The sequence below is a fragment of the Schistocerca cancellata genome, chromosome 8 (genome assembly GCF_023864275.1).
Source record: "Schistocerca cancellata isolate TAMUIC-IGC-003103 chromosome 8, iqSchCanc2.1, whole genome shotgun sequence".
Lineage (NCBI taxonomy): Eukaryota > Metazoa > Arthropoda > Insecta > Orthoptera > Acrididae > Schistocerca > Schistocerca cancellata.
Genome location: NC_064633.1, coordinates 9431432 through 9719789, shown reverse-complemented (window position 1 = coordinate 9719789; position 288358 = coordinate 9431432).

Below are 288358 nucleotides of genomic sequence, written 5' to 3'. Positions count from 1 at the left end.
GATGAAATGATGATGATTAGGACAACACAACCCCCAGTCCCTGAGCGGAGAAAATCTCCGACTTATCCGGGAATCGAACCCGGCCCTTATGATTGACAGTCAGTCGCGCTGACCACTCAGCTACCGGGGACGGACATTCTGATAGGTGACACGTACGTAACTATCGTGTCTGGCCATCTGCATCCATTCCTGTCCATTGTGCATTCCAACGGACATGGGCAATTATAGCAGGACAATGCGACACACTACACGTCCAGGATTGCTACACAGTAGCTGCAGGGACGCCCTTCTGAGTGTGAACACTCACTCTGGCCACCAAAGTCCCCAGACATGAAAATTATTTAGCACATCTGGGATGCCTTGCAACGTGCTGTTCAGAAGAGATCTCCACCCCCTTGTGCTCTTACGGATTTATGTTCAGCCCTACGATTCTTGGTGTGAATTCCCTCCAACACTGCTTCAGACGTTATTCCAATCTATGCCACCTTGTGTTACGGCACTCCTACGTGCTCTCAGGAGCCCTACACGATATCAGGGAAATGTACCAGTTTCTTTGGCTCTTAAGTGTATGAGCCACCTTCGCTTGGGATATCTGTTTTTGTAACTTTGATATCCGATGATGACAGTGTAGATCTGTCGAAACCGATAATAGTAATAAAAAGAATTACTACCGCTCTTGGCATACTTGATTCTTCAAGAATTATGTAATCTGTGTGTTTAGACAGTAAAAATTTGCTAAAAGCGCCTTGTGTCGCAGATCTGTCAGCGCGTTCAAGGTGGAATCAGGGAATCTTTTTAGAGGACGGAAAAATCTCGATTTCTTCTAAGATGTTAAGGATATTGCCTTTGCTTTCGAAATGTAGTACATGCATATTCTTTCGGATGTCGGTGATGAGGCAACCAGTTTCGCTCAAATGCGAGCTTTGTGCCGACTTTGGCTGGAATCGTTGATGTACTCTCTAAAGCGGGTTCGAAAATTCTTCCCATCTTCCCTTTTAGCATAATCATCACAAGTGATCTGTGCATCGCCGATGATTTAAATCTATACTGTGCCGCAGTTTCCCTGTGCCTTAATTTTTAGCCTTTATACGTTGAGATACAAATAGCCGGAGTTACGAAGTGTGTTCAAAAAATTCCGGTATATTAGTAATTTTGCACCGATGGTATGTTGGAGAAAAATGCGGTTGGCTCCTTGCACACGCCTGTGTATAATGTGTTGAAACGTCCCCTTAGAACAAATTATACTCTACTGTGCTTAACCTGACACACAATGTTTTTAGCGCAACGCAATCTGACTATCAAAGATCCCTGCAAAAGAATGGCCCTGAGTAACATTAAACTACACCTTTCAGAAATCACTTACCTCACAAAAATCTTCACTACTCGAACTACTGCAACACAGCGAGCGCCACTACTGCCAGCTATATAAAAGATTCAAACTACGGAAGGCACTAACTACTGATAGGGATAGTTAGCAAATGAAAGATATTAATAGAGAACAAACACTGTATTTACCTTAATATCATCAAAAGTCATAATATACGTAATTTCAAAACTCCGCCATCTCTCTCCTCACATCCACCACTGCTGGCGGCTCACCTCTAACTGCGCAACGCTACGCGCTGTTCACATCCAGCTATAGCAGTTCATGACAACAATGGCAGGCAACAATGCAAACTAGCCACATACTGCACACAGCACAGCCAGTGATTTTCATACAGAGCGCTACGTAACGTTGCCAATAAGAAAACATAAACAGCAAACTTACATAAAGAAAACATAAACAGCCTACTTACATAGCCCCCATGCTCCCCACAAAAAATTTTACAAATTTTTTTGGCCAGTGGCCAATAATAATTTGTAAAAATTTTTCATAATTACAATAACAAAGATATCAAATGCACACACTTATTTATACAATGTTGGTCAAAAGCTAAAATTTTCTCACAGTCCATAAAGACAGTCCAGATTGTTCATCATAATAGTAATTACAGTTTTTGTTTTTCACAAAGTCTCATTAGTAAAAAAATTGCACACAGAAGTAGTGGATTTCCATGCAGTCTTGAAGAAGTAGTGTTGTCCTTCCAACGGAAAGACAGTGCTGACTCTTGACATGCTGACAGGTAATGGGCCACAATGGAGCAAACCCACAGCAGAGTCATTCGAAGTTCTGACGAATATTGGTAGGTAGGTCATCACAGAGCAGACCCACTGCAGTCCTGGTAGAGAGTATTGGTGGGCCACCAGAGGTGCAGACCACTGTAGTCCTTGTAGAAATTGTGGTACTGGTGAGTCAGCAAAGGTGTAGACCCACTGTAGTCCTTGTAGAAATAATGGTATTGGTGGGTCATCAAAGGTGTAGACCCACTGTAGTCCTGGTAGAGATGGCCAGCAGCCATCTGCTGCGACTGTGCAGGTGCACAATCACCATCGAAGAGTCTTGCAGAGAAGATAGCAAGTCCATAAACCACCACTTCTGCATGCACAAAGTTTTTGGGAATTGTCCTTAGAACCAGTAATTCTGTTATCCAGTCCCTTGCTGAATTAGTAACACACGTGCAAACACTAACAGTCCCTACTTCTCACATATTGTCCATATACTATGACCAACAGAAATGTGTGCAGTGAAATGAATGCTTACAAGTTACTTAATTTGATTAACTGGCGTCAATTACAATTATATAACATAAGAATACAATTACAATGGTACAAAATACATCATTAAAAACATAACAATACAGATAACATTTGTAGTACAGGCTTTACAAAAGAATAGAAATAAACATATACATCAGTGTTACAGGAATTATGACATGAGTACATACATAAAACATCAGAATCACTTTTGAAACGTCAACTTCACACATGAGCATTAAAACAAAACAGAATAAATAATGTCTAAGCATCTATAAATAATGTCTAAGCATCTTTACAAAGAAAATAACAGAGTATTAGAAAAATTCTACAACATAGCTCTCATCAGCTAAACACATAAGGACAGGAAAAACACAAATACACAAGGGTACACAAACATATAGCGGAATAATAGAAGGAAAGGACAGGGTTTGTTTTACTGCAGTATTTTGCAAACAAAACTTTATTTACTTCTCGGAGATCTCCCTTCATTCATCATTATTCCCAAAAGTCCTATCTATACCTCCTTCCTGTATTCTATTCATATTTCTTTCAAAATAATTATTTCAGATTGTACAATACTCATTGGGGCCCAAATCTTTTTCATATAACTTCGCAATGCATTCTTTACCTATTCTCCATAGTCAGTTTCTTATATAGTCTACCCCCTCTTAAGCTAACTTAAATCTACTGAGCTCAGATGCTAAACTAAGGGACGAGGCAATGCAGCATCACATAACACATTAATACAAACAGCAATGCAAAAAAAAATGGAAAATCGCAAAGCAAGCTACAGTAAATCTAAATTACCAAGCAATGCAACATTACAACTAATATGAGCCAATGTGCAGCAACAATAAATATTATTCAGTAGTAAAACTAGCTCAACAGAGTAATACAAAGTGAAATTTAGTAGCACTATGCCTGGCAAACAGCAGCAGCAACTTATATCTAAACATGACATAGCTCAAGCAGAAAAAATATTACACTAAAATGGCCATGTCTAATACCTATGTCACATCTTAACATTAGAGTGATGCATCACAAAAACTTACGCTAGTAGATAAGTTACCAAATCGTAAAAAAATTATTTATGCAAGTCCTGTGAAGGGAAATGTCTTTTTGTGCTCCCTCATTTTCTTTGGATAGATCATAAAATTATTTGCTGGATCTATAGGCATAAAATATTTATATTAGTACATATATTAAATTTTATTTTAACCAATGCTGCAGTGCAGCTAGAAACTTGATATTAAACAAAATGTGTAAATAAATACATAAAGCAAGCCATATGGCATTTTTCTTAACTAGCAAGACAATAGCCGTGAAATGTTTCTCATCGTTTCATTAGGCATTTCAGTAAATATCATAAATTACGAGCTCCACAGTATGCTTTCAACAAGGAGATGTCAGTAGCGCGGACAATGGCCTTCCCTTTCTTTTTTTCTACCTGTGCTTCTGACGAGGCACTCACACTAATGGCTTGTTCTCCAGGTGTCTGACACACCTGGGTGCCCATGACGCATTATGTGCAGGTGGTCACTTAACTTTCTTACGGAAATATTTACGACAGCAGTTTCCGCTACAGTGACAGTCTCATATAAAAATATTTCACAGGTCAAGAATTAGCGTTGCAAATGTGTAGAAACAAAATCTTATGAATATAACAGTGTCCAAAAAATTCTCGCCGGCATTGTGATACATCCACGCATTTACACACATTTCATAACTCTTAAAGTACGATTCTCGGTTTCCAACATCCTTTTTCACAAGTCCGCGTCCCTAACCACTATTCATTACTCCTTACCTCATTCGTTGACACTTCTTCAATATTGCATCATAACAGATAAGTAGCATAATCAAATAACTCATATAGCATCAGCCTATTAATCATAAACATACCTCAGCAGCATAATACACATCGTCGTCGTAATAATAACATCATAACACCTCAGTCACGTCTCAAAATCGTCGTAGCTTCCTCCAATAATTTCAAAACCTAAAAAAATTCTCTGCTTATGTCAAAAGTGTCATCTGCCTCAAACGTACTTTAAAATCATACTCCCTTACCAAATACATCATTCAAAGCTCTCATAGTATCACAATGGTTCCGAAAAAATATGAACAGTTCACACAGTACAGACAAAATAAAATTTCTTAAGTGTGAAATAATCCAACTCTGTAATTGCGTAAACATGTGTCACTGACGTAGTAAAAAGATGTTTGTTTCTCTGTTAAATGATCAGATAGCTGTGTAATTTATGTATTAGAGAAATATGGTACCGATGTGTAAAGTTGTATAAGCAAATACCATATTAGCTAGGGCTCCTTGTGCTTGCCAAACACATGATACACAAAGTAGGCGTGTACCCCCCTGAGGATTATTGTAATTATACCCTCAGTTGTTACAGATTACAGCAATGGAATGAAATGTATCACGAAAAACTTTCTTTGTAATTCAAAAATCTTTAAAAATAAATGTTTTAAGTACAAAATTAATCACTCAAATACGTGTCCTGTAGCACTAAATATGCGTCTTGCTGTAAGATAATCTCTGGGAAGTGTCGTAGTTATTGTCCTCCGAAAGCTAAGTTCTGCAGAAGTCAATGTACTTACCTCATGATACACAAAAGTGAAATGCTTTGCGTATAGATAACTTAGTTATTACGCTTATTGCCGTGATGAGGAAAGTACTGTGCTGTAACGTATTGTTGTCCTACGGAAAAGGCTGTCTCCTTGTAGCAATAGCACAAAGGTCACCACTAAAAAATGTCTCACTTTATAGAAGAATTCAGAAAAAACTGTGCAGATATAAAACAGATACACCGCAAAAGCAACATTGTAAATTGTCACGCAATAGCAGCGTCGTGATAAAATCGTGTAGCTGTCACATAAACTAACCACTGTGTCATCTGGCATTTCACAGAAAGCACCTCAAATCCTGAATCCACTCTCAAGCAAACCAAAATGTTGCATGAAAATTTCATTAGCAGTGCTGGTATATGTTCTTGACTGGATGGTTAGTTAGCTTTAAAACATAGTTGCATGTTAACAGTTTCTCAGTGGGACAAATTGTACAAGTAGCGTGAAGTGAAAATTGCAAAGACTAAGTTAAAAAGCAGATTACCTGTCAATAAATGGTTTTACATGAGAAATGTGGTGTAAACCTTTACTCTTCCTAGTACGCAGAGTTTCAACTTCAACGCAATTATCATGTGGTATACGTCCGTAAAGAATACTGGAATTTTGCTCAAGGTTAGCGTCTATGTTATTTTTCCCTGAGCCAGCCGGCGCACGCGGCTGCCTGCGGTGTGAGTCATTGTCTGCTACCTCTTTGTTGGCGCGCGCCGTTATTGGGATTAGGAGGTCTAACTTCCACAAATTCGCCTTGCCGAGAGGGCCCAGCTCTGTTTAAAGCTCGCCAGTTCTGATAGAATTCAGGTCTGTCGTTTTGTCGGTAGTTTACACAGTTTCTTTCGTGTCGGTCACGTGGTGGAGAATTTCTCCCTGAATCGTAACTGCGCGCTGAACTGTTGCGTCTGAAATTATTCTGTCTCCCTTGATAATAATAGTTCTGATTACCATATTGTCTGTTTCTATGGTTATCTCTGTCATATTCATCACTACGGAAATGCGATCTTTCTCTGTAACTATTATTACTCTGCCAGTGGTTGTCATACGGGTGGTGTCTATTTTGGTCACGATTTGTGAGGTGAGAATAGCCTTGTTGCGTCCAGTTATCGTTTCTGTCGTCACAGAATTGTGACGGATGTGACCTGTAGTGATTGTTTTCCTGTTTTCACATCCCGCGACTGTCTGTGTCAATTTCTAATTCTTGTAACAGTCCCTGAAAAGCTTCAATGTCGTCTTTGCAACGTCCTGCCAAAATAATATGTCGTAAATTTTCAGGCAGTTTGATTAAGCAAATGCGGATGAGTTCTGAGGGGCTGTATGGGTTTGACAGGTACTGATTCTTGTGCAACATGTCTTCAAAATATTTGACAAGACTGGAAAATTCAGATTGTTCAAAGTGTTTCATCATCATGATGCTATGTTTTACGCGGTCTTGTGTAGCTTGAGACCAATATGCTGAGAGGAAGGCGTGGTAAAATTCTCCTTCACTGTGACAATCGCATTCTTACAGCTGGTTCATTCTCCAAGTAGCCACACATAAATTCTAACCTTGTGCTCCAATGACCAGTTGGGAGGAAAACAATGAGAGAATTGATGGAGCCACGCTTGTGGATGAATGTCGTTGGCAGAATTCTTAAATGTTTTGAATTTACGTGTAGTAATGAACAGCTTATAATCAAAATCATCATGTCGGCGAGTAGCATGTCGGTCATTGTTACGTCGTGTCGGCGGCTCGATCTCAAAATTCGGTGCCCATTGCCAATTTCTTTCATAACTTCCGAAATGCCCTGTGTTATTATTTTGTGGCTGTTCCGTATTTCTATGTCCCTCTTCCCGTATTGGAGTGCGAGTGTCCTCTGAAATATGTAATTCTTGTATTACCTGCGTCAACTGATCTTGTACTTCCCGGATTTCTCTTTTGTACTGTGTGTTGATTTGATTTTGATTTTGTTTGAATTTTCTAATTTGTTCATACTCTTCTGTGTCAGTGAAGGCTACGGGTCTTGTGTCATTCAGATCATCTACCTTTGTAGATAAGTTAGTGACCTGCTCCGAAAGTTCAGCTACTTTCTCCGATAGTGAACACATTTCCTCAGTGTGTTTTTCTGAACCAAGTTTCAGAGTGTCCATTTGTGTTGAAATCGAATCTACTGTGTTCTTTAAGTTTTCCTGAGTTTTTGCCAGTTGCGTAACCGAATCGGTAGATGCAACTGAGTCAATTTTAGCCCACAAGGTCTCATGATTTTCATGAACAATGGTTTGCAGCTCTTTTATGGCTGCTTCGTGATTCCGTAATGCATTTTCATGCCGCGAAAAAATAGGCTGAAAATGCTCACAAATTTGTGTTTTTACGTCATTACAGACTTTTTGACATTTCGATTCAATGTTATGTAACTCAGTAGTTAAATCTTCACGTGTTTGTTCAAGTGTGGTGTCTAACTTCCGAAGATTTTGTTCCATTGTGTATAACTTTTGCTGTGTTTGTCTCTGGTGTCGTTCCATTGTGTCTAACTTTTGAAGATTTTGTTCCACTGTGTCTAACTTTTTAAGATTTTGTTCCATTGTGTCTAACTTTTGAAGATTTTGTCCCATCTGTCTCTGATTTTGTTGCATTTGTTGCATTAATTGCAATAGTAATGTATTAGTGTCTGGAATCTGTTTCTCTATGCTTTTTGGCAGTGCATTTTCACCGGCAACATTCACATTTTGACAAGCAGAAAATGTGTCTTGACTCATTTGAGAAAAAGGTGAGGACCCAAAACCGAAGTCTACAGTATTTGCAGTATTGTGTTCTGTCATTTCGGATTCCTGAGGCGAGCTGTTGCCGACCGATCGATCGATAATGCTTCCCTGTTCACTACCTGTTTCACTGCCTACGCCATTGTTTGACGCCTGCTCCATTTCCCTATGCACAGTTACCAAATTACTACTTTGAATATTAGTTAATTCATTACATGGTGGGGCCAACACACTGCTTTCGTCTTCACTGTCATTTCTCAGTTTGCTTTGGAGCCGAGTGTTACGTTTTTCACATGCCATTATTGTCACAATATTTCACACGATAACACAGAAAAGCACAATTTAAATAGCAAAAATAAGAGAACACATTAACATAGCACTGAAAATAATATCTAGTTAATTGCAGCAGCGAAATACTTGGCGCAAAGCTACATGCATGCCACAACTGTTTTACTGTACAACAATGAAAGACTGCAACTACAAAGGAGATTCTCTCTACAATTACGCACTAGCAATAAACAAAAGCTACACTAAATACACAAACTGCAAGAAAAAATCAGAAGATTCCAGTGAGGTATCCTAGGCTAAGGGTCGACATATGAAACGTCCCCTTAGAACAAATTATACTCTACTGTGCTTAACCTGACACACAATGTTTTTAGCGCAACGCAATCTGACTATCAAAGATCCCTGCAAAAGAATGGCCCTGAGTAACATTAAACTACACCTTTCAGAAATCACTTACCTCACAAAAATCTTCACTACTCGAACTACTGCAACACAGCGAGCGCCACTACTGCCAGCTAAATAAAAGATTCAAACTACGGAAGGCACTAACTACTGATAGGGATAGTTAGCAAATGAAAGATATTAATAGAGAACAAACACTGTATTTACCTTAATATCATCAAAAGTCATAATATATGTAATTTCAAAACTCCGCCATCTCTCTCCTCACATCCACCACTGCTGGCGGCTCACCTCTAACTGCGCAACGCTACGCGCTGTTCACATCCAGCTATAGCAGTTCATGACAACAATGGCAGGCAACAATGCAAACTAGCCACATACTGCACACAGCACAGCCAGTGATTTTCATACAGAGCGCTACGTAACGTTGCCAATAAGAAAACATAAACAGCAAACTTACATAAAGAAAACATAAACAGCCTACTTACAGTGTAACTGCCGGAAGTTTCTTTGCTGTTTGTCTGTTAGTCATTGTTTAGTGCCATATTGAGTAGAACGTTGTGTCGCAAATTTTGCGAATTTCAAGATGACAGTGTTGGAGGAACAACACGTCTACATTAAATTTTCCGTCAAACTCAAGAAAACTTTTACAGAGACACACCAAATGATGCAGGAAGCCAAAGGTGATGAGTGCTTAAGCCGTACTCGGTGTTACGAATGGTTCAAACGGTTAAAAAATGGGCGGAACGAAGTTAAAGGTGACCCTCGTTCAGGATGCCCTTCGACATCTACCGACGACACTGATGTCAGGAACGTCAACAGAACTGTGCGTGCAAGTCGAAGACTGATTGTCCGACGGATTGCAGAAGAATGTAACATTTCACTTGGATCACGTCATGAAATCATGACATGGAATCTTGGAATGCATCGTGTTGCAACCAAGTTCGTCCCACAGCTCATGAGTAATGACCAGAAAGGCAATCTGTGAAGAGCTTTTGGATAGTGCAAATGAGAACCAGACGTTCTTTAAGAGAATCGTAACTGTTATGGTGCTGAGACCAAGATTCAATCTTCACAATGGGTCGCGAAAGGTTCTCAAGGACGAAAAATAGCTCGTCAGGTCAGGCCAAATGTCAAAGCCATGCTGACAGTTTTTCTTTACTTTGAAAGATTAGTTCATGATGGATTCGTGGCACAGGGACAAACTGTTAATCGATGGTACTATCGGGACGTGTTGCGATACATGCGAGAAAATGTGAGAAGGAAACGGTCTAAATATGGCGAGACAATTCATGGCTCTTGCATCATGATAACGCACCCGCAAATTCATGCATATTGGTGCGTGACTATTGCAGAAACAACCAAATAACTGTGCTGCGTCATCTTCCGTAATCTTCAGACCTGGCCCCAGCGGACTTTCTTTTTAATGTCCAAAATTGAAAACCACGTTAAAAAAAAATGAATATTTGAACGAAAAACGAGATAAAAGAAAATTCGTAAGGGCGCTACGCGTGATTCAGCAAGTGGCGCACCAAGCCTGCTTCTGGAAGTTGAAAATGCGTTGGGAGAGGTGTATCAATTGTGGAGGAGAGTATTTCGAAGGACACCATTTATAATAAGTGCAAAGTAAACGCAGAAAAATTTTGTGGACAAAGTTCCGGAATTTTTTGAACAGACCTCCTATTTCTTTTAATGTCAAATATTTGCCGGTTCTGCTGGAAACATTTCAGTCGAATGATACCCTATGGAATTTATTATACGCAAATGATCTGCTACTTACAGGAGTATGGAGGGTCGAATCTCTTGTAGTCAGCGGGACATGAGCATTATTACTTTTCGCACTCACTTCTCTAATGTATTATTGTTACTTCAACAATCTTATCCATTTGAATATGCTATGAGCTATATACCTGTATTATTTTTAATTCCCGACCTTCAGCTTCAAGGGGTAATGGGACAGTAGACCTATACAATCTGCGGAGCGGGAGTCCTGAATGCTGCCTGTCTGAACTGCAATGTATGGTTAGATATTTCGTGTAAGCGAAATTAGAAGTGGTCGGATTCTTAAAAAAAAGAAAAAATAAACCGTAACTAATCGAAAAGCCATCAATTTTGAGATGTAGATATAAAAAGTACAGTGGTCCCATTACTGTTTTGTTCCATAATGCCATAGTGAACGGATCCTGTCATGTAGTTTATTCAGTTCACGCAAAAGAAGTATCACAGTCTTGAAATGAGCCCTTGTACAGCAAAATGATTCCATCTACGTACGTGGCCCAAAAAACTATTCTGCTAGAAAAACTGCATACGTTCTGCGTCACATTGTGCTCAAACAAGTCATAAAAATGTTTGCAAGGCAGTGAGACAGAAGTGAGCCAATTGCCAAATTCTGTTTTTGTGCATATGTGATAAACCGAAATTCAAAGTAACTGAAACCTAAAAACAACTGCAGTAACTGAATCACTTCGTCAATTTTGTCAATACTTCACTACGCTCCCTGAGATTTTCGCTAATTATACGATGTAGTTGGTTTATAGGCACGCTTGAGTATACGTTTAGAAAACGTTCTGTATTCGTGCCTGGAGATAGTCATTATTTGAATAACTGAAAGACATTACTATGATAGGTGTATATAGTTTGATCCGAAGTTCGTATTTAACAGTATTACTAGAAGGGACTTGCAAAATAAATGTTCGCATGGAAATGTAAGTCTGCAAGAAGTCCATTTCGGCTATCGAGATAACGGGCCCTTCACATAATAAACTGCAGAACCTGATAGGAATAAGGGGGGAATGTTTGCTACACAAATTATTTGTGTGTAGTAAAGTCATTAAAAACTTCTAAAATACTCGGTTCCATAATAATTACTCCTTATCTTTCTCTGATGATCAAGCGTATATTCCATTTCAGTATGTCCCCTTTTCTGAAAGTGAAGACCGACTCTGACGGGGACTGAGTAATCTGTTGGCAGTCCATTGTTCTGAAACGGCATTAGTTCTGAAACGTTTATTGTCACCTCACATGGTTCCGAACGAGGCACAAAATTATGTGATGAAAATCAATTTCACAGCTGACGTTGAAATCGAGGCACTGTCGCTGAAGAAACAATACCGCGTAAGTAGCAGAACAGGGATTTTACAGGATAGACAAAAAACTGTCTAGAAAACCTGATACGTTTCATAGGGACACAAAATTTGCAATGTTGCTCCACAATATTTTTACGGATCGTAAAAAGAGTGAAACAAAGTAAATACTCTTTGTAAGTTTAATTATGGCAAGAAGGCGGAATTGTCTCGGTATCTATGGTAGGGTATTCATGGTAGGGTATTTGTTTGTCAATCTTCTGTACTACTTGCTTTTACGTTCTTTCTGGTGCAGAATAAACAGTAACAATACTATTTTGGAAATATTTTATTGGAAGACTTCACGGAAACAACTTCAAATATACCTACGGTTCACATAGGTCTGATAATGTTTAGATTTTTTTAAGATAAAACTGCCGGACAAGGTCTACCCCGCACTGTCATTCCTGAAACAGTAAGGTCCAAGATGATGATCATTCGTAAGGAATGTTGTCATAACAGCAATGACAGTTCTTAGGGACAACGGCTGTACGGTGTTGTAAATGATCTCATTTAGCTTTATTGATTTTCTGTCTTTCTTTGTACGAGGTGCATTCAAGTTCTAAGGCCTCCGATTTTTTTTCTAATTAACTACTCACCCGAAATCGATGAAACTGGCGTTACTTCTCGACGTAATCGCCCTGCAGACGTACACATTTTTCACAACGCTGACGCCATGATTCCATGGCAGCGGCGAAGGCTTCTTTAGGAGCCTGTTTTGACCACTGGAAAATCGCTGAGGCAATAGCAGTACGGCTGGTGAATGTGCGGCCACGGATAGTGTCTTTCATTGTTGGAAAAAGCCAAAAGTCACTAGGAGCAAGGTCAGGTGAGTAGGGAGCATGAGAAATCACTTCAAAGTTGTTATCAAGAAGAAACTGTTGCGTAACGTCAGCTCGATGTGCGGGTGCGTTGTCTTGGTGAAACAGCACACGCGCAGCCCTTCCCGGACGTTTTTGTTGCAGTGTAGGAAGGAATATGTTCTTCAAAACATTTTCGTAGGATGCATCTGTTACCGTAGTGCCCTTTGGAACGCAATGGGTAAGGATTACGCCCTCGCTGTCCCAGAACATGGACACCATCATTTTTTCAGCACTGGCGGTTACCCGAAATTTTTTTGGTGGCGGTGAATCTGTGTGCTCCCATTGAGCTGACTGGCGCTTTGTTTCTGGATTGAAAAATGGCATCCACGTCTCATCCATTGTCACAACCGACGAAAAGAAAGTCCCATTCATGCTGTAGTTGCGCGTCAACATTCCTTGGCAACATGCCACACGGGCAGCCATGTGGTCGTCCATCAGCATTCGTGGCACCCACCTGGATGATACTTTTCGCATTTTCAGCTCGTCATGCAGGATTGTGTGCACAGAACCCACAGAAATGCCAACTCTGGAGGCGATCTGTTCAACAGTCATTTGGCGATCCCCCAAAACAATTCTCTCCAGTTTCTCGATCATGTCGTCAGACCAGCTTGTGCGAGCCCGAGGTTGTTTCCGTTTGTTGTCACACAATGTTCTGCCTTCATTAAGCTGTCGCACCCACGAACGCACTTTCGACACATCCATAACTCCATCACCACATGTCTCCTTCAACTGTCGATGAATTTCAATTCGTTTCACACCACGCAAATTCAGAAAACGAATGATTGCACGCTGTTCAAGTAAGGAAAACGTCGCCATATTAAGTATTTAAAACAGTTCTCATTCTCGCCGCTGGCGGTAAAATTCCATCTGCCGTACGGTGCAGCCATCTCTGGGACGTATTGACAATGAACGCGGCCTCATTTTAAAACAATGCGCATGTTTCTATCTCTTTCCAGTCCAGAGAAAAAAAATCAGAGGCCTTAGAACTTGAATGTACCTCGTATAGTTGCAGGAAGCAAACTTTTCCGGAAATTTTTCTCGGACATCTTGGTATGTCTTTCTGCACTTCATTGAAAGTGTATTTGTAGTAAATAATAGCGTTTGGACGGTACTGCATCGCCCTCGAGTCCGTAACTGTTGGCTCATGTTTTGTAGCTATTCCATGAATAATTGAGTCGTACAGCCACAAACATTTCTCTGCATAGTTAGTGAATCTAGGTAATAGACTTCGTAAAGTCGTGGCTTTCTTCTAGCCTCTTTAGATATCAAGCCATATTGGCTAGGAAGTGGATTTCATGCCCTTTGTGCTTGCACGCGGTGGAACTGCGAACTGATTCGCAGCCCATCTGAGTGTGAACTTTCTCCAAAACCTTTTGCGTCATTAACACTCCTGAATCAATTTCTAATCTTAAAAGAGCGTTTCTACTCTGAAATGTGCCGCCGTCAGAATACAAAATGTCTGGGGCAGGATTCTGCTTAATCGTTTTGGACAGTGTGTCCACGATACACGAGGCAGGACGTGATGCAACCAATCCACCTTGCATTCCATCGAACCAACAACATAGTCCATCATGACTAAATTATAGTTTGTAAAGTTATGGACAGCCAATTTTCTGTCATAATTAACTGCACTTGCCTGTAAAAGTGGCGCTACTTTCACGGCCTGTAAGTCCATGATGTAGATTGTGCAGAACTCGCGCTATGCATTTTTCTTATCTAGATTTTTCAACCTTGCCTGAACTTTTCGTTTCATGTGCTGCTTTCAAACGTCTTCACTCAAGTTTCCGAACCTGTAACTACAACAGAAGTCGCGTTGGTCTTTCTTGGGGGAAAATAAAAGAGTTACCCTCTTCGAAAATCAATCTAAAGGTGTCCCTATTTAATGGTGAAACCTGTTTCTTATTACATTTATCGGTGTAGAGTCCATAAGCGGTTGTTTGCTTTGTACAGTGGAGTTAAGATACAGCTTGGAGGAGGGCTTCCTGTAGCAATGTGATGGCAGTTACGGAAGACAATTCGGGAATTCTTTTACGAAGGTTTTCTGATGTTTCTTCTTCGTTTGTTTTATTCTGTAGAACTTGACGATTCTGAATCAGGGCTCACCTCTTGTGTGGAAATATCCAACCAATATCTCACTGGCCATTGTTTAATGCTGAGAATATTTAGAAACATATTTTTGCATGCTTAATGTTTTCCAGTATCATTTCTCAGATATTAAACAATCGTGCGTTTTCTCATGGATTCACCAGTGATCTTCCCTGGTCGTTTGGTTGGAATTATGTCTATAAGATTATTTACCTAAATCTTTCTCTGATGCCAGAAAGTGTTAAATTTGCTTGCCTGTCACCAGCAGAAATTTAATGCGACGTCCTTTGAACAGATTTCTGGCACATCTTTGAAGAACACATCGGACCTCATTTTTGTGCCTCTCTTAGACTTCTTTTATATCCAATGTACACTTGTCCGCGTATTCTCAGAGTTCTGTTGATGTTTTTCTTACACTCTTCAGGACAGGCTTTATATTTAAATTTCTTATCACTGCCTAAGTAGCCACAAATTCATGACTTCCATTTTCAACATCCTTGCTTCCATCAATAAGGTACTTGAACTGCCTGTTAAAAAATTAGCACCATCTTGCAACAATAAATGTGAAGAAGTACTGTCATCTCCAGTGGTAAATGTGCCTGCTGTATCATTTTGAGCGTATTTGGATGCAGTCAGCGAAATGTCTAGAGAAAAAATATAATTGCGTAGGCTTCCGCGGTCAGAGTCAGTCGACAAAAGTTTTCTGGGTATGGCAACGCGTCATAATGTAAAAAACTTTTAAAATTATTACGTAATGGCATGCGCAGTGAACAGTAACAACAAAATATAAACGACACTGCATAGCTAGAACGCACCATTAGACTCAAAAGAAGGCCGCTGCAACAGTGGCCGAAACGTTGGTTTTTCTCCAGCAGCAGTAGTTGTTTACATTATGACGCGGTACCATACCCAGAAAACTTTTATGTTGAGAAAAAATGATTGTAAATCAACTTAAAAGACCAACGTTGAAATTAAAATTCATGTCTTTACGATAACGAGCGTTACAATATCATTAATAACACTAACAGTCGAAATAAAAATTACCTGTGTCATTAGATGAGCGAGGAAAAGTGACTGAGAACCCTATACACGAAATGAATTCTTCTTCCGTGCATGTAACTTCACTGTTACTACTGTGCTCGCCTGTTGTTCGTCCTGGATTAACATGAGAACCTATAATCAAGTGGGTATTTAAATATCTTTAGCAGAAAGGACTAAAGCACACAATAAGTGAACTGCGCTTTACAATATAGCGGTTGTGGTACTACTAAGTTTTGCTGTTAATGCGGAGTAATTAATAGCAAAACAACTTGCTTACCACTGTCAGTCATTTTGGCGAAGGATTCTGCGCTTACATACTCTAAGTTCAGCTGAGAAACAATTTCTTCCTCAGAAAAGAGATCATCTTGTAAAACGCTGACCATTTTCGTGAACAGGAGGTAGAAACAAGGAACCACTTTCGAACACCGATAGATCCGTAGTTTGCAACAACAATGTCCCATGGTTGTGCATGCCTTTGAATTTACGCGTTATTTTTTACCGCATCCAAAACTATCTATTTACACAGTGTTTCATTTAATCTATTTTTTCGCTGTGTCATATACGCGGTAATGTTTTAGTACATTTTATTTGTAGATAATTAAAAAAATTCGTCATTATGGCGGTGAGAGTAGAAGCGCTGAAAGTAATCGGTACCATGTGACTGAAAAGCGCAAAACTGATCGTTTGTTAGTCACGCGATACTGTTTCTTCAGCGATGATACGCGACTCACGGTGCAACCCGAATATTCAAGAGTCATAAGTCTCTTAGTGGTAGCACTTTCTATCCAGAGGTCTTTCCGTCTGTTCTTACTGAAGAACTAAAGGGTTTGGGGAAAAGTCGTTCAACTGCTGATGCTATTTCTACTGTATGCCAAGTTATTGGGAAAAAAAATGAGACTTTGACACGGATATAGACTTTCCACTTACGGATTTTTAACAAGTCTTCAACAAAGGCTGTAAAACATCGAGCAGATGACACGCTCAGCTTACCCCAGTCAATGAATCACACATCCAGGATGCCTTCCGCTGCGACACAAGGGAGAGCTGGGGAACAGCAGGTTGGAGTCTGACGTGAGATTTTGACTCTTATGTTGTTGCAGCCACGCCGGGAGAGACGTGACAGCGAGTGCCCGTATGCGTGGCCAGAGGCTGAGGCGACATTTATGTCCTACACATCGCATGCATCGAATGCATACGTTTTCCGTCACAAACGTGCTTTTCAAAAACAGAGATGACATGAGGACACGCCCTCAGGATTTGTGGCTTTTCAGGTATCAGGGCTAACAGAACTCGCCATGACGAAGTAATATTTCTCCAAAGACTGACATACATCACAATGACTTCAGTGGAAAGCAGGACTCCTGTGTAGTTCGCAGTAAATTCAAAATGACGCATACAGAGGGAGGTACCAAAAGTAACCTGTATGAAGCTAGCAGAACAACCTCTGCGTACCTTCATAGCTCGTATAATCGAAATTAACATTACAAGTAAAACACTCAGATGGAACAAAAATAAGCAACACAAGTAAAGTGGAACAGTAAGCAAGTAACGAGCAGCACATAATATCGGTCGAGCTACCACAACTGCGCTACTTAACCTTCCCCGAAACACCCAGCGTGCGCCGTACAGCAACAAGCGCCCGCTTGGAGATAGTGCCCTCCGTATGGTGACACAAAGCATAGTGCTCAGAATGATGTTCACGGCCCTCAGCTGTCTACTCTGTAAGTAAGTCTATAGAGGGTATGCTATTACTAATATGATGTTGGGGAATATTTGCTATAGTCATGGAAAGCGAAAAACTACTGGCCACTAAAACTGCTACACCCAGAAGAAATGCAGATGATAAACGGGTATTCATTGGACAAATATATTATACTAGAACTGACATGTGGTTACATTTTCACGAAATTTGGGTGCAAAGATCCTGAGAAATCAGTACCCAGAACAACCACCTCTACCCGTAATAACCGCCTTTATACGCCTGGGCATTGAGTCAAACAGAGCTTGGATGGCGTGTACAGGTACAGCTATCCATGCAGCTTCAACACGATACCACTGTTCATCAAGAGTACTGACTGGCGTATTGTGACAAGCCAGTTGCTCGGCCACTATTGACCATACGTTTCCAATTGATGAGAGATCTGGAGAATGTGCTGGCCAGGGCAGCAGTCGAACATTTTCTGTATTCAGAAAGCCCTTTACAAGCCCTGCAACATGCGGTCGTGCATTATCCTGCTGAAATGTAGGGTTTCGCAGGGATCGAACGAGGGTAGAGCCACGGGTCGTAACACATCGGAAATGTAACGTCCTCTGCTCAAAGTGCAGTCAGTGCGAACAAGAGGTGACCGAGACGTGTAACCAATGGCAACCCATTCCATCACGCCGGATGATACGCCAGTGTGGCGATGACAAATTCACGCTTCCAACGTGCGTTCACCGCGATGTCGCCAAACACGGATGCGACTATCATGATGCTGTAATCATAATCTGGATTCATCCGAGAAAATGACGTTTTGTCATTCGTGCACCCGGGTTCGTCGTTGAGTACACCATCGCAGAGCGCTCCCGTCTGTGATGCAGCGTCAAGTGTAACCGCAGCCATGGTCTCCGAGCTGAAAGTCCATGCTGCTGCAAATGTCATCGAACTGTTCATGCAAATGGTTGTTGTCTTGCAAATGTCCCTATCTGTTGACTCAGGGATCGAGACGTGGCTGCACGATCCGTTATAGCCATGTGGATAAGATGCCTGTCATCTCGACTGATAATGATATAATGCCACTGGGATCCAGAACGGCGTTCCGTATTACCCTCCTGAACCCACCGGTTCCATATTCTGCGAACAGTCATTGGATCTCGACGAGCACGAGGAGCAATGTCGCGATACAATAGACCGCAATCGCCATAGGCTTCAATCCGACCTTTATCAGAGGCGGAAACGTGATGGTACGCATTTCTCCTCCTTAGACGAGGCATCACAACAACGTTTCACAAGGCAACGCCGGTCAACTGCTGTTTGCGTATGTGAAATCGGTTGGAAACTTTCCTCATGTCAGCACGTTGTAGGTGTCGCCACCGGCGCCAACCTTGTGTGAATGCTCTGTAAAGCTAATCGTTTGCATATCACAGCATCTTCTTCCTGTCGGTTAAATTTCGCATCTGTAGCACGTCATCTTCGTGGTGTAGCACTTTTGGTGGCCAGTAGTGTAAATTCTGTCCTTTTGCATGTAAACGTTTTGAGTATAAAAATCTGATTACCGGCCATAGCAGTTTCTTCATGATTGGTCATTCTTACGTGACAATAAATGTGTCTAGTGATACAATACTATTGGCTAAACCAAATTTCTAGACTGAATACAACGGACTGTCCCACGCTGGTGAGATGGTTGCCGCAGCGTCGTGCTTCGGAAGTCGAGCAGAAAAACAAAGAATGTTGTGCTCAGTTATAGCTTAATGCTGTGGGGTGTCCTTCGCGTACACTGACTCCATGGGGACAGGCGCCAGTCCAGTATTCACTAGCCACGGACCGGGTCATTGCCAGAGTTCCGAGAACGGCCGCTCCCCACATAGTAGGCCCACTCGACCTAATGAGATTCAACGGCTGTCTTTCTGTCGCTGACAGAGGAGGCGCTTAGAGATTCTTCTGGCGGTGCAATACTCACCGTGACGAGCACAGGGCTACCGTTTAACACAGACTGCTGCATTGTAGTCACAAGACAACTGCGAAATAGCCGCTGAAAATTAAAATAATATCACATAGAGGTATGTGACAGTAGCGTTAGATTGCCACTGTAACGTTACAACATACACAAACAGATGGTGCGCATTCTTGTGGTCACAGCCGTTCCAAGAACATTTTTCCACGCAAATACACTCTGCCACCTCTCTTTTCCCTTGTACACTTTCCCCCATGTTGGTTTCCGCTACTACTTGTGAAACATACTGTATAGAAATCCTGCGCTTGGGTGCCTCTGGCGAATTTCCTAGCTCAGTGCCCCGTGCGGCCGCCACAAATTGTAATTCTTCTTGTACAGTCATCTCACATCTGTGGCGCTCTGGCGCCCCTCGCAGCTTGGCGCCCTATGTGACGGTCTTGTGTCACTTGGGCCTCAAACCGGTATTGCTCGTCGTCCTGCCAAGAACGAACCAGTACATTTTTATGCGGCGATTTTTAAAAATGGATAAAATCATCGAAAGTTACATCAGTACCTGCGTGACTACTAAGTAACCTTTGCAGACAGTGAATCTGTAATTTAATTTAACATCACACATATTGCGCCTTATTCCCTTTTGTGTGTACGCTGTCATTAGGGTAAGATGTACCTTTTGAGTGATCAACTGTAACTATTTACTGACTGAGCTTAATTTATACGACATTACATAAAGTAACATCTGTAAGAGTAAAAAAGCTTCAGGGTTTATAAGAAACTAATCAAACAACTCTCTATTGTTATGAATAGGGGAGAAGTACCCTGTTGCAATTAATCGTTGTTGAATTAACACATCTAGAATTGACGCCTATACATTTATAGTTTCAACTGACATACTGAGAGAGAAAAGGAATTATTCTAAGCCTCTTCCATCCGGAACTTACTGTAGACAATGCGACGAAAACTTAGTCTTCTGAAGTATTCTATTCAATCATTGTTGGTAGTTACAAACAAAAACTAAACTGGTGAAAGATTCCAAGACAAGAAGTAAGGAATCTTCTTACCACTGTTACCTACTGGCTTCCAATCAAGACCCAGTGAAATGTGTTGAAAGTACTTTGTGCATTACATGCTTTGTTCACACGGTTATCTGCAGATGGTTTTCTGTTAACTCTTGTCACCATACATTGGCACGTTAGTAAGTTGTTTGCAACAGCAACGAACATGAGTAGAGGTACATCTGTAATTACTTCATGATAAGACTTCAAGTTGCAAAATGAATTCATTGGCTTATGAACTGTGAAATGCTCTTGAAGTAACGTTTCAACTAATTTTTGAGCCATAAGTTATGGTAATTAAAATAATTGAGCCAATAGGATAAAACCTCATCACTTATCACCCAGCTGGACTAGCGGATTGGCGGAAGAGTGAAAGAAGGGCAGCTATAGTTTGAGTCATAAATTATACTCAGTTGTAAATTACACTTAGATAAACATGATGCAATAGGAGAAATGCATGGTTTGTTTGCATAAGAGACATTAAATTAGGCCAGACGAGATGGCCAGTTTGTTTACACTAGAGAAACGTATCTCCACTTCATTCTCTCTTTGCTTCATTACTTATCTTGACTTACGTATCCATGTTGGGAAAACGTAAGGGAAAGCAAACTCATTCTAGACAGAGATTATACACCTTTCTCTGCCGAAAGAAAAAAAAAGGTGCACTTGGAAATACGTCGATGACGGCATATGCCACCTGGGAGACAGTTGATGTAACGATAATGGTTTCAGCATCGGCCACCAACAGATAGCATACTGCGTCTATGGTTTAATAGGGAGTGTTCAGAGACAGAAGGCTCAGTGTAGTGCAAATGTGTGACACAAGCAGGTAACCATACCAAGAGAGTGGGTTTAAAGGAGTCAAATTGTGTCCTTCCGAGTGGGGGGATGGTTCTACCGGAGAACTGCAACACAAGCTGGAGGTGCTGCATCAGTTGTGCAAATCATGCTGATATTAGTGGTCATGAGAACACAGATGCGCTTCTGGACGTCCAAGCAGCACAGATGCCCACCAGGATCGTCGTATTATAGGGGCAGCAATGGCAGATAGCACAGCAACCACAACGCAGATAAGAGGTCTTCCAGGGCCAATAAGAGCTGTTGCGAACCAGATATTAGGAGTGGGACTACAGGCCACACATCGACATGCAAGGCTCGACCGGTGCGTCAGAGGACTACTTGGAAGGTGGAATACCGCACCGTGGTCTCCAGTGATAAAAGCAGATTTTTGCTGTAGACAAACGATGATCATTTTCGCGTATTACGTAGACCCAGTGAGCGTTGTCTCGCAGAGTGCATTCGTCCAAGACACACTAGCTCCATCCCAGGCTCTATAGCGGTGAATGTGATGTGCTGAAACTCTCGTTCAAATTCGGCGTTTCTGGAGAGAACGCTAACCAGCGCTCGGTACGTGCAGCATGTTTGCTGTTCGTGCAACAGGAAAGTGATGTGTAGTTCCAACAGAATAATGCTCGCTCCCCACACTGTCCGTGACACTTAACGTGCTTTGCAAGACGTGTACCAATTGCCCAGTCAGCACAATCTCCAGACCTGACCCCAGCCAAGCACATGCAGGATTTCATAAGACGAGATGTGGCACATGTAACTCATCAACCAACATCTCTTACAGAAGTACTTGAACACGTCGAGCAGGCACAGCATAACGTATCCCAGGACAGAATTCACCATTAGCACCACTAACTGCATGCCAGTGAGAGAGTCTGCATTGCTTCACCACGCTCTAATGTGGATGTTTCAGCATGAGTTGATTAAGAAGGGTGCTGTTCGTTTCCTTCACAAAAATTCAACTTTTTCAATGGTTGATTTTTTGTTCATTATGGAATTCCTGAAGAAGCTAATTATTCCCATGAAGATATTTTTAGACCAAAATAAAATAGTGGGTCTAACTTATAATGAAAAAGAACAATTTAGGGGCGACTGGGAGTCCCCTGAAAAATTCAACAAAAATATGATAGTGGTATGTCACCGACGATTACTGTATCTTTATTTACCTAACTGTTGTGTGAATTATCTAAACCCAGCCATTTAACATACACTTGGATGCAACACAAAGGCTGCTTTAGCTGCTGCTCATCTCCTTTCTTTCTCAAAACTTTCTTAACTAGATAAACATATGGGTATTTTGTTTCCTGTAATTCATGCTCATAAAAATTTCCTTTCACATGTTCCCCATCTAAAGCTTTTAATTTATATGTGATTGGACTGGAATGAACAACATCTTGAATTTCAGAAATTTCTGTTGACCAACTGGCAATGAATCCTTTCTTAAAAATTCTTTTCAATTTACTTATTCTCACTTTATCTCCGTTTTTAATTTTGTGTTCATCATACAGATTAGTAGTGGGTTATAATTTTTCTCATTAACTTCTATTGGCTTCATTTTTATAGTTGAATGTTGTCTCTTATTGTATACATCAAGTAATTTCGGGAGTAAGTCAACCCATTTGTAATTTCCTTGAAGAACAAGTTTCTTCCACATCGTTCTGTCAGTGTTCTGTGAAAACTTTCAAGAACAGATGCTTTTAATTCAGTGAAAGTCGAATAACGGTTAATGTTGTATTTTTTTCATCAGTTCTATAAATAAATTACTGTAAAATTATTTTCCATATTCTGTTTCCAAAATTATTGTTCTCTAGTAATGAATATTTTTTTGAAAGGGTCAAAAACATTCTTACTTGTTTTACCTTTAACAATAACAGCCCATTCAGATTTAGAAAAGACGTCAATAACAGGCAAAAATATTTATATTTGTTGTTTTTTGAAATTCCTGTCAACTGGCCAGAGTCCATTTCAACTAAATCACCTTACCATAAATCATCAACACCAAGAGAAACAACATTTCTTCTTTTAAAATGTTTTCTCATTAGCTTATGTAATTCATTCATAATTTTTTCAGAAATAGAAATGGGTAAAGATTATCCAAACTATTCATCTTCAAAATTTTTTTAACGCATATACTTTTCTTTTTTTTACAAATTGTACAAAGACCTTCAATTCTTTATCTTTCATTTTTTGTTGTTACACTGTGAGTTTCATGATTATCGATAAATTTTTTGCACTTCAAACAGTAGATGTGTTCGTCCATTTATATAAATAAAAAATCTAGTAAGATTTAAATTATTTCACCAAATATAATTAACTTTACATCAACTGGAACAGTTTTAACAGAATCTTTTAGTCTTATCTTTAGAAAACTTGATTTATTTTAATTTGTTGACTGATTAGCAGCAGGTATTTCATAAAGATTATCATAAACACTTACCACACAATCAAAATCATTAAATGAGAATTCTTTGTTTATATTTTGGACAGTAAGCATAACTTTTTTTTAAAAAAACCTGTCATCGAAATTATGAATTTTTTGTTCACCTCCAGTCATACAAGTAAAATCAGTTATTTGTTTATCATATACTTTACCTTTAAGATTAGTTAAATCATTCAAGTATGGGGCTAAATTTGTTTTTGACAAATTATCTGAAAAACCTTTTTCTACTTATTTTTGGTAAAGAAATTTGAGTGATTAGTTTTTGTGATACAATTACGGAATTGTGTTAGAATACTTGTGTATTCAGGTTTTGTAATATATTCTTCTTCTATGAATTATTTTGTAACAGCATCATAACCATTTACAGGATCTTTTATATATATGATTCTTCTACCTTGAAAATCAATATCTCCTTTAGCTACTTTGAAAATGGTGTGCAGTCCTGGGCTGAAGTCTACTTTAGGTGACGCCAGTTCTTTATGAAATTGTTTGATTCAATTTTCTATTTTTGGTTCTGATGACTGAAAATCCTTAACGAGCTTGTTTCCAAAAATGTCAATTTAGTAAATCTAAAAATCACTGAATTTATGATTTTTGCATAACTATTCCGAATCAAACAAACACATATGACAACAAATTACTTCATCAAAGTTTTTTATTCACTTGCTGTTGTAGTACAGATCAATTCTTCCCAAACAGTTAACAAAGTGTTTGGGAATATTTTCCCCATATGAACCAAAAACAGATTTTATATCTTTTGTTTTATAATAAATTCAATGGGTGCCAACATAGTCAGTAGGTTCTAAATGTACTATTCCACATTCTAATTTTTTTGGTTCAATTGGCAACTCATCAATCATGAAAACACCTCGAAAATGATTAATTTTTTAACTAATTCTTCTATGTCAGACATGGATAAAGGATTATAATGCTCCTGCATGAGCAGGCTCCAGCCTGCAGAATATCTTTGAATTATTTTTCGAAATTTTTTTGTTTTCTTGAATCCAGAACCTGCTTTCTTTTCCATTTGCAAGTTATGTATTTTTTGTTCTTCCAGGTCCTTATTGGTTTTTTCCTTGTTTATGACTGCATTTTTGATTGCTGCAGATCCACCAGCAAGTGAGCCAATTGTTGCAAGATAAGGTAAAGCTGCTAAAAGTAATGGAAGAAATCTACCTTCATAGAAGGTACTGGGCGTGTGTCGTGCTTCGATAGCTCAGTTGGTAGAGCACTTGCCCACGAAAGGCAAAGGTCCCCAGTTCGAGTCTCGGTCAGGCACAAAGTTTTAATCTGCCAGGAAGTTTCAATCTACCTTGATGTTTTGTTTCTTTCTTTTTGTTAGATATTCAACGAAATTTTTTCACATCTGGAATAGTTAATTTAATAAGCAAATTTCCACCAATTTTCTGTATTTTTTTGAACATCAGTTAAAAATGGTTCAGTCGCATTTAATTGCCCATTATTCAACTTTAATTGATTTTGGTTTAGTTTTGCAACTTGGAAGCAAAGTATAATCAATTGCAACATTGTTCATTTATATCAGATACAATTTTAATAAGGATTAATGTTTTTGAACTCCCTAACCATTGTCATCTACGCTTAATCCAGCGCCAGATGAAGCAGACTTGGCTGCGCCCATTCGTAATTTTCGTTTTCTGTACATTATTCCTTTAACTGTTGTTGCTGCAACTTTTTCTCCTAATGAAGCGTCGGAAGCATCCATTCTTTCGCTTGCAGCTAATTGAAGTTCTTTATCTGCTTTGTGTCTTTATTCTAAATCTTTATGATTACCAGAAGCAATTTCAAGTTTTTTGCTGGCTTCGTCTAGTAGATTAATTCCTCCATCACATCTAGGTAATTTTTCACCTAGTTTGGTCAAGGGCCTGCAGTACACATAGCCAGATAGGTGCATCTCAGGCACCGGTACATTATTTGAAACCCAATTGACTAATGCTTTTCCATGATTTTCACTTTTGAAAAATGTGTGAGGCAAATTATTCAAAATTCTAATCAAATACGGAATTCCCTTTGGATTGTTTACGACGAAATCACTAAATTTGTTTGTCAACAATTGCATTATCCCCACTTTTTCATTGTGATAATTTTTATTTCTTGCTATTATCATGAATAACTGCTAATCTGTCCATTAATTGATGAACATCATTCATGCAAACATAATCGACTGTTTTTTCTGTATACATTTTAATTAAATGTTAACTAACTTTTTCATCTACACTTGAATCTAAATCAGATGAGAATTGTTCAGGAAGATAAAGTTCAGCAATTTATTTTATCAAATATTTACATTTGTTACCTTTACTTGTCTGCCCCTGGTAGCTGAGTGGTCAGCAGGCCAGAATGTCAATCCTAAGGTCCCAGGTTCGATTCCTCGCTGGGTCAGAGATTTTCTCTGCACAGGGACTGGGTGTTGTGTTGTCCTAATCATCGTCATTTCATCCCCATCGACACGCAAGTCACCGAAGTGGCATCAGATTGAAAGACTTACACCCATCGAATGGTCTACCAAATGGGAGGCCCTAGGCACATGACATTCATTACCTTTACTTGATTTTATTTTATTTGGGCTATTGTCAGAATATAATGTTCCTGATTGAATCATATCTGCATAATTTGATAAATCAGAACTTGTGAATAATGTAGTCATATCATTCATAGTTACTTGTTATTTAGTTAAAAGGTTCATTAATCCATCAGTTCCTTCATATGTTCTTTCACTAATTGTTAATTTATCTCCTTCAAATTTTACAGGCAATTTACCAACAAATTTAAATGTTCCAACAGGCCTTAATCCATTGTTTGATATATTGCAGCATTCTTTCGCTTATATTTATTTTTCAACATCTTTGTCTTTCAATTAATTTCTTTCTTCATCATAATCTTGCAACGAATTTGTTATTATTGATTCACTTAAAGTATAGTCATGCTGTGGACTTTCATATTGTTTAATTGGTGGTATATCATTTAATTCTTCTAACTGATTATAAGAATAAGGAACCATTTGCTTTTTAATTTCTCTATGTTTTTCAATCACTTTCAGAACATTAGCACCTAATCCCTCGATCCCTTGTTAAATTGTTCAATAGCATCGATAGCTGGCTGATCTTCATTTTTATATTTTTCATATTTGTTCTTGGCTGTTTTTCCCATTTTTAAACTGTCCTCTTAATCATTCCTTTACTCTTCTATTTCGTCTGGCTCTTTTAAAAACTTCTGGATCATACAGTGAAAGTGTATTTAGTCCTTTAGGATAACCGTATTTTACAAACATTTATTAGGTATGAAAAACATTATCTAAATATTTTTTAACATTTAACCATTATGATCAATGAAACAATTACACTCAACTATTATGTTGTTAAAAACAATTATTTTATTTCTCTCATGGTTCCAACTTCTCAAATGTTCTATAATTAAAGACGGTATATGATATTCATTAAAAATATTACTTCCAACCTGTCTATCTCATGGTTTATCATTTCTCTCGACAAAAATGTCAAACTTAAATTCATCCCACACATTAGTCATATTTATAAGATTAAAAATTTAAGAGATTATTAATATTTTATTCTATATAAATGGAGGCTCTACTGAAGAAGCTAAATAAAGAGTAGTGAGCTAGAAGTAAATGAATTGTATTACATTACTGATTGTGAAAGGTCCAAAACTAGATATGGGGAGAAAATTAGCATGGAGCTTTATAATAAATTTAAAATTATTTTGCTGATACGTTTAATAAAACAATAAGTAGCTGGGACTTCCAGTTTTTAAGAAGGTAATATTAAGCTAAGATATAAAGGAATGAAAAGAACTAAAAATAATGATAATGAATTTCATGATCTAGAATTCATTGTGTGATTTTGACATAGCTTTTCATGGTTTCTTTAGGGGGCTTGTCAAGAGACTTTTTCCAATTTTTAAATTTTTAAATTTTTGTAGGTGCATTGGGTTTGCTCACACAAATGATCCTTTTATAAAAAATAAAAATATCACTAAATCTTCTGCGAGTGCACTCAATGCACCCTGATATGCACTAAGGTCTCAGTCTTTCAAATGTTGATTTTAAACAGACCTACACTGGTAATGTTATGGCTTGCAGAAATAATATCACGCCTCTTTATGTCAGTGACTACTGACTACACTACTGTGATATTGTTACTGGCTATATCAGTAACAAACGAGACTAGATGTTGTGAACTACTGCCTTTCAGAGAAAATATAAACTTCAGTTGACTGTGTAGAGAATATTAATAGCAAATACGAAATGTGTCATGTGTCAGCACAGTGGCAGTTGAGTTGCAAAGAAACGATTTACGAAATGGACTTCCAACAAGTTTTTTTGGTCTTTGTGCTTGCTCCTAATTTATGTAATTGAATGTATTAAGATGGGTGGATTGCATGACTGTGGACTGGGCTGACTGTTTTACCAGTTCTGTTACAAAAATTTTAAATATAATTGCGTAAGTCCGAAAAAAATTATGCTCTGAAAGGAAAATGTCAATTGTCCTATGAAATATCGCTTCCACGTTTCTAAAGTATTTCGAAATAAAGACGCAGAAATATTTCACAATGTATACCAAAACACATGTCCATGGATCATACAGGAGTCTCAGAATAGCTGTTTTGTACAAGAATGGAAATAGACAAGCAGTTTCTCTAACACTGGCCACCTACACACAGTGAAAAGACCATCTAAAATATTAAATAAAGTTATTAAAATACTTTGTAAGAATTGTCACATGCCTTATATGTTGATGTCTAAACATCAGATGCAACAGCTTGTTAGCGTGTTGTCATCCTTTGGAACTTAGTACAGCAGCCATTATGCATACCATGGGTTCGACAAGTGTTTGTTAAGTTGATGATGCATGCGACTCCAGATGCTAAATGGATAGGATATGCAGTTCTCTTCAATTACAAGCTGGTGGTTTGCCGGAGCGAATCTGGGGTCCGATTGAGCCCAGAAGTGATCAGTCGGGTTGACATCTGGCAAATTCGATGGTCTAGAAAAAAATTTGAGTTAACTATAATAGTCCTCTAATCACTGTAGCACGATTTTTGCCTTGTCACATGGCATCATCCGCAGATTGGTCTGTGGCGCTGTGCACGTTTGGAACAGTGATTCTTCCAGATGACAGCGTTTCTGGACACTGCCATCGAATTGCTGTAACAAAAAACGTGATTCATGCTACCAGGTTACATGTTTCCATTGATCCACGATCGAAGCAGATTTTCCCGAGCGCAATGCAATCGTAACTGACGATGTCGGTTCAAGACGAAAACACGTAGGAGTCGTCAGTTGCCCAGTTCCATGTTCGACAGTGTGCTGTAGGGTCGCTCTCTTCCAGGATGGAAACCTCTACTGTTTGTCAGGAAGAAATCTGGCCGATTGGTTGATTTTGGAGAGGGGACCAAATAGCGAGGTTATCAGTCCCATCGGATTAGGGAAGTATAGGAAAGGAAGTCGACCATGCCCTTTCCAAGGAACCATGCTGCGATTAGGGAAATCACGGAAAACCTAAATGAGGATGGCCACACGCAGGTTTGAACCGAATGCGAGTAGAGTGTGATAATAACTGCGCCACCTCGCTCCATCAGGAAAAAGGCCAAGGAACCCGTGAGGCGTCGCCAGGTGAAATATAACAGGATGATATATCACTTCATTTATTTCGCTCGTCGCCGTAACTTTGACGGCGGCTGGTGGCTTATCAGGCCAGCGTGGAATCTGCTAAACCCTGTAAACGTTGAGGCTGCCGTATCTCCCCAAATCAGCCCGATGCTCAAGCTGGTGACTTCTGGTACGTGGGTTGCCGCCTGTAATGTGGAAGGTATTACCCATCAGAAGGCCTGCTCGGAGTGGGTTGTGACCATGGCGTGTGCCCTTCTGGGACTATTCTGTTGCTCCCAGATCACTGTCCACATTGTCCCATCAAACGGAGCACGACATCAGATGTCGTGAGGTCATGTAGAATGCTGATCTTGGCCCACCAATTCGGTAACCCTTCTGACCCTAGCGATGCTGGAAGTATGAATAGTTTTCGCCCCATACTGGAAGCGTGTTGCTGGGTCCCTGAACTATCAATCATTGGTGGTTGGACTGGCTTCTGTTATCCATTGCTATGGATTGATGGTCATTTCGTAATGTGACAGAACTATGACCAATACTGGAATTATATCAAATAAAACATGTTACAATACAGCATTCGAGAGCAAACGACATTAATGCCACTGGTCCTACTGATCGACAGAAACTAGCCTAGGAAGGTGGAGTATTTGTGGCGCTGAAGAGAGGCTATGGCTTTTGACGCCATTCGTCATGACCGAATCGGTTCTGCTGTTTACGAGTTGGTAACTACCGCCAGCTAGTGTGGCCGAGCGGTTCTAGGCGCTACAGTCTGAAGGATGCGACCACTACGGTCGCAGGTTCGAATCCTGCCTCGGGCATGAGTGTGTGTGATGTCCTTAGGTTAGTTAGGTTTAAGTAATTCTAAGTTCTAGGGGACCGATGATCTCAGAAGTTGAGTCCCATAGTGCTCAAAGCCATTTGAACCATTTGGTAACTGCCTTCTGTTCTGCTACATTCGTTTAAAATGGTTTTTTTCACTTAAGACAGTTGTTTTGTCAAAGCCCTGATGACAGTTGTTAAGTCCTCCCTGGCGCTTCTTACGTTATGAGAGTAACGGAGGCAGTTTGTTTGGCACTCGGCAAACGCTTTTACGCTGAGCTCCCTCGCAGTCTCACACAGAAGTCTTGGTGACCAACAAACCGTGTCGTGATGTTTAAACCTAGGAGTTGGGTTGTGTTGATACTTCCGTGGTTTTGAGCAATGCAGTTCTGTTTTGACGTAGAAAATTTGACTCGCCCGTTCCCTTATAGTCTCTTGTTGTGTAACAGTGCGTTGAACAGTCTGCTGTGAAACCCTTGTGGTTGCATCAGCATTGAAATCTGTCTTCAAATCTGCCACATATTGCCTCCTATCCTGTTTTACAGAGTGGGAAAACCTCCAACCTCCATGTTTTGAGATGAGACATGAATGTACAACACCTCGTTACTTACTCGAGGTTGCACAGTCCTTGAATCACATCATATAATTGCTAATGACAATAGCACGCGAACAGCAGACCGGTCTCGCCGTTTCCTAGATGTCCGTTCCCAGGCATCTGGCCATAACAATCTACCACTTGTCACAATCCCTCAGGTCAATTATTTTCCGCCTTTGTGCTGCGTATCGTCCCTAGAATGGCCCCAATCGACTCTCTTCCGCTGCTGTGCTTTACTTGATGTGTCTCGTGCCCACATCACCAGGCAGGATTCAGTGTTTCGGTAGGCAGTTGTCATAATGTTTTGGGTCATCGGTCTGTTACTAATACGATCTTGTATATCTGCAAGCCTATATGATGGAGTTGGCGAACATGATTTCAGCGACTAATTCGTAAAAAGAAGAATAATTAATGTTTAGCGTTTTGTCAACGTCGAGGCCGACAAAGGTGGTTCGTTTGATCGGCTCTACATGAAAGAGCGAGGACTTGTTCAAGATAGCTTCGCGGCCTTCGCGTGGTCTGAGAAATCAGGGAGAACCCCAAATCCGGATGCGGATTTCAACTGCGCTCCCCAAAATACTGGACCGATGGCTCACTACTGACTAGAGCACTTGTTACTTGCTATGCCCTTTACAGTTTCACGTGTTGCCAAAGATAACAGTTCGTTTCCTGTAAACTCTGCTGAACCCACTAGCAGGAGCTCCGATGACGATAAACGCTACTCGATATTTTCGACTTCGCTTGACAGTGTTTTAGGATTTGTAGTAATACACTTGTTTCTCTCCAAGGGGCTCATGAGGTACAGTTTTTAGAAGTCGGTAACTTAGTCATTACTGTTCAAAAAGTAATTTAAATTCCTGCCTGCAAACGATCTATTCATTTTCTTTGAGCCACTTCTCAGATTTTCTAGTAAAAGGTTTCTTTTGTTGTTTGCATGTCTTGAAGGACAGATGGATTGACCTATCTAACGAGAACTGTCTGGAATTTGGCGTTGACACAGGGAGACTATAATATTTTTATTTATTTATTTATGGTAGGCCTGTTCCTCTAGAGATGCACCGTTGAAGAGGAATATGCCGTTGTAGGTAGTTCTAAATATTTACGATTCATAAAGTCAATATGGAGAAAATTTAAACTTTTAACATGTTGTGTTGAAATTCATAGAAGAAATATATAACATTGGGGAAGAGAAAGTGAACGTTAACCAAAAACAGCGTTCAGGAATGCTAATTGTTCTGAATTGTGACAAAACTCAAATAATCCACATCTGGCGATCACCTCTGAATTCACTGATGGACTTGTGAAGCATACTTTCGACTTGCGTTTGCCTGCAGCAAAACGTGTGAACATTCCACATTGTCCAGTGGAAGAGAAGAAAGAAATCAGGAAAGTTGTGAAATACATCCCTCACAAGCACGTTCAGTGACTATATTACTAACGGTCAAAACAGTCACATTTTCATACAATCTCCAGAGGCATCGACAATGTAATTTTTTTGTATTTTGTGTAATTACTGTACGAATTTAAAAATGTAAGTTGCTGTCATAAACTACTTATTAAGAGTTATAATCTGACGTTATAGGGATAACGCAATAAGTCAAGTATTAAAACTAGAATGTGTGTATGCCTTGAGGCAGCACAATTCGCGGCGTGTAAATTACCCAAACTATATTCACCCAGTATTTGAGAATGAGAGGACTTCGTGATTTACAACACTCTGTTTATTACTTACTTAATTTTTGGTGTCTATGCAGTGTAACTTCCGCAGCATGACATTTTACTTTATTATTTGTACTTCTTTATTAATAATTTTATTCGCAGCACATTTTGCCGACAGTATCCACGTATATCACTGATCTCACCTGTAAATTATACTATTGTTAGACACACAGTTCTTGAGACTAGACGTCGTAAACGCTGAATTGCATAAAAAACTAGTTTTGGTTAAGGAGAAATATCTTCAACACACTGGCTCGTTTTTAAGAAAGTAATCAGACGGTTGAAGCTGCTTTGCACATGGGAGCTCAATTCTTTAAGGCATCAAGGGGAGATGTGGGAGGGTCAGTTACTGTTTCTATATACTGACAGATTCTGTAGGAGAAAGTTAGTGTCACAGACAAAAATATGCATTGTATACCCACTTTGAGTAGTATATCGTAATTGTATATACACTAGGTAGTAAGCACTTACTATGTGTTCCCCTAGCACTATGATGGTTATGTCTGTTTTTAAAAAAGATACAGCCTTAAATATTGTGTGCATAAAATAGTTGATCTCTGAAATCACTACTAACAGGCAATAATTTCACATAACTTGTTAACTTGTAGATATGTACCTAAATGGCCGAATTTCCTGGAATTTGCAAACTTATAGATTTTTACCTATCGACCGCAAAAGAAAAAAGATCTGGAAACTCATTTTCTACTAAGTAACTGTAGTGGATATGGTGCCCTTCAGAAATAAGGCGTCACTTATTGTACTTGCGTTATACACTCCTGGAAATTGAAATAAGAACACCGTGAATTCATTGTCCCAGGAAGGGGAAACTTTATTGACACATTCCTGGGGTCAGATACATCACATGATCACACTGACAGAACCACAGGCTTATAGACACAGGCAACAGAGCATGCACAATGTCGGCACTAGTACAGTGTATATCCACCTTTCGCAGCAATGCAGGCTGCTATTCTCCTATGGAGACGATCGTAGAGATGCTGGATGTAGTCCTGTGGAACGGCTTGCCATGCCATTTCCACCTGGCGCCTCAGTTGGACCAGCGTTCGTGCTGGACGTGCAGACCGCGTGAGACGACGCTTCATCCAGTCCAAAACATGCTCAATGGGGGACAGATCCGGAGATCTTGCTGGCCAGGGTAGTTGACTTACACCTTCTAGAGCACGTTGGGTGGCACGGGATACATGCGGACGTGCATTGTCCTGTTGGAACAGCAAGTTCCCTTGCCGGTCTAGGAATGGTAGAACGATGGGTTCGATGACGGTTTGGATGTACCGTGCACTATTCAGTGTCCCTTGCCTTGTTGCCAATGATGGTCGTATGCGTGTTTGGCGCCGTGCAGGTGAGCGCCACAACCAGGACTGCATACGACCGAGGCACACAGGGCCAACACCCGGCATCATGGTGTGGGGAGCGATCTCCTACACTGGCCGTACACCACTGGTGATCGTCGAGGGGACACTGAATAGTGCATGGTACATCCAAACCGTCATCGAACCCATCGTTCTACCATTCCTAGACCGGCAAGGGAACTTGCTGTTCCAACAGGACAATGCACGTCCGCTTGTATCCCGTGCCACCCAACGTGCTCTAGAAGGTGTAAGTCAACTACCCTGGCCAGCAAGATCTCCGGATCTGTCCCCCATTGAGCATGTTTGGGATTGGATGAAGCGTCGTCTCACGCGGTCTGCACGTCCAGCACGAACGCTGGTCCAACTGAGGCGCCAGGTGGAAATGGCATGGCAAGCCGTTCCACAGGACTACATCCAGCATCTCTACGATCGTCTCCATGGGAGAATAGCAGCCTGCATTGCTGCGAAAGGTGGATATACACTGTACTAGTGCCGACATTGTGCATGCTCTGTTGCCTGTGTCTATGTGCCTGTGGTTCTGTCAGTGTGATCATGTGATGTATCTGACCCCAAGAATGTGTCAAAGTTTCCCCTTCCTGGGGCAATGAATTCACGGTGTTCTTATTTCAATTTCCAGGAGTGTATATCTCCAAAAATATTACAGCTAAATAGTAAAACTTGAGATTATTATATACAACATAACGCTTCATATTCTGTGCAATTTTTGTGTGAAAATGCGCATGAGCATAAATTTTATAAGGTTTTGAATTTGTTTCTATAATGTATCTTTCATTGTAAACTAACTAATCAATAAAACTGGAATTTCACTATTTGCACTTGCATAAGAGGCTCATGAAACGAGTGGAACAGATTTCTTTGAAATTAATTTTTTAGTTTTGTGTTATCCAGGACTGCTATATTTTTCTCAAATTTCTACAGAGAATTTTTCTGAGAGACAAGATAACGGAGAAGTGCTGCACAGGACTATTCAGTAAGTAATTCCTAAAAACTATGCCTAATATCAGAACGTTAGCTTTTATAGCTATATCCTGAGAAAAGATACATATACTTTTAGCTTAAAAAATTCACTTTATAGCAATTCGCATTTAAAGTTTTTATTTCCATTTTTGACGGTATTGGTATATCTCTAGTGACTAATGCTGTCCATATCCATGATCTTTGTTCTCTTCCTCGTCTTTTTGAAATAATCTCTTCCCTTACCTCCTTTGCCTAGCCAAGTTCTGCTGTTTTTCTCCTACTGCCTGAGTTTTGTCCAGTCGCGCTTCATCGATGCTTCTGAGTATCTTCAGTGTGAATACACCTGGATGAAAGCCTAGTTTCTGCAGACCCTTAATCCTACCTACATTTCCACTGTTGTACACTAGACAGGCATCACATGCAGAAATCTAAACAAGAATTGAGGACACAGACAATTCAAATAAGGTGGTTGTGGTTCTCATTTGTATTCTGTGTTTTTCCACGTATACATTTTTTCAGAAGTTCAGGATTGACTAGGTATGTTACAGTTCGTTTCATAAAATCTGAAACAGAAAGTGGCAAACGATATTTGTGGGTGTATGGCTTTCCGTTGGCCACTGCTTGAAGATATTTGCACCACGTTATGTCACAAAGGGAATGTTGAGGTTAATCATCAGCCTGTTAGCACCTCATAGGCTTTCCATCTTCTAACCACGTGGTAAACAAAGGAACAAGCAATGATAATCTTTCTCACAGCCTTCTGGACTCATTTGCAGTTCGTTTCGATTGTGTGAAATAAAAATTAAGGCACAGAATTTTCTAGCTGGAGGTGTGGCTAACAGCAATGAAAGAAGGGGCGTGGCATGTGCTACCACAGATCAAACTTTTTTGAAAATATATTTCTAGCCAGAATCCTATTATGAAACTTTGCAATGTTATTCTTAAAGAATCAATCTAATACGATGCGCAATTTAAAAAAAAAAAAACAACTTTTTCGCAGTTTTGCCCTGCATCTGACCTGAAGAGTGATAGCTCACGTGTTTTCTGAACACGTTCTAAATTATGCTGTAAAAAAACTGAGTACACAAGAAGAAGGTGGCAAATAGAATATTTCTCTCTACCTGTAGCATCTATAGAGAAAGATAAAACGCAATAGTTAACTGTACATTACGTATAACATCTTTCTGAGTGAAGCTAATGGTTGTCAGTTATACTGAGAACCAAACCTCGAAGGGAGTCCAGCACTAGACTTTTCAGCTGAAGGCTTATAAATTCAGCTTCGTTCACGTCGGTAGGATTATACCGCCACGAGGAAGTGCACTCCCAATTGAGACGGACGCCGATTTCCACTCCAAGGAGCGTTTCATGTCTACTCAGTTCTGGCAGCTTCTGTTTCGCGGAGGGGAAATCCATTAGACAGAGCGAAATGACGACTGGACCGTTTTTGAAACTCAGACGGGAGGCCGAAGAGAGGGAGTAGGAGGGTGGGAGGCAGAGGGGCGAAAACTCTCGACTTTGCAGGGCATCTCTATACAGAAAACGGATCCTCTCTTGTGCTTTTACTGTCTGCTACGCCTGGCTGGCGCTGAGGCAAAATTCCACGCAGCTGTGGCCCCCTCTTCTGGGCCATGGCACAGGGGTTAATAGCAGCGAGAGATGCTTTTCGCTTCGGTAAGATTCTCCAAGCCCCATAGTGGAAGCAGGAGTTATGTCGGAAGCAGTATTTCCTACGGGGTACTTTCTACCTTCTGCAGCGTCACATTCCATCTTTCACAGTAAGAATTGCTTCGTATATACAGGGGTTTCACAAAGTAATGCCAAACAACCTGTACGAGCACGTCATTGCTTAAACTTGTTTCCCTTCATCTGTACCATCGCTTCTCTTCTATCGTTTGCCCCTAACGCTAGAACATATCAAAATTTATTCTGAGCAGTAAGTATACCAATGGTCGTTGTGACATTCTGGTAAGGGGAGGCAATTTTTATTCCTATTCTGCCAATGTTATTTTACCCTTTGAATAGGTACACTTAAAAAGAATTATAAGTAATAAAACAATGAAACTTTTGCTGCATACACAGGGTGGTCCAAAAGTCTGGAAACACTGATAAAATCCAAATCGCGTAGCAAACAAGGAAACAGAGTCCCTACACACAAGGAACGGGAAGGGGGAAACTTTATAGGCTATGCCACCAACATGGCGGCCATCTTTAAAGCCGCCATCTTGGATTCAACTCCAAAATTTCAAATGGGAATGTGGTCATGTGACATATCAAACAGATAGGGAATTTCACCAGAAAAACAATGTCGTTGTTATTTTCAACATAGCTTTATTCATTCTTGGGTTATAGCCAATTGCTTGCGGCAGCAGTGGGACGCTCGGCAGCGTGAGTATTACGTACTGAGAAGTCATAAAATGGAGTCTGAAACGGTGCAAAGTGACTATCCCATACCGGATATGTTACATATGTTTAACTGTTAGGTATCATTTACTCATGCTAACGTTTTCATCATTGTTTCCTTATTTACAGGTTACAAAATGTCCTTAACACATGAAGAACGCATTGAAATCATCTTGATATCAGGACAAAGAAGCACACGGGTCACTGCTTTGGATTTCAACAGTCGTCACCTAACCAGACAGCCCATCACTCACAGCGCAGTTGCCAAGCTTTGGGCCAAATTCCGAGGAACAGGTTCTGTCACAGATAAACCTAAGGCTCGAAGACAAAAACCGCCACCGATGAAGGAACAACAGTGAGCATGTTGGCATCATTTAGCAAGAGTCCGTAACGGAGTACTCGTCGCCTGTCACAATAATGTGGGGTTAGCCGTACCTCCATACTGCGAATTTTATCGCAGCACAAGTGGCACCCGTACAAAATTCAGCTGCTCCAACATCGGAACGAGGATAACCCAGACAGTCGGGTACAGTTCGCAGAATGGGTGACACAGCAGCTGCAGATAAACCCACGTTTCCCCTATCAGGTGCTGTTCAATGATGAAGCCAATATCTTTATCAATGGTGAAGTGAACAAGCAGAATCACAGATACTGGTCCGACACAAATCCGCACTGGATTGATGCTTCCAAAACGGTCGACTCACAAAAAGTGATGGTCTGTTGTGGTGTGTGGGGTACCAAAGTCGTTGGACCTTTTTCATTGATGGTACGTTAACAGCCAACGGTTATATGAGGTTATTGGATGAAGAAGTGTTTCCCTCGTTGTTAACGGAGGACGGGACATTTCCGGAATTCTTCCAGCGTGATGGAGCCCCACCACATTATGGGCACAATGTGCGAGCATACGTGGATGTGCAGTTCCCTCAAAAGTGGATTGGTCGTAGCGGTGCTGTGGAGTGGCCACCACGTTCACCAGATTTGACTCCTTTGGACTTTTATCTTTGGGGTCATGTCAAAGCACTGGTTTATTCTGTGACAATACGGGATTTGCATCATCTAAATCAGAGCATTGTTGATGCGTGTGGTCAAATTCAGCCAGATGTATTGGTCAAAGTTCATCAGGACTGGGTTGGGTGGATAGCATTAACAATCCAACATAATGGACAACATATCGAGCCATTCATATGAGTGTTGGTGGTCTCTCGGTACTGTGTAACATGGGCGTAATGTCTCTTCGGCACACAACACACATGCTGCCGAGCGTCCCACCGCTGCCACATGTAACTGGCTATAACCCAAGAATTAATAAAGCTATGATTAAAATAACAACGGCATTGTTTTTCTGGTGAAATTCTCTATCTGTTTGATATGTCACATGACCACATTCCCATTTGAAATTTTGGAGTTGAATCCAAGATGGCGGCTTTCAAGATGGCCGCCATGTTGCTGGCATAGCCTATAAAGTTTCCCCCTTCCTGTTCCTCATCTGTAGGGATCCTGTTTCCTTATTTGCTACTCCATTTGAATTTTATGAGGGTGCTTCCGGACTTTTGGACCACCCTGTATATAACATATATGCCTCAATTTACAAGTAAAATGTACATAATACCTCTTATGGTTTTGAAGAAAGAAAAAGTTATTCTTTCACTAGTAAAATTTAACTTTTTCTTCTACATTAATTATTACAAAACAGTTTCTGATTGTTTGGTGGTTCTCAATTTACTTGTAATAACTTATTACCATCTGCAGTACAAATTGGCCAAATTTCATGTTTCTAACCCCATTAGTTTATCAATTAATGGTACCTGGAATTTAAAAAAAAATGTAGTTTTGAGAGAACTCCATTTAAAGTTTAATATTTCTATTCTAGTATAGTTATTGATGAGAATTACTTACTGCTAACATTTTCCTGCACCATACTGAGCATCATCTCAATCATACTGATCTTCTTTTCTTCTCTTTGTCCCTCTTCTTTTCTGTCTGGCTTCTTTTGTGCATTTTAAATTAGCAATATCTGTTTTGCGGATTCTCTCTTTATCAATTTGCACCAAGAGTTTTGCAGTATTTCCACTAGATTTTATGCCCAATAATTCCCAAACATCCAGTTTTCTAATTACACCATCACTGAAGCATAAAATATCTTCGTAAACACCAAATTTGAGTGTTGAAAGCTGAAAAAATACAGTTTTTGGTAACCGGTTCAAAATGACAGAATTCACGTATTCATTTAATTTTTGGGTTTTCCCATGAAGACATTTTTTCAACAAGGTATCTTTACCAAGATCATGAGTCAAGCAGTATATTGCTCCCTCCTACGTATATCTCGCGAAGAGACCATGAGGATAAAATCAGAGAGATTAGAGCCCACACAGAGGCATACCGACAATCCTTCTTTCCACGAACAATACGAGACTGGAATAGAAGGGAGAACCGATAGAGGTACTGAAGGTACCCTCCGCCACACACCGTCAGGTGGCTTGCGGAGTATGGATGTAGATGTAGATTTAAATATTCAGTACTGATGTAGGTAAAGAATGTTTGTGGTCATATCGCACTTTCCTGTACTTGCACCAAGTGTCAGGATCAATACGGCAAAGACCGTGCACTGGATTTTCATTTGTGCAAAGCTTTTGGAAAAAGATATCCCATAAGCTTTATTCGTTTTTTTTTAATTCCCTACATTTCTTCTTATGGTTAAGCCATAATAATTCCTTACCCTCTCTATTTCAACATTAGTCATGCGACGTATACCTCCTTTCTTCTTACCATCTTCCAATACTGTTTATGACTTTTCTTTGAATAGTCTTCTCAACCTGAACCCCATTCTCATCTGGACATGCTCAATACACTCTAATTTAGAAATTGTTACATTAGGACCATAGGGTCGTTCTGCACGTACCTGGTCATAAGGCTTGCTGTCACCGGCCCCAGATTGCACACAGAGTCAGGAAAACCATCATTTCTTACGAAAAAAATTGTCGAATTTGTGTAAAACAAAAACTGTTTCACGGAGGAAAGACGAGGCTTTTCAAATATGCAAATATCTAGAACTCGAATTTTTGAAGCCAACTTGCCTATCGTCTCCCCTAAACCCCCCTCCACGTCCAATCTTAAAGAGTTCCACTGAGGGAAATAGTAGTTTCTTTGTTGGAATATTCGTCATAAAGACCCTCATATTTATTCGAGATACCTGCAACTACACTGACTGACAGAACGAACGAATCAAAAAGGAGAGTAATGAGAGAAATGAAACTTCACGAGTTGGGCCGAATTTACAAAGAGCTTGGAAATATGAGCACACTTACCAGCATTACTTGGCGCACCCTCTGAGCTGGATGCACGCAGTGATTGGGTTCGGAAGCTGATGTAACCTCTCCTGGCCCAAGCTGGTCCAGAAATGTCGGAACTGGTCCTCGATATCCTTGTGCTGGAACTGGGACGGAATTGACGTTCGAGCTGCTACCAAACGTACTGCATTTGGGTCAAATCTAGGTGGCGGTGGGAGTGCCTCGGCGTCACACGTATAGTTCATACAAAGACACAGCATGGGCGAAAGAGCATCGTCCTGCAGAAGAACGAAGCCGTCTACTGTCGCATGAGAGGTAACCCATGACGACGCAAGGTGTCCGTGACCTACAATTGTGCCGTCACAATTTCGTCAGCCACTATCAGTCTCGATCTGAAGCCATACTAGATGACTGTTCACAGCACGACGCCAAGATTAATGCCACTGTGACTCTCCAAATCATTGGAGGAATGGGACCTCTTACAATATTATTGGGCTTTCCGTCATATGGCAGCTGTTAGTACTCTTGGAAAGGCATTCACCTAGCAGTGTATTAAATGATCAACTTATAAGACGAGACTTATTCGTTGAAAGACATTTGTTTCAATACACTACTGGAAATGGAAAAAAGAACACATTGACACCGGTGTGTCAGACCCACCATACTTGCTCCGGACACTGCGAGAGGCTGTACAAGCAATGATCACACGCACGGCACAGCGGACACACCAGGAACCGCGGTGTTGGCCGTCGAATGGCGCTAGCTGCGCAGCATTTGTGCACCGCCGCCGTCAGTGCCAGCCAGTTTGCCGTGGCATACGGAGCTCCATCGCAGTCTTTAACACTGGTAGCATGCCGCGACAGCGTGGACGTGAACCGTATGTGCAGTTGACGGACTTTGAGCGAGGGCGTATAGTGGGCATGCGGGAGGCCGGGTGGACGTACCACCGAATTGCTCAACACGTGGGGCGTGAGGTCTCCACAGTACATCGATGTTGTCGCCAGTGGTCGGTGGAAGGTGCACGTGCCCGTCGACCTGGGACCGGACCGCAGCGACGCACGGATGCACGGCAAGACCGTAGGATCCTACACAGTGCCGTAGGGGACCGCACCGCCACTTCCCAGCAAATTAGGGACACTGTTGCTCCTGGGGTATCGGCGAGGACCATTCGCAACCGTCTCCATGAAGCTGGGCTACGGTCCCGCACACCGTTAGGCCGTCTTCCGCTCACGCCCCAACATCGTGCAGCCCGCCTCCAGTGGTGTCGCGACAGGCGTGAATGGAGGGACGAATGGAGACGTGTCGTCTTCAGCGATGAGAGTCGCTTCTGCCTTGGTGCCAATGATGGTCGTATGCGTGTTTGGCGCCGTGCAGGTGAGCGCCACAATCAGGACTGCATACGACCGAGGCACACAGGGCCAACACCCGGCATCATGGTGTGGGGAGCGATCTCCTACACTGGCCGTACACCACTGGTGATCGTCGAGGGGACACTGAATAGTGCACGGTACATCCAAACCGTCATCGAACCCATCGTTCTACCATTCCTAGACCGGCAAGGGTACTTGCTGTTCCAACAGGACAATGCACGTCCGCATGTATCCCGTGCCACCCAACGTGCTCTAGAAGGTGTAAGTCAACTACCCTGGCCAGCAAGATCTCCGGATCTGTCCCCCATTGAGCATGTTTGGGACTGGATGAAGCGTCGTCTCACGCGGTCTGCACGTCCAGCACGAACGCTGGTCCAACTGAGGCGCCAGGTGGAAATGGCATGGCAAGCCGTTCCACAGGACTACATCCAGCATCTCTACGATCGTCTCCATGGGAGAATAGCAGCCTGCATTGCTGCGAAAGGTGGATATACACTGTACTAGTGCCGACATTGTGCATGCTCTGTTGCCTGTGTCTATGTGCCTGTGGTTCTGTCAGTGTGATCATGTGATGTATCCGACCCCAGGAATGTGTCAATAAAGTTTCCCCTTCCTGGGACAATGAATTCACGGTGTTCTTATTTCAATTTCCAGGAGTGTAGTTTACGTAACTGTAAAGATGTGCATTACCGCGAACGCTAATACATCGATTGCGCAGTCAAAGAAACATTTTAACAGATGCTCAACTGAACGTTCCGCTTCGATCTAAATAAAAAATATGACGGTAAAATCCTTCGTAGATCTTCATATTTTATCTTACTACTTCTTGTAATGTGAAAGCGTAAAGAAGGTCGTCTTTAAGCCATAAAAGTGAGCGGTCTTGCCGGCGTGCATAAAACAGTTATTAATTAATAAAATTGAAGTAATTTTTGTTCGATACTGTAAATCGGCAAGTTATTGTTATGAAGGTGTTGAACGGTGGAAGAATTGTCTCGAAGGAAGGAGAAAAGTAATGAGTGTAATTTGTGATAAAGACGTGAACCTAGAAGCGAGCACAGGACAGGCTGAAAACTGATCGCACCAACATAGTCAGAAAATTAATTATGTAAGTTATACTGTTTATAAAGAAGCCCTAATTGCTTGTGAGAATTATTTGAATATATTTAGTGTTTAATGGATTTCTTATTCTATTCTTTTCCTTTTTTTTATCTCCATGTCTTATTATTTTTACAAGTGTCAAACAGCCTTTACTACAGCAGAGAATACTGCGGCATCCTGGTCGCAGACAGAAGGCCGCTCCTTTTTTTCTATACAACCATAGCCGCCCCACTTATTAATGATTTCATTTGCAAATGCAATTTTTTATTGTTCATTGTTAAAGGTCCCTTAGGTAATTATAAAATTCATACTCATTACGTAAAGGACTCCGGGTTGTTCTTTTCCAAATAATTGAAGCCTTTGCGTAATCAAAAGCTAGCCTCCTTTTGACAACGATCAGGAGCCGACCAGAAGACGGACGTCTTCGACCTCTTCCGTTTTTCCTGTGGCAAAGCTGTGCCAAACTGGGCAGACTGTATTCTAGTATGAAACACAATGCATATATAATTATCAGAATAAAATTGAAAAAATTGAAATACATTTAATTTAATTTTTTTTCTATTATCATACTAGACTCTGCCCAGATCGCCGCCGTGCTCTTCGTCATCCGGGCACAGCACAACACCACGCGAAATCATTAATTATGATTTCATGCTTACTGGTCACATTACCGCTCTAAACGGAATCTTCTGCGTCGTGCTGTTAACGGCAGGCTACTCATGGGACGCTAATTACCAAGTCTGGCAGTTACTCTCCGGCCAATGGTTCACGATGACAACTACAGTTGTAGAGACTCCACTCCCTGTTCTTGGGTAGCAGGTGCAGATGCGTAGGGGTTACAATATACTTGGTACACAAGACGAAGATCCTCCCTTGTCATGGACAGACATAGTCGACCCGACCTTTGATTATGTTCACGTCAGATTTCTATGTTGTGGCCTCCCAAGTGATAACGGACCACAATTTACGTCAGTAGACTTCAAGCAGTTTTGTAGCGCCAACAGCATTCAAAATGTGAAAAGTGCACCGTTCCACCCGCAATGAACGGTGAAGCAGAACCCTTGTGAAAACTTTTGAGCAGAAAATCGACAAGTTAACTGCCTTCCACACGCGGGAGCAAGCGCTGGTAATTTTTCTGTCCTCATAGCGTTCCCAGCTGCGCAACGGCAAGTCTCCTGCGGAACTATAGCGTGGACACCGACTCGGAACACTTCTGTGTCTCCTGCATCCACCGCAGCGGTCGGCCCTTCCTCTGCAGCGCACTGAATTTAATGTTAATTATCATGTCTTTGACACAGATATCTGCACACACAGACGCTAAGAAAGGAGCATCATAACTGAAGTCCTGGGCTGCTCTATTTATCCTCTGCAGCGTTCGTTTGGGCTGCAAAACCGGCATCGGAATCACTTCTGCTCCTGTTGGCTACGTGATCCTGTCGCTGACTTTTCGGTTTCAGAGACGGGGCTCTAGCGGAATGTCACACTCCAGCCACCTTCGCCTCTTTGTCCCAGACCGTCGGCGACGGACGGGCAGCCCGCGGAGGTCAAAGTGCCGCGAGGCCCACGAGAAAAACAGGCCGCACCATTTACGTCACGAAGGTAGTCCTGCGCTCGCTCGCTCGCTCAAATCAGCAGACAAACTACGTTTCTACACCTGTTAACTCGTAACTAGGCGTGTCCGTACAAACGAAAACTGTATCTTCTACTGGAATCCGCTATCATGGTATCTTACTCTTATTAGTCCTATAATGATGGGAAGTCCATGGGCCTACTTATAATTTGTTACGGCTGTACTGGCGTACAATGAAATAAAGTCATGCTAAAATGATCATCAGTTGCATAAGGCACCACTTTCAGCATGTAATGAGTACTGTTAAGCAGAAGAGACTAAATGCTATAAACAAGCCGTTATACCATTTATATCCAGTACTGATCGTAAATTAAATTTTGTTGTAGTACTGTTAATCAGTAAGACTTCATAACAGCAGATTCCTGTGGAAGGAAGGAGGAAATTCCACTGGACCGGACGGGATAACAATTCGATTCTACGCGAAAGAACTTGCCCCCCCCCCCCCCCTTCTAACAGCCGTGTACCGCAAGTCTCTAGAGGAGCGGAAGGTTCCAAATGATTGGAAAGGAGCACAGGTAGTCCCAGTCTTCAAGAAGGGTCGTCGAGCAGATGCGCAAAACTATAGACCTATATCTCTGACATCGATCTATTGTAGAAATTTTGCTCGCGTATCGTTTTTGGAAACCCAGAATCTACTCTGTAGTAATCAACATGGATTCCGGAAACAGCGACCGTGTGAGACCCAACTCGCTTTATTTGTTCATGAGACCCAGAAAATGTTAGATACAGGCTCCCAGGTAGATGCTATTTTCCTTGACTTCCGGAAGGCGTTCGATACAATTCCGCACCGTCGCCTGATAACCAAAGTAAGAGCCTACGGAATATCAGACCAGCTGTGTGGCTGGATTGAAGAATTTTTAGCAAATAGAACACGGCATGTTGTTATCAATGGAGAGACGTCTACAGACGTTAAAGTAACCTCTGGCGTGCCACAGGGGAGTGTTATGGGACCATTACTTTTCACAATATATATAAATGATCTAGTAGATAGTGTCGGAAATTCCATGCGGCTTTTCGCGGATGATGCTGTAGTATACAGAGAAGTTGCAGCATTAGAAAATTGTAGCGAAATGCAGGAAGATCTGCAGCGGATAGGCACTTGGTGCAGGGAGTGTCAACTGACCCTTAACATAGACAAATGTAATGTATTGCGAATCCATAGAAAGAAGGATCCTTTATTGTATGATTACATGATAGAGGAACAAACACTGGTAGCAGTTACTTCTGTAAAATATCTGGGAGTATGCGTCCGGAACAATTTGAAGTGGAATGATCATATAAAATTAATTGTTGGTAAGGCAGGTACCAGGTTGAGATTCATTGGGAGAGTCCTTATAAAATGTAGTCCATCAACAAAGGAGGTGGCTTACAAAACACTCGTTCGACCTATACTTGAGTATTGCTCATTAGTGTGGGATCCGTACCAGATCGGGTTGACGGAGGAGATAGAGGAGATAGAGGAGATCCAAAGAAGAGCGGCGCGTTTCGTCACAGGGTTATTTGGTAACCGTGATAGCGTTACGGAGATGTTTAGCAAATTCAAGGGGCAGACTCTGCAAGAGAGGCGCTCTGCATCACTGTGTAGCTTGCTCGCCTGGTTTCGAGAGGGTGCGTTTCTGGACGAGGTATCGAATATATTGCTTCCCCCTACTTATACCTCCCGAGGAGATCACTAATGTAAAATTAGAGAGATTCGAGCGCGCACGGAGGCTTCCAGACAGTCGTTCTTCCCGCGAACCTTACGCGACTGGAACAGAAAAGGGAGGTAATGACAGTGGTACGTAAAGTGCCCTCCGCCACACACCGTTGGGTGGCTTGCGGAGTATAAATGTAGATGTAGATGTAGAAGATGCAATTCTCGTTAGTACTTACACGCCCAGCTGCGAGTTAAGAGGTTTAGCAACACATTTTGTCTGCTGAGCTGAGCGAGTGAGCGAGTTTAGGACTACCTTCGTGACGCACGCTCCGCGGCCTGTCTTTCTCGTGGGCCTCGAAGTGGTGCCCCTGACGTCACCGCAGTCAGCTGCCAGAGCAAGCGAATATCAGCGTGAGGGCAGGATCTTGTCACTGGCCACAGCTCCGGCTCCTGCCTCCTCAGTGACTCAGTGACACCTGAAGCAAACCTCCGCCACGCCGGCGTTAGCAGCGAAGTCAGGATAACACGATGGAGAGGAGGTCAGTGGGATGGGGAAGGGGGTAGAAATGTGACCATTCATACTTCTGAGGTTGCCATCATACGTTACGAATACTGCCGCCAGAGGCAGCCACTCACGAATCGCGGCCGCCAACCAACGGCCGCCCTAAAGGTGCGATTCTGAACACAGCGACAGCGACCGGCCGCGGCTGCAGAAGACAGATCGTAACGCTGCCGCCTGCAGTCGGTGCGTTGCGGAACGCAGCGACAGACAAGCCCTGCACTTGCCGGGAACAACTGCGGGAGGCGAGATGTCCGTTAACACCACCGCTGTTATTGGTAGAGGAATACGGTGATATTTTATTGTTGGATTCCACGAAAGGACGAAAGCTGGTAATGCCTTTATATAAAAGTAGAACTGCAGAAGGTAGTTACACAGCACTGATAAAAAGACATTTGTTAGGTGATGAATACATCTTCAGGAGCTACTGTCGTTTAAATAAAAGACATTTTAATCTCGCGCTCAGTTTTATTAAAGATGACATAAGACCACAGTGCCTAAGAAAAGCAATAAATGCAGAAGAAAATTTATATTTGACGCTGAGGTAAGTCTACAAGAAAATGTTCGAATGCTTGTGAAGTCTTATGGGACATAACTGCTAAGGTCATCAGTCCCTAAGCGTACACACTACTCAACCTAAATTATCCTAAGGACAAACACACACACCCACGCCCGAGGGAGGAATCGAACCTCCGCCGGGACCAGCCGCACAGTCCATGACTGCAGCGCCTTAAGACCGCTCGGCTAATCCCGCGCGGCTAAGTCCACGAAATATTATACGTTATTAGATTGTGCTGCAGTTCAAATACTTTGTGAGAAAGTTGTGGAGGTTGAAGGGCTGCTGTTATCACTTGACTGATGTGTGCGTCAGTGCAGCCATTATTTCATAATCGGGAACGATCGTACTAATTTTTCTATTTGGCTTTGTAACGTTCCCTGGCAAACTCACGTTATCAAAGAACAAGAGTTTATTTGTACCGTATACGCCGCTCTGGGCAAGTTGTATATATCGTAATTATTGAACAAAAATTTTACTGAATGTGGTGTAAAAGACATTTGTTATTCTCCTTATATTTTTTGTTGTAATATTTCTCTGTATTTAGGATAGGAATTTTTCTGTATTTATTATGTGATTGTAAAATGTGTCAGTATTTGCGATAGCAGAGATATAAAATGTTGCCAGAAGAGAATAATATCGTCAATTTGCAAAGAAATGTTAATAGTCAGCAATACTATTTAAGCACAATGCATTATGTATTCTTTGGTCTTCTCTGTTCAGAAGTCATTGCGGTAGGACACTGTGAAAGAGTTTTTTTACGAATGTGTAGACTTCTTTTGTCTCTGTCTGGACTTAGCCGCCATTAGACGATGCGTTACGAATTAATGTGAGTTGTACTACTGTTTGATCTAAATATATCAGAATTTATCAAATGTGTGAATTATTTATGTAAATTAGCTTGCCCACGTCATCTATAAAATTTCTTTAAGAATTTTTCAGCATTTTTAGCGGTGTTGCTGGGCTGTGCCGCGACCAACAATAGCAGCGGCGGCACATTTAAAAAAAATTATCAAACCCGTAAATCGGGAACAGATGCATAAAAATCAATAGTGAATTAAGAAATTGTTCTTTTTTTTCAGTGATCCTGTGGCTGATAAAATTTGAATTAATTATACGTTTGTGCATTCGTAGGCGGATAGATAATGTTTGTTAACATTGAAATTTAAACAGTTTGGTTCTTTAAAATTAACTCAAATGCATAGTGAAGTAGGTTTGATCAGTGATAAATGTCGGCTTGGCAATAATTAAAACATTTTCTGCTAATAGAGGTAATCTTGTGTTCTATGGCTAGTGCCGGGATAAAATTCAGTAAAAATATTAAAAAAAAAACCCACTGCATCTGCAAAGTGTATGCCAAGGCCGAAAGATTTAAAGGAATCAATTCTCAACCTAATATTCTTAACCAGTTCATATGAGTTCACGTAAATATTATTTTTTCTTTAAATGTACGTAATTCTTAAGAAAGTAAAAATTTTTATTACCACACGAAAATAAGAGAGTGGTTCTACAACAAAGTTCGCACGAAAGAAAATTAACTTAAAAGCAAAAGATAAAATTTATTATTCTTCTTTAACGAAATTGTGACGACGATTTTGTTAAATTGGCGCCCAACGTGGGGCCCGAATATGCAGTGGCCACTAAATACCCGTGAGATAACTAGGGAATTAATATAGTCGAACTTTGTTGCAGAACATTTAACAATTTTTCTATGTATTGTATGTATTGCATAACCAATATTGTGTGGTAATACCTGTGTATGATTTTTTGCATGAGAACACTATGTACCCAGAGGCAAGCTGAAGAAGAGAGCTCAATATTTCGAAAAATTAATTACCTACCACAATATCAGGGGGCAGCTGCACCCAAGATAGATCACCAAAAGGTAAAGCTACAGTGTAGTTGTCCTGTGGATAGTAAAGTAGCCTCAGTGCAGTGTTCTCGGATCATTAGTGGTGTGCTTATTGTTAGTACTTTGTTTTAAAATAACAGGACATTTAGGTAGTTAGTCATTGTAGTATATAGTAAGTGTGTATTAGTTAATGTCCATTTCTTGTGTGATTATGTCAGTGAAACCTGAGTGTTAGGATATTTAGTTCAGATTTTATTTCTTTTGTTTACTATGGTTAGATTGCGTAGTCAGAAAGATATCAACATGGATAATGAGCAACAATCAGTAAGTAGTGATACAGAGTTGGAAAGTGGGACACAAAGTAATGTTAGTGACGTAGTTCAGGAAGTACAATGTGAGAATCTGGGGGCAGAAGGACAAGAAATGTTGCCATTGCCACCCAGTGATTCAGTTGATAGCGGAAATACTGTGCCATCCGCAAGCACTGGACACGGACCAGAGAGTGGTGTGATGTCAGAAGTGCAATCATTAAGAGTTATGTTCGAGCGCATGCTAAATTTCCAAGCTGAATTTGTACATATGCAAGCAGAGCGTGACCAGAGATTGGTAGCTGAATTTGCATGCAAACAAGCAGAACGCGATAAAGAACGTGATGCTAAACAAGCAGAGCGTGACCGACGCCTGCATGAGAGGGACTTGCAGTTGATGCAAACTTTAGAAGTTATGCAAAGTGAGCTTGTTAGTTTGAAACAAAAATATGAAACCATACCCAAAACAGTGCATGAATTAAGCGAAAGAGTAGACAGTATTCAAGTGGCTAACGCCAATATCGTAGAGGAAATTAGTGTCCTGACTAACAGAGTCGAGCAATTGGAAATTGACACAACTCAAGTAATTGAGGACAAAGTGATCGAACAAGTGCACAAAGTAGAAAATGAAGTCATAAAAGAAATAGATCAGAAAGTGCACGCGGCAATTGAGGCCAGAGATGTGGGCTCAAGTGCGGATGTGCAGGATCTAAAAAGGATAGTGCACAAAGACATTCCGCTGTGGTAGCGGAGTATGGACCGTCGTCTTGCCGAAATGGAGCTTAGCTTGCGGCATGGCGAGGCACAGGCGTATGTCACGCCAGCCAGGTCCAACAATGATAGGCATATAAATACTGCAGTAAAAAATTGCGACTGCGAGACAGAACAGGCAACCAATGTAAGCGAAACAAATAAATGTCATTCCAAAGTAGTGATTGAAGAAAGCTTGATTAGGAACCGACAGTTTCAGATCTTTACAACGGAGAAGAAATCTGTTCACCCTGTAGTGTTTATCAAGGGATTTAGAAACATTTTGCCTAGCGTTTGGAGTCATACCCAGAAAATACAGTTCGTTATTTCTTACATACAAGGAGATGCTGCATTATGGGCAACCGAAGCAGCTGATAGTTGCGATACATATGAGCAATTTGAGAAGGCATTTTTGGCCAAATATTGGTCAACATGTATCCAGGAGAGATTACGGAAGGAGGTATATAATCCAGAGCCGTATTCTCCACGACTAGGCAATTTGCGAAAATATTTCGAGAAGTACATTAATAAGACCCGTTACTGGGACGAACAGATTTCATCCCGGGATTTGATCAGACTTTTGAAATCACACTTGCCGATACATGTAAAGGACAAACTTATACACGTGCCCGACAATGATATGGAACATTTCTTGTCTGTTCTGGACTCAATTGACCTGATTCAGGAGGACGTTAAGGCAGCCTCTGAACAGGCTAGAAGTAACGGAAATGGTTATAGAAATGGTAGAAATAACACGCCTCCACCAAGTAATGGAAACGGCGGAGATAATAATAGGAGACAAGATTATGCACAAAACGGAAATTGAGGTAGAGACTGGAACGGCAATAGTCCGCCGGTGAATAATGACCGGAAAAGGAGGTTCGATGACCGGTATGAGACAGGCCCACCAAGCAATAATAGATGGAATAATGCCAGGGGGCCGAGCAATACTAATACTTATAATGACGCAAACCGAACTTGGCCGCAGAACCAGAGGCCCAGTCCGGACCGGCAAAACAGTGATAGATATGACAATAACCGACCGCCACCACAAAATGCGCCAATTGCGCTACCGTGGCGGCCGACGCAACACAACGTGCACATAGTGGAGGTCAGTGACACAGAGCAGCCACACCCATCCACTAGCAATAATTCAACTAACTAGATGCAGCCGAGATACGCTCTCCATCGTCGGCTGAGGTTTGGAGTGAGAGCAGCCCGACACAGAACAAAACACCGAACAACATCTGTATCCTTAGGTATAATGACGGGGTACAGATGGGAGATGAATTAATAACTGAACCATCCACGTGCATAAAGGAGCACAAAGACAAAGTACAAGCGATAATAGGGGTCAAAATTAACAATATTGATGTGCAAGCGGTCGTAGATACAGGTGCTACTGTCAGTGTTATGAGTATGGACTTATTCAAAGTACTGGGGAAGGAAAGGCGTATGCTGACTTTTCCCGTGAATAATTGTAAAGTCACTGGAGCCATAAGTGCACAGCGACAAATAATTAAACTCCAAGTGCGGGTAGAGATGTATTTAGGGGATGAAGCCATAGCGTGCTCATTCCTGGTAGTAAAGGGTTTAAAAGTAGCCTGCATTTTGGGGGTAGATTTTTTGAGAGAAAGGGACGCAATAATCGACCTTTCTCGGGGAAAATTAAGTTTGATGAATGCTGGTAGGAGAATAGAATTGTCCATGCTCAGATCTGAAGAGGTACCTGTACCTAATTGTAACGCTATTAACATAAGGTGTAGGAATCAGTAGATACTACATTTAGACAATCATTGTCTAGGTCAGAATCTCTATTATCCTGACGTACAAGGTGATCAATTAAAAGCAAATGTGGACGCACTTGTGAACAAAGTATCACAGTCCGAAAATTTAAATTCAATGCAACAACAGGATTTGGTACAGTTATTATTTAATTATGCAGATGTATTTTCTGAACGACCAGGAATTGTTAAGGGATATCAGTACAAGATCGAGGTAAAGCCTCACAAAACTTACTGTCGAGCCTCATACTCCATTCCTTGGTCCAAGAAGGAAATAGTAGCTAAAGAAATAAGAAAACTGATCGAGTGGGGAATAATAGAACCGTCTTTGTCGCCTTATAGTAGTCCTTTGGTGGCGGTAGCGAAAGCAGACGGACAGGTACGGTTAGTACTAGATGCGAGAGACATAAATGAAATTATTGTACCTGTTAGGACTCATCCGGAAAATCTTGATGAGCATATTCAAAAATTTAATGGAGTGCAATATTTGACATCTATTGATATGAGAAGTTCTTTCTGGCAAATCCTGCTCACACCCGAGTCGAGGAAATATACTGCATTTATATTTGGGGGAAGGAGCTACCAATTTAGGGTACTACCTTTCGACCTAAATGTAAGTGCAGGAGTTTTTATAACAGCCCTCGACGCGGTGTTAGGTCCGGATTTGCTGCAAAGGGTAACAGTGTATGTAGACGATCTAGTGATTGCCACTGCCACCTGGGAGGAGCACGTAGAACTACTGAGTAAAGTCTTAGAAAGGTTTAAGCAAGCGGGAGTAACAGCGAATCTTGATAAATCCAAATTTGGACGTAATCAGATTAAATTTCTAGGTCACATAATAACACCACAAGGCATCAAGCCTGACAGCAAAAAACTTGATGTAATTCGTGGGTTTCCTTGTCCAAGAACTAAGAAACAGCTCAAAGCATTTATAGGTCTAGCATCTTTTTTTAGACGGTTTGTTCCCAACCAATTAATGAATAACGAATCTTTATTGAGCCTGTTGCGTAAAAATGCACACTGGGTGTGGACAGAAGAATGTCAACGTGCATTTGACGCTATCAAAAATGCCTTGGTGAACGCAAACATACTGCGACACCCAGACATGACAAAAGATTTTTGTATAGCGACAGATTCGTGTTCATACGGTCTGGGCGCGTGTTTATTTCAGTGGGACAGGAGCAACGACCCCACAACAATCAATGTAATCGGATTTGCCAGCCGCACACTAAACAGCTGCGAGAGAGCATATTCCGCTACCGAATTAGAGGCTCTTACAGTGGTTTGGGCGGTAAAGAAATTTAACTATTACATCTATGGTAAAGAAGTCAAAGTATTCAGTGTCCACCAGGCTCTGAGCTATTTAATGACTTGCAAATTATACCATACCCGCTTGCTAAGATGGAGGTTAGCATTACAGGAATATAAAATTAAAATCATGTACCTAAAAGGACAAGATAATGTTGTAGCAGACGCCTTGTCGAGGCTTCCACAAGGGCAATCCTCAATGTCAAATATTTTGGAACAATCGGAGGAACATCGAATACTATTAGTACAAGATAAGGTACATAGGAGGGACTTTTTACATATGTGTAAAAATATGTCTATATTGCAGGAAACTGATCCGATTTGGCGAGATATCATTAGTAAAATTAAAGAAGGAACCAATCTTAAAAGTGTTCAGAATTTCAAAATAGTAGATAATATTCTGTATTATAAAACAGGTGTGCCAAATGACCATGGAGTCGTGTGTATACCACAACAGGCTATCCCAGCTGTAGTGTGGCACACGCATTTAGCATGGGGTCACGCTGGGATAGGCAAGACAATAAGGATTTTGTCCAAATTCTGTTATTTTAAGGGGATAAGCCAGCAGACTCGCACCATTATCAGTCCACAAGGTTTGAACTGCATCCTATAGTGCCTCATCGACCACTTCAGTTAGTATCTATAGACGTAGCAGGACCCCACCCACGAGCCAGGGGTGGATTGAAGTACATTTTAGCGGTGTATGACCTTTTCTCTAAATATTTAAAAATATACTGCCTTAAATCAGCCACTGCTCGTGGAATAGTTAAATGGTTAGGGAAGGAATATTTTACACAAGTGGGTAAGCCTGAAGCGATAATATCGGATAATGCTTCCTATTTTACAGGCCATACCTGGAAAAACTATTTACATGAACAAGATATAAAGCATATACTAATTTCCCGTTTTCACCCACAAGCAAGTTTAGTAGAGAGAACATTTGCAGAGTTAAATAAATTTTTCAGGTTATACATTGCATATAAACACACAAGATGGCCAGATCTGATACCTAAGTTTGTAGAAGTTCACAACGCAACCCCGCATGCTTCTACGGGGTATCCACCAAACGAGATTATAATGAATAATAATAGAGTTTTGAATGAGTGGCTGGCACCTTTGCCTAAGGTCCCAGTCATTCCAGAGCCTAAGGAAGAGAAGATCAGAAAAGCAGGGTGCAACCTTACCAGGTGCGCTCAGAAAAGGAAAGAAAAATATAATCGACATGTGACGAATAACCAAAAATTTAATGTTGGGGACTTGGTACTCTTATGCAATCATCCTAAGTCCTCGGCATCCTTGAAACAGAATAGCAAGTGGCAATTGGTGTACAATGGACCTTTTAGAGTAGTAAGTGTGCCACATGAGTGTAGCTATCTCTTAGCAGATCCCCACTCAGGGAGAGTACGGGGACTGTATCCGCGTAAGGATGTAAAAGCATTCCTACAGTAAAAGACTAATAGTCCTATGTGGACACCATTCTTTTGTAAATAATGAACATTAATGATGTGTGATCTTTAGAGATAATGTACTAGTGTAGTAGTGTTTAGTTATAAGAATATGATTGACTTTCTCATGTGTATGGATATTTGTGTTATGTACTCTTTTAATTTGTGTTATCTAGAACATGCTCTAAATGTTTGCACAGATAATCTGATTAGTGCAATTATTTGTAGTGTTAAGCTGTGACAGAGTTCAATCAAAAAGAACATTTTAGTAATGATTAGTTAGTGTACTACATAATTTTTTATGTGCCCAAATTTGAAATATTTCTTGGCACAATCTTTTCTATTATGTGTATGTATCTATATATGTGTAGCTGTCAGATTGACAGATTCGAACCCAGAATAATATCAATAATATGAGGCCCTGAGAACTTTATTATCTCACCAATGTTATTAGAGAAAATAATGCACCCAGTAGTGACCCGAGGGCACCACGGGAGGCAAACTTGTTGCAAATTTAAGTAGTGCAAAGTTACGCACAAAGAAGCTTCAATTGAAGCATGTGCAGATTCAAACAGTAAAAAAGAGCTAGCCAGATACAGTCCAAGTCAATTTTTGCCTACAGAGACTACACTGTAGTTACGTAGGACGTTGATAGTAAAGTGTGACATGAGTTCAAAGGAGTTATTGAACAATATGCCTGAATCCGGCTGGAATGCACAAATAAAATCTACTCGAACACGAATATAGGGGCAAACTAATACCAAATTTTGAATATTTGTTACCATGTACGCAAATATCACACCTTGGTAAAGAGTTACGAATGTACTATTACAAAAAAAATTGCACAGCGGACATTGTAAATAAAAATAAAGGAACTTAAACAAAAGTGCAGTATTGTGCGGCAGAGACAGACAGTGACTGTTAAACCTGCAGCAATACGTCACGGAGTAGTTGTGTATAAGTGATAAAAAAAAAACTGTATCATCGCCGTGTGTGCAAGTGGACAAGGAACTAGCACGACACGAACAGTGAACCGATAACGGACGGTGGATCAAGTTAGTGTCAAACTTTAACTCTTTGTGTGTCAAGGGACGCTAGGAAAGCGCATTGACTACGAAGATACATTTTGTCCTAAGGTGAAAACTTGCGTGTGACTAATGACAAGCCATGACATGGTGAAAAATATTGTGTGCCCATAAAACGTATTACTGTGACAACGAAACATTGTGCAAACCAGACTAGTGAAGGCCTACTGAGTAATAACTGCCACTAACTGTGTGCGTTCTTTCCCACAGCAGGAAAAATGCCTATAAGGATGGTACACTGTTTCTGAACTTGTTGCATGTTTGCTGGAGCACTGCAAGAAGACGTCGCACGGGCGAGCGGATATCCAACGCGCATCCGGCTACATCAGCTATGCAGCGGCCGCAGCAGCCCGTAGCAGACCAGACAGACAGCCACGCCCCTCCGCGCCGTAGCTGTCAACGCCGGGGGCGGTGACCTACACGGAGTCAGCGCGCCGCGCCGAGCGCCGCTCAACAATCACTCCGCACCGCTCACCAAATACAGCATTATTGATTTTTTTTATGTTCACATAAACTGAATAACATGTCAATGACTTCATTTCGATAAACATTGAACATTTACTATGTATGTCTGTAAGTGATATATCCTAGGACAAGTGACCTTGTAGTGTATCACAAGAATAATAGTGTCACGCACAAAACCTTCCGTTGAACTGTATGTGACTGTGATATTGTGTAATTGTGTAACCGTTTGTGACGAACTGCAAATTTAATTCAAATGAATAACTGCTAAAGAGACAATATTGACCATGAACAAACTGGGATGGCTGGGCTCCGGCACAGTTTTGCCCAGGTTTCCTGTTTGCCTACGCCCAAATGGGGGAGCCATGAACTTATATAACCCTGGGACTAAATAAAAGAGCCATTCCGTAAAATATACAAGTCTACAGAACGTTACTGGCACCATTGTGTCAAAGTCTAAAAAACTCTTTGCCAAATGCTGCCAGGGGGCAATGTAACGTTCCCTGGCAAACTCACGTTATTAAAGAACAAGAGTTTATTTGTACCGTATACGCCGCTCTGGGCAAGTTGTATATATCGTAATTATTGAACAAAAATTTTACTGAATGTGGTGTAAAAGACATTTGTTATTCTCCTTATATTTTTTGTTGTAATATTTCTCTGTATTTAGGATAGGAATTTTTCTGTATTTATTATGTGATTGTAAAATGTGTCAGTATTTGCGATAGCAGAGATATAAAATGTTGCCAGAAGAGAATAATATCGTCAATTTGCAAAGAAATGTTAATAGTCAGCAATACTATTTAAGCACAATGCATTATGTATTCTTTGGTCTTCTCTGTTCAGAAGTCATTGCGGTAGGACACTGTGAAAGAGTTTTTTTACGAATGTGTAGACTTCTTTTGTCTCTGTCTGGACTTAGCCGCCATTAGACGATGCGTTACGAATTAATGTGAGTTGTACTACTGTTTGATCTAAATATATCAGAATTTATCAAATGTGTGAATTATTTATGTAAATTAGCTTGCCCACGTCATCTATAAAATTTCTTTAAGAATTTTTCAGCATTTTTAGCGGTGTTGCTGGGCTGTGCCGCGACCAACAATAGCAGAGGCGGCACATTTAAAAAAAATTATCAAACCCGTAAATCGGGAACAGATGCATAAAAATCAATAGTGAATTAAGAAATTGTTCTTTTTTTTCAGTGATCCTGTGGCTGATAAAATTTGAATTAATTATACGTTTGTGCATTCGTAGGCGGATAGATAATGTTTGTTAACATTGAAATTTAAACAGTTTGGTTCTTTAAAATTAACTCAAATGCATAGTGAAGTAGGTTTGATCAGTGATAAATGTCGGCTTGGCAATAATTAAAACATTTTCTGCTAATAGAGGTAATCTTGTGTTCTATGGCTAGTGCCGGGATATAATTCAGTAAAAATATTAAAAAAAAAACCCACTGCATCTGCAAAGTGTATGCCAAGGCCGAAAGATTTAAAGGAATCAATTCTCAACCTAATATTCTTAACCAGTTCATATGAGTTCACGTAAATATTATTTTTTCTTTAAATGTACGTAATTCTTAAGAAAGTAAAAATTTTTATTACCACACGAAAATAAGAGAGTGGTTCTACAACAAAGTTCGCACGAAAGAAAATTAACTTAAAAGCAAAAGATAAAATTTATTATTCGTCTTTAACGAAATTGTGACGACGATTTTGTTAAAGCTTCTGCCTTATAAACAGGAGGTAAATTTCTTACAACTGTGCTGATGTGACGGAAAAATACATCAGGCATCAGCTTCTTATTCCATAAAAGTTTTTAGTAAATTTTGCCTAATTAAGTCCCTTTCTTTCCACATTTTTAACATTGAATCATCATTACTACGAACTTTACTACGTTTTCTTTTCCGTGCTGGCACATAACGTTCATCGTTTGTTACCATAGATGTTTCACCACTATTTTCTATTGGTTGTGTTTCTGCCGTATCTTCTTCCTGTGATGCCGAAAGGTCCAGTTGACGAATTCGATCTCCACTGTTTTATTTAGCTCTTGTGCTACAGCTTTCCAGGAGGTATCTTTCACTAAAACATTTCTGTATTCTTCATGTCCTGCGTCATAAATTACAGAATATTTCGCCACACTGTTAATTAGCTTTTCTTCATCGGAGCAGTTATACGGCGGCAGACGGCGCTGCCGCCGCGTTCAGCACGCCTCACATTGCAAACGATGCCAACCAGTGGCGCCGCCTGCAGCCGGTCGGTGCAGTCTGCGGTGTGCGGTCGTGTTCGCAATCGCTCCTTACGTACACGTTTCCTCAGCGAGCGCAGGCAGCGCGTATATGCATGTGGGTAACAGCTAGCACGATTGGGTTAGCAGCATTAAAATACATTAAACAAAAAATGGTTCAAATGGCTCTGAGCACTATGGGACTTAACATCTGAGGTCATCAGTCCCCTAGAACCTAGAACTACTTAAACCTAACTAACCTAAGGACATCACACACATCCATGCCCTAGGCAGGATTCGAACCTGCGATCGTAGCAGTCGCGCGGTTCCGGACTGCGCGCCTAGAACCGCTAGACCACCGCGGCCGGCTACATTAAACAGCTATCATCCAGTGAAACTTCGTTCTGTAGCTGAAAAGCGGTTTCACGCGCAAGGGACTATTCAAAACTAACACTTTTCTTGCGTAATCTGTGCAATGAAGCCGCAGTTTCCGCTGCATTCGGAATGGAACCAACGTAGTAAGGGAGTTAACCTCGTGCTGGTTGAAGCTCACTTACAATACGAAGTGATTAGTTGTCATGAACTGTAGTGAAATAAGACTGCGAAGGCTGGACGCACTCAGAGTTGATTAAGTGTCACAAGTACTGGATTTCTGTTTGAAAATAAAAAAGAAAGGAAAGAAAAACATCACTTTTCTTTGTTGCACATGACACTGGCAGCAGACAGAACGTGAAATAAACTTCTGAGATTAAAAAAAATGTATTTCAGGGACCAGATCCGAATGCAGTATATCGTCCAAGTAATTCGTGTACGAAACCACTGTAGCAGCCAGCTGTTCAAAGAAGCGCTGAAAAATCGGAGGCGCTGAAGCACTGGCTAATGGCTTCATTTTAGTAACTCCATGTGGGTTTTGATCACAGAAAAATTTTGAGACTGATCGTTCAATTTAATCTGCAAATAGGCATTCCGTAACTTTATTACTCTATTTTAGAAGAGAAGCGACCTGCTCCTAGCTTATCCATCAGTTCATCAGGGAGCGGTAACGGAATTGAGTTAATCACTGTTTGAGGACTCACCATTGACTTGAAATCTGCACACAATCGTAGTCCATCAGACGGTTTCCCGATAGCTAAAAGAGGGGATGCCAATGACTAATTGCTACTGGAGTGATTACGCCTTTGTACTGCCAATTCAACAATTGCTGTACCACTTGATATCTAGTTGCATTCGGGACGGGCTGTCTCCGATAAAGCAGAAAATTGTTCAAATGGCTCTAATCACATGAGACTTAACATCTGTGTCATCAGTCCCCTGGACTTAGAACTACTTAAACCTAACTAACCTGAAGACATCACACACATACATGCCCGCGGCAGGATTCGAACCTGCGACCGTAACAGCAGCGCGGTTCCGGACTGAAGCGCCTAGAACCGCTCGGCCACAACGGCCGGCAGCATAGGTGTCCACTGCGGCGGCGGCAAGTGTGACACTTGACATCCACCCCAGAATCTCGAGCACACGGATTTTATTCATAATTCTTATGCACTTCTAAGAGTAATTTGTGAGATTCTGCAGAACATCTCGTTTAGGCAGTTGTAGCTTTATGTGGCTGATCGTAGTGAGATAATCTCATGGCATACAAATGAATATCTTTCAAGTAGTGCCAATTTTCCCCCCTTCTGGCAGCACTAGTGAAATCATCAGGTTATGCTGACCAAACAGTGGATGTTCACGGGGTTTTGTGATAGGCATAGGTTCAAACGGTTCAAATGGCTCTGAGCACTATGGGACTTAGCATCTGAGGTCATCAGTCCCCTAGACTTAGAACTACTTAAACCTAAGGACATCACACACTTCCATGTATGAGGCAGGATTCGAACCTGCGAACGTAACAGCAGCGCGGTTCCGGACTGAAGCGCCTAGAACCGCTCGGCCACAGCGACCGGCGATAAAACAGAAGTTGTGCATTGTCATTCATTGTAACATCAGCTTCAAAATTCGTTAATGTGCCTAGGCCGTGCTGAAACAGTTTACTTAATTCTGTACAAAGTTTTGAAACACTCTACTGACGCCCAGAAGAGTCCACAGGAAGTACATTCTCTTGAATTTGCAACCCAAAAAGGATCGAATGCACCAATACCGCAAATGCTATGGCTGCCATTGTGACATTACGAAATATGGCAGGCAGGCTACAAACACTGGAACATCATGACCGTCATAGGTGCAGAGAGTGTAACGTGTGCAATTTCGGCCTCCTGACAGTCTATACATGTATCTCTTAAAAATTGTCACTGAAGCTCCCATGGTGCATATACACGTTGCTCTTAGCATTATGGAAAGTGACAATAAATTCGTTCCCTTCACGCTGAATAGGAGAAGGTTTCTGAGACCTATTCTACATCGATTATAACACTAACGTGGCGCTATAATTAAGACGAGACGATTTTGAAAGAATGACATTAAAATTTATTGACTGACATTTTGAATAAGGAACAGATTGCTTGTGCGACATTCCGTGCTTGCGGTTATGGAAACACTTTGCGTTATGGTAGGAGCATGCCGGCCGCTTGCGTCACACGAATAACTAAGGGTAATATTTGACACAGCGTGGCGTCTCACTAGTGATGACTGCGATAGTGCCCAGCAGTGCGTGCGCTGGGCGCTCGCCCTGTTTGTTATCAGCTCTACGTTACACCACAGCAGTGTGAGGAGCGTCCAAGTCTACCGAAATAATATTAGAGTCCTAGGACTGTATTAATTATAACACTTCCTTCAAACTTTGATCTGGATGCTAGATTCTAGATTCAGACACATTCTGGGTGACAGCGTCATCACTCATGGCACCACTGTAATAGCTACCACATGCACACTTGAAATTGCAATGCCTCGTCAGTACTTGTAAATCAGCTATCCATTGCTTTTAAGTGTTGTGAGGTTGCCTGCATAGTGCAGGCACGTTCACTAGCTCATCAAAATATTAGTCTAAAACCGCAATCGAGAACTAAAAGTCTACACATTCAGAGCAGGCGGTGGGAAGATGATTACATGTCAGCCCATTTACTGCGGCTCCCACTTCTGCAAAAAGTGCGGTTTTCAGGTCATAACTTGAATGTGATGGACAGTACAGTGTGTGTCGAGCTGGGCAAGCGCCCAGACAGGCGGTGCACGTTCTGTTGCTGAATGGGGTACTGAAAGCGATGCCGATAAAGTTGATCCGCGATCGCAGCACCTGCCTCATCCCAGTTATAAATTGTTGGGTTTTCTGGACCTGCAACTGAATAACTTCAGACGGTTCCTGCATTGTATTGGCTGTGCTGTCCATCCCCGGTAGCTGAGTGATCAGCGCGACAGAATGTAAGTCCTATGGGTCCGGGTTCGATTCCCGGCTGGGTCGGAGATTTTTCTCCGCTCAGAGACTGGGTATTGTATTGTCCTAATCATCATCACTTCATCCGCATCGACTCGCAAGTCGCCGAAGTGGCGGCAAATCGAAAGACTTGCACTCGGCGAATAGTCTACCCATGATTCAAAACACAGTGGACACTAAGAGGAACTGTATAATCACTCGACCTGTAAAGAATTTCTCGATTAGAAGACACAGACAAGAATGTGCAAAAGCATGAACGTCTGCGTCTGTAAAAAATAAATAAATAAATAAATAAATAAAAATGCATTAATGAGGCAATGTATCTGACGTCCAAAGGGGCATGATCTACATCTGCATCTACATTTATACTCCGCAAGCCACCCAACGGTGTGTGGCGGAAGGCACTTTACGTGCCACTGTCATTACCTCCATTTTCTGTTCCAGTCGCGTATGGTTCGCGGAAAGAACGACTGTCTGAAAGCCTCCGTGCGCGCTCGAATCTCTGTAATTTTACATTCGTGATCTTCTCGGAAGGTATAAGTAAGGGGAAGCAATATATTAGATACCTCATCCAGAAACGCACCCTCTCGAAACCTGGCGAGCAAGCTACACCGCGATGCAGAGCGCCTCTCTTGCAGAGTCTGCCACTTGAGTTTGCTAAACATCTCCGTAACGCTATCACGGTTACCAAATAACCCTGTGACGAAACGCGCCGCTCTTCTTTGGGTCTTCTCTATCTCTTCCGTCAACCCGATCTGGTACCGATCCCACACTGATGAGCAATACTCAAGTATAGGTCGAACGAGTGTTTTGTAAGCCACCTCCTTTGTTGATGGACTACATTTTCTAAGGACTCTCCCAATGAATCTCAACCTGGTACCCGACTTACCAACAATTATATTTCATTCTACTTCAAATCGTTCCGCACGCATACTCCCAGATATTTTACAGAAGTAACTGCTATCAGTGTTTGTTCCGCTATCATGTAATCATACAATAAAGGATCCTTCTTTCCATGTATTCGCAATACATTACATTTGTCTATGTTAAGGGTCAGTTGTCACTCCATGCACCAAGTGCCTAACCGCTGCAGATCTTCCTGCATTTCGCTACAATTTTCTAATGCTGCAACTTCTCTGTATACTACAGCATCATCCGCGAAAAGCCGCATGGAAATTCCGACACTATTTACTAGGTCATTTATATATATTGTGAAAAGTAATGGTCCCATAACACTCCCCTATTACTTTAACGTCTGTAGACATCTCTCCATTGATAACAACATGCTGTGTTCTGTTTGCTAAAAATTCTTCAATCCAGCCACACAGCTGGTCTGATATTCCGTAGGCTCTTACTTTGTTTATCAGGCGACAGTGCGGAACTGTATCGAACGCCTTCCGGAAGTCAAGGAAAATAGCATCTACCTGGGAGCCTGTATCTAATATTTTCTGGGTCTCATGAACAAATAAAGCGAGTTGGGTCTCACACGATCGCTGTTTCCGGAACCCATGTTGATTCCTACAGAGTAGATTCTGGGTTTCCAAAAACGACATGATACTCGAGCAAAAAACATGTTCTAAAATTCTACAACAGATCGATGTCAGAGATATAGATCTATAGTTTTGCGCATCTGCTCGACGACCCTTCTTGAAGATTGGGTTACCTGTGCTCTTTTCCAATCATTTGGAACCTTCTGTTCCTCTAGAGACTTGCGGTACACGGCTGTTAGAAGGGGGGAATGTTCTTTCGCGCACTCTGTGTAGATTCGAATTGGTATCCCGTCAGGTCCAGTGGACTTTCCTCTGTTGAGTGATTCCAGTTGCTTTTCTGTTCCTTGGATACTTATTTCGATGTCAGCCTTTTTCGTTTGTGCGAGGATTTAGAGAAGAAACTGCAGTGCGGTCTTCCTCTGTGAAACAGCTTTGGAAAAAGGTGTTTAGTATTTCAGCTTTCCGCGTGTCGTCCTCTGTTTCAATTCCATCATCATCCCGGAGTGTCTGGACATGCTGTTTTGAGCCACTTACTGATTTAACGTAATACCAGAACTTCCTAGGATTTTCTGTCAAGTCGGTACATAGAGTTTTACTTTAGAATTCACTGAACGCTTCACGCATAGCCATCCTTACGCTAACTTTGACACCGTTTATCTTCTGTTTGTCTGAGAGGTTTTGGCTGCGTTTAAACTTGCAGTGAAGCTGTCTTTGCTTTCGCAGTAGGTTCCTAACTTTGTTGTTGAACCACGGTGGGTTTTTCCCGTCCCTCACAGTTTTACTCGGCACGTACCTGTCTAAAACTCATTTTACGATTGCCTTGAACTTTTTCCATAATCACTCAACATTGTCAGTGTCAGAACAGAAATTTTCGTTTTGATCTGTTAGGTAGTCTGAAATCTGCCTTCTATTACTCTTGCTAACCAGATAAACCTTCCTCTCTTTTTTTATATTCCTATTAACTTCCATATTCAGAGATGCTGCAACGACCTTATGATCACTGATTCCCTGTTCTGCACTTACAGAGTCGAAAAGTTCGGGTCTGTTTGTTATCAGTAGGTCCAAGATGTTATCTCCACGAGTCAGTTCTCTGTTTAATTGCTCGAGGTAATTTTCGGATAGTGCACTCAGTATAATGTCACTCGATGCCCTGTCCCTACCACCCGTCCTAAACATCTGAGTGTCCCTGTCTATATCTGGTAAACTGAAATCTCCACCTAAGACTATAACATGCTGAGAAAATTTGTGTGAAATGTATTCCAAATTTTCTCTCAGATGTTCTGCCACTAATGCTGCTGAGTCTGGAGGTCGGTAAAAGGAGCCAATTATTAACCTAGCTCGGTTGTTGAGTGTAACCTCCACCCATAATAATTCACAGGAACTATCCACTTCTACTTCGCTACAGGATAAGCTACTACTAACAGCGACAAACACGCCACCACCGGTCGCATGCAATCTATCCTTTCTAAACACCTCCTCTGCCTTTGTAAATATTTCGGCAGAATTTATCTCTGGCTTCAGCCTACTTTCTGTACCTATAACGATTTCAGCTTCGGTGCTTTCTATCAACGGTTGAAGTTCCGGTACTTTACCAGTGCAGCTTCGACAGTTTACAATTACAATACCGATTGCTGCTTGGTCCCCACATATCCTGACTTTGCCCCGCACCCTTTGAGGCTGTTGCCCTTTCTGTACTTGCCCGAGGCTATCTAACCTAAAAAAACCGCCCAGTCCACGCCACACAACCCCTGCTACCCGTGTAGCCACTTGCTGTGTGTAGTGGACTCCTGACCTATCCAGCGGAACCCGAAACCCCACCACCCTATGGCGCAAGTCGAGGAATCTGCAGCCCACACGGTCGCAGAACCGTCTCAGTCTCTGATTCAGACCCTCCACTCGGCTCTGTACCAAAGGTCCGCAGTCAGTCCTGTCGACGATGCTGCAGATGGTGAGCTCTGCTTTCATCCCGCTAGCGAGACTGGCAGTCTTCACCAAATCAGATAGCCGCCGGAAGCCAGAGAGGATTTACTCCGATCCATAGCGACACACATCATTGGTGCTGACATGAGCCACCACCTGGAGATGGGTGCACCCTGTACCCTTCATGGCATCCAGAAGGACCCTTTCCACATCTGCAATGACTCCCCCCCAGTATGCACATGGAGTGAACATTGGTTTTCTTCCCCTCTCTTGTTGCCATATCCCTAAGGGGCCCCATTATGCACCTGACGTTGGAGCTCCCAACTACCAGTAAGCCCACCCTCTGCGACCGCCCGGATCTTGCAGACTGAGGGGCAACCTCTGGAACAGGACAAACAGCCATGTCCGGCCGAAGATCAGTATCAGCCTGAGACAGAGCCTGAAACCGGTTCGTCAGACAAACTGGAGAGGCCTTCCGTTCAGTCCTCCGGAATGTCTTTCAACCCCTGCCACACTTCGAGACGACCTCCCACTCTACCACAGGTGAGGGATCAGCCTCAATGTGCGCAGTATCACGGGCAGCCACAGTCGTAGTCCGGACGGGGGATGTGTGGGACGAGCTGGCCGTCCCAGACAAACCCCCACCCGGACCCCCACAGTGATGCCCATTGGCAACAGCCTCAAGCTGTGTGACCGAAGCCAACACTGCCTGAAGCTGGGAGCGAAGGGATGCCAACTCAGCCTGCATCCGAACACAGCAGTTGCAATCCCTATCCATGCTAAAAACTGTTGTGCAAAGAACGTCTGAACTAATTTACAGAGAGCACAAACAAATCGACACAAAATTTAAACGGTTATTAAAATACAAGATTGCCTAGTATATGCAGTAATGCTGCTACTTGCGCACTGCTGACACACTGCTCGGCGGCGGAAGGAGACTACGCGATTTTACACTATTCAGGTGCTAAAACGCGATGCTACAACTCTCAAATACTATAATACGCCCGAAATTTATGAATTAAACAATGCAAGTACCAAAAACACGCAAAGAAATTAAGAATTAAACTATGTAACAAATAACTGAGCTAGGAGTATACGACTTTCTGCTGGCAGCTGCTCATCTCACGGCGGCAGGGAGCACACTGGCTGTGACCAACCGACACTGGTAGACTACGCGAATTTACGCGACTACGCGAATTTACACTACTCAGGTACTAAAACGCGATGCCACAACTCTCAAATACAATACGCCCGAAATTTATGAATTAAACAATGCAAGTACCAAAAACACGCAAAGAAATTAATTAAACTATGTAACAAATAAGTGAGCTAGGAGTATACGACTTTCTGCTGGCAGCTGCTGATCCAACGGCGTGTGAACTATCTGCTTGCCGCCATGGCTAAATTTTCTCTGCATGGCTAAATACCGCTATCCAAAAGCGGCGCAGAAGCAGTTGGGGTGTACTACAGGCCGTAGATGACGGGAATGAACGATGGCTGCACACATGTGTACGGGCGTGTATATCGTTGAGCCCAGATTAACCAAGGGGCTACCAGCAGTGTATGGGTCTGACGAAGGCTGGAATTTACACGCCAGTACCTCAACTGGACGTCCATTGAGGGGCCATAGGTGGTCTTTTCAGATGAATCACGTTTTATGCTCCATCGCCGTGCTACGTCTCACAGTAAATGAGTTTGTGTTCTCGGGGATGATAAATGAACAAGGAAGAGGGGGAAACCCTACGACAGTCCATAATCTGCTACTCTCATACAGCTGCCGAGCTTAACTCCCTGTTACTCGTACGATAATTCCCAACTCGCTCCCTCGTACGGATGACAGGTATAATCCACAATATCAACAATACAATTGGATACAATCAACGATCTATATGAGAGACTTTAGCGGCGTTGCATTTACACGTAAATATAATACATTTCATATACATGCAAGGACGCCCATGCTATTGAGTTCGTTTTTTCTTCTTTTTTTTGGTGGGGGATGCGTGGGGGGGGGGGGAGTCACTAGAACTGTAGTAGGTATGGAATGTTTTCAGTATTTTGGATGACTAATGGTAACTAGCGATTAAAAAGTTTCAGTTACGATCGAATTAAAAATGGTTCAAATGGCTCTATGGGACTTAACTTCTGAGGTCATCAGTCCCCTAGAACTTAGAACTATTTAAACCTAACTAACCTAAGGACATCACACACAACCATGCCCGAGGCAGCATTCGAACCTGCGACGGTAGCGGTCGCGCAGTTCCAGACTGTAGCGCCTAGAACCGCTCGGCCACTTCGGCCGGCCGATCCAATTAAAAACCTACCTAATACCTACTTGTAAGTAATTGTTTCCAAAGAAAAACACCTGACTGCCTTTTTCTTTTACCTTAGAGGCAGAGGGAGGGGACAGTGCGTATCCTCTCCCCCGCTTAACCTGTCCTCAGGCCATGGGTGCACTATTACACCTACACAGTAAGGTATACCTTTCGGAGATCCACATATAAGAAACCAGTGAAAGCTGTGGCCTCTATAAGACTATAACATGTTTCTTTAGCACTGCTTTTCCTAGACAAATTCTTGATGTAAATACTAGTACATACACTATGTGATCAAAAGTATCAGGATCCTGGCTGAAAATGACTTACAAGTTCGTGGCGCCCCCCATCGGTAATGCTGGAATATGGAGTTGGCTCACCCTTTGCCTTGATGACAGAATCCACTCTTAGAGGCATACGTTCAATCAGGTGCTGGAAGATTTCTTAGGGAATGGCAGTCCATTCTTCACGGAGCGCTGCGCTGAGGAGAGGTATCGATGTCGGTCGGTGAGGCCTGGCACGAAGTCGGCGTTCCAAAACATACCAGAGGTGTTCTATAGGATTCAAATCACGACTCTGTGCAGTCCAGTCCATTAAAGGGATGTTATTGTCGTGTAAACACCCCGCCACAGGCCGTGCATTATGAACAGGTGCTCGATCGTGTTGAACAGTGGGAAGCAAGAACGTGTTAAAACATCAATGTAGGACTGGCTGTGATAGTGCCACGCAAAACAACAAGGCGTCCAAGCCCCCTCCATGAAAAACACAACCACAACCATAACACCACCGCCTCCGAATTTTTCTGTTGGCACTACACACGCTGGCAGGTGAAGTTCAGCGGGCATTCGCAACACCCACACCCAGCCATCGGATCGCCACATTGAGTACCGTGATTCGTCACTCCACATAACGTTTTCCCACTATTCAATCGTCCAAGGTTTACGCTTCTTACACCAAACGAGGCGTCGCTTGGCATTTACCGGCGTGATGTGTGGCTTACAAACAGCCGCTCGACCATGAAATCCAAGTTTTCTCACCTCCCGCACAACTGCCATAGTACTGCAGTGGATCCTGATGCAATTTGGAATTCTTGCGTGATGGTCTGGATAGACGTCTGCCGATTACACATTAAGATCCTCTTCAACTGTCGGCGGTGTCTTTCAGTCAACAAACGAGGTCGGCCTGTACGCGTTTGTGCTTCACGTGTCCCTTCACGTTTCCATTTCACTATCACATCGGGAACAGTGGACCTAGGGTTGTTTAGGAGTGTGGAAATCTCGCGTACAGACGCATGACGCAAGTGACACCCAATCACCTAACCACGTTCGAAGTACGTGAGTTCCGCGGAGCGCCCCATTCTGCTCTCTCACGATGTCTAACGACTACAGAGGTCGCTGATGTGGAGTGCCTGGCAGTAGACGGCAGCACAATGCACCTAACATGAAAAACGTATGTTTTTGGAGGTGTCCGGATTCTTTTGATCACATAGTGTGTTGCAACAAGTCGTGTTATATTTTCATCCACAAAAATAACTTCAGTAGATATTTTTTGTCTTCTTAAAGTGTGCTCCAATTTTGGGTCCAGATGAATGCATTATGATATTAGAAAAAATTATTCTGACATTGGTAGAATATTAACGCTCGCAGTGCAAAGTGGGGGAGGTGGGGGGTGTTTTAAAACCACCTCTTGGACGTATTGTAATCTAATCAGTTACTTAATATTTATCGAGTCCGTTAGCGCAGTGGTTAGCAGACTGGGAGGACGACGGTTCAGTCCCGCGTCCGGCCATCCTGATTTAGGCTTTCCGAGATTTCCCTAAGTTGCTTCCGGTAAAAGCCGGGATAGTTTCTTTGACAGAACACATCCGACTTCCTTCCCTAACCAGACCGCTGTTTGCTCCCCTGCCCCAAATCAACCAACCAACTTTATATTTTAAAACTCTGAAAAAAAATATTTTCTAAATGAATTATTGTACAAAATTCCATATCTGTTTCAAATTTTTAAGTCTAAGCAAAAAATGTAAGCCTCCAATTGATGTCATACCCACTATTCACTATTTGCAGGTTCGGGCTCTTAGTGATACACTACTATCTCTTTAAAATGTATACTAATGGTAAAAGTCAACGACACTGAACAAAATTCTCATTTTAATTGTTTTTTGCAGTGATCATGAAGTCGGTAGTACACATTATCGGAAGTGCGTTGACATTCCTTAGAGTACGCTATTAGGAATTTTCAGGTTCTGGAACCTACTTAAGGACCTCTTTAAGACGTATTTGTTAATACGAGGTTTAGCGAATTTTACTCACTTTTTTAAATTTTATAATTTTTTTTTTTGGGGGTGGGCATAAAGTACGCAGCCTCTCAGTAATACCTGTTATCTATAATACCTTGGTATTGCTAGAGTGAACTTTTACTCCATTTAGTTACACCATCACTTCTTTAAAAAATTCCTTAAAAAAAGAAAAAAAGAGGCGTCCTCTTGATTTACGACTTGCTGCTACTCAGATTCCTCATTTTCTGCCCCTTTTGTTCTGTTACTGGATGGCCGCTTTCATGTGCGCCAGTGTTTCCCAACATTTTTCTTCATCAGACATTATTTTCATTTCCTTGTTGGTGGCAGGGACGATAACGTTGAAGAAAACGGTGTCAATCTAAAAATAAACGTTACTCAAAAATTTTAACATATTCGTTAAACTTAAAAGTAACATACATTAGCGGTACTATAGTCCTGGATAACACGGCATTTTTAGTTGAAAGTTAACTTTGGTTTGCATCAGTGTGATTTTTGAGCATCCATTTTCTATACAAATTAGGAAATCCAAGGGCTAATATGCTCAATGCTAGAGGCCTATAGTCACTAGCTGCCATTCGATTCCTTGACTTGGATTACCAACAAATCAGAAAATCATTGTTTGCGTAAATAAATTGTGGAGATATGGATAAGATATATCAAGGCGATTTCTCGAGTTTAAGTGTATGAAGTTGTTTTTTACACCAAAACTGCACAACAGAATCAGATTCAAATGCATCCAGACAATTTGTATCATTTTTGAATTCAATGAGCTCTTCCTGAATTTCTTCTGCAAATTGTCCAGCATTAGTGTTGAAAGAGTTGCTAATCAGTTTTGGTCAATTCTTAACATGCATATTATATTCTGGAGAGTAATGATTGAATTCGTCGGCCAACATTTGCAGGTGAACTGTTCAAATGGTTCAAATGGCTCTGAGCACTATGGGACATAACATCTGTGGTCATCAGTCCACTAGACTTACTTAAATCTGACTAACCTAAGGACATCACACACATCCAGGCCCGAGGCAGGATTCGAACATGGGACCGTAGCAGCAGCGCGGTTCCGGACTGAAGCGCCTAGAACCGCTCGGTCTGCCTGTTGATGTTTTCCTGTATTTTTGCTCTAATCGTGCCATACTTTTTTATAATGAACGAGTGCTTTGAAAGTCTCGAACACAGAATAACACTGTTTTCGCGAATTTTACGTAGCCACAACTAAAGTTTGGAAATAGAGGCACGAATTATTCAAATGTTTGAAAATATCCACAAGAGAAGTCAAATGCATCCGAGATGTAACAAGGGAAAACTGCTCTAATACTTTTTTTTTTCTTGCCTAGCAATAACTCAACCCCGCCTCTGAGCTGGTGTAATCTTCCACTTCGACAGTGAAGGAGATGGCTCTCATGATCACAGATTTTTAAAAAAGGCCTCTGCTTTAGGCGCTGCTTTTGATAACATTTACCACATTTGTGGCCAACTGCGCCGTATTACTAACGCAATCAGGAAGAATCTTGGTGGTGTATGATACAATGCGTTGTTAATGCATTTCGTTTTATTAACGTCGGTAGACCGGAGCGTAATTAAAACATAGGTGGAGCGCCATCTGTACAAAAAGCCTACGAGCTTTTCCCAGAATATTTTATGTATCAGGATATATTCCTGCATTGTTTTCATGGCGGCCATAGCTTCTGAAGGGCGCTGATGACCTCGATGTTGAGCGCCCATAAACCCCAACAGACACACACATAGCTTCTGAGGTCGTTTCCATTTCCCATGAAATCAATAATTCTTCTTTGATTATGTTGTCGTTGTCTAAAATGCAGACAAACACGAGTAACTGGAAAGAATTAGAGATGTCAGTCGATTCATAACAATGCAAAGCGAAGCATGAAGGTTTCTTAAGTCTTGAAATGAGTTGTTCCTTGATATCGTTCGACAATGGTTCACTTCGAGTTTATACCATATTTTATTTCTTGTTTTTTCTTTCTTTTTATTTTTCTCCTAATCTTAAAACTTCAATAGCTTTGATGAAAGAAGCTTTCAAGAGTGTTTCTCCTGTGAAGTGTTTTTGATTCTGCTGTCGACTACGGTATTTCAAACGACGCTAGTAATGTTTTCTCCGATAACGGAAATCTTGTACAACTAGGTCCGAATTTTCTTTTTTCTTCAAATTCTCTAATTTTCCTAAACATTATGGTAATCGGTCAGAGCAATTAGGATGGTCGGTTCCTATGTGGCACTTTAGCTTCGCTGGCTGAAGGAACCGTTCGCGAGAAGAGCCGTGCCTGTAATATACTGAGGTTTTACTAACAATTTTTAATAATTTAAGCCGAATAAATGTTTGAAATTTTAAATCTTTCGCTGACCATATTTTAGCTCTTGCGGACCAGTGGTGTTACGCAACCCGCTGGTCGCAAACTAGTTCAAAAATGGTTGAAATGGCTCTGAGCACTATGGGACTTAACTTCTGAGGTCATCAGTCCGCTAGAACTTACAACTACTTAAACCTAACTAACGTAAGGACATCACACACATCCATGTCCGAGGCAGGATTCGAACCTACGACCGTAGCGGTCACGCGATTCCACACTGTAGCGCCTAGAACCGCTCGGCCACTCTGGCCGGCTCACAAACTAGTGATGTACACAGTACACGTTCTCCGATTGTGAGCCAACACACCATCAGGACCTTCATCACTCAGCTCATACGTCAGAACCTCTGCTAAACTAGATCCCAGCTTTTTTTTACTTTCTACATTTCTTCTACAGACTAAAAGCAAATTGAATATCTAGTTTTCTTAGATGTGTATTCTGGGAAAGAAGCATATTAACTCTAATTAGTTTCAATACGACTAAGATTGCAAAAATGAAAGTTGGGTTGAATCTAGGAAAGCAATAAAGCATCAGAAACTTAGCTACTTTGTTCCACATTGTAACAGCTGAGATTGTACGGATGACTAGTGCATGCAAGGTATATTAATATTTCATAAACAATGTAACTTGGAGGAACTGAAAGCCAGTAATCGCTGGCTCTAACGGATGAAGAGTTAACGAAAAGTTACTGAAAACGGTGCGAACGCAATCGAGCCCAGTCAGACGAAATAAAGTGGGAAAAAAGGTGTGTGATCCATGCGAGCAATGAGGGTTTGAAGTTCCCTGCCTTATAGGCGAATGGTACAGATCTGTATTTAATGAATAGTAACAGCAAGAAAGAGAGTGCTATAATACTGTGCAGCTCAGTGCTTAATTTTTGAGCTTTTGGGTGCCAGATCGCACCTATTCAACCATACAACTTCCCTCCCTTGCACTGTCACCAACCATAAAAATCTCAAGTTCCGATTTTTGAAAACTTGTGATAATTTACAATGAGAAGTCATTTTTTACTATATACTGTTCTGAAACTGTGGTTTGAGGAACATAATTTCTTATAATCTAAACAAAAAAATAGAAAGAACGACAAGATTTAACACAAACAACAGGTGCTACCGTCTGTCTCCATAGGAGTGTCTCTTTATTTCCTAGTTCTGGTCGATGCAATATCGGTACAGGCCGGTGATCTTGCAGTCTACAACGTCATGTTTTCAACTGTAACAGTGAAACAGTTGTATTGTAACTGCTCGATCAACGCATGATTCCAGTGCATAGGCATCCGCAAGGATGGGTGCTGTAATTTGTGAACACGCTTCTTGTTCATAACAGAATTCTCTCACTTCCCAGCAATGGGTATTACTTATCACTGACTCTACTGAACCGTAGGTTTAACACTGCTAGCCCGACAGAAAATGCTGTTACTTAGCGATTACTACACATGTTTCAATGTTTTGTTTGCAGCTCTGTGAGTTCAGAAAATTCGAGAAATTATAGGTAATACAGGGGCGTACCTCCAACGATTCTTCGCATTCGCGAATGGAACGGGGAAGGGGAGACGAGTAAGTGGTACCAGAAGTACCCTCGGCCACCCACCGTCAAGTCGCTTGCGGAGTGTTGGTGAAGACGCACTGTTTGGCCACGGTAAATTGGCGTTCGGCGCGGTGGCTGTAGGGAATGGCCGCGCCCCCGCAGTGTGGCTGCCGAGGGGTGAGGAGCGGCGAGGGGAAGGCAGTGGCCGCTTCCTGCAGCAGTGTTGGCACCACTACCCGTCTTCTACGCTTAACACGAAATGCGAGGTGACATTCGCGGAAACATTGCCCACTGAAGTGAAACTTCCGGCTAATCAGTGTTCACCTGATTTGTTGACATATTTGAGCCGTGCGTGGCTCGTGTTCCCGCCATCACGTATTTTACACCCTCTTTCTAACGTACTTCCACCTCACCACGTTAATTTAAATTACTGAGTTGCTGCTTGTCGATATATTCCCTCTCGTAGTATCTTTGCTCGACTGCTATTACTTCCTGGTCGTTGTCTGTCGTGGTCAACTCTGATCCTCCCTCCCCCTCCTTTCCTCTGTCCTTTCCCTGGGCTCCCTCTTCCCCCCCCCTTCCGTCCTGTTTCCTCCCCACTACACCTGTCCCTACCTCCCTTCTCCCCCCCAGTCCTTTTGTATTCCCCTCCTCTGCCTACCCCCCTCCCAGTCGCGTCTGCCCCCCACCCCTCTTATGGGTCCTCATCCTCCATCAGCTCCTTTCCCGGTTCCCCCCCCCCTTCGCTTTTACTCTCCTTTCCCCCGTTTTTGTTTTCCCATCTTCTGTCCCGTTTCCCCCCACCTGCTCTCGACTGTGGTGTCACCTTTACCGACTTTTTCGTGCAGTGTTCTAGTGACTATTCAGTGTTGTTTGTCTTTCACGTGTTGCGAACAGAAACCATGCTGTCGCTGGATGTGAATTTTATATCCTTTGCGAACAGAATCCAGACTGTCGCCGTGTTTTTTAATTGTCTATTGTTTTCCCTGTCTGCTCCGTATGTATTTTTATTCGCTTCATCATCCCCCTGTTGTTTGTTTTAATTTCCCCGTTTTCTTTTCACCTTGTTACTCACTAAGTCCCCGATTTTATCGCCTGTTTTTTATTATTATTTATTCTCCTGCTCCTTGTCAGAAAATCTGTAGGCTGCAGAGCGGCGTCCTAAGCTACTGCCAGCCCGCCCCCTTCGGGGGGAATTGAAATTCAATAAAGTGAAAAAAAAAAAAAATCTGTCGTGGGCGAGTAAGGGTTGCGAGTGGGTTGGAACGCGTCGAGAGCTTAGTCCGGACCTGCCAGTCGGCACTAGTGCAATCGGGTTGGAGCTGTGAGGTCTGCGTCGACTTGGCTCGGCCGACCATTGCCGCCACGCATCACTCGAGCCGGGCCACGGTCTAGGTGGATCGTCGGTCGGTCGTCCTACCGCATTTTGGCTCGCCGATCGTTCATGAGTCGGCTGTGTGTGGTGTGTGCGCATCGACTCCCGATTTGTCTTCGTGTGAGTTTAATTACAGTTGGGTATCGTTCAGGTCTTCTTGCAAGTGCTTGTCAGGTTGTGTGTGTAGTTGGCGTGATTTCCTTTGACAAGTTATTTTAAATGTTGTCTTCATATTGGCTCTGAGAGGTCGATCGTCTCATCGGGCGACGTGTAACTTGTTCTCTGAACACCTCAGGGCCCCTTCAATTACCATCTTGGGGAACTTGGGCCGGTCCTTTCCTGGTGCAGGAATGTCGTTTAGGCCAGTGAGCGTGTTTCCACTGCATGGTTGGGTCAGAGCCAGTATTTCCGCTGTCGTGTGTCTGGAAGTGAGTGGGAGACGCACCGGCAGAACAGTCGCGACGGAGCAGCAGTCGCGGACGGACCAGCAGGCAGTCAGTTGGTTGCTGCGGTCCAGGAAAGATGTCTCTGCGCGGTGCAGTAGCTGGGGCCGTTGCCGGGCCCTGCGCAGTGTCAGAGCGTGTCTGGAGCTGCCCGATCGCTATGAGCTTCGTGGTCCACCGACCCAGGACGTCAGAGTTGAGTAGTGGTTTAAAGTGCCCAAGCCACGTCCATTCATGTTGTGTGCTTCGTAACTTTGGTGTGTTTGAGTTCTCATGTACCGATTGGTGGCAAGCAAGTCGTTGTGTCGGTCGGTCCATGGCTGTCCCCTGGTTGGGTTCCGACGGATCAAGTGTAGTTGGGCTCACCACCTGTCTCGCCTAAGTGAACGAGGGCAGATCGATCTCCCTGGATGCTTCTGATTGCCACCGTCGTTTAATTATCCGTTTTTAGCTACTTAAGGTTATTTTTTCTTTTTTCTTAAAAAAATTTTCAAAATTAATTCTTAAATTTATCTTTCAAGCTTAAACACTGAGGTCTTCTGCCTTTAAAAGATTATGGTAATGTATTTTAAAATTTTGAAATTTAAATGTGGCCTTCAGCGATTGGTATGGAGCCTTGCATATGTTTGTTCTTTCTGCTTAGCTGTGATTTTTTAAAAATTATTATATTGCTACCTTAATTGGATTTTATCTGGTTGATTTGTTAAGATTTCTTGTTTGGATGCCTTCAGCCGTGAAAGAGTTGCATTCGTTAAAGGTCCGGCTATGTGCCGCTTTGGTTGTAAAGATTATTAAATTACAATAAATTACAATTAGAAGGCGAAACTGACCGCAACCTATTTGGCCCTTTCCACAATCCCATTACCCGTTCTGTCCAGGGGGTTCAGAGGGCGTATCAATATTCATGCTCGAGAGTTTGATCTACAACTAATGTATTATTTACTTATTGACAGTAATGAAGAATAAAGTAGAAGAATGTACAACTTGCGACACTATTAATCGAAAGTCAAAAACTGGTTTTTGTTCTCTGTGTACACGTTGCATTTATCAAACACAGCACTGCAGTAATGTTTACAAAGTATATATAACTGCCCCTCAAAAAATTGTCAAATGGATGTTCATTAAAGATCACTGTCATCTGTGTTTGATTCAAGGTCATCATCATCATCATCATCATCATCGCTTGAGGGCGTGGTACTGATGATAAATTCATAGATAGCCATTTGCATTATTCCGCTGTGTGTCCACTACTCTTGCTCCAGCTGCTTCACCTTCCCACGATAACGTTGCCATTCCTGTGTAGTAACTGAAAGAAAATCAGCATCGACATGTCACCAGTGACACTCTTCTCCGTGAAATTGTGTTTCATTTTGGCCCATGTCAATTATATCCGATTTAGATCGTAGTTGGAGGGCGGCAAATGGACTACTTTGTGGCCTCTGCTCTCGGCGATTTTATCCACGATGTACACTTTTACGGCTGGTTTGTTTTCCTTTATTGTAGATAACAGTTCAGTCTTTCTTGTTGAGTTCTTGCACTTTATTTGCCTGTCTCGCAACCACTCTAACATCGTAGCCTTGACCTCGTATTTATTAGGCATTCTGTCGAACTTCCTTCGGTGGTATGGCATATTAACCACAATCACAGAATTGGGTGGAATATTAGGGTTGGAATATTAGGAACCGCCATATCTGCACCCCTCCCGCTGCTGTTCGCTAGTTTCACACACTTCAAGAAGTCCGCTAGTTTGCAGAAACAGTTTCTTCCATGAAGCTTCCTGTCAAAACTGTTTGCCAAAGAGGGTTTCTAGGTTGGTTGGTTGGTTGTTTGGGGAAGGAGACCAGACAGCGTGGTCATCGGTCTCATCGAATTAGGGAAGGATGGGGAAGGAAGTCGGCCGTGCCCTTTCAGATGAACCATCCCGGCATTTGCCTGGAGTGATTTAGGGAAATCACGGAAAACCTAAATCAGGATGGCCGGACGCGAGATTGAACCGTCGTCCTCCCGAATGCGAGTCCAGTGTCTAACCACTGCGCCACCTCGCTCGGTTTTCTAGGTTCGAGTCCAAATGCGGAACACAGTTTTAATTTGTCAGGAAGTTTTCCATCTGCGCAAACTCTGCTGCAGGATAAAAATTCGTTCTAGTTTCTTGCATCTTCCTGCATCTTCTGGTCGAATTTGTCATATCGCGGATGTTTTTCTCGAACTTACAGAAACTCTGTGCGTTCAGTACCTTTGCAAAAATACCAGTGCCTAAAAAAAGAATGCCACACAGACAGATGCCTCAAAACAACTGGTAGAACCCCTGAACACATTTAATTGAATGAATTTATCAATCAATTTGCTTCATCAGAAGAGAAATTTTAGATGATTTTTCAGTGTTACCATAAACATAAATGCATTACATTTGTGATAAAAGTAATAAATACTGTTTGCAAAGATCTAAGTTTTGTTTCCTTCTATCAAATACCTGATTATGTGTTAGACAAGACATGATCGAAATTTGCATACGACATCCTGAAAGTATTTAATCTAAATGAATTCCTTTGGTTTTAGTTAAATGAGTAGTGTTTCTTGGCAACGTTAATATGTGTTCTCTAAATTTTTTTTTGTGTATTTTATATTTTGTTGTTCGTCACGAATTTTATTCATTAGTAATAATGCAACAACAGTGGCGACTCGTCTGGTTTTTACAAATAATTGCATTCCTGCAGCAAGTACTTGTAGAAAGTTCTTGAAATAAACTTCCACCAGTGACTTGCAGAAGTCAGCCTTGAAATAAACTTTCCTCAGTGACTTACAGAAGTCAGCCTTAGTGAGGTTTTGTTCTAACGTAACCAAACGCCTCAGCAAATGCTTGCAGAAATAGCTTGCTAGTGAACTTCGTAATACTTGGCGTCTAGCGGCAGGCCGACGTCGGCAACTCTCGAGACAAATGAATATCTTTCAAGTAGTGCCAATTTTAGGCTCTTCTGGAAGCACTAGCGAAATCGTCAGGTTATGGTGGACAAACACTAGATGTTCATGGGGTATTATTATAGTCGTAGGAGTCAGCTGGGGCGACGGCAAGAGTGGCACTTGACATTCTCCCCAGAATCTCCATCACAGGGATTTTATTCGTAATTCATACGCACTTCTAGTAGTAATGTCTGAGATTCTGCAGAAAATCTCGTTTAGGCAGTTGTAGTATTATGTGGCTGATCATAGTGAGATAATCTTACGGCATTACCATCGTCTCTTTAGAAGATGTAACACCAGACATTCGATTATGGGGCACTGGCTTATTCGTTTGTTAAGTCGCTTTGCTTTCCGTAACAACGAGCAAGCACTCTGATGTTCCCTGGATCAAAAATCGCTCTTGTGTGCCGTTCCTACGTTCGTTATTGTCTTCTTCTAAGTACTGTTGTGGACTCATAGTCCCGGTTACAGTGTTCTTAACGGAGTCAACAGTAGCTAAACGCAGGGCTTCCTGGAGCATTGTTTGGTTTCATTGAACGCCATGTGCAGTACCGTGTTCATTCCACTATGTATTAACATTTTATTCGCTGCGTTATCACTTTAGAGGAAGATTAGACAATAGATCTTTACCACTGGTTATTTTTGGTTATAACTAACAGTGTTCGCACTTCTGATTATTTCCGACTTCTGAGTTCTGATATTCATTGTCATTGAATACTATTCATATATGAATGAGAACATCTTTTCTAAATATCTTGCCACTTTATTCCCAAGGTTATTGACCATTTTCTTGGAAATATGCGAAATATAATGGTTGTTGTTGTGGTCTTCAGTCCTGAGACTGGTTTGATGCAGCTCTCCATGCTAATCTATCCTGTGCAAGCTCCTTCATCTCCCAGTACCTACTACAACCTACATCCTTCTGAATCTGCTTAGTGTATTCATCTCTTGGTCTCCCTCTACTATTTTTACCCTCCACACTGCCCTCCAATGCTAAATTTGTGATCCCTTGATGCCTCAGGACATGTCCTACCAACCGATCCCTTCTTCTAGTCAATATAGTGGTAAAAGTACCTAATGTCAGATAGTCAAATTCACAAATATGTAATATCCATAATCATTTTCAAAATACAAAAAGGTTTACTTTGAACGTAATCATGTGTCATGCTTACCTTTTAAGTATGGTAGGAATCCGTCTATAACAAGTAACAAATATTGAGTCGGTAACCATCTATTTTTTCTCACCTATTAAATTCAATTCCTGTAGTGTAAGGCACCTCAAAACTGATCTCACTCGCACACACACCTCTGGAAAAATTTCTGTGGGCGCCTATGGTCCAGTACTAATTAGTAGACCATTTAGCTATGAACGACGATGAAGACATTCCTAGCTCAATGAGTCGCATACACTTCTGACGTCAGGAACAGTTAGGAAAAGAAACACCATGTGACTTGGAACACATTTGCACACGGAAGTCCCTATAACACGTCAAACAATGTCACGTTGCCTGGTGCTGGCGCAGAGGAAAATTATACACAGCGCAACGGAAGTATAGGATCACTTTTCCGAAAACCCGTAATTTACACCCATTGCGATGCTTAAGTTTGAAATTTGGTGCAAGAATGCATACAACATTCTTCTGTAATGGTACTGTGGTGTGGGTACTGTAAGACCTTCGGTACACACACTATCAGATTATTTGACTTGTCGCTCTAACGAAGTAGGCAAGTGTCGGCAATATGTCTCGTGGTCTTATCGTGGCGTGTTTATCTTCCGCTGTTAAGTCAGACGATAGAAATGCCACTTGCACGCTTAGAGTAGCAGATTAACGGTGACCTACTTCAAACAGAACTTGATTAATTTTCACACACATTTATTAAAATAAGAACAAGCGTAAACATTACGTAACTTGATTCTGGATGCGATTGACAATTGACAATCTGAAGTTCCTTAGATCTTGGTACGTTAATCTTATTCCCACTTATCTCTGATACTTGACGAAGTGTCTATACATTTATCTTCATGGCTATGTACAGGAATATGATAATCTTATTAGGCGAGACTGAAACTTGACTATAGACTGGTGCAGACAAATGCAGACTGACTAATCGGCGGTCTGTACACTCGTTATAATACCTCGTACGTTCAGGTATCACTGCGCGAGTGTGCTCCGCAAGGAGAAAAGGTTCTACGTTAGCAGCAATCTCATTGGCTGCGTTACATATTAATACACGGATCAGCAGAAGCAGAATTTGGTCCGTCTCTAAGGCAGCGCCATCTCGTAGTGCGGAGGCAGACGAGCGCTGCGCCTGCGATGTTGTGCTTAGCGGGGTGTGCTCTAGTGGGAAAGTTGTGTACGCACTGACTACACAGAACTATGTACATCTGAGGCACTCTCGAGCATAATAAAAAAAAAAATGTTCAAATGTGTGTGAAATTTTGTGGGACTTAACTACTGAGGTCATCAGTCCCTAAGCTTACACACTACTTAACCTAAATTATCTAAGGACAAACACACATGCCGGCCGGAGTGGCCGTGCAGTTCTAGGCGCTACAGGTGGAACCACGTGACCACTGCGGTCGCAGGTTCGAATCCTGCCTCGGGCATGAATATGTGTGCTGTGCTTAGGTTAGTTAGGTTTAAGTAGTTCTAAGTTCTAGGGGACTGATGACCTCTGATGTTGAGTCCCATAGTGCTCAGAGCCATTTTAATCATTTTTAACAAACACATACACCCATGCCCGAGGGAGGACCCAAACCTCTGCCGGGACCAGCCAGAGCATTATTCCCTTAATGTCTGCATGATTAAGACACTAACTTAAGGCGTTGATGAAAAGTGTCGGAAGTAGAGAATAGTGGAATATAATGTCTGCAGCCGGCCAGTGTGGCAAAGCGGTTCTAGGCGCGTCAGTCTGGAACCGCGTGACCGCTACGGTCGCTGGTTCGAATCCTGCCTCAGGCATGGATGTGTGTGATGTCCTTAGGTTAGTTAGATTTAAGTAGTTCTAAGTTATAGGGGACTGATGACCACAGATGTTGAGTCCCATAGTGCTCAAAGCCATTTGAACCTTTTTTCTTTTTTTGTCTGCAGATGGCCGTAGCTCGCCGGGCCGCCATGGGCAGCAGGTAGCAGTCACCGGAAACGCGGGACAATACGGCGCTTTTGGGGATAGCCTGGCATCCGGAGCCACCTGGGCAACACGTGGCGAAGACGGGAATGTCGTTTGCCCAGGGGCGATGTAACCTACTCGATGATTGGATAGAATCTCAGAAATGCCGTTGGAGGGATTTCGGCGATGTTAGAGCTTTCGACACTGGCGAAAACTGAGTATTCTTCCGCAGCGTTTTCGTACGCGTGGGAGGCGGGAGACTTGTGGAGACAGTGGACTTTGCCTCCAGGCATCCAGCGGTACGGTCTTGGAGACGGCGTCTTGGTCATCGTCTCCAAAGGGAGATATACGGTCTATATCGCAGCAGTGCACCAACGTGTGTTCCGTGCAGACTTCTGCGGTTAGAGCTCTTTGTGTGCTCAGAAGCGAGATTTTCACCAACGCTTAACCACCTGCAACAACTTACCTAATATTCTTGAACTGGTAGTTATCCTTGCGAGGTGCCGAGTATTTATCAACGTAGCTGCCGGTAATAGGGGCGCGTAATTGCATATTGTTAATGTGCCATTCTCAGGAGTGTGTGGGTGAACAAGGAAATTCACAATTTTTGTAAATTTTGTCAGTTGTGGGGGATATCAAATTAAATGCCAGTATTACAATCGAATTATCGACTTCATTGTTCATTTACCCTGTCCCAGTAAGCTTTACATGTGCCCGCCCGGTTGGCCGTGTGGTCTAACGCACGACTTTCCGGGCGGGAAGGAGCGCCTGGTCCCCGTCTGGTGGATTTGTGTCGAGGTCCGGTGAACCGGCAGTCTATGGATGGTTTTTAGGCGGTTTTCCATCTACCTCAGTGAATGCGGGCTGGTTCCCCTTATTCCGCCTCAGTTACACCATGTCGGCGATTGCTGCACAAACAAGTTCAAACACGTACACGTACACCATCATTACTGTACCACGCAAATATAGGGGTTACACTTGTCTGGTGTGAGACTTTCCCTGGGGGGTCCACCGGGGACCAAACCGAGCAATAACCCTGGGTTCGCTGTGGGGCATTGGAGGGCTGAAGTGGACTGCGGTAGCCGTCGTGGGGTTGTGGACCACTGCGGCTGCGGTGGGGACGGAGCCTCTTCGTCGTTTCTAGGTCCCCATTTAACATACAATACAATACAATACAAGCTTTCCATGTACTCTAGTCACTGCACAGCTTGCCCAGACGGGAAGGGAAGGAGGTTTGCGGTCTTCTATGTCAGAGACAGACAAATGAGCTTACTTAGTTTTAGATGTCACTTTCTACAATGAATGCCATATTCAAAATTTTCAGGTTCCTATTCTTAATTTTTTTGTGGTGGGTATCAAGTGCCCAGCTTTGTAGTGCATATTCCCAGAAATAATATTGCTAAGATGGTGTTAAAGATACTTGCAGGTTCTGGGCCCTACTTATTCATCAGTACGTCTCTGAACAATGTGTTGTTATTAGCAGTAAACAACAATTAACGAATTTTATTCTGTACTAATTTTTCGGGTGGGCGTAAAGTGCTGCCTACCCCCACACCATTGCTAATGCACCTTATGGAAAATGCCGTGGTATAGCTAGGATTAAGAACTGGTGCAGTTACAGATGAAGCCAGTATCTTCATGAGTGTCAGCGAAAAGCGAGAAGTCATTCGTTTCAGTATTTACTGCCTTCTATTAGAGAAAGCTAAAGTCACAAACTTGTAAAGGCTCAGACTGAAGTTGGGTAGCCAGCGTAGAAGTTCCGCAGTTTTTTTCTTTAGCTGTAACGCCCTGACCTCAGTCCCGGACGAATAACTCTCACGTACGTCGCGCGGGGGAAATTTCGTTGCGCTGATGCCGTGCCGTGAGCTCAGTAAATTCCCGATTCAATTCGGCGGAGTGGTGGGGGAAGTTGGCCGGTTAAACTGCCGGCCTCACGTCCGGCGCCCGCAGCGGGCAGCCTGCGCGGTCCGCCGCCAGATGTCAGGCCGGCAGCGAGTAAGTTGTGGCGCAGGGGGAACGGCAAGCGCCAGCAGGGTGCGTTGCGAGCGCCGTGGGTGTGTGGTGCGACGGGCGGAATGGCGCGTGGGGTGGAGTGGGTAGTTGCGCCGTCCAACTGGCTGTTGAGGGCAGCGCAACTCGGCTCGTACCGTCCATCACGAGCCGGGGGCGGGCCAACGCCTGTCGGCCGACCGCACAGGACGTGTTGGCTCGTTTGCTGTTATGAAGACTTGTTCCCATATTTTACCCTAAAACTAGCTGTGCAGTGTTTTGTGTGTTTGTTCCTCCCTAGCTGCTGTCCACTTCTGTCAGCGTATAATACAAACGTGTACAGTCAAGAATGATAAACGTGTCTGGGTTTTCCAGATTACTGGTTTAGAATGCTGTGGATACCCGTTTAACGTGTGTGAATACACAAATGAAACAAAGAAATATAATGTCCATGGACTTTTATGAGGAAGTACTTCGAGGCTAAAACCTTCCTGTTGACCAAAGATTCCCGAAGACATCATTGAGGCTATGTACATGGGCCCAATTCGACAACGAGGCTGTTACTTTGTTTGTCAGTTGAAATGCATTTTCAGATATTTAATTATTTAAATTCTCTCCAAGTGAACTTCTAGAGCTCTTGCTTCTTCTTACCAAAATTGAAATGGACTGCTATTGTTTTTGAGGGATATCCATGGACACCTAAGGAAAATTTCCTACATGACTTCTTCAGAGAAGTGGGAGAATACAAAGTCTACCTGTCAGGAGTCAAAGCAGGAATAGCACAATGGGGTGTAGGGCTTTACATCAGGAAAGAAATGGAACCCAGCGTAGTTGCAATAAGGTATGTAAATGAACGACTGATGTGGATAGATTTGACAGTGTCTAGCAAGAAAATTAGGATTGTGTCAGTATATTCGCATTGTGAAGGGACAGATCAAGATAAGATGGATAGTTTTTATGAGGCACTCAGTAATGTAGTTGTTAGAGTAAACGACAAGGATAGTGTTCTGCTCATGGGTGATTTTAACGCCAGGATTGGAAATCGAACAGAAGGGTATGAAAAGGTTATGGGTATATTTGGAGAGGATATGGAGGCCAACAGGAACGGGAAACAACTCTTGGATTTCTGTGCCAGTATGGGCTTAGTAATCACAAACTCCTTTTTTAAACATAAGAAAATTCACCGGTATACTTGGGAAGGCAGGGGAACCAGATCTGTCAATGACTATATAATAACAGATCAGGAATTCAGGAAGGCTGTGAGGGACACGTGTATTCAGGGGACTCTTTGATGACAATGATCATTATTTAATCTTCAGTGAAATTGGGATTGTGAGGCCGAAAGTGCAGGAGGTCGGGTCCATATGTAGGAGGATAAAAGTGGAGAAACTTCAGGATAAGGAAATCAGGCACAAGTACATAACAGCGATCTCAGAAAGGTACCAGTTAGTTGAATGTAGTCAATTACAGTCATTGGAAAAGGAATGGACAAGGTACAGGGACACAGTACTAGAAGTGGCTAAAGTTGTTGTTGTTGTGGTCTTCAGTCCTGAGACTGGTTTGATGCAGCTCTCCATGCTACTCTATCCTGTGCAAGTTTCTTCATCTCCCAGTATCTACTGCAACCTACATCCTTCTGAATCTGCTTAGTGTATTCATCTCTTGTTCTCCCCCTACGATATTTACCCTCCACGCTGCCCTCCAATACTGAATTGGTGACTCCTTGATGCCTCAGAACATGTCCTACCAACCGATCCCGTCTTCTGGTCAAGTTGTGCCACAAACTTCTCTTCTCCCCAGTCCTATTCAATACTTCCTCATTAGTTATGTGATCTACCCATCTAATCTTGAGCATTCTTCTGTAGCACCACATTTCGAAAGCTTCTATTCTCTTCTTGTCCAAACTATTTACCGTCCATGTTTCACTTCCATACATGGCTACACTCCATACAAATACTTTCAGAAATGATTTCCTGACGCTTAAATCTATACTCGATGTTAACAAATTTCTCTTCTTCAGAAACGCTTTCCTTGCCATTGCCAGTCTACATTTTATATCCTCTCTACTTCGACCATCATCAGTTATTTTGCTCCCCAAATAGCAAAACTCCTTTACTACTTTAAGTGTCTCATTTCCTAATCTAATACCCTCAACATCACCCGACTTAATTTGACTACATTCCATTATCCTCGTTTTGCTTTTGTTGATGTTCATCTTAATTCCTCCCTTCAAGACACCATCCATTCCGTTCAAATGTTCTTCCAAGTCCTTTGCTGTCTCTGACAGAATTACAATGTCATCGGCGAACCTCAAAGCTTTTATTTCTTCTCCAAGGTTTTTAACACCTACTCCGAATTTTTCTTTTGTTTCCTTTACTGCTTGCTCAATATACATCGGGGAGAGGCTACAACCCTGTCTCACTCCCTTCCCAACCACTGCTTCCCTTTCATGTCCCTCAACTCTTATAACTGTCATCTGGTTTCTGTACAAATTGTAAATAGCCTTTCGCTCCCTGTATTTTACCCCTGCCACCTTTAGAATTTGGAAGAGAGTATTCCAGTCAACATTGTCAAAAGCTTTCTCTATGTCTACAATTGCTAGAAACGTAGGTTTGCCTTTCCTTAATCTTTCTTCTAAGATAAGTCGTAAGGTCAGTATTGCCTCACGTGTTCCAGTATTTCTACGGAATCCAAACTGATCTTCCCCGAGGTCGGCTTCTACTAGTTTTTCCATTCGTCTGTAAAGAATTCGTGTTAGTATTTTGCAGCTGTGGCTTATTAAACTGATTGTTCGGTAATTTTCACATCTGTCAACACCTGCTTTCTTTGGGATTGGAATTATTATATTCTTCTTGAAGTCTGAGGGTATTTCGCCTGTTTCATACATCTTGCTCACCAGATGGTAGAGTTTTGTCAGGACTGGCTCTCCCAAGGCCGTCAGTAGTTCCGATGGAATGTTGTCTACTCCGGGGGCCTTGTTTCGACTCAGGTCTTTCAGTGCTCTGTCAAACTCTTCACGCAGTATCGTATATCCCATTTCATCTTCATCTACATCCTCTTCCATTTCCATAATATTGTCCTCGAGTACATCGCTCTTGTATAGACCCTCTATATACTCCTTCCACCTTTGTGCTTTCCCCTCTTTGTTTAGAACTGGGTTTCCATCTGAGCTCTTGATATTCATGCAAGTGGTTCTCTTTTCTCCAAAGTTCTCTTTAATTTTCCTGTAGGCTAAAGAATGTCTTGGAACAGTAGTGTGTAAAAGTAGGATGAAGCAAACAGCTTGGTGGAATGACACAGTCAAGGCAGCCTGTAAAAGGAAAAAGAAGGCGTATCAAAAATGGCTACATACCAGAACCCAGGTAGACAGAGAAAGTTATGTTGAAGAAAGAAACAAAGCCAAACAGATAATGGCAGCATCCAAGAAGAAATCGTGGGAAGACTTTGGAAACAGGTTGGAGACTATGGGTCAAGCTGCTGGAAAACCATTCTGGAGTGTAATTAGCAGTCTTCGAAAGGGAGGTAAGAAGGAAATGACAAGTATTTTGGACAGGTCAGGAAAACTGCTGGTGAATCCTGTGGATGCCTTGAGCAGATGGAGGGAATAGTTTTAAGAGTTGCTCAATGTAGGTGAAAATGCGATCAGTAATGTTTCAGATTTCGAGGTAGAATGGGATAGGAATGATGATAGAAATAGGATCACATTTGAGGAAGTGGAAAAAATGGTCAATAGATTGCAGTGCAATAAAGCGGCTGGGGTGGATGAAATTAAGTCGGAACTCATCAAATACAGTGGAATGTCAGGTCTTAAATGGCTACACAGGATAATTGAAATGGCCTGGGAGTCGGGACAGGTTCCATCAGACTGGACTAAAGCAGTAATCACACCAATCTTTAAACATGGAAACAGAAAAGAGATTGTAACAACTAGAGAGGTATCTCTTTAATCAGCGTTGTGGGTAAAATCTTCTCAGGTATTGTTGAAAGGAAAGTGCGAGTATTAGTTGAGGACCAATTGGATGAAAATCAGTGTGGGTTTAGGCCTCTTAGAGGTTGTCAGGACCAGATCTTTAGCTTACGGCAAATAATGGAGAAGTGTTACGAGTGGAACAGGGAATTGTATCTATGCTTTATAGATCTAGAAAAGGCATATGACCGGGTTCCTAGGAGGAAGTTATTGTCTCTTCTACAAGATTATGGAATAGGAGGCAAACTTTTGCAAGCAATTAAAGGTCTTTACATGGATAGTCAGGCAGCAGTTAGAGTTGACGGTAAATTGAGTTCATGGTACAGAGTAGTTTCAGGGATACGACAAGGCTGCAACCTGTCTCCATTGTTGTTCATATTATTTATGGATCATATGTTGAAAACAATAGACTGGCTGGGTGAGATTAAGATATGTGAACACAAAATAAGCAGTCTTGCATATGCGGATGACTTAGTTGTGATGGCAGATTCGATTGAAAGTTTGCAAAGTAATATTTCAGACCTAGATCAGAAATGTAAGGACTATGGTATGAAGATTAGCATCTCCAAAACGAAAGTAATGTCAGTGGGAAAGAAATATTACCGGATTGAGTGCCAAATAGGAGGAACAAAATTAGAACAGGTGGACGGTTTCAAGTACTTAGGATACATATTCTCACAGGATGACAACATAGTGAAAGAACTGGAAGTGAGGTGTAGCAAAGCTAATGCAGTGAGCGCTCAGCTACGATCTACTCTCTTCTGCAAGTAGGAAGTCAGTACCAAGACTAAGTTATCTGTGCACCGTTCAATCTTTCGACCAACTTTGTTGTGTGGGAGCGAAAGCTGGGTGGATTCAGGTTACCTTATCAACAAGGTTGAGGTTACGGATATGAAAGTAGCTAGGATGATTACAGGTACTAGTAGATGGGAACAATGGCAGGAGGGTGTCCACAATGAGGAAATCAAAGAAAAACTGGGAATGTATAGAAGTAGCAGTCAGGGCGAACAGGCTTAGATGGTGGGGTCATGTTACACGCATGGGAGAAGCACGGTTACCCAAGAGGCTCATGGATTCAGCAGTAGAGGGTAGGAGGAGTCGGGGCAGACCGAGGAGAAGGTACCTGGATTCGGTTAAGAATGATTTTGAAGAAATAGGTATAACATCAGAAGAGGCACCAATGTTAGCACTGAATAGGGGATCATGGAGGAACTGTATAAGGGGGGTTATGCTCCAGACTGAACGCTGAAAGGCATAATCAGTCTTAAATGATGATGATGATGATGATGACTTCTTCAGATAGAAGGTATAGTACAGTGGGAATCGTCGGCCTTTGTACCGACTGCTGTGGCCGAGCGGTTTCTAGGCGCTACAGTCTGGAACCGCGCGACCGCTACGTCGCAGGTTCGAATCCTGCCTCGGGCAAGGATGTGTGTGATGTCCTTAGGTTAGTTAAATTTAAGTAGTTCTAAGTTCTAGGGGACTGATGACCTCAGAAGTTAAGTCCCACAGTGCTCAGAGCCATTTGAACCATTTTTTCGTCGGCCTTTATATAAACAGTATAAAGACCGTGTAATAAAGTAATGATCTAATCTAGTTATATTACACACAATGAACTTCAGGTTTTCTAATTTGTTGGTTTTCAGAACGCGCTAATAATATCATCTCAACACTGGCGATGTAATACTAAACCCTATACATTAGCTTAAGTCATACCCTGGCACAAAGTTATACAGATTTAACACAGGACACATTCAGACATAAAACAAATTTTACATCCACACTATACTCGATTGAGTAAACAAGGCGAAAATGTAACACAGGATACACAAGGTAGTATGCTATGAAAATACTACTGGTAACACAATAACAAATGATTAATCATCGCTGGTACACTTTGGGGACTTTTCAAATTCAATGCATGCCAATACCTTGTGTCTAATATAGGACTGCAATGTTCTTTTGTATGTCCTGTAAAAACTGTTCCAGAAGTTGCAGGTAAAGAACTGAGCATCTGTGCAGGTGTATAAGAACAAGTACCATCGAGACAGAACATGAAACGGTATACAAGAACCATGTTTTGGCAATGAAGCCAAACATATGGATACAGCAGTATTCAGGCACATGCTTGTATATGAAGTACACAGTGACATGTGTTTATTAGCTGAACATTCCATATCCTACTGAGTAGCATGTGGAAATGTAGTCAGTGAATTGTGCTTTGGTGTTTCCCTGGCATTCCAGTTACAAAGGACATTATATTATCAGCACAAGGAGTTATAAACTGATGTTGGCAATGTTGACGAGCTCCTACTATACAGGGTGTGTCAAAAAATATATACACACTTTGAACTATCATAGACAATTTATTTCCCGTTCTACAAGATTAAATATCTGTGAGAAAGTAATGTTATGTTTCTTCAACAGGTGGCAGCAGTGGTAAGGAAGTTACTGCAACATGGCGGATGTGCGTTTGAGCTATGAAGCGCGGAAGCAAATAATTAAGTGTTAGTGAAAGTTTGAGAATGTAGCTACGGTTCGAAGACAGTGGAGGAGTGAGTATGGTACAGAACCACCTTCAAGGTTAACAATTACACATCTACGAAACAAATTCGAAATTCGTGGAATAGTGTGTGATGTGCATAAAGGTCGATCATGGCGACCTCGTACAGCTACAAGTGATGATTCCACAACTGCGGTCTTGGAGCTGTTTCAGCTCGACTCAAAAATCTTCAAGGCAAGTGGCACGTGAGAGTAATTTAAGCACTAGTAGTGTACTACGCATTTTGAAGAGAGGCAAGTTTCGTGTGTACATTCCAAGGCTGGTGCAACAGCTAAGTGACGACGATCCAGATCGAAGGTTAGAATTTTGTGAATGGATTCAGGAGATGGTGAGACATGAACCGGGATTTATGGGTAGCATTATTTGGTCGATGAATCCCAATGTACTGGGCTGAAGATAATCATCACATTACAGTTGAAAAGGCTGTGAATTTGGCTGGTGTAAATGTGTGGTGTGGCTTGTCTGCAAGGGGACTCATTGGGACTTTCTGCTTTGAAGGTACTGTTACTGGAGAAACGTACCTAACAATGCTTGCTGGCTCCATATTCCCGGCCATTCGTGCATTATACGGTAATGATGAGTTTTATTTCCAACAAGATGGCGCCCCACCACACTATCATAGGGACGTACGAGCATACCTGGATCACAATGTGCCAGGCCAGTGGATAGGATGCAGGGAATCAATCGAGGTTCCTGCACGCTCTCCAGACCTCACCCCGCTGGATTTTTTCTTATGGGGCACAGTAAAAGATTAGGTGTACAAACGTAAACTACATAACCTGGACACACTTTGGAATGAGATTCAGGTGGTGTGAGCAGAAATCTCATTGGACACTTTGGTACGATGGCACGGAATCAGTGGTGACTCGTACTCAGAAATGTATTGATGCTGAAGGCCACCAGTTTCAACATTAATCACATTTGCAAAGTACATTGATTTTTCCAATTGGAATTTAAGCTTTCTATTTCCAGAAATTTAACATTATAGAATGGGAAATAAATTTTCTATGACGCTCCAAAGTGTGTATACATTTTTTTGACACACCCTGTATTTTGCTTATTGCTATATCGTTGGATGCTAACAAGATATGGAAACTGTTTGGGAACTGATAACCAAGAATATGAAGATTATTTGCAAGGACGTTTATAAGACATATGTTTTATGGTCATTGTAAGAATATGTGACTTGGATCTTTTTCCTCCTTGCAAAAACGTAGATGGGTGGAACTTCGCTTGACCCGATACAGGTGTTTGTTGAGCTTCCAATTATTAAATTCCAGCTGCGCTACACCTGTTGAGAAGCTCCTCGATGTTTGCCTCTCATTATACCATACTACTCTTGGAATCGTATGACTTATCAGTGTATAGTGACCGCTTTTGATTTTAGATGTCCCTGACCATTTCTCTTGCCAGTCAGGTGACAACCGCTTTTTGAGCATGGGTATCGTACCTGTGAATGGGATTTAACTGTCCTTTATAGTTCAATGTAGAGATGCTTGCTTTGGTAGGACATCCACTTATCACTTCCAGGTATGAAAACGTGACCTTTCATCCATACGCTCACGATGTTGTGATAGTTTCTCTGCACCCAAATCACGATGTCGTTAATTTCTGCATCTGTGGGGGTTAATGATGGTTTATAATCAGTTGCAGGACTGACATACTATCAGAAATTACGACTATTGTATCTGCTGTAGGCGTCTGTGCGAATAGCAAGGCTTCCTAAATGGTTATCAGTTCAGCTGCTGTTATAGTGGAGGGTGAATCCAGCCTGTATAGGCATTGTCGGTTGCTTTGGGGTATCCAATAGGCACTACCAGCTCTGCCAATAGACTTGGACACATCTGTATAATAATGAGACAGGAATTCCGTTGCCGTTGAGTAAGTTGAGTCCTGGTTTTGAAACGATAAACTGGTCCTGGCATCAAACTGTAGAGTCGATGCTTCGTCTGGCCAGTTGTAGTGCGCTAGAAGAGATATTTTTCACACCTTCTGCCTTATTGCCCGAATCTCCTTAAATTCAGAAATGATGGGTGAAGTAGCTTATTTAGTCAGTATCTTCCACACACTCACAGTAGGAAGTTAATACTCAGATTTTTTCGTCAGGAGGCCCCATATACATCGAAATAGACCCACAGGAGATATTTCTTGAAGAGGAATTTTCGTCGAAGCTTCAACGGTGGATCATTCACTTCACGTTGTTTGGGGTTCAAATTAATGCCCCAGTAACTAAACACTAGGCTTTGTCCTGCATAATGACTAATGTCTTCCGACCATGCTTCCTGACGCTGGTACATAGCACATCTGTCCATAGTCAGAGTGTCTCCTTATCTGGGACTGGTATAAATTTATTTACTTATTTAAATATTTAAATGTCGAGTTCCGTAGGACAAAATTGAGGAGCAAATCTCCAAGGTCATGGAACGTGTCAGTACATGAACTTACAACATAAAAAGTAATAACAGATAAAAATAAATGTTCATGAACCTGAAAGAAAATCAGTCCATAAGTTTAAGCAAACGCTATCAGCAATACAATGAGAATTATCTTAATTTTTCAAGAAACTCCTCGACAGAATAGAAGGAGTGATCCATGAGGAAACTCTTCAGTTTCGATTTGAAAGTGCGTGGATTACTGCTAAGATTTTTGAATTCGAGTGACAGCTTATTGAAAATGGATGCAGCAGTATACTGAACACCTTTTTGCACAAGAGTTTAGGAAGTCCAATCCAAATGGAGGTTTGATTTCTGCCGGGTATTAACCGAGTGAAAGCTGCTTATTGTTGGAAATAAACTAATATTGGTAACAAGAAACGACAGTAAGGAATATACATATTGAGAGGCCAATGTCAAGATACCCAGACTCGTGAAAAGAGGTCGACAAGAGGTTCGTGAACTAACACCACTTATTGCCCGAACCGCCCGTTTCTGAGCCAAAAATATCCTTCTAGAATAGGAAGAGTTACCCCAAAACATAATACCATACGACATAAGTGAATGAAAATAAGCAAAGTAGACTACTTTACGTGTCGAAATATCACTCACTTTCGATACCGTTCGAATAGTGAAAATGGCAGTATTAAGTCTTTGAACAAGATCCTGAACGTGGGCGTTCCACGACAGCTTACTATCTATCTGAACACCTAGGAATTTGAACTGTTCAGTTTCACTAATCATATGCCCGTTCTGTGAGATTAAAACGTCAGGTTTTGTTGAATTTTGTGTTAGGAACTGTAAAAACTGAGTCTTACTGTGATTTAACGTTAGTTTATTTTCTACAAGCCATGAACTGAGGTCATGTACTGCTCTACTTGAAACCGAGTGAATGTTGCACACAACATCCTTTACTATCAAGCTAGTGTCATCGACAAACAGAAATGTTTTAGAGTTACCCATAATACTAGAGGGCATATCATTTATATAAATAAGGAACAGGAGCGGCCTCAACACTGATCCCTGGGGCACCCCCCCCCCCCCCCCCACACTTGACAGTACTCCACTCAGATCCCACATCACAGCCGTTATCAACATTGTGAATAATGACCTTTTGCTGCCTGTTGCTAAAGTAAGAGGTGAACCAATTATGAGCTACTCCACTTATTCCATAATGGTCCAACTTCTGGAGCTATATTGTGTGATCAACACAGTCAAATGCCTTTGTTAAATCAAAAAATACGCCAAGCGTTCGAAACGTTTTCTTTAGCCCATCCAGTACCTCACAGAGAAAAGAGAATATAGCATTTTCAGTTGTCAAACGGCTTCTGAAGCCGAACTGTACATTTGATAGCAAATCGTGTGATATAAAATGATCAATTAACCTTGCATACACAGCCTTTTCGATAACTTTTGCCAACACTGATGGCATAGAAATAGGTCTAAAATTATCTACATTATCCCTTTCTCCCTTTTTATAAAGCGGTTTTACTACTGAGTACTTTAATCGCTCAGGAAACTGACCATTCCTAAAGGAAAAATTACAAATATGGCTAAATACAGGGCTAACATGTGCAGCACAGTACTTTAATGTTCTACTAGACACTCCATCATAACCATGAGAGTCCTTAGTCTTCAGTGATTTGATTATTGTCTCAATCTCCCTCTTGTCTGTATCACAGAGGAGTATTTCAGACGTCAGTCTCGGAAAGGCATTTGCTAAGAAATTTATATGATTTCCTGTAGATACTAAATTTTTATTTAATTCACCAGCAATGCTCAGAAAATGGTTGTTAAATACTGTACATATATCTGATTTATTAGTAACAGAAATATTATTACTGCAAACTGACTTTATATCGTCAACCTTGTGCTGCTGACCAGACACTTCCTTCACAACTGACCATATGGCTTTAATTTTATCCTGTGAATTAGCTATTCTATTTGCATACCACATACTTTTTGCCTTGCTAATAACATTTTTAAGCACCTTACAATACTGTTTGTAATGGGCTACTGTAGCTTGATTGTGACTGCTTCTAACATTTTGATATAATTCCCGCTTTGTTCTACATGATATCCTTATCCAACTAGTCAGCCAACCGGGCTGTCCATTACTGCTAGTACCCCGTTTAGAATGTTCTAATGGGGAGCAACTCTCAAAGAGCATGAGAAACGTGTTATGGAAAGCATTGTATTTATCATCTATATTATCGGCACTATAAACATCTTGCCACTCTTGTTCCTTGACAAGTTTTGAAAAACTCTCTATTGCTGTTGGATTAACTTTCCTACGTAGTTTGTAATTAAATACGACATTGGTTAGAGTACAAAAACCTTTTAGTGTTAAAATTTGTGCATCATGGTCTGAAAGGCCAGTCACCCTTTTACTAACAGAATACCCATCTAGTAATGAAGAATGAATAAAAATATTGTCTATGACTGAGCTACTGTTCCCCTGCACCCTAGTTGGAAAACCCCCAGTTTGCATCAGATCATGTGAATTTAGGAGATCTACCAACATCCTTTTTCTTGCAGAATCATGTACAAAATTAATATTGAAGTCACCAAATAGAACTACTTTCTGGTACTTCCTACAAAGTGAATCAAGAACCCTCTCTAGCTTAAGCAAAAATGCTCTGAAGTCGGAGTTAGGGGACCTATAAACAACAGCAATTAGTAGTTTAGTTTCACTAAATTCAACTAATGCTGCACAACTTTCAAATATCTGTTCAGTGCAGTGTCGTGATACGTCTATGGACTCAAATGAAATACTGTTTTTTACGTACAGAGCCACTCCCCCGCCCCACAAGGAACTCCTTGAGAAACAGCCAGCTAATCTGTAGCCTGATAAAGGAAGCCTCTGAATTAGAAAATTATTTAAGTGGTGTTCTGATATACCATTAATTTCAGAGTTAACATCTATTAGCAGTTCACTATCTCTAATACCTCTTATATTTTGATGAAATATGCTAATTCCTTCTCTACTTGGAAACATTACATCCTCTGGAGGTGAGCCCTTAGTTAGAGGCACTTCCTTTAAGCAGGTATACCCATCAGCTGACTTCAGTCTAAAAAAGGTGCAGCTCTAACACCAACAACTATAGGAATTTTTCCATGAGTGATACCACTACCACCACTACCACCCACTACACTGTCACCTATAAGCTTAGCCAGCCTCCCCATCCCATACCTATTGAGGTGCAGGCCATGCCTAGTGGACCCCCTTTTACTGATGGACCCAACTGGCACCACTGAGATGTGATCCATGCCCTCCGCCATTAGTGCCCTCCCCGCCTAACAGCCGCATTAAGGTGAGGCCGATCATGATGCTGAAACAGTTGCACGAAATGCACATTAGTACCACCAGTCTGAGTAGCTATCTTAACCAAGTCACCACTGACATCATATTCCCCGTCCCTATCGAGACTGTTCCCTGCGCCACCCACTATCACTACCTGATCCTCTCTCGTAAAATTCTTACATAACACCCCTATGCTTTCAGTCACCTGAGCCAACCCTGCACTAGGCTTCACAATGCTGGTGACCTAGTACTCACTCCCCAACACTTCCTGCAACTGCTGGCCCACACCTCTACCGTGGGAACTACCTAGCAGCAGAACCTTCTGTCTGCTAGAATTTGCAACTAACCTAGGCCTCAAAAATGGTTCAAATGGCTCTGAGCACTATGGGACTCAACTTCTAAGGTCATCAGTCCCCTAGAACTTAGAACTACTTAAACCTAACTAACCTAAGGACATCACACACATCCATGCCCGAGGCAGGATTCGAACCTGCGACCGTAGCGGTCACGTGGTTGCAGACTGTAGCGCCTAGAACCACTCGGCCACACCCGCCGGCAACCTAGGCCTCCTAATTGCTGAGGACTGCTGCAAGTACCTACATCTACGGCTACACGAAGCTCCTCTCCACTCAACTCTGACAGTTGGTCGTATCTATTGCATGTATGCAAAGTAAAACTGTCAGTACCTCCTCTTCCTAGCTACCTTTTTGCCAACTGCCATTTCCCATTCCCCACCACCCTTCACCTTCCTCAACCTATCTAGTTCCTCCTTTGCGCATTGTAACTGCACCTGAAGGGCACAGATCTTACGCTCCTGTTCCTCTATTAACTTGTTTCTACTACAGATTCTACATTCCAAGGAGAAGATCTCCATAAAATGACCACTGGCTTCCCCACTGCATTCCCCCCAATGAAAATACTTTGAACAAATCCCACACCGTAATCCACTACTCACAAACCTACGACAGAGCCCACACTTTTCACTCATGGTAAATTTTATAGTTACTGAAAAAAACTATACGTCTATGTTACCAAAGTTAAGTTACACCAGTAGAACTATTTAAGTACTAACAATAATGGTCTCGAAATTCTCTGCCTACTAAGAAAGCAGCTACTTGTATTAATACTACTACAACATAGCCGATACCAATACCAGCAAAACTTCACAAAATTATTAGCTACAACCAAAAAATTAACACCACCACTGTAACACTAAGCGAAGTTAAAACAATATATGAAAATTTTACTCAAATATTTCACTAGAAAGAATAATAAATGTCACTTGAAAACTAAAGCACGAAAATTACTAACGACTTCAACACACTGAAAACTCTCTAAAACACAGCGAGCGAACGATTACAAAAGTTTATTATTCGCCACAAACGGCACGCAGCACCGCTGAAATCTATTAAATTCAATATCTGTATTACAGAGCACAAATAAGTTTGTCAGCACTTAGCTTATAACCGCTGTCGTCCGATTACAGTTCCACCATGCTCCATTCTTCGCTCTGATGAGAGTGTATGTTTTTGCACATCTGGAAATTATAATATGTCGGATATGAGGAGTGCATCTTGGTTCATCGTCGTTAAACTTCCAAGGATACTGTAGTGTTTTCACAGGTTCAAAATAATGTTGAAACGTCCCCTTGGAAAATTAAGAATGACTGTCCTAGTAAACCTCTTACGTTATTTGATTTTCAAACAGCTCAGCAAAACTGAACGTATTCAGACATTTCTCTCTTTACTTATTCTGATCGACACTAAACTGACACACAATATTTTTGTTTTTGGGGCAACGCAATCTGACTTTCAATAATCCCTACAAAAGAATGGCCCTGACTAACAATAACCTATACCTTTCATGAATCACTTACCTCACAAAAATCTTCGTTACTCGGAACTACTGCAATACAGCGAGTGCCAATACTGCTGGAGGCCTTCGCATTGGGATAGGGGTGGTTATTAAACCTGAATAAAATAGACTAATGTGTCAGTGACGGCTAACTACCACCAACTACTCAATCAAAAGCGATATTGTAAATAACTTGTATTTATTGTAAATTATCTCACGATAGAAATTAGATCATATTGAACAAATCATGAATGAAAACAAATTAAACAAATTATACACTGTTCTTAGATATACTACACAGGTAAGATTGGCTCTCAGCTCTTAATGTTAAGTTGATGCGAAGTTAGATTTAATTATGTCCCTGAATAAGCAAATGGTAAATGCGATTTGACTGCGGTCCTATAATCTCAATGTTAAGTTGATGCGAAGTTAAATTTAATTATGCCCCTGGATAAGCAAATAGTAAATGCGATCTGACTGCGTTCCTATAATCTCTTTTGTGTCTGAAATAATATGCACTTCGGACACCACCACCAAGAAACAAACCAAACAACATGCAAAGAGACAAATAACCAATAACGAGTCGTAAGCAAAACTGTACGGATGCTCAGTGGATGGCAAGAACACGATCCAACAACTATTTCTGAACTTGACTGCCGCTGCTGCAAGTTTTACAATACCGTCTACCAACGCGCTGGCTCCGTCGATACTACTGGGGCGACGACTGCAGCTGTGAAGTCGCTGAATTAAGATAAAAGTCTCTCAAATATCTTGAGCAGAATAAACTACTCAGAAACTGCTAATACCACAAGCCCTATATTTCCTCTAAATCGATACAACGCTTTCAAGACTAGCTCAACGACCTTTAAGGTGCAGCCCAGTGTGTCTTCTACTAACGTGCAATACCAGTATGATAGCTCTGTGCACTGGTTGACTACATTCAAAGGTGACTGCCAGCCTATAAGGCGGAATCAACTCCAATTATACTAGTAGTCAATGCAATGCCTATCGTGGATGCTGATGTCCTACTGTAGCTGCAGACCCTAGATCATACACAGCACAGTATTCAGAATCTAAGTCCCTATCTCAGAGCTACCGAACTTTGCGACTGTCCGCTTTCACGGCGCAAGACGCTGTCCTCTCCTCCCGCCTCGCTCTGCACGATCCTCTTGCGACAATCTTGCCGCCAAACTCTAATCAGCCAAACTCGACGCTGCAAAGGCCTCCCACATCCCCCTCGCGGAGTGATACAATTTCTCCACTTATCCAAACATTTCTCAGTTCAAACAGCGGGCGTTAACCCTCAGCGTTTCCCGCACTTGCTTATGAACTGCCCAATCAGAGCTCAGCCCATTTGCCGCTAAAACAGCGCGCGACCGGGCGGCGCCAGCGGGTACGTTGGACGCTCTCTGTCTGCTCGACATTTCCCCTCTCTCTCTCACCTGGCATCCAGCGGTGTTTCTTTTGGGACCCCCGACCCCTGCACAATGCTCTTCCGGCGCTCGCCGGCCTTCGCCTCCCCGGCTGCGCCCTTCCGCTCCTCGCCTCCACTGGCAAATTTACTTTTCTTACACCTACAGTATGCAACTAAATATTATCATTACCAAAGTCCGTATTATTTGAGACATGTGTTTAATCATCACGTATTTCTCTTTCTAATCCACCTAATAAGAATAATTAACCATTATATGGGTTTATTTACTTCAAACATGCAGAATAATCTCCGAAATGAACGACACAAATGACAGCCACCTTTCACTGCCATCTAAATAAAAGATTCTAACAACTGAAAGCACTAACTACTGATTGTCATAGTTATACAAATGATAGATTTTGATGGAGAACAAACACTGTATTTACCTTAACAGTGTTCATAAGTCATAATACGCTACTGGCCATTAAAATTCCTACACCAAGAAGAAATGCAGACGATACACGAGTATTCTTTGGACAAATATACTATACTAGAACTGACATGTGATTACATTTTCACGTAATTTGGGTGCATAGATCCCGAGAAATCAGTACCCAGAAGAACCACCCCCGGTCGTAATAACGGCCTTGGTACGCCTGGGCATTAAGTCAAACAGAGCTTGGATGGCGTGAACAGGTACAGCTGCTCATGCAGCTTCAACACGATACCACAGTTCATCAAGAGTAGTGACTGGCGTATTGTGACGAGCCAGTTGCTCGGCCACCATTGACCAGACGTTTTCAGTTGGTGAGAGATCTGGAGAATTTGCTGGCTTGGACAGCAGTCGAACATTTTCTGTATCCAGAAAGGTCCGTACAGGACCTGCAACATGCGGTAGTGCATTATCCTGCTGAAATGTAGGGTTTCGCAGGGATCGAACGAAGGGTAGAGCCACGGGTTGTAACACATCTGAAATGTAACGTCCACTGTTCAAAGTGTTGTCAATGCGAACAAGAAGAGGTCACCGAGACATGTAACCAATACCACCCCATACCATCACGCTGGGTGATACGCCAGTATGGCGATGACGAATACACGCTTCCAATTACGTTTACCACGATGTCGCCACACACGATGCGACCATCATGATGCTATAAACAGAACCTAGATTCATCCGAAAAAATTAGTTTTTGCCATTCGTGTACACAGGTTCGTCGTTGAGTACACCATCGCAGGCGCTCCTGTCTGTGATGCAGCGTCAAGGGTAACTGCAGCCATGGTCTCCGTGCTGATAGTCCATGCTGCTGCAAACGTCGTCGAACTGTTCGTGCAGATGGTTGTTGTCTTGCAAACGTCCCCACCTGTTCACTCAGGGATCGAGACGTGGCTGCACGATCCGTTACAGCCATGCGGATGTTTTTATGTATGTTTCTTAACACAAACCTACGTTTTATTTTAAATGGAACCCCGTTAGTTTTGTTAGCACATCTGAACATAAAAACAAATACGTAATCAGTGCCGTTTGTTGCATTCTAAAATGTCAATTACATCCGGAGATATTGTAACCTAAAGTTGACGCTTGAGTACCACTCCTCCGCTGGTCGATCGTGTGTATCGGAGAGCACTGCAACATGCATCGCAACATACAAATGATCGGCCAACGTTGCTCGAAAATGTACCACTGAAAACGCGTCGACGTATGTGTTATCAGCATGATGGTGCACCTGCACATTCCGCAATTAACACTAGGCTGACCCTTGACAGGATGTTCGACGGGCGTTTCATATTACGTGGAGGACACATAAATTGGCCAGCCCGTTCTCCTGATCTTACACCTCTGGACTTCTTTCTGTGGGGTACGTTAAAGGAGAATGTGTACCGTGATGTGCCTACAACCCCAGAGGATATGAAACAACGTATTGTGGCAGCCTGCGGCGACATTACACCAGATGTACTGCGGCGTGTACGACATTCATTACGCCAGAGATTGTAATTGTGTGCAGCAAATGATGGCCACCACATTGAACATCTATTGGCCTGACATGTCGGGACACACTCTATTCCACTCCGTAATTGAAAACGGAAACCACTTGTGTACTTGTACCTCACCCCTCATGGTAATGTACATGTGCGTCAGTGAAAAAGACCAATAAAAAGGTGTTAGCATGTGGGCGTAATGTGCTGTTCCAGTCTCTTCTGTACCTAAGGTCCATCACCGTTCCCTTTGGATCCCTACGTAAATCGGTGCTCTCCGATACACACGATCGAACAGCGGAGGAGTGGTACTCAAGCGTCAACTTTAGGTTACAATATCTCCGGATCTAATTAACATTTTACAATGCAACAAACGGCACTGATTACGTATTAGTTTATATGTTCAGATGTGCTAACAAAACTAACGGGGTTCCATTTAAAAAAATGTAGGTTTGTGTTAAAAAACATACTTCCGTGCATTTTTGTATAGTTTGTATTAAACAATTACACTAGCCCCTCTCCTCAAGTTCGGTCTGTGGAATCGATTCGTCAGTATTTGATGTGGTTTACGAAATATACCCAGCGGTAATGTTAGGTGACTCACCCTGTATATATCAGTTCATGACATCCAGTCTTACAAATTTCCTTTTTCTGATGGACACACGTCCAGATCGTCCGCTATCAAAACTCTGCCACCTCTGTCCCCACATCCACCACTGCTGGCGGCTCACCTCTAACTGCACAACGCTGCGCGCTGTTCACATTCAACTACCCAACACTTCAATAGCAAATATTCCAACAATGCCAACCAGCCACAGATTGCACACAGCACAGTCAGTGATTTTCATACAGAGCGCTACTTGGCGTTACCAACATATAAACCTAAACAGCCTACCTACAATGTTGTACCCGTTGAATTGTATGGAGAAGTGGAATCCTGTGGCGATTAAAGATCTTTAGACTAGACTTGCTATCAGAAATTTCGAAGCCACTTCCAGCGCACCACTCATACAGGCATATGAGAGCAGTGTGCATTTTCAGATTGCAGAAGAGTACTGTCTTCAGAATTATGTGAACATCGTCTGCGTATTATAACATTTGAATGTCACTGGCAAAGAGGGCATGAAGATCTGCAGTACAGAGACTGAATAGTAAGGGAGCCATGACTAATCCCAGCGGGAGTCCTCTGCTGGTTTCTTTGGGACCCAGTGTAGTTCTGTGTTGCAATACGATTGTTTTCTATATCTCATGTAGTGTACAACGTTGATTTGCAACCTGAAGTATCTCCAATTTCTCCATAAATATGACAAGAGGACGTTGGCATATGCTTTAGTCAAGTCTATGGATGCAACTAACATATAATTATGCCGAGATAGATTTAGCTGTATGTCAGTAACTAACCATAGAAGGAGTTCAATTGTCCCTTTTCCTTTTCGAAACCCAATTTATTTTTCTGTTAATAATTTCTTATTTTCACACCACAATTTTACACATTACTTAATAATCCTTTCCATTTCCCTCACCAAAGACGGTAACAAAATTCGGCTTTATCATTTCTTCACTCCCGATTTTTGGATGGGGACGACATGATTTATTTTCAGTGGGTCTATTTTTAAATTTTTTGTCTATATGAAACACTAAATTCTGAGCAGCAGCACTTTCCCTTTGTGTGGGGTGTGTCTTAGCATTGGATAATCATTACAAACATTATCGTCTATGACCGGCATTCTAGCAGTTGTGTTTATAAAGTAACGCCCTATTCAATTTTTAATATAAGTAATTAAAATTTGTTCGTATGCAGATTCTTAGTTCTTACCTGAATGCTATGCAGATTTGTATGTATCATATGTACGCTAGGAGGAAAGAGGTAAGAAAGGACGAAGAGCAAGCATGAGAGAGTGAAAGATACAAATGAAGAAAATAATTCCTTTATTCTACAGTTGTACGAAACGAAACCTCAGTATAAACAATATTTTTAGTACATATTCTTTGATCATTCGCTAATATTCCTGGTCATTAAGTACCAACTACTGAAAAGTCTGACTCTGCTTGTTGCAGCGTATAACTGACCTTTCAAAAAATTGTCCATCTTAGTAAAATCCTAACTTTTTCAATTGTGTATCCTTGTGACCTACTAATGGCAACAGCAGATGCAAAACTAATTTGGAATCGTTAGCTTCGCAACTGAAAAGGTAAAATAAATCATATGTACACGCAAAATGAACATTCGCTTATTTTGTTCATATCCAGTTAGAACTTATCAAATAGTATCATTACTATGTAAACATTTGATGTGGCTTCTGGTTCTATTAACTAATCTTTCTTTCGTATTCATATTTATAATGAGAAGCATGCAGTCCACTTTTAATTGCAATTTTTGTTGTGGTAACCACTTGCAGGCAGAGAATTCAAAACTCTACTGGATAGTAATTATTAATTTCGTATTCATTGTCATAAATTATTTGTCATAGCTCTGATAAACGTTTGCTTAACATGGTATAACATTGCGTATATCGTTATTTGTTATGGCACAACCTTCATTTTTTGGTGCTAGAATGACTGAATTTAACAAGGATTGCGTTAATACGTTTTCTTCAATATTGCCATAAATATAATTAGTGATATTAATTTGATCACAGGCTAATGGTTGTGTTGTTTCAGTAATATTGTCACCAAACTGTGGAATTTCCCTTGCTTGGTCATTTGTTTAGGAAAATCCACAAACTCTATTTCATGTGACAAAGTCCTCACATTTTGAGTTAACGTAACGTGATGAAATTTATGAAACTCATTCCAACTTGTAATGTAATTTTCAAGTGAAGTTGTACATGAACTATGTGGTGCAACTGGTAAAAATTGTCGAAAATTACCACACGAAACTATGGTCTTACCTCCAAAAGGTTTATGTTTATTACATTCATCTGTACGCAGACCTCTAAATAATCTGCTTGTGAGTATCAGTACTTGATGTCGACGCACAGGGACTTAACCGATAAGAATTAAGAAACATGAATTAACCTATTGCCCATAGCTACTGGGTGACGTTAAATTGCGTACTGAATTTTCCAAAATTGGAACGCGCAATTTAAACACATTGTGGAACGTTCTACCTCCGATTAGAAGAGCTATGCTACTAAAAGCTGTTGCAATGCAAAGAAGATTCACTGAATTTGATTTATCAATACTTGCAGTTTGTGTGAATGCTTTACTGCAATGTGCATGAACAATATATAAAAATATATCTGAGCCATTGTCATGATAGCCGGCCGTTGTGGCCGTGCGGTTCTAGGCGCTTCAGGCTGGAACCACGTGACCGCTACGGTTGCAGGTTCGAATCCTGCCTCGGGCATGGATGTGTGTGATGTCCTTAGGTTAGTTAGGTTTAATTAGTTCTAAGTTCTAGGCGACTGATGACCTCAGAAGTTAAGTCGCATAGTGCTCAGAGCCATTTGAACCATTTGAACCATTGTCATGATAATGAACTTCAGGAATAATATGATCAATTGTAGTATGCTGTTCACAGTTACCTCTTTCATAAAGTTCATTAAATTATAACTCTTCCTCTATTGGATCTAAAATATATACATGAGAAAATTATGGTATTAACGTTCGGACAGGTAATCCAAGCAATCGACATGACAAATTATGACCATATATAATCAGAGAGAAGAGCTTACTTCCCTCTACATACGTCTCGCGTAGTGACAATGACAAGAAAATTCGAAAAATTAGAGCCAATACAGAGGCTTACCGACAATCATTCTTCCCACTTGCTATTCTCGAGTTGGAGGCCTCAGTTAATAGTACTAAAAGTACTCCCAGTCACACATTATTACATGGCTTGCGGAGTATGACGTAGATGTAGCAGAATAATATCAAACGTAAGTGACGAAGGTTTACTTCTCTTGGAGATACTATATACACGCGTGCAATAATTTTGTCACCACCGTGTACTCTTTTCTTCCACTTTTTTTTTCAGCATGTACCCAAACACGGCGCAAAGAAATTTCAGTATAACGATAAACATTGGCTGATGAATCTATTCCATTTGGGTTCCCGGGTTCGATTCCCGGCGGGGTCAGGGATTTTCTCTGCCTCGTGATGACTGGGTGTTGTGTGATATCCTTAGGTTAGTTAGGTTTAAGTAGTTCTAAGTTCTAGGGGACTGATGACCGTAGATGTTAAGTCCCATAGTGCTCAGAGTCATTTGAACCATCTATTCCATTTAATGCAGAGAATGATGATAACTTTTTTTCTTATTTTCAACTGCATTCCCTTCTCGTCCTACTTTGAAGTAAACGTTTTCTCTATGTGGTAAATGAATATCAAACCTAATGATAATGTGTGACTGACAATGTATTCGAAATTTACAAATACGTTAGACTGCTTCAATTAATTCGACATACTGGCCGTTCACAAAACTGCTCAAGTCATCAGTGTGAACCTCTTCATTCCCATGTGTTGTTTCATTGCCTATTTCTAGAGTTGCACTGTCATATCATTTTTATACGTATTTAAAAATATATTTAACACTTTTAACTGTAGTGAAAACTGAATCATTTACATAGTAATGAAATTTAGCAAGTCAATTTGAGTTGTATGGTACTCTGTAATGACTGCCAAGTGATTTTACTAGATCATTAACGCTAACACTATTACCACGCCATCTGTACAATGGATATTCATTAACTGATTGTCGCGTGATTTAAAAGAAATCTTTAGGAAGCTTCTTTCGCATTTGTCATCTCTTCAAAGCACACAAAATTTTGATTAAGTGTACCACATGGTCCTCGCATCATGTATTTTACAACATACTCATATCGTTTATGTTTGTATCTGGTATTTGTGCACATTCGTTGAAACCGGTATTACCTCTGCGTGTCATATAACGCCCAAAGGACTAAGCGGAAGGTCTGGACCTTAGGGCGGGGGAAGCATTCACCTTTTATTGTTCAGAATATTTATTGAAGTGAATCAACAGATAACAATTGTCATAATCTTGAAGTGAGAACATTTGTACATGAACCCTATAAGTTAGCTTTCGATAGCAAAGCAAGTATAACAACTTTTCAGATGATAAAGATAATACCTTTTAATATTAAAAAAATACAAAAAGAATACACTGAACGCCTAAAGGGCTGCAGTTAAGTTCACTTACAGTTTCAAAACCTTGCCGAAATATACTCATTTAAAAGCAAGAGTTATGAAACGTCCCCTTAGAAAAATTATACATGACTGTGCTTAAACTGACACACAATATTTTTAGCGCAACGCAATCTGACTTTCAATAATCCCTACAAAAGAATGGCCCTGACTAACATTAACCTATACGTTTCACAAATCACTTACCTCACAAAAATCTTGGTTACTCGAACTACTGCAATACAGCGAGCGCCACTACTCCCAGCTAAATAAAAGATTGAAACTACGGAAGGCACTAACTACTGATAGGCATAGTTAGCAAATGAAAGATTTTAATAGAGAACAAACAATGTATTTACCTTAATAGTCATCAAAAGTCATAATATATATAGCAGTTCATGACATCCAGTCTTACAAATTTCAAAACTCCGCGATTTCTCTCCCCACATCAACCACTGCTGGCGGCTCACCTCCAACTGCGCAACGCTACGCGCTGTTCACATCCAGCTACCGCTGCCCAACACTACAATGGCAGACAACAATGCAAACTAGCCACAGACTGCACACAGCACGGCCAGTGATTTTCATACAGAGCGCTACGTAACGTTGCCAATAAGAAAACATAAACAGCCTACTTACAGAGTAACCTAACAAATGAACTGTGAATAACTGTATTTTGCATTAACAAACAGTGAAGAAATATTGTTTATAATAATAAACTCCCAGTCAGAGAACATTTATACATGAAGCCTATCAGCTGGCTTTAGTTACTAAGAAAAGTATAACAACTTTTAAAATGAAACAGGTAATACCTTTTTAGAGAAAATACAAAACATTGTACGCTCAAAGGGCTATCGTCAGTTCACTTACAGATAGTTTTAAAGCCTTACCCAAATATAATCATTTATAATAAAAAGTAAACTTACATACGGACTCCCAACTAGACAGGCAAACTACATCAGACACTTGCCTTACAAATAGTTCCCAGCTGACGGCATGACGGCAACGTACAATTCCGTCAGATTCAAGAACAAGCGTGAACCCGAAGGTATAGCCCAGACCTACCACCTAGGCACAGTGCAACAAATTGCGTGAGCTGACACAGCAACAACACGATACAACAGAATGTCTCAAACAGTGTTATGTTAATAAAACCAAAATCAACCACTTAAAACAACTTTAAATAAAAGGGCACAGCAGTAGTATCGCAAGAGTTAAAACAAATTGCGTCTGCTAAATTTATCATACAAGTAACAATTAAACACACTCAGGGTTGAGATATTTTAAGTAACCGATTGAGCTCACTTCCACACGTGATGCTTCCCAAAAGACCCTAAATGATATTTTATTCTTACGATAATGGAGCCCTTGGTGAATGTCGACATTCAAACCAAACAAGTGTCTCACTGAGTTAGGGTACTTTGGTAGATCATGTAGTTCAAGATCCACCCGATTGTCTGGAACAAACTAAACACTCAGTTTTAAAACATTATACACAATAAGCCCCACGGCTTGGATGGTAAGGCAGAATGCCGGCGCTACTAGACACCAAGCACCTACAGTTCCATCAAAATGGTGCAACAAATTGCTTAGGGTCCGACCACAACATGGATTACTAACAGATTTTCAGAACTCGCTAATAGTTTGTCTCAGGTGAGATACACTTGCAATACGGAAGGCAAAAAGTGCATGGCGAGTGAAAGACATAACTACAATCATGTCATCTTATCAGGTCAGTCCATAGCTCGTGGTCTTGCGGTAGCGTTTTTGTTTCCCGCGCTCATGGTCCGGGTTCGATTCCCGACGAGGTCGGGGAATTTTTCTTGCCTCGAGATGACTGGTTGTTGTGTCATCTTCATCATCATTCATCCCCTTTACGGTCGGAGGAAGGCAATGGGACACCACCTCCACTAGGACCTGGCCTAGTCCAACAGTGCGAGTCTCCTGCACTCCTACGCTCCTAGGAGTATGGGACCTCGACGTCATCATATCAGGTCAGCGAAATAATGGTCCAATGGCATCAGAGAAGTAGGTCGGCACTATAGTCTCCCAATAAGACGCAGTCGGTTACCGGCCACCAACTGCTTGGCTGCGCAGACCATCTCGAGACACAGCCGTTTCGACTGCTGCCTGTACAATCCTTTTCAAAGCACCTCCTTCGCCGACCGCGTTACCTCCCCTCCTTTGGGTAACCGCACCGTCCTCTCTCCACCTCCCAACTAAACTCGCTCAAGCTCGTCTGTCGACCCGCTCACTGCCACCCCACCTCGAGACCGACTCAAAAGCGCCGAAAGTTTAGCATCTCTGGAAAAATATCGATAGCCGTAAAGCCGGCATGGCTCATTCACCTTTATTGGTATTACAAATGTCTATTATTTTATCGACTTCCAAAAATGGGCATGTGGCAACCCACTTTTTTAAAATTCAGTTATGTAAATGATTTCCAGAACTTTACCAAAAATATGTTTCTTTACTACTGTATCAATTACTTTTTTTACATTTCGACTTAAGTATTCGCTCAATAATTTGTGGACGGAAATTAGGATATTAATGTGGATCAGCGTTGTTAATAACTTCTGCCCAATTAGGATTGCAAATCATCGTGGCAAATAATGGTTTCCCGAAATGCAGAAAAATGGACATTGCATCCAAATACATTTGGCTCATGTTTCTTGGAGAACCGTTAAATGAATTAGGCCAAGTAACTCTTCTTCCAATATTTGCAGTGTCATTCTTGTTTAGTTACAAATGATTACATAAGTTATTATCAGTTTCTGACCTTAGAACAGATATATTTTGCTTTATGAAATGGCGTCTCATACCTTCAATACGTGCACATGTTTCACCAACCCTCTGCAAAAATAATTCTTGTGAATGCTGTAAAGGGCTGAACTCATTGAAAGGAGATAGTACCAGTACTGCAACATAATAACTTTATTTCTCGACTGCCTCGCAGAGGACGTATTTGGCGTATTATGGAACAAACTAGCTTGCCACCCAGAGCCTCCGTTAGGAAATAACAATGGATATGCTAATGGTTCCTGTGAGGAACCTAAAATCAATTCGTTTCTGACTGTACCAGTATAACACACCGTATTTCTTTCGAATAGTGGCTCGTCACCAACTGTGGTAGACATAGCAGCCGCGTCAGTTTGAACTTCCGAATGACTGAATGAACAGACGTCTACTGATGACAAAGTACTATTGATAACTAAATTGGTGCACACTTGGCAACAAGCATGTACTGGTATTGGGACAAAGATCTATTACATATGGCTTGGTGGTAGCATAGAGAATTAATGAAAGAAACATCGTCTGACAAACACAGCAGTTGATAAGAATAAAATCACTGATAAGCATATTATTAAACAAAAGTGTTACCCTTAATAACAAGATCATTGACAGGAAAATAATGGATCAGTATGATAGGTGTCCATACAACAAAATTTCAACGAATTAATAACTTTTAAAAAATCACAAACAATTTTCCTATACGATATGTTTCAAGTCAAGTAAATTCAGTGTACATCTACATCTACATCTACATTTATACTCCGCAAGCCACCCAAAGGTGTGTGGCGGAGGGCACTTTACGTGCCACTGTCATTATCTCCCTTTCCTGTTCCAGTCGCGTATGGTTCGCGGGAAGAACGACTGTCTGAAAGCCTCTGTGCGCGCTCTAATCTCTCTAATTTTACATTCGTGATCTCCTCGGGAGGTATAAGTAAGGGGAAGCAATATATTCGATACCTCATCCAGAAACGCACCCTCTCGAAACCTGGCGAGCAAGCTACACCGCGATGCAGAGCGCCTCTCTTGCAGAGTCTGCCACTTGAGTTTGTTAAACATCTCCGTAACGCTATCACGGTTACCAAATAACCCTGTGACGAAACGCGCCGCTCTTCTTTGGATCTTCTCTATCTCCTCCGTCAACCCGATCTGGTACGGATCCCACACTGATGAGCAATACTCAAGTATAGTTCGAACGAGTGTTTTGTAAGCCACCTCCTTTGTTGATGGACTACATTTTCTAAGGACTCTCCCAATGAATCTCAACCTGGTACCCGCCTTACCAACAATTAATTTTATATGATCATTCCACTTCAAATCGTTCCGCACGCATACTCCCAGATATTTTACAGAAGTAACTGCTACCAGTGTTTATTCCGCTATCATATAATCATACAATAAAGGATCCTTCTTTCTATGTATTCGCAATACATTACATTTGTCTATGTTAAGGGTCAGTTGCCACTCCCTGCACCAAGTGCCTATCCGCTGCAGATCTTCCTGCATTTCGCTACAATTTTCTAATGCTGCAACTTCTCTGTATACTACAGCATCATCCGCGAAAAGCCGCATGGAACTTCCGACACTATCTACTAGGTCATTTATATATATTGTGAAAAGCAATGGTCCCATAACACTCCCCTGTGGCACGCCAGAGGTTACTTTAATGTCTGTAGACGTCTCTCCGTTGATAACAACATGCTGTGTTCTGTTTGCTAAAAACTCTTCAATCCAGCCACACAGCTGGTCTGATATTCCGTAGGCTCTTACTTTGTTTATCGGGCGACAGTGCGGAACTGTATCGAACGCCTTCCGGAAGTCAAGAAAAATAGCATCTACCTGGGAGCCTGTATCTAATATTTTCTGGGTCTCATGAACAAATAAAGCGAGTTGGGTTTCACACGATCGCTGTTTCCGGAATCCATGTTGATTCCTACATAGTAGATTCTGAGTTTCCAAAAACGACATGATACTCGAGCAAAACACATGTTCTAAAATTCTACAACAGATCGACGTCAGAGATATAGGTCTATAGTTTTGCGCATCTGCTCGACGACCCTTCTTGAAGACTGGGACTACCTGTGCTCTTTTCCAATCATTTGGAACCTTCTGTTCCTCTAGAGACTTGCGGTACACGGCTGTTAGAAGGGGGGCAAGTTCTTTCGCGTACTCTGTGTAGAATCGAATTGGTATCCCGTCAGGTCCAGTGGACTTTCCTCTGTTGAGTGATTCCAGTTGCTTTTCTATTCCTTGGACACTTATTTCGATGTCAGCCATTTTTTCGTTGGTGCGAGGATTTAGAGAAGGAACTGCAGTGCGGTCTTCCTCTGTGAAACAGATTGGATTAAGTGGTGTAAGGCGCTCTAAATTTTCACTATTAGCAATCACACGAAACAGAGTGCAAGAGTCAACTATAAATCTTTCCCTACTACAGGTGGGCATCTGCATGTAATCATTAGGGGTTGGATTCAATGCTGCCAGACTTCCAAATGGAAATAATATGATTTTGTGCATTCAGTTATTTAGTCATAGGTAGAAGCATCGCCCATATGCAGAAGAAGACTCATGATCGGTTCCTAAAGTTATGCTATGCGTGCACAACATCCTTGAGGGTCAGTAATCAATTGTATGTGCCGTATGTCTGTCCGTGCCCCATTGTTGTGATACCGAAGGGCGTGTGCCCACAAGGAGGCAGTGATACACACTCGTGCTCGGAAAGCTAGAGGAACGACTTGCTGGCAGTGGTGTGGAGAATTGGAGTCCAGGTTTGCTTAGGGCATGTGAGCGTTCCGTTGGGCCAAATGTAGCTGGGAGGCGGCGACCTGGTGTGTGGAGTGCTATTAGCGCCATCAGCCGGATGGAGTTTATTGTCAACTACTCGACTGTTGGAGGAAACGGGCTTGTTTGGCAAACCATTGCTTTCCCATATTGTGTACTGTGCGATGAGGCCTTTCGTAATGGGTAATAATTTGTTCTTAACTCATGTGTGACCCACTGCATCCAGGTTCCTAAAGGGACTAGCTGGTATTTGTGGTTGTTCCTCATCATTTTTGTATTTTAGCAGGCTGTGTTTAGCCGATTCTTTTGACACGTTTTTGCGTTTTGTGGTGAACGTGGATAACAATTTGATTTTGGTTGCCTACTTTCCATGTTACTGGGTACCGAGGCTTGACTGTTTGTGTACGCCAGCCTGCACTTTCTGTCGCATCTTTTTTTCTGTGATTCCAACTGTAAACTAGTTGCCTGGCGTATTGCCTATTCAGCGCTCTCCAACTACTTCAGTTCATTGACTTTTTTTTTGTATTTTATTAGAAATCTGCTTAACGCACTTACTGTTAAAATTAGGTTTAAACCATTTGTTTGCCATGTTACCGATTCAGTGAGCCATCCTGGTTTTATTCAACTGCGCTTTGTGTTTTATTAAAATAGTGTGTAACGCATTCTATGCTTGACCAATTTGTTTTATTCGCTTGTATTCTGTATTTTAATTTTGCTAATGTGTGTATGTGTGTGTGTGTGTGTGTGTGTGTGTGTGTGTGTGTGTGTGTGTGTGTGTGTACGTGCGTGTGTGTTGTGTGTGTGTGTATGTGTGGGTGTGTGTGTGTGTGTGAGCGCTTGTGTGTATGTGTTTTGTGTGTGTGTGTGTGTGTGTGTGTGTGTGTGTGTGTGTGTGTTGCACGACATATTAGTAACCATTTATTAATGGAATTGAGGATCGAACCTGGAAAGGGAATCCTTTGTGTGCTTTGGTAGGTCTTGCGGCATTCACCAAATCATTTTGTATCGTAAATTCCTCACATATCTGTGGAAAAGATGTCTATTTTGGTAAGACAGGTGGCCAGCTGAATCTAGTAACTTAGCATTACTCGTCATTAGCTGTTTTCTGTACGAGTGGTTTGCTTTTTTCCGTTTCTTCCTGCTGGGCTTTGCAGATTTCTTCTGTATATTTGGTCGACTACTGCCATTGGTTGCTTACTTGTAATCACTGAGATTAAGCATTTGCTTTTCGTTGACATCCTGTATTTCAACTATATATGATACTGACGAGGACCTTTATATTTATAGTTAATTTTTCTTATGATTTAATGCAACTGATTTCTTTGTAAGAAAAATGCAAGAGGCACTGCATAGAGGTGACCATTTGTGGCACCTTGTATGTTCTAGGCGAAGCTCTACCAAATCTCACGCCTTGTACCTAGTATTTTAATTGATATTTAATATAAATTGATATTTAATATAAAATTGTATTCACAAGCCTGATAACCCGGAGCCATCTTCATACTTAAGCTAAAAATCCTTCAGAATAGCTACTACTACATTTCTTGTATCCTAAAAAAACTTCATGTAAACCCTACAGCTACAACACTAACTATAAAGATAGTTGCATGACCGCCAGGTACTGTTTCAGTTATCCTGCATTCGTCTTAAATGCTATTAAAGTTCATTCTAGCGAAATTTTGTACACTTAAGTTTGGTTAATGTTGCCTTAAACTGATTTTTATAGCCGAAGCATCGTATTCCTTAGAGAAATTTACATTTAAAATTTTTGACCGCACAGTGTTAGACCTTTATCATTGGGTCTTAAGTTGTTTATGCAGTTACTAAGTATACTTATTGGTTTCTTGACCTTCTGTACTTACCTGTTAATATTTTAATTATCTGACTTTTAGGTATTTATTAATTACTAATTGTTACTTTAATTATTTATATATTTTTATATTTATTTGTTACTTTTATTTTGATTATTTATTAATCATTTATTAGTTATTAATCATTTGTTCCGGCCTAACGACAAGCGTCGTTTGTTACTTTTATTTTGATTATTTATTAATCATTTATTAGTTATTAATCATTTGTTCCGGCCTAACGACAAGCGTCGGCACGAAGATGAAGAACGCAAAAGCAGAGGGGGCTGTGAGAGGACGTTAGCCAATAGCACGCTGACTAGGCCATCACCACGACAGGAGCGGGTTCTAGAAGAAGAGAATGTAAACGCCGCTCCAGCTAGCCCCGGCGAACAGTAAAGGTCGCACACTAGTAGAGCCGTCATCCTGAGACTTGTCCCTTATATTAATTGCTTGTATCGACATTGTATATAGTGAAAGACACTGACTGTTTGCATGTCGCCAATCGGTTACGATACTTTCTTGTAAGCCAAAGTGAAGTATTGTCAGTTTACTTTATTGTAATAAAAACCATTAACGTGATTACTTGAATTGCTGTATAGCTATCCGAAAAAGGAGCATACTTTAGGAACGCTATAAGAGACAAGTGAACAGGACCCCACATCATTAGTTAATTATTTTTATTTTAACTGTTTTGGCATCACCATGATACGAATTTATCATTGGTCCTTAAGCCATTTGTTAATTAATACGAAATAACACTTATCTCATCTCCATAATCTCCGGAATGAGTGTTATTCAACCACTGTTGTCCATATTTGGAGAGGAATGTCCTGTCAGGAGCATTACAGTTCGTAACAATTGGCAGGAAGTCGTCTAATTATAACAGAAGTGATATTTGGGGCTGCCCAAAGGAGTATTACAGACCTTCCGCTGTTTTTGAGCAGTATAAACGATTTAGGTAACAATTTGAGCAGCCTTCTCAGATTTTTGGCTGAGAATACTACCGTCTAATAAATTCACCAGAAGATGAAAAAGAATTTTCATATTATTTTTGCACGATGCAGGATGTTTTTATAGTGCGAAAAGAGGCTGTTGACCCAAAACACATGAATACCAGAAAGAAACGCCAAATTACGGCTACACAATAAACCACACAAATTTAAATGTGTCAATTCAGCTAAATACCTGACGATTACTATTTCAAATCAGTTTAGAAGTGATTACACAGAAAACATTGTGGGGAAGGTGAACCGAAGACTATTTTATCCCCAGAATATTTGGAAGAAGCAAAACATCTACTAAAGAGATTGCCTACACTGCGCTTGTCCATCCTCAGCAGTAGCACTACTGGGGGATATTGAGTCCGTAGTAGAAAAGATCAGTTGATGTCATCGAAAAGACTGAACGAAGAGCAATTTTTTATCTGCACTCTAAGACAAAAAAAATTCACGAAATTTCGGTCACCACCTGTCTCCTACGAGTGCGAAAATATTTTGTTAACACCCACCTGGCTAGGGAGAAATGACCGTCCCAATACAATGAGAGGAAGCAGAACATGCTCGGAAAGATATAGGTGTTAATTTTTCCGACATGCTGTCCGAGAACGTAACGATCGAGAGATAGCCTTACACTGGCCATACGAACACTTAAGTATGAATTATAGAGCGGTCATGTAGATGTAGATTTAACGAAACGGTAAATATCTCCCGTCTCCCTGATGAGCTCATCCAGTCTGCCATATGGAACGTTCGTCAGCGGGTATGACCGAGTGCGCCCAGAACAGTGAGACGGGCTGATGGGAGGGTTCCTGCTCGACACGCTGTCGGCACGTGTCGGGGCTCGCACGTGGGCCGCGCGTGTAGCTGGGCACGCGACACGGGAAAGCTCTCCACAGCGCTTTCACGGCCCACCACTAGCGCATTACAGTGGAGGCGCGCGCGTCCATTACCAGCCAGCGGCCACCGGCGCCCCAGCCCTGTGGAAAATAAAAAAGAAGGAAGGGGGGAACACTCTTCAAAGCAGCACTTCCTCATTAATGCTATCCCGTACAAATGCGTGGGTGAAATTCGAATTTCCACACAGTTTAGGAAATGAGAGCGCTATTCCACCTTGAATGTCTTGTCGGTACCCTAGTTCTGCACTGTACGTCCCTGGTTCATTGCCCTCTTCTAGCAACATTAATGTCTTCTACACTCATTGTATATACAGGGTGGTCCATTGATCGTGACCGGGTCAAATTTCTCACGAAATAAGCGTCAAACGAAAAAACTACAAAGAACGAAACTCGTCTAGCTTGAAGGGGGAAACCAGATGGCACAATGGTTGGCCAGCTAGATGATGCTGCCATAGGTCCAACGGATATCATGTGCGTTTTTTCAATAGGAACCCCCATTTTTATTACATATGCGTGCAGTACGTAAAGAAATATCAATGTTTTAGTTGGACCACTTTTTTCGCTTTGTGATAGATGGTGCTGTAATAGTCACAAGCATATGGCTCACAATTTTAGACGAACAGTTGGTAACAGGTATGTTTTTTAAATTAAAATATAGAACGTGGGTACGTTTGAACATTTTATTTCGGTTGTTCCAATGTGATACATGTATCTTTGTGAACCTATCATTTCTGAGAATGCATGCTGTTACAGCGTGATTGCCTGTAAATACCACATTAATGCAATAAATGCTCAATATGATGTCCGTCAACCTCAATGCATTTTACAATACGTGTAATGACATTCCTCTCAACAGCGAGTAGTTCGCCTACCGTAATGTTCACACATCCATTTACAATGCGCTGATGCATGTTGGCAGGCGTTGTCGGTGAATCACGATAGCAAATATCCTTCAACTTTCCCCACAGAAAGAAATTCGGAGACGTCAGAAACTGTGAACGTGTGGGCCATGGTACGGTGCATCGACGACCAATCCACCTTGTAACGTCCCCTTAGAAAACGGGTGCTGATAAACCTCTCACGTTATTTGATTTTCAAACAGCTGAACAGAACTGAACGTACTCAGACATTTCGCTCTCTACTTATTCTGACCAACACTAAACTGACACACAATATTTTTAGCGCAACGCAATCTGACTTTCAATAATCCCTGAAAAACAATGGCCCTGACTAACAATAACCTATACCTTTCATGAATCACTTACCTCACAAACATCTTCGTTACTCGAACTACTGCAATACAGCGAACGCCAATAGTGCCAGCTAAATAAAAGATTCTAACTACTGAAGGCACTAAATACTGATAGACATAGTTAGCAAATGAAAGATTTTGATTGAGAACAAACAATGTATTTACCTTAATAATGTTCAAAAGTATCACAAATTTGCTCTTTCTGATGGACACACGTCCAGATCGTCCATTCTCAAAATTCTGCAACCTCTCTACCACATCCACCACTGCTGGCGGCTCACCTCCAACTGCGCAACGCTACGCGCTGTTCACATCCAACTGCCCAACACTACAATAGCAAAAATTCCTACATTGCAGCCAGCCACAGACTGCACACAGCACAGTCAGTGATTTTCATACAGAGCGCTACTTGTCGTTACCAACATAAAAACCTAAACAGCCTACTTACAACCTGTCGTGAAATATGCTATTCAATAACGCTTCAATCATACACGAGCTATGTGCTGGACATCCATCATGTTGGAAGTACATCGCCATTCTGTCATGCAGTGAAACATCTTGTAGTAACATCGGTAGAACATTACGTAGGAAATCAGCATACATTGCACCATTTAGATTGTCATCGAAAAAAAAGGGGGGCCAATTATCCTTCCTCCAATAATGCCGCACCATACATTAAACCGCCAGGTCGCTGATGTTCCACTTGTCACAGCCATCGTGGATTTTCCGTTGCCCAATAGTGCATATTATGCCGTTTTACGCTACCGCTGTTGGTCAATGACGCTTCGTCGCTAAACAGAACTCGTGCAAAAAATCTGTTATCGTCCCGTAATTTCTCTCGTGCCCAGTGGCAGAACTGTATACGGCGTTCAAAGTCGTCGCCATGCAATTCCTGGTGCATAGAAATATGGTACGGGTGCAATCGGTGTTGATGTAGCATTCTCAACACCGACGTTTTTGAGATTCCCGATTCTCGCGCAATTTGTCTACTACTGACGTGCGGATTAGCCGCGACAGCAGCTAAAACACTTACTTGGGCATCATCATTTGTTGCAAGTCGTGGTTGAAGTTTCACATGTGGCTGAACACTTCCTGTTTCCTTAAATAACGTAACTATCTGGCGAACGGTCTGGACTCTTGGATGATGTCGTCCAGCACACCGAGCAGCATACATAGCATACGCCCGTTGGGCATTTTGATCACAATAGCCATACATCAACACGATATCGATCTTTTCCGCAATTGGTAAGCGGCCCATTTCAACACGGGTAATGCACCACGAAGCAAATACCGTCCGCACTGGCGGAATCTTAAGTGATACTACGTACTTATACGTTTGTGACTATTACAGCGCTATTTATCACAAAGTGAAGAAAGTGGTCCAAGTAAAACATTCATATTTATTTACGTACTACGCGAATATGTAATAAAAATGGGGGTTCCTATTGAAAAAAACGCAGTTGATATCCGTTTGACGAATGGTAGCGCCATCTTGCTGGCCAACCATAGCGCCATCTGGTTTCCTCCTTCAAGCTAGACAAGTTTCGTTCTTTGTAGTTTTTTCGTTTGATGCTTGTTTCGTGAGATATTTGGCCCAGTCACGATCAATGGACCACAATGTATATATATATATTAAATGCCGCGCGGTTTGAGGTACCATGTCACGGATTCCACTGCCTCTCCCACCGGAGGTTCGAGTCCGCCTTCGGGCATGTGTGTGTGTGTTGTTCTTAGCATAAGTTAGTTTAAGTAGTGTGCAACCCTAGGGACCCAGACATCTCCTGTGGTACCTCGAAAGAGTACCACCCTTCAATTACGGCATAGCGACTTATCGTAGTGTTAGGTGTTCCATGACCAGCCAGATAGCGTTCCTGCCAGCCAGCATTCCAGCCAACCAGTGATCACGTCCAGCAGCCTTTGCAGTCACCTCCCATCAGCAGCAGCGTAGTGGGGCCTCCCGCCCCAGTCAGCATTTCGTCCGTCTTCATCTGTCTTTTTGAGTTCCTTGTTCTTTAGTTTTATCGTGTCCTGTCCTGTTCTTTTCCTCCCTTTCCCACCCTTTTCCAACCCCCACCACCACTATCGTTACCACCAGCACCGCGATTGTATATACCTTTCCCTCTCCCGCCACCACAATTCCCCTCATTCCATCCCTCCACTTCTCACCCTCCCTTCACCTTCGCTCTTCATAGCCCTGTCCTCTGCTCCTTCCTCCTGCGCCTCCTCCTCTGATCCTTTCCCTCCACTCCCACACCCTGTTTCCTCCATCTCTGCAGCACCTGCCAGAGTGGCAGCCCAGCCCAGCCCAGCCCAGCCCAGCCCAACCCCACTCTCGCCATCATCGTCATCGTCTTCACCATTGCCATCATCTTCACCGTTACCATCCCCTGTCTTCAGCGCCAGCTTCAGCATCCACACCGTTACCTGCCACCTCCCGCCACCTCCCAGTTGCTCCTGTCCCACATGCCTGCTCTCACCCTTCAGTCACCGTCAACCACCCCAGCAGCACCCCTGCCTCCTCTGCTCCCAAAAGGTCCCAGCCCCGTCCTCCTCCCCCCCCCCCCCCCAGGATGCCATGGATGTCTCCCCGTCTGTCCCTTCTGCCACTTCTGCTACCACCTCCTCCTCCTCCTCCTCCACCTCCTCCTACAAACACCTGCTCTCCTGTCCTGATCCCTCCCTCTTCGAGGCCCGGAACCTAAGGCTATTCCTCCACCAACACTAACCCAGATCTCCCATCTCCCTCCTCACTCCCCATCAAGACTCAGTTCTCATCACCTCACCTAGCCCCACCCTTCACTCAGACATCGTCTCTCGAATCCCCATCACCTGCTTTGGCCCCAATGCCTCCCTCTTCCCTACTCCATCCCCTTCCCCCTCCCACCAACCCCAAACACCATGCTGCCCACCAACCCTCACTGCCATGATCACTTGGCTTAGTCTGACGATCATGGAGGAGGAGGTGCTGGCAGAGCTTAAGGTGCATCCCTACCTAGACATCCTTGCGGTGCACCGGATCTTCAAACCTGCCAGACCCACCTGCCTTATGCGGGTGTTTTCTGAGCATGCCCCCACCATCGACGTTCTCCTGAGTAGGGTGCCCTTCTGTTCCATCGCTGGTACAAGGTCGACCCCTCCCATTCCCCTCCTCAATCCATCCACTGCCAGAGGTGCCTGTGCTACAATGCACACACAACATCAGAGTGCCGTGAGACCCCATATGCCCGCACTATAAACAGGCCACTTCCTCAGGCAGTGTTCCAACCTCCAGTCCCCTTCCTCCTGCAACATCTGCAACCTCCTGCATCCCACCTACTCACAGAAATGCAAGGCCCAACCCCCCAACAACTCCTGAACTCACCATCCCCGTCCGCCCTCTGGATGCCCCCATCCCTCCTGGCAACTCCCTCTGTGCCCCCCCCCCCCCACTGCCGAGGACATCATCAGGTTTGTCACCATTGTCCTCCAGAATGCCCTCCCATTCCAGCACCCCCACATCCTCCAGCAAGTGTCCCTCGCCACCTTATCTGTCTTCCACCTTAACACTTATGCCACCTATTCCCACAAACAGGCCCACTTCACCTTCTCCCATCTCAACACCCTTGTCTCAATTCCTGTCATGGTGCGACAGCACCATATCTTGTTTAACAACATCAGCTCCCTACCCACCAACAAGAACCTCCTCATGCACACCCTCACGACCCACCACGTAGATGCCTTCCTCTTAAATGAAACCTTTCTACAGCCCCAGCTTCACCCTACCTCCTCCACTGTTCCGATAATCCCCTCCCGATAGCGCGTGGCAGAGTGGCCATCGGCCACCACTGCCAGATCCCTGCCCGGTTCCAACCCCTCCTTCCCGACCCCACAGAACACCTGATCCTTAGTCTCTTCTTCCCTGGCCTCTCCGTTACCTGCGCCACCAACTAAGTCCACCTTACGCCCCTACTCCTTTTGACTACCTTTCCCACATAAACCGCACCTTCTCCTCTTACATGATCGCCGCCGACGTCAACATCCATAGTCATTCCACCACCCAGTTACAGCAGTGGCATGGGTTCCTCTCCTCCCTCCAAGGTGACTTCGTTCCCATAACCCAGCACACCCGCCCTGATTCCAATACCTCTCCGGATGCCGTCCTGTCCACACCCAACCTTCTTGGTCGCATAGTGGTGGACATCCTTGACCCTATTGGTAGTGACCATCTCCCTGTCCTCTGGTCGTCGCCCCCATCCCAATCCTTGCATCGACCCTCCCCCAAAATACGCCCATCTTTATTCCCGTGTCGACGGGGATGCCTACCGGGATACCCTCTCTTCCCAGGTCGATAGCCACCCCCTCACCTACCACCACCCTAATGATGTTACCCACGCTGCCTCCTTTCTCCAGCAGACCTTGTCTGAGGCCGTAGAGGCCCATTTCTCTACCGTCGCCATTCACTCTCACCGTCCCACTTTATCCCCACAGGCCGTCCTCCTCCTCTGTGAATCCCGCCGTCTCTACCGTGCCTTCCTTCACACGTGTGACCCAGACACACTACAATACCACCAGCAACTACAAAGACACATTCGCAACTTGCTCGCGGCTAAGAAACACCGGGACTGGCGACAGACATGCACCCATCTTAATGTTACACTTCCTATCAACTCGTCCAAGTACTGGTCTGCCTTCCGCCACCTTACCAGATCTACCCCCCCCCCCCTACTACACTCTCCTTCACGATGACCAACCCTTCCATGACAACCTTAGTAAGGCCAATCACTTTGCCACCTGTCCAATATCTTTACCCTCCCTGACGATCCCCGATTCGATTACTCCGTCTTCCGAGATGTCTGCGATCGAACTGATACCTCAGTCCCTCCCCTCACACCTGGCTACCAGTACTTGGACAACATTACACCCAACGAACTCAATGCCCCCATCACTACTCAGGATATCATCACTACACTCCGCACGAAATGCAACACTGCTCCCGGTCACGATCGTTTTACCTGTCACCACCTCCATAAAGCTCTCGCCTCCTTCCTCTCCACCCTGGCCAGATTTTATAATGTGGTCTTGTCCACCGACTGCTACCCCAGCCTATGGGAAACTTCCCGTATCCTAATGTTCCTCAAACCTGACAAACTTCTGTCATTGTCTCCCCCTACCTACCCATGGTCTAGGGGTAGCGTCTCTGATTCACAATCAAAACGTCTTCGGTCCCAGGTTCGATCCCCGCCACTGCCTAAATTTTGATAAATAATCAGCATTGGTGGCTGAAGACTTCCGGCATAAGAAGTCAGCCTCATTCTGCCAACGGTCTTGTCAAAGAGGGCGGAGGAGCGGATAGAGGTTCAGGGCACTCTCTTGTCCTAGGGGTGGGAAATTTCCCCTGAAGGCGGAAGAATCAGCAATGATCAACGACATGAGGATGCAGAAGGCAATGGAAACAACTGCATTAAAGACACGTAACGTGTATCCACAGGACATGTGGCCTGTAATTGAAGAAGTGTCATGATGATCTCTCCATTGGCAAAAGATTCCGGAATAGTCCCCCATTCGGATCTCCGGGAGGGGACTGCCAATGTGGAGGTTACCATGAGAAAAAGATTGAATGATCAACGAAAGGATAACGTTCTACGAGTCGGGGCGTGGAATGTCAGAAGCTTGAACGTCGTAGGGAAACTAGAAAATCTGAAAAGGGAAATGCAAAGGCTCAATCTAGATATAGTAGGGGTCAGTGAAGTGAAGTGGAAGGAAGACAAGGATTTATGGTCAGATGAGTATCGGGTAATATCAACAGCAGCAGAAAATGGTATAAGAGGTGTAGGATTCGTTATGAATAGGAAAGTAGGGCAGAGGGTGTGTTACTGTGAACAATTCAGTGACCGGGTTGTTCTAATCAGAATCGACAGCAGACCAACACCGTCAACGATAGTTCAGGTATTCATGCCGACGTCGCAAGCTGAAGATGAACAGATAGAGAAAGTGTATGAAGATATTGTAAGGGTAATGCAGTATGTAAAGGGGAACGAAAATCTAATAGTCATGGGTGACTGGAATGCAGCTGTAGGGGAAGGAGTAGAAGAAAAGATTACAGGAGAATATGGGCTTGGGACAAGGAATGAAAGAGGAGAAAGACTAATTGAGTTCTGAAACAAGTTTCAGCTAGTAATAGCGAATACCCTGTTCAAGAATCACAAGAGGAGGAGGTATACTTGGAAAAGGCTGGGAGATACGGGAAGATTTCAATTAGATTACATCTTGATCAGACAGAAATTCCGAAATCAGATACTAGATTGTAAGGCGTATCCAGGAGCAGATATAGACTCAGATCACAATATAGTTGTGATGAAGAGTAGGCTGAAGTTCAAGACATTAGTCAGGAAGAATCAATACACAAAGCAGTGGGATACGGAAGTACTAAAGAATGACGAGATACGTTTGAAGTTCTCTAACGCTATAGATATAGCAATAAGGAATATCGCAGTAGGCAGTATAGTTAAAGAGGAATGGACATCTCTAAAAAGGGCCATCACAGAAGTTGGGAAGGAAAACATATTTACAAAGAAGGTAGCTGCGAAGAAACCATGGGTAACAGAAGAAATACTTCAGTTGATTGATGAAAGGAGGAAGTACAAACGTGTTCCGGGAAAATCAGGAATACAGAAATACAAGTCACTGAGGAATGAAATAAATAGGAAGTGCAGGGAAGCTAAGACGAAATGGCTGCAGGAAAAATGTGAATACATCGAAAAAAATATGATTGTCGGAAGGACAGACTCAGCATACAGGAAAGTCAAAACAATCTTTGGTGACATTAAAAGCAACGGTGGTAACATTAAGAGTGCAACGGGAATTCCACTGTTAAATGCAGAGGAGAGAGCAGATGGGTGGAAAGAATATATTGAAAGCCTCTATGAGGTTGAAGATTTGTCTGATGTGATAGAAGAAACAGGAGTCGATTTAGAAGAGATAGGGGATCCAGTACTAGAATCGGAATTTAAAAGAACTTTGGAGGACTTACGGTCAAGTAAGGCAGAAGGGATAGATAACATTCCATCAGAATTTCTAAAATCATTGGGGAAAGTGGCAACACAACGACTATTCACGTTTGTGTGTAGAATATATGAGTCTGGCGATATACAATCTGACTTTCGGAAAAGCATCATCCACACAATTCCGAAGACGGTAAGAGCTGACAAGTGCGAGAATTATCGCACATTCAGCTTAACAGCTCATGCATCGAAGTTGCTTACAAGAATAATATACAGAAGAATGGAAAAGAAAATTGAGAAAGCGCTAGGTGACGATCAGTTTGGCTTTAGGAAAAGTAAAGGGACGAGAGTGGCAATTCTGACGTTACGGCTTATAATGGAAGCAAGGCTAAAGAAAAATCAAGACACTTTCATAGGATTTGACGACCTGGAATAAGCGTTCGACAATATAAAATGGTGCAAGCTGTTCGAGATTCTGAAAAAAGTAGGGGTAAGCTATAGGGAGAGACGGGTCATATACAATATGTACAACAACCAAGAGGGAATAATAAGAGTGGACGATCAAGAACGAAGTGCTCGTATTAAGAAGGGTGTAAGACAAGGTTGTAGCCTTTCGCCCCTAATCTTCAATCTGTACATCGAGGAACCAATGATGGAAATAAAGGAAAGGTTCAGGAGTGGAATTAAAATACAAGGTGAAACGATATCAATGATACGATTTGCTGATGACATTGCTATCCTGAGTGAAAGTGAAGAAGAATTAAATGATCTGCTGTACGGAATGAACAGTCTAATGAGTACACAGTATGGTTTGAGAGTAAATCGGAGAAAGACGAAGGTAATGAGAAGTAGTAGAAATGACAACAGTGAGAAACTTAACATCAGGATTGATGGTCACAAAGTAAATGAAGTTAAGGAATTCTGCTACCTAGGCAGTAAAATAACCAATGACGGACGGAGCAAGGAGGACATCAAAAGCAGACTTGCTATGGCAAAAAAGGCATTTCTGGCCAAGAGAAGTCTACTAATATCAAATTCCGGCCTTAATTTGAGGAAGAAATATCTGAGGATGTACATCTGGAGTACAGCATTGTATGGTAGTGAAACATGGACTGTGGGAAAACCGGAACAGAAGAGAATCGAAGCATTTGAGATGTGGTGCTATAGACGAATGTTGAAAATTAGGTGGACTGATAAGGTAAGGAATGAGGAGGTTCTATGCAGAATCGGAGAGGAAAGGAATATGTGGAAAACACTGATAAGGAGAAGGGACAGGATGATAGGACTTCTGCTAAGACATGAGGGCATGACTTCCATGCATGGTAGTAGAGGGAGCTGTAGAGGGCAAAAACTGTAGAGGAAGACAGAGATTGGAATACGTCAAGCAAATAATTGAGGACATAGGTTGCAAGTGCTACTCTGAGATGAAGAGGTTAGCACAGGAAACGAATTCGTGGTGGGCCACATCAAACCAGTCATTGGACTGATGACCAAAAAAAAAAAAAAAACCATCCCATCAGCCTTACCTCAGTCTTCAGCAAGGTCCTGGAATCCATCCTTACCTGACACATCCACCAGAATCTCCGCCAGCACGGCCTCCTTCCCATTACCCAGTTTGGCTTTTGATCATCCTTCTCTACCAATGACCTTCTTCTTCATCTCACTCATCTCCACTTCGAACAGCTCAAGTCTCTTCGCTCTCCAATCTTCCTCTCCCTCGACCTTGAACGCGCTTATGCGTGGCATTCCTGTCACCTCTTCAAGCTCCAAACCTTCGCCCTTCCTATCAACTACGTCTGTCTGACTGGGTCCTTTCTTTCCCAACATCCTTCCTATGTCACCATCCATTACACGGATTCCTACACCTTCTACCCCTCCGCCAGTGTGCCCCAAGGTTCCGTCCTCTCCCCTCTTCTATACCTTTTGTATACGGCGGACATGCCGCCGCGTTCAACCCCCATCCACCTTCTCCAGTACACTGATGACACTGCCTTCCTTGCCCTTGCCCCCACCCGGCAACGCTCCCTTCTCCAATCCAATCTTGACCGGTTCACCACTTGCTGTAACCAGTGGTTGCTCAATCCTTCCAAGACCCAGGCGATCATTGTAGCAAACCCACCCCTTCCTTCCGTCTCCTCGGCTTCTATCTTACCATTTATGGCCGTCGTATCGCCCTCACCCCCTCCCTTAAGTACCTTGGCGTCACTCTTGAGCGTCGCCTCTCCTGGACCCCCCCCCCCCCCCCCCAATCTCCGGACAATCTGAGCCAAGGCACGCTCCCAACTCCGTCATCTCAAGCTCCTTTCTGGCCACACATGTGGTCTGGACCCTCCACCATCCTCCACACCTATAAATCCCTTATCCGCCCTATCCTCTACTACGCTCATTCCGCCTGGATTTCTGCCCCTCCTACCTTTTACAAATCCCTTCAAATCCTAGAACGCCATGCAGTCTGCCTCACCTATCACATCTGTCTCCGCTCCCCCATGCGGATCCTCTACGACCTTATTGCATTCCCGCACCTCCTTCTTTTCCTCGAACAGATATGGATCCTCTACACCTCCCACAAACTTGATCCCCCACACCCAATTGTCTCTCCCATCCTCTTCCACCCCCTCCGCTGCCATGCCTGCATTCCCACATCCCACCTGCTCTCCATCTCTCCACTCTCCATACACTCGCCCAAGGTGGCTTCCACCAACTCCCCCTGGCTGCAGCCAACAAAACTTCAAAAGCAAACCACATTAAACTCCCCAGGATGAGTACGTGAACCCTCGAATGGTCTACCGATCGATGAGGCCCAGTGGTTGGCACTGGTCTCGCATTCTGCGGGATGACGCTTGGAATCCGCGACCGACCATCCTGTTAACGTTATTCGTGATCCCCGTAAATTGCCTCAGCAATAGGACAGGGTCGTTCCATTGTGCCATTGTGATTGTATGGCATGTCTTTCTTTTTCGCCATCTTTCCAACATTTAGAAATTGTGATAGCTTCTAATGACCTGTTTCTCGACGGGGAGTCGAACGCACACCTTCTTTCCTTACATTTTAAAAATATAGTAAGTAAGTGATTGACAGAGCTGTCTGTCTGACAGTTAGTGTGTTATATTTCAAAGCAAACCATTTGCGCTGTTGAAGTGAAGAATAATGGGGACACTTTGGAGTAACCGAGATACGAAATTACGAGGATAATTTAATAAATAACGAGCGAACTATTTTTGCAGCCGTTAATGCACAGAGGTAAATGTCTTTGAGATATTTCAGATTTTAGTTCCTTCTGCAATTCCGATAGATGAGAGAGCCATACAGAACCAGCGTCTACGCCAGACACTCGTTACAAGCAACGTGGTATAACTGAATTATTGTTTGCGGAAAAAGAAACCGTAGTGAACATCCACGAACGTTTATATGCTATGTATGGTAATGCAGTTGCATTGGGCGATGGATGATAAGAGTTTAAGTGTCAGGCACTTTCGGAACGTCTTGTGACTTCCACTGCTCCCGACACAGTGAATAGCGCAGATGTCTTTATTCGTGCAGACCGGCGCATCACAACTCTACAACTTCCTCTACGTCTATCGGTGACTGTTGGAAGTAGGTGTGCCATGATTAAGACCCTTGGAGATTAAGAGGTGTGCTTGAGATTGGCTCCATGAAAGTTCACAACAGACCACAAGACTCAAAGAAGGTCTACACCATATGGGAATCACCTTCGTAGGAAATCTTCCTTACGACATCGCGGAACTTTTTAAGAAAACAGTACGTAGACATTACTTTTTCAGCGGCCAGCTACCTGTAGGACTGTTGTATCCACAATGAACAGACATATAGACATATATTTGCTGGCTCAAGCGTATACGAGGTCAATTTCAATGAATTTGATGCTTTATGTATAGGACAAACAGGTAAGATGTCCAAGACTACATTTCGTGAGCATTAATTGAACAGAAAAGGACAGGTTAAACATCACTCAGCGTTTGTGAGCACCCATTAGTCGCTGACGCTAAGTAACTTAAAAGTACTCCATTTGGCTAAAAAGAGACGAAATGTGAGCTTATTATAAGAGATGTAAATTGGTATACACTCATGTGAACATAGTGGCACTCTTCTTGACGATCGGTTGATTAGCAAGAATGGGACATTTTATGTTTTAAGGTCCTTCCCTTGACTTAACACAACTATTCCAATAATTTGTTTTACAGTTTTATTCTCGTTCTCTAACCTAAGACCAGTTTGTACCATTGGTTCTGGACTTCCTTTTTATCTTCATTTTTATGATGCTTAATGTGTTTTAATCGCATGACCACCATGTAAGCGCTCAAATATTAATATTCCTGTTGTCTTGTGTGAAGTTTCACTATAATTGTTTGGTTTTTGAGCGCGCATTTAACAGACCATGTCAGAGCATTCTGCCCCTCACACAGACATGTAATGTTTTTACCGTTTTTATGATCTGTAAAAGTATTTTTTTGCGATTTATAGAGTTGGTATATTCATTTCACTGTTCATGGTCGCTATTTTTGTATACTTCACCCACAGCGTACTTGGTGGATAATTTTCAATATTGTTTTCGTTTACCACAGGACTGTTTACCTAGTATGCGCAGTAAGATCATAGTATTGCATATGAGTTGAATGGTACGTGTTCATTAATTTTAGTTTTGATAACATTTTTTAAAATTATAATCTAGTTTAATCCTTCTTGCCAAGTTTAGGTTAATCAGCTCCATATTAGCCCTGTCCGTAACTTAAGGTACTAGCGCCATCTGTTGTGCTTTCGTTGTGTTAGCGTGGCTCTACGCGGCAAACGGCCGTTTAGAGATTCTAGTGCCGCTGCCGCTTAGACTGCCCAACTGTTTTGCGTTTAGGTCAATATGATGTACGCTGTGCACTACCTACCGATGTAAATGTTCAAAGATATTTGTAATTCTTCGTTGATTTCCTCTACCAGTTTGTCAGGCCTCCTTTCCATTCTGGCTGTGAGTTGATTTTCAAAAGTGTTGCGGCTGATCCTCATAGTTTCTTTTAGTTCTTCTAACGGACAGGTTTTATCCAGTCGGTTTTATGTGTATGTGGCTAACATAGGGCTTTAATAGCCGGCGCGATGAACTTCATTTGGCAGTTCTAGGTGAATGTTGTTTATGGTTTTAATTAAATTATTGACGTAGAATGGAACCATACCTTATAATGTTTATAGGATAATTATTTAGTTACCCTCCTTTTTCCTTGTAGACAATCAGATAATGCCTAACCACAGCAAAACGTGTGGTTTTAAAAACATAACATTGAATCCATGACTTTTTCATATTCAGTATAAAAAATATAATTGCAGTGGTAAAACATAAAGTCAACAAAAAGGAAGACTTTCAAAAAAATATACAAATGTGTGTGAAACACTTATGGGACTTAATATCTAAGGTCATCAGTCCCTAAGCTTACACACTGCTGAACCTAAATTATCCTAAGGACAAACACACACACCCATGTCCGAGGGAGGACTCGAACCACCGCCGGGACCAGCCGCACAGTCCATGACTGCAGCACCTGAGACCGCTCGGCTAATCATGTGCGGCGGAGACTTACAAGAGAGCTTCAACATCCCCTTGGAAAAATTAGTGAATTTCTGTGCTGATAAACGTTATTTTATTTTCAAACAGCTGAGTAGAACTGAACGTAGACATTTCTCTCTTTTACTTATTCTAATCAACTTTAAACTGACACACAATATTATTTGCCCAACGCAATTTGCCTTTCAGTAATCCCTACAAAAGAATGGCCCTGACTAACAATAACCTATACCTTTCATGAATCACTTACCTCACAAAAATCTTCGTTACTCGAACTACTGCAATACAGCGAGCACCAATACTGCCAGCTAAATAAAAGATTCTAACTACTGAAGGCACTTACTACTGATAGGCATAGTTAGTAAATGAAAAATTTTGACAGAGAACAAACAATGTATTTAGCTTAATAATATTCAAAAGTCTATATATATATATATATATATATATATATATATATATATATATATATATATATATATACTCCTGGAAATTGAAATAAGAACACCGTGAATTCATTGTCCCAGGAAGGGGAAACTTTATTGACACATTCCTGGGGTCAGATACATCTCATGATCACACTGACAGAACCACAGGCACATAGACACAGGCAACAGAGCATGCACAATGTCGGCACTAGTACAGTGTATATCCACCTTTCGCAGCAATGCAGGCTGCTATTCTCCCATGGAGACGATCGTAGAGATGCTGGATGTAGTCCTGTGGAACGGCTTGCCATGCCATTTCCACCTGGCGCCTCAGTTGGACCAGCGTTCGTGCTGGACGTGCAGACCGCGTGAGACGACGCTTCATCCAGTCCCAAACATGCTCAATGGGGGACAGATCCGGAGATCTTGCTGGCCAGGGTAGTTGACTTACACCTTCTAGAGCACGTTGGGTGGCACGGGATACATGCGGACGTGCATTGTCCTGTTGGAACAGCAAGTTCCCTTGCCGGTCTAGGAATGGTAGAACGATGGGTTCGATGACGGTTTGGATGTACCGTGCACTATTCAGTGTCCCCTCGACGATCACCAGTGGTGTACGGCCAGTATAGGAGATCGCTCCCCACACCATGATGCCGGGTGTTGGCCCTGTGTGCCTCGGTCGTATGCAGTCCTGATTGTGGCGCTCACCTGCACGGCGCCAAACACGCATACGACCATCATTGGCACCAAGGCAGAAGCGACTCTCATCGCTGAAGACGACACGTCTCCATTCGCCCCTGCATTCACACCTGTCGCGACACCACTGGAGGCGGGCTGCACGATGTTGGGGCGTGAGCGGAAGACGGCCTAACGGTGTGCGGGACCGTAGCCCAGCTTCATGGAGACGGTTGCGAATGGTCCTCGCCGATACCCCAGGAGCAACAGTGTCCCTAATTTGCTGGGAAGTGGCGGTGCGGTGCCCTACGGCACTGCGTAGGATCCTACGGTCTTGGCGTGCATCCGTGCGTCGCTGCGGTCCGATCCCAGGTCGACGGGCACGTGCACCTTCCGCCGACCACTGGGGACAACATCGATGTACTGTGGAGACCTCACGCCCCACGTGTTGAGCAATTCGGCGGTACGTCCACCCGGCCTCCCGCATGCCCACTATACGCCCTCGCTCAAAGTCCGTCAACTGCACATACGGTTCACGTCCGCGCTGTCGCGGCATGCTACCAGTGTTAAAGACTGCGATGGAGCTCCGTATGCCACGGCAAACTGGCTGACACTGACGGCGGCGGTGCACAAATGCTGCGCAGCTAGCGCCATTCGACGGCCAACACCGCGGTTCCTGGTGTGTCCGCTGTGCCGTGCGTGTGATCATTGCTTGTACAGCCCTCTCGCAGTGTCCGGAGCAAGTATGGTGGGTCTGACACACCGGTGTCAATGTGTTCTTTTTTCCATTTCCGGGAGTGTATATATATATATATATATATATACAGGGTGAGTCACCTAACGTTACCGCTGGATATATTTCGTAAACCACATCAAATACTGACGAACCGATTCCACAGACCGACCGTGAGGAGAGGGGCTAGTGTAATTGTTTAATGCAAACCATACAAAAATGCACGGAAGTATGTTTTTTAACACAAACCTACGTTTTTTAAAATGGAACATCTGAACATATGAACAAATACGTAATCAGTGCCGTTTGTTGCATTGTAAAATGTTAATTACATCCGGAGATATTGTAACCTAAAGTTGACGCTTGAAACCTCCGACGTTCAGTTGAGTGTTGTAACAAACACGGGCCACGGTCGGCGAGCAGCATCTGCAGGGACATGTTTACGATGACGACCGTGTTTACGAGTGTGGCTTTAGTCCACTGTTGTGGTTTGGTCTAACTGTCGCAGTGTCCGCATGTAGCGCTTGCTGCTATTGTTATTCTGCATTCGTCTCAGCACGCAGACCAACTGTAGTACACCGTGTTACCAGACGTCTGTGATAGTGTAGTGTTGTAGGAACTGTGACCATGGTGTATTCGAACTCTGAAAAGGCGGAGATGATACTCATCTATGGCGAGTGTCGACGAAATGCAGCTGAAGCCTGCAAGGTGTATGCAGAACGGTACCCGGACAGAGAGCATCCAACGTGCCGCACATTGCAAAACATCTACTGCCAACTGTATGCAACGGGTATGGTCGTAGCACGCAAACGGTTCCGTATCAGGCCCGACACAGGAGAAGCGGGTGCAGTTGGTGTGTTAGCTGCTGTTGCCATAAACCCACACATGAGTACACGGGACTTTGCGAGAGCCGGTGGACTGAGTCAAAGTAGTGTCATGCGCATACTGCATCGTCCCCGCTTTCACCCGTTTCATGTGTCGCTACATCAGCAATTACATGGTGATGACTTTAATCATCGAGTGCAATTCTGTCAATGGGCATTAACAGAGAATGCGTTAAAGTTTTACCTGTTTACCGATGAAGCGGGTTTCACAAACCACGGGGCAGTGAATCTACGGAACATGCATTACTGGTCCGTGGACATATAAAATAAATAAAATAAAAAATATTGTTTAAATATTAATTATTCTATCTGTATGATGGTGATTGTAATTGTAATTGATATTTGCTTATCTGGAACGTGGACGTTTAATTATTCGGTATCAGACGCTTGACAATGGCTTTTTCGTAAAGGCAATGTTACTCGTAGTTGACCGTGAAATAAAACTGAAATAATCGGACTTCGTAATTAAATCGTTTCCAAAGACTGCTGCGGTAGGTGCGGACTCATAATCTAAATCTCAATATTTCAATAATTTGCCAGCCATGCCAATACGTCGTACAGAGGTGATTGTCTACTAAACATAAAAAAGTTACACAGTTAGTTAAATCAGATATATTCAATGAATAAGCCTACAGTTCATAATCCTACTTACTTTTATAAATATAAATTCTTTACAGAATCGAGTGCCTAGTCTGGTTGCAACTCGCAGTATTCTTCTATAACATGAAATATGGCGGTGTGCCAGACAATAGAATAAAATACGTGCTTCTCGCAGCACTTCTACCAGAGCTCTCTCCTTTCTTGATCAAACATAAGAGTAACGTAATTGTGCTTTTGTTTTATCAGCGACACAGCGCTGCAGTTGTGTGCCATAGGCTTTATTTATTTGTCACTGATTATTTATTTAATTAATATTTCGCGTTTCCGAGGAAACTCACGCTCGGCATGCAAATGTGCCTTTATAGACAATCCTCGCTGGCTCAGACAGGTAGAGCGACAGCGACCGTGGACTGTAAATGTATGGTGCGGAATCATTGGCGACCACCTCATTGGTCCTCATTGCAGGGGCCCAAACAGCTGCAACATACATCGCGTTTCTACAGAATGATCTGCCAACGTTGCTCGAAAATGTCCCACTGGAAACGCGTCGACGTATGTTGTGTCAGCATGATGGTGCACCTGCACATTCCGCAATTAACACTAGGCTGACCTTGACAGGATGTTCGACGGGCGTTTCATAGGACGTGGAGGACGCATAAATTGGCCAGCCCATTCTCCTGATCTTACACCTCTGGACTTCTTTCTGTGGGGTACGTTAAAGGAGAATGTGTACCGTGATGTGCCTACAACCCCAGAGGATATGAAACAACGTATTGTGGCAGCCTGCGGCGACATTACACCAAATGTACTGCGACGTGTACGACATTCATTACGCCAGAGATTGCAATTGTGTACGGCAAATGATGGCCACCACATTGAACATCTATTGGCCTGACATGTCGGGACACAATCTAGTCCACTCCGTAATTGAAAACGGAAACCACGTGTGTACGTGTACCTCACCCCTCATGGTAATGTACATGTGCGTCAGTGAAAAAGACCAATAAAAAGGTGTTAGCATGTGGACGTTGTGGTGTCACCGCCAGACACCACACTTGCTAGGTGGTAGCTTTAAATCGGCCGCGGTCCATTAGTATAAGTCGGACCCGCGTGTCGCCACTGTCAGTAATCGCAGACCGAGCGCCACCACACGGCAGGTATTGAGAGACGTACGAGCACTCGCCCCAGTTATACGGACGACTTTGCTAGCGAATACACTGACGAAGCCTTTCTCTCGTTTGCCGAGAGATAGTTAGAATAGCCTTCAGCTAAGTCCATGGCTACGACCTAGCAAGGCGCCATTAACCATTTCTAGAGAGAGTCTCACTTGTATCATCAAGAATGCTGTATACAAATGATGGATTAAAGTTAAGTATTCCAGCAGCTACGTACTTTTCTTTATAGCATTCATTACGTATCCTGTTTCAGACCTAGCGCCACCTGCGTGAGTTGACGCGTGCATTTCGGCCTCTTCTTGCAACACAGTTTTGGCTCTTCTGCCAACACTACAGACGTAATGTGGTGTTCCAGTCTCTTCTGTACCTAAGGTCCATCACCGTTCCCTTTGGATCCCTACGTAATTCGGTGCTCTCCGATACACACAATCAAACAGCGGAGGAGTGGTACTCAAGCGTCAACTTTAGGTTATAATATCTCCGGATGTAATTAACATTTTACAATGCAACAAACGGCACTGATTACGTATTCGTTTATATGTTCAGAAGTGCTAACAAAACTAACGGGGTTACATTTAAAAAAACGTAGGTTTGTGTTAAAAAACATACTTCCGTGCATTTTTTTATGGTTTGTATTAACCATTTACACTAGCCCCTCTCCTCACGTTCGGTCTGTGGAATCGATTGGTCAGTATTTGATGTGGTTTACGAAATATATCCAGCGGTAATGTTAGGTGACTCACCCTGTGTATATATATATATATATATATATATATATATATATATATATATATATATATATATATATATATATATATATATATATATATCACGTCATGATATACAGTATTACAGCTTTACTCTTTCTGATGGACACATGTCCAGATCGTCCGCTTTCAAAACTCTGCCATCTCTCTCCCCTCATCCACCACTGCTAGCGTCTCACCTCCAACTGCACAACGCTACGTGCTGTTCACATCCAACTTCCCAACACTACAATAGTGAATATTCTAACAATGACAACCAGCCACAGACTGCATACAGCACAGCCAGTGATTTTCATACAGAGCACTATTTGACGTTACCAACATAAAAACCTAAGCAGCCTAGTTACATAGCCCCATGCTCCCCACAAAAAATTTTACAAATTCTTTTGGGCAATGGCCAATACATATTTGTTTAAAAAAATTTTATACTAACGCTAACAAATATATAAAATGGACTTGTCGATACAATGTTTGTCAAAAGCAAAAATTGTTCTCATAAAGACAGTCCTGATCATTCATCACAATAGTAATTACAGTTTCCTTTTTTTTCTCAAAGTCTGAGCAGTAAAAGAAAATGCACACGGAAGTAGTGGATTAACAAGCAGTCTTGAAGAAGTAGTGTTGTCCTTCCAACGGAAAGACAGTGCTGTCTCTTGACATGCAGACAGGTGATGGGCCACAACAGAGCAAACCCACACAGAAGGTTTGAAGAATATTGGTAGGTAGGTCATCACAGATGAAACCCACTATAGTCCTGGTAGAGATTATGGTATTGGTGGACCAGCAGATCTACAGACCCACTGCAATTCTTGTAGAAATAATGGTATTGGAGGGTCATCAAAGGTGTAGACCCACTGCTGTCCTTGTATGAATAATGGTATTTGTGTGCCATGGAAGGTGTAGACCCACTGTAGTCGTTGTAGAGATGGCCAGCAGCTACTGTGCGGGTGCACAATCACCATCGAAGAGTGTTGCGGACAATATAGCAAGTCCATAAACCACCAATTGTGCACTCACAATCTTTTTGGAATGTCCTTAGAACCAGCAGTGCTGTTAATCAGTGCCTTGCTGAATCATTAACACACATGCGAGCACTAACGGTCCCAACTTCTCACATATTGTGCATATGCTATGACCAACAGAAAGGTGTGCACTGAAATTTACGACATGAGAATACAACTACAAAGGTACAAAATACATCATAAAAGAACATAATAATCAGATAACATTTGTAGTAATATGGGCTTTACAAAAGAATAGAAATAAATACATACATCAGTGTTACAGGAATTTTGACATAAGTAAATAAATAAAATAATGAGAACTGTTTTCTAAACATTAACTTCACACATGAGCATTAAAAGAGAACAGAATAAAGAATATCTAAACATCTTTACAAAGTAAATAACATATTATTAATGCAAATTGTATTTGAGGATAACAGTATTCCTCATCACAGTGAATGTAGCTGAGCATTAGAAAACTTCTACAACATAACTCTAATCAGATAAACACATAAAGACAGGAAGAACACAAATACAGAAGGGTACACAAACACATAGCGGAATAACACAAAAGGAAAGGACAGGGTTTGTTTTGCTGCAGTTTTTTGCAAACAAAACTTTCTTTACTTCTTGGAGATCTCCCTTCGTTCATCATTATTCCCAAAAAGACCTATCTATACCTGCTTTACCTGCTTTCTGTGTTCTATTCATATCCTCTTTCAAAATAATTATTCTTCATTGTACAGTACCTTTTTTTACAAACTTTTTTCGTATAACTTCTCAATGTATTTCTTCCAATTCATCGCAAATCATTATCTTATATAGCCTACACCCTCTTAAGCTAACTTAAATCTACTGAAACAGATACATCGCAAAAGCAACAATGTAAATTGTCACACACATTAGTAGCGTCGTGATATATTCGTGTAGGTGTCAAATAAACTAACCACTGTGTCATCTGGTATTTTTCATAAAGTACTTTAAATCCAGAATGTATTTTCAAGTAAACCAAAATGTTGCATTAAAATCTCATTAGCAGTACCGGTATATGTTATGTAATTGTACAACAAACAAACAAGAATGTACACTCACAATAACAATGTGTCGTCTGTTCACTATAACAATTCATTCGTAATTACTGTCTAAATATGTTCCCTAGGTTCTAGACTGGATAGTTAACTACAAAACATTGTTGCATGTTGTTGTTGTTGTTGTGGTCTTCAGTCCCGAGACTGGTTTGATGCAGCTCTCCATGCTACTCTATTGCATGTTAACCGTTTCTAAATGTGACAAAGTGTACTAGTACTGTGAAGTGAAAAATTTTATGGCAAAGGCTAAGTTGAAAAGCAAATTTTCTCTCAATAAATGGTTTTACATGTAGTGTAAACCTTTACTCTTCCCAGTACACAGAGTTTCAACTTGAACGCAATTATCATGCAGTATACGTCGGTAAAGAATACTGGAATTTTTCTCAAGGTTAGTTTATGTTATTTTCCTCAAGCCCAGGTGGCGCATATGGCTGCCTGTGGTGTGAGTCATTGTCTGCCTCTCTGTTGGCGTGCATTGTTATTAGTATTAGGAGACCTAACTTCTACAAATTCACCTTGTCGAGAGGGCCCTGCCTGTTTGAATCTTGCCAGTGTTGATGAAATTTAGGTCTGTCTTTATGTTTATATCGCCTGTCTTCATGCCAGTAATTTCTGTAATTTCTATCTTGTCGGTCACTTGGTAGAGAACTTCTCCCTGAGTCGTAACTTCGCGGTGTACCGTTGTGTCTGAAGTTATTCTGTCTCCCTTTAAAATAATTGTTTTGGTTCCCATATGTTCTGTTTCTATGGTTGTCTCTGTCACATTCATTACTATGGAAATGGGATCTTGCTCTGTAATTATTTTTACTCTGCCAACGGTTGTCATACGGGTGGTGTCTGTTTTGGTCACGATTTGCGTTGTAAAAATAGCCTTGTCATGTCCAGTTATGATTTCTTTCATCGCTGAATTGTGACAGATGTGACCTATAATTGTTGTGTTCCTGTTTTCATGTCCCACGATTGTCAATGTCAATTTGCAATTCTTGTAACAGTCCCTGAAATGCTTCAATGTCGTCTTTGCAACGTCCTACCAAAATAATACGTCGTAAATGTTCAGGCAATTTGATTAAGCAAATGCGGATGAGTTATAAGGGGCTGTATTGTTTTGATAGACACTGATTCTTATGCAACATGTCTTCAAAATATTGGATGAGACTGGAAAATTCATATTGTTCGAAATGTTTCATCATTATGATGCTATGTTTTACTCGGTCTTGAGTATTAAAAAAAATGTTCAAATGTGTGCGAAATCTTATGGGACTTAACTGCTAAGGTCATCAGTCCCTAAGCTTACACACTACTTAACCTCAATTGTCCTAAGAACAAGCACACATACCCATGCCCGAGGGAGGACTCGAACCTCCTCCGGGACCAGCCGCACACTCCATGACTGCAGCGCCTGAGACCGCTCGGCTAATCCCGCGCGGCGGTCCTGTGTTGGCTTGAGACCAATATGCTGAGAGGAAGGCATGATAAAATTCTCCTTCACTGTGACAATCGTGAATGACCGATCGCATTCTTACAGCTGGTTCATTCTCTAAGTAGCCACACATAAATTCTAAACTGTGCTCCAGTGACTAGTTGGGAGGAAAACAATGAGAGAATTGATGAAGTCAAGCTTGTGGATGAATGTTGTTGCCAGAATTCTTAAATGTTTGGAATTTACGTGTAGTAATGAACAGCTTATAGTCAAAATCACCATGTCGGCGAGTCGCATATCGGTCATAGTTACATCGTGTCTCTGGTGTTGTTCCATTCTGTCTAAATTTTGAAGCATTTGTCCCATTTTTGCATTAATTGTAATAACAATGCACTGGTGTCTGAAACATGTGCCTCAGTGCTATTCGGCAGTACATTTGACCCGGCAATATTCGCATTTTGAAAAGCAGAAAATGTGTCTTGCATTATTTGAGAAAACGGTGAGGACGCAGAACCTGAATCTACAGTATTTGCAAGATTGTGTCCTGTCATTTCGGAATCCTGAGGCGAGCTGTTGCCGACCGATCGATCGATAACGCTTCCCTGTACTCTAATTGTTTCACTGTCTACACCATTATTTGCCGCGTGCTCCATTTCCCTATGCACAATTACCAAATTACTACTTTGAATAACTGTTAATTCATTACACAGTGGTGCTGATAAGCTACGCTCGTCGTCACTTTCATTTCTCAATTTACTTTGGAGCCTAGTGTTACGTTTTTCACACGCCATTATTATCGCGTATTTCACACGATAACAAGAAAAGCACAATTTGAAGAGCAAAAATAAGAAAACACGTTAACATAGCACTGAAAATAATATCTAGTTAATTGTAAGCGTAGCTGCGAAATACTTGGTGCAAATCTACATGCATGCCACAACTGTTTTACTGTACAACAATGCAATAAACAATAGCTACACTAATTACACAAACTACAAGTAAAAATCAGAAGATTCCAGTGAGGTGACCTCGGCTAAGGATAGACATATGAAACATCCTCTTGGAAAAATTAGTGAATTACTGTGCTGATAAACCTCTTACGTTATTTGATTTCCAAACAGTTGAGGAAAACTGAACGTAGACATTTCTCTCTTTTACTTATTCTAATCAACACTAAACTGACACACAATATTTTTAGCGCAACGCAATTTGACTTTCAGTAATCCCTATAAAAGAATGGCCCTGACTATCAATAACCTATATCTTTCATGAATCACTTACCTCACAAAAATCTTCGTTGCTCGAACTACTGCAATACAGCGAGCGCTAATACTTCCAGCTAAATAAAAGATTCTAACTACTGAAGGCACTAACTACTGGTAGGCATAGTTAGTAAGTGAAAAATTTTGACAGAGAACAAACAATTTATTTAGCTTAATAATATTCAAAAGTCATAATATATATATCAGTTCATGACATCCTGTATTACAAATTTACTCTTTGTGATGGACACATGTCCAGATCTCAAAACTCTGCCATCTCTCTCCCCACATCCACCACTGCTGGCGGCTCACCTCCAACTGCGCAACGCTACGTGCTGTTCACATCCAACTGCCCGATACTACAATAGCGAATATTCCAACAATGACAACCAGCCACAGACTGCACACAGCACAGCCAGTGATTTTCATACACAGCGCTACGTGACGTAACCAACATAAAAACCCAAACAGCCTACTTACAAGCTCTCTCTGCTGGCAAATTCATGATGTCAGTCTTGATGAAGTCGTTCTCGTGAACGTGAAACAAAAGCGTCAATTATTAATCCAGAGGGAAATGTAAAATAATTAAACGAACTTAGTAACAGTTTCCCACGTGCTCCAACAAGAAAATGCTCGCCCACACACAAGTCTGTCAAGTCTGGAACACATCACAAAATTGGGTTGACTACCATTGCCTCATCGACCCCCTAGCGCAAAACTAATGCCCTCGAACTTCTGTCTGCTTGGAACTCTTGAAGATTCTCTACGTGCTCCTCCCTTCGAAAATGATGAGTCACTTCGAAAATGACGAGCCACGCGGAGTGGCCGCGTGGTCTCAGACGCCATGTCACAGATTGCGCGGCCCCTCCTGCCGTAGGTTCGAGTCCTTCTTCGAGCATGAGTGTGAGTGTTGTTCTTAGCATTATTTAGTTTAAGTAGTTTAAGTAGTGTGTAAGTCTACTGAACGATGACCTCAGCAGTTTGATCCCTTAGGAATTAACACACTTCTTTTTATTTTTTTCCAAAATGATGAGAGCTTATTTCGTTGGTTTCCCCCGTCAGTTTGTCAGATCTGGCTCCGAGCACACGACAAGAACTTTTGCTAAGAGCAAATAACTGTTCTTCTACAACGTTTACGTAAGGCTTTAGAACGTGACAGAGACTACGTAAAGAAATAGTACACGTTACAATGTTGACTGATATTGTCACCAAACTATAACTGTCAAAAATAAATTTATTTGAGAAGGAAATTGTGTGAGATTAGTTATTGATCGACCTCCGTATGGTTGTCCTGATTCCGTGGCACTTACCATGTGAATCAAAGTTGCTGTGACAGCAGTTAGAGGCTTGAATCCTTTTAATCGTACATTTACTTCAAATTTGTGACATCATATTAAAGAAAGTGTCCGCCCTTTGTGGAACTCGCTTACGTCAATGAACCACTCCATTTGCGGCTCGTATCGTTTCTGCTCCACTTGTACAACGATACCACCAAATACCGCGCAGGACCTCCTTCTGCCCTGCTTAGCGCAGCAATTCAACGTGGCATGGACTCAACAAATCGTTGGAAGTCCTCTCCAAAAATGTTGAGCTACGCTGTCTCTATAGCCGTCGATAATTGCGAAATTGTAGCTGGTGCAGGATTTTATCCGCAAAGTAACGTCTCCATTATGTCCCATAATTGGTCGATGGGATTCATCATGGGCAATCTGGGTGGCCAAATCTTTCGCTCGCACTGTTCAGAATGTTCTTCAAAGTAATCGCAAATAATTTGGCCCGGTGATACGATGAATTGTTATCCATAGCATAAAATCTATGGATGGTTGGTTGGTTGATATGGGGGAGGGGACCAAACTGCGAGTCAATCGGTCGCATCGGATTAAGGATGGATGGGGAAGGAAGTCAGCAGTGCCCTTTCAAAGAGAGCATCCTGGAATTTGCCTGAATAGAATGAGGGAAATCTCAGAAAACCCAAATCAGGATGGCCGGATGTGGGTTTGAAGCGTCGTCCTCCCAGGTACGAGTATAGTGTGCAAACCACTGCGCCACCTTTCTCGGCGAAGTCTATGAATGGTGTAACATCCACTAGATAAATTTTAGCTACAGTGCGACGAGAGGAAATTATGCCTCTAAGAGTTATAAACATTATCTGTCCGACATATGAAAAAACAGTGAAAACGCTGATAAATATTAATTATTTATATAATATTTTATGATGTAATTGGACATATCGATGTGTATCATAAAAAAGACAATGATAATTGTAAATTCCTTTTATGATCTGCGTTTGTCTTCCTTTGTTTTTACCTTTTGTTGGTTGGCTTTTGTAGGTTGCGGACGCAAGACGCATATCAAACTGAGGTCTGTTAAGAACTTGTAATTATTTGTTATTATTACTTGAGAATAGAGTTCATTATTATTATAAATATGAGTGAATAATTATTTCTAACTTCAATTCCTCTCTCAATAAGCATTATCTGTGTTAATTATTTCTTTCCGCTGCAAGGAGCGCAGCTATTGATGATAGCGCTTGTATCACGTTTTTTATCTGTGTTTCTTAGGAAAAATCAAACGTTTGCTTGATGAAAATTAGTCTAAATAGTGCACAATATGAAAGTAAAGTTTAATAAGCATTTCAAATACTTTTCGTGTTAAAATAAAATGTGATCTAACAATAGAAAGTCTTTATCAATTGTCTGCCGCCATCTTAACAGTTATCTCAGCGGAAAATTCAAATTGCGCAACTCTGCAGACATAAACGCCGAAAGTAATAAAAATGTGTAAAAGTAAATGTGCACCGGTGGTCCCGAACCCATTTTAATGAAAATGATTCGAATCAGATTGGTTCTTTAAAAAACAGTGCTCATAACACGATCCATATAACAAACTTTTCTTGCTGATGTATGGAGCCGAAATTAATTACGCACGAGTTGCGAAGATTATTGTTTCAGGTAACATACGTCAGCGTTGTGCGCGGCTGATATTCGGTGGTTTTAATGATCATTTTGCTGAAGATAACTGTATGAACTGTGATTTAATGACACTTACACAACTTACAGACAACACTTTAACACAACGTTAACTTGGAGTTCTTTAGCAACTTGACCAGATCTGAATAACACAGCGAACGCCACAATGGCTCCAAATGGTTTCGAAGTGGCCAAAATCACCATTTCCAGTCAATAAGCGGTTCAGTTGGACCCGAGGACCTATTTCATTCCATGTAAACACAGCCCACACCATTATGCAGCCACCACCAGCTTGCACTGTTCATTGTTGACAAATTAGATTCATGACCTTCTGTTGTGTGCGCCACTCATCAGCTTTCACCAACTGAAATTGGGAGTTACCTGACAAGGGCACAGGTTTCCAGTCGTCTAGGGTCCAACCGATACGGTCGCTAGTCCAGGAGAGGCGCTGCAGGCGATGCCGCATCGGTGGTCTGCTGCCAGAGCCCATTAACGCCCGATGCCGCCGCACCGTGCCAACCGATACGTTCATCATACGTCCCACACTGATTTCTGCAGTAATTTTTACGCAGTGTTGCTTGTCTGTTAGCACTGACAACTCTACGCAAACGCCGCTACTAACGGTCGTTAAGTGAACGCGGTCGGCCGCTGTGTTGTCCGTACTGAGACGTAATGCGTGAAATTTGATATTCTCGGCACACTCTTCAGACTGTGGATTTCCGAATACTGAATTCCGTAACGGTTTCCGAAATAGAATGTCCCATACGGCCAGCTCCAGCTACTATTCGGCATTCAGTGTCTGTTAATTCCCGTCGTGCGGCCTTAATCATGTCGCAAACGTTTTCGTATGAATCACCTCAGTACAAATGACACCTCCGCCAACAAATTACCTTTTCATACCTCGTGTAAGCGATACTACTACCATCTGTACATGAGAATATCGCTGTGCCATGGCTTTGGTCACCCCAGTGTCTACTTTACTTACCGCTGCCGTGCCCTAAACGTCACCAGATATCATTAACACATACGTACTACACCACCGACTGCCTGCGGAACACAAAGGTTGTTGTGTCTGTTCAAATGGGACTTATTTCAACATCAGCAACTGTTTGCCACATTGACAAGGAACCTCAAGACTGTTTTTTTTTTTTTTGGTCATCAGTCTACTGACTGGTTTGATGCGGCCCGCCACGAATTCCCTTCCTGTGCTAACCTCTTCATCTCAGAGTAGCACTTGCAACCTACGTCCTCAATTATTTGCTTGACGTATTCCAATCTCTGTCTTCCTCAACAGTTTTTGCCCTCTACAGCTCCCTCTAGTACCATGGAAGTCATTCCCTCATGTCTTAGCAGACGTCCTATCATCCTGTCCCTTCTCCTTAACAGTGTTTTCCACATATTCCTTTCCTCTCCGATTCTGCGTAGAACCTCCTCATTCCTTACCTTATCAGTCCACCTAATTTTCAACATTCGTCTATAGCACCACATCTCAAATGCTTCGACTTTCTTCTGTTGCGGTTTTCCCACAGTCCATGTTTCACTACCATACAATGTTGTACTCCAGACGTACATCCTCAGAAATTTCTTCCTCAAATTAAGGCCGGTATTGGATATTAGTAGACGCCTCTTGGCCAGAAATGCCTTTTTTGCCATAGCGAGTCTGCTTTTGATGTTCTCCTTGCTCCGTCCGTCATTGGTTATTTTGCTGCCTAGGTAGCAGAATTCCTTAACTTCATTGACTTCGTGACCATCAATCCTGATGTTAAGTTTCTCTATGTTCTCACTTCTACTACTTCTCATTACCTTCGTCTTTCTCCGATTTACTCTCAAACCATAGTGTGTACTCATTAGACTGTTCATTCCGTTCAGCAGATCATTTAATTCTTCTTCCCTTTCACTCAGGATAGGAATGTCATCAGCGAATCGTATCATTGATATCCTTTCACCTTGTATTTTAATTCCACTCCTGAACCTTTCTTTTATTTCCAAGACTGTAAGGTGGCTATAATTTCACACCTTACAAGAACTCATCCACATACTTTGCTGTGAACTACAACCACAACTACACTCCTGGAAATTGAAATAAGAACACCGTGAATTCATTGTCCCAGGAAGGGGAAACTTTATTGACACATTCCTGGGGTCAGATACATCACATGATCACACTGACAGAACCACAGGCACATAGACACAGGCAACAGAGCATGCACAATGTCGGCACTAGTACAGTGTATATCCACCTTTCGCAGCAATGCAGGCTGCTATTCTTCCATGGAGACGATCGTAGAGATGCTGGATGTAGTCCTGTGAAACGGCTTGCCATGCCATTTCCACCTGGCGCCTCAGTTGGACCAGCGTTCGTGCTGGACGTGCAGACCGCGTGAGACGACGCTTCATCCAGTCCCAAACATGCTCAATGGGGGACAGATCCGGAGATCTTGCTGGCCAGGGTAGTTGACTTACACCTTCTAGAGCACGTTGGGTGGCACGGGATACATGCGGACGTGCATTGTCCTGTTGGAACAGCAAGTTCCCTTGCCGGTCTAGGAAAGGTAGAACGATGGGTTCGATGACGGTTTGGATGTACCGTGCACTATTCAGTGTCCCCTCGACGATCACCAGTGGTGTACGGCCAGTGTAGGAGATCGCTCCCCACACCATGATGCCGGGTGTTGGCCCTGTGTGCCTCGGTCGTATGCAGTCCTGATTGTGGCGCTCACCTGCACGGCGCCAAACACGCATACGACCATCATTGGCACCAAGGCAGAAGCGACTCTCATCGCTGAAGACGACACGTCTCCATTCGTCCCTCCATTCACGCCTGTCGCGACACCACTGGAGGCGGGCTGCACGATGTTGGGGCGTGAGCGGAAGACGGCCTAACGGTGTGCGGGACCGTAGCCCAGCTTCATGGAGACGGTTGCGAATGGTCCTCGCCGATACCCCAGGAGCAACAGTGTCCCTAATTTGCTGGGAAGTGGCGGTGCGGTCCCCTACGGCACTGCGTAGGATCCTACGGTCTTGGCGTGCATCCGTGCGTCGCTGCGGTCCGGTCCCAGGTCGACGGGCACGTGCACCTTCCGCCGACCACTGGCGACAACATCGATGTACTGTGGAGACCTCACGCCCCACGTGTTGAGCAATTCGGCGGTACGTCCACCCGGCCTCCCGCATGCCCACTATACGCCCTCGCTCAAAGTCCGTCAACTGCACATACGGTTCACGTCCACGCTGTCGCGGCATGCTACCAGTGTTAAAGACTGCGATGGAGCTCCGTATGCCACGGCAAACTGGCTGACACTGACGGCGGCGGTGCACAAGTGCTGCGCAGCTAGCGCCATTCGACGGCCAACACCGCGGTTCCTGGTGTGTCCGCTGTGCCGTGCGTGTGACCATTGCTTGTACAGCCCTCTCGCAGTGTCCGGAGCAAGTATGGTGGGTCTGACACACCGGTGTCAATGTGTTCTTTTGTCCATTTCCAGGAGTGTAGATATCATTTGATAGGTTGTACATTGTTTATATGAATATTTAAAGGAAACAGACATTGTCACGTATGGCTTGTAAATAATTGTTAACGCTTATTACATGAAAGGTGACGGACTGCCTTTATTATAAATACGGCGTAATTGATTGCCTATACTAATAGAGGTAGGAACGCCAGTGGAAATGAAACGGCAGGCGGAACCCAAGCCCTGGGTGGAAGGCCCACACGGGTGTGTTTGTCCTGCTTAAATACAGGAAGTAGCAAGACGTACATTGAGACACCTGAGAGCTGGGGCGCAATAGAGTCGCGACCGGCCGCTATTGAAGCAGGGGCCGGAAGGATAACCGGACAATACTTCCAAACTTTTCAAATATTGGACACAGGTGAGAGGAATGAAGAAGCGGCACGTCGGAAACCACACAGGCTGGGTTATTTCCAAGGCTTTTTACTCAGAAGCGTACCATTGTATGAGTATAGGTATTTCCTCGCAAACTGGACGACAAAAGACTAAAATATGGTCGGCATTCGCAAGCGTCTGTAGAGAGGGAGAATATTCCGTGGTTTCGGGATATGATTCGTTTTCCGAAATACGATGATGGGGAGCTGATGCTTGCTGGGAGGCCGGTGGAAGAGAGACGGAGTCTTCCGTTGTGAACACCCGTGTGTGACGGTCGCTCGATATCAGCTTTGTTGGTACAGACGGACTTACTGTCTTTGCTCTCAGGAGAGTTTATAGTTAGAACAGTTACGCACTGTACTATTGCGAACTTATACAAATCTGGACTTCACCTCTGGGTTGGAAGTCGTCGTTCAGTACGCAGCATTCAGCAATTGAGAGCACTTCCTCTGTCTATACCTCCATTGAGACATTATCTGAAAGCCCTCCTTGTGGCTGGGAGTTCACGTACGTAGATGACGTCAGTCATTTCGCGTTATTGATATTACACTGCACAGTCTTAATAAGGCGCTGAGTTGGGCAATTGATTAGTAATTTTACTTAGCAAATGGAAAGTTTGAAATTTAACGGTTTTTTTAATTTACAATAAATACATAGGCAGGAACAACGTCTATCATTTAGTAGGATTAGTTGGCTTCGTCTTTCATTTATGTTTAGATTGTAATTTATAGAATTAAGAGATCCTAAGATCTCCTTCAGGGGGTAGTCAGACAGGGCCAAATCTTCAATTTAGCATGTATTATTCTCCTTTGCGCACATTCATGTTACACCCCCTGGAGTAGTATATTGGAAGACCAACAACATTCAAAGTAGAGATGGGGGATCCGCTCTTGAACTAATTCATAGAGTTGAATCTTTCAAAGGAGTGAACAATCAGTGATTCAGAAAAAAAGAACGGTAGCTCCAAACGTTTCCCACGGCAGAGATGGCAGAGAGAGAGAGAGAGAGAGAGAGAGAGAGACAGAGCATATCAGCAGCGCCTCTGCTGGTCAGAGCACAGTGCACGCCACACAACATAGCCAGCGCCGGCCTCTGCCCTGCTTCTACCTTGGCTGCCTGCATTGTGCAGTGCCCCATTGGATTTTGTGTTTCACATATGCCGTGCTGTCTCTGTGCGTCGTCTGCCGCATGCTGTGTCTGGCGCAGCTTTACTTCGCATCACACTCTGTCGGCGATCGTTTCAGTCACACGTCCTGCCCTCTGGGCAGTTGATGCGAGCAACAGGACAGAGAGCCACCTAGCGGATAACATAGGAACTACTTGCAACAACCTGCTCGCAAGGGAACGGACGATTTGTCTCGGAGCGGGTGAGTTCACCGCTCCCCCCACCCTCGGAACTCGCCCGCTCAACGCTCACCCCACCATCTCGACTCTAGCCAGAGCGTTGAACAAAGCGACTCAGGTGTCACTCTGGTCTCTGCGGTCTCAGCTCACGCAGTAATACAGCTCGCGGCTCGACCTGCTCGACTCAGCGCCTCTGCATCGGAGTTCGTCCCTACTGGATATTGTTCTTCGTAGTAATACCGCTATGTATATTACATTATTATGTTATGTATACATCAATTTTATTTTTATTTGTTTAAACTGATTAGATTAGGTTCCTGATGACTCCTCTTACTATAGGATTTTTATTATGGACTCTCGAATTTACGCTTTAATTACGAGCGAACCGATAAACATATCGCAAAATGTGATACACCAATATTTTCCTTGTTTTATTCTGCGTAAGGCTATATGCAGCACTTTCGTTTTACAGTCAAATTTATATCTTTTTTTTCTGGTACGGATTTTGCGATTTTAGGCGTCTTCGGAAGGAAACGTTCACTTTAAAAATATATGGCTTGCGATGTATTTGTATGAGGTTAATGAAATTTTAATACATTATAGCCAAATATATTGTAAATGTAAATCTCAAGTTACAACATTTTATCATCACCCAAAAAATCACGATAGTGCAAAAAAAATCAATAATCAAAAACTTTGTCATATCGTGGAAATTTCAATAAACAATACAAAATTCTTACTCATTATCTGTGTTACTTCAAAATAGGATCAAATAAGATCAAAATACAGGTATAGTACTGGAATAAACCAAGTTTAAAGGGCAATGTGCCTTCCATTTATTTTCTATTGTAAATGAGTGGTGAGTCATGAAAAAGAGTGAACAGTTCACGTCCAATCTCTGAAAAGAACAGTTTTGCCCATCTCTAGTTCAAAGGCAGCAGAATATTGTGGAAACGGAATTAGTCGCCCAGTGGATAGGGGCGTTAAATTCTTAAACCCGTCTAGTGATTACGTGTTACCAAGTAATATGCAGGAGAAAAATTTAAGATTTCACTCACGAATTTTCTGCAACTGTTCATTATTTTATTTAAAGCTTAAAACATTACTTTGCAGGGACTCGTCGAAATTCCGAAACGCATTGTGGTCGTTCTAGGTAGAAAATGTTTTGTGGCGAGCTACTCAGGGGATTTTAAACTCACATACGGGGAAGACACACAATATGTCAGAAGTCTGGTGTCCACTTGCTACTTAACAAATAATAAGTCTAAGAATTCGGTATGTAAAGTTCTGTGTCAAAAAGGCTTTCTGAACATGCTGCCAGAAAAATATTGCAGTAATGAGAGACGTCTTAAGGATGGCCTAATTCATTAACTTACCACAGAGATGAAATCTGCCGACGGGATAATGCAGGGAACGATAGAATATCTTGACTAGACTGTCGACAACTTTAGGTGATCGACATACGCAGAGATGAGATGAACACGATACAGGAAGAAACGAAGTAATTAACCGAACTACTTGACATGTCGTGGTTAGGAAAATATATTTTTTGGTATCCAGTGGGGCAGAGATGCAAGGAAGGAGGAGAGTCGTAATACAAGTTTAGGCTTTTATATTTTTTGTATTAATGAAAAAATCGACGAAAACAAAGTGAAAAATATGTTCCTATTTCACTGCAAGTCCTATGCAGATATGCCGTATCATTTAAAGGTTACGAGCCAAAGAGGTTTCCTAGCGCTGGCGTAATGTCAGTATCGACTTAAACGAGTGAGAACAACTGTACTGTAAGCATCTCCTGAAAGAAGTTAGATACAAAGTTTGATGAAAGTGTACATCTTAAGAAACTTCCCTGCAAGGAAGCAATATTAAATTCTTAACGGACGCAAAGCATACTCTCAAGAACATTCTGTGAAGTTCCATTCTCTGGTAGCTGTAATAGTTGTCATCTGAAGTTCAGAGTCTGTAATGCTCTTTTAACACGAAGAAGGGAGCCACTCGCGGTTTTCAATGCACTAGGATATATTGTATGGTAGTGTTTTATGCCGTCAAACTTCATGCACTCTGTTACAGCTAAAAGCATGAGAGACTACTTCAGTAAACAGTGCTCAGATATTACATTAAAGAATGTACCTAAACAAGTGAGAGATTGCTGGTAGGAAAATACAAGCTCAGCTCTGCTTCACAGAATGGTGACAAAAAAATGTAGCGTTGGAGCAACAATCAAATTACTTGAAAAATAAGGCCTGCAACTTATGTTCGCTTAATACGGGCAAAAACAATATCTCTCTATTAAGTGTAACACCGTTTCAGAACAAGCTACAATCCACCAAGTACCATTCTAAAGCAACTTGTTACGTAATAGTTTACTCACTAATGACAGCTACAGAAATTTAGTGTGCAATGTTAAAGGTTTTCCTTGGTTATTAATTTGTTATCACTGGCTATAGTCAGCACAAGGCCAGGTCCTTGGCTGGCGCAAGAGGAGAATCATCTACATACAGCCCTTGATACGCATGGCACCAGATGCTTTTCCATTTTCAGACACGAATGTTCAAGAAACTCGACGCTTTGATTGTCCAATGTATTGTTACATCACGGCATAGTACAACGACGGTGATAAGCAGTGTGAATAAAAAAGCGACTGTCCATCTAGCGGAACAGAAGGAGGCCTCTAAATAATTAGCGAGTAGTGAATACGCTTTGCGCCCACCATTGAGAGAGGAAAGAACGGTGTTGCGGTGCTTATCCAGAATTTCTTGAACTGCGTTTTGGAACAGAAGTGTTTGGCTTTAGTGGCTGGTGGTGAAATATCGAAATGGTTATGTAAGGACGTGAATCGCATTTCAGGGCTAATGTCTCTGCAGCAAAATGCATGAAGACGTGCTATATGTCTGATCGACTTACATGTCATGAGTTTATGCCATTGTCAGCATCATAGAATGAGCATTATTAGGGTAAAATTTATCTTAAGCCGACGTTATTTGTCAAACAAAATGCTCGAGGAGCCGACTGCAAGGCAACCCAGTCGCTTCCGTAACCCTGTTCACAAAGATTTCAAAGTTGGCCGCGCATCACAGTAACATACTGTGCCTCTGAAGCAAGTCTCCAGTGCGCCAATGCCTCGTATTTGAATCCCCGTGGTGGTAGTTATTCGATCGTTTACGGTAGCGTTAGTATCTTCAGAATTCATAGTTTCATTTTTTTGAGTCGTACGCTTCAAAGTTTTTCCACTAGGCCTGGAAAGTTGTTTCTTTGACAGACAATACACTACATGGAGTGCTGTTGATCGTTCAGTAGATCAGAGAACTTTATGCTCTCGGAGTGGTAGTGGTGATACATAAATGTGTGCGATGGAGCACTGTGACTGAATCTCAGTGATGTGTCGTAAAACAAAGTAATGAAGAAAGCTGCCAAGAAGTGGATTCAGGACGAAGTTCTGTATTTAATTCGTTTGTAAGAGGAAAGGCGAGTGCTATGGAATGTACAGTTACTGGATTACAGGAACTGAGACAAGAAACAAAGTTTGTTGGCCTGCGTGGCTACAGTTTTTAACACCTCCACAGAAGAAAAATACTAAAATACCCACAATTCAAGGAATCAGACTAATAAGTTTTTTTAAATAGTTTAATTAACTTAGAGAAACTGAAACGTCCCCTTTGAACAATTATACAAGACTGTGCTTAAACTGACACACAATATTTTTTAGCGCAACTCAATCTGACTTTCAGAAATCCCTACAAAGGAATGGCCCTGACTAACATTAACCTGCGCCTTTCACAAATCACTTACCTCACAAAAATCTTCGTTACTCAAGCTACTGCAATACAGCGAGCGCCACTACTGCCAGCTAAATAAAAGATTCAAACTACAGAAGGCACTAACTACTGATAGGCATAGTTAGCAATTGAAAGATGTTAATAGAGAACAAACAATGTATTTACCTTAACAGTCATAATATATATAGTAGTTCATGACATCCAGTGTTACAAATTTCAAAACTCCGCCATCTCTCTCCTCACATCCACCACTGCTGGCGGCTCACCTCCAACTGCGCAACGCTACGCGCTGTTCACGTCCAGCTGCCCACCACTACAATGGCAGACAACAATGCAAACTACCCACAGACTGCACACAGCACAGCCAGTGATTTTCATACAGAGCGCTACGTAACATTGCCAATAAGAAAACAGCCTACTTACAAAACAAGTGAAATTATGTTTGAAAGTAACCGTTTTGGAACTCTAAAAACTGCCATTTGGCATCAAGGTGTATAGTTGTACCTATAATTTTATATGACGAGGTATTTATTGACTATATCATTATATTGGGCGATAAATTACAGAACTTCAGTAATTTGCGAGTTTCTTTAGTCACTACAAGTAAAAACGTTCAAATAAATGCATGTCCAGTAATGCTTCATTTTTTAGATAATTGCCCTATTTTGATTTTGAACGTCTATGGGTATCTAAGTTATAAAGAGCATTTGCTTCACCTCCATCGTTGTAATTACCGTAAAATATCGATACGTGTGTGTATGTGCATTAATCTGGGGACCGAGAAATGACGGAGAGCCTTCGCCCCGCAGTAGCCCTCAGTGGTTCATAAAGCCCACAACAGGCCACAGCAGTCCACCCACCCCACCGCCGCCCCACACTGAACCCAGGGTTATTGTGCGGTTCGGCCCCCAAACGAGTGTAAATCCAAATGTTTGCATGATATAGTAATTATGGTGTACGCGTACGTGGAGACAGTGTTTGAGCAGCAATCGCCGACATAGTGTAACTGAGGCGGAATAAGGGGAACCAACCCGCATTGACCGAGGCAGATGGAAAAGCGCCTTAAAAATCAGTCACAGACTGGCCGGGCGGATTCGTGCTGCGTGCCGCCTTCCCGCTCGGGAAGCAGCGTGTTAGACGGCGCGGCTAGTCGGGCGGGAAAATTTCGATACTTTTTTGGATTCTCCGTAGCGAGTTCTACAATGCGCGCTCCAAAATCAAACCGCCACCTAATCTGCTGCCTTATCCAGCACAAAGAAGCTCGTTTACGTTTCCCAGAGAAGGACCTCTGAGCTGTAACAGGCTCTCTCACCGTGTTGTTTGCAAACGCATCCGTCATCTACTTTCGCAATACTTTCAGACACTTACAGTAAGTACTCGTAAGGAGCATTCAGAAGTAACTATTAGAGAAAATTCGCTCTTAATGTAAACAATCCTGCACGTAATATCTGATGATAATGATTGGTTTGTGGGGCGCTTAACTGCGCGGTCATCAGCGCCTGTACAAAGTCCCAATTTTTTCACAGCCCAATTTTTTACGCAGTCCAATCAAGCCACTGTTACGAATGATGATGAGGATGAAATCATGAGCACAACACAAACACCCAGTCCCAGGGCAGAGAATATCCCCAACCCAGCCAGGAATAGATCCCAGGACCCCGTGATCCAGAGGCAGCAACGCTAGCCACTAGTCCACGAGGTGTGAACAAAGTAATATCTAAGAATACGAAACCGAATGAGAGCAAAAGACTCTCGTGTGTATCGCAGCCCTAAGCATTACTTTGGGTGGGTTGGCTCTCTGCGCTTGGCTGCTAGGTGATTGTGTATTTTGGGTTCATATTTTTACGCGTTTTGTTGATTTATGAAGCTGTGGGGCGGCTGGTTGGAATTTAATTGTTAATTATATTTAGAATGTAATGTAGTGCAGAAAAGATGCATAAAAGAATGCATTTCCCTGCCGTTTAACCATACGGGGGCGGCGGGAGTAATTATTTTGTTTTATTATATATGTTCTTATTATTTATGCTGTTGTTTTGCCATTCTCAACACTGGCTCTCTAACTACAATTTTGGCAACCAGAAAGTGATTAGCAAAACGTGGAGCCTGTAATTAGAATTCCTAGTGCCCACTTCATCTGAGAAATACACTTATAGCTACAGCTTATAGCTCTGAGGAATTAGGAGATTGTCTGGGATTCATAATCAAATACGATCGTAAAAAGAAACGTTCTCTGTATTCTGAAAGTCACAGATGAAAAAAAAAAAGAATCCACACAACCTGACAAACAGAGCATTTCAGAGTCTAATGCGCTGATGCAACTATAACTGTCCAAGTTAAATGTTTAAATGAATTCTCGCCATAATTTGATGATAATGTTCATCAAAAGCCACGCCAAATAATGGTAGAATGTCTGTCCTGCGACGGCACGTGAAAAGACGACATACGCTAACTGAAGACAGATCATTAAAGTCATCCCCGAATTAACACTTCACTCGAAAATGATTTCATGGTTACGCATATCCCGAGTAACTTAATACGGCATCCGAGGCTGTTTATAGCAATGATACCGACGCGACGCGACGCGATTCCCGACACAGATGGTGTGCTAATCTGCGCCTGGAGAGAACTGGGGCCTTGCTTCCTCGCGCAGCGTTCTTATATATAAAGCCGCGGTGCGGACGGCTAAGGGAACGCCTTATCAAATCGGCTCTCCCGACCAGCCGCTGGGCTAGTAATGCACCACTTTAAGTTATTGAATAAATCATCGCTTCCTTTGCTGATGGCAGATGAAGCTCTCAATTTAAATGCGCATTCAGCACACAGGTAAGTAATCATAATAAAAGTCTGACGTGGCTAAGTAAAATATTTTGGGCGAGAGAATTAATTTAATTACACTACACGCAGTAGACGAGCTCTGAACTTGCCCTTTGGAGATACGCTATCGCTATAGTTTTATAGTTATTCAATTGAAACTTCTCACATCTTTATGATTATAGCGGATCTCCATTCTACTTAAATTTAAGCATCCTAGCTTTATTTATTAGCCTACTTAATCAATCTTGCTTCCTTAATTTTTAAGACAAAAACCAGAAAATATTGAATTTCAACTAAAATTTTAATTTTTGAGATCTAAAGTACTGTTCCTACTAAATTATTATGAAAAAGGAATCTAAATATAAAATTTTAAGTCTCTAGCTCTTTTCTGTTGCGCCAATGATTTTTACAGAAAAACGTCCAAATTTCGAAAGTGGTTGAAGTTATTGAACTGATATTTAACACATATTGATTTAGTATTATTCCTGACATGGTAGAACCGTTTCAGGTTATTTACTTGATTTTATAAGTATTGCGCAACATTTATGACGTCAGAGCTAGTTACAGCGTACTGGGTGGCACACAATGGAAAGACTGATGTGAATTTTAGACGGCGTGAGTAGGCTGCTTCCCTACAGAGCCACCATGGTTCAAATATCAAGCAGGTTTTTTTTTAAAATGGTAGTTGTACTCCTAGTACGCTACCGCAGGATATTTTGTCCCGACCGAAGCTCTTGATAGTCCCCAATGGAGTGGACAGAATGCGTCGTGTTCACTTTTGCTTTACCCATAAGCAGAGCTCTAGCGCACCAATCCGCGTGGAGGTACTTTGTAGGGGCGTAAAGACGTTTCGGGGTGCTCCTGCTTGAGCGCAATGTGCGCCTCCGTAAGAGGAAGTGTTAAGTCCCGTGCGGCTGCCTCCGTCGGAGGTTCGAGTCCTCCCTCGGGCATTGGTCTGTGTTGTCCACAGCGTAAGTTAGTTTAAGTTAGATTAAATAGTGTTTAGGCATAGTAACAGGTGACCTCAGCAGTTTGGTCCCATAAGTCCTTATCACAAATTTCCAAATATGTAAGTCTCATGAGCTCGACATCTACGTTGATGAGCTAAAAATAATCACTACCAGATCGAAATAGAATGCTGTTTGGTGGCGTTGGTTTGACGTCACTCGGTAAGGAAAGTATTCAGGTCTAAGCCGAAAATAAACGGGTGTTGAATCATTCAAGCGACGAAATCGGCCCCAGACACGGCACACTGATATAATGGACGTTGATAGAGGACCGTCTGTTATTGCTGTATGTGTGCTCCTGTCACGCTCATCTACGAAAAGAGGTTGGAGGACGATGTAACAACGAGCGGCATAATGTGTTAGATGTCCACTCCTCATCACAAAAAGTGGGGGTAGGAGGCTCGCCCTCTCTGTAAATCAGGATAGATGCCGATCTGTGCCACATCTGACGACACGGCGCGATTCTGATCTAGATGCAAGTGTTTCTGAACACATCGTTCAGTACATATTGTCGAGCATCGGGTTCCTCAGAATGTGACCCTTACATGTTTCCATGTTGACCCAACGATACCATCACTTATGAATGCAGTGGACAGGGAAATATCGAGATTGGAAAGTGGATCAGTGTCACCTGATCCGTTATTTTTTACACTCGGTCGATGAACATTTCCGAATGCGTCATACGGCAGGACGGTTGCTCGAAACGTGCACAGCACCATCGAAGCTGACGGGTGGGGTCAGTATTATGATAAGAGGGGCATTCACGTGAGCTTTCATGACGCGTGCAGTAGTGGACGAAGGCGCTATGACAGCTGTGGACCAGGTGAACATTACTGCAAACAACCTGAATTACTTCATGCTTGATGTCTTCCGTCACGGCGATGACGTATTACAGCAGAATCAATGTCGGTACTATAAAGTCACAATTATACTGCCATTTTTAGTAGTATGGTAGGGAATTCATGTCGACGTTTCAACAAGATACAAGTCATCTGGGACGATATCCTACGTCAGTTCCGCACCTACAAACCATCGGTCCGTAATTTACGATAGTTAAGTGAGCTGTCACGCAGAATCGCTGTCGTTTTGCGTTCCGAAGATGTACCAAAAGTTAATGTGGAGGTGGTTTTAATATTTCCGTTCGTCATGTACATCCTTACGTGAGCTGTGAGACGAAACGCTTGTGCGTAGTTGTCTTGTAATAACAAGATAGTGAGTAACTGGCGTTGGTACTGTTCAAATGGCTCTGAGCACTATGGGACTTAACATCTGAGGTCATCAGTCCCCTAGAACATAGAGCTACTTAAACCTAACTAACCTAAGGACATCACACACATCCATGCCTGATGCAGGATTCGAACCTGCGACCGTAGCGGTCGCGCGGTTCCAGACTGAAGCGCCTAGAACCGCTCGGCCACACCGGCCGGCGTTGGTACTGTCTCGTGTAAACCCAACCTATTGTGTACCTCCATTAAATAAGCATCTGAAGGCTTCTTAAGGAGTAGAATCCTAAATGCGATGAAAATCCGAGAAAGATAGAATTCATCATGCATGGTAAATTTCTTCATGCGTTAAGAGCTGTGCGGCGTTTCACTGCTTTTGACAGAACAGTATCCTTTGAAAAGGAGCAGGAGAGCTAAATTTACTAGAAAAACTGTTTTTCAACAACTGGGTCGGAAGATGTCGAATGCCATCCAGAAAAGTGAAAAATAATGTGCGTATCTTGATTTATGTAGCGCGTTTGGCTTTCTGCCTACCAGCTGTGAATGGAATTCGACGCAGGAGATATATTTACGGCTGCTGCTAAATCGGCGACGATACAGAAATCAGTGTCGGCATTGGCCTAATGTGAATTTGACATCGCTGAGTTGTAGTTTCTATCCTCAGGTCTTGTTGCTGCAGTTCTCCAAGTTCAAATGGCACTAAGCACTAAGGGACTTAACATCTGAGGTCGTAAGTCCCTTAGACTTAGAACTACTTAAACCTAACTAACCTAAGGACAGCACACACATTCATGCCCTACGCAGGATTCGAGCCTGCGACCGTAGCAGCAGGGCGGTTCCGGACTGAAGCGCCTAGAACCGCTCGGCCACAGCGGCCGGCTACAAGTTAAAATCCTAATTCTGTGTTTTTGTACTTGTATTATCACAAATAAACCGTAGTGCTTCAGTACTAATTGCATTAGGAAGCCAAACTTTATGCCTGATATTTTGTCGAAAACTGATACTTTGGGACTGAAGATGCGTTCCAAATACAAGCTGAGTTCGCAAAGAATGACCTTGTAAGCAGGCATCGTTAATAATGCCTTCTATTTACTCAAATGGCCCCGTTACCAGCTTCGAACCGATAGCTTCATTATCAGATGAATGTTCACGCTTATTTTATTTTTATCCCGTTGTAGTTAACATTATTTGCTGGAAAACAAACGACCAAAAACTGATGGAAACAACAACAGATGTAACAGAAGCGTGAATGGCAGTCTAAAATTGAAGCTGTCGGTCCGAAACCACAACAGCGCTGTATAAATAAACGGCGCAATTAACAGTGGCTTGTTGCTGTTTTTTTTTTTTTTTTGCAAGAACAACTTGTCAACCTTTCTTATCGGCATGAGAACCTGTCAGTTTCCTCGTATGATTTTACAACGTTCAGAGTAAATTAGTGCCTATTTGTTTTTCAGTTTGTGTCATTATTATTTTTCCGGTGGTGCGGTGTGCAGCATAATTCTATGGTATCAGAATATTTTCTCAGTTTCTTGAAAAACAAATCAGTTATGTGCAGAGATTCCGTATTTCCTCCTTTAGCAGAAAAATGGCCGCGCGGGGTAGCCGTGCGGTCTGAGGCGCCTTTCCATGCTCCCTCGGGCATGGGTGTGTGTGTTGTCCTTAGCGTAAGTCAACGTGGGTTATATTCAGTAGTGCGTAAGCATAGGGACCGATGACCTCAGCAGTTTGGTCCCATAGTCCTTACCACAAATTTCCAATTGCCAGAAAAATGTCAGATTTCAGGAGAATGTTTCTCATTTCCGCTCTGCAGTTCATGGGGCGCTGATAATCAGGTGGTTGAGCGCTCCACAAACCAAACATCATCAACATCATCATCACCTTCAGTTCATGAGAGAATTTTTACTGTTAAGTAGAATACTTGTTACGGCGTGCGGTAGCGTTCTCGCTTCCCACGCCCGGGTTACCGGGTTCGATTCCCGACGGGGTCAGGAATTTTCTCTGCCTCGTGATGACTGGGTGTTGTGTGATGTCCTTAGGTTATTTAGGTCTAAGTAGTTCTAAGTTGTAGGGGACTGATGACCATGGATGTTAAGTCCCATAGTGCTCAGAGCCGTTTGAACCATTTTTTTGAACTTGTTACGGCACTTTTAAGGAAGATCTTGTACCACCGTAAACAGAGGTCTAGCTTGTGATATCTGCTCCGTCGCAAGCCAAAAGAACGTACCTTTTATTGCCGGTCGGGATGGCCGAGCGGTTCTAGGCACTACAGTCAGATACCGCGCGACCGCTGCGGTCGCAGGTTCGAATGGTGCCTCGGGCATGGACGTGTGTGACGTCCTTAGGTTAGTTAGGTTTAAGTAGTTCTAAATTCTAGGGGAATGATGACCTCAGAAGTTAAGTCTCATAGTGCTCAGAGCCATTTGAACCATTTGAACGTACCTTTCATTCATTTTTCAGCGTATATATCTGCTTCTTGCCTGTATACTTATATCTGAACGTGAATGGTAGTGGGCTCCAGGTACGCCACGTCAGTGTGGTACTACCACTTCAACTACCTGCATCTGCTTCTACCCTCTTTAGGCAGATGGAGGCAGATGAGCTGGCATGGAGAGAACAGCGGAGTAGTTCAGAAATCTGCCATCGAGGGCGCAGGTATCGCGTTCTATGATCAGACCGAGGCCCACCAGAAAGACAGGCCCAGGCGTGTACGTCAGAGCACGTGACACTGCACTGCACGTCTTACGAGTACCAGCACCCGTCTTCCGCAGGGAGCGAGTAACTATTTCGGACAAGTTTAATAGTTCTTGACTCTGTGTTCAAATGCAGGCAAGTACTCAGTAGCACACGGCAAAATTAAGTCCTTTAGTGGGTACATTTTCAACTAAATATTGATTTTCCGTGGGTCCTGCACGGAGCCGAGCGTTTGCGAAGTGTAGCGGACTAGACGACTAGTGTGACGTCACATGTTCGTTGCAGGGCCCGTATATCTCGTTGGCCCCTTGGGCGGACACACTGACGGACATGTGTACTTGCGAGCGGCAGTAAGCGGAGCAGGTCAGTTTGCAATTTGCGTCCTGAATGCCCAAAGCTTCAACTACGAGAATACGTTATCATGTGGTTAGGAGGTGCACAAGAACGTTCAGGAAAGAATATTAAGTGAAATATACACGTGTGCCGAAAAATTGTACGTAGGCAGTACAAATCGTTTGCTCCCATTCCAGAAAGGCGTAATGTCAACTGTTCCCTCGTTCTTTGGACTATTTGCAGGCCTTCAGCCACTGCACACATCGGAAGAACCTGACTGCTCTGCAGAAGGCTGCGACACCTGGTTGGTTTCATCGTTTATCATGCAAGGAAGTAAGACGACACGCTAGGAAAATGCTCTTGTGATATTTTAAGTCCTTCTGCTACAAATGCGTATCATTTTGGCTGAAGTGAAGTCTTATCTCGGTGTGGGCTTACATTTCCGGTAGATGACTGGTTACATTAAGCGTCGTAGCTTGAATTCATTTTTAATGAATTTAACGTTTCGGAAAGTATTTCGAAATATAGTGAAAATAATCTACGCTACTGTTCAATTCAGTTATGCAGGCAGGTTTTCAGCACAAATTACAAAACTATATGTTACAACCAGACTTTTTATTCTACATCTACATCTACATGGATACATTTAAGTGCCTGGCACAGGTTTCATCGAACCACCTTCACAGTTCTCTAATATTCCAATCTCGTACAGCGCGAAAAGAATGAACACCTATTTCTTTCCGTACGAGCTCTGATTTCCCTTATTTTATCGTGGTGATCGTTCCTCCCTATGTAGGTCGGTGTCAACAAAATAATTTCGCAGTCGGAGGAGAAATTTGGTGATTGGAATTTCGTGAGAAGATTCCGTCGCAACGAGAAACGCTTATCTTTTAATGATGTCCAGCCCAAATGCTGTATCATTTCTGTGACACTCTCTACCATATTTCGCGATAATACAAAACGTGCTGCCTTTCCTTGAACTTTTTCCATGTACTCAATCAGTCCTATCTGGTAAGGATCCCACACCGCGCAGCACTTTCCAAAAGAGGACGGACAAACGTAGTATAGGCAGTCTCCTTAGTAAGTCTGTTACATTTTCTAAGTGTCCTGCCAATAAAACGCAATCTTTGGTTAGCCTTCCCGACAACATTTTCTATGTGTTCCTTCCAATTTAAGTTGTTCGTAACTGTAATACCTAGGTATTTAGTTGTATTTACGGCTTTTAGATTTGACTTATTAATCGCGTAACCGAAGTTTAACGAATTCCTTTTAGCACCCATGTGGATGACCTCATACTTTTCGTTATTTAGAGTCAACTCCCACTTTTCGCACCATTCAGATATCTTTTCTAAATTGTTTTGCAGTTTGTTTTGATCTTCTGATGACTTTATTAGCCGATAAACGACAGCGTCATCTGCAAACAACCAAAGACAGCTGCTCAGATTTTATCCCAAATCGATTATGTAGATAAGGAACAGTAAAGGACCTTTAACACTATCTTGGGGAACGACAGAAATCACTTCTGTCGTGCCTGATGACTTTTCGTCAATTACTACGAACTGTGACCTCTCTGACAGGAAATCACAAATCCAGTCACGTAAGTGAGACGATATTCCATAAGCACGCAATTTCACTACGAGCCGCTTGTGTGGTACCGTGTCAAAAGCCTTCCGGATATCCAGAAATACGGAATCCATCTGAAATCCCTTGTCAATAGCACTCAACATTTCATGTGAATAAAGAGCTAGTTGTGTTTCACAGGAACGATGTTTCCTAAACCCATGCTGACTGTGTGTCTATAGACCGTTTTCTTCGAGGTAATTCATAGTATTCGAACACAATATATGCGTTACCTCAATATGAAGCTAAAAATGCAAAGCCAACAGCAGGACTACAGCGAAAATCCCGGCAGTGGCACTCTTTTATCTTCTGCTAACATCTAAACTGGTAAATCAACTGTCTTAAAGAGCCGTTCGCTGCACCAGCCGCTGACTCACTTTGCTCCTGTAGTGACGCCACTGCGCTAGCCGATTGCAGTCCGTTTCCATACGGGACCAATCTTTCCTTTCATAACATTGGATTTGCGGAATTACATCACCGCGGAACCTAATCGTGCCGAGAGTTGTGTTCTCAATCGTTGGCCGCCCACACCAGCCACGTGCTGAACATACTGACGTGGTCGTGTCTACATGATTTTGGGAGCTCCGCTTCCCGTATGGCGAGTTCGTTCCGCTCTCGGGCCTCTGTTGCCCGGTTGTCACTGGGTCACCGTCGGCCTGTGAAGTACCTGCGCCGACCTCGCTGAGAAGCAGCGCTGTCACGCCGTCTGCAGATACGTAACTGTTGTGGACTGACAAGACAGCCAGTCCACAGTGACGGGCACGAGTTTACACACGCCGGCTGGCGTTAGGTCTGAAACAGGATACGTAATGAATGCTATAAAGAAAAGTACGTAGCTGCTGGAATACTTAACTTTAATCCATCATTTGTATACAGCATTCTTGATGATACAAGTGAGACTCGCTCTAGAAATGGTTAATGGCGCCTTGCTAGGTCGTAGCCATGGACTTAGCTGAAGGCTATTCTAACTATCTCTCAGCAAATGAGAGAAAAGCTTCGTCAGTGTAGTCACTAGCAAAGTCGTCGTACAACTGGGGCGAGTGCTAGTACGTCTCTCTAGACCTGCCGTGTGGTGGCGCTCGGTCTGCAATTACTGACAGTGGCGACACGCGGGTCCGACATGTACTAATGGACCGCGGCCGATTTAAAGCTACCAACTAGCAAGTGTGGTGTCTGGCGGTGACACAGAAACCCTCTGTTCCACGCAACGGCTCGGCACTAATATGCAAAACCAGACACATTAGCGCATGGCAATTCTTGATGGAGTGCATATTGGGTTCCTGATTGCTAATAAACATACTTGAATGAAAAACATGAAATTCTTAATAATAATTGGAAAACCAAGTTTACATCCTGTAACTCGGTTTGCGAACCCTCAGAACCTTGAATCGAAGTCTATCTTCCTCTCATGCCCTAGCTCTGAATGTGTTCTGTCCGGAGTGCATCAGTAAGACAAAGGAAAAAACTATGACGGAGACAGATTTTATTCTGTCTTTATGACAGAGTCACATGTGCATGAGTTTGATCGCCAATGACAATAATTCCTCTGAGTGCCGACAAATGAGGTCCGTTTTAAGAAGGCAGGAGTCTCCCTTCCATACTCGGTTTTGATTTAATAAAAAATAGTGTGACTTTTAGTGCTGTAGATCAGAAATAGGCCACCTCTGACCCCAACTATCTATTTCGCGTTTCAAACGTAAAATCGAGTTCTATTCTCGCACTTCAGAATTTATTTATTTTAGCCAATGGCAGCTGCTCTTACTGTTTCTTTGTAGAGTCAATAACAATAAAATTTGATTGGTGCTAGCCTGATGGCTCGAGTGCTGTGCTCCCAAGCCAGACGACCACACTCGACATTATAGATTTTATTTCTGGAACTGCCCGTGCCCAGCAGTTCACAGAACACGGGCTTCCTGCTGGAAGCAGGAGAAGACAATACTTCACACACTGCCGCTTCAGTTAGGGATCACCTCTCTGACGCTGATGAGCATGCCATGTTAAGTACATTACTCAGTGGGCTTCTGTCGTTCAAAATGGAAACACAGACGCCTTGGTGCAACATACTGGGCCCAGCGGCTTCTACCTGGTTTCTGCTGCTCCTCTCGCAGTAGTGGCGTGTGTCTTTTGAAACGGGCTGTGACCCGTTAATGTTCTGACACTGGCTCCCTCTCCCCTGCCCTGCCAGACTCCGCCAAACATACATCCAACGGGATCACCAACTACTCATCTAAGCAATCGTTCAGGGTAACAAATTTATGTAGAAATCTAGTAGTTAGATATGACAGTGGCTAAAGTTAGCTTTAATAACACTTTTGCTCTCATTTCAGCTGGAAATTAATTTAGATTAGAGGTGCTTATCAATTTAATTAAGTCTACTTATCACAGATGGCAGTTCTGACAAAAACAGTCGTGTAAGAATAGAGATAAAGAAAGAAGGGAGGTGGCAATACAAACTTAGGATGTACATTGCTTTTAAGTCAGAGTGGGTTGGCCCTGTCACCATTTTAAGTAGCCCAAAACAATGACAGGTTGCTGTTTACAATTGTTTCTTGCTCATTAGCTCTGTCGTGTGCACGCAACAACTGTTTCAAAAATTAAAAATTACAGTGCTTGCATCAGCTCGCATTCGGGAGGACGACGGTTCAATCCCGCGCCCGGCCATCCTGATTTAGATTTTCCGTGATTTCCCTCAGTCGCTCCAGGCAAATGCCGGGATGGTTGCTTTCAAAGGGCACGGCCGACTTCCTTCTGCGTCCTTCCATAATCCGACGAGACCGTTGACCTCGCTGTCTGGTCTCCTTCCCCAAACAACCAAACCCAACCCTTGCATTAGTAACGTTTCTCTGTTCTTGCTCTGTTCTTGAAATGTAATTTGTTTTTAATCGGCTACTTGGAATAACCAAGAAGAGACAGATGTGACGTGAAAAGGATGCTTTCATAATGCATTTCATTCCACTTTCGCTACATCTGTACCGACGGGAAATGATGGTGGAACTCCGACACCACTGCTTGTTTTCTTACTGGTACTGCTTCTTGTTAGTCACATTTTCAGCTTTCAACTGGCATGCTCACATTTTTAATGTTTCCAACAAAACTTACCTACGTGTTCTTTGTTAGCTCATAAACGTGTGCAATGAGGAAAGAAGAAAGGCATGCTGTCGTATCTTGTGCATGTCAACAAATTGAACGATTACTGAAATGTCGTGGAAACAGAACCATCATACAGAATAGAGTTCTTTTTTTTTATTAGATTGTCATGTTGTTAGTTTGACTGCAGTTTACACACCTTCTCACTTTGACATCTTAGCAATGATGCGTCACTGACTGTGTGACTACTAATAGCAATTTGCAGCGTAAAAGACACAATATGATCTTTTAAACATCTTCCACCAGTGTGGAATGCTATAAATGTGATTAAGGAAATAGTCTCAAAAGCTTAAGATACCATAAAATGGATATTTTGCTTTAACATGTATGTATGTAATTTTTTAGTAATAGTTGCCAACCCGGTGTAAAATGTAGGCCTACCTTTCCAACAGTAGCCTGTTTTTTTCTTTTCCCCGAATATTTTTCGCCAGTAACTGTGTCAGTTTTTCAGGAATAACCAAACAGCCCACAGTTCTAATGTACATCTACTTTGATCATTTACTTCATTTTAGTTTTGAATTTCATTTTGAGGTTTTCAAAGTATATAAGCGTAAACCATGTTTTGTGATATAACAGTAGTTAGTTAGTTTCATGTTGCATTCATATATCGTAATGATGTGGAACGAGGGCTTTTTTTTTTGTAAGTTTTCCTCCATGTTGATCATTTATTAGTTTTTCTTGGTTTTTAATTAAAGACAGACAGCTGCTAGCCAGTAACTCCTACCCATGACCATTTACACATTTCAGTAATAGATAATCCTCTACGAAATAGAAGGTGTAGTGAAAGCCAAACATTTTCAGTTTAATTTCAAATTTTAATTTGCTATCTGTCAGGCATTTTTTATCAATGGGTAAGTGACCAAAACTTTTGACTGCACCATTCTGAACCCTGTTTGTGCAACCTTAAGGTAGCGTAATGAATATCATTTTTTCTCCTGGTATTGTAATTAATTACAACATTGTTCCTGTTGAAGTGCAGTGGATTATTTCCAACAAAGTTCGTGAGGGACTAAATATGCTGTGAAAAGGATAGATCGATACTCGCATGCCGAGCAGCAGGCAGGCATGACGAAAAGAGTGTTCACATAGGTTTTCAGCCAAAGTCTTCTTCAGAAAGGAAGCAAAACACTCATATACATTTACAAAACCACACACACAAAACTCACGCACAAATGACTACAGTCTCCGACTGTTCTGGCCATACCCTTCCTAAAGGGGGAGGAAATGTGAACAATGAGTAGTTATCGACGGGAGGAATTTAGGGCATGAGATGCTGCTCCAATAATCAGGGCGGTTACGTAGCCCTCGTGTTGTGCAGGGACAAGACCATTGATTGGATGTCGCGTCTGTCTTTTGGGAGGCAATAAAAACACAGGAAAGAAGATAAAGAGTGGAAAATGTGTAAACTAATACAGTGTGCATTCCTGTCATTACACAGCATGCACTGCTAATAGACTTTCCTCCTTCCATAGACGGTAACTCCATTAATAACTTAACGTTCTATGTATTCATTTTGTAATGCTCTAATCACATATTCGTTCATGTGCTTGTACTTATAATAATACGTATACCCAGAACACACTTGAATATCTTCGCTGTAAGTAAACTTCTTTGACATACACCATGAGAGCTGTTCGGAAAATAAGATCCGATCGGGCGCGAAATGGAAATCACAGATCAAACCTGATGAAGCATTGCACATATTTGGCCAGTGTCTCTAATGTATCTGACGATCACGTCATGTCGCTCTTCTGAGTTCTGAGAGCACAGTGAAAACGTAAAGAAATGTCTAGAAAATAGTGTCTCCCTCCAAGTATGAGGGCCTGGTGAAAGTTTTCGCCTGATGTTGTGCAACCCACATAACATAACTGCCATGCGTTTCTTTCTTCATGACAATTCTCGGCCGCACTCTGCAGTGGCACTGAAGAATCTCCTACAGCGTTTTAGATGGGAATGTTTGATCTGCCACAATACAGCCCCTAATTGGCTCCATCTATCATCTCTGCACACATGAACCTGGCTATGAAGACAACATTTTGGCGCAGACAGCGTGCTATAGACCAGTGCAGAGAATTAGCGGAAAGCACTGGCGGCTGCCTTCTATGGAAAAAGTATTTGAAAGTTGGTACAAGGCTATGCCAGATGTCTAAGTCGGAGCGGCGACTAAGCAGAGAAGTAACTGAAAGGTCTTGCTAACTGTTGCAAATAAAATATTTTTGATTTTCACAGTGGTTTCCATTTTGTGACCCATCAGACTTTACTTTCTGAACAGCCCTCGTATATTCAAAGCTTAAATCCTCAGCTGCATATTCATTATAGCTTAAATAATTCTCGGGGTGAGGCCTGCGATAATTGCACAACACAAAATACTCTATAGGACACAGAAAGTCTATTTTAAATTTTACTTGAAACTTAACAAATCTCGTAAAGTTATTGAGGTATTTAGAACCCCATATAGTTGCTTCTCCCTTTACAAAACCACAAATAGCACTAATCTTCTTCACTTTGATCCCAACTTCCGAAAATATTCGTTCAAACGCCTGCGAAAATACATCTGATCTATATTACACTTGATCGTATGTAAACGATATTGGTTATGATAACTCAAAATCTTTCGCCTCTCTTTATTAACTGTAGGTTTGACATATATACAAACATCAGATTGAATACTCAATGAACTGTGGATGAAGCCTGACCAACACGCATTACATGCATTGATAAAAAATGATAGTGGATTGAGAATGGCTAGTTTCTAGCTGAAATCTGGATCTGCCAATAAAATTTAAAAAGAACGACTGATAGCTGAAATCTATTATTTACAAGTAAATGACAGAAGTGAAGACCTAAGGAGGGGAAAATCAGCTCAAGACGTGAATTGAATTTTGTGTTAGGGTACTCCGTGCAGGGGTGTTAAGAATGCCACTGCGGTAGTGTAGTGGCTAACACACGTGCCTAGTAAGAAAGGAGATCCAGGTTCAAGACCTGGCTGGGGCAATACTTGTGATTCATCTCTTAAGCTTCTCGCATTATCGTACATAGCGCACTGACGACTTTCTCATTGATGCATGAGGTGTTTGGTGAGGAGCGGGAAATCAACGGAGGCAGTGTGAATACCTGGCCATCTCAATCACTCGATTTGTTCTGTGGTGATTCTTACCTGTGGGGCATATTAAAGAGTCAGATGTGCTCAAATAACCTTGCACTGTGGTAGAGCTACTACAGAAAAATGCCAACGGTTTTGCTGCTGTTCGTCAGACACTGAAAAATTAAGCACGGCGCTTCATCAAAATCAGAGTTTCCTTTTTCTAGCACCTATTGTCATGTATATTAACAAATTACAGTTCTGCGTCAGTCTTCTCATAAATATTTCCCGCGTTTGTGTTACTTTTCCAACACTTCAACGTCACTCGGAAGTTCATAGAGAAATATGCCGTGTTTGGTCAGGCACCCCAGTGAGGTGACACACGAGGGCGAAGGACGTCCGCGATATACTCCCGTGCCGTCAGAGTTCCCTCAAACACTACCAGCTGTGAGCTGACGTCACACCCAATGGCTCCCACACCATGACGCCAGAGGTAACCCGACTGTGCCTCTCTAAAACACTGGAAGACTTGGACGTCCTTCAGATCGCTGCAGTACACGCTGACTATGGTCATCCGTGATGGTGCAGAACCGTTGCTCACCACTGACGTTTTTCATCAGCATTCCACATTTCCCATTCATGGTACATCTCCAAACGCAGCCGTTTGTGCTGTGGTGTCAACGGTGACCTAAGCATGGGACAGTAATTCGCTAGTCCGGCTGCTGTTAATCTCCGCTAACGTTCGGAATGACGCAGAATGTTTCAGGGAGCCCACTACTTGTTCTCCGGTGGCTGGGGCAGAAGTGCTTGGTGCATAATACGGCCATCGTCCCTTGTGGTGGTCAGACGTGGTTGAACGGAGCCTTGATGATGTGTGTCCTTCCCCTCACTTTATCGTGAGGTCCAACATGGGCCACCGTCACATCGGAATGCCCCACAAATGTCGATACTGCACTATTCGACCAACCAGCCAGTTGGAGTCCCACAGTTGGGTCCCTTTAAAACTCTGCCAGGTGCTGAAAACTGCGTTTCACACCATATCTTCACATCCTTCACGGTGATTACTCAATATGTGATACTATCTACTTCCATTATACACCTAAGAATGCTGGTAACAACACTTATGCACAATTTTCGCCGTTTTACCTGTCACAAGCAGCAAGTCTAACCGTTTGCATGCCCGCTGGGACATGCACGAAGTAAAAATGGCATCCGACCATGTTTCTGAGTGCTTCTCTTTTTATCATGTAAAGTATTGCACACCGATAATCATAAGCACGCCTGACTAAATATGAGACAACCTTGGAATATGTCACCCTAATACCTTATATCAACCCTGTAAATTTGAAGCATTGTTCTGAAAGCGCCGCTGATATTCAAGACGATAAAAGCGGGTTAAAAGCTGTGAGCTATCTGGGGAAGTTAACCTTGCATTACTAAGCAACTGTTTCACCAGGTATCCAGTCTAGCTTACCAAATTCCCAACCAGACTAACAGTGATTATAATCTTTTAATAGTGATCTTACGACAATGGGTGATATATAAATAAAAAGAGAATTTAAATAAAAAGAAATAAATCAGTTTATATTTGGACATTTATTTTAACATTGATCATTGTTCTCTTAAAATTTCTGCATATTAAACTTGCTTCATAACTAAACTGGTGCCTTATTTAGGTTTGTGAAAATGTGAGTTTGTAACCTTACGGAACACATCAAATATGGAGCCAAGATTGGGAGACTGCATACAACACTGCATTCATAAAATAACACACGAAGAACGTTGAAACATATGCAAGAGGAAATTAACCACAATCAACCGATTCAATTTTCACCCAAGGAAGTTACGTTCGTAGCGCAATCCTGTCCGTCATGAAATTACCACACACTGGTATACTAAATTCATACTAACTCTCTGTGAAACCTTTCCGAAAAGAATAGCTTGAGGGCTATGTTGATGATTGCACCACATGCTTCACGTGGTCAACTTGGTTTACAAAAAGAGTGTAACTCCACAATAATTTTAATAATTAAAATAAATTACATCGAAACGCAATTTACAAAAGAATAACCTCGAATTGGTTAATATCGTCTTACTATTAACCTGATGGGTCAAACAATTGTACAAGCACGTGGTACTGGTCTCACAAAGTACACCCCATGTGGGTTGAACATAAAGAAAAGTTGCTATATTGAAAAATATTGTCAAGACGAGACGTTATAATCTCACGCACATTCGCATTTAAGATTGACGATCTTAGTTAGGGTTACTGATCAACACATGGTTCCACTTTACTCACAAAGTAGTGACAAAGCAACTACCAGAAGATATTCTGAACTTCACACTCAAATTACACTGTGTTGCAATTTAAGATAACATTAGATATTTTAGATCTAAACCTGAAATAAAGGTGATTAAATTTTCAGTTAGTCCTACAGACTTAGCAGAGACACGCTTAGCCGGAGATCTCAACACTTCAGACGCTCGCCGCAGATTGACTTGCCTGGGCCCCTACTGTGGGTGCTTCACAGATACAAACGGAAGTGACCAGAGAGACAGCTTCCTATACCAGCATGACAAGGGACGGACAGGACCATACTAAGAATAGAAACCCCTGTCCTTTTAGAAAGCGTAGCTGCCTGTTCCAACGTTGATCCTACCTTTCTCTAGCAGACAGGCTTGTCTGCTACCATCACGCATGCAACCAGAAATACTTTTGCTCATTCATTCTTTCACACAGAAGGGAAGGGGGATGGCAGTATCTTATCATATACAGTATATAAAAGAAAGCGGACGTAGGTTCCGTATGAGACTGTGTGACATGAATTACATATAAACTGTGTTTTAAAGTGTAGTAGTGTGACAGATCGTTCTAGTTTACGTGTAAAAGTAACGCGTTCCACTGCTCAGTCTCCTCCCAGATAGAGTCAGAAACACCACAGTAAATTTAGAAGAGGAATTTATGCCATAAATGACAACAGATTTAGGAAATTAACATGAAAGTAATCCAACAGAGACCTTTCAACCACTCTAGCCTTAATAATAACGTCAATTAGGCGGCGAGGAGTGTGCGCAAGCTTTTTCAGCTACACTCCTGGAAATTGAAATAAGAACACCGTGAATTCATTGTCCCAGGAAGGGGAAACTTTATTGACACATTCCTGGGGTCAGATACATCACATGATCACACTGACAGAACCACAGGCACATAGACACTGGCAACACAGCATGCACAATGTCGGCACTAGTACAGTGTATATCCACCTTTCGCAGCAAAGCAGGCTGCTATTCTCCCATGGAGACGATCGTAGAGATGCTGGATGTAGTCCTGTGGAACGGCTTGCCATGCCATTTCCACCTGGCGCCTCAGTTGGACCAGCGTTCGTGCTGGACGTGCAGACCGCGTGAGACGACGCTTCATCCAGTCCCAAACATGCTCAATGGGGGACAGATCCGGAGATCTTGCTGGCCAGGGTAGTTGACTTACACCTTCTAGAGCACGTTGGGTGGCACGGGATACATGCGGACGTGCATTGTCCTGTTGGAACAGCAAGTTCCCTTGCCGGTCTAGGAATGGTAGAACGATGGGTTCGGTGACGGTTTGGATGTACCGTGCACTATTCAGTGTCCCCTCGACGATCACCAGTGGTGTACGGCCAGTGTAGGAGATCGCTCCCCACACCATGATGCCGGGTGTTGGTTCTGTGTGCCTCGGTCGTATGCAGTCCTGATTGTGGCGCTCACCTGCACGGCGCCAAACACGCATACGACCATCATTGGCACCAAGGCAGAAGCGACTCTCATCGCTGAAGACGACACGTCTCCATTCGTCCCTCCATTCACGCCTGTCGCGACACCACTGGAGGCGGGCTGCACGATGTTGGGGCGTGAGCGGAAGACGGCCTAACGGTGTGCGGGACCGTAGCCCAGCTTCATGGAGACGGTTGCGAATGGTCCTCGCCGATATCCCAGGAGCAACAGTGTCCCTAATTTGCTGGGAAGTGGCGGTGCGGTCCCCTACGGCACTGCGTAGGATCCTACGGTCTTGGCGTGCATCCGTGCGTCGCTGCGGTCCGGTCCCAGGTCGACGGGCACGTGCACCTTCCGCCGACCACTGGCGACAACATCGATGTACTGTGCAGACCTCACGCCCCACGTGTTGAGCAATTCGGCGGTACGTCCACCCGGCCTCCCGCATGCCCACTATACGCCCTCGCTCAAAGTCCGTCAACTGCACATACGGTTCACGTCCACGCTGTCGCGGCATGCTACCAGTGTTAAAGACTGCGATGGAGCTCCGTATGCCACGGCAAACTGGCTGACACTGACGGCGGCGGTGCACAAATGCTGCGCAGCTAGCGCCATTCGACGGCCAACACCGCGGTTCCTGGTGTGTCCGCTGTGCCGTGCGTGTGATCATTGCTTGTACAGCCCTCTCGCAGTTTCCGGAGCAAGTATGGTGGGTCTGACACACCGGTGTCAATGTGTTCTTTTTTCCATTTCCAGTAGTGTATTTTATACCCAACTGCAATCGCTCATTGATGTCTATATCGCGCGGACCTATGAAATTGTTGACCGGTGATGCTTAATATTATGTTCGAACCATTGTTCCATTTAATCCCAGAAATGTTCCATTGGCCTAATAACGGGTGGTTTAGCAACCAGTGGAAGTGTGATACCATGATAGAATAGTCAGAAAACATGAAAAGTATTTGCGCTGTCCTCTGTATAATCTTTTATCATCTTGGAATACGGCAGTGTCAGCAGTATACCCGTCACGAAATTGTGAAAAAATCGTCAGTCTTTGATTTCTGAGTTTGTTGAAATATTCTGCAGGGTTCGTGTACACTGATACTGGAATGATGTCTCATAACCGTCAGAACAACGGAGGCGCCTCATATTTTCAGTTCCTGTGGTCAGTACAATAGCTGTACCGCCATGTTCGCATGTTTATTACGTGTAGTGGATGACGGAGGACCTCTTAACGCAAAGTGTCTCTGGTACGAAGTTGTGACTGGTAGTAAATAAAATGACAGTTTAATTGCCCTACCAAAGTACAGTTTCGTCCCCACGAGAAAGTTAGCCCTCCAAAATAATTGCGTTTTTTATTCCATTTAATAAACGACCGCCTGTGGATGTCACAATTTTCAATTACCAGTAACGGCGGACCCGTGTTTTGTTCCGGAGAGCTCGCCTCCATTTATAAAGCAGTTTTTGTTTGCTCGGCCGCGCAGCCTTCCTGTGTGTTGGAACTGACCGCCATAATAACGGTTTACACGGGTACTAACTCCAACGGCAAACACGTTCGTTTCAGATTGGCGTTAGCCTCCCATCCATCTGCGGAATACCAAATTTGTTTGCCAGTGCTCAACTTCGTTATCGGCCGTTTGCGTTGTTTTGTGTTCAGTGACTGCAGTAGACGCACGGTGAAAATTTGGCAGCTACCGAACAGACTAAGTATTTGTGGCGCAGTTTCAACAAGTATATGTAATTGTTGGTTTGGTCTTTTGTGTGTCGGAAGTGCCTATGAGTTCTGGATATATGGCGCATGTTTTATTACTAAAAATGAATGTCATGTGACTAGGGCCTCCCGTCGGGTAGACCGTTCGCCGGGTGCAAGTCTTCCCATTTGACGCCACTCCGGCGACTTGCGCGGCGATGGGGATGAAATAATGATGATTAGGACAACGGAACACTCGGTCCCTGAGCGGAGAAGATCTCCGACCCAGCCGGGAATCGTACCCGGGCCCTTAGGAATGACATTCTGTCGCACTGACCACTCAGCTACCGGGGTCGGACGTTTTATTACTGAGGCTGTATGGTACACGGATCCATTTCAAAACGAGATGAAATCTTGAAACTTGTTGGGGTATATCTCATCGGGGTGCTGCACTGGCTAAGGCAGAACATGGGAGAGGAACAGGCTGCGAACTCCAGCCATTGTCTTTAATTACTTTTCCAATGGGGCTCCAAGCAAATGAAGTTGAATTCTGGGATGGTTTCTTTGTACATCAGGTTACCCCACCCATTCCCTATTTCAACTCTTGGTAGTGACGTTAATAAACCAAAAAATGCAGCTGAAGTAGTTTTTTAAATTTAGGCACTATCTGTACATCTACAGTGATCAACCAGAACATTATGACCGCCTACCTAATAGCCAGTATGTCCACCTTTGGCGTGGATAACTTTGGCGGCGCGTCTTGGCATGGAAGCAATGAGGCCTCGGTAGGTAGTTGAAGGTAATTTTCTCCACATCTGCACATTCACGTCACTTCATTCCTTGGGCAGGTGGGGACAAGCTCTGACGTCCAATCACATCCCAGATGTATTCGACAGGATTCAGATCTGATGAGCTGGGAGCGAGTTGATCCATTGGAGCTCGCCACTGTGTTACTCGAACCACTCCAACACACTGTGACATGGCGCTTTATCTTGCGGTGAAATGCTACTGCCAGTGGGAAACATGATAGTCGTGAAGGGGTGTACGTGGTCTGCGACCAGTGTGTGCTACTCCTTGGCCGTCGTTGTGTATTGCACGAGCTCCATCGGAATCATAGATGCCCACATGAATCTTCCCGGGAGCATGATGGAACCGCCGCCAGCTTGTCTCCGTCGCGCAGTACAGATATCAAAGAGTTGTTCGCCTGGAAGGCGACGGACTCTAGCGCCCTCCCACCGGCAAGATAAAGAAGGGATTCATCAGACCATGCAACGGTCTGCCACTACGTCAACGTCGGGTTCCGGTGGTCAGAGGCCCATCTCAGTCGCACTTGGCGATGGCGTGGTGTTAATATAGGCAAATGGATCGTCGGCTGCGGAGGTCTATCATTAAGAGTGTTGGGTGCATTGTGTGTTCAGATACACTTGTACTATGCCCAGCGTTCAAGTCTGATGTTGGTTCCGCCACAGTTCGCGCCTGTCCTGTTTTACCAGTCTGCCCAGCCTACGACGTCCGACACCTAATGAGGGGTGGCAGACCAGCCCCACGACGTCTGTACGTGGTTTCACCTTGGTATCGCTCGTGTTGAAGACACTCACCACAGCACTCATTATACGAGGGCAGTTCAATAAGTAATGCAACACATTTTTTTTCTGAAACAGGGGTTGTTTTATTCAGCATCGAAATACACCAGGTTATTCCCCAATCTTTTAGCTACACAACACTATTTTTCAACGTAATCCCCATTCAATGCTACGGCCTTACGCCACCTTGAAATGAGGGCCTGTATGCCTGCACGGTACCATTCCACTGGTCGATGTCGGAGCCAGCGTCGTACTGCATCAATAACTTCTTTATCATCCGCGTAGTGCCTCCCACGGATTGCGTCCTTCATTGGGCCAAACATATGGAAATCCGACGGTGCGAGATCGGGGCTGTAGGGTGCATGAGGAAGAACAGTACACTGAAGTTTTGCGAGCTCCTCTCGGGTGCGAAGACTTGTGTGAGGTCTTGCGTTGTCATGAAGAAGGAGAAGTTCGTTCAGATTTTTGTGCCTACGAACACGCTGAAGTCGTTTCTTCAATTTCTGAAGAGTAGCACAATACACTTCAGAGTTGATCGTTTGACCATGGGGAAGGACATCGAACAGAATAACCCCTTCGGCGTCCCAGAAGACTGTAACCATGACTTTACCGGCTGGGGGTATGGCTTTAAAGTTTTTCTTGGTAGGAGAGTGGGTGTGGCGCCACTCCATTGATTCCCGTTTTGTTTCAGGTTCGAAGTGATGAACCCATGTTTCATCGCCTGTAACAATCTTTGACAAGAAATTGTCACCCTCAGCCACATGACGAGCAAGCAATTCCGCACAGATGATTCTCCTTTGCTCTTTATGGTGTTCGGTTAGACAACGAGGGACCCAGCGGGAACAAACCTTTGAATATCCCAACTGGTGAACAATTGTGACAGCACTACCAACAGAGATGTCAAGTTGAGCACTGACTTGTTTGATGGTGATCCGTCGATCATCTCGAACGAGTGTATTCGCACGCTCCGCCATTGCAGGAGTCACAGCTGTGCACGGCCGGCCCGCACGCGGGAGATCAGACAGTCTTGCTTGACTTTGCGGCGATAATGACACACGCTTTGCCCAACGACTCGCCGTGCTTTTGTCCACTGCCAGATCACCGTAGACATTCTGCAAGCGCCTATGAATATCTGAGATGCCCTGGTTTTCCTCCAAAAGAAATCGATCACTACCCGTTGTTTGCAACGCACATCCGTTACAGACGCCATTTTAACAGCTCCGTACAGCGCTGCCACCTGTCGGAAGTCAATGAAACTATACGAGACGAAGCGGGAATGTTTGAAAATATTCCACAAGAAATTTCCGGTTTTTTCAACCAAAATTGGCCGAGAAAAAAAATGTGTTGCATTACTTATTGAACTGCCCTCGTACAGTCAACAAGTCGCACAGTTCCCGAAATGCTAGTGCCGAGCCTACGGGCCATCGGAATCTGCCCTCGGTCAAACTTAGATGAGCGCACTCACTAATACTACTACATGCACTGTGCGCCTGTGTGACTAGAGGTCATTCTTCGTCAGTGACGCTGCTATCGGCTGGACAGGTTTATATCGATGGTATGTCGGTGGTCATAATGTTCTGGCTGACGACTGTGTATTCCATAGGCCACATTGCGGCGTGTAGAGAAGGGTAAATGCGAAGCTGTTGTCAAACCGGAAAACTGATTTTTACGTTGTAGTGCTTCTGTACTAAACAAAGTATAATTGTGTACCTTGGCGTACGCCATTTTATGTGTCACTGACAAAGGTGACAGAGAACATCCAAGAACCGACTGGCGAATAACTCGAGATAAGTCTGCACCTACAAGTTATTCATTTATATGTTTATTTAGCCTCTGTCCTTTGTACCCTATCCTTCGACTCTTTTCTTATATCTCCACAATTTGGTTTCATCGTCGTTCCTATTAATATAGTAATACTTACCTAAATCGTTGAAACTTTACGATAGATAAATAAAATTATGTTCACGAAAGTAACTTTCACACAGTCACGGTGTGTCCCCTACCTGCATTCGAACGTAATGGGAAGCTTGAAACTCAGATTGTCGCTTGTTTTCGTAATTATTTGACTCCACTGCTCAGTATAATTCCCCGCGAACTGTTCACTGCCTTGTGCGTAAATGCATTTTTGTATAAGAAAATAAGCTCCTATGTAGTCTATACGAAAATGTTTCTAAACGTAACTGTAAGCATTACGTAACCACAAAACTTCGCTGGTATGACACCAAGGCAGTCATTGTTTCGGCTGCGAGAGAAATTGTGTTCTCGCGAGAAGTAATCTAAATGCCATTAATACACATAGGTACCGAAAATGCGAAAGTATGAATAAGGATGACCAAGACCATCACACTGGCGCTGTCTTTGACTATGTGTACGCTGTTGTGCAATAAGTCTTACATGAACGTCTGTATGCTATTTCAAAGCTTCACGTTGCTTTATACGTGAAGAACAAACCGGTGAAATGTTATCTGAGTTTCGGCATACATTATTTGAAATGATAGCTGTTTGTTCGTGTGCCTCACAGATTGGGAAAGACAGATGTTTGATTTCTTGTTCTCCATCAGTTGCAATGATACAGGGTACCACACTGTTTTCTTTGGATAGTTTTCTTACTTGATCTCTGCCCAGATTTGGTTCACTATTTAAGATCGTGTCAGCTGAAGTTCTATTGTTTGTTAACATACGAAGTTATTCTTGTTGTTCTTCAAAATTTAATGTCAGAGTTTCCACTTGTTCGCTAATTTCTTTTACCGTTATGTTCAGCTCTTCGTTCTGTTGTAGCTGTCGCACTCGGAACTACATTGCTGATTTTAGCTGACAATTCGTCCTTGTCATTGTGCTGATTTGTTTTCAAGTTTTCGTGTTCTGTTTCAAGACCATGTAACCTAGTTGAGTAACTGCTGATTATCGGTTGAAGGTCATTTTATATTTCTTCCCTAATCTCACCTGATAAATTTTGTACTTTCAGTTTCATTTCTTACGCTGATTTTCATTTCTCTTCCTGTGATTTCCTATTCTCATATTGTGTCTTTCAGTTCTCCTTCCTGTGTTTCGTCGATTTTCTTACTCATTTCATCTTCTGGCGAATTGATTCTAGGAAATTTGTCGGATTCACGCAGTGTGGCGCTATATAGCTGTTCACACAAGGTGACGCGTGTGGTGTTTGTTCAAAACACACTGACGCAAAACATATTATGATGTGTCTGTTACCAGTTGCTGTAAACTTTCGCACGACTGTGGAGCTTGTGTAAACTTTCGTTAGACTGTGGTGTCTTATAGCTGACCAACTCAGCTTCAGAATTCGCGTGTTCCTCACTTATCGATAGTTCTGTTTCATTATTGTTGGCTAAACTGGTTAATAATTGTGGATTCGGGCGCTTTCCAGCAGTCTCATGCAAAATCTTGGTATCTGCTAATTGCTCAAGGTGGTTCATCTTGAACCGGCTCGTTATTTAGATCACCCACTCATGTGCTTTGACATTGTTTTCTGTTCTACCAAACGTGGTGAAATAGTATTTCTTGGGAAAACGAAATTGCTACAATGACCAAGCAAACAAAATTGTACTATAGTGCATGCAAATACTCAACACTGAAAGAAATCCACACAGAACCTGTAATATTATGCCAACAGCTTACGCAACAAAGTAATCGATAATCGTCGCACGACACAAAATTTCACAAGTTGAACACAAAGCTATTCTAAATACATGTTGAAACTATTGCACGTGGCAATGCGTAATGATAAATAGTGGGGTGGGGAGAGTAACTATTCCTATGAAATTATATTCCAAGAAAACGATTTTAGAACAAAATATATATTCAAAATGACAGAGTAAAACTCCGCGTGATCCTCACTCATAACTTGAGTGTGAACAATACTGTGCTTAAAAACGTGAGTAATGATTTAAAAAGGGTATAAAGTTGACAGAGAATTTCTATCAAAATCAAACAACGTAATCTGTCAATGTGTTACTCCATGATTCTGTTTTGTCTCAGCAAGTTAAATAGCTGACTATAATTATTCCTAGCTGCGCAATGCTTCAGTCTTACATCAAACTTGTTCACTTCAAAAATAATAAGATTGCTCTAACTATATATTCCTTTCATCATTCAATGTATATATTATAATCATCCTTGCTGTCCTTTCGTCATGTAACAGATACCATCACACGTCGACACAGCACTACTAAACACATACATCACCAACCACACAACAACTAAGAACGTATCACACTCCGAAGAGGCAGCGACAAGACCACGACAAGAGCAAAGACTGTTTAACAGTAACATAACTTGCTATCTCTCTGACGTGCACATCGCTGACATACAAAAATAAAAATGAGATGACCACCTTACAGCAGCTTCTGGTTTCTTCTTTCCTTCTTCTTTCCTTCTTCTTTCCTTCACTTGTAGTGTACTGAAAATTATGATATTCTTATTCTCCTGCTCTTGATACACTGCTGGGATGCATTTTGGCTTATCAATCATTCACAGGACGATGTAGGAATATACTTCCTCTTTTTTCTTGTTCAAGCAGTTGGGGATATCTCGGTGAAACTTCTTCCTTGTTCCCACTAACCATGTTTTCTTCTGTTGAAGTTTCTTGGCAAGCTGAACGGTTGTGAAGAAGTTGTCTATCGTCACATTCCCTCCTTGACTTAGAAATGGCTCCATGAGGCAAGGAACGACATACGCTCACTATGGCTGTTTCTCGAGGCGGCCTTACTCGCCGACAAGGTATGGGAAAGCACTGCAAATGTATTTGAATGCTACGTCTGTTACCCTCCAAAATCTGAACCGTACTTGCCACGTTACCATAGTTGGTCATAAAATGTACAGACTTGTACCTTCATTTGCTTGCAAGTAACTGCTCTTCGGTGGCAATATTTCCACCAGAGCAGTACAGGGGAAGCAACCTTGCAAGAACCTTTTCCGTATTTCAGAAATAAAAGTAAACTTGACAGAAGGGATATTTTGAACTACGGCAAACTTTTCACCATCGTAGGAACCTGGTGAGTTCGCGGGACCAGTCTCTCGTGGATTTTATCCCTGCTATGATGAAGACCCCAAGAAAGCGACCAAAGGTCATCCAAGGAAAAAACTTTAGTACAAAAAGAAGCTCACACATACATGACATCAGTCATGTGTTCCAGTTCATCCATCGATAAAATCCAAGTCGTGTTCTTTATTTCAATCCAACAGTTTTTCTTTCTTTTCTTTCCTTTTCTCTCTTCATCAATGAATGATTCGTCAAAAGTAGTTGGAAGCATTGACAATGGAGTCATCCACTCGGTGTCAGAGATATGTAGTGGAGGCCTTTCTCTCTTTCATGACGCTCAGAGCTGCCCTTTCTCCAGGAAACGGCGTTTTAGCGACCATCCATTCCGTTCCCTCTTTAGCTGCCATCTTCATAGTTGCGCCAGTTGACTTCTGAGACAGTTGTGGAAAGAAGTTCAGCGTCTACTGACTGGAGTTCCTCCTCAGGATCGCTGTCGTCAGCCAAGTCTCTGGCAGAAGATCACCACCTGAATCCGATAAGTCACTTCATGATTCATTATCTAAGGTCTCCGGAATACGCAAAACCTCTTCATTAGTAAGACGGCGTCGATGTGATATCGCTATAAACGCTTGTTATTGTGACTGAAGCATTTCGAAACTGATGAAGTGAGGAGCGACAGCAACTCGTGAAATATTGAGTGGCTATAATTTGTGTGGGTACCCAAGTGTATAGCAAAGATGTTCAGACTGTGCGCTGAAGGATTTGCGTTGCTAGCGGTGTTTATGTTATGACTTGCCGTCAGGCGCCGGTACTGCTACGGCGACGGAGGAGGAATTCGGAATCCCAAGGGCCAAGAACACGTAGCATGAACGGCGCACGTTACTGAGATCTGCTTCGCCAACGTGTTATCCCGGGAGGGAGGTGCGTTGGACTCAACTGTTTCGATGCGCGATGGAACCCCACCTCACATTTGTCTTGAGGTCACTCGGTGTTATATCCTAGCCAGTAATGCCAACCGAGCCCGCTGCCAAAAGGTTGGCAGCATCAAAGTCCGGACGCCGTCCGCATAAGCAGCGCCAGCGATACAGGAAATCGCCGCAAGTCTGCGCGCGCCACCGCTGGCTTCTGGCTTCTTGAGGACTGGAGTCGCGAGCGCTAGGACAGTTCTGTATTCGCCGCTCAGTTGTATACTCGCCACCGCTTTGTGTACTTGCTAGTCAGTTGTGTGTTCATCGCCGCAGAGTTGTTGTTTGTCGTCAGCCGACGCTGACCTAGTCGCCCCGACTCGAACTAGACAGATTTCTGTAGACACGGAGTTCACTACTGTGTTTCTGTATCTTCGTTAATAAAGATAAGTACCGACTTTTATTTAATCAGAGTGTTTGGGTTTTCATCTTTCTGTTCACTGTTCCAGCGGTCGGCCCGCTATTAAAAGTGTGGCGGTGACTCCGTAAGCCGTTTCTACAGCGAAGTGTTTGTCGCTACGAACGCCGCCACAAAACTTGGTCCCTCCGTAACACAGTTGGAGAAAACCGGATCACTGGGCCAGTCGTTCCAAACAGCGTGGTCACCAAGTTCACCAGATTTAAACCTTTGTGATATCTGCCTGTGGGATTACCCGAAGGACAGGATTTATGCGCACACATCAGAGGCTGAAGACGAGCATAGCGATGGAGGTAGCCGACATATCACCCTAGATGTTTCAGGCAGCAGTAGTGCAGCGTGTAGTGCGATTCCACGGCGTCGTGAATGCAGATGGGCTGCACACTGAGCAACATTTGCAACCTGGAACGTACAAATGGTACGCAGTGAACAAGTGTGATCCTCTCATGGGGAAATCAGAATGTGTTTCTCCAAATTTCCATTCATACTCGTGCTCGCCGTACTACAGCTCATGAAGTTGCTATATTTCGACTGGCTGCATCCAAATGTAACCATTCAAATTTCTATTCTAATCCACACCAACACGCGTTTTATGTCACGAACGAATCACGTTAACAACATTATTTTAGGATGGAATTAAAAGTAGCAACTTCCAGCGCAACAGATAAAACTAAATTTATCTTTGCATCAGTTGTCTGGAGAAATGAAGTAGTTATTATGATTACAAAGTCACGCAAGCTGGCTTCTTACAATTCGCAATTCCTCCGTTACATGTGACTCACAGTCAGTATTTCACACTCCAATTCCCGCGCTTGTATGCACTTCGTTAAATGTAATTACAAAGACTTAAGTGTGCATTCATACGACCTCTATTCCTCCATTTAGTCAATTAAGTAAAAAAAAATGCTGTTTGGAATTATTTATCACGTGAAAAAATAAAATTATTACGCCAAAACGTAGTACTTTGCAGAAAACTGTTTTTCCTTGTTATTCAATGGCTAGGTACATTGTCAGACTCCTTCACTAACTTTCAACTAAGTCATGCCAAGTCCGGATGATCGCATACCTTACAAAGGGATGACTTCATCAGGCAAATGTAAAACATATGAACTTGTCAGGAAACAGCTGATTCATGGATTTCTAAATTTGACGTGCTGTGTGATTTCGTGTATCTGTAGACACAAGGCTGAAATTAACGCAGTTGCTAATTATTAATATAATAAGCTGTTGTACCAAGTTTTATTGCATTATGTTACGGCAAACGCCGAATTTAATTTATAAAGAAGCACACTCCTGGAAATGGAAAAAAGAACACATTGACACCGGTGTGTCAGACCCACCATACTTGCTCCGGACACTGCGAGAGGGCTGTACAAGCAATGATCACACGCACGGCACAGCGGACACACCAGGAACCGCGGTGTTGGCCGTCGAATGGCGCTAGCTGCGCAGCATTTGTGCACCGCCGCCGTCAGTGTCAGCCAGTTTGCCGTGGCATACGGAGCTCCATCGCAGTCTTTAACACTGGTAGCATGCCGCGACAGCGTGGACGTGAACCGTATGTGCATTTGACGGACTTTGAGCGAGGGCGTATAGTGGGCATGCGGGAGGCCGGGTGGACGTACCGCCGAATTGCTCAACACGTGGGGCGTGAGGTCTCCACAGTACATCGATGTTGTCGCCAGTGGTCGGCGGAAGGTGCACGTGCCCGTCGACCTGGGACCGGACCGCAGCGACGCACGGATGCACGCCAAGACCGTAGGATCCTACGCAGTGCCGTAGGGGACCGCACCGCCACTTCCCAGCAAATTAGGGACACTGTTGCTCCTGGGGTATCGGCGAGGACCATTCGCAACCGTCTCCATGAAGCTGGGCTACGGTCCCGCACACCGTTAGGCCGTCTTCCGCTCACGCCCCAACATCGTGCAGCCCGCCTCCAGTGGTGTCGCGACAGGCGTGAATGGAGGCACGAATAGAGACGTGTCGTCTTCAGCGATGAGAGTCGCTTCTGCCTTGGTGCCAATGATGGTCGTATGCGTGTTTGGTGCCGTGCAGGTGAGCGCCACAATCAGGACTGCATACGACCGAGGCACACAGGGCCAACACCCGGCATCATGGTGTGGGGAGCGATCTCCTACACTGGCCGAACACCACTGGTGATCGTCGAGGGGACACTGAATAGTGCACGGTACATCCAAACCGTCATCGAACCCATCGTTCTACCATTCCTAGACCGGCATGGGAACTTGCTGTTCCAACAGGACAATGCACGTCCGCATGTATCCCGTGCCACCCAACGTGCTCTAGAAGGTGTAAGTCAACTACCCTGGCCAGCAAGATCTCCGGATCTGTCCCCCATTGAGCATGTTTGGGACCGGATGAAGCGTCGTCTCACGCGGTCTGCACGTCCAGCACGAACGCTGGTCCAACTGAGGCGCCAGGTGGAAATGGCATGGCAAGCCGTTCCACAGGACTACATCCAGCATCTCTACGATCGTCTCCATGGGAGAATAGCAGCCTGCATTGCTGCGAAAGGTGGATATACACTGTACTAGTGCCGACATTGTGCATGCTCTGTTGCCTGTGTCTATGTGCCTGTGGTTCTGTCAGTGTGATCATGTGATGTATCTGACCCCAGGAATGTGTCAATAAAGTTTCCCCTTCCTGGGACAATGAATTCACGGTGTTCTTATTTCAATTTCCAGGAGTGTATTTAATACTTCATCACGTGTAAGGTAGTGACGTCTTTCGGCTGCAACTACAGCCTATCTCACGGAAGTACATTTGCCACAGTGAGCTGTGACTCATTGCTTGGATGCATCTCCGATCTATAGTAATATTTCTTCAGGGCAATGCCTAGCGCTACAGCTCAAGAAAATTCAAATCATCCCCAAAATGTAATTATCACTGAACGAGGTAGCGGTAGTTGAATAAATGAAAATGCAACGCAGATACCCTTCTACAAATAAGAACGACGCTGCTCTAAAAAGGAGTTACGCTAGGGACCGGTTGAGCCTTCCCAGTGTTCTAGATATAGTTCGTGAAATATGCAAGAGATAGTGAACATTCAGGAAACTGTAGTGATGATGATGATGAGCGTTTGGCGTCATTGGCCGGGAGGCCCCTCGCGGGGCAGGTCCGGCCGCCTTGGCGCAGGTCTTATCACATTCGGCGCCACATTGGGCGACCTGCACGCCGGATGGGGATGAAATGATGATGAACACAACACAACACCCAGTCCCTGAGCGGAGAAAATCTCCGACCCAGCCGGGAATCGAACCCGGGCCCGGAGGACGGCAATCCGTCACGCTGACCACTCAGCTACTGGGGCGGACAGGAAACTGTAGTATAGTATTGCGAAAAGCAGAAGAAATGAAGACATGTCATGAATTTTGTTGGAAATGTGTTACAAATTCGATTAGTTATTTCGTAAATATAAGCTTAAAAGATATTATTTGACCACTTTCGCTGTTATTGTGCTAATGTTGTAAATCCTTGTTGTATTCAACAGCAGAAAGTTGTGGACGTTCGCTACGTGATGTTAAAAACGGAAATTTGTTCCTGAATGCAACATCTTTTCAGTCCGTAGCTCTCGTTTATTACGATATCAAAATTAAAATCACACTTTCAAAAACCACTGCACATAGCAAACACAGGACCTTCCGACATAGTTGAGTAGTGAATGCCCTGAGTGCACGGCTTATTTCAAGGAATGTTTCAAGTCTACAGATAATTTCTGCAGCCGCCATTTTGTTGACAGTCATAAGGATAATTAACGGTTTTTCCAGATTCCTTGCTTCCTACGTATAGGCCTGCAATAATGTCTAACATGGCAATAGTTGTGAAACATTCACTCTAAGATGTTCCACTGCTTCCATTACTTGGTTGGTTTTCATTTCTACATAAATTGTTTCTCTTAGTTCAATCAGTCTGTATTATTTAGGGTAAACATTTTTCTTATTGTTGCTTAATAAAAATTTTAAATGCAGAATTTACGTGGGCGATCTGGAGGTACAGAAATCACATTTTTTTTTGCATTGGAAAATTTAAATCCGGTTAACAATTCCTACATAATAAATGTACTATTTTCAAAAGTATAACCTCTTTTTTATGATATGCCGCCTATTCACTGCGTAATATGATCGAAGCAGTAATATCACAGTTGACTATCAGAATTAAGCTGACTCATATTGTCCTACATTTCAATACACAATATTCTGAATAAACCATTTGCTTCCCTTTGGGAACTAACGTGCAGATTATCTGGCACAGTTCTCCTAATTAGTACTCAACTACAGTCGTAGATTATTTGTAAACAACACGTAGAAATTTTCGCACCAAATCTGGTATTAACTTCCACTTCAATCCTTACATTTGAAATTTTTCATTACCTTATCAACTAAGATATATACAGCCAGGAATTTCCAATTCTACTTCAACACCAGAGTCTTCCATTAGAAGTGAGGCGGGGCCTCTGTAATTTATAGGCTTCTGTAATTTTTAGGCCTCTGTAATTTTTAAGTATAGATTTAAATGTCAGGAAGTCGTTTCTGAAAGTATTTGTATGGAGTGTAGCCATGTATGGAAGTGAAACATGGACGATAAATAGTGTGGACAAGAAGAGAATAGAAGCCATTGAAATGTGGTGCTACAGAAGAATGCTAAAGATTAGATGGGTAGATCACGTAACTAATGAGGAAGTATTGAATAGGATTGGGGAGAAGAGGAGTTTGTGGTACAACTTGACAAGAAGAAGGGATCGGTTGGTAGGACATGTTCTGAGGCATCAAGGGATGACCAATTTAGTATTGGAGGACAGCGTGGAGGGTAAATATCGTAGAGGGAGACCAAGAGATGAATACACTGAACAGATTCAGAAGGATGTAGGCTGCAGTACGTATTGTGAGATGAAGAAGCCTGCAAAGGATCGAGTAGCATGGAGAGCTGCATCAAACCAGTCTCAGGACTGAAGACCATAACAACAACAAATTTTTACATAGAAGTCAACTCATTGGACGTTGCCTATTTGCTCCTACATCATTCCATTTCTTTCGAGTAAATGAAAGCATATACTACCAACACTGTTAGAGTTTACAGAGATACAAATTTGCAAAAGGGACGATACAATAATAAAAATTTTGAACGGTATTACTCAAGTTGTCTCATTCAAAGTGCTGCAGCATCCTTGCATATGACGTTCCTAGACACCATAAATAAACTACAGGAACTGATACAGGAAAAACGACAATTAACAGGACAATTGTCTTTCAGCAAACAGTGTTGTCAAGAGAAAATTAATAAATCTGTATTCCCATAAGTTTGAAGTTCCCAGGACTGAGAGCAGCTACACTTTTACAGTTCACCTTCCATAACCAAACAATTATTAAAATTCGTAAATGAAATAAGTGAGATAAAGTCTACACAACGCCCTAATCATAAAGGATCACAGTTTGCTCCGCCATGTACTACAGTATTCAGAAATAGCTTTACTCTAGATGAAGCAATAGGTGGGCCGAACAAAGATAAGTCAATATACTTAACGGATTATTGAAATACTGTGAAAGTGTTGAAATGAAAAGACAGGTACGACAGACGGCGAAGGAGCTTGACGGTTTAAAATCAGGGAAGGTTAAAAGAAAGAAAAATAAGTCTTTCATGGAAGCTGGTAACATTGCGTATCACAGTATATTATTACACATTTTAGTTTATTAATATTTTGACCGCCAGTTAAACCAATGGAATGTAACAGCTTTAGTTTCAGTATTCACTGCACCTTCGGGCAGTATGAAGACTTTGTTTCATGACAATTAATCAACAGAAGAATCTGTTCCTCTTGAAAGATACGTGAACGAAGTAGAAAGCTAAGTTTAGTTTTAAGAGAGTGTTTCAGCAGTTTTCTGAAATTTTGCCAAAGTATACGTATTTCAAATGGTTTCGTTTTTAAAATTTCTGGATATTTTATTTCTACTTGCATATTAGATTTTAGATATTTTGACGATTAGCATGACTAGTTAACTTTGCGTCTTAATACTAACTTTTATGAAATTATTCTTTATTTAGAAAAATTCCGACATGAAGTTTTAAGAAAAATTCGTACACTATCGTGCTGTATATTTGGCTCTCAATCCGTTGATTTTTTTATTCAGATATGTTCTTACTTGTCTTCGATTAATAGTTTCCAACGAAATATTCACCCTTTCTCTATACTCCAGGAATATTTCAACACTGAACTAATCGTAGGAGAATGCCAAAGACGGGAGCTATCTGAGGTACTTTATCTTTGTGGTCACAGTATAGTTGCAATTCTTGTATGTCGTAGTACCAAGAGTGATTGAAAAGAAAGCCTGTTGCATCATCAGAATGGCACTCAAGTAACTGCCTGATAATGCAGCCGTTTCTTCCAATTTCAAGATTCCCACTGCATCGTGTCAAAACACTGATTGTACACAAATACAGAGTTTTACTACACAGCTCACAATGACGGCGACAGGACACATACATCTCCTTATCTTTTTCGGTTGCAAAATCCAACGGGAATGCAACAATAATATCACTGACTGTTGTCAACAATTTACAGGGGCAAGTATAAGGAAGAAGAAGTAACTATTACTCTGCCAGTAATAAGTGTCAAACATTCGCTTCAGTCCGAGATTCATTTCGGAGTAACGGAGCGTAAGAAACAGTATCACAAAGGCCATTCGCTGAAGGAACAGTTTCGACACAATGTAGCGAATAAGTTTCTCATGCCAGGCCTAATGCCGCAGAGACTATGAGGGATGAGGAGAGGTTAATGTGATACGTTTACAGGTAGGATCAGCTACTAGAGGCGACAGCAGTAAATTGGGCAACATAATATATCCAATGTAGTTCATTCATATAGTTAATTATGGGAATTATGTCCAGCTTATTTTTAATTCCTTTACAAGTTGTGTTGTGAAGTATATTTTATTGGAAAGCAGGTACTTTCAAGACATCCACTGCTCTTCCTCGCACACTAATCCACTGTTATTTGCATCTACTACCTCGTATTCAGCATTTATTTAACGTTAATGATCTCAGATAACACTACCGGCTGTGTACGCAGTGAAAAGGTAAAACCTGTACAATATGAACAATCTGGAATAGACCTCTATCACTCTAACTATTCTCAAAATTATAGATATAGTTCTAATGAGTGGACTATTTTTCTTTATTTTGAAATACCTGCTGTTTTAAAATGCGCAGCAGTAATATCTCTGAGAGTCGTTTTGACCTGAACGTAAAACTTCAGTCTGAAAGCTAGATAGGAACATGAACTCAAAATAGAAATTAATTTTTTAGTCTTATATTTCTGTTGTGAATTACAGTGTTCATTTTAAATCCACTCTTTCTTTAATTAGTTTATTATACAGGTAATAACAATTCTGTCTTTTGCAAATGAATGTTTGTATCACATTCAGCGAAATGTGTTACACTTATTCATACTAGTATTATCAGTGGTCTATAATAGTAAGAAAATTAATTAATTATTCATATTTTGCTAGTAAATCTGTAATGTTTCCTGGAAGCACATTTAAAGTAGCTGTTTATAATTACTTATTTATTACTTTCATTTTTGTGTTCTTTTCATGTTTCCATTGACCCTTCCATGGCCACTGTGTTCACACAGCACAGGTTTCCAATTGCTAGTATGTCAGTTGATAGTATATCAATTGAAAAGGTGTACTGTGTGCATCCAGTGCCTATGGAAGCATCAGTGGGAACATGGAAAGAATAGAAAAATAAAGATATCCCAACGATGTAACTGTAAAGAGGATGTTTAAATGTGGTATCTGAAGGCACAACGTATCTCCCAATTACTTTTTTTAAGTTTTAGACCACATATGGGCTGTACTGCTCCAGGAAACGTAGCGCACTTAAAATCAGCACTTCGTTGTCGTCACAAAATTCATTGAGTAATATGTATACCATTATAACAAGTTGACCACAATGAGCTAAATGAATGATTACCCTGGTCTTAGCGAGTTCACGAGCAGTGATATGCCTGTCAGCTTCGCAATATTTAGAACACAACACTTAAAAATCTTGACGAGAAGCGGAAAATATTATGGACAGCTGCAAACTCAGGAAGCTATAGTCAAAAGCTCTTTGTGCAATCAGCCGCTTATTTGTGAGCAGCTAACGTGATTACGCGTTCATGTCGAGCAGCCCGTTTTTACATTACAGCTCCTTAACGCAGTTACTGTGCTAACGAACGAGGCTGCATGGCAGATGGCATATGATGAAACGATGCTGCTTCTATCTAGTCATTATTCATTATTCCTCTTAATTCCCTCTCTGACAAAAGAATGTAATCAGTATCAGAAATTACCGGCAAATTCTATGCAGCAACGTATCTGCAGCGAACGCTGTACAGTAAATTTGGGAAGTTATCCCTACCTCTTTAGCACGAAGTTACATTTAATGACATTATTCGGGTGATACTGCTGCCATATTTTCACAAGTGCCACCTGGTAGCGAGAATATACGTACCGATGATCTCACGTTTGTGTTAGTTAATTCTATTTGCAGGAAAGGAAATTAAGAAATTAATTGGAGACGGGGCTCTTAACAATGATTTAATTCCTTTTCCATACCTTTGCACATTCGATTACAATGATTCTTCCCGTCCTACTACTCTACACACACGCATCTGGAAAAAAAATGATCTTTGAACAGCGCAATTACACTGACGAAATGAAGCCGCAAGGTTTCAAAGTGGCATTTAGAATTATTACTGTCAAAATATACGAAAATGAACGTTTACAAGTTCTGAAATGATAATTAAATGGATACCCTAGCTGCAAACAGGCGTTGATGTACTTCACTGGGGACATGTTGAAGTACATCAACGCCTGTTTGCAGCTAGGGTGTCCATTTAATTATCATTTCATTTCTAGCAAAGCTGCATGGTCATCAACGGTAACTGTTCTTTCGGGAACAGATACTATCGTCATATATAGTTTTCAAGTTAATTGACAATATGGAAGGCGTATTTAAAATTTGAAACATAGTGAATAATCTTCTAATAACAGTCTAAGTATGAATTCCAGTTACAACCCTTTTATCCACAGTATTAATATTACGAAACCTGAAACAGAACAAATAATACTAAAAAATTCTTTTCACTTTTGCTTTCAGATTAGTTATAAGATTAAAAAAGGTAAAAGCAATAAATAATCTGAGAAATTAAAGATAATAGTGTAACATTTATAGCACACTTATCAATATCAAATACAAACTATGCATTGTACATCAAAGAATGAAAAATTTGGGTTGTAATAGCAACAATGTTATGAAAAGGATAGACTGCTACCCACCGTAAAGATGACACGTTCAGTTGCAGGCAGACACGATGGAAAGACTGTTACACATAAGCGTTCGGCCAAAGTCTTCTTCAGAAAAGAGAAACACACATACATTCACGCAACAAGCACACCTTACACACACGTGACTGCTGCCTCCGGCAACTCGAGCTCGAAGTGTCACCTTTTGCAATAATTAAACTCCACCCGAACAGCCCACGAAAGCCCAACGGTACCGACCGGCCGCCGTGTCAACCTTAGTCCACAGGCGTCTGTGGATGCGGATACGGAGGGGCATGCGGTCAGCACACCGCTCTCCCGGTCGTATGTCAGTTTACGAGACCGGAGCCGCTACTTCTCTATCAAGTAGCTCCTCAGTTTGCCTCGCAAGGGCTGAGTGCTCCCCGCTTGCCAACAGCGCTCGGCAGACCGGATGGTCACCCATCCAAGTGATGGCCACGGTGAGTACAAATCTTTCCTTTTCAAAATATTGTACCTTAAAGAATATGCTTCAAAAATAAAATGTCTAAGAAACTCTGTGAAAGACACTTCCAGAACTTATTATTTATTAGTAGAGTTGATCCCATTTAAAAATGAAGAAAATCACAATTATTCGGGATAATGGAACATAAATGGACGCAGATTGAAAATGTTTCACCTGACCCGATATTTATTAAACTTTGTGGAGACGTTCATAGTATAATTTGTGTTAAAATAATAGTCCTTCATTTCATTCAGAATTGGTGTCTATCATCAACATCAGTATTAGGATTGACCCCCCATAAGCACTAATGCAGAAATTTCGCAAGATAACGTCTTATTAAATATGAATTCAATAGCGGTTCTGGTGTGGTTATGGTTCACGTTCATCGACCTCATCTCGTCTCGTCCAAATCATTGTGACGATCATTTCGATTATTCTGATCCGCATAACCATGCTTGTCGCCAGCTCGGCGAGGCTGACTCCTGGAATTAAACAAGTTATTGCGGCTACATTGGTTCCTGATTTTATGCGGTGAATTTCTCACCAGCATGAGTTCCCAGGACCATTCCGTGGCTGTTCACCAACTGTTTGCAAAAACAGCAGCACTCTATTGTGCCGTAGCTCACGCAAGAACTGCAGAAACCCAGTACCATCACACATACCTCATCCTGTAACAACTCTCTCTCTCTCTCTTCGCGTCGCGCTCGGCAGCTTTGTTTCGCAAATCTTTATCAATTATTTTCGATCGAATTGCACGTCGAGAAATTGGTTTCACCGCACTAACTCACTGAAGTACTGTGTCGGATTACTGAAACGCGTGTTCGCATAGTGCTCATCATGAGCATCCCATGCTTGGCTCTCTTATTTTTCCTGGGCCCCGAAATTCGTGCAAAAAAATAAAAAAATAAAATAAAATAAACTCGTCAAACGTCCTGCATTGTGCCGCTACTAAACGCATCGTAGCTGCCGCTTCTTCACGAAGATGTGAGTGTACAATATGAATTTTACAATTCTCTGGGCACTATCTCGGTAAACCAAAGGGGAATTAGTCAATACAAAGACTAGGGTGTAACTGATTCGATCTATCACGAACCGATGCGTACTTTTGCACTGATACAAAGTTCTTCTTGAATTCGTGATTTCGTCCCCTTCTGCATTGCTACTTTGCGTTTCAACTTTTCAGAGAACTGTAAATATTCTGGTGACGCAGGAGGTATTACACGAGTACGGCAGCGCCTTTCCGTTAACTCAAGCAATTATTCATTTTATTTCTGCGTGCTTACTTCTTCATACAGCGTATTATGGTTTTTCGCGTTATTGGTCACACTGTGATGGCGCTCCGTGTACTTGATCAACTCAACGTATGCTTCGCGATCGCGTCAGTTAATGTCTGCCCGAATATCTTTAAATTGAAGAAGAATTATAATCTCTTCCAAATCATATAGATTTACGGGAAGTGTCCTGTTTGAACCTGTTTCTTCACGTGCAGCTAATTTGTTTGAAGACGCCTACATCTTTTAGTATGGTTTCGGCAGTGCTCATTACCATCTCTGTAACTGCGTTGATGCACTCTTCTACAATTCCATTGGGCCTTTCGTGGATGTTTCGTACTCTGGACTCTATTTTCTCGTCGAGCATCGTGATCCGATCATCGCATTCTTTTTTATGATTTAGTAATATACTGCCCCATCTTTCTCAATCTGTAATCTTTTGCCTTAAGACGTTCTTCTGCTTTGTCACACTGCGCATTCGTCTTTTCCACTACACACCTAAGGTTTCCTTTCGTCTTTCTGAAGAAATTTTCAGTTCCTTTGTACCGATCTTCAGCCAATTTTTCGCTGTTCAGAAGGCGTTCTCCCATTTTTTTTTAAGAACTTCGCCTGTCTTTCAATCCTGTTGTGATGGTGCCCTAGATGAAGAACTTGGTGCATGCATGGCAATGTTTTGAGTTGCTTTTTCATGACATGCGGCTTCTGAAGTTTTCGTTGCCCATGACATGGTCATGTTCCCCCCTTCCTGCATTTTCTCTCGTGATTGAACTACACAGAATTGAGCATAGATTTTCGGTCAAACGAAACATTAACACTGAATTTCTAGTACCGCACGCCGCGGAAGTCGAACACGCGCCAGAACAAATGGACGTGGTCAGCCCATAGAGGGCTCCGCGTCCGTGGCGGCTATTCCACACAGCGAGGGCGCCACCGCTAAGCCACGTGCAGACAGCGGCCAATAGCCGCTCCCTCCGCTTCCTTATATAGGGACCCGCTCCGCCCTAGTCCAGTGCTACCCTACCTATCAACTCGTCTAAGTTCTGGTCAGCATTCCATCGCCTTACCGGAACTAAACCCTCCCCCTACTATCCTCTTCTCCATGACGATCACCCCTTCCCTGACACCCTTAGTAAGGCCAATCACTTTACCTCCTACCTCTCCGATGTATTTTCCATCCCCGACGATCCCCAGTTCGATTACTCCCTCTTCCCGGATGTCCGCGATCGAACCGACACCTCTGTCCCTCCCCTCGCACCTGGTTTCCAGTACTTGGACAACATTGCACACATGGAACTCAATGCCCCTATCACTACACAGGATCTCATTGCTACACTCCGCACAAAACGCAACACTGCTCCTGGTCACGATCGTGTCACCTACTGTCACCTCCGTGAAGCTTCTGTCTCTTTCCTCTCCACTCTGGCCAGGCTCTACAATGTCGTCCTGTCCACCCGTTGGTACCCCAACCTGTGGAAAACCTCCCGTATCCTGATGTTCCTTAAACCTGGCAAACCGCCGTCCGCCGTCTTCTCCTACCGTCCCATCAGCCTTACCTCGGTCTTCAGCAGGGTCCTGGAATCTATCTCACCCGCCCGATCTACCAGCATCTCCGCCAGCACCGCCTCCTTCCCGTTACCCCGTGTGGCTTTCGGCCGTCCTTCTCTTCCGACGACCTTCTCCTTCACCTCACTCATCTCCTTTCCGACCAGCTTAATTCCCGTCGCTCCGAAATCTTCCTCTCCCTGGACCTCGAACGTGCTTATGACCGCGTATGGCATTCTGGTCTCCTCTTCAAGCTCCAAACCTTCGCCCTTCCCATTAACTACGTGAGTCTGATCGGCTCCTTTCTCTCCCACCGTCCTTCCTACGTCACCATCCATAACACAGATTCCTACACCTTTTTCCCCTCCACCGGTGTGCCCAAGGCTCCGTCCTCTCCCCCCTTCTGTACCTTTTGTATACGGCGGACATGCCGCCGCCGTCACCCCCCGTCCACCTTCTCCAGTTTGCCGATGACACCGCCTTCCTTGCCCTTGCCCCCACCCTGCAGCGCTCCCAACACCTTCTCCAATCCCATCTTGACCGGTTCACCACTTGGTGCAAACAGTGGTTGCTCAAGGTCAATCCCTCCAAAACCCAGGCGATCATTGTAGGCAAAACCACCCGTTACTTCCGCCTCCTTGATTTCTATCTAACCATCTATGGCTGTCCAATCGCTCTCACTCCCACCCTTAAGTACCTTGGCGTCACCCTCAACCGTCGCCTCTCCTGGACTCCCCATCTCCAGACAATCCAAGCCAAGGCACGCTCCCGACTCTCAAGCTCCTTTCCAGCCGTGCATGGGGTCTGGACCCCTCCACCATCCTCCACACCTATAAATCCCTCATCCGCCCTATCCTTTGTTACGCCCATCCGGCCTGGATCTCCGCCCCCCCCTACCTTTTGTAAATCCCTCCAAATCCTTGAACGCCATGCTCTCCGCCTCACCTATCACATTTGTCTCCCCTCCCCCACACGGATCCTGTACTATCTCATCCCCTTCTCCCACCTCATCCTTGTCCTTGAAAGGATACGGATCCTGTACACCTCCCACAAACTCGATCCTCCTCACCCACTTGTCTCACCCATCCTCCCCCCACCCCCCCGCCCGCTGCCTCGGCTGTATTCCCACGTCCGACCCGGTCTCCATCTCTCCACCCTCCTTACCCTCTCCCAAGGTGGCCTCCGCCAGCTCACCCTCCCTGATGATGTCCTCCTCCCCTCCATCTACCCCTCCTATCAACTTTGATCCTCCCCTGCCACTTCCTGTGTCCTTTCCTTTAGGCACCCTCCCTCCCTTCTCTTTCCTTTTCCCCCATCCCCCTTCCTCCGTCCCTCTTCCCCCAGGCTCCCCCTCCCCCTTCCTCGCTCCCCCTCTCTACCCTGCCCATGGCATCTCTGCTCTCCACTCTCCCTCTCCCACTGCCCTTCCTCCTCCTCCTCTCTTGGCAGGCCCCAGACTTGCACACGCTCAGTGAACATTCGCGCGCCGGAGATCATCGCCATCAGTGTCTTGTGTGAGTGCCTTTGTTTGTGTTTAGTGTTCTTTCGCCGTCACGCCACCACTGTTCACGTGTGCCGTCGCCGTCATCCGTGTAATGTGCGCCGTGTCAACTAGTGTTAGTGATATTTCTCGTCCAGCGTGAACGGCTCCATGTTTTTTGTTTTTTAGTGTCTACATTTTTTGCCCGCCGTTTTGATTGTATTTTCTGTGCCACCTATGTGTATTACTTATTGTAAAACTCAAGGCTGAAGAGCGGCGTACTTTGCTGCTGACAGCCCGCCTTTGAGTAAGGTGATCAAAATCACAATAAAGAAAAAAAAACCCTAGTCCAGCCAGTCTGGTACTCGCTCTGGATATCGTTTCTATCTCGGCGGTACTGCGTTCTGGTCGTTTCTCGTTGTTGACATTTGCCTGACTCTGGTTCCGAGTGGATTTACGTTTGGTGTTTGGTGTTGTGGTTATCCACAAGCCTCCGTTGTTTATCTCTTCCTTGTTGTCGTCATAGTCGGTCGTAGTCGGTTGTTGCCAGTTGTCGTTGTTCTGTCGTCCGACTCCTCCTGTGTTTACCCGGTGGTGCGTGCTCCACCGCCAGCGGCTTCCCCGCCTGGCGGCTCCGATCCGCAGCCCAAGGCGTTCCCGCTGTTGGTTTTGGTTACTACAGAATTCGCGAACAGTTTTGCAATTGTGATGTATCAGTTGGTAGTTTCCATTGCTTACACTCGACTCCATCATATCTAATTCACATGCACGTGCATGATGTGGTGTCGCCTCCAGACACCACACTTGATAGGTGGTAGCCTTTAAATCGGCCGCGGTCCGTTAGTATACGTCGGACCCGCGTGTCGCCACTAACAGTGATTGCAGACCGAGCGCCCCCACACGGGAGGTCTAGAGACACTTCCTAACACTCGCCCCAGTTGTACAACCGACTTTGCTAGCGATCGTTCACTGACAAAATACGCTCTCATTTGCCGAGACGATAGTTAGCATAGCCTTCAGGTACGTCATTTGTTACGCCCTAGCGAGGCGACATTACCAGTTACTATTGATAATGAATCATGTACCGTCAAGAGCGACGTTCACCATTAATGGATTAAAGTTAAGTATTCCACCAGCTTTCGGCTTGCTCTAGTAACCCGGTGTTGTCTCTCCTGCCAACCACAACACATGAGTTTAACCGAAATCCCTTAAAACACAGTTGCAAAGACGGAATTATGACAAAAATCTTCCCAGTACCCTAGCGCAGTAACACATGAAACAGATTCAAACATTTAACACCCATTCCCCAAAAGCAGCAACGCTGAAATGCAAAGCGACGGATTTTACAAATAAGTCTCGTCTTCTTCTCACTCTACATAAGAGAGGAAAACAGATTAGTACATGTGCAGCTGCTTATTTGAAGTTAATTATTGCCATTTGTAACATTATTGTTTAGTGTTTCTCCTCTGTGTTATTGAAGGAGAAGTTATGCATTTCTGAAAAATTTTATAGTTTTGATAGGCAAACATGAAATTAAATTTTGACTATAAACAATCATAAAATCATGGAAATTCGGAAAACACTGGGAGAAGTCACCATAGTATGTGAGTCGAGATGGTTGTGACTATCGTAGTGCATACTCTTGAGTTGTAAAATTAAAGTCCCCGTGATCAGAAAACAGAGTGAATCTCCCTATGCCATAATGCTAATTTACTTTTGAGAAGTAGTGAAACAAGTTCTGCAATAGATAACGTTTTATTAAATCTGAATTTAATAGGGTTAGGCTCACCTTCAAAGGTTAATATTCATGCAAGACATACTCAGGTCGTCCACCAAGTGACACCACATATTCTAAAGGGAGGCATCTAACTCTTGAATGAAAATGTACACCTATAGAAGATACTATTTATTTCCCTTAATATGCGTTCAAGTGGGAAAACCTTCAACAAGATGACAATGAACGCGAAGTTAAAGAAAATAATTAACTCCAATCTTGGTTCCAATGGTCAGGCGAAATGCGTATCAGAAAGTGCTAAGGATAAATGAGTTCATAAGAGCAAACACTGCTCAAAGATGAAAAGCGCATCCTGCAAATCAAAGAGGTAACTGTGGTCATCACTTACTGAAACTACTAATTCCACGAATGTAACAAATGCTACATCACCTGAATTATTCCACAGGAAACCATTGCTGTCTGAAACTCACCAAATACTTCCAGTACTCGTGTGTGTGTCATCCATGTGTGGCAGTTAACAGCGTTCGAGCCCCATCGTTACGTGCGCTTCCCAAGAGGTTGCAGCAAGAACATCGTTCTTGGAGTAGAAGGCAGAGGGTGCGTCGTTACCAAAGTTCTAACTTCTATCTGTATTAGGAAAACCTCCAAGTCATCCACTAATTACGGTATTGATGCTGAGTGCCGTTCAATCTCTGTCCAAGTTTTGGCAATATTGTGACCATCACCCTAATGACATTTCAAGGTGTCAACAGAGCACCCGCAAGAGAGACATTTTTTGTTTTATTTTTTTAAAGATGGGGACAATGGCACAAGATAACCGTCTTTCCATCCACGTAGTAAGGAAGATGTTGAGACAATCCATCTTTCAGTTCCCTGGGAAAATTCCAACAGCCACTCTAAAGTAAGGAGAAATTCCATCACATAGCCATTGTGTCTTTGCACGAGCACTTCCTAGCTGTGCGTTAACATGGCCAGCCCCATCCCAGGGAAAACTGTTACGGTGTGAAGTCAGCGCCGGCACACCAGCCGGGACCGACAGAGAAAAGACGGGTATGAGAAGAGGTCATCGAATCGCACACTGACCGGCCCCCTCCAGTACGACAACGCGACAGCTGCGGCCCCTAGGTGAAGTGGACCTAAGCACCGCAAAACACAGGGGGCGGCCACTTCGATAGCAGCTTCAACGTTAGCCACTTGTTTAGTACTCTCTACGTAGCAGAGACTTGTGTTCGTCTGTCCTTAAGAGGATATTATTTTGTACATCGCCCTTTTCTTGCGACACATCTGTCAAAGTTAAGTGCTGTATTGTCTGGTTGAAATAAAACTTATTAATACGAGTTGTTAGATTGTTTGTCTAGCGAACCGAATATGCACGATACCTAGACACAACAAAAACAGTGTGGGTGGAGGCAGCTTTGGCTCTGAAGCCCACTTTAAGGTACACGTTTATGGCTGTGCTCCAACGTCTCTCTCTCTCTCTCTGCTAGGGTGTTGTACCAAATAATAATAAAAAAAAAATATACAGCTTCTCGCAAACACAACAGCTAACTCAATTCCTAGTTTGATCATAGGCAAATATGCTTTATGCTAGTAGTAATACTAATTACATTACCGGCCATTAAAATTGCTACACCACGAAGGTAACGTGCTACAGACGCGAAATTTAACCGACAGAAAGAAGATGCTGTAATATGAAAATGATTAGCTTTTCAGAGCATTCACACAAGGTTGGCGCCGGTGGCGACACCTACAACGTGTTGATATGAGGAAAGTTTGCAACCGATTTCTCATACACAAACAGCAGTTGACCGGCGTTGCCTGGTGAAACGTTGTTGTGATGCCTCGTGTAAGGTGGAGAAATCCGTACCATCACTTTTCTGATTTTGATAAAGGTCTGATTGTAGCCTATAGCCATTGTGGCTGATCGTATCACGACTTTGCTGCACGCGTTGGTCGAGAACCAATGCCTGTTAGCAGAATGTGGAATCGGTGGGTTCAGGAGGGTAATATGGAACGCCGTGCTGGATCCCAACGGCCTCGTATCACTAGCAGTCCAGATGACAGGCAACTAATCCGCATGGCTGTAACGGATCGTGCAGCCACGTCTCGATCCCGGAGTCAACATACGGGGACGTTTGCAAGACAACAACCGTCTGCACGAACAGTTCGACGACGTTTGCAGTAGCATGGACTATCATCTCGGAGACCATGGCTGCCGTTACCCTTGACACTGCATCACAGACAGAAGCGCCTACGATGGTGTACTCGACGACGAACCTGGGTGCACGAATGGCAAAACGTCATTTTTTTCGGATGAATCCAGGCTCTGTTTAAAGCATCATGATGGTCGCATCCGTGTTTGGCGACAGCGCGGTGAACGCACATGGGAAGCGTGTATTCGTCATCGCCAAACTGGCGTATCACCTGGCGTCATGGTATGGAATGCCGTTGGTTACACGTCTCGGTAACCTCTTGTTCGCATTAATAGTACTTTGAACAGTGGACGTTACATTTGAGATGTGTTTCGACCTGTGGCCCTACCCTTCATTCGATATCTGCAAAACCCTACATTTCAACAGGACAATGCACAACGGCATGTTGCAGGTCCTGTACGGGCCTTTCTGGATATAGGAAATGTTCGACTGCTGCTCTGGCCAGAACATTCTCCATAACTCTCACCCATTGAATACACCTGGTCAATGGTGGTCGAGAAACTGGCTCGTCACAATATTCCAGTCATTACTTTTGATGAACTGTGGTATCGTGTTGAAGCTGCATGGGCCGCTGTACCTGTACACGCCATCCAAGCTCTGTTTGACTCAATGCCCAGACGTATCAAGGCCTTTATTACGGCCAGAGGTAGTTGTTCTGGGTACTGATTTCTCAGGGTCTATGCACCCAAATTGCGTAAAAATGTAATCATATGTCAGTTCTAGAGTAATACATTTTTCCAATGAATACCCATTTATCATCTGCATTTCTTCTTGGTGTAGTAATTTTAATGGCCAGTAGTGTATGAAGAGAATATGTCATTTACCCATTCAATATGTTAATAGACCTGGTGAGTACTATGAGAGCATAAAAATATGAATACAATTCAGCAGGGTGACGCTACACGTATAATTAAACCAGTTTATAATGTGACAGAAGTTGAAAATTCTTGCATTGACCAAGAACTGTAGTCACATTGTAGTAACTTGGGTAGCACTAGGCCACAAATGTAATTCGAATCCAGATAACTGCACCTCCACATCTCGCCTCATTTAGTAATGTTACTTCCACCTATGATCTGAAGTGGGTAGCTATGTTCCCCCTTGGTTGGCAGAGGGACTTCCACAAACTTAACTTCAATTATGGGTGGAGAGTTTGTTACTAAATATCTTCTAGGGGCATTCACTTATACATATACTTCTCCTCGTGTTGCTAATTATTTTTCGACTTGTTGGAAATTCCGGAGTCATGTGTATGTAGTCACTATACTTAAGCGAGAGTAGTTCTTTGTTCTGCCATGGCTTTAGTATCGGTTAGGTGAGTGCTTCATAGAATGCCTCACATCAGAAGCTTTATTTTGTTTGGTCACCGAGCGAGGTGGCGCAGTGGTTGGCACACTGGACTCGCATTCGGGAGGACGACGGTTCAATCCCGCGTCCGGTCATCCTGATTTAGGTTTTCGTGATTTCCCTAAATCGCTATATGCAAATGCGGGATGGTTCCTTTGAAAGGGCACGGCTGACTTCCTTCCGCGTCCTTCCCTAATCCGATGAGACCGATGACCTCGCTGTTTGGTCTCTTCCCCCAAACAATCCAATCTATCCTTGTTTGGTCAACAAGACCTCATTAATTAGCCACAGGTCTGTCTTGTAATTGAAGGAATATGCAGTGGAAGTTCATGAGACGAGAACAGAAACAGGTCTGGTCAACGACCTCTCGGGGTTAAACTTATACATTAGTTAGGGAACCCTGTTCCACTGGCACCTTCTCAGGACACACACTCTGCGAAACTGGAGGTGTCACTTTTAGTATTCGACAGTGATTCGGATTCCCCTCCCAGCATGATTATCGATGTAGAGGACAGGTCGGAGGCAGTCGCGGGCAGTTTGCTCCCACAGCAGACTTAGCTGCTGCCGCAGGCGTTTCGTTTGCGCCCGGTCACTGACCCCAGAGTTCCGGCAAATATCCCGGTGCCACACTTACGAAATGATCGTATGCCATTGTTGGCCGGGAGGCCCCATGCGGGGAAGTTCGGCCGCCGTATTGCAAGTCCTTTTTAGTTGACGCCACTTCGCCTACTTGCTAGTCAATGATGATGAAATGATGATGATCACACAACACCCAGTGATCACAAGGCAGAGAAAATCCCTGACCCCGCCGGGAATCGAACCCGGGACACCGTGCGCAGGAAGCGAGAACGCTACCGCAAGACCACGGGTTGCGGACGCCACACTTATGTGTCAGTCTAACTAGTTCCTTGATGACTTAGCTACGTGCCAAAGAATGGTAGATTTACTGACCTTCCTTGTACTACGTTTTTTATTCGGATTGCTCCGTGGAATGTTTCTGTAACTTTAAAATAAATATTCCTATGCTTTGACTAGTCGTTCACTTCGTGAGCTCACCTATCATCGATCCCAGGGACCACCTGTCTGTTCTACCAGTCTCTGTGTCAGTTACAGTGCCACTGATCATAAACTATTTTCTACCTTTGCGAAGTAGGATAGAAAATCACAGGTCTTATCACTTACTTTTCTGGTATATTAAGCTGCAACCATCTGAGTTCACTGGGGGCGAAACACTCCACTGTATGTCCTCGGTTCTGTACTGACGTCGCAGTGCATGTGACAGTTATTTTAGAATAGAATGAATAACTTACATGTCAATCATATATAGTTTCTTGTTACTTTCGCATGTATACATTCACTGTCTACCCACCAGTAATATCATATTTATAATTGCATCCTCATGTATGAAGCTCTAGCCCGTAGAACTCTAAACATTTACCTTCTTTTTCCCACTCTCATTACGGTTCTCACACTAATTCAATTCTCTTTCTCCCCCAGAATCATTTCAGGGAGTTTGTAATTCAGATGTATGAAAACAGTCAAGACAACAAAATAAGACGACAATCATGTTTCTTTAAGAAAGGCTGTTCACACTGTTAAACCAAGCAAAATTCGATTACTGTAATGGAAACTAATTACCGTGAGCTCATCACCTACAGCAAAAACCTTTCTTACAAACTAAAATCGTTTTTCCTCACTTGAAGATATCACAGACGTCAGTTTAAACAAGCAGTTATCGGACTGAAGCTGCGATGGACAGAAATCACGCACAGATGAATGCCCATAAAATACACTAAAACGACGGAATTTTAAAACAGAGATCAGCGAAATTTAGCACATAAAATACCGTGTAACAGCAGACATAATCAAATTTACATCTGTACGCTTTTGGACGATAACCTAAATATTTGCTTCAGAAACTAAATTTACTAATTCTATTTTCTGATTTGCATTTTAGACCTGTAATAAAAATAATTTTGATGGTGTAATTATATATCCCTTTCCTCTGTTATATGAGTGGTATAAAGAAGGAAAATTGTGTGTTCTTTATTTACCATTATTAGAAACTGCTACTAAACAAGTCCGGGTAGTTTCAAACATGAGCGTATATAACTACAAACAATGTCTTAAAAATTGTTATAAACAATACTTTAGAAAGTGCGAGTACTTCTAAATGTGTAAACATGACACCTCAGTTAAAATGTTTGTGCAAACTGTGCAAGGAATGGTTGGTTAACAAGTTGTTTAGTCGAAGCCCATCCTCAATGTGTGTTTCGAAAATGAGAGCAACTATGAACAGTTGCGATGAGAGAATAGACGTTAATAGTGGAAGATATCTGAGAGAAGAGGCCCATGCGCTCGGGCACCGGTTCTGCCTATGAGAAAGCGCTCGTATAAAGTCTGGTATTGGACGTTTCCATCGGTAAGGACGAGTATTTAAACTTAGCGGAAGAAAAAAAAGGAATAGATTCAACGCCTTGGAACGATGTGACAATGGCGACAAAGCTGTGGTTTGTATGTGGCGACTGAGGTCGGGTAACGCACAAATGATGTATCTCACCACATACGGCTCCATTTTGAGATACAGCAGTGCGCCGCCGATGCGGATCTCTCGAGTATGTGTGAGTCTGAGCAGGTACGAGTGGCCGTCGAGAAGGCGACTGTTACACCGGCAGCCGTGACGTGCTCTGTGTTCAGCAACAAGTGTGAACGTAGCTCGGCCATTCGGATATCTGATGGTCTGATCTGATCAGTAGCGGACGAAGGTTCCACAGTGTCCCCTACCATGCATAAGTGCCTTTATTAAGGCGCTTCGCACGGGGTTCGGACACTGACAATTCGCAAGTGGTTCGTTAGCGCACGCAGTGTTTCCTTGACAATTGCTCAAGTCACACCAATACTCTACAAGGGAAGTAGGAGTAATCCGTTGAATTACAGACCCACGTCAGTAACGTCGATTTCCAGAAGGGTTATGGAACGTATACTGTGCTCGAACATCATGAAGTATCTCGAAGAAAACGATTTATTGACACATACTCAGCACGGATTCAGAAAACATCGTTCTTGAGAAACACATGAACTCCTGAATTAATAAGTGCTATCGACAAGGGATGTCAATTTCATTCCATATTTTTAGATTTCCAGAACGCTTTCGACACCGTTCCTCACAAGCGTATTTTAACCAGTCGGCGTGCCTATGGAATATAGCCTCAGTTGTGCGGCTGGATTCGCGATGTCCTGCCTGAAAGTTCTTATTTATTAGTAATAGAGGGAAAGTCATCTAGTAAAACTAAAGTAATATCCGGCATTCTCCAAGTAACTGGTATAGGCCCTCTATTTTTCCTCATCCATATTAACGAAATAAAGTAGCTATCTTAGAGTGTTTGAAGATGATGCTGTCATTTACCGTCTTTTATAGTCATCAGATGACCAAAACAAATTGCAAAACGATTTAGATATGATATCTGCATGGTGCGAAAAGTGGCAGTTAACCCCCTATAAAGAAAAGTGCGAAGTTATTCACGTGAGTACTAAAATAAATCCGCTAAATTTCGATTAATCGGTGAGTCACACAAACATGAAGGCTGTAAATACAACTACATACTTAGGGATTAGAATTACAAATAACCTAAATTGGAACGACCATATAGATATTCTTGCGGATTAGAGCAAACTAAATACTGTGATTCATCGTCAGAACACTTAGAAGGTGCAAAAGGTCTGCTAAAGAGACCGCTTACACCATGCTTATGCGCCCTATTCTGGAGTACTGCAGTGCGGTGTGGGATCCGAATAAGGTGGGACCGACGGATCACATCGAAAAAGTTCAAACAAGGGCAGCTCGCTTTTTATTATCGCGAAATAGGGGAGACAGTACCACGGATATGATATGTGAATTGGGGTGGCAATCATTAAAACAAAGGTGTTCTTCGTTGCAACGGGATCTTCTCATGAAATTTCAATCACCTGTTTTCTCCTCCAATTGAGAAAAAGTTCTGTTGGCATCAACTTATAGTGAGAAATGATCATCATGATAAAAGAAGAGAAATCAGGTCCTGCACAGAAAAATGAAAGTACTCGTTCTTCCCGCGCGCTGTTCGAGAGTGGAAAGGTAGAGAGACAGCTTGAAGGTGGTTCACTAAAATCTCTGCGAGGCACTTTATTGTTAATAGCAGAGTAATCACGTAGATGTAGATGTAGCTGAAGGTTATTTGCCGTAAACTTGTATATTTGTTGCTTGAATACTATTACAGTTGACTCTATTAAGACGAAATTGGTACTTTCTCCAGTTCGCAATTACAGTATATATATATATATATATATATATATATATATATATATATATATATATATAAAGATCCCTTAATCGGGCAGATAGGTTAGAAAATTTAAAAAGGGAAATGGATTAGTGAAGTTCGGTGGCAGGAGGAACAAGACATCTGGTCAGGTGACTACAGGGCTATAAATACAAAATCAAATAGGGATAATGCAGGAGTAGGTTTAATAATGAATAAAAAAATGGGAAGGCGAATGAGCTACTACAAACAGCATAGTGAACGCATTATTGTGGCCAAGATATACACGAAGCCCACCCCTAACGCAGTAGTACAAGATTTAATGCCAACTAGCTCCGCAGATGACGAAGAGATTGATGAAATGTATGATGAGATAAAACAAATTATTCAGATGAAAATTTAATAGTCATGGGTGACTAGAATTCGATACTAGGAAAAGGAAGAGAGGGAAATGTAGTAGGTGAATATGGAATGGGGGTAAGGAATGAAAGAGGAAGTCGCCTGGTAGAATTTTGAACAGAGCATAACTTAATCATAAAAGAAGGTTGTATACATGGAAAAAGCCTGGAGATACTGACAGGTTTCAGATAGATTATATAATGGTAAGACAGAGATTTAGGAACCAGGTTATAAATTGTAAGACATTTCCGGGTCCAGATGTGGACTCTGACCACAATTTATTAGTTATGAACTGTAGACTAAAATTAAGAAACTGGAAAAACGTAGTGATTTTAGGAGATGGGCTTGGATAAATTGACTAAACCAGAGGTGGTAGAGAGCTTCAGGTAGAGCGTTAATGAATGATTGACAAGAAGGGGGGAAGAAATACAGTAGAAGAAGAATGGGTAGCTTTGAGAGATGAAATAGTGAAGGCAGCAGAGGATTATGTAGGTAAAAAGACGAGGGATGGTAGGAATCCTTGGGTAACAGAAGAGATACTGCATTTAATTGATGAAAGGAGAAAATACAAAAATGCAGTAAATGAAGCAGGTAAAAAGGAATACAAACGTCTCAAAAATGAGATCGACAGGAAGTGCAAAATGGCTAAGCAGGGATGGCAAGAGGACAAATGTAAGGATGTAGAGGTGTATATCACTAGCGATAACATAGATACTGCCTACAGGAAAATTAAAGCGACCTTTGGAGAAAAGAGAGCCACTTGTATGAATTCCATTAGAACTACTCATAGCCTTGGGAGAGACAGCCCTGACAAAACTCTACCATCTGGTGAGGAAGATGTATGACACAGGCGAAATACCCTCAGACTTCAAGAAGAATATAATAATTCCAATCCCAAAGAAAGCAAGGAATGACAATGCGAAAATTACCGAACTATCAGTTTAATAAATCACAGCTGCTAAATACTAACACGAATTCTTTACAGACGAATGGAAAAACTGGGAGAAGCCGACCTCGGGGAAGATCAGTTTGGATTCCGTAGAAACGTGGAACACGTGAGACAATACTGACACTACGACTAATCATAGAAAATAGATTACGGAAAGGCAAACCCACGTTAAAGCTTTTGACAATGTTGATTGGAATACTCTCTTTCAAATTCTGAAGGTTGCAGGGGTAAAACACAGGGAGTGAAAGGCTATTTACAATTTGTACAGAAACCAGATGGCAGTTATAAGAGGCGAGAGGCTTGCAAGGGAAGCAGTGGTTGGGAAGGGAGTGAGACAAGGTTGTAGCTTATCCCCGATGTTATTCAATCTGTATATTGAGAATGCAGTAAAGAATACAAAAGATAAATTTGGAGAACGAATTAAAATCCATGGAGAAGAAGCAAAAACTTTGAGGTTCGCCGATGACATTGTAATTCTGTCAGAGACGGCAAAGGACCTGGAAGATCGGCTGAACGGAATGGACAGTGTCTTGAAAGGAGGATATAAGATGAACACCAACAAAAGCAAACCGAGGATAATGGAATGTAGTCGAATTAAATCGGGTGAAGCTGAGGGTATTAGATTAGGACATGAGACGCTTAAAGTAGTAAATGAGTTTTGCTATTTAGGAAGCAAAATAACTGATGATGGTCGAAGTAGAGAGGATATAAAATGTAGACTGGCAATGGCAAGGAACGCGTTTCTGAAGAAGAGAAATTTGTTAACATCGAGTTTAGATTTAGGAAGTCTTTTCTGAATGTATTTGTATGGAGTGTAGCCATGTATGGAAGTGAAACGTAGACAATAAATAGTTTAGACGGAAAGGGAATAGAAGCTTTCAAAGTGTGGTGCTACAGAAGGATACTGAAGATTTGATGGGTAGATCACGTAACTAATGAGGAGGTATTGAATTGGGGAGAAGAGAAATTTGTGGCACAACTTGACTAGAAGAAGGGATCGGTTGGTAGGACATATTCTGAGGCATTAAGGGATCTCCAATTTAGTTCAAATGGTTCAAATGGCTCTGAGCACTATGGGACTTAACTTCTGAGGTCATCAGTCCCCTAGAACTTAAAACTACTTAAACCTAACTAACCTAAGGACATCACATACACCCACGCCCGAGGCAGGATTCGAACCTGCGACCGTAGCGGTCGCGCGGTTCCGGACTGAAGCGCCTAGAACCGCTCGGCCACTTCGTCCGGCCCAATTTAGTATTAGAGGGCAGCGGGGAGGGTAAAAATCGTAGACCACTAGATGAATACACTAAACAGATTGATAAGGATGAGGGTTGCAGTAGGTACTGGTATATAAAGAAGCTTGCACGGGATAGCGCAGCATGGAGAGCTGCATCAAACCAGTCTCTGGACTGAAGACCAGAACAAGAACAATATACATAATTAAATATATAGTATAATATATAGATTATAATATATTTATATAATATATATTATAGTACGATAATATATATAATTAAAATCTCTCAAAAACCCAAGACCGAGAGGAAAAAGCAAAGTTTGCGACAAATTTTATGTGCTGAAAAGTGAAGAGAACGCTATTTCTACTAAAGTTGTTCATTGAGTGAAATATAACCACGTATTAGCATACACATCATCAGCAGGCAATACGAATTTAAGTAGGGGCCGCTGACTCGAAATTCTGGGAAGACACGCGTGCACCAAAAGAAGAAGAGTACGTTAAAAACTGGTAAAATGTCAACAATAATAATTTAAATTCTGTCTTATAATTTAGGTTTTTTCATGATCTTGTTCAGTATCACTAGAGACCTGTATTGGTTGGTGAATATCTGCGGCATTAGTTCTGAACTCTTTACTCTAGCTGCAGTTTCGTATCTTTACCTGTGGACGTGTGCAATCATTTCAAGAAAGCCATTATGAAATATGTAGCACTAGATGTGCGTCCATTCCAAACTGTTCATTCTATAGCATACTCCGCATTCCACCTAATGGTGTTTGGCGGAGGATACTTTTTGTATCACTAACTGAGCCCTCCAACCCTGTTCCACTCGCGAATTGTGCGTCGTAAGAATGATTGTCAGTAAGCCCGTGTTTTGGCTCTCATTTCTCGGATTTTCTCCTCATGGTCATTACACGGCAACACTTGGGAGGAATTAACATGTTGTCCTACTCTTCCTGGTAAATGCTCTCTCGAAATTTCAATAGTATGTCTCTCTGTGCTGCACAACGCTTCTCTTGTAATGTTTAAAAATAGAGTTTGCTGAGCATCTCCTTAACGCCCTCGTGCCAAATAAACGATCCCGTGACGAAATGCACCGCTCTTCCTTGGATCTTCTCTACCTCTTCTATCAGTCTTACCTGGTGGAGATCCCAGAGAGATGAACAGTACTCAAGAATGCGTCGAACAAGCGTCGCATGAGCGAATTCCTTCGTGGATGAGTTACATTTCTTTAAGATTCTTTCCATGAATACGAGTCTGGCATCAGCTTTCCCGCTATTTGTTTTATGTGATCGTTCCACTTAAGGTCTCTCTGCATAGTTACTCCTATATATTTTATGGCAGATACTGTTTACAGCAGTTTGTCACCAATAGTGTAGGTATACAGTATTGCATCTTTTCCTGTATATGCAGTATGTTACATTTATTTACGTTCAGGTTCAACTGCCAGAGCCTGCACCATTCATGAATTCTCTGGAGGTCATTTTGCAAATCGTTGCTACTTTTTTATCTGCAGATAGCCTCAAAGAGCACCCAGGTCATTTATACAGGGCGTTTCCGTAAGGGCGTGCAAAAATGTAACAGTACATACTGAATGCTCCACTGAACAATTTGAGGTAGGGAGGATGGGGTCCGAGAAAGCTTAAGGAAATGTGGAAGTATACTTGTCTACCGCTTTGTCTAGCATTACTGTTTTCTGGCTTATTTACAACACTCAGTGCTATTCAGAGACGCTGACAAGTCAAGCACTGCTCCAGAACACGCCGAACTGCATTTCATCCGTTAAGTATCTGGTACTGCTTTCTGAGAGGCGTAAGCAAAATAAAAAATGGTTCAAATGGCTCTGAGCACTATGGGACTTCACATCTGTGGTCATCAGACCCCTAGATCTTACAACTACTTAAACCTAACTAACCTAAGGACATGACACACATCCATGCCCGAGGCAGGATTCAAACCTGCGACCGTAGCTGGCACGCGGTTCCAGACTAAAGCGCCTAGAGGCGCACGGCCACACCGGCCGGCAGACGTAAGCAACAGCTCACAGGAAGACGATGATGTTCACTTTCCACTATTAGTAGTGTGAGATGACGGTTAGGTGGCAGTACGAGTTGGTGCTTGTCCTCATATGACAGAACAGCATTTTGTAGCCTGTCTCCAACCCGTAGCAGTCCCATGTCATCGAGGAAAGGATGCAGTGATACGAGCTTGCTGTTTTTATCCACTAGCTTTATGTTCGTAAACTAGTAGCAAAGTGTCCTGCAGTTCACTGTGAGACAATTCAGCAGTTACTCTCCTTTCCATTGCAGTCTTTCAGCCAATAATGAATCTAAGACAGATTCCATTATCCGCTGTAAAAGTGAAAAACCGGTGATACCGTCTTGAATTGCTCTGCTGATGTAATACAGGACTTGCGCCCTTTATTCAGGCAGCTCCTGGGCTGGGTGACTATCACAGGCCATGAAAAGATGTCGTCACTAAGCCAAGCTGGTCCTTCACACCACAGGCTGTTTTCTTGCAGGTCTGCAGGAGATACTACTCGCAAAGTCCATCAGCTGGGTTTTCCATCGTAGAGGGTACATGGTTCCATACTGCAGCTGCTGTATTTCCCTGTATCTCAGCTACATGGTTGCCCACAAATCTCTTCCACCGCATGAGTGGAGACGCGAGCCATGTTAGTACGATGGATGAGTCAGTCCACAAGTAAGTTCGCTCTATGTCTGTACCCAGCGAGAGAACAACATGCTGTAGTAGTCGCGACAGCAAGAGAGAACCACAGAGTTCCAGGCTAGGTAAGGGCAACATTTTCAATGGAGATACTCGTGTTTTTGAGCTTAATAATTTGAGAAATGTGATTCCGTGATGATCAGTAGATCATACACATGTACAACAGCCGTAGGTCTTCTCTGAAGCGTCGCAGAATCCGTGCAATTGAATGCTGACAAATTCTTTTTGTGTAAAGACCCTACTATCCAAAGGATAAAAATCTGTCATATGAACCTCTCTGTATAGTGTCTGCCACATGCAATTCAAGTCTTGAGGCAAGGGCTCGTCCCATGTTAATTGACACTACCACAGACGCAACAAGATTTTCAATTTGATAACAAAGGGACTGATTAATCCCAGAGGATCAAAAATGGTTGACGTGGCAGCCAGTACAATGCGTTTTGTGACGCTGTAGATCTTATGTGCTGGCTTGACATTATTCATAATTTGGAACTGATCAGCAGCAGGATGCCAGAGTAAACCTAAAGTTTTAATATCCTCATCGTTATCAAACCATAAGGGTACTTGAGTCTCCCTTAACTGAGGGGATATTGTCGAGGAATTCCACACTGTTACTAGACCACTTCCATAATGAGAAACCACCTTTCTTCAATATCTTCGTGAGATATTGCTGGACTTTCACTGCGGCTTCTACTGTGTCGCAATCTGAGATACAATCGTTAACATAGAAGTCATTAGCAAGAATGTTTGCTGCCTTGTTACATCCGTCTGTTTCATGAACTAACTGTAATAGACATCGTACTGCAAGAAAAGGTGCATATACCATTCCAGATGTGACTGTTTTTAACTGATATTTCCGCAGTGATGCAGATCTGTCATTCGTCCACAGTATTCGTTGGTAGGCGTGAGTAGTAGGGCAACCTTCGCCCCAAGACATGCTGCATTGTTGCCAAATTTATTCAAGATGGCGGTGATGACGTCATCCAAGATGGCAGCATGTAGACTTGGCAACAGCGCATGACGTCATCCAAGATGGCAGCTTTTGGCGGGAGAATAGTCCAATTGTGCTATGTCCACTACCCTAACCTCAAGAAAAAATGGCGAGAGTTTTGAATTTTGGCGCGGAAAATAGGCCAATTATGCTACGTCCACTAACCTAAGCCACCAGAAGAAAAAAAATGGCGGGAAGTTTGAATTCCAACAGGATAATGCATGCAAACCGTACTTCTCTTTATTATTATTATTCATTATTATTGATTATCATTTATTAACAATTATTATCATTTATTACTATTTATTATTACTGACCTGCCTCCACTAGAAAATTCCCTCCAAATTCAAATTCCAACATGATAATGGCTACAAAACCTTACTTTTGTTTATTATTCATTATCATTCATTATCTTTTATTAACATTCATTATCATTCATTGCCATTTATTACCGTTCATTATTATTTATTATTATTTATTATCATTTATTATTATTGACCTGCCTTCACTAGAAAAATCCCTCCAAATTCAAATTTCTTCAGGATAATGGCTGCAAAACCTTACTTTTGTTTATTATTATTCATTATCATTTATTAACATTCATTATCATTTATTATCATTTATTCTTATAAGCCTACCTCAACTAGAAAATTGCGCCAAATTCAAATTCCAACACGATATTCTCTCGAAAACTGTACTTCTATGTATTATTATCATGTATTATTTATTCACGATGTCCGATTTTCTCGGTGAGAAAGCCATTCTCCTTACATCCATAACAAAAATCTATTACAAGTTCAAATCCCCAACACCATAATTGATCGCATGTACGAGCTTTCTCTGTAACTTATCTTTTTTCACTGGTAGCCTATCACAATCGCGTCAAATAATAAACTGCACTTATAGTAATGTAATTCACGTCCTTTGATTTTGCAGGGTTGAAGGGACTGAAGATTTTATTTCAAGCAGTACGGTCATCACTTGTTCTCCAACACAGTCAGCACACACATATTTGATATCTCAGTGCAGTCACCACGACGTCCGCACTCCAACTGAATTAGTTTAAATCCTCGACACCCCCTGGCCAGCGCGCGGAGACACTGCCTACGCCTGTAACGTGAGGCGGCCGGCCACTAGTGCGGGGGGCGAGCCCAGCGATCGCTCCCACGTCGTAAACATGTTTTAGCTGGGCACGCTGGAACTTGTCAAGTTTGACGTCACAGCGGCCCCTCGTCCGCTCACCACGTGTATTCGTCGCCTCCACACGTTTCCCGCCAAAATTGCCTCAGAGCTGAATCGCACAACGGTCTGCCGTTTCTCTGCAACACTTTCGGCGCCACGTTCAAACCTTTCGATACCGACCGCTCACTGTCCTCCATGTGTCCCTGTGCGAGCGAGAACGCAGTGGTACACTTTTGGCGACGAAGTTTGCTCGACAGTGGAATCCGCCATGACTATATAACAGCACGCTTGGACCGCACTAGAACGCCCGCTAATTGACTCGCTCTCGCGCGCGCGTAATAACTGTACAATAGCTGCGCCGCCGCCCCACTTACGTCACACACTCCATACACGCGACGGTCATAGCCTTCTGTAAATACCTGGAAAATGACTCTTTATTTCAGACATTACAGTCATGCAGGTGTGTTCCAACTGACTTAGCACACCATATCGATCTATAGTAACAGATCTCAAAGTGCCTTAATTTAATAGCGTACAGTTAAGAAAACAAGAACGAAGCGATATTTATACACAACGTAGTTCGATAGATTTTTAAGAAAATCATCCAATCTATCATGTGTAAAGTACTGTTCTAGAGTCCATGATCGGTGCACCGAAGGTTCCGGTTGGTGAGAGAGAGAGAGAGAGAGAGAGAGAGAGATAGAGAGAGAACACAAACACACACACAATCCTAATACTAGAACGTTCAGCAGTTAAAAACGGGCAATAACCTTAGATCGCTTACTTTTCCGTCCTGTCAGACATACATCCTTCTCCCCGGTCACCATACGCTGAGCTATCTCTACCCCAATCGTAAAACTTTTCCTTTCTATGATACGAGCCCAATATAGCCATGTGGACACGTCTAGTGCCCAATGATCACACCAGATCAAGAGTCAGAAATAATACTATTACTCCATCAGGTCTATCTAAAAAATGATAGTTATTAGCAGCCGGTACATCCTACAAGTACACAGATACGTATAACAGCAGCGTCCAACATGTGAAAATTAAAAGTCATTCCGTCACCGACTCTGTAAACAATGATTACAGCCCCTCACACATACCCACAGCTAACTTAGTTATGACGCTGAAGTCTCGATTTTACACCAATCATGCGACAGGGTGGGGATCGCGTAAATCAAAGTGCATTTAGAGGAATGTGTCAACCTTCATCACACATGAGATGGAAGTCATCTGATGACCGACGGCTTCACCGTTAACGATCGCAAGTAGACAGCGCTTTGAACCACATACCGAACACGTAGCCGCATACGACTAGAACGCTGTCTATATCACATGACTAAAGCATCCAAATAGAATACTGGAAAAAAATCTACCTTCAGCAACTTGTCCTTCTCAAGAATAAATGAATCAACTTTTGAATCGTACCTAGTTGCAGCTCTGTCTCAATCGATCATCCGTACACCCTCTGTTATGATTTAACACAGTTGTGAGTAAGTTTAGACGTGAATGATTCTCTGCAGAGATCAGATGGGTGAAGATAAATGCATACTCATATATGCTTGGAGAGGGAGAATGCTTTTTTATTATTAAGTGAGTTTTGGCAGGAGTGAATATGGTTTTATATATGCGAGTGGAAATTGTGAGCGAAGGGTGAATAACGTCGGGTTTGCTGGCTGGGGGAGACACTGTTTACATGTCCTGTTGGAGATGCAAGTGGGAGATAGAGATCTGCGCTATTCAGGAATCCATTTGTGCACTGTATGCCGTTAGATAATAGCTGCAGAGCAGGTATAGGGAGAGCCCACTTCAGCATTTTGGTCCTGGGGCTGAGTGGACGGCTGTTTAGATGGACAGCTATGTGGCTTTGACATGCCGCCGGTGGCGCTCGGACACTCTCTTTGTAAGGAGCTATGGGATTAGTTTGAGCATTTAGTACTTGTTTGGGTGGTTATTGGATTAAGAACTGTAATACTGAAGGTCATGTCCACAGTGGGACCGCTGTGTAATTGAGTAAGTGTGTATATGTATTTGAAGATATGTTTTGCGAGTGGTGATGTTAGGTTGATGGCTCAGTTTAGCTACCACCGTAAAAAAAAATAGTTGTCTGCAGCTGAAAGAAAGAAAGAAAGGGATGACCTTGCCCCCAGATCTGGTGGATGAGGTATTAGATAAGAGCAAGTGATAGTTGAATGATGCTATGTCTTCGGATATAGGAGTCTCTAAACGGCGGGGCCAGATTTTTTTTATGTGGAAATGTATGCAATCTATAGATAGTGGTAATCGACTACTAGTGACAACAGTTAGGAGCGCAAAAATAGGTACAAATCGAGCGCTGGCAGGATGTTGGGGGAATGGTAATAATATTTAATTGAAGGTGGAGGTGGTAAATATGGACCGGGCTTTGAATATTGTCGTATGTGCTTGATTCTCTGTATAAAAGTTTGACTCTTTAATTGCGTCTGATATTTCTGTGTGTGTGTAAAATTAATTTTACTGTTGAAAGTGCGAGAAAGATGAGTTGATTGGTGTTTAGATAGAGGCTACGTTTGTAATTCGAAAAGAGGGGACGAGAATGGTAAATTGATTGATAGGCATGCTTTGTGGGGTGATATATGAGTGTCAAGGGTTGAGTACGTTTGCGTGTGTTGATGGTGGGATGGGTGTGAGGTTAGGTGCGGTGGGAGGTGTAAATTAGATCTTATTTTTAAAAAAATGTTGTAAAGTAAGACTAATATTGAGAAGCTTTTTAGATGGCTCGTTGCGCGACGAGGCGAGAGCAGGGATGTGTAGTTATGTTTAGTTCAAGGGCCGTGTAATGACGTGTGAGGAGCAATGCGCAGTGTGCCACAGTGTCATAGGAGGTAAAGACATGTGCTGCTATGATGTGTCTAGCGTATGGAGGCTGCGCTTTGGAATTATGCTACGTTGATATAAAGTTGACTTTCACTCGCGTTCGGTGGTCGCGGCTCGGGATCGCGGTCCTGAACGGACGTATGTGTGTGCTTTGACCACTGACGAGCACATTGACCGCGCCACCTCACGCTTGCGGAAGCCGAGCAGGGGCTGTGTGAAGTCTGAAATCAGGCGGATGGGTGACTTCACGATCATATGGGCAGTGGGGGTACCTGCGCACGTCTGCTGAGTTATTTTGCGAGCGGATCTGCAGGCTCTGCTATGCGTTATTAGGATAGTTTACGAGTACTGAGCGTATCTACACATCTGTGTGATGTATTATCTAGTAGCAGTTTGCTATAGTGTGTACTGAAATTATGATTGGGTGCATGTCTGTGGGCTGTGAAATATGGCCCAGGGCACATCTGGGATTGGTGTTTTGTGATAGCGTGATAGATACACTGTATGGTTAAATAAGTTGTTAAAAAAAAAGAGTGCTCTCAATGATAACACGCGCCTGCAGCGCAGATCAGAGTGATTGGTTTTCCGTCACCATCTCGGTTGCATGCGAGTAGTAAATGTTTTCCCAGCCGCGTTAATCGAGTGTGTCAACGAGCTATGAGCTATTCTGAGAATAGACGTGAAGGCAGGTCCTGACTTGAGACGCCGGCGGTATACATGAGAAGAACAATGCAGCTTTCACATGTGTCGGCTGTTACGAGCGCTCGGGAGCTGAACTTGGCTGGAGACTGTGGAATCCTCTTCCCCGCCGCCCGCACGCGCGCGAGGCCTGCCGTGGAGCGTAATCTAAGGTGCATAGGCGATATCAATTCCTCCGGTGATAGGTGCGAATGCGACTGTGTTGAGGTCATGTTTGGGGGAGGCCGAGCAGAGACTTTTGGTCGGTTTGGCATCGGGTGGTGTTTGGGCGCGTCTGTTGCACTATTTTGCGAGCATGTCTGTGCACTGTGCGGTGCTTTATTTGGAGAGTTTAAGAGTACAGAGCTCGTCTGCTGATATTGTGTACTGCATTACTTAAGAGCTGTTTGGTATTGTGTGGTGAAATTAGGAGTTGTTTACGTGTTTGTGGCCTGTGTCAGATGACCACAGTGGGATCAGTGCGGGTGTTTTGTGACAAATATACTCCACGACTAAGTAAAAGGGCTCCAAATAAATAGAGTGCAGCCCTTCCTCACTTCCCTGAGCAGCACAGCGCAGTCTGAGCTGTTTTTGCGCAATAACGCCAATCTGGTCAGAATGTGAGTGAGTAGACAAATAACTGGACAAATTTATCTGTAGAGGAGTTACAGGTCTGGATTGGAATGAATATCTTGATGGGTGTGGTTGTGTTGCCAAATGTAGTGCACTACTGGAGTTCAGAAACTGCCTTATGTCAGCCTTACATATCGAAACCTATGAGAAGTAAAAGTTTCAAAAAGATATGTTGCAAATAAGTAAAGTACACTCGTTCCTCCTTCCATCAGCCTATGAAGTGAAATTATTTCCGAAAATTAGCAGCTGTTTGGCTATTTGGAGGAAAATGTTTTGCATTATTTACAAACAGTTCGCATGTCTGTAGGCTTTGCTATGAGTTATTTTTAACTGTTTACAATTAGGAAGCGTGTGTGTAGAACATTATAAATGAGTTATGTAAGAGTGTTTTGCAGGTCTGTAAGATGTGGGACATGTCGGTGTGATATACTCCATTCCTAAATAAAGTAAATTCGTTCCTCCATCCATGGACTTACTGCAGGGTGAGTCTGTTTTACCAGAAACATCTAGGGAGAGGTTGAGTGCTGGTGGTTTAGTTTGAAACAATTTTCTTAGTTTGGTGGCGGAAGCGCAAGTGAGTTTTGTTTACTGGCAGATTTGAAACTTGGCGCTGGTTCCTAGGTGGAGGAGAAGGTGGCGGTCTGGTTCTCGAAAAGTAGTTGAAATCAGGGAGCTGAACACGCTTGCATACGTATATGAAATTGTAAATTGAATTATTTAATATAGCGGGATGGTGAGAGTGAATTAACAAGCGTTCTCGTGATGAGCAAACGCGCTGTTATACGGTCATGGTGAAACTCTGTATCCTTTGTCCGGCACGCGGTCGACAGGAGCCATCGTGTCCAGCGTTAAATGCTCGAGGGCGCGGCTGACCGTTTGTGGCGAGGCCCTCATGCGCCGCTCGTTGCCTAGCTGGTTCGCTGACCGTGGGGGTGTACTTGACGTCAGTCGGCCAGAGAGCGGGCTCAGCCGGCTGCGTGTACGTCAGCTGCGCTCTGGAGTTTCGCTGTGTGAGCATGGAGAACTCAGTTGGAACACACCTGCATGACTGTAATGTCTGAAATATAGAGTCATTTTCCAGGTATTTACAGAAGGCTATGTCCATCGCGTGTATGGAGGGTATGTGACGTAAGTGGGGCGGGGGGCAACCATAGTGTGATTCAGCTTCAAGGCAGACAATTTTGGTGGGAAACGTGTGGAGGCGACTAATACACGTGGTGAGCGGACAAGGGGCTGCTGTGACATCAAACTCGACAAGTTCCAGCGTGTCCATCTAGTGGCCGGGCGCCTCACATGACAGGGGTAGGCAGTGTCTCCGCGTGCTGGCCAGGGGGTGGCGAGGACGTACTATGAAATGGCAGCAGGTGTAGCTACTGATTCCATTTGTACTAAGCCTTAAATTCCGCCATAAACTGTGTGTAGCTTTCTTTAAGGTTCAGGTGTCTCACCAGTTTCTGTTCAATCTGAGAGAAATGTTTTGCTGCAGTGTTGAAAGATTCACCTAATTTACCCTTCACGAAACTGAAGAGGGACAACGATCTGCCTTTGGAATCTTTCGTTGTGTGTTAAACGAAGTGTGCTTCACATTGTTCCTCTTCTTTCGTTATTACATCACGCCTTAATTCTTCTATCTTCCAGGATTTCTTCAAGAGTGTTTGAACATCAGTGTTCCTTTTTACAATGCGCGACAAGACCGGCCGACATGACGAAATGTTGTGCTCTACACTTCGATACTGACCGGATGTAACCCAAGCTAGTTCTGTGTCTTGAAGCACAAGACAATCAATTACTATGCATATAGTCCTTGATTTGTGAATTTATGGACAAAATTCTGCTCCTAGCAACAAGTCGATTTTTCCAGGTGATCAAAACTGAGGATCAGCGAGTTGTACATTTGGGAAGTGCCACGTACTGGGAGCAGTTATTTGTTCAGGCAAGGTGCCATTATCTTTGGCACAACTAACATTCGACAGATGACATAAAATTGCTTACACAGGAGCCTACTAGTATAGAGTCACGGTGTTGTGTTTCTGAGCGGGTTTCACCTATTCCTTGAATCGGTACTCTGCTGTGCCACGTTTGAAGTCTGATGCGTTGTCCACATGTTTCCGATATGAAGCACGACTGCGACCCAGAATCTCATAGAGCACGACAAGTCTGCCATTTTCCGTTGATAGTTTGCAATCTTATTCTCGCTGTCGCAAGGAGTACCCGTTTACCTGGACTATTCATCAGTGAACAATAGCTCGATGTAGTTGATTGATGTTTGCCATAGTGTTCGTGTTGCATGTCCCCTGTACACTCCTTCCTTGGTGCATCTTGTGTCTGTTGTCATTCTGCATATAATAAAGTGTGGTGTCCTTTACCACAGACATGACAGGTAATGGAGTTGCATTGAGAAGTTTGGTGATCATTCTTCAGGCAGTTGTAGCATAAGTTGTCACGCATCACGACACCCTTGCGTTCATTGCACGTGGCTTGTTGCATTAGCTTCACTTGTGCGGCGCATGAGGTTGGTAGCACATGACACATCCAGTACATGTAGCAACGTATGTCTCTTTCGAATGCCCAAACTACTTGGTGTTGGACCCCGTCTGATGTTTATTAAGTTGTGCTATGACGTTGTGGCCTTGGCTATTTCTAAAGATTTACATTTATTCTAGAGAAAGACAAAAGTTTCTTTGAATATTGGAAAGCTACTCGAACTCAAACTGGCTTCAAACTCGTTTCTCATAGAATGTTCAGCACTTTCTACAAGGCGCTGTGATGTCATAATGTTTTGCAAAGAGACATCTAGCTGTAATGCCATCAGTGCACGCACATTGGTTAAAGCCTCGTTCAGTAGTGCACGCAGTTCACTTGCACATAGCTTTGTAATTGCCGGTAACGTTAGCAGTTTCTGTAATTGTGCTGATGCAATAAGTCGAGGATTATTGTATCTATTACAGACCAAATCAAAGGCTACCTTAGTATTGGGAGATGGGAAATTACATTGTGTGCTTCACCTGTTAATGAACTCAGCAAATGATGGTACTTAGGAATGTCCTGTAGTTCCTCATTGTTTACGATGAGACTCATAAATGTGAAAATGCCGGAATTGAGTTACAGCATCGTTAAATCATGGCAGTTTTGTGGTGGGCAGCTTCATGCTACGTCTCAATACACTTAAGGCAGACAGCTTGTGGCAAAACCGTTTGTGTGACTCATCTGAATCGCTCTAATTTTTTCCGAAACCTCGAAGACCATACTGTAACACCATACCTCTTCTGCTGTACAGATTTATTTTGCTTTTGTTTTATTTAATGTTATAACATTGAGTATCTGTAAATGTGTTTGATTGAACAGATAACACAAAATTGTATACTCTTTTCTTTGTCAAACCTTTGATGTCGTGATTTGATTCTAAGCAAAGTAGTGTATCTGCAAATTATATTCTTTGTCCCATTTGGAGGGAACAAAACTTACTGTATATGATTGTAATTTTGTGTGAATAATTTTTTTGTAGAGATGTCAATATGTGTAAATGTTTTGTTTTATTTAATGTATTTGGTTGCTGTTATGTAAATTGCTGATCCTCACTTGGGGCTCTTAGTTATTCTGTATGTAAAAGGTGTAGTGGTTCCCCTCGGGAACGGAACTGTGTAGCGCGCGCAAATTGTGGTTGGCCTATGTAGAAAAGGTGGAAGTGATAGTCAGTCGGGAACAAGCTAAGAGTCGGGGACGAGCTACGAGTCGGAGACGAGCTACGAGTCCGTGCACTGCCATGTGAAAGATGCATATTGCGCTGATTCCGAGAGAGGCTTTTCCTGCTTCTTTCCAAGGCCTCGGATGGATGGATAAATAGCTGGAACTATTCTGGAGTTTGTATCTATCATCGCCACCAAGAAATGACAGAGTCCAGCAATTCTGCCTACAATTCCACCTACCAACATGCAGTTGCCACCACATTGCGCAATCATTGCAACGTAATACTATAATGATGTACAGTGAAGGATCAGCTTAATGGACGTGCTAATGTGCTGAAATATAAGGTAATTTATATCTGAATTTATGTACCTACCCTGATTTTTCTCCTCATCATAACACCTCTCAGGTTCCTCTCCTTTTGAGCTAAAGTGATATCCGAGTGTCCTTACTAAAAGAAATTCAAGCCTAGAGTTTTGCTAATTAATACCTCTTGAACTTAGTAAAAAGAAAGTTAAAGTTAATGTGGCAATAGAGTGAGTTAAAGTAAATGTTATTTGCTCAAAAATAATTTTCCTATTAAAACTGCTATTTAAAGTGCTGTTGCTAACTTCAATATTAAAAGTTCTTAAGACTGAGGCTTATAAGGCAAATGATCACATTATTGTCTGTAGTAAATTCTAAAAGGTGAGTCAGTTTCTTGCAATTTGGTCAGTATTGTGTTTCGGTGTAATAAAAGTGAGAAAGCTGCAGTTGTGAAACATTATATATTCATGTTTGCTAAGCGTTTGTGTATCTTCTGTATTAGAAGTGAATGTTAATAGTAATGTTATAAAGACCATTCACTTTATGCAAGCCTGAAAGTAATAGGGTGTTTCGGTATCTCTTATAATTTAGAAAAAAGTTTGTGCTGCTCTAACTGTTAGCTTCAATCTTAAAACATATGTGTGTCACAGTTCATTGCACTCGCGTGCGGCTAAGTCTAGGTTGTGTTTGTCCGTTATAGTTACTTATACCTACTTTCTTAAACGAGAACGTTAATCTTTCTCTTGCCTAATTAGGCTGGCGACCGTTTCCCTTATTCTATAAACAGTATAGCTAGACAAAATTTTGTTTGTTACTATTCAAATATTTACGTAATTCTGACTTTCATTTTCGATAAGCCACCTCCGTTAGGAACAACACGGTCAACCTAGCAAAATTCCTCTCAGAGGGTAACACTGTTCTGTTGCTTTATACCATTATCAATCCAACAAAATAATTCTGTTTTGGAAATTGCCTCTAGTTTTGAGGTTATGGTATAGCAGTAGCAGAAAGGGAGTGTTATAACACTTTCGAAAGTTTCTCTGTTCTCAGCATGACTCTCTACATCTTCAAACAATTCGAGCTGTGACTGCGCGTCCCAATACTTCCGCACGATCTTTGGCAACTATTCTAGCTTGACAGTAACGTCCAAAGTCTCCGATTTGCGTGTTACATCGAATTCGTTTGCATTCTTTAACAACAGTGTGAGGCTTGCTTTCGCCACCGAGTGTCTGTTTACAAGCTTCTCTCTTAGTACTTCGTCCATCATGGAAAGCTGGCGGTGGCAGGAAACAGCAGAAGCAGCAATTACAATGAATGTGGATTACTTGAAGCAGCGGATAACCAGACCAGGTACTTAACTTTCACATGCGTCGTCTCGACGCTGCAAGCTGCGTCTCAGTGTTGCTCCGTCGTCACTCGTCGCAGCCGTTCCGCCGACGGATGGCTGTCGCTGCATCTCACTTCGTCGAATCCACCACAAGCCGGCCCGGAGGACCAAAATGTTAGCGCCCGCAAACGAAAACGTAAATGTACCGGAAAACCATGAACTGAAGAGTTCTGTGTAATGGTTCGGATCCGTTCAGACTGTAATGATACACGAGAGTTGAGATAATCAATTGTTATTCATAGGTAAGTTAATAATCAAAATATACATCTTTGCCGCTTACATGGCGCCCGGGACCAGAGCCAAGGACAGCCGCCCAACCGACAGCCCATTCACCACTGACAAATCTCTCCCTCGCTGCGGCGAGTGTACCGTTAGGTGTCCTTGGATGGGTAGTCCCACAGACCACTGTCCCTCATGTGCAAATACCTCCAGAGAGGGCGCAGCATTGTCCAGAGACTCACAAGGGAATGGTCAGACTTGTCATGCCGAAACATGTATTGCTTTTTTTAGCACTGTTATTTAACTGTGCAAAAGGTCCGTATGCAAAATTGTAGCTGCTGACATGAACTGGAAGTCAGCTAAAAAAAATCACGAACATGGCTGTGTTTCCTGCTTGGCGCTTGCAGTGACAGCTGGCCACCCCTGGAAATGACGAGTCGCGAGCGTTGTGCGCATGGTCGGGAAGTGCGGCCGTCTTATCGCGGCGTTCATTAAAGAGGAATATCGCTGCACGGTTTTGGTGGAAAGGGGAAACGAATATTCGTTTCTGTGTCATGCACGTCCTTTTAATTTCTGGTACGTATTTCGAAACATACCGTCCTGAAACTGGTTAGAGATGTTAAAGATGTTCTGTACATGTTCATCTATACTCCGCAAGCCACTTTACGATTTACATTCAATCTCCCCTCACAGGTGATGGCGAACCCTGTAAATGTTTTGCTGCTTGCCATGGACATATACCACAGACGCCAAATGAAGCACTCAACAGAAAACACGCGTGAAGACTATGTGTTGTGCGACATGGTTGTTAAACTTCTCGACGAGCATGTAAATGGCGCAGACATGTGGCTATAAACAACTGAAACACTCGATATTGCAGACTGTGAATCTACAGACGGCGAAGACACCGACGAAAGTTACACTCATGAAGACTCTTCGAGTGCTAGTGCCACGTACCATCATCAATTATCTCCGAAAGTAACACCAGCAACTACAATTACCTTACCAGACAAAGAAAAAGCGGTGACGTATTGGTTGAACGAAAGTGGTAAGAAACGCCTACGTGTCAGTACTGTTCAAAATAAGTATCGCTTTGTCCGTTCTGAACGTGAATTGTATAGATGGAAAAAGGAAGCCGCTGGACGACGTAAGAGTCGACTGGAAATTGCGACGGAGATAAATGCGCGACTTTTTGAGCTATTTACCGATGCCAGACAACAGTCATTTAGTGTCAGCGATACAACTTTGCGTGATTGGGCGTTAGAGATTGCCAACGCGATAGGCGCTATAGAATTTACAACTTCTTGAAGTTGATTAGTCGCTTCAAAAAAACACATAAAATTGTGGCAAGGAAAATAACAAAATTTGTATCGAGCTTTTCTTACGAATGCAAAAAATGAGATCGCTAGTTTTAGTGAATCGTACGTGTACAGTGCAGGTCAGTCAGGTTTTCAAAAAGAAATGCGTGCGGAAAGAACACTGTCATTCAAAGAGGAAAAACATATTGAGGCGATTGCGCAGTCCACGACTGCACTTACCCATTCATATACTACAATGCCCATAATTAGTCTGGATGGTTAATTGCTGCCTAAACTATATGTGTGTCTTCAAGAACCAACTGGACGTTTTCGACCACGTGTCAAAAGAACAATCTTCTACGCAAACAATCTTGTGGTAGACGCATCAAAGTCTGGAAAAATGGGAAATGAAAATGTTACACTTTTCATGCGTCATGCTTTTCTTCCGTTCTGCGGGAACAGATCTCTTCTTCTAGGTTCGTGGTCAGGTCATAAAAGGTCTGATTCATTAAAAGCTGTATTTAGAGCCCACCCTGACAAAGAAGTAGAGATACTTCAGATTCCACCCGGCACGACGAACGTAATTCAACCTTTAGACAGAGGATTTTTCCGTTCGTGGAAGACATTTTACAGAAAACTAACAGAGAAAATTATTGTGTGCAGATCATTGCAGTTTCCTGTCTATCACCGTGAAAATATTCTCAAGCTGCAGTCAGTAGTACATTATCAATTTTCCTCCCCACGGTTTCAGAATTTGATTAAATACGTGTGGCACTCGTCGAAATATACTGATACTAGGCCTGATTCATTCCTAACGCCAGCCCAGTTTTGTCTACCGACATCTAACAACGTCTGTGATTCGCAGGGCTGCCATATGTAGTCTTTGCTTGTATGTTCTTGGTGCACAAAAAACCTATGTTTTGAACATTGTATCAATATTTCGCATTTTTGCGGTAATTACAAGAAATAAAATTTGGACGTGTTCAAACCCGTATATTTATTAGTGTCTATTTCATAGCTATTTGGAAAGAATGTTGTAGATAACATATCAGCCATATTCGTCAACGAATGTTTCATTATCATACGATCGCTTTCACTGGGGGAATCAGCTCTCTCACTGCTGTGGCGAGAGAGCGGCGCGTAGCTAATGCCACCTTGTCCCTAGATGGCGTTGGTATAACGTAGCGAGAGAGGTCAGGGTTGTACAGGAGGCAGTTATAAGCGCAGAAACCATGCGACAATAATGTCTTACTTCATAAAATTGTTTACAGATATCCAGGTCACGTCAGCAGCTAAAATTCTGCATACAGACTTCTTGCAATGTTAACTCACAGTGGTAAAAAAAGCAACACAGGTTTCGACATGACAAGTCTGACCATTCCCTTGTCAGTCAAATGTAACGGCGGAACAATTCCTATTATCGCCTTAAGCTGGCTTCTCCGACCCCGAGTTCCCTAACTTAATTTGTTCAGCGGAGCATCCTCTACGTCCTGTTAAATTTTTGCACACACTTACGGAAACACCCTGTATATATTGTAAACAGTAACGATCCTATCACACTTCCTTGGGGTGCTCCGTAAATTACCTGTGCACCAGTCGATTTCGTTCCGTTAAGAGCGACATGTTGAACGCTGTCTGACAGGAGGTCTTGACCCCACTTTCATATCTGCACCCATACTCGATAAATTCACTAAGCGGCTGTGCGGGACGGTGTCAAACGCCTTCCTGAAGTCAAGGAACACGGCATCAACCTGAACGCTGTTATCTACGACGCTGTGGATCTCACAGAGGACAGAGCGAGACGAGTTTCGCAGGTTGTGTGTTTGCAGAATCCATGTTGATTTTTATACAGGAAATTTTGCTTCTCGGATAACGTCATAACTCTTGAGCATAATTTTACAACAGATTGACGTCAACTATATAGGTCTACAGTTATGTGCATCTGTCCTACGGTTCTTCTTAAAAATGGGAAAGACGTGCGCTTTCTTCCAGTCGGTAGGTACCCTTTGTAGCGCAAGTGATCTACGATAAATTGCTGCTAGAAGGGTAGCACGTTCTTTCGCATAATCCTTGTAGAAACTTATAGGTATCTCATCTGGTCCTGATGGCTTTCCGCTACTAAGCGATTGTAGTTGTTAAACTTATCCAGGAGGCTGACAGCTTAGGGCAACCGTCCGGATACTAAACGCCAAACAACTTGCACCCCACCCTACGACAGTTCTAGAGCACTTCCCAACACTGCAAAGACTTTTCGAAGCTAGTGTGAATCATGAATTAAGCGTCTAACATAGTGAGTACGTTAAAGGGGTACCAAAGGCAGGCGCCTTTGGCCCATGTGTTGGGGTCAATGTTGCACCACATATTCAATACAGATAATTGGTTCACCGAAAATTGTTGTGCATTGATTGAACAAATATCAATGTGCAAAAATCATAAATTTGCATGACTACATTTAAAATTAGAGTTGTCATCCCACCAGGAATGTGGAATACGCTGGAATGCAAATATAGCCATGCTGGACCCAGTTTCACCTGAGTTCTAACAGATTAAACAGATACTGCAGTAAAACAACAACACTATAAAAACAGATGGAATGTTAAGGACCTCCTCCGAAATTTGGTGTGTTTCCTACCATTGTTTGACCGTGAAACACACGCACTGCATCAAGAGATATGCCCTGTAATATAGTATTACCACCTAAGTTACACGACAACAATGCGACACTGGTCTGGCATTTCAGTGTAGTCGAGTTTGCAATAATGAAAAACCTGGCAACGAGAGCTTCTTAATTCATGCGTCAGTAAGTTAATCTCGAGATGAGTAACAACATCGTTCCTCCTTCCTCGTTTCCGAAATACGAAAGTGTTTTTCTCTCCAGCAGAGAAGGAACAGGTACGATCAGCTGCTAGAGTCCTTGCAGAGGATGTCCAGAAAGTGCAATCGAAAAGCTGCAACTACCACAATTGTTGCGGTGACGTCGATGACTCGCGAAGCTACAACGATGTTCCTGTATATGTAAGGTGACTGATTCGTCGTACCTCGATGACGATCGACTGCTTTCATTAGTGGAAACGAACATCCCCAATACTGCCACCCTTGTCACAACACCAAAACGTAGTTTTGCTACTAGAGCTGTATGTGAGATGACATTTAGTATAGTAGGAAATATTATTCAGGAAAAAAGATAGCGAATAATCCTGAACATGTTGAAAAACTTAAGATCGTGACACATTACAAACATGAAGAGAACTGATTTCTTATTAGCGGTGAAATTCAGTTTAAAAAATTTGCAAGGTGCAAGTAGTACTTACAAACTATGAGTTTCCTACAAATTTAATTATGTATATAGACAGTTCCTACAATCCGGTAATCGAGAATCTATTATTTTAGCTGCTATCGACATCGGTCTCAGAGATTCCGAGACTTTCGAGAATGCCTTAATTTCAATACTCTAAATGTGACGTAAGTCATGTAGGAGGCAGTCGACCGTTATTAAAGTAATCAGCAGTTCTTCATTCAGCCTGACTGGGTAGCAATGGCCAAGGTCAAGCATCCGGAAAAGAATGACTGGATTGTTCATGTGACATGTTTCCGAATTTATCCATCATCGGATATTTAGGAGCCACTACTGCAAGTACACATGGCGTTCAAGTTGTGTTTGAAACGAACGTTCGCAGAATAGTCCCAGAGCTCACTTCCGATATCAGATTTTTAGTCCTGCTATGTAAATAGCGATAAGTCAAACAGTGTCTTCATACCGCAGTAATTATTTCGTAAACATAGTCTGCAATAGACGTCGTCCATGTGTTGGTACAGTGCCACCCTACGGCTCACGGTTAATACATATAGGGCCGAGCGCTTCTAGGCGCTTCAGTCCGGAACTGCGCGACTGCTACAGTCACAGTTTCGAATCCTGCCTTGGGTATGGATGTGTGTAATGTCCTTACGATAGTTATGTTTAACTAGTTCTAAGTCAGGGAGACTGATGACTTCAGATGTTAAGTCCCATAGTGCTCAGAGCCATTTGAACCATTACATATAGAAAATAACTAGTTTAAGGGTCAAAACACAGAAGTATAAATAGCCTGAAGGCTGGCGCTGTTGCAAACTACGCTTGTGTTAGCTTCAAAGACTTTTTATTTTGTATATTGAATATCTCGGAACGTATATTAATGTGATCGATACGCATGCGTCAGCACGCGCAACATAATATGAGTAGGGGAGTGTGTCAAACACAAAGGTGCGGGTTGCCTACCCTTAAGGGGCAGTGACGTTGAGGAGAGTGTCAAACCAAGCGTGCGGGTTGCCGCCCCTTAAGGGGCAGTGACGTCATCTGATGGCGTTATCCAAGATGGCGGCCGTGACATCAGCTGATGACGCGATTGACGTAATTCAAGATGGCTTTTATGACATCACCTGATGATGCAAGTACTGTTACCCAAGATGGTGGGAAAGTGCCATGCCTCCTGGTGAGAATTTCGAATTTTGGAGGGAAGATAGATCAGTTGGGCTACTTCTAATAAACAAAGAAAATGCCAGGAAAAAAGGGCATTGGGCTACCTCCACTAACCTAAGTCACCCGACCGTCACCTTTTCCTAGGAACTGGAGGGGAAAAGATCTCGGCCTGTGCTGGACATAAATCTTTATTTTAAGTCTTTATTTAAGCATTTAGAGGCAGTACCACCAGTATGTGTGTTTGCCATGGATCCTACCATGTCATCCTCTTGGGCAGGAATTTCGAATTTTGCTCTAAGAGCTTACTCCTGCAGCTGAGGCGGGTTAGTTTGGTGTTGGCCCCACTAGAGGCTGCTCATGATGTCATTCAATTCCAATATAATTTGTTTAAATTTATTATCTACCTACAGCATAAGTGTCATGTTACTACCACAAGAAGCTGAGATATCAGTCATCAGTGTAGAATGAGCATGATGCCGAACAGGGAGTGTTTCAATAGATATATTACATGCACTCATTCAGCAGAGGATTGTAAGCGAGCACTAATTCCTGATCATATGAAGAGGAAGAGCATGGTAATACAAATAAACCCTTCACAGAATGCATGGAAAGGTCTGTCACAGCTCCCGCCCCACAAGAGACAACTGCTTCCGACCCAGCATGCTGAGAAGCTGCACTAGAGGGTCTTGCATCGTACTGACCTCCATCGTATGCACGTTCCATTGAGCAACACACAAGAGACATTCAAACATCAGTGCAAGAGCAGATGTCTAACCGTGCTGGGTTTGATGTTGTGGATGAGAAGATACCAACTTCCAGTGCAATGCCACCTTTACTATTCACCTCATACCATGTGTTAATGGTTAGCGGTTCAAAACGTATTCATGTAGGAATTGAAGTTTCGCAAGACAGTAACTTGTAAACTGTAATAGTGCTCGAAAATGAGCCGAAAAATATTAAATTGCAATTTTCAAACTATGAGTGGGATGAACTCTGTCGCGCAAAAACATACATCAAGAAGCATATGACTACAGAATAGTTCCATCCCACTCCTACCAGGATACCTACTGTGTTGGTCTAACAGTGAGTATATTATCAATGTATGATAAGTCTACACAAAGAGTTAAATATGCAGCACCTGACTGTTAATAACTTTTTCAATCTGGACTCGGCGATAACTACTACGATGGAGAGACTAAATTGATGGTTCCCATATGTTCAAGACGTATATAGTGATGACATTAACTGGCTTCACACATCCAGAACTCACATAGATGTAGATCATTGTTTTAACACATGTATAAGTGCAGTGATGAAGTCTTGTGCTTTTCACTGAATAGGTGTGGAGAATGTTGAGCTCAAATTTACTGACGGAATACCAGACTATTGGAATGTGCCAATAACATTCCAAGATATACGCGCAGAATTTCAGGAATATAAGAAGCAGCTATTTTCCAAATACTGTACTGCTGCTGCACCGATTAAAAACGTAGCAAGTGATTTTTTTTTTTTTTTTGGAATTGATGATAATGGGATGTATAACTGTTGATTGTGAATAAACAAATACGTTCATAATCTCCAATTTGTTTTTGTGTTACTTCTCTACACAAAATGATCCTACATAGAAATTTCACACACTTTTACGCATGTAAATGCAGGTTTATGCATGTAAATGCACGCTTACGCACATAAATGCACGTAAATGCACGTCAGTACCTAATACAGAAGGTATCGTGGCAGGCTGGGTGAAGCACCCTCATCACAAGGACTTTGTTGTGGGTGACTGGTCTTGTGATGATGGAGAAGATTCAGTTTGAAAAAAAAATCGCAATACCACTACAAAAGACTCAATTACACTGCTCTGCCACTGAGGACGGGAGCGAAGACCGGATGGGGCGACTCACCCTCGCAAATGCTGCAGAACTCCATTCCATTGCTTCTCAGAATAGCATAGGCTGCTTTCTCTCCCTTGCGAACCTAACGGCACATTTCAGCTGTGTCTAGCTGTGCTTACCTGCCCAGTGTGACTGACGCATTGCCATAAAATGTGTGCGCATAGCTACATACCATCGCAAGCGCATCTAAAAGGTTCTGTATGTTATCCTGATGTCATATGGCTATGTAAAGTAAGAACCAAGTCGACCTCTCGGAAATTGTATAGTGTCCCAGAAATAGTTAACGCTCACTTATGTAGGAGCTTTCGTGATGTTCTAGCTTGTATGTATAGAAATACTTGCCCTAACAGAACCTGTTTACGAAAATAGCGCAGAATAATGTGGAATGCATTGTTCCTCGCGGTCCTAACGCGGCTCCCCGTCCATCACAACTTACGCTTTCTGCTTTCAACATACACAATCGTTCTCACTGCTATGTAGAGACTCCTATATCCCAGCAAAAAGGATGTCTTATGAATGATCACCGTCTATATTCAGCGTCACTGTATTTGTGTGAAAGAAAGAGCCCGCATCTCGTGGTCGTGCGGTAGCGTTCTCGCTTCCCACGCCCGGGTTCCCGGGTTCGTTCCCGGCGGGGTCAGGGGTTTTCTCTGCCTCGTGATGGCTGGGTGTTGTGTGCTGTCCTTAGGTTAGTTAGGTTTAAGTCGTTCTAAGTTCTAGGAGACTGATGACCATAGATGTTAAGTCCCATAGTGCTCAGAGCCATTTGAACCATTTTTGAAAAAAAGAATTCATTCCGAGGTAATGCCGTAGGTGTATTTACAAAACCAGAGTAGATTTTAAAATGGATATTTGTATGAACCTGTCGAACCAAGATCGCTTGTGATGGTAATATGGTTGTGTTTTTTAACATCTGGCAGTTTGTGAGATGATTACGCCTCTCTTTCGAAGACAAAGTGGTACCTCTCTCAAGAAAATGTATGAGACAAGTCCACCCATCTATGATTTTCGGTCAGTATTATCTCGTATCACCCGCAATCAGTTATTGGAAAAGTGTTATACTTAGTAGTAGGGGGTGCGTGATAGGTTCGCCTTGACCATCAGGCTTGTAAGGTGTGTGTTTGTGTTCCGACATGTGCAAAGGAGATGACTGTGGAATACTGTAATAGCAAAGGGGATAGTATATCAAGTCATAAGAATGGTAGTGATATTTCTGTTTCCAGAGCCACAGCTGTCAGCAGGGTGTATTTCCGATGCTTCACTCACTGTCAAATGTCATTCAGTTGAGATTGCGATCGTAACATTTAATTGTAAGTATAGCGAGCAAATATATATGAGGCCAGTTTTTCTTCCTAGGACGATTCTGTCTATGCGTGCTTGGTGTGCACAGTCAGTTACCTGTGGCGGGAATGATTCACGTTTCCTGTTAACGGCATACTAACTCGCCTCAGCTGCAGGAGTCAGCTCTTAGAGCAAAATTCGAAATTCCTGCCCATTTTCCAAGAGGATATGGTAGGACCCATGGCAAACACACTTTCTGGTGGTACTGCCTCCAATTGCTTAAATAAAGACTGAAAATAAAGATTTATGTCCAGCACAGGCCAAGATCTTTTCCCCTCCAGTTCCCAGGAAAAGGTGACGGTCGGGTGACTTACGAGGTAGCCCAACTGCCCTTTTTTCCTGCCATTTTCTTTGGTTAGTAGAGGTAGCCCAACTGACCTACCTTCCCACCAAAATTCGAAATTCCTACTGGGGGATGGGGAGGGTCATCAGCTGACGTCACAGCAGCCATCTTGTATGATGTCGTTTGCATCATCAAATGACGTCACGACCGCCATCTTGAATGACGTCAATCGCGTCATCAGTTGACTTCACAGCCATCATCTTGGATAACAGTACTTGAGTCATCCGCTGACGTCACTGTCCCTTAAAGGGGGCAACCTGTACGTTTGGGTTGACTCTCTTCAACGTCACTGCCCCTTAAGAGTAGGCAACCGGCACGTTTGGTGTGACCCACTTCTCTGTCCCCTACTAACATGTTCCAAAATGCCCCACATAAAAAAGGAGTTTTTTCCAGTGCTCATGTCTTGGGTTTTGTTGACAGTTGAAAGTAGGATCAAGTGTTTTGGATAGCACTTGGGCTAGTGACCATCAGTTTACTCAACAGAAGGATCATCTTACTGTAACTATCCCACTCTAGAGTATCAAAGTTTGAATATAACGCCCTTGCTCCAGCTTAAGCAAATAGAGAAAATCGACTGGTTCTTTTTGTGTCATGTGTGGTCTATGGTGCGACTGAAGTGGTTGATTTAGATACCATTTAGATCGTGTGCGGCTGCTGAGAAAAACCGAAAAACATGGATTTTGGGTACCAAAGCCGAGCTGCGAATTCAAAGACTGCTATGTGCAGCAAATAGCTGAAATATTTACAAGATATTCCTGAGATCCCAATCTCGATGTGCGCTGAAGATTTTCCTGATAGCTTCAAGTATTTCCGAAACACAGAAGTTCGAAATTATCTTACTTGTGAAATATGCACGTAAAATCCGGTGTCAGGCGAAAAAAAAATCATGACTATCAACAAAAAAATGGCTCATATTTTAACGGTATATTCTCCAGGCATTTATCTCGATGTTCCATCCTCTTATTTTCATAAATATTTTTGCCTCATCGAGAAGCACACAAAAAAAATTGTTTTTGGTTACCAAAACTGAGTCGCGGATTCCAAGACGTCAGTGCAAACACTGTCATTTTTGAAATATATTCCTCAGATCCTGATCTCGAACAACTTGGAACTTTTTCTTGATATCTTTATGCGTTTCATAAATACAGAGGTTTCAAGTTACTCTACATGTCCGCATAAAATACGCACGTAATATCCGTAATGAGGCGAAAACGTAGTTTATAAAGTGACGTAGCACGGTGAAATAAGCAGGAAAGTGTCTCCGCTTATCATCAGAATGGTTCTGATTAAAATGTTCAAATGTGTGTGAATTCCTAAGGGAGCAAACTGCTGAGGTCATCGGTCCCTAGACTTATATACTACTTAAACTAACTTACGCTAAGAACAACACACACACCCATGCCCGAGGGAGGACTCGAACCTCCGGCGGGAGGGGCCGTGCAGTCCGTGGCATGGCGCCTCGAACCACGGGGGCACTCCGCGCGGCAAGGGTTCTGGGAATTCTATGTTGTACTGATACACATGAACAATTTTTGTGCACATTAAATCCGGTCTGAAGTGTAATATTAGTTTTTAGTTACGTCAATATCAGATGAGTAAGCTATCAAAGTTTTATTGACCCATAGATTTTTTTCCACATGAGTGACATGCTCTGCTGTAGCAGGTAAAAGAAAGGAAGCAACGGGAAAATGCTCTTATCGGAGCCAATATACTCCTTGTTTTAAAAGTCTGTGGCTGAAACGTGCGATACTAGCTGGTTCCTTCAACTTTTTTCAACATATTTAAAAATTCTCCCAAAAATTTTGGCGTGCGAATATATTCGCGCTCTTTCTCATGCTGAGGGAGGAGGAACGGTGGAAGTGGGAAAGAGACGGAACATTGTGTGATAACGGACAGTAGTTGTGGTATAGGAAGGGCAGAGGAAGAAATTGCAGTGAGAGTAAAGTGCTGCAATGTAACAGAGCCGACAGCAGCAGAACGGTGCTAAGAAAAATAGTGAAGGAGACAGCGCCAGTGGAAGAGGAGTAATGAGAAGGAGAAAGGGGAAGTGGGCGAGAGCCTGTGATAATGAGAGACAGTATCTATGACAATGACAAGGGGGAAGAGAGAAGTAGTTATAGTGAGTAGAGGCAGCAGCAGTGGGAAGGAATGAATGAGTTAGTAGCAATAAGAGAGAGAGAAAGAGAGGGACAGTGATAGTGAGAGGAGACGATAGTGGTAGGGCAGAACGAAGGAGACTGTGATTGTGAGACGGGAGACAGAGACAGATAGAGAGACACAAAGAGATAATGACAATGAGTTGGGCTGAATGAGTGAGTGAGAATGGGCAAGTGGGAGAGGACGGGTATGTGCGACGTACGCTGATGAGTCTAGTGAATGTGAGTGAGTGACAGGGGAGCGTGTGGGAACGAGATGTGAACTGCATGTTACAAAGAGCGCGTATATGTTCGCATACCGAAATTTTTGCAGGTGTTAAGGAAGACTGAATGAGGCATCCGGTACTCCACTTTTCAGTCAGTCTTTTAAGACGGGGGCATATTAACTATTTTATCGGAGCTTTTTTCCTCTTGTCGAACTATACTTCAGACCACTATTCTTTCCAGACCCGTCCTGCCATCTTAGCAACATAAAAGAAACATAATTTTTGCGCAATTTAAAACGACTGACAGTTGTTATGTAAAAGTCTTATCTTAAACGAATTTATGTAATTATTCCTAAACTTTTTGCGAGTCTGTATTATTTCCTAGGTTACGGAGAACTGAAATTGTGATTCATATGTTATTAATATTAATTCATATAATGAGTTTTGATTATAGTTGAATGTGTAAAAACATGTTCTTTCTTTCTCCATTCGTTGAGTTCTTATATTCAGGAGGTCCCCGATGAAACCATCATCCTATTACGGTCTTTAGTTGTCATAGCTCCTCATTTCATGGTAGCAAAATATTGAGTGATAAATTAATATGGCTCCAACATTTGAACTATGGATATCGTAATGGAATCCTAAAAGGCAATTTCAGGACTACATGGTATCTATGGAATCATCATTGTTGTCCTGTAGTTATTTATATGTCTTACGTATAAGTTGCGAATCGACGTGATATAAATTTAGGCTAGGGTCAAAGAGGTTGTCGCTAGAAGTTGCGATCGACTTCCATAATCGATAATCGGATGTGAAATTGCATCTCAAGTCCCTGTCCGCCCATCCAGAGTTAGGTTTACCGTGGCTTCTTTAAAGAAAATGACGAAAATACAAGGATGGTTTTTCAAAAACAGAACGGCCGATTTTCTAATATAACCTTCCATAATCGGAGACGGTGCTTTGTCTCTATTGACTTCGTCGTCGTCATCGTCGTCGTCGCTGGGTCGTCAGACCCGAATCTTCCTCCATTTCTACTTTCCCACAGGAAAATATCACAAGGCACGTGGAGTATCAAGTTGAATAACGCAAGACACGTCACATCTCGTAAAGGCATTACTGAATCCACTAATACGCTTTATCTTCCATTTGATCGCTCTAAACAATGCAGTGATTATTAAGTAGCAATTTCACGTGTTTTGACACACTCATAATACAGGGTGATTCAAAAAGAATACCACAACTTTAGGAATTTAAAACTCTGCAACGACAAAAGGCAGAGCTAAGCACTATCTGTCGGCGAATTAAGGGAGCTATAAAGTTTCATTTAGTTGTACATTTGTTCGCTTGAGGCGCTGTTGACTAGGCGTCAGCGTCAGTTGATGCTAAGATGGCGACCGCTCAACAGAAAGCTTTTTATGTTATTGAGTACGGCAGAAGTGAATCGACGACAGTTGTCCAGCGTGCATTTCGAACGAAGTATGGTGTTAAACCTCCTGATAGGTGGTGTATTAAACGTTGGTATAAAAAGTTTACAGAGAATGGGTGTTTGTGCAAATGGAAAAGTTCTGGACGGCCGAGAACGAGTGATGAAAATGTAGCACGCATCCAGCAAGCATTTGTTCGCAGCCCAGGAAAATCGACTCGCAGAGCTAGCAGAGAGCTCGAACAAGAAGCACAACAATTCATATTTCAGCAGGATGGAGCGCCACCACATTGGCACTTATCTGTCCGTAACTACCCGAGGCGATGGATCGGCCGCCAGACAGAGCACTTCATCACTGGCCTCCAAGAAGCCCTGATCTTACCCCCTGCGATTTTTTCTTATGGGGGTATGTTGAGGATATGGTGTTTCGGCCACCTCTCCCAGCCACCATTGATGATTTGATACGAGAAATAACAGCAGCTATCCAAACTGTTACGCCTGATATGCTACAGAGAGTGTGGAACGAGTTGGAATATCGGATTGATATTGCTCGAGTGTCTGGAGGGGGCCATATTAAACCTCTGAACTTGTTTTTGAGTGAAAAAAAACTTTTTAAATACTGTTTTTAATGATGTATAACAGAAGGTTATATTATGTTTCTTTCATTAAATACACATTTTTAAAGTTGTGGTATTCTTTTTGAATCATCCTGTATATAAAAACCAAACATAGTTGCAAAGTGCCGGAGTATCGAAGTCACACCTTACAAAGATATGGCATACGTTGAAAAGGCGTAGTATACGAGGTCTGTTCCGAATATTCCGGAATATTCGTAATTTCGCTCCAGCAGTGTATTTGACCGAACGTCTGTTGCCGTCCCTCCACACGCTCTGTATAATGTGTAACTGCCGGAAGATTCATTGTTGTGTATCTGTTAGTTATTGCTCAGCGCTGTATGGAGCACAACGCTGTGTCGCACAGTTCGGAAATTTCTAGATGGCAGAGTTAGAGGAGCAACGCGCCTGCATTTGCGTGGAACTCAAGAAAACCTCTCACAGACACACCAAATGATGCAGGAAGCCTACGGTGATGAGTGCTTAAGCCGTACTCTGTGTTACGAATGGTTCACAAGTTTAAAAAGAGCCGGACGATAGTTTAGATGACCCTCGTTCAGGATGCCCTTCGACGTCTTCCGACGACGCTCATGCCATGATCATCAAAGCAACTGTGCGTTCTAATTGAAGACTGAGTGTCTCAGATTGCAGACGAATGTAATGTTGCCTCAAAGTTCGTCCCACGGCTGATGAGCCAAGACCAGAGAGACCTTCGCCTCACAATCTGTGAAGAGCGTTTATATTGCGCAAATGAGAGTGAAACGTAAGAGAATAATAACCGGTGATAAGACATGGGTCTCCGATTATGACGTCAAAACGGGTCGGGAAAGTTTCAAGAACAAAAAGATCGCGTCAGATCGGCTCAAAAGTCAGAGCAATTGGTGAGAATTTTCTTTGACTTTGCAGGATTAGTTCATCATGAATTTGTGCCACAAGGACAAACTGTTAATCGATCGTGCTAACGGTACGTGTTGCGACGCCTGCGTGGAATATGAGAAGGAAATGGCCTGAAAAATATCGAGCCAATTAATTAATGGCTCTTCCATCACGATAACGCACCCGCAAATCCAACCTCGATGATGCGTGATTATTGACCAAAAAACGAAATTAATGTGCTGCGTCATCCTTCGTACTTTCCAAACCTGGCCGCTGCGGACGATTTTTTTCTTTATGTCCAAAGTTGAAAACCCCATTGAAAGTTCAAAATGGCTCTGAGCACTATGGAACTTAACATCTGAGGTCATCAGTCCCCTAGAACTTAGAACTACTTAAACCTAACTAACCTAAGGACATCACACACATCCATGCGCGAGGCAGGATTCGAACCTGCGACCGTAGTAGTCGCGATGCTCCTGACTGAAGCGCCTAGAACCGCTTGGCCACCTCTCGCGATCCAGTAAGAGCCGTACCACATTGGAAACGGCGCTGGAAGCGGCGTATCAACTGCGTAGGAGAGTATTTCGAAGGAGAGAGTGCACAATAAGTGAAAGTTAAGCGCAGAAAAATGTTGAGGGTATATTTTACGTTAAATACACTGATGGCAAAAAGTCGCAACACCAAAAAATAATTACTGTAGTGTAATGAAATTTCGGAAATGGATCTGTCTAGGTAACACATTTAGCTGATTAACATTGCAAGAGCACAGGTTAATGTAAGGACAAGGTAATCCATTGCAAATGTGAAATACTGGTACATTAATAACCGGTGAAACCGCCAGAATGTTAAATACAAGCACGCAAACGTGCGTGAATTGTTTTGTACAGGTGGCGGATTTCAGTTTGTAGGATGGAGTTCTATGCCTGTAGTACTTCGTCAATCAGTACATGGACTGTTAATACTGGTTGTCGATAACTTTCCACTTGTTCGGTGATATCCCATAAGTTCTCTGTTGGAGACATCTGGTGATCGAGCAGGCCAAGGCAACAAGTCGACACTTTGTAAAGCATGTTACGTTACAAAGACGGTATGTGGGTGGAGTTAACCTGTTGGAAGATACCCTCTGGAATACTGTTCATGAATGGCACGAGAACAGATCGAATCACAAGACTGATGGACAGATTTGCAGTCATGGTGTGTGGTATAATCACGATAGTGCCTCTGCCGTCATACCAAATCGAACTTGGGACTTAAACTCGAGCTGTAAGTCTATTGTGTCTAGCACGCAGACAGGTTGGTTTCAGGCCCTCAACTGCATTCCTAAACAATACTAAGCCATCACTGGTACCGAGACAGTACCACCTTTCACCAGAAAACGCAACATTTCTGCACCCTCTCCTCCAATGAGCTCACGCTTGACGTTTGCTTTGGGGTCACTGGATTACACACTGCAGGCCGTCTGGCTCGGAGCTGACCTTGAAGTGGCTGATTTGTAACAGTTCGTTGTGTCACAGTGGTGCCAACTGCTGCAGCTGCAGTATGATGCGACAGAGCCAATCGCCAAATAAGACGACCTTTCCTGTCGATAGTGCCACGTGGCTGTCCGCAGCCAGGTCTTCCTGCGGCCATACATTATCCAGCTTCTCCTAGCCCAAGTATACGACTTCTTTCACTCAGCGAGGTGTTAGTAATGGCGTCTTTGTCACCTTAAAGGCATTCCTGAACATTAGCTCACCACGTCCAATCTCAAAGGTGATATACACTCATCCTAATACGAGTAGTGACGCTAATGGGGTCACTCTTCTGCAGCTAGTGTGAAATCTGAATAGACATCATCTTTCAAATGCAGAAACAAGCCTACCTACTTCGTGTAAGCTGCACAACTCCGTCTTGGTGTTGCGATATTTTTTCGTCAGGGTATATGGTATATTAGGCTAAATACCGATAAACAAACTGAACTTACTCAATTACAGTGATATAAACGTAGTTTACAAAGTGGTAGATGAGTAAATGAGGATGAGAAGGCGTGTCAAAACCTCGTGTGCTATTTGAGAAGTGCTGGTGACTTCATGTTACAATTTATTAATATTTAGTGCCAAGAAACTTACTGACATAGTATCTACTACACATGTAGTAGATACATTTGTTTCTTGATCTACATGTAGACAGAGAAACTTTATTTATTTTTGAGTGTGGAATGTACGTTCTGTAAGTTTATCAAGAAATGAATATTAGTCAACTTACTCTGCTCATTAACGATATGGTCAGGGAACTGCTTTTGGTTGCGCGTATTTTTAGTTCTTCTGTCAGTTCACAGTGGCTACATTTTCTGTAGTTATTTTCACTGTGTAATGTTTTTATGTTGTTCGCAAAGTTTCTCAGAGACAGGTTTCCTCTAGCAATGTTGGCAGCAAACCTTTTTAGTATGTTTATGAATAAGTTGGCTCGTCCGACAGTATCAAAGTGTTCTCTGTATCAAATCTGAAAACTTCTTTGAGCTTTTTGAAAACAAAGTCTTGCTGTACAAACGGTATACAAAAATGAGTCAGACACTGTATGGATATATTCATGACGCCAAAGCATTATAAAATGATGATTTGAACATCGGAAAACCCTTCTTTGGGGACATATGGGTGAAATTCCCAGCAGTGACTCCCGCTTGTATAATTTACCTCAAATGTTCATTCTTACTCACTTTTATTTCTTTTCTTTTTTACTATTGGTCATGGAATTTGTTTTGTCTTGTCTGATTGTCGTTTTTTTCTCTATCACAACATGTTATAACGACGTATTCTGTGTCTGAAACGACGGATACGCACTACTTACTGTATATGGTCTTGTGGTTGTGGTGGTCTTCAGTCCAAAGACTGGTTTGACGCAGCTGTCAATGCTACCCTATCTGTGCAAGCTTCTTTATCTCGAAGCACCTACTGCAACCTACATCCTTCTGAATCTGCTTAGTATATTCATCTCTTGATCTCCCTCTACGATTTTTACCCTCCACGCTGCCCTCCAATACTAAATTGATGATCCCTTGATGCCTCAGAACGTGTCATACCAACCTATCCCCTCCTCTAGTCAAGTTGTGTCACAAATTCCTCTTCTCTCCAATTCTGTTCAGTACCTCCTCATTAGATATTTCCGGTTCAGGAATTCCCAAGAGGTCCCTCCTACGACGCCTAATGGTGGCAGACAGTTTGAAAATACTCACCCTTCTCTTAGGTTGGCGTTTGACAAGCTCTCAGCCCATACTTTTCAAAAATACTCTTCTCTTGTCTATATTTCATTTGACTTGAATATATGGAGTGCATTAACTCCAGAGGTATTTCATAAATCAAGCCAGCGATAAGTGACTCGAGAGCATTATATTTCTGGATCATTTGATCTAGCATCTAATTTTTGTTTTATTATAAAAAGTAACTTGTTCTGTTTTTTCCCCGGTTTCGTCATCAACTGCATTGTCATGATGGAAGCTTGAAATCAGTGTTACAGTTTTTTTTTTCTTTGACAATAAGACACAAGAGTGCACTTCACTTGAAAACTAAATAAAGAGCTTTTTGGCCCACGGCTTTTATGTGGTAGAAATCCTTTAGGTATATCATCTTTATCCATCCGCAGCGTTTTTTTTTTTTCTTCATCCAATGCGTTTACAAGAGAGTAACTGGAGAACCAATTATCTCCAGTTGTGTATATTACTGTTTGTGTTTTCAACAGGTTTTACTATCTGAGGAACAACTTCCTCCCCAGAATTACTGCATTTGTAAGGTCCAGACTGGTTGAATTCCGGCATAAATTTCTAATTGTTGGTGTACCCAGTTTAGCGTCTACAAGTGCGAACATTTTGAGGCTACATCTTGCTGGCTCACTGGGGATATACTGCTTGAAAGAACAGCGCCACTGAAAGCTAAAAGTTCATCTTATACTCACTTCTCAGGACACTCTCCATTCTGTTGAAGTGCTCTTCCAAGTCCTTTGCTGTCCCTGACGGAATTACAATGTCATCGGCAAACATCAAAGTTTTATATCTTACCCCTGAACTTCAATTCCTTCTCAAAATTTTTCTTTGGTTTCCTTTACTGCTTGCTCAATGTACAGACTGAATAGCATCGGGATAAGCTGTCTCTCTCCCTTTTATCACTGCTCCCTTTTCATGTCCCTCGACTGTTACGATTGCCATCTGGTTTCCGTACAAATTGTTAATAGCCTTTCGCTCCCTGTATTTTACACCTACTACCTTCACAATTTGAAAGAGAGTATTTTAGTCAGCATCGTCAAAAGCTTTCTCTAAGTCTATAAATGGCATAAACGTAGGTTTGTCTTTTCTTAACCTATCTTCTAAGATTTGTCATAGCGTCAGTATTGCCTCATGTGTGCCCACATTTCTCCGGAATCCTAACTGATCTTCCCCGAGGTCGACTTCTACCAGTTTTTCAGTTCTTCTGCAAAGAATTCGTGTTAGTATTTCACAACCATGACTTATTATACTGGTAGTTCGATAATATTCACACCCGTCAGCACCTGATTTCTTTGCAATTCGATTTACTATATTCTTCTTGACGTCTGAGGGGATTCCGGCCATCTCATATGTCGTAACACCCTACGAAAGAGTTTTTGATGGCTGGCTCTCCCAAGGCTACCAGTCGATCTAACGGAATGTTGTCTACTCCCGCCACCTTGTTTTGACTTAGGTCTTTCAGTACTTTTTCAGATTCCTCTCGCATTATCATGTCTGCCATCTGCTCTTCATCTACATCCTCTTCCATTTCTATAATACTGCCTGCAAATTCATCACCTTCCACCTTCCAGTTTCCCTTCTTTTCTTAGGACTGGTTTTCCATCTCAGCTCTCGATATTCAATCAGATGCTTCTCTTTTCTCCAACGGTCACTTTATTTTTCCTGCATGTAGTATTTGTCTTTCCCTCTGTGATGCATGCTTCTGACATCCATCATAAATATGTTAAAATATCCAGAATGAAGTTTTCACTCTGCAGCGGTGTGTGCGCTGATATGAAACTTCCTGGCAGATTAAAACTGGTAGAGCACTTGCCCGCGAAAGGCAAAGGTCCCGAGTTCGAGTCTCGGTCGGGCACACAGTTTTAATCTGCCAGGAAGTTTCATGCTAAAATATCTTCCTGGGAGTTACATCTCTCCATGGGTCTCTGCACACAAATACGGCCATCGTCTTGGGTCAGAGGTTACCTAGACATGTCTGTGAATAACACATTCGCCACTAACGAAGTTTCCGCTTGACATGGGAATGGCGGAACTCAAGACAAGCTGCAATTTACTGTTGTATCAAGCAGGGTACTCGAACAGGAAGTCAGGGTCTTAAGATCCTTTCTCGTAACCTGTCCTTTACAATCTCATCGGACTCAGCGGCTCGAGTGGTCCTTCTGAGATCCTCTAGTGCCTTGGCAGTGTTTATACGACGCTACAGCGCAAAGATGGCCAGATATCGGTCTTCACGTAGTGTTGTAATGCGTAGGCACCCTTCTCCAACTCGCCTTACGTAGAGACCTGTCTCCCTGTAACATATCCACAAGCTATTTATGACACATGGAGAGACACTGTCATCGGCAGCAACACGACTGTAAGTCCATCCTTTTTGGATCAAACACATCCCCTTTGCAACTTTTACTGCATTGCATGTGCTTAGTTGAACACAACGCCCGCAAATAACTACTGCACCCGTGTACCTCACTAGATAACACTGTGACACCAGCCCTCACTTCCTTTTGAGGGCTCACCTGACACTGTAATGCGTAACACAGCCAATAGCTGGCGAATGAATTGAATTTTCGCCTACATTGAAAGCTAAGATCTCAAGCTATGCAATGAGATCATATATACTGCCTGTATCAAAAGAGATTTAACCTGCCATTGATACACGTGTTCCCCTAATTCTTTTGAACAGTATGTTTGTTTTATGTGGTGATCCCACTTACATCTATATTTTTATGAGAGCCTCTGTTTTTAGGTAATAATGGAACAGTAGTGGATCTCTTAGCCTGATTACGTGCAGCATGCTATACTTGTTTACATTCAGGGTCAACTTCCAGTGCCGGCGACAATCATCAATCCACTGGATGTTTTCCTGCATTTCTTCTTGTGTTGCTATCCTCCCATGGACAATAGCATAGTCAGAATGTAGTTACATAGAGCTTCCAAAGTTATCTACTAGATCATGTGTATACACTATAAACTGCAATGAGTCTGTAATGCTTCCTTCCTTGCGGTACTTCAGAAATTTACTTCTGCCCATTTTGTCCTATTAAGTATAACGTCCAAATGATGGTGTCATGTTGTGAAAACAAATAACTGGAGTAACGTTGTTGACGAAGGACAGTGTAGGTACTGCAGCGTCTCTTCGAGGGCTACCAGCAGGCCAAGCAACAGTTCGCACCCACGAGCTGGTTAAGTTCTCCCGTGAGCGGGTTTGCTGAGGGATCGTGACAGGCAGTGACGGTTCGCTTCGCCCCTTCCCCTCTCCCACCCACAACTCCCCCTCCCCCTCACCCACCATACGCACTCTCGCGCTTCAATATTGCATTTCTCGCGCTCGTCGGCTGTCAGTCTTCGCCGCTCCTCCCCTGCCACAACCCGCTAGGCCGCCCCTCTCATTTCCCCGACAACGCCGCTGTGTGCATTCATCACCTGCCAGCAGCAAATGCTACTGAAGTGAAATTACATCCTGGTAAACGCACGGTGTCGCAGGTAGACATGTAGCTTATCACAAGCTGAGGAGAAAATACTGTTTGTATCCTCACTCTTTCTGATATACGCAGTGGAATTTTTTTTACGTATGTCTCGTAAAATATTTCTAGTAGTTTTGTGATTTTGTCTTTTTACATTTCAAAACAAGCAAAAGAGAAAAAAAGAAAGAGAGCAGTTGAATGTAAAATGAGTATATTTTCTGTCTAGCATCGGTTTACGGAGTAAATGATAGAATTCACTGTATTGGTTTATTGGAAACTATAACCGGTAAATATTCCATTACCATTCTCAGATCTCAGAAAATCATCGACTCAGAGGACTTCGTATTCGCAAAAGAGGAAAGGGAAATACTTACAACTAGCATGTTCTGCGTCACTGCTTTCTTAACACCCGTGTATGGCCTTCAGGCAGAAACAGATTTTCTGTGCTAATAAATTAGTATGTTTAGCCATCGCTACCACAGGTCTCCTCCAAAAATTAAGTAGACGTCATTTCATTAGTTATATTTTGTCAGGGGATAATGGTTAAGAGTGTACTATACACGGCGTTGTAAAAAATGGAAATGTCGTGTGGCTAGGGCCTCCCGCGGGTAGACCGTTCGCCTGGTGCAGGTCTTTCGATTTGACGCCACTTCGGCGACCTGCGCGTCGATGGGGATGAAATGATGATGATTAGGACAACACAACACCCAGTCCCTGAGCGGAGAAAATCTTTTTTTTTTTTTTTTTTTTTTTTTTTGAAAACCTAAATCAGGATGGCCGGACGCGGGATTGAACCGTCGTCCTCCCGAATGCGAGTCCAGTGTCTAGCCACATTTTTTTTTTTTTACAAAATGAAAGGAAAGGAAAGGAAATGCATCCTCTGCAAAAACAAAAAAACAAAAAAAATCATTGTAAAACAAATCACAATTGTTAAGGAACAGGGATGTTGTTTTTATTTATTTATTTATTTATTTTCCATAAAGATCACTCTGTTAAAAGGAACATGTAGATCATTGCATGGTATAGTATGTGCATTATATACGGAGCGGTGAGAGAAGCGTGAGGTTCATTATCAGCTGTCAAATGTGCACACCGACTGCAACCGGCACATTCCAACTGCGTGGGGGGTCGAGGAAGACTGCCTGAAGATAGTTGGCAAAGGTTTTCCGATAGTGTGACCATCTATGAACCTCATTGTGGGCTTGCTGCAAGAAATACCAAAAGTCGAGTCGCGACTTGACAGTATCCCCATAGAGGTACGCGATCGTCCAACCTTTTACCCAGATGATCGAGTGTGATTTAGTCGCCGGAAAGTAGTCACTCTCCGGATGTAAGAAGGAAGCAGGTGTAATATGTTGCGGGGTCACACGGAGGTAGCAAGCCACCATCTGTCTTCCTAGGAGCCATACGTCATCCACCGCGATACAAGTTAAGCGGTGATGGTCGTCATCCACTTGGCGACATTTCGGGCATAGTGGAGTGTCCGCTAGTCCAATTGCATGGAGTCGTTCGTTGGTGTTGAACTTGCCACAGGTGACAGAGAACCACAGCGCCCGAACGAAGGTAGGAAGGAATTTTTGGTGCACATGTCTCCAAATCTTCGGCCAATGCAACTTGGGGTGTTTGAGTTCAATGACATTACGACTTATCCGTCCTAGCAGCCAAACATAAAAATCCTTCGCGCATGGTGGTCTCGTGCGCGGAAGCTCGTCTCTTATATAACTAAGTTCCACGATAAATGTTGATACATGCGCAAAATGTGGCGTAATGTTGCCCACCGCTACCGGAGGTGTGAGGGACGCTGGAACTAGGAGATCCAGTAGGCGGGATGTAAGGGAATCACGCCCGCTACGCCATTGCTTGTACATCGTGGCTAGAAGGAGCGCCGTCGCTCGGCAGTGAACATTCGTAAGTCCGAGTCCCCCCTTGTCCGTAGGGAGCGTGAGCGTTGTGTATCGCACCTTGAGGGGCGATCCAATCATCACAAAATAGCCTAATGCTGATTGAAGTCGACGTCCGAGCGTGAGTGGTAGGGGCAGGATCTGCGAAATATGCACCATTCGAGAAACCAGATAAGTGTTCAGATATTCGACTCGCTGCAAAGGATCAAGGCGCCGTAGGAGATGTTGTCGGACCATGGTACGTGTTGTCTGTAAAATACGTCGGTAGTTAACTGCCGCAGTATGTTTTACAGAAGAGGTAAAGTCTATGCCGAGATAGCGGACTCGTTGCACATAAGGAAACGGACTGATTTCTTCCGGCGTAAGGCCCCTTCCAACCGGCATTGCTGCCGATTTGTTCATGTTCACTGCACTACTCGCCGTCACACTGTGGTCCAACAACAGTTCAAGGACCGTCTTCACCTCTTCTTCAGAACGAACGAGCAGCAGGAGGTCGTCCGCATAGGCACGACATTTGAAGGTGTAGCCCCGCAGTTCCATCCCAGAAAGAGTATTTGTTAGCCTCCCAATTAATGGTTCCAACGCTGTTGCGAACAGCAGCATCGAAAGAGGGCAGCCCTGGCGAATGGACCGTCGAATTTGAATGGGCCCTGCTATACGCCCATTAACCTGTACCAAGGATTGTGCGCCCCCATAAATCCTTCTAATGAGACCAGTAAAACGGTCTGGAAATCCCATTTGTTCCAGTACAGCGTACAGATAGTTGTGGCGCACCTTATCAAAAGCACTGTCAAAATCAACCGCCACCATCGCCGCTTTAAGCCGGCACTCCTCCGCCAGCGCTATCACATCACGGCATTCGCCAGTAGCTGTTTGCACATTCACCGATCCACCCGGTGTTGTCTGTTCTGGAGAGAGAACGCTACGAATTAACATACGACATCGGGACGCTAGCAACCGTGCAAAGATCTTATAGTCAACATTAAGCAGGGTGATGGGGCGATAATGTGTGACCGTAATTCCTGGCTTCGGTTTATGTACTGGCACCAAGAGGCCTTCCATAAAAGCCGGTGGAATAGGCGCATCGGAATTTAACATCTCGTTGTACATTTCCGTCCATCGCGGTGCCATTTCGTTGCGAAATTCTCGATAAAATTCAGCAGGAAGTCCATCGAAGCCTGGGGACCGATTCAACGCACCCTTTGTGATCGCATCATGTACTTCCTCACAGCTAATGGCTTCCAGTAAGGTTCCCGCGGCTTCCACCGTCAGTGTACGGGAGACGTACGTGGCTATACGTTCGAGGTCATCGACAGGGGCTGCTTCTTCCCGATAGATGTGTTGGTAATGGTCGACGAATGCAGAGACAATGTCCGCTTGACGCGTCACTCTTCGGTCTTCGCGGGTAATTAATTCCCGTACCAAAACGCGTCGTCGGTGCTTTCGTTCATTCACGACGTGGTGCATGGAAGGAATCTCGTGCATTATCGTATCGTGACATCTGGCGCGCACCATGGTTCCCTGAAGATGTTTCCAAGCTAAATCCACTAGTTTAGCTTTTATCCTTTTGCGTTCGATCCACACGTCCTGTCCCGGCGGACCATCGTCCAGGTCGCGCAGCGCTGAAAAATAAAAGTCGGTCGTACGGCGGCGCCATTCTGCCATCTCCCTGCTATATGCGATGAACGTACGGCGAAGCGCCGGTTTAGCACAAGTCAGCCACCAATCAAGCTTCGTCGCATACCTTCCAACCCTTCGCTCGCACATCGTCCATGTCTCAAGGATCCGGTGACGGCATTCAGGATCATGTAGATGTTGAATGTTTAATTTCCACGGGGCCTTACTGTTCCACACCTCTCTACGGGGAAGAAGCACCGTACAGATGTAAGCGCTATGATCGGAAAATGCCAATGGCCAGCGTTCCGCGTCCTGGATATCATTTGCATGAGCCCGTGGGATATAAATGCGATCTAACCTGCTCGCCGAATGACTTGTAACATAGGTGTATCCCGGTGCATCTCCATGTCGTAATTCCCACGTGTCACTAAGTACAAGATCGTTGACAACGATTCGCAACTCCTGGCTGATGTTTGCTTGCGGCCATTGGTCTTTCTGGCTGAGAACACAGTTGAAATCTCCACCAATTATTACACATTCATAACGTCCATGGAAAAGTGGGGCAATGTCTTCTGCATAAAATCGCGCCCTTTCCCGCCGCCGATTGTTTCCCGACGGTGCATAAAGATTGATAATGCGTGTCCCAAACGTCGTGAAAGCCATTCCCCTGGCCGACGGAAGGTAACACACGTTTTCCACTGGGAAGCCATCTCTCACGTAAACTGCCACCCCACTCCCATTGTGATCTCCATATGACGAATAGGATTGGTAGCCTGCGATGTATGGGAGTGCAGGTATGTGGACTTCCCGCAGCAAAGCAATATCCACATCAGATGCCCAAATCGTTTCCTTCAGTAGGTGTATTTTGGCAGGTGAACGCACGTCATTTATATTTAATGTCGCAATACGGTTCGCATGGCGTTGAATCCCACTCTGTCGATGCGCAACAACATCTCCCTGCATCGGCGCAGGGGGCTGAGTTAGAAGACGTTCTCTCGCCCCTCTCCCTTCACCTTCAGCAATTATTAGGCCGTATTCGTGAGTGCCGGCTGCCTCTGTATGACGTCCGGCGCCTCCTCAATATCGTCATACCACATCTTTGCAGGCAGTGATATATTCGTGTCCATTGCCACAGCATCTGCGTCTGGAGAGCCAACTGGTTGTGATTCCTCTTCAGCATCATCACGTCCCGGTACCGTCAATGTGACACACCGCTGCGGGTCTGATCGAACAGTTTCCATTGCCTCATCCTGTTTCGTAGAGGCTGTTGTGTCGTCTTGGTCCACAGGCACATCGTCGTCGGGGCATGGGGAGTTATCCCTAGGAGATGTCGTGCGACGACGCCGTTTCCTCCTTTTCGGGGAACGTTGTTTGCGTGATCTTCCTTCCGTGTCCTCAGATTGTAGGGAATCACGGCTGCCCGACAGAAAAGCATTCGAAGGAACAGGAAGTGTTTCGAGTCCCATCGTTGTATTTGGCTGGAGGTCGGTCGAAACTGATGTTGTTGTCACAGAGTGCGTTCCAGACGGAACAGCATCCGTAGTGGCTGGAACTGCTTCGTGTACTATCGGTGTGCTTGGTGAGAGTTCGGTCTCATCTGATGTTGTCGCCGTAGATTGTATGCTCGATGGAGCAGCATCCTCTGTCATCCCGACGTCTGCTACAAGGTTTCGGAGACTGCCATCTTGATCTTCCACCTGGGCTGTGTCTTTTCGGTCATCAGCGGACGCATTGAGGGCTTTGGCATAGGTGATCGGTAGTACTGTCATCGCCGGCGACGGCTCCCGCACCTCTGAAGGCAGTTGCGTAATCCGCCGTTGCAGACAGTTCGACCTGAGGTGTCCCTCCTGGCCACAGCCAGAACATGTACGTGGTTGACCATCGTAAATCACCACCGCCCGACAACCACCAATTGTCAGATAGGACGGTACATGCTTTCGAAGATCAATAGTGATCTGTCGCACTCCGTTAAGAACTGGGTACGTGGCGAATTGTGTCCAGCGTTCTGCCGTGTGACCATGTACCGTGCCGCATGGCTTAAAAGCCTCGATAACTTCGTCAGCCGGGAGCTCAAATGGCAGCTCAAAAACACGTATTGTCCGTACACCCAGTCCAGCATGTTCTACAGTTATCGTGCCGACATTCCCGTCACTATGGCAAAATCGGAGACCTGCTTTTGTCGCCTGTAGAATTCTCTCACACGCCGCGTCGTTTACCATCTTAACATACACCGTGGGACTAACGATGGACAGATGAATTCCGACAATATCGTTTGGCGGTATCTTGACGTCCTCTCGAATGAATGGTTCCACTGCTAAAGCCTTTGGTCGTTCGTAGTCTTTGCAGAAATTGAATCGTAATGTAGTTTTCCTGTACTTGTTCGCCATGATCGTTGTTACTAGCCCGCGCGCAGACTAAGTCCACAAGTAAACAAACACTCGCACACGCCGCACAGGCGGAAGTATCGGAACTCCGCTTCGCACGGCCGCTAGCGCCGAACTGACCACTCAGCTACCGGGGCGGACACGGCGTTGTTAAAGCGAATGAGTCTGAATACATTTGATGACAGATTCACCGCTGTTTATCATAATGATCCCTCTCCCCTCGTGGTGTATGGAAGATCTTGGGTGACGATTTTTTGTAATTAGGATGATATGCAGTACGTAAAAGAAACAAGAGCGGACTGTAAGAATCAGAGAAGAACGAAGTGCTTGGATTAAAGGAAGTGAGGAACGCAGTTCTTTACCGCTACTGTTAGGTCTTATTGTAAAACAAGTATTGATGGAAATAACAGCAATTCTGAACAGTGGGATCCAAATTAAGGGCGATAGGACTGAAACATAAGATCCACTGATGGCATTGCCATTCTCAGTGAAAATGAAGAAGAATCACAGGATGTGTTAAATGAAACGAACAGTCTAATGATTACAGGGTCAATGAGATTTATGAAAAATTTAAACTCGAAATTTGTGGCCAATAAGTACGTGAAGTGCATATATTCTCCTACCTTTGAAGCTAAATATCATATGACGGACGAAGCAAAGACGACATAAAAAAAAAAACTGCCTAGACCGGGTGAAGAGGGCATCCCTGGCCAAAAGAAGTCTAATAGTGTCCAGTGTCGGACTCAAATTTAGGAAAACACTTCCGAGAGTATACGTTTGGACCACAGAATTGTACGGTAGTGAGTCATGTACTGACAGATGTTTCAAATGGCTCTGAGCACTATGGATCTTAACATCTGAGGTCATCAGTACCCTAGAACGTAGAACTACTGAAACCTAACTAACCTAAGGACATCACACACATCCATGCCCGAGGAAGGATTCTAACCCGCGACCGCAGCAGCAGCGTGGTCCCGGACTGAAGCGCCTAGAACCGCTCGGCCACAGCAGACGGCTCTACAGGCAGCATCAAATACTTTCCGATACCAGGTTAACTGAGCACTTATAGAATAGACAGCACTTAAGTGAAAACTGATAGATACAACGCCGCTAAGTCCGTGCTAGTTTTAAGTTACAATTCTGACACGTGTAGTTCAAAGTCACTCATCATAGCCAGTTTGTGGTAAGCTGCCGAATCCATTACCAAAAAGACTACAAAGCGGATTATCTGTGAAAGAAATCCCGCTCTAATATTATACAAATCGACCTCTTTGAACCAACGTTTCTCGGTCCTGACATTCGCAATAAGCCATGTGGATTTTAGATGACTCATCTGTTCAGAGTTCCTAATACACGCGTCCGAACACGGTGAAGGCTGAACTTCAAGCTGAACTGTAGACTTCGCAAATGAATTCTTTATTCTACAAAATACACCGAATATAGTGTCTTCTGACTGGCAGGCACACATCATAACCAATCCAATATTAGTATAAAGTCGCGCAATCCATGTCTTTTACAGTTGACCAACCACAACCTTGTAGCTTTTATGTGCAGTTTCTTACAATAATAAATTTAGAAAATCCACAAATATCAAAATAATCCATTCCTTAAATAAGTGAGTTGCAGTACACCGTTCTTGTTTCGCACTACCGTTAACTGGCTAACTGAAATTCACAAATTTCCCCTGAGAGCCTGATTCACACTCTGCACAGACACAACCTGATGCTATGATATACCCAATTAGTAGACTAGACATTAATTACATTACCTTCCATTCACACCGTCATTCACACTAGCAATTAAACATATTTCATACTAAATAATTATTAAAGTCGTAATGACCAGAAAAGGTAAAATTTCATTTTCTAAATACTTCGGAGACTTAGGAGTTTGGTGTGTAAGATGCTGGAAGCTTTCGGCCACGGCCGAAACGAATTTAGTTAGTTTTAGTACGTTACAAACCCTTGCGCACTTCTCTCACCGCAGTAATAGGTCCATCACAAGTAGCGATAGAACCAAGCAGCTGCATTGGAGCCACCGCTAACTAAAGCTGCTGCGAAAGCGCGTGGACAAGCAGTGGTCGCTGAATCAAATATAATTACAGCAGCAAAAGCAGCTGGTCCAACTCCTGCTGTCACCATTGAATCGCGAACCAATATAGCAGCTAAGCTGGGGCGCGTTCGGTCCCGACTGATTTCCGAGGTAAAGTAATTTCGGACATGCTTGAAGTTGTCTTTGATGTCATTTCGTGGATACCAAGGCACTGTTCGCAGCTACGAAGCATGTACACAGCAAGAATGTCGCAGCTAATAAGTTGCTCGTTATGACCCGCTGTGGATACGATGTAGAAACATTTCCACAAATACAATTGCGACGACACAATATTTTTATAGTAAGGGTTGAAAATCCTCGTAGTCAATATAGCAAATAAATTTTTATTTTTATTATTACTTTCTGCTACACACGAGCCACTTTCCGATCATAAAACCATTGCTGAATAGTGTAATTGCCGTGACAGCTCAACACGTTAAATCTTTTTCAAAACCTGCAACATCCATATAAAACGCATACGCAAGATGACTATACCTCTTTCGTAATCAAGTATAACGAGGGTTGTAAATTAGAGACGAGCACTTCCACGTGGTGAATACTATGTGAGTGTCAATCTGTGTATGAGACACATGATAAAGAGAAGTACTCGTCCAAGGTATCAGTTGAGCCACTTGGCTTGCACTGCACCGGAAGACGTGCATATATCCCCCAGAGTTCGTAGTAGGAAAAAAAAGTTATGAAGTGGGGAAGTGTCGTGTGGAACTGGGATGAATACTAATTGAAGTGGGAAAGCAGAAAGTGAAGTGATTCTAACATTGTGACTATTCTTTGTGATATATTGTATGTTGCCAGTGTGATGTATTTCATGTAATTTAAGTATGTGTGGTTTGCATGGGAGAGTAGCTAGATAGGTTCAGAGACAGTGCGTTATGCATGTTCCTTTTTGTACTGCTCGGTCTGGAGTAAATTTTCGTGATGATGGGTGTGAGAGTCGAAGGGTGCGATATAGCAAAAGATCCACCATCATATCCAGAAAGTGCACTGTAGCGTTAGATAATTACCGAGACCATAAGATAGAGAATCACCAATATAAAGCCAAGTCCACTGGGTGGAGTTTCTCATGTGTAATTGTTGTATAAAATGTAATGATGTGTTTAGGTTATGTTTGAATCATAATAGAATTTATTGGAATAAAAAAGATAGTGAAAAGAAAAATATTGATGGCCTTGTTATGCGAATAGTGTGTAGTCACGATAACAAGAATTTATATTGTGTGCGCCATTCATATTCAGTGCAATAGCCACGTGTTGATCAAAGGTGTTGCATAAGAAAGAAAATGTGGTATTGCCAGAGCGTAGTGAACAATCAGAGTTGTGTAAATTCCCGATAGTCAGATGTGTGTTATCCGTTTCTGTTGCGTAATATTCAAAAAAGGAGAATAATTTGTAGCTTAATTGTGGCTACTAGAGCTCATAATCAGTCATTCATGTTAATAAAGAGTGAGAAGAATAAATCCACTCCCTTGGCAGACCACTCATCTTGCAGGCCTGACTGCTTTATGCAACAGTATGAGTAACGCTTGTGGGTGCCTCTCAACAGAAACCAGTATTATTTCGAAAAGAACTGTGAACTTTCTGCTTACAGCGATTATACATATGATAAACTGTATATGTCGGTAACAGTGCAGGTTTCTTGTGTCTGTAAATGATTATCTTTTGTTTTGCTGAAGCAGTTTGATCACATGTTACTGAATGTTTGTTGCCCACATGCCACATATATTTGTGGTAGTACATATCCATATCAGTGATAAATACGAACTATGCCACACATCAAGAAATTCAAACAAAGCAAGCCACATGGTTGAAAGCAAAATATGTATCAGTTGTTCACGGAAGAAACTTCCACATTGCACACCTCCTGGTGATTCAAATTTTTGTGTTAACAATGACGCTGTTTGTAGTGGGTTTTTTGTTGTTGATGTGGGCATCTTATCTTCTTTAATAAAGGAAGGTAAACAATTTGATAGTGAAGGCTGTTTGGAAATAACTGAGCAACAAACTAGCAGGAAGGATTTACTGTCAAAAGTAGTTGTTCTGTGTAGATCCTGCAATAAATCTACCTCGAAAATGACTTGGAACATTGTGCATAATTCATATGATGTGAATTAGAAGTTAGTGTATGCAATGTGTGCAATAGGAAGAGAAAAAAGGCTGCTCAAATGATTTGTGGTTTGGTAAACATTCCTCCTCCAGCCAGTAGGTTCAGCAAGTACATAAAAATAATTTTAGGTGGCTTGACGGTTGTGTCTAAAGCATCTATGAAATGTGCAGTAGAAGAAACTGTAAATATTAGTGGAACAAGGGACACTGCTGTAGCACTTGATGGGATGTGGTAACATGAAGGACATCATTCCTTGAATGGTGTTGTAAGTGATAATTCTCTGGAGAATGGAGGAGTTGTCGATGTTGGGTGCTTATCTACGTTCTGCCACATCTGCCATGGTAAAACGGAAGGATGTATTGAACATCAGTGTTCTAAGAATTATGATGGTTACAAAGAAGGTATAGAGTCTGATGAAACTCTAAAAATATTTCAGAGATGGGTGCCCATTTATATCATTAGATATACGAAGTACCTAGGCGATGGGCACTCTAAAACTTTCACTAAAATTATTAAGTTCAGTGTTTGTGGTGACACCTTAGAAAACAAGCTGGAGTGTTGTGGATATATGCAAAAGAAGATGGGCGCTAGATGTAGCAAGCTGCGAAGAGTAATGAAAAGAAAGTTGCTATCTCATGGAAAATCTCTGTCTGGCCAAGGCAGATTGGCAGAAACTGAAACAGACCTTCTTCAGAGTTATTATGGACTGGCCATTAGACGAACTGCACCTCTGAATGATGTTACGGCAATGCGAAATGCTGTATGGGCCACCTACTTTCGTAAGTTGTCCACAGATGACCACTCTTCCTAAAGGAACAGATTCTTGGTGTGCTTGCCAAAAATCAAAAGGAAGGGGTCAAATATACCATCATAAGCATTCTCTTCCTGAGCCTGGCATGAATGAGATAAAACCAATTTTTAGAGACCTGAGTGACCCTGCTTTGCTTAGTAAATGTCTTCATGGGAGCACTCAGAATACAAATGGGAAAGATGTCACAAGAATGTTTTTGTAGCACTAAATACATTAAAAGTTGGAGTACTAGATACAGTGATATGATTCAGTGATGGAATGACAGGAAGGTCAGAAGGCCTGAGAAACTTAGGCATTAAATGTGGCTCTAATGTGAAAGATAAATTGCTTGCACTTGACAGACAGTGGTTGCATGAAGCTGAAAGATTCGCTATTCAATTTACCAAAGAAGCAAGAAGTGCTAAGAGGAATGCCAAGAGCAAGCTTGGAGATGAAGAAATGCTGCAGCATGAAGACAGTGCTTCAGGAATGTTCTGAGGCAAAGTTTAATTGGACTTGTATCTTCATATGAAATTTCCCACAAACTGTATTGTTCAGAATTCAGCTACAAATATTTCCTGAACCTTATGAAACATTGCTCAAATTTTTTGTAACTTGCCATAGTCGATACTTATGTAGTAGACCTAAGCTTTATTGCAGAATCAACTAAATTATAAAAAACCCCTTTTGTCAGGAAAAAATTTAAAAAAATAAAAATGTTATATGTGATATTTTTCATTCTTGTAATATATTTAACAGGTGGAATTAAATAGTTCTAGTACCTCAGCCAACATGTTATGCATATCTGCTAAAAATTTGGTCCCCTTCAAATGTACAACATTGGATTAAATGGTACCTCAATTTGCGGATGCATTTTGGAAAAAAATTGCATCAATTTCTTTATAATTTTTAATAACCCTAAGCAGGTTCAAAAATATTAAAAATCTGTGTAGAAGGTGTGCTTCATTATCTGATATTAACAAAAATTAGCAAAACATGTACATAATAAACAGTGCCTGTAAGAAATAGGTGATTTTTATATAAAATTGAACCAGAAAAGTATCCTGTATTCTTAAGGGAAATTTTTATGAACAAGAACTATAAAAAATAATTATCCAGATTTAAACAATGTTGAGAAAGTTATAAAAAGAAAATTGACAAGGCTTTTGTTAAATAACTTGCTAGTTCTCATAAAGTTTGGTACCAGAAAATAATGTTATGACTATAAATAGAGAGGTTATTTTTCCTTTTTGTCTAATAATTATTTTTCTTAATAAATAGAAATTGTTCAAAGTAGTTTTGGTAAAAACTCTAATGTTGAGATATCAACTGATAAATATATTTCACCAAAACATACAAAAGACGCTTATGGAACAATGTGTAGATGTTTAGATAATATCATAAAAATGTGTAATGAACACAAAATTCTTTGTTATGTGGAAAATACGTTTCTAAATACTATAACAAAGATCATTCAAAACAAAATCCATGCAATAAACATTCTAACATATTATTATCATTTAAAATGATAAAAAGAAAAAAAAAATGGTGAGGATTGTGTGAATTAAAAAATATAAATTGTCAAAAATTAAAGATTTCAGTTGTTTTCTATGAAAACCAAGCAATAAAAACAGCTCTTCAAATAAATTTAAAAAATGTTTTCTAGGATTTATCAAAAATAAAAAAAAGTAATTGTATGTGAATGGGTCTTTTAAAAGATTGGAAGTAACATATAAAGTCTATTTTAAAAGATACATAGGAAGTGTTATTTGATAAATCTTTATAAATGTTATTCATCACATACTCATTATGTATTAAGAATTATGATTAAAAATCTCTTGACATATTATTGATATTATGACTATAAAGAATATTGTGGTGGTTGAGAACGTAGTATAGGAATCAAAGAAGGTATAATCGATAAAATTTTGAATGGAAAACATATTTATATTAAATGTCATTTTTTTTAAATGAGAAATGAAAAAGTATTGGATTTTAAAAATGATAAAATAAATCAAAAAATTAAAAAAATTAACATTAAGATGACGGTCATTCATGTATTACCTAGAAGGACTACTACCGGTTTCTTTAACAGGGAAATTTTTCTTCCTTGTTTCCAGTTTTACTTCTTAAGTTACTTCAGTAAAGTGTCTTCATCGGTCAGCAGTACATTATGCTTATCATATAAATGTCTTATGGCTAAAAATTTCTGTACAAAGATTATTTAATTAAATAAATAGAATCGAAATAAAGAATACATTTTAAATACAAATTCTATTCAAACTAAATTAACATATGTGAGTTGACATATAACTATACAATAACATTTTTATCTATATGACTTGAACTCAGTCAAAGCCCCGAACAGGTCATAAATATATATTTAATACGAAAAATAAAGAAAAAATTGTTGTAGTAATAATGAGAAAAAACCGTTTTTTTCTCTTTATGACATCTTTTCAGTCAAAGCCACAGCTTTTCAATCAAAACCACCACCTTTGTCGAAACGTTTTGCACATACATACTAAACACTTCCAGCAAATGGACCAAATAGTATTTCTTGCACTAACCATATTCTCTTAATTGTGCTTATACTTTTGCATCCTCTTGTCTTCCATGTGTTTTGTGCCAGTACGAAAGGTATTTCAGTGGTCGCATTGAATGTATGAATGGGTCCTATCCTTGATTGGACACACACAGAGGAGACTTTATTTTACTTCATCACATAATTCGACCAATTTCAGCCACTGCCATCTTCAGATATACAATATTCTGATGTAGTATCAACGTCAAACCAAACATGTAGGTAAAGTGCTGCTGTCTGTGGCAGCAAATTTGACAGTGTACAGACGAGACATCTGGTCCAAAGCACTCACTATGTACCTACATGTTTAGTTTGACAATGATACTACATCAGAATATTTTATGATCTGAAGATGGCAGTGGCCAAAACTGGTCATAGTGAAGTGTTAAAAACGTTATGTGGTCAAGACTGACCTGTAAAATAAAGTGCCAAATATGATCATGGACTCTTGTTCAGACTTTATGTCTTCAGTTGATAACACAGAGGAGAGTTGTTCTCCTAACTTGAAAAGAAGCATTGGCCAGCTGACTTTTTCTCCTGTTGCCTCTCTGTAAAGTATCCAGATGTTGATTCCAGCAAAACCTAGAACGTTGAAAAACATGTGCATAGGCTGTCTGCGGCAGCCAAATTTGACAGTGTACAGGGGAGACGTCTGTTCCAAAATAGTCAACTCCAAATTTAGTGGATCTGCAGAAGCTCATAGCTTCAGGGAGTTTCTTCTGTGTTTGTTCGTCCACTGCTACTGGCTGGTGACTTGTGATCAATACAAGAACATTTTTCTTGGTCCTCCTCTGATGCAAAGTAATTGTTGTGTCTCCAGATTTGTATGAAGTAATATCATACAAAGATCCGGCAATAGACTTCACTGATGGAGGAACTTCTGTTCGGGTTTTCTTCAGCATATCCACCATGGTTGTGTTCTCCTGCTTCAGACGATCTGAAAAATGTTTGGCTTTGAATAAACTGACACATATTACATTTCTTCATTTCAAAGTGTAAGAACATGATATAGAACACGTGTGTTAGTGGTTCCTTCACTTCGTTACCCTAGTAAGGGTACCCACTCACCATAAATGTACTACTGGTATCTGCTGCAAGCCATAACTTCAAATCAGATTTGTCTGGTTTATTACTCGTGTGTAGTATATAGCGTCACCAAGATTTCCTCCCTATGGATACAGAGTCTGGGGTACCTGCTGTGAAGTCATCGATCTTTCAGCACGATTGTGCTTGTTACCAAATCATATAAATCGACTGAGCGAGGTGGCGTAGTTGTCAGCACACTGGACTCCCATATAGATGAATGATGATTCATACCTACGTCCAGCCATCCTAATTTAGGTTTCCCATGATTTCCCTAAATCGCTACAGGCAAATGCCAGGATGGTTCCTTTGAAAGGGCATGGCTGACTTCTTTTCTCGATCTTCCCTATAACGATGGGACTGATGACCTTGCTGTTTGGTCTCCTCCAAATCAAATAACCAACCTTATAAATCGCATGACTTCTATGAAACAATTTCTTCACGTAATGTGAGAAAAAAATGCTGCTGACTCTCACACTTGAGACCACAGAAATTTCAAACTGAAGTTGTTTCCTCCATACACTCCATGTCCATACATTATATGCCTAGCTATGGCAACTTTTAATTGGGTAGTATCAAGTACCTATGTGTCATCCAGGAAAAGTTGTCAGCCTCTAATTTATGTTAAGTTTTTTATTTTCTATTAAATATTATTGTCTATCAACTCTCACCCTGCACTCAAGTAACTGCCTGCGACTGTTAGTTTCTTAACGTTATACGTTGGCTCTGGAGTTTCTACCAACACAATGTGATGCTCTAAACTTCCAGGTGTATACCTTACAATTTGAGTCCACACTGTCCCATCGTATGCAGTCTCTGCACTTCCAACTTCCAGATGGTGGAGTGGGTGCGATTTTTTCCGTTTTTTTCCTTGGCTGGAGTGTAGTAATTTGTAACGACACTGGAATCGAATGTATAAGCACTGGTTCTTTATATGTTGTTCACAGGTTCTGAAAATTCGTCTTCTGACTCTGATTCGTCTTCATCTGTTTTGTGTAGGAGATATTACACGACGTCTTTATAATCTTTGTCTTCTTTATCATCCAACTCCTCACATTCAAAAACATCTTCTCTTTCAGGATCTTCTTCTGGTAAACTGTTTATGTAATTCAGTAATTCTTCATCCAAACAAAAACACTGGCGAGCCATAATGTGAGAGGGAACGACATCACAACAATGAAATGAAATAAATCTAGTGGATGGAAAAATCCATTGTTCTGTCTTTACAGACATTAAAGGAAAAAAATATCTCGCTGGTCAGAATGATTGACTGCAGTCCTTTACTGTTTATAATCCGTTCAGTTTTTGTTTTATACGTTTGTCATTCACAGAAATTATAAACAAAAAAGGTGCATAAAAAGTCATGAAAAATAAGGCCCATAAATTAAATCGTATGCTGTTTATTAAACTTTAAACAATGGTCACAGGTCATATTGACTGGTACAGTCCTTCTAGTGATTAAACATTAAAAAATTTAAAAAAATTAAAAATTGACTAAGAACCATTATTATATATTTCTTACTTAGTCTCAAAAATTGTAATTTTTTTTTCAAATGCGGATTTTTAACGGTTTTATATTTTGTTCAAATTAATAATAACAAATGATATTTTTAATGTAATTTGAATGAATAAAATCGATTTATATTAGCACTGTTGTATTTAAATTAATTTTATCGATTAAAATTGAATAGATTATGGAAAAATGGGACTCACACACATAAACAGTCCTGAAGGCCCCATGTTGCCCCTAATTGTGAAAGATAAATGTATGATTTGATAACATACCCAGCTCTCAATTATTTCTCATTTGAGCATGGCAGACGTCCAGCGTCATGTTACCCTAATTGTTTTGAGCCGTGTAGTAGGAAAAGGAGATGCTAGACAGACATTCATTTTGAAAATCTAGACGAAATGTAATTCATCCAAAAAAGAAGTAGCTTCAACAATATTTATTGTACCGATTCTTGAGTGTTCAAAAAATGTGTGTGAAATCTTATGGGACTTAACTGCTAAGGTCATCAGTCCCTAAGCTTACACACCACTTAACCTAAATTATCCTAAGGACAAACACACCCACCCACACGCGAGAGAGGACGCGAACCTCCGCCGGGACCAGCCGCACAATCCATGACTGCAGCGCCTTAGACCGCTCGGCTAACCCTCTTGAGTGTTGTTCATCAGTCAACAACCACTGCAAAGAATAATTAGCAGAATAGATACAAAAGACCCATTGAAGACGGAATCGTTTAGAAAGTGCGTGAGCGGTACTGAGAGTCTCACTGTTTCCAATGACAGTCGTTGCAAGACAGACCTTGTGTATACCTGAGAGGATAAGTTCAGACGAGAGTTGGGCAGCATAGTGCTTTCTCCCACGGATTTCTCAAGAAATGACCACGAGGGAAATATCAAAAAAATCAGAGCAAATACAAGAGTTTATCGCCCATCGTCTGTCCCACGGAATCGATCAAGGAAGGGGGTAAAATAGCAATACCAGGGGCACCATCCACAAGACATCGTGTGGCTAGCGGTGTGTAGGTGTAGCCAGACATTTTACCACACTACAGAAGAGTGTAGTGTCAAACATATGTGACTGTTACTGTGTACTTAGTCTGACATCTCAACGTTTCGTAACTGATTACTACCATATGTGCAGGAGAATGAAAAGAAAAACTGAGACACTACTGAAAGATGATCTGTTTGGCTTCCAGAAAGCTAAAGGTACAAGAAGGGCAGCTGCAATGTTGCATTTCCTAAAATAAGTATGACAGTCGTAACATGCGAATAGAGAGCATGCAGCAACATAAGAACGACTGAAATCATCAAAATAGAAAACGGAATGCTTTTTGGCTTCAGATACAGACGAATAACGTACAACATTTGTAGATATTAAGGGGGACGAGTATAACCAAACAGTTAATCATGAATATTTGTTTTCGCAAGGTGAGAATTAAGACTTTATAACTATACTTAGTAAGAGCAGGAGGCCAAGAAACACGATAACATGTATGGCTGGTCGTTCGCTTACTGCTGCTAACCTCCAACTATTGTCTGGAAAACTACATATACAGTTACAGACGACCAAATTTTCTATATTTATTATTTTAGCATTGAAGCAGATGCTTACAGACGCCTCACCCAATGATTAACCGTGCTTTTCTTCGCTACCAGGTCTCCTAGACACTCTGCGTGCGTTTATGAATATCTGCGATGGTCTCTTTTTTGCCAAAAGAACTTCATGAAAATCTTGGGGTTGAAACTGAAATATTCCACAATATCCAATAACAAGTTGCGCATTATTTTCATCCGGAATTGGGCGAGAAAAAATGTGTTGCGTTACTTACTGAACATCCCTCCTAAAAGTGATAGTTATGGCGTTGTTTCATTGAAGTAAATCAACAAAAATAATGTGATGTACTGGAATCCTGAATGAAACCTACATGCTTTCCGAAAAGTAGTGTTACACTAGTTACTGAATGCTTCTCGTATTAAATACTAGATCACGCTTAAATATTGGCCCCACGATCTGATATAAGATCTCTGGTTACCAAGCACGTCCATGCTCTGAAAACCGCAACAATTGCCTAGAAAACTGAGAAGAGCCTAAGCAGAGTTCCATCGCCGCGCATGGGAACGCACTTCTATGCTTGAATGCTTTCCGTCCTGGAATAGTAACATCATTGATCACGAGGGTATACTATCTGCCTACATTGGTAATGATAACTACTTTAAAACAGGAAATACGCTCCAGAAGGTGAACGATTTGTCACATTGTACTCTGAGGTCTCCCGAAAGCTGTGCGAAATGACTTAACACATCGCTCTTTCTTCGTCGAATCAGACTCGGGCAGAATGTCAGTGTTTTCCTCTTCGCGCAGATACCCCCCTTCCGTAAAATGCTGCTTCCTGCCTAGGCTCTCAGAAGTTTAATTCCAACGGTTGTTAAGAAGAGCAGCTACCACCATGGAAAGTCACAAGACATTAAGAAGATGAGCAGTCTCAGACGACACGTTTAGGAGGTTAATGAAAATACCAGCCGACTATCCCGCAAGCCGACCAGGCTTCAGGGACCGCGCTAGAAAAAAGGACGACCAGGGAATCATATCATGAAAAATTCCAAAGGCAGTGCCGCATTGTGTTGTACGCGAAGCAAACGCAAGTCAGTGGATGCCTGTTCATCGCTCGCAATTAGGAATACAGGAAAGATTACGACATCTGCTTATCGGTGCAGAGAAAGAATAATACGAGGTGCATTCAAGTTCTAAGGCCTCCGATTTTTTTTAATTAACTACTCACCCGAAATCGATGAAACTGGCGGTACTTCTCGACGTAATCACCCTGCAGACGTACACATTTTTCACAACGCTGACGCCATGATTCCATGGCAGCGGCGAAGGCTTCTTTAGGAGTCTGTTTTGACCACTGGAAAATCTCTGAGGCAATAGCAGCACGGCTGGTGAATGTGCGGCCACGGAGAGTGTCTTTCATTGTTGGAAAAAGCCAAAAGTCAGTAGGAGCCAGGTCAGGTGAGTAGGGAGCATGAGGAATCACTTCAAAGTTGTTATCACGAAGAAACTGTTGCGTAACGATAGCTCGATGTGCGGGTGCGTTGTCTTGGTGAAACAGCACACGCGCATCCTTTCCCGGACGTTTTTGTTGCAGTGCAGAAAGGAATTTGTTCTTCAAAACATTTTCGTAGGATGCACCTGTTACCGTAGTGCCCTTTGGAACGCAATGGGTAAGGATTACGCCCTCGCTGTCCCAGAACATGGGCACCATCATTTTTTCAGCACTGGCGGTTATCCGAAATTTTTTGGTCGCGGTGAATCTGTGTGCTTCCATTGAGCTGACTGGCGCTTTGTTTCTGGATTGAAAAGTGGCATCCACGTCTCATCCATTGTCACAACCGACGAAAAGAAAGTCCCATTCATGCTGTCGTTGCGCGTCAACATTGCTTGGCAACATGCCACACAGGCAGCAATGTGGTCGTCTGTCAGCATTCGTGGCACCCACCTGGATGACACTTTTCGCATTTTCAGGTCGTCATGCAGGATTGTGTGCACAGAACCCACAGAAATGCCAACTCTGGAGGCGATCTGTTCAACAGTCATTCGGCGATCCCCCAAAACAATTCTCTCCACTCTCTCGATCATGTCGTCAGACCGGCTTGTGCGAGCCTGAGGTTTTTTCGGTTTGTTGTCACACGATGTTCTGCCTTCATTAAACTGTCGCACCCACGAACGCACTTTCGACACATCTATAACTCCATCACCACATGTCTCCTTCAACTGTCGATCAATTTAAATTGGTTTCACACCACGCAAATTTAGAAAACGAATGATTGCACACTGTTCAAGTAAGGAAAACTTCGCCATTTTAAGTATTTAAAACAGTTATCATTCTTGCCACTGGCAGTAAAATTCCATCTGCCGTACGGTGCTGCCATCTCTGGGACGTATTGATAATGAACGCGGCCTCATTTTAAAACAATGCGCATGTTTCTATCTCTTTCCAGTCCGGAGAAAAAAAATCGGAGGCCTTAGAACTTGAATGCACCTCGTATGCTGACCAATTCCAGCAGGTGTTGGTGATCAACTTCAGTCGCTAATTTACGGATGTAGAAAAATAATAGAGTGGGAGAAGAAGAAAGCCTCGCATTCCGTATCTGTCTTTCAAAAGTGCACTGAATATCAGCTCGTTTTTACAAAACAGCACAAACCAGTAAAACTTTACCACACGAACGGTCATAGTTCCCAAATGTCTTCATTCTAGGCATATTATTATTACTCGTCTTACTCAAAATTCATTGTTTATTTTTTCCGTCTAAGCTGCATATTTATTTTTATGGTGTGACTAGTATCGACTAAAGTTCACCAGACGTATGTAGTTGCAAAAGCGATGCGTCGTGTCCATGCGGGACTTGCCGTACAGTACTGTATAAAACAACATAATTCCGAACGTGATCAACTCTGATGGAAACTGGTCATTCCGTAATAATAAAATACCAACACAATTCTCCCGAGATGGATATGTCGGCAACCGTATTATTGTAATGTTGAAGGGATTCTAAATAATGTTGAGTCTCACACTAGGAACTTAATGTGATCGTGATAAAAACATCCTAAATGTAGAATCCACCGCACGAATTGCACGCCTTTCTTTTAAAACGACGAGAACATTGCATTGGCTCTACGTCAGAGAAAACTACTCAAATTAATTTCCAAGACTGTAAAAGATCTCCTTTATAGATCGTAAATTCGTCGTCATTCGATTCACGCGATTGGCTGCTTGCCCATGAAGATCCCCTTTCTGATCGCTCTCAAACTGAATGGTATCTTTTAACTGCCACGCGAATTCTCTTAATGGCACTTTCCGGCGCCCTATTTTCCGGTTTCGTCAAACGAGCACAAAGACAACCGCAGTAACGGCGCCTCCTATCGTAGTAAACCGATTGCAATCGGCCAAAGCTGGTATCAGACGAATATAACTTCAGTGACCTCACAGTATTTTTTGATTGTGCTCGTGTAAACAAATTATAATATAAACTATTATTATGTCACTGATATTCAGCTTTGTCACCATGTGTACTTTTAAACTGCAAAACCGCGCAACACCAATATGACCACGGCGATGTCAAGGTATAACGAACCAGTTTATGAAAATATTTAACTGTCGAATTTCGACCGTGAATGTGCCTAATTATTGAACTCAGAACAATAATGAATTAACAGTTAATCACTTATGCGCTGTAAAGCCCATTTTCTTACCAACGCTGTAGCAAATGTGTTCGTAATTAGTAAACAAGATCCCGAAAAATAAATATTATGGAAATTCCACGAATAGTATTGTTAAAATAAGTCAAAGCGACCATAAATTTCCCAAAGAGAATTCCAAGACTAAGTAACGTCATTCACGACTCCGAGAGTGTCGGAACATGGCGATTTCCAGAAGTTAAACGTAAGTTCCAGTCGTTGTACAGCTGTCAGATTTAAAACCCTCAAGTCATTTACACCTTGCATCTGTGAAAGTAACCCACTGCATTCTGTGTGGTGGAGTCACAAATATAATCGCAGACTCTGTAGCTCCCAGCGGCCGAGATGTCGCATTGGTGAGAAAACTGGACTCTCATTCGTGGGGACGACGATTCAAATCCGCTACCGGCCATACAGATTCAGATTTTGCGTAATTTCCCTGAATGGTTCCAAGCAAACGTCGGGATGGGAAAGAGCACCACCGATTTCGTTCCCCATCCTTGAAAGATTCTGACAAGGAAACCTCCCCATCGCACCCCCCTCAGATTTAGTTATAATTTGGCTCAGTGGATAGGTCTTGAAAAACTGAACACAGATCAATCGAGAAAACAGGAAGAAGTTGTGTGGAACTATGAAAAAAATGAGCAAAATATACAAACTTAGTAGTCCATGCGCAAGATATCCAACTTCTAGGACACTACGAGTTCAGGAGCGCCGTGGTCTCGTGGTTGGCGTGAGCAGCCGCTGAACGAGAAGACCTTGGTTCAAGTCTTCTCTCGAGTGAAATATTTAACTTTTTATTTTCAGACAATTATTATCTGTCCGTTCGTTCATTGACGTCTCTGTTCACTGTAATAAGTTTAGTGTCTGTGTTTTGCGACCGCACTGCAAACTTGCAGTTCGGAAAACATTCATTGTCCTTGTTATTGAAGTCACGAGCTATATTTACTGGATTCATATTGTCCACGGAATACATCTCACGTATTCAATGCACTCTCGTCCAAAGTAGCGAACAGTCGACTGCCAGCCAGGGAGCCTCGTTAGCAAGAATACTCTCTCTTCCACGCGCTGTAGTCGACTGACGTCGTGTGTTTCGATGTTTGTTTAGGTGTAGCTTGCCCATACTACGGCGCAGTTACCTCGCATCAGACGGACAGACGGACAGATAATAATTGTCTGAAAATAAAAAATTCAACTTAACTCTCGAGGGAAGACTTGAACCAAGGTCCTCTCGTTCAGCAGCTGCTCACGCTAACCACGGCACCACGGCGCACCTGAGATCGTAGTGTCCTAGAAGTTGCCTATCTTGCACATGGACTACTAAGTTTGTATATTTTGCTTATTTTTTTCATAGTTCCACCCAACTTCTTCCTGTTTTCTCGATTGATCTGTGTTCAGTTTTTCAAGACCTATCCACTGTGCCAACTTATAACTAAATCTGAGGGGGGTGCGATGGGGAGGTTCCCTTGTGAGCATATTCTCTGTCTGTAATGACTTCAATGTCGACGGGCGTTAAATCTTAATCTTCCTTCCGTCCTTTGTTTCAGAGCTTACCAATGATGTGTTGGCCGAAGAGCCAACACCGTGTTGCTAGAGGAGGCCGAAATGCACGCTATAAACTTTCTGAAGAACCCTAAAATGGTTCAAATGGCTCTGAGCATTATGAGTCTTAGCATCTGAGATCATCAGTCCCCTAGAACTGAGAACTACTTAAACCTAACTAACCTAAGGACATCACACACATCCATGCCTGAAGCAGGGTTCCAACCCACGAGCCGGCCGAAGTGGCCGTGCGGTTGAAGGCGCTGCAGTCTGGAACCGCAAGACCGCTACGGTCGCAGGTTCGAATCCTGCCTCGGGCATTGATGTTTGTGATGTCCTTAGGTTAGTTAGGTTTCACTAGTTCAAAGTTCTAGGGGACTAATGACCTCAGAAGTTGAGTCCCATAGTACTCAGAGCCATTTGAACCATTTGAACCAACCTGCGACCATAGCGGTCTCGCGGTTCCAGACTGAAGCGCCTACAACCGCTCGGCCACTCCGGCCAGCATACTTCTATCCAGATGACAAATTCACCAGTGTAGATGGAACTGGATTAACCATTGTTCAGTGCAAAATTCCATACGCAGTTACAAATAAAAAAGAAAGTGGAAAAATGCCGCTCTTAACATCTGCAGATACGGCGACAATAATCACACTGCATTTACCAGGGCCTCATGTCACTGCATCCCTATTTTTATGGTACTCCCATGGAAGAATGTGAAAAATCAGATTATTAGGGGCTTTGCTCAAGGGAATATTGACCTTCGCTCATACCCGTTAGTCCTTCCATTCCCTCCGATGACCTCTGTGTTGCAGTCTGTCAGCAGGTCATGTCACTTTAGCATCACCACTAGTCCTCCCTTTAAACCTCTCCCAGCGGCTTTCACGGCCATCATTTTAGTTAAGTGGTGCACCTGGCACTCTCTTTTTAACCATCGCTATTTCTTAAGTGGGGCTTCCCCACTACTTAGTGCTTGTTGCCCTCAGCCTTTGACAGTCCGCTATTTTCTGTCGGAATGCCTTTTTCTTACCACTTACGTTCCAGTTTATGTTTACCGTCTGAGTTATCAGCCGTTTTAGCGAACGACGTGTGGGCTGTCGATCCTGTTTTACATTTTATCCGTCGTAGCCATATGGCGAAGGACATTTGATTTTTAGTTCAGGACTTCTGTTTCTTTATGGCTTATTTTATGAACCCTTCTCCAGGTACCTGTTTTTCGCTGTCTCTCCTTACGTCGATTGGGGGTAACGTCTAGTCCACTATAACTCCTTTTCTTGTCTTGGTGTTCTACGGTTCCGATATGGGCGCATAAGACAATCGTTGGTTTTGCGCCCTAAAACAAAACAAAAGAAACCACATGTTTCAAAAATTTTGGTGAAGTGTCCACCTGTCCTTTGAATGTTCGGTTCTCCTCGCTTTCGAGGGTCATCACAGCCCCGTTCATACCACTCGTGTCACCGACCGTATAAAACGTATACCATTACCCTACACCGTACACAGAAAATATAACCGCAGTGGCAGTCGCGCTGTTCCGGACTGAAGCGCCTAGAACCGCTCGGCCACCACGGCCGGCTACAACCGCTGGATAAGAACTTCAATGGATATTGAAAACCTTGTACTAAATAAGAAATCAGTGGACATTCTATTCACAAAAGTCGTTCGCTTGTTACGAAGTCATGAGGCTGTTTGGAAAGGGTTACATGCATTTGCAAACGGAAGAAATTGCAGCAGAAATTCGGAATTTTAGACAAGAATAAAAATGTGTTGGCAGAGGCTGATTACATGAGTTCCAATCAAGCATCATCAAAATCCTACAGTTTCCGGTGAAATCCATATGAAGATATCCAACAAGAATCTTCAATCACCCGCCTGTGATTTCAACTGATTCAAGCTCGAGTCGCACAGAGTACATCTGCTGCCCAGTACTCGAAAAGCTGTCAAATCCCCGAAGAAGCCTCAACCGAGTACCTCAACGCACACATGTATCAGCAAATCGATGTGAAATTCCTAGACTCTTTTCCCTTGCACTACAGAAAAATTGCACAGGTCACGGAAGCAGACCTGGATCTCAAGATTTTGTAGCATTGCATTTGCACGTCTTGGCCTCGTTTCTTGAACAATATCCATAACTCAGCCGTGCGCCGATATTTTGCACGTCGGCATAACCTTTCAGTTCAACAGGATGTGATTCTAGTTCAAAATGACAGTGGACAATCGCATATGCTTATTCCCGAAGTGTTACTAAAGGATGTGTTACGATTGCTCGACCAAGGACATCGAGGAATTTTTCGAACTAAACATTTAGCACGACGGCACTGTACATGGCACGGCATGGGCGCCCACATTAAACAGATGATGTCATAGTGTTGCGCATGTGCGGGAAACAATCAGCTCCACCACAGGCATTCGCAGCTTGGCCTAAGACTCAGTCACGAGGGCAACAAGTTCACATAGAATTTGCAGGAGCGTTCTGGATCATTCGTTGGCTCATAGTAGTAGACTGTTTTAGCAAGTTCCCATTTGTGGTGCCTATGGCTTCTGCCACATCACGTAGCACCATTCAAGCGTTGTCCTCCATATTTTGAGTTGAAGGTTTGCCAGAAATACTTGTGTCGGACGATGGACCAAAGTTCGTTCCACATGATGTCGAACAGTTTTGTGATCGTGACGGCGTTCATCATCTAACAAGTGCTACGTTTCACATGCGCTGGCGTAAGCTGTCGCCAGCACACCAGTCGGCAAAGATGTAGCACAAAGATCGACAGTAAGCACTGGATCAAGCGGGTCTATCGCGAGAGAGGCCAAAGACTCACTGAGAAGCAACAAGCCGCCAACGCCCTCTCGACAGCATGTATTTAGCCGCCGTCGCTGACCGGAGGGCCACAGTTATTTGACTCACTCACTGACTCACTCTTCCAGTTTGGCGTCTTTGAGAATATTCGCAGAGCGGGCAACAGTTTACGACAGTATATAGCGACAAGGTTAGTGCCTGTAGCGGGGCTAGCAGTGAGAGACTAAAGTTTGCGATAGCAAGATTACGAATATTGTCTATTACTGATTAGCTTGTGCCACAACAGATGGACTCTGTTCAAGTAAATAATGTACCATATTAATCCACTTGTGTATTTGTGTTGAAGAAAGAGGATACCGCCCCCCCCACAACCATACCTTCTCCCTTGCTTCCTTGCAGTTCAAGACCGCCAGAGGTTCGAGTCCTCCCTCGGACATGGGTGTGTGTGTGTTATCCTTAGCGCAAGTTAGTTTAAGCTGGTTTAAATAGTGTGTAAGTCTAGTGACCGATGACCACAGCAGTTTGGTCCATTAGGAATTCACGCACATTTGAACATTTGAACTCAGTTCAAGACTTACATATATCATCGTTTCCAGTGCTGTTTCGTTAAACGACCAGGCTGCTTCTTCGTACAGGACTTCATATTCTCGTCCTATTACAGACAAACCTTAACCACTTAGCTGTTCCGTTCTCGCAACGCTAGACTGCCTGTAGGTTTCATTGTCGCATCACCAGATTTTGTTGTTGCGATGCCTCCAAAATTTCTGACACTCGTCAGCCTTTCCAGGTATTCATTTTGCCTATTTTCTGTTAGAAGCGAAACCAAAAAATTAACTGCGTTTGTGGTTTGACATCACAAAATTTCATTTCCATGTATTTGTGAAAACACCTTTGAAATTATGAAACAGTCGTACACATAAATATGCCTAGGGTACAGGTGTATAAGTACAGTAACCAAATAAGGATAGGGCGCAATTTCCCGCAATTTTGTTAACAGTCTGTAAGACGGCTCTTCAAAGCTCTGTAGGCGCTTATTGTTTTCGCCTACATCCGTTTGCGCTTGGTAGTTGAAGGTTCTTCAAAGCGCTGCCATGTCAGGGATTTCCTTAATTTGGCTCAGCAGTATCAGTGCCTTCGTAGTGAAGAATAAATGTATTGAAGCTTCGAGACATTTTCTTCACGGATCTAAGTTTTTATGACTCATACCGCTGAACTGTGTGTCAAAAAAATGGTTCAAATGGCTCTGAGCACTATGGGACTTAACTACTGAGGCCATCAGTCCCCTAGAACTTAGAACTACTTAAACCTAACTAACCTAAGGACATCACACACACCCATGCCCGAGGCAGGATTCGAACCTGCGACCGTAGCAGTCCCGCGGTTCCGGACTGCAGCGCCAGAACCGCTAGACCACTTGGCCGGCAACTGTGTGTCGTACAACGGTATATTTGTTAAGGTACATTCAGTAGTATATGTGGATACCGTCTGCGAAATGTGTTGCGAACAGTGCTAGAAGCAAATACGTGCCAATATTATAAATGCGAAAGCAACTCTGTCTGTTACGCTTTCACGACTAAACTGCTCAACCGATTTTGATAAAATTTTGTATGGATGTGCCCTGAACGCTGAAGAATAATATAGACCACTGTATAAAGTGTTTAGTACAAGATATTTATTGATTTGAAGAACATAAGGCGAAATATGGGGACATAATTACTCTTTGGAAAAGCTATTTACTGTTTTACTTCATATTTGTGAAAATGTTTTACATAATACCATTGAACGTAATGAATACAGGGCTTATACAATGCTCAACGTATTTTAATCCATACTTCCGTACTAACATCAGTCACGAGCTCGTCGAATTTTAGCAGCTGAGCGTTAACACGACTCTTGTATATTCTGAGGTGCTTGAAGACTCAAAAAGACGGCGTGATTTAAATCTTGTACGATTCACAGTGAGACTCCGTGCCTTCACGTGTAGAGTGGCGAACTCTTTTAGTAACTGCATTTAACTGCGATGTGCGATCGAAGCTGTGGGCATATGTGGACTCATGGGGAGAGCTTACGTTATTCGACGAATCAGCATTATAAAATTTGGCCCGCACGGAACTAAAAGCTATTTATTTTCTTTCTTCGTCAGTTTAACGCCATATAACAGTTTTAGAAGCTCCACATCTAATTTTAGTGCCCTCATCGTCACGCATGGTAACGCAACTACTGCAGTGCGTCAGCATCTCGCGGTCTTGCAGTCCAGCGGACGTGTCACCGCCAATATTCAAGCAAGACACAGAACCTCACCGCATTATATGCAGTCGCATAGTACGTTACGTAGGGGAGGAATCCCTCTACTATTGCGCAGCTTTTTTTATAGCAACAAACGTTTCAGCATCCACCAGTACACCCACTTTACAGGAGTCACCCATCGACAGACTCGAACAGAGTTTGGGGAAATACACATCAAAAATTCCTACCGTCTTATGGCAAATCCACTTGATTAGATGTAAGCTTCCACCTAGAGTGAAGTTGGTCAACATAATTCTAACATCATTCCTCTCTGCCGAAAGCGCCGGCTTCGAGATGCCCTCGCACATACACACACACACACACACACACACACACACACACACATATATATATATATATATATATATATATATATATTAGTTGCCATAAATCCCAAGAGAATTGGATGAACTTCTTGAAAACACAGAAGCAATCAAGCAAAATCATTCGCAGTGAAAAACGACAGTATGACAAACGGCGACTGACAGAGATCGAATCGGACTTCATGAAGAACAATACAAGAAACTTCTACAGAACGTTCAGAGAAAATATGACTGGATATCAACCACCCAACTTGTGCTTCAGAAGACCGGATGGAACCCTAGAAACCAATACCAAAAACAATTGTGACATTCTGGCAAAGTATTTTGAAAAACTGCTCAACACGGACCCCCCCATGGAAGAAATGATGACAGAAACGAGCACATACAATCCAGATAGTGAACCTCCAACTCTAGAAGAAGTTAAAGAAATAATAAAGTCACTCAAGAATCGTAGAGCACCAGGAGAAGATGGCATCATCGCGGAAATCTGGAAGTTACAAGACCCAGAACTCACCAAAGACATCCACAGGATCTTGGAAGACATCTGGAAAACCATGAAAATTCCTGACGACTGGAAAACTGCCCTGATACACCCACTACACAAAAAAGGTGACAAGACTAACCCGAACAACTACAGAGGAATATCCCTACTACCGGCCACATACAAGATCCTCTCTAAAGCTTTACTGAACAGACTAGAATGCCAAACCGACCACTTGATTGGGGAATACCAAGCAGGCTTCCGTAAAGGGCGGTCTTGTGCGGAACAAATTTGGAACCTGAAAATGATTTTACAACACAAACAGAACCTGATCATTACCTTTGTTGACTTCAAAAAGGCGTACGACTCTATCGACCGGAAAACTCTCTTCAAAATTCTAGCAGAATACAAAGTAGACAACAAAACACGAGCTATCATAGAGAAAACTTTAACCAACACGACCTCCAAAGTAAAGTTCTGTGGGGAACTATCAGAGCCCTTCGAAATTCGCACAGGTGTCCGACAAGGCGATGGCCTCTCACCTCTCCTTTTCAATCTGGTGTTAGATAAGGTCATAAAAGAATGGGAAACATCACAACAGGGGATAACCTTAGGAAACCTACAGATTAAATGCCTGGCTTTTGCAGATGATTTGGCGATTGTCACGAAAGGTATAAAGGAAACAAAAGACGCTATTGAAAAACTGTACGAAATCGCTTCCAAAACTGGACTACAGATCTCTTACGAAAAGACACAGTTTATGAGCACAAAGAAACTCTCATCTCTGAACACAAAGTATGGCACGATTTACAAAACAGCAAACTTCAAATACCTCGGTGAAACACTACAAATGAGTGGATATAACAGAGACTCAAATGAAGAAAGAAAGACTAAACTAGACAAGGCATACAAAGCAGTGTGGAATCATTACAACAAGAAGTCTATCTCACAAAAAGCCAAATTACGCCATTACGACACGGTGGTGCTCCCCGAGGCACTATATGCAGCAGAGACCACACTAATCCGAGGGCATACACGTATCAGACAATTAGAAAAAGTAGAAAGGAAAATACTTAGGAAAATATTTGGCGCAACTAACAACAATGGAATATGGATCAAGAAACCTACAGAGGAACTGTACAAACATACGGAGACAATCACAGAAAAGATTAGAAAACGCAGACTACAATTCTATGGACACCTATACAGAATGCCATCACACAGGCTGACCAAACAGATCTTTGACTGGGTAACCACTAGAAACAACAAATGGGTGGCAGAGGTAGAAAACGACCTGAACCAGCTCAACATAACAGCAGACACAATAAACGACAGAATAAAGTTCAGAAACATCATTAAGAAAAGTAAACTACATGAGATACAATGCGACAAACGAACAGGCATAAAATGGACCGAAGAACGAAAGCAAGATCACAGCCAGAAGATGAAAGAAATATGGGCAACCAAAAAGGCAATCAAGATGAAGCCGAAGACACGAAGCCGACAAGAAGCATGGACAGAGGACCGTAAACAGAAACATAGCGAGCGAATGAGGGAAGTTTGGGCAGCAAGGAAGGCAGCAAAAGGAACTGGCCATGTAGTTTAGTCCAAATGCGCTCTTTAAGGGCAAAACACCAATAATAATAATAATATATATATATATATATGTACACACTCGTCTCAATCTGTTTCCACGCGGGCGCTAAAGACCTTGCTGTCGTACGCCCAAACAACATGTTCGTACAAATCACACTTAAGTATCGATGTTAGGAAGAAGTCCGCTCACAGCTGGTAAAACTGTTGTTTCGCAGCTTTAAGCCGCTTCATCAAATAAACCAGCGACAGCAGGGGAGCTCAATGTAGGGGAAGGCAAAGCAAATGGGGCCCGCACAAACGAAACTTCCGTGCCTGACAGAGAGTGCATCGAACCAAAGTCACAATAATTCTCTGTTATTCCAGAAGAAGAAGCGGACACTTCAATCATTCCGCGAGAGAAGCGATTTCCCTTATTGTATTATGATGATCGTTCGTCCCAATGCAGGTCGGCGTCAAAAAAAACTTTTGGTTTCGGGGGAGACAGTTGGTGATTGAAATTTAGTAAGAAGATCCCGCCGCAACGAAAAACACCTCTGTTTTAATGATGTCCACGCCAGATCCTGTATCATGTCTGTCACACTGACTTCCCTGTTTCTCCGCAATAGAAAACGTGCTGCTCTTCTTTGGACTTTCTCGATGTACTCAGTTAATCCTGTCTGGTAAGGATCCCACATCACACACCAGCACTCCAAAAGAGGATGGGCAAGTGTAGTGTAGGCATTTACTAGATCTGTTGCATCTTCTAAAAATTCTGCCAATAAAACGCAGTCTTTGGTTCGCCTTCTCACAACATTTTCTATATCTCTTTATTGTTTAAATTGTTAGTGATTGTAATTCTTAGGTATTTATTTGAATTTACAGACTTTAGCTTTTACTGATTTATCGTATGACCGAAGTTTAACTGATTTCTTTTAGCCCTCATGTGGATGACCTCACGCGTTTCATTATTTAGGGTCAATTGCCAATTTTCACACCATACAGATATCTTACCTAAATCATTTTGGATTTGTTTTTGATCTGATGACTTTACTAACGATAAACGACAGCATCATCTGCAAACAACTTAAGACGGCTGTTTAGATGGTCTCCTAAATCGTTTACATGGATAAGGAACAGCAGAGCGCCTGTAACTCTACCTTAGCGAACGTCAGAAATCACTAACGATTTTTCCTCAGTTATTACGAACTGCGATCTCTCTGACAGGAAATCACGAATTCTGTCGCATATCTGAGACGGTCTTCCAGAAGCACGCAATTTGATTACAAGCCGCTTGTGAGGTACCGTGTCAAATGCCTTCTGTAAATCTAAAAAGAATGAATCAATATGAAATCATTTGTGATAACACTCAAACCTTTGTGTGAGTTAAGAGCTAGCTGTGTTTCTCAAGAATGTTGTTTCTTAAATCCATGTTGACTATTTGTCAATAGGCAGATCTCCTTTAAGTAATTCATAATGTTCGAACACTGAACATGTTCCAAAATCCTGCTGCATATTGACGTTAATGATATGGGCCTGTAATTTAGTGTATTAGTACTACTACCTTTCATGAATATTGGTGTGATCTGTGCAACGTTCCAGTCCTTGGGAATGGAGCCGGCCGTTGTGGCCGAGCGGTTCTAGGCGCTTCGGTCTTGAACTGCGCGACCACTACGGTCGCAGGTTCGAATCCTGCGTCGGGTATGGATGTGTTCAAACATCCCCTTAGAAAAATTATACATGTCTGTGCTTAAACTGACACACAATATTTTTTTAGCGCAACGCAATCTGACTTTCAGATATCCCTACAAAGGAATGGCCCTGACTAACATTAACCTGTAACTTTCACAAATCACTTACCTCACAAAAATCTTCGTTACTCAAGCTACTGCAATACAGCGAGCGCCACTACTGCCAGCTAAATAAAAGATTCAAACTACTGAAGGCACTCACTACTGATAGGCATAGTTAGCAAATGAAAGATTTTAATAGAGAACAAACAATGTATTTACCTTAATAGTCATCAAAAGTCATAATATATACAGCAGCTCATGACATCCACTTTTACAAATTTCAAAACTCCGCCATTTATCTCCCCACATCCACCACTGCTGGCGGCTCACCTCCAACTGCGCAACGCTACGCGCTGTTCACATCCAGCTGCCGCTGCCCAACACTACAATGGCAGACAACAATGCAAACTAGCCACAGACTGCACACAGCACAGACAGTGATTTTCATACAGAGCGCTACGTAACGTTGCCAATAATAAAACATAAACATCCTACTTACAGTGTGTGATGTCCTTAGGTTAGTTAGGTTTAAGTAGTTCTATGTTCTAGGGGACTGATGGCGATAGATGTTAAGTCCCATAGTGCTCAGAGCCATTTGAACCATTTTTTGGGAATGGATCTTTCGTCGAGCGAGCGGTTCTGTATGATTGTTAAGTAAGGAACCTAATTGGTATAGAGTTTGCACCAGAAGACTTGTTTTTATTTAGTGATTTCAGTTGTTCACTGCTCCGAGGATATCTGCGTCTAAGTTAATCATGTTGATTGCTCTTCTTGATTCGAATTCTAGAATATTTACTTCGTTGTCTTTGGTTACGAATTTTCGGAAGGCTATGTTTAGCAATTCTGCTTTAGCACTACAGTCATCATTAGTTTTTCCATAGCTATCGCGCAGAGAAGGCGTTGATTGTATCTTGCCGCTAGCGTACTTTACATACGACCACAATATTTTTGGATTTTCTGCCAGTTTTCGAGACAAAGTTTGACTGTGGAAACATTTATAAGCATCTCGCATTGGAGACCGCGCTAAATTCCGAGCTTCTGTAAAAGATCTCCCGTATTGTGGGTTTTGCGTTCGTTTGAGTTTGACATGCTTTTTTCGTTGTTACTGCGACAGTCTTCTGACATGCTTTGTGTACCATGGGGGACCAGCTCCGCCTTTCGTTAAAATTTATTTGGTATAAATCTCTCAATTGCTGTCGATACTATTTTGAATTCACTTACATTGTTAATTTGGAAGGAGTGGAGATTGTCTCTGAGGAAGGTGTCAAGAGAATTTTTATCTGCTTTTTTGAATAGATATATTTTTCGTTTAATTTTGGTGGATTTAGGAGTGACGGTATTCAGTCTCGCTACGACACCTCTGAGTTCACAAAACCCGTGTCCGTTTTGATGCTCGTTATTAGTTCAGGGTTCTTTGTTGGTAACAGTTCAAGTGTGTTTTCACATCCGTTCACTATCTGAATGGCTCACACCGAGGGAGGCAGCGCAGTGGTCAGCAAACTGGACCCGCATTCGGGAGGACGACGGTACAAACCCCCGTCCGATCATGCTTATTTAGGTTTTCCGTGATTTCCCTAAATGGCTTAAGGTAAATGCTGGGATGGTTCCTCTAAAAGGTGGTGGCGATTTCGTTCTCCATCCTTACCTAGCCCGAGGTTGCGCTCCGTCTCTAATGACCTCGATGTCGACAGGACAATTTCTTCCTCCTCTTCGAGTGGACTCATGAACTAATTGCTCTAAAAAATTTTCACAGAATACGTTTAGCACAATTTCGGATGATGTTTTATGCGTACATCCAGACTTAAACATATACTTTCGCCAACATATCGAGGGTAAATTGAAGTGACCATCGGCTATAATTGTATGAATCCTGTTCTTGTTTCAAATTAGACCCATATTTTATTTGAATGTTTCAGCAATCGTATCATATGAATTGGGAGATCGGTTCAAAAATGGTTCAAATGGCTCTAAGCACTATGGGACTTAACCTAAGGACATCACACACATCCATTCCCGAGGCAGGATTCGAACCTGCAACCGTAGCAGCAGCGCGGTTTCGTACTGAAGCACCTAGAACCACTCTGTCACAGCGGCCGGCTGGGAGGTCGGTAGAAGGATCTTTCTCCGTTTGTCAGGAATGGCCGCTACGCGTACTGACTCTCAGGAACTATCTGCTTCAATTTCGGTACAAGATAAACTACTTCCCGCAGCAACAAACACGCCCCCGCCAACTGTGTTTAGTCTATCCTTCCTGTACACCGTTAGGTCCTTCGCAAAACTTTCGGCTGAACTTATCTCCGCCATTTGCCAGCTTTCAGTGCTTATAACGATTTAAGCATGAGTGGCTTCTGTTTACGCTTGGAGCACTGGTACTTACGCGTGACAGCTACGACAATTTACAACTGCTATACCGATGGTTCCCAGACCTACCTTCTTTCTGAGTTCGATCTCCACCGTTTGAGACTGAAGCCCTTTCACTGTTTCCCCGAGGCTCCCTGACTTAAAAAACAGCCCATTCGGTGCCACACAGCCTTCGCTATCTGTGTAGCCGCCTCCTGCACGTAGTGTATTGCTGACCTATTTAGCGGAACCCGAAACACAATCACCCTACGGCGCAAACGAGGAAGTTGCAGCCTCCCCGGTCGTATCAAACTGTGCTCACGAGTGGCTTTTGCACTATTAGTCAATGAAATGTCCGGCTTCAGCAGACGAAAATTCGGTCCAAGAAGACAGCCAAAGTCCAAACTCTGGAGTATAGCATGCATTAAAGTGATTCACAAAATTTTTGTATCCGTGGGAGCAAGCATTGACCTGAGTGTTGCAAGTGCTGATAAGGGGGATTTGTGGATACAGTGATATTTACCATATTTGTGCATACCTCTGTCTATATACACTCCTGGAAATGGAAAAAAGAACACATTGACACCGGTGTGTCAGACCCACCATACTTGCTCCGGACACTGCGAGAGGGCTGTACAAGCAATGATCACATGCACGGCACAGCGGACACACCAGGAACCGCGGTGTTGGCCGTCGAATGGCGCTAGCTGCGCAGCATTTGTGCACCGCCGCCGTCAGTGTCAGCCAGTTTGCCGTGGCATACGGAGCTCCATCGCAGTCTTTAACACTGGTAGCATGCCGCGACAGCGTGGACGTGAACCGTATGTGCAGTTGACGGACTTTGAGCGAGGGCGTATAGTGGGCATGCGGGAGGCCGGGTGGACGTACCGCCGAATTGCTCAACACGTGGGGCGTGAGGTCTCCACAGTACATCGATGTTGTCGCCAGTGGTCGGCGGAAAGTGCACGTGCCCGTCGACCTGGGACCGGACCGCAGCGACGCACGGATGCACGCCAAGACCGTAGGATCCTACGCAGTGCCGTAGGGGACCGCACCGCCACTTCCCAGCAAATTAGGGACACTGTTGCTCCTGGGGTATCGGCGAGGACCATTCGCAACCGTCTCCATGAAGCTGGGCTACGGTCCCGCACACCGTTAGGCCGTCTTCCGCTCACGCCCCAACATCGTGCAGCCCGCCTCCAGTGGTGTCGCGACAGGCGTGAATGGAGGGACGAATGGAGACGTGTCGTCTTCAGCGATGAGAGTCGCTTCTGCCTTGGTGCCAATGATGGTCGTATGCGTGTTTGGCGCCGTGCAGGTGAGCGCCACAATCAGGACTGCATACGACCGAGGCACACAGGGCCAACACCCGGCATCATGGTGTGGGAGCGATCTCCTACACTGGCCGTACACCACTGGTGATCGTCGAGGGGACACTGAATAGTGCACGGTACATCCAAACCGTCATCGAACCCATCGTTCTACCATTCCTAGACCGGCAAGGGAACTTGCTGTTCCAACAGGACAATGCACGTCCGCATGTATCCCGTGCCACCCAACGTGCTCTAGAAGGTGTAAGTCAACTACCCTGGCCAGCAAGATCTCCGGATCTGTCCCCCATTGAGCGTGTTTGGGATTGGATGAAGCGTCGTCTCACGCGGTCTGCACGTCCAGCACGAACGCTGGTCCAACTGAGGCGCCAGGTGGAAATGGCATGGCAAGCCGTTCCACAGAACTACATCCAGCATCTCTACGATCGTCTCCATGGGAGAATAGCAGCCTGCATTGCTGCGAAAGGTGGATATACACTGTACTAGTGCCGACATTGTGCATGCTCTGTTGCCTGTGTCTATGTGCCTGTGGTTCTGTCAGTGTGATCATGTGATGTATCTGACCGCAGGAATGTGTCAATAAAGTTTCCCCTTCCTGGGACAATGAATTCACGGTGTTCTTATTTCAATTTCCAGGAGTGTAGTTTAGTGCCCACTAACTGTGAACGTACCAGGCTAAAGCTGACAGTGTTAGTAATGGGATTGGCCGTTTATACAGGGTGTTTCAAAAATGACCGGTATATTTGAAACGGCAATACAAACTAAACGAGCAGCGATAGAAATACACCGTTTGTTGCAATATGCTTGGGACAACAGTACATTTTCAGGCAGACAAACTTTCGAAATTACAGTGGTTACAATTTTCAACAACAGATGGCGCTGCGGTCTGGGAAACTCTATAGTACGATATTTTCCACATATGCACCATGCGTAGCAATAATATGGAAGTTAATAGGAATATAAAAAAAGGGAGGAAGGTTTATCTGTTTAGCAAGAGTAATAGAAGGCAGATTTCAGACTACCTAACAGATCAAAACGAAAATTTCTGTTCCGACACTGACAATGTTGAGTGTTTATGGAAAAAGTTCAAGGCAATCGTAAAATGCGTTTTAGACAGGTACGTGCCGAGCAAAACTGTGAGGGACGGGAAAAACCCACCGTGGTACAACAACAAAGTTAGGAAACTACTGCGAAAGCAAAGAGAGCTTCACTCCAAGTTTAAACGCAGCCAAAACCTCTCACACAAACAGAAGCTAAACGATGTCAAAGTTAGCGTAAGGAGGGCTATGCGTGAAGCGTTCAGTGAATTCGAAAGTAAAATACTAGGTACCGACTTGACAGAAAATCCTAGGAAGTTCTGGTCTTACGTTAAATCAGTAAGTGGCTCGAAACATCATGTCCAGACACTCCGGGATGATGATGGCATTGAAACAGAGGATGACAAGCGTAAAACTGAAATACTAAACACCTTTTTCCAAAGCTGTTTCACAGAGGAAGACCGCACTGCAGTTCCTTCTCTAAATCCTCGCACCAACGAAAAAATGGCTGACATTGAAATAAGTGTCCAAGGAATAGAAAAGCAACTGGAATCACTCAACAGAGGAAAGTCCACTGGACCTGACGGGATACCAATTCGATTCTACACAGAGTACGCGAAAGAACTTGCCCCCCTTCTAACAGCCGTGTACCGCAAGTCTCTAGAGGAACAGAAGGTTCCAAATGATTGGAAAAGAGCACAGGTAGTCCCAGTCTTCAAGAAGGGTCGTCGAGCAGATGCGCAAAACTATAGACCTATCTCTCTGACGTCGATCTGTTGTAGAATTTTAGAACATGTCTTTTGCTCGAGTATCATGTCGTTTTTGGAAACTCAGAATCTACTATGTAGGAATCAACATGGATTCCGGAAACAGCGATCGTGTGAAACCCAACTCGCTTTATTTGTTCATGAAACCCAGAAAATATTAGATACAGGCTCCCAGGTAGATGCCATTTTCCTTGACTTCCGGAAGGCGTTCGATACAGTTCCGCACTGTCGCCTGATAAACAAAGTAAGAGCCTACGGAATATCAGACCAGCTGTGTGGCTGGATTGAAGAGTTTTTAGCAAACAGAACACAGCATGTTGTTCTCAATGGAGAGACATCTACAGACGTTAAAGTAACCTCTGGCGTGCCACAGGGGAGTGTTATGGGACCATTACTTTTCACAATATATATAAATGACCTAGTAGATAGTGTCGGAAGTTCCATGCGGCTTTTCGCGGATGATGCTGTAGTATACAGAGAAGTTGCAGCATTAGAAAATTGTAGCGAAATGCAGGAAGATCTGCAGCGGATAGGCACTTGGTGCAGGGAGTGGCAACTGACCCTTAACATAGACAAATGTAATGTATTGCGAATACATAGAAAGAAGGATCCTTTATTGTATGATTATATGATAGCGGAACAAACACTGGTAGCAGTTACTTCTGTAAAATATCTGTGAGTATGCGTGCGGAACGATTTGAAGTGGAATGATCATATAAAATTAATTGTTGGTAAGGCGGGTACCAGGTTGAGATTCATTGGGAGAGTCCTTAGAAAATGTAGTCCATCAACAAAGGAGGTGGCTTACAAAACACTCGTTCGACCTATACTTGAGTATTGCTCATCAGTGTGGGATCCGTACCAGATCGGGTTGACGGAGGAGATAGAGAAGATCCAAAGAAGAGCGGCGCGTTTCGTCACAGGGTTATTTGGTAACCGTGATAGCGTTACGGAGATGTTTAACAAACTCAAGTGGCAGACTCTGCAAGAGAGGCGCTCTGCATCGCGGTGTAGCTTGCTCGCCAGGTTTCGAGAGGGTGCGTTTCTGGATGAGGTATCGAATATATTGCTTCCCCCTACTTATACCTCCCGAGGAGATCACGAATGTAAAATTAGAGAGATTAGAGCGCGCACAGAGGCTTTCAGACAGTCGTTCTTCCCGCGAACCATACGCGACTGGAACAGGAAAGGGAGATAATGACAGTGGCACGTAAAGTGCCCTCCGCCACACACCGTTGGGTGGCTTGCGGAGTATAAATGTAGATGTAGATGTAGATGTAGTCTCTGAATGAAATTACCCGAAACCTTTGACAACATGTCTGGCGGAATGGCTTCACATGCAGATGAGATGTACTGCTTCTTCAGCTTGAAACACGTATGTAACATAGCAGCGATGGTGAGGCACGTTAAAATCTTTGACCAGAGAGCCTATTTTCGTAGTTAGTCTGCGCTTGACCGCGCGAGTGTTGCGAGCTGTACTCGGTCAGTAGTCGTTGAGAGCAGTACAGTGGTAGTCGTCGAGCAGTACGCTAGTAGTCGTCATGCAGAGCGGTCGGTCAGTAGTAGCAGCGCAGTGCGGTTGTGTGATGTAGTCTGTCGGCAGCACTGGTCAAGATGCTGAATGAGGTATATTGTTAATTAAGGTAATCATCAGATAATGTAAAGTTTATTTATTGTAATTAATTTCCAACAAGTGCCCCAATAATAATTTTGATTTCAAAAGCAATTTTACAAAAAAAAATTTATTTAATTGAATTAAAGATTTCATTCCACTTCCCTTAAAGAAAAGTTTCAGTTAAATTTAAAAAAAAAGGAATATTATTATTTGCAATGCAGTTCCTCCAAGCTGTGCGCAAGAATAAGAGCAGAAATTTGACTAGCAGTTACAATGAGGTAAGAATTTAATTCTGATTTGCACAGGGCCAAAGACCGATATTTCGGTTTAATTGAATTTTCATTGTCACTGAAGTTTCATTAGCACTGAATTGTTTTTCATTATTTTGCGGAAGCTTACACCAGAGTCAGATTGCGAATTTTTGTTTAATTGTCATTGTCAGTAAATTTATTTGCTGGGAGATTACGTTAGGTTGTATTCTTGTTAACATTCAAATTATTGTCCGGTCAACATTTTTGTGGGAAGGTTTCACTTGGCTCCCATTTTTATTAAATATTGTCCATTTCTTTTAAAATTATTGTGGGGAGGTTACACTTGGCGACACCCAGTCCAAGATCGTATTTCGTTGAGAGTCTTTTGAACAACAGTCAGATATCTGCTCTTATTTGCTTAGATATAATTAGGATTTGGCGCAACACTTTTACTAATCTTGTGATTTTCTTTCTACAGGTCAACGGCAATTCGTTGCTCTATTGTATTTGTGTGTTGCTTTTGCATTTGTGTCTATTGTTTTGTGAATAATTGTGACTATTGTAAAAATGCCACGAAAGACTGTGAATAGTGTATCGCGAGGTATTATGAACGAAATTACTGACTTAAACAACGTGACCGATAGGACATGTGACACGCAGTGTAATGATGTCAATCCTGCGTTCACTGACAATCAATGCGTTCCAACCATTAATAATGATGTAGACCTTAATGATGAACAAACGAACTCGATTGTGTCTTGTGTTGATTTGACGACAATTGATTACGATGGGCGCACTATTGTAATGAACGCTGCCCAGCTTAACGCACCCGGTTCGGAGAATTCAAGTAATGTACAGACGAATTTTTCTAATGAAAATGAACAGGATACACAAAGTACGACGGATCCATTTCATTCCGAAATAGTGACCGACCGTGTACATTCGACTGACAAACCTTTTTGTAAGTCTCAGAATAGCCAAATGGTTATAGAAAACGAGACAATTCCAGATCCACCACTAAACAGCACAGAGAATATAAACGCTAATTTTGACTTGGTACGAATTATGAGAAGTTTACTACAACAGCAAAGTGAGAAAATAGACAGCAATTTCAAACAACAGAGTGAAGATTTCAAACTACAACTTAGTGAACAGAACAAACAGTTTAATGAAAAATTAGACAATAATAAAAAAAATTAGACGACAATTCCAGACAGTTAAATGAAAAATTAGACGACAATTCCAGACAGTTAAATGAAAAATTAGACGACAATTCCAGACAGTTAAATGAAAAATTAGACGACAATTCCAGACAGCTTAGTGAACAAATTAGAGCTGTTGCCGCGCAGTGTCATGACACTAAGGAACAGTTGCGCGCAGAAATTGAGGCTTGTTCAAAAAAAAAAAATAGCGAAGAAATTAAGTCTGTTGCGCAGGAATTAAGGGAAATGCAAACTGCCGCAACAGACACACTCAGAGACGAAATTAGCGGAGTCGCTAAACAATGCTCTGAAAAGGCTACACAATTACGCGACGAGTTTAAAGCAATGACGGTAGAACTTTCGCGCACAATGGATTCAAAGATAGACGCGAAATTCGAACAGCAGAACACTCAGATTAACGAGCGCTTTAATCAGCACATACAGAACAGTGATACGCGTTTCCGGAAATTTATTCAAGATCAAAACAAAGTAAAACGACAAGTCATGGAAACAATCACTGCACAAAGACAAGAAGACAAACGTAAAATGTTCGCGAAAGCGAAGACGTATGTAGACAATAATATTACTACAGTGTCCGACAAAATTAATACCATAGAACAGTTGAACGCGGAATTACGGGATGAAATTTCTGATCTTAAATCAAAAACAGATACACACACAGTAAATATTCAAACAGTGACAGACAGATTCGAACAATTAAAACTAACACAGGATTGCGATGTCATAAAAGCTGATGTTAAAAAACTGAGTGAAACTACACGTAAGTTGCAAAAACAGATTAATGCATCCGATTCTAAAACCGATGATCAGGCAAAAATACTGACTGAAAAATATGATGAATTAGCCAGTCGTATTGATGCTATTGAAAGTAGTAATGATAATAAATCAGACGATACTGCACCGATTTCATTTAACCAAACACCTGAATTCCAAAATCTACAACAGACAATCAATGAAATCGATTCATCTAATAACACATTGCATAGAAAATTGTCGAGTTTACAGCAAGAGGTTGCAGAGATGAAAAATATTTCAGTTAATAACACATCACAGCAGACGCCACTTAGCGAACATTTGTCAGAGTCACGCAGCGCGTATGATTTGAGCAATTTACAGAGACTATGCGACTTAAAATCCGAAAAGCTACGCGACTTAAAATCTGAAATGACACAGACAAATAGATTCTCACACAAACGTGAACGTGTTCTCAAATTCAGTGACGAGAACGTTGATTACGAGCAATTTTTATCCGTAAGAAAAACTAAGGAATTTAATAATGACAGAGCACAGATACACGATTTGAATTGGATACGTCGATTTATTTTTGTACTTTCACCGCTATTACCTGTAACGCAGAAACTAGCTTTGAACTGGATACGACAATTTGCTCTTGAATTTTTACCAACATTTCGTGTAATGCAAAAACCTGAATTAGTATGGATACAGCAATTTATTTCTGAATTTTTACCGCCATTGCATGTAACGCAAAAGCTAAAATTTATTTGTAGCGCGTAACGCCCTCAGGGGATTCATTACGCTTTAATGAATATGTGCCGTAGCGAGCATAGGGCCCCGAGCTGTAGTAGTGCTGTTTCATCTTTAGTTTTCTGCACTGCTGCCTTCTCTTCTACTATCCTTTATATCTATCAAAACCGCTCTTTAACTATTGCTCTATTTAGAATTAAGAATATGTAAAGAAAACCGGATTTGACAAGTTATACCGAAAGTGACAATTTTTATTAGACACTCCTGAAATTACAACTACCGCCGTAATTATAATAACTGACAAAACTTTAATCATCAGTACGTGTAAAATTATTAGTAACAGTAAACACATTTTTGTAACAATAGACGTTTTTCACCACAACAGCATGAAAGTCAGCCGCTTAGCATACCTAACCAACAATGCAGTCTACAAGGTCAACCAAGCTTTAGTGTTTCGCCGCGTGCACGTATAGTCCCTGGTACAACAAATAGTAACGCACGGCAGCCACGAGGAAATAACTACGTACAGAAAACACAAAATCTCAATTCCTATAGCAATGCGCCGTATAGAAGTGACTATCACGACAGACGTAAAATTAATGAGCACAATTTTCAGCGTACATTTAATAACAGTCGATCTTTTCAGCAGCAAGAACTTCACCAACAACGTATTATCATGAAGGAACTAGACAATAGGTGTCATCTATAGCGTAATACGTCAGGAAGAACTAACAGAACAGTTCAAATAGTCAAAATTCCACAGTGTCCCCCTGAAAATAGTAACACGTCAGATAGAATTTGCTTAAATACAGTACAGGTTGCATATTCCAATAATGTAAGCAATACTTTTGACACACAGAATCTTGTCCACGAAAATGTTATTTGAAATACGCTTTGTTGAATGCACCACTTTTATCGCACCCAGATCTTACCAGAAATTTTCCATTGCCACCGACAGTTCTAACACCGCTTTAGGCGTACACATTTTCCAGGAAATTGAAGAAGATGGTTCGATAGTAATTAAAAACATCGCATTTGCAAGCCGCATTTTGTCACCTGCTGAACGAAATTACTCCGTTACAGAATTGGAAACATTATGTGTTGTTTGGGCTTTTACGAGATTTCGGCACTTTTTTTATGGAAGACACACTACAGTTTACACAGACCACAGGGCGATACAATTTTTACTTTCGGCCAAATTCACGCACGACAGATTAAGCAGATGGAAACTTTATTTACAGGAATTTAATTTTACAATAGTTCACATTCCCGGTACGCAAAATGTTATAGCAGACGCACTATCGCGTTCTCTCGGCAACAATCAGCAAGACGTAGCAACCAACTTCTGCAAAACAAATTTCAGTGTCATGTACATCCAACAAGTTGCATTTGAAAATTTTATTTCATCGTCATTACAGGACATAGCAAAAGAGCAAAGTAAAGACAATGTGTGGAAAGAAATTAAACACCTTTGGCAAGATAAGAATAATGTTACGATTAGAAACCATTACACTGTACGCAATGACATTCTGTTTCGCCGCTCTCATCCTGACAGCAACAATTGGTTATTATGCATTCCTGACGAACTTGTTAACAAACTAATCTGGTACACTCATTTAAGTTACGCACATTACGGAGCACGAAAATGTTTTCTTATACTGAGACAGAACTGTTATTTTACCAACATGGAGAAACGTATTCGACGAGTTTTAGCGTCATGTAAAATTTGCCAGGAAGCTAAATCAGACACCACTTCACATATTCCTCCTTTATATCCCATTGTACCTGTTAAATTAAGACATATGGCCGCAGTAGATATTTTTGGTCCGATTCCGAGAACTAACAGAGGTTTTTGCTACATCTTTGTCGCTGTTGAGCTCACTTCAGAATTTGTTACTTTCACTCCGTTGCGCAAAGCTACTGCTAAAACTGTTTCGAAAGCATTTGTAAAACATTTTCTATTTCATGTAGGGCATGTGATGAAAGTAATTTCTGACAATGGATCTCAATTTCGTAGTAGCATATGGACACGCATGTTACGAGCCAGAAACATTTCTCCGATGTATATATCCAAGTACCACGCTTCTTCGAACCCCTGTGAACGGTTAATGAAAGAAATTGGTAAGCTGTGCCGAATATACTGCCACAAAAGACATATTGATTGGGATACACACATACTCTCATTCCAAGATGTAATTAATTCCATTCCAAATGAATCCACTATGCTATCTCCGTCTGTTATACTGAAAAACGTTGAACCACCAAACAAAATTAAAGAATTTGTAAATTTTCCTACATCTCGTCGCTTACGACACCACGAAATAATTGACATTGCGCTGAACAACATCAAACGTGCCGCAGAGCGCCGGAGAAGACAGCAAAAACAGGTTTGTACACGCCGCGACTTTCACGTTGGACAGAAAATATTAGTACGTACACACTATTTATCCAGAAAATTAAAAGGTAAGTGCAGTAAATTTGAACTTCTATACGCAGGTCCATATCGGATTCGCAGCATCCCTCACCCCAATGTTGTTCACGTCGAAACTTTGAGAACCAGAAAATCGAAAGGCAATCACCATATCTCAAACATTAAACCGTTTATTGAATGAAATCACTTTATGATGTAACATGCTATGATGCCATTTACTAATGCAATTATATTCACCTGACTAATTACTGATGATTATCGTATTTTTTCTTGGCAAGTGCCCGGCAAGGTAAGGTTAGCAGGTCGCTTTTCTTGTCATTACACATTAGACCATGCACATTTTCCACTTTTTTATGTACGATTGTATTCCAGTTTTGTCTATATGCACTGTGAAATAGTTAAGATATAACACACACCAGTCGACTTTGACATTTTTTTTTTTTTTTGCCTTATGACATCTTAACATCGTGACTTTTACATTTTTTGCTGCTGTATTGCGATATTCTCTGTACATTTTGGCTTTGAACACTGTCAATGTCTTTGACATATTACGTTGTCTGTAATGTTATGCTGTATGGTTAATTGTGTCACCATAAAC